The sequence below is a fragment of the Artemia franciscana genome, chromosome 6 (assembly GCF_032884065.1).
Source record: "Artemia franciscana chromosome 6, ASM3288406v1, whole genome shotgun sequence".
Lineage (NCBI taxonomy): Eukaryota > Metazoa > Arthropoda > Branchiopoda > Anostraca > Artemiidae > Artemia > Artemia franciscana.
Genome location: NC_088868.1, coordinates 24,953,495 through 25,241,852, shown reverse-complemented (window position 1 = coordinate 25,241,852; position 288,358 = coordinate 24,953,495). Strand labels below are relative to the sequence as shown.

Below are 288,358 nucleotides of genomic sequence, written 5' to 3'. Positions count from 1 at the left end.
ATGTAGATGTTCGTTACGTGAGTTTATTTTGTAAGTTACGTATATTTATTACTAATAAAAGCGTTCGTAAATAAAATGAAAAGTTTTAGTGGCCTTTTTTAAGTGACCAAAAAATTGAAAGGCAACTATACCCCTCCCCTGCCACTCTTTTCTCAAAATCGTCAAATTAAAATTTTGAAAAAGTTTTTACTTTTTTTTAGCTGTAGAAAAATCCAAGACAGATAGTCCGAGTGAGCAAGAGGCAAATCTGGCATAAGCCTTTTTTAGGATTGTATAAAAATGATTTTATTTCATTTGTTGATTAATAAGTCTGTTGATAGAAGTACCTAGCAATTTTAGGAAAATCCTAATGAAACTCCTGCATGAGAAAGGCGATAAGAGTGAGTGTGTTAATCAAACAGTTCGTGGTAACGAAATGTAGTAAGGAGCGACCCGGCTCAATAGTCACCGAAACTCTAAAAAATCGAATTTTAATACCAATAGTTACATCTAAAGAATTGCATTTTAATGCTGATTTTAAATATGTAAGTTTCATCAAGATTAGTCTTACCCGTCAAAAGTTACGAGCCTGAGAAAATTTGCCTCATTTTAGAAAATATGGGGAAACACCCCCTAAAAGTCATACAATCTTAACGAAAATCATACCATCAGATTCAGCGTATCAGAGAACCTTCTTGTAGAAGTTTCAAGCTCCTATTTACAAAAATGTGGAATTTCGCATATTTTTTTTGCCAGAAGACAGATCACGGATGCGTGTTTTTTTGGTTTATTTGTTTGTTTTTTTTTGTTGTTTTTCCCCACGGGGTGATCGTATCGACTGAGTGGTCCTAGAATGTCGCGAGAGGGCTCATTCCAACGGAAATTAAAAGTTCTAGTGCCCTTTTTAAGTGACCAAAAAAATTGGAGGGCACCTAGGCCCCCTCCCACGCTCATTTTTTCCAACAGTCACCGGATCAAAATTCTGAGATAGCAATTTTATTTAGCATAGTCGAAAAACCTTATAATTATGTCTTTAGGGACGACTTATTTCCCCGTAGTCCCCATAAGAGGGGCTGCAAGTTACAAACTTAGACCTGTGTTTACATATAGTAATGGTTACTGGGAGTGTATAGACGTTTTCAGGGGGATTTTTTTGTTTTAGGGGGAGATTTGAGGGGGGGTTACGTGGGAGGATTTTTATATTGAGAAACTTCTCATGGGGGAAGAGAATTTCAATGAAGGGGGCGCAGGATTTTATAATATTATTTCAAAAAACAATGAAAAAATGAATATGAAAAGTTTTTTTCTACCGAAAGTAAGGAGCAGCATTAAAACTTCAAACGAACAAAAATTATTACGCATATGCGCGGTTTACCTCCTCGTTATAACTCACTCCTTACGCTAAAGTATTTTTAGTAATTTCAACTATTTATTCTACGGCCTTTGTGATTCAGAGGTCATTCTTAAGGAATTGGGACCAAATTTAAGCTTTAATGTAAAGAGCGAGGTATCGACAAGGGTTGAACCCCCTCATATACGGAATAAAAACATACAAATATAGAAGTTCGTTACGTAAATTAATTCGTAAGTTACGTATAATTTTTACCAATGAAAACGCTTGTAAAAAAATTAAAGTTCTAGTAGCTTTTTTAAGTAGTCAAAAAATTGGAGGGCAACTAGCCTCCTCCCTCGCTCCTTTTTCTCAAAATCTTCCGATTAATTGCAATTAATTAATATGCAAGTTTCTTCTTAATTATTTATGTGCGGAGAGCCAAGATCAAAACATGCATTAATTCAAAAACGTCCAGAAATTAAATAAAAAAACAAGTTTTTTTAAATGAAAGTAAGGAGTAACATTAAAACTTAAAACGAACAGAAATTACTCCATATATGAAAGGGGCTTTTCCTGCTCAACACCCCGCTCTTTACGCTAAAGTTTCTTATTGTTTTAAAAATAGAGTTAAGAGAAAGAGTCAAACTTTAGCATAAAGAGCGAGGCGTTGAGGAGGAAAAGCCCCTTTCATACACGGAGTAATTTCTGTTCGTTTTAAGTTTTAATGTTGCTCCTTACTTTCATTTAAAAAAAAAACTTTTTTTTTTATTTAATTATAGAAGGATTAGCCTTGTTTCTGTAGGCAACAAGTTCTTAAAATGATGATATCTTTTAGACTTAGAGATGGTATAGACATAGTTTTAAGAGAAGAGCAGTGTGTTTTCAGGTAGGGTAAAGGATGTGTTGATAAAATTTTCACTCTTAGGTTAATAATTGAGATTATTGACTTATAATTATAATATTATACTTATTATATTTTGTATTTATAATATAATATAATTGTAATCAAATAATTATATATATATATATATATATATATATATATATATATATATATATATAATATATCTTATATATATATACATATATTATGATATAATATAATTATACTATAATATTATGCTGTATAAGACTATTATTAGGTTAATAATAAGGTGCCTGAGTCATGAAACATCTTCAGTTCTAAGTTGTATAGATTATGAACAAGCATTTGATTCAGCTAACCAACATTAGAATATTCGAAGCTACAGTGATGACAGTGGTAAAATATGGTTCTGAAGCGTGGGAGCTCCGAAAATCGAACAGGATTTGCTAGATGTTTTCCAGAGAACTTGCCTACGGAATGCTTTGGATCCCCAGCGGACTAGCCGTATTTCAAACAGTAGGTTTTATGAAAAGTATGGTTTGTCCCCGCTTTTTATGGCTATAATGACAAAAATGTTGAGATGCGGATGAAGGATGACAATATGCCAAATATGTTCCTTTTTCGCCAACCGTCTTGGGCGAAACAGAAGTCAGAGAGCATGATGTTTTATGTGTATATTTTTTATACGTTAAGTGTTTTATTTTTCTTGTACACACAGAGAAAGCATCAAAACATCGGCAACGCTTATATTTTGTTTACTTCCTTTATATATGTATAAGTATTTGTTTGATAATGAACTCAACCATGTACTATTTACAGGTCCATAGTTCCTCAAGCTGTCGAGGAAATGTTTCCGCCCATCATTTTATTTTCTTGTTCCACTCTCAGTAGGAGAGTTTTACCAGGAAATCATTGTAATTCCAGAAAACATATCTTCCTTTGACTGCAATTAAAATTTTAAAAACATTTTTTGATGAATTAAAAGTGTTACATTAAAATTTGGAACAAACACAGATTTGGATCAGGTGGTGGTCTTTGCAGCGAGTAAGGACTTAGCTTATTTCAGCGCCTAGTCTCGACTTTACTTGCTTTTGAACTAAGTCGGCACTAACCACAACTTAGAATTCCACAATTTATCTTAGAGCAATTGACATGTCAGCGAAAATCGTACATCATACTTAAAAAAAGTGCAGACAAGTGTGATACTTTGTTCTAACCACCTATTAGAGATTTCAGGCGAACATTCAAGCATACAAAAAGTTATTTCCAGAATAAAACTGTTCTTACTGTCAAATAAACTGGAAGAAAATATAGGTTTTTTGCTTTGGACGAAAGTAATATAACGTACTTCTTTTTTTAAATAACTACCTTAATAGTTTAGCAGAAAATAGCGAAAAAAGTTGAGTTTTAGCAGAAACAGTGTACAAATTTCAGAGCCGTTCTAAGACAGATTGGGCAATCGGGGCAAGCTCCCCCAGACACCGTGGCAGGGGGGCGGCTTAGGGCTGTCCTCTTTGATCAAACTTTTCACTTTGATTTGCCTTTTTTTGCTTATATTTGTGTCGGGAGGTGGGTGCTTTCATTATTTTTCCCTGAGAGCCAACCCTAGGAACGGCTCTGCAAATATCGTTAAAATCATCTTATGGAAACGGATGCAGAAAAATTTCTTCTTGGAACCTACCATTTTAAAAGTTTCAAAGGATTGAGAGCTGCAGTGTGTAATCATAAGCAACGCAGTAGCGCTGCCCCCGCACCCACCGTTTCCCCGAGCACAACCAATCAAAATTTTGAGATAGACATTTTGTCCAACATAGTTGAAAGGTACAGAAATTACATCTTTGAGGATGGCAACCCCCCTCGCACAGCTCTTACGGCAAAGTTTGTAAGTTATGCCCTGGGGAAATATAAGGTTTTTGAAGAAAGCGTCGTCATGGAAACTTCAAGAAGGGTTGATTTGATTGGATATAGAGAAGGTTAGTGTCCTTTTTAACAGTCCAAAGTGATCCGAGAGCAAATCCCCCCCAATCATTACTTCCCAGACAATTCCGATCAAAATTTTGATAGAGCCTTTTTGTTCAACGTAGTTGAAAGGCTTGGAAACTTTTTATTAGTCGAAAGTGATCGGAGGGACTTCCACACAACACTTCCAATCAAAGTTTTGAGATAGCCATTTTGTTCAACGTAGTTGAATTAATACCCTTTTTATTAGTCGAAAGTGATCGGAGGGACTTCCACACAACACTTCCAATCAAAGTTTTGAGATAGTCATTTTGTTCAACGTAGTTGAATTAATACCCTTTTTATTAGTCGAAAGTGATCGGAGGGACTTCCACACAACACTTCCAATCAAAGTTTTGAGATAGTCATTTTGTTCAACGTAGTTGAATTAATACCCTTTTTATTAGTCGAAAGTGATCGGAGGGACTTCCACACAACACTTCCAATCAAAGTTTGAGATAGTCATTTTGTTCAACGTATTTGAATTAATACCCTTTTTATTAGTCGAAATTGATCGGAGGGACTTCCACACAACACTTCCAACCAAAGTTTTGAGGTAGCCATTTTTTTCAACATAGTTGAATTGATACCCTTTTTATTAGTCGAAAGTGATCGGAGGGACTTCCACACAACACTTACAATCAATGTTTTGAGATAGCCATTTTGATCAACGTAGTTGAATCAATACCCTTTTTATTAGTCGAAAGTGATCGGAGGGACTTCCACACAACACTTCCAACCAAAGTTTTGAGGTAGCCATTTTGTTCAACGTAGTTGAATTAATACCCTTTTTGTTAGTCGAAAGTGATCGGAGGGACTTCCACACAACACTTCCAATCAAAGTTTCGAGATAGTCATTTTGTTCAACGTAGTTGAAAGGTTTGAAAATTATGTCTTTGAGGATGAAATATCCCCCTAGCCCTCAGGAAGAGGTCTGTAAATTTTGCCTCGGGGGCATTTAATATTTTTATAGAAAGGACGGTTGTATAAACTTTAGGTTTCGGTTAAAAACTGGAAGTTCTAGTTCCCTTTTAAGAGTTAAAAGTGATAGAAGGCAGCTAGCCCCCCCTCCCCGACAGCAAACGAATCTAAATAAAATTGCAAGATAGTGATTTTGCTCAAAACAGTCTAAAGAACGTATAACAGCGCCTCTAGGGCTGACACAACCATCAGTGCTCTGGGGATAGGGTTGTAAGCCATACCCTTGGTATGGCTTAGTATGGCTAGCCAAACTTTAGATGGGGTTTATTTGATTTGAAATTGGGAGTTATAGCGTCCGATTTAAGAGTCAAAAGCGATTTGAGAGCCCCCCCCCCCCTCACGCTCATCATTTCTCCAAAGATATCCAATGAAAATTTGGAGATAGCAATTTTGTTCACTGTAGTTGAAGGGTCCGGAAATTATGTCTTTAAGGAAGACACCCCCGCTCCCACAGCTCTAATGGCAAGTGTTATAAGTCATGCCCTGGGGTCATATAAGGTTTTATAGAAAGGGTGGTTATATATAATTCGGCTTGGATTGGTATCTGCATTTCTAGTGCTCTTTTAAAGAGTCAAAGTGATCAGAGGGCAGCCACCCCCCAACAAGTCTTGTTTTCCCAAAAATACGGTGAACATTTTCTTAAGACAGTCATTTTGTTCAAAATATTCCAAACATCATCTAACAAGGTTTTTGGGTTGTTACAAACCACCAGAGCCTGGGGGCAAGGTCGAAAGTTATGCCGCGGGTTATATAAGGTTTTTATGAAAGGGATGGTTGTTTTAAATTTAAAAGAAACCCATTTAGTTGAAAATTGGAAGTTCTAATTCCTATTTAAGCATCAAAAGTGACAGAGGGCATTTAGCCCCCCACCTCCCCGACAAGCCCTCTTTTCACAAAATGCATCTGATTGAAATTATGAAGTAGCTATGAAGTAGCACCCTGGGGATAGGGATGTAAGTTATGCCATGAGGGCATATATGGTTTTTTTCGGAATGGGAAGTCGCATAAACATCGGATGAGGCTCATTTGATATGAAAATTAAAATTATAGAACCCATTTTAAGAGAAAAAGTGATTTGAGAGCAACCAGCCCCCCCCTTCTCCACGCTCATCATTTCCCTCAATGCCTACAATCATAATTTGGAGATAACAATTTTGTCATTGTCAACAATTTTGCGTACATCAACAATATTTTTGGAACGGCTTAACGTGCCAAGTAGTACAGGCAAATGGAGGTTTGACCCGAAACAAATTGCAACAGAAATGATTCTTACACCATCTTGTAGAGAAAAAAAAAACTGAACAACATATCCATTTTCGCATATTCTGAGTCGACACAAAATAACCGTGTTTTGACTTTTAATGCGATTTTTTTTACGTTTTCCGAAAAAAAAAAAATTTTAGTATCCGACCGTTTTTCTTGAAATGAAGTATGATTCTGATCCAGAATGACAAGCTGAGACAGAAAATGAAGTCAGATTGGGTGCCGGTGCAAAACAAAAAGTTTCACTATCATCAATATGCGTTGCGGTAATTTTTGTAAAGACAATCAATCGGCATTTGTTATTCAACAAATGATCGGTTTTTCGTAAAAATACCTGAACTAGGCACTAGTATAAGACACTTCGAAGGCTACGTAATGCAATAAAAATGAAAATCGTCACATTCATCACTTAGTGTTTTAAAAATTTCAAAGTTTATTCCCAAGATTTGACTGAGAAATCAATTAGACGAAGACCTCAAGTAATGCCAGAAAGTCGAGTAGAAAACTAGTTCCGGTCAGTGACAGTCATAACCTTTATTTAAATTCGCCATCTACCCCGAGAAGAAATTTTATTTGAAATTCCGCCATCTAACAGTCGAGTAATACTTTCCGGTGAATCTGCTAGTGTTCTGATGAATGATTAGCGCAGGTAAGAAGTCAGTTTTTATAATGGTGGTTCAGAACTGAATACTTTAAAAGTTTAAAGGACAAAAATTCTTGGATGTTTCAGGTCAGTTTAAGTTATTTGTTTTTTTTTTGTTTTACAGCGACATCTATTGAGAAGACTATCGTCCCCTGAAATACACCTTGTACCAACAGATGACCTCATCATCACGACAGGTTAACTTGTATTATGAGCCTGTGGTATTCTTCAGAGCTGTGAGGGACCAAAAGATTGACGGATTAGTTACAGTACTCTATTGAACTCTTTTTTATGGTACTTGGTATTAACCAAGTGACATATAGCTATCGTCAATTCTGTCGGTCTGTCAGTCCTGGTTTTGCTACTTTAGGCACTTCCAGGTAAGCTAGGACGATGAAATTTAGTAGGCGTATCAGGGACCGGACCAGATTAAATTAGAAATAGTCTTTTTCCCGATTTGACCATCTGGGGGGGGAGTGGGGGCCGGTTAATTCGCAAAAAAATAGAAAAAATGAGGTATTTGTAACTTACGAAGGAGCGATCGGATCTCAATGAAATTTGGAAGGATATCGTGTCTCAGAGCTCTTATTTTAAATCCCGACTAGATCTGGTGACATTGGGGGGAATTGGGGGGGGGGGCCTAAAATCTTGGAAAACGCTTAGAGTGGAGGGATCGGGATGAAACTTGGTGGGAAAAATAAGCACAAGTCCTAGATACGTGATTGACATAACCGCAACAGATCCGTTCTCTTTGGGGGAGTTGGGGAGGGTTAATTCTGCACAAATTAGAAAAATGAGGTATTTTTAACTTACGAAGGAGTGATCGGATCTTAATGAAATTTGAAGTTTGGAAGTATATCGTGTCTCAGAGCTCTTATTTTTAATCCTGACTGGATCCGGTGACATTGGGGGGAACTGAGGGGGGGGACCTAAAATTTTGAAAACGCTTTGAGTGGACGGATCGGGATGAAACTTGGTGGGAAAAATAAGCACAAGTCCTAGATACATGATTGACATAACCGGGACGGATCCGCTCTCTTTCGAGGAGTGGGGGCGAGGGTTACTTCTGAAAGATTATAAAAATGAGGTATTTTTAACTTACGAGTTAAGAAGGAAATATGTTTGAGAAGGAAGCATAATAAGAATACAATATGCATAACAATTGTAGCAAACAGATTTTTCATGGAACTCCCTATATTTTACCCCCCCCCCCATAATGTGTAAATATACAGTCAAAATTATATATTTCCCCTCTATTCTCCCAATGCGTCTCTCTTGTTTCACACCTTGTACTTATTAATTGAATTAACTGTTTAAAAGAAGAACCGGAAAACAAGTGATGGGTGACAGAATGCATTGGTTTTATATAATTTGGACTATATATTTGCTTTTTAGGGGAAGGTGGGTTGGCGGTAAAGTATAGGGGGGATCCATGCAAAAGGTGTTAGCTACAGCTATTGTGCGTATTATGAAATGTTTTCTTAACATGTTTCCTTCTCTAGGCTTATACCCCTAAGCTGTAACTATTGCTGATGAAATTGGAATTCCCTAAGAAGCAAAGTCCTGCGGATGTAACTGTTCCAGTCATCTATGCAGTCAGCACAGTAAAGGGAAAATATTTTTACACTGTGACAGTCATCAATGACTATTTTACATTCATGATCTTAGCTATTGACTTTTAATTAGTTCTCATGTCCTTTGGGCACAGACAACGCGGACCCCAGTTGTTGCTCACCTGTTTCAAAGGCCGCCTTTTCAAATGCGCAATTTAAATATGTATTTAAAACTTTTTCCATGAATTTGATGAGCAGGTCATTCAAAGAATCTATGTCAAAAGATAAGGATAAAATTGTAACTGAAATGTATGAAAAAATTCCTACCTATAAAGAACGGTATCGATAATTCAAAAGGGCAAGGTAATCATTTTTGATGTTATTCTAAAGTCGGGTGTTGAATATTTCGATAGCCTTGCAGACTCAAAGGACTGCAGGACATACACAGGCTCTTGGTTCGTTTTTTAGGGGGGGGGGGGTGATTAACTTAAAAAACAAGGAAAATTGGTTCTATTAGTCTGTGGCCTTTTGAAAGAAAATTACTGGTACTTATGTATTATACCAAACACACTCAAGAAGTGTAGTTACGTTAATCATAATGAAATACACCAAAACATGATGTAAATATAATACTTTAGTTTATACAATAGTATAATTTGGGCTATATATTTGCAAATTAGGGGGGGGGAGAATATATCTCAGAAATGGGTTAAAAACCTAACCTTACCCCCACCCCCCTGATGTACACATATTTGGCGCAAATCATACAAGTCCAATGCATTTTGTCTCTCGTCATTTGTCCTTGTGTGAGGGGTCCAGTGATTTGGCGAGTTTGGTGCTTCTGGACGTGCTAGGACGATGAAAATCGGTAGGCGTGTCAGGGAGCTGCACAATTTGACTTGATAAAGTCGTTTTCCCAGATACGACCATCTGGGGGGGCTAAAGAGAGAGGAAAAATTAGAAAACATTAGCTATTTATAACTTACGAGTGGGTGATCGGATCTTAATGAATTTTGATATTTAGAAAGACATCTGACTCAGAGCTCTTATTTTAAATACTGACCGGCATTAAGCCTCTTATTTTCCTTTTTAAATCAATCTATTGATTCATAGAATTTTGTTAGAGCTCATACCATATGATCTCTTGGCTCTTAGCTCTTCTCGCCTCGTCACAAGTGCCATATGAGCTCTTAGCTCTTTTTTTTTATAGTGTTTTTTATATTGTTTTTTTTTTTTATAGCGAGATGTCTACTCAGTTGGAGCACTGCAGAATCTGCAAAAGAAATGTCGAAGACGACTCACATTACACGATTATTACACAGAAAGGAGCTGCCAGAATTAACCAATCTAGTTAGATTCGAAAGGATACCGTTGTGGTCACTGCCGGACAGAAGGTCTATGAGTTATGCAGAAAAAATTATACACACAGGCGTAACATTGACAATGACACTCAAAGGCGAAAGGATGAGTGGCTAGCTAAAATTTCCACTGCCAAGTGCGAGTTGCGGTCGAGTACTTCACAGTTCAGGTTTAACGAGTGTTGCTTGTTTTGTGGCTGCCCTGTTGACCTCTCAGCTTCACACCGGAAAGGCTCAGATGTTTTCTGCGTTCGGACCATAGACTTTGACAAAACAATTAAAGAAACATGCGGACTGAGAAATGATGGCTGGGCAGTCAGTGTTTTCCGAAGGATATGCACCGTCCCAGACCTTCATGCCGCTGATGCCGTGTACCATCAGCTTTGCAGCAATAACTTTCGGACAAGCCGAGGGATTCCATTCAAATACGAGAACATGAACTGTGAGCCTGAGAAAAAGAGAAGAAGGTCAGGCAGACCAGAGGACGAGGTGAAAACGGATGCTTTCATAAAAGCGATGCAGTTTCTTGAAAGGAATGACGAAGAACAGACAACAGTCAGTGATGTAGTTCAAAAGATGCGTGACGCTCTTGAAGTGGATGTTGAACCTTACAGCAATGTTTATATGAAGAAAAAGATTCTCGAGCACTTCGGTACTAGAATTCTCATCTCGACTGTCGACGGAAAGTCGAATGTAGTGACTTTCACGGATACTGCTTCATCAATCCTAAATCAGTATCATGTGGAAGCAAGATCTGCAGATCCCGAGAAGGAAAAAGCACAGTTGCTTTGCGCTGCAGCGAAACTGTTGAAAAACGACATAAAAGGAATACAGATAAACAAAGACGACTACGACGATTTAGAAAAACTGTCAACCACTTCAGAAGCTGTGAACTTTGTACCTGACATCCTCAAACTTTTTCTTCGGGAAATATTTGTTGGGAAGACCGTAGACCTCAAGATTGCTAGTGTTGGTCATGCTATCATACAAGCAGTTAGACCACAAGCTGTAATTGCACCTCTGCAAATAGGTCTGGGTGTAGAGATGCATCATCACTTTGCGTCGCGATTTCTCATCGATACTCTGAACCCAATGGGATTCTGTTCGTCGTACTATGAAGTCCTGCGATTCGAAAGATATTCAGCCATCAGCGCAGTTGACGATCTGGATGAAATTCTCCCTGACGGGTTTATTCACCACGTTGCCGACAACATTGATCATGATATCTGCACTCTCGATGGCAACAATACTTTCCACGGTATGGGTATCATTATCTCTCTGACACCAGCGTCAACTTCTGCTAGAATACGCATTCCTAGGATTAATCCCACTGCCGATGACATAAGAAATGCTCAAAAGATACGCATTGTGTACCATAAATCAGACGATTCCATACTCTTGCGAATCAGATATGAAGGTCTTAGAGATTTCCAACCAGTTGTTAACTCTACCCTTGAAATCCTCTGGCATTCCTCCTGGTACCTGAAAACTCCAAGACCAGGTTAGAATGGGACACAGCAAGCACTTATGGTGGGGAATCACCCAGGGAAATCGTCTATTGTTTTCCTCCCAATGATTGATCTCCCAGCTAGTGACGACACCTGTATTTACTCCACTTTGCTTTTTATTGTAGAGCAGGCCATGCGACATGGATTTACTCCCGTCGTAACCTTTGACCAACCCTTGTGGTGGAAAGCCATGAAAATGGTCGAAGCGGCTTCACCAGGAAGTGCACTTTCAAAAGTCGTCCTGAAACTTGGCGGATTCCATATCATGATGAGTTTTCTTGGAGCAGTGGGTTACATCATGGATGGGTCAGGACTCAGAGAGGTTCTCGAACACGTGTATGCGCCCAAGACTGTTCCCCACCTTCTCAGCGGAAAAGCGATCGCTAAAGCAGTACGTGGACATTTACTTATTGACGCTGCGCTACACGACATTCTGCTTTCTGAGGTTTTTGCCGACAACCAAGCTAGTGTTGATGAGCCAAGACTACAATCCGAAGAAATTGTGGAGCTCAGAAACGTATACGAGAAACTGATGAATAAGGAAGTATTTGCTGAGGTTGCAGAAGGCAATCCTTCTTTAGAAAAAATACAGGAATTCATCAGCAGCAAGAGAAAAGAACTGCTCCAGTGTCGAACATCAAAGCTTTGGTTCCAGTATTTGGAAGTGGTTGCGATTCTACGAAACTTTGTAAAAGGAGAACGATCTGGGTCATGGGAGCTCCATTTGAAGTCTACCTCAGACATGTTACCTTACCTGGCGGCTGCAGGACACAACCACTATACGGAATCATGCCATCTTTACCTCCAGCGAATGGACAAGCTCGAAGATACCCATCCTACGGTCTACCAGGCTTTCCAGAGTGGCATGCATGTAGTAAGACGTTCTGATAGATTCTGGGCTGGACTCTCCACAGATCTTGTCATTGAACAGGAGCTTATGCGCTCTCTTAAAACCTCTGGTGGCCTTACCAACGGCAGCGGCATGACAGAGGCTCAGAGCTCCTTATGGGTTTTGTCGCGACCAGTCTGCTCTACAGGTAAACCTTCTGATGAAACGTATCTCACAAATTCTGTACGTTACAAGCGATCAGCGCAAGGAGATGTCAGAGCCGATGCAACTGAGACACTGCAAAGATACGCAGACGATTATCGAATTTCTGGAAAGGGGTTCACCATTTGAGGGAGATGTTCAGTTAAGAAGCATAGCAAATGGTCTAACTACCTATCCGTCTGCCAACGTTGATTCTGCCAAAGATGTTGGCCTAAAAGGCATTGACGCCATGTTTGGACAGCTGGTCTCTGACTTTGCGTTTCGACGAAAACAACAGGCAATCCAGATGACGACCAAGCAAAGTCCAAGCGGAGACTGCAAACGACTAGACCCGACTCTTCTTTTTCAGAGGTTTATCATGATCGCGAAAAGGATCAATCTTACGGAAACTGAGTACTTTCAACACGAACTGTGTTCCTACCCAGCGTCACTTTTTGACAGCTCCTGCATGCTCCGGACTGCGAACAAACCAGAACTTGCGAAGGCTATAGCCCAGGCGTGCAACCTTAAGAAGTATTCATTTACCCTCCCCAAAGACACTCGATATATCCTAGACGGAGGAGCTCTGCTGCACAGGATACCATGGACAAAAAATGAAAGATACCTGGAGATTCTTAGACCATTATGCAACTTACGTGACAGGAAAGTACCCTTCTGCCACTATCGTTTTCGACGGCAACGATGGTGGGGCTTCCATAAAAGATAGGGCTCACTCGCAGAGGAGTCGTACAGTTGGCCGTGAGATCTTCTTCACAGCAGATATGCAGCTCAAGGCAAAGAAAGAAGAGTTCTTATCTTGCAAGAAAAACAAAGCCAGGTTTATCTGCACTTTGGCTGATCATCTCCGTGCAAAGGGTGTCTCTGTCTCCCAGGCATCAGGTGACGCAGATGTCCCGATTGTGGAAGCTGCTGTTGCCTCTTCACGGTATCACGAAACTGCCGTAGTTGGGGACGATACCGATCTATTGGTTCTCTTATGCTACCACTGTGACTTGTCAAGCAAAAAACTATTCTTCGCACCTGAGCCAAAGTCGAATAAAGCTCCCCGAATATGGGACATACACACCCTGAAAGAGAAGCTGGGACAAGATACTTGTCATCTGATCCTTTTTGCTCACGCCCTGTTAGGCTGTGACTCTACTTCGCGAATCCACGGTGTGGGAAAAGGTCTTGCACTGAAGAGGCTGATAGAAGACAATGATTTCCGAAAATCAGCTGCAGTGTTCATGCAGAAGTCCGCTTCGAAGGAGGAAATCAAGACCGCTGGTGAAGACGCCCAGCTGATCATATACGGTTCGTCAAAAGGAGGGAACTTGAACAAACTCCGCAGAGAAGTTTTTGAAAAGAAAGTGACAACGGCAAACTCTTTTGTTCACCCAGAACATCTGCCACCAACTTCTGATGCAGCCAAATTTCATAGCTATAGAGTTTTTTATCAAGTTCAGGTATGCACCGGGGAGCCTGATCCGGAACTGAAAGTCGAGGAATGGGGATGGAAGAATAAAGATGACTTCTTGTACCCATTAACAACTGACCTCCCACCAGCCCCGCGTATGCTCCTAAAGATTGTCAAGTGCTCCTGTCGTGTACAGTGTAGTTCAGCGAGGTGTAGCTGCTTTAAAAACGGCTTAGTTTGTACTTCAGCATGCAGAACTTGCAAGGGAACAATGTGTTCCAACTCCCCAAAAATTGACAGCAACAATGATGAAGAGAACCTAGAAACCTAGTCGTTAATCCATTCCAAATGAAGAATTTGTGAAACTAGTCGGAATCTGATTCTCTATTTTGTATTTTTTATAAGATTGATTCTATTTAATAGACTGTGAAGATTAGACACTATGGGTTGACCCTAAATAGTATACGAAGAGTGTTTTAAGTGTGATTTACGATACTGACCACTGAAAACCAGTTCGGTTTGTAATTCACTTTCCCTAATTATTTTCTAAAAAAATGTAGATCATTCATTAATGATTACGATTTTTTTCTGGTTCAGTGAACAACCTATTTGATTCTATTTTCGGTCTCAGCTCGTGATTCTACGTCAGAACCACACTTTCATTCAAGAAAATCGGGCTACAACGAAAATTGTATTTTTTAGGCGAAAAAAGTCGAAAAAATACAGTTACTTTTTTTTATGGTGCTTCTTACGCTAAATCCGACTTCGTTTTCGGTCTCGCCATGTTATTTTGGGTTAGAATCATACTTCAGTTCAAGAAAAACCGATGTCCACGAAAATTGCGATTTTTATTCGAATAACGGAAAAAAAATAGCATTAAAAGCTGAAAAAAGGTTATTTTTCGTCGACTCAAAATATGCAAAAATGGATATGTTGTTCGGTTTTTTTTTTCTCTACAAGATGGTGTAAAAATCATTTCTGTTGCAATTTGTTTCGGGTCGACCTCTTTTTGGAGCTCATTTTCCTGTACTAAAGGTGAAACTTCCAGGGCAGCATGAAAGCGCTGTTCAACTGACCGAAAGGCAATATGCACATGCAACTATCGCTCTGGATACTGCTGCTACTACTGCTACTACTACTACTAATACAACACTAACATTGCAACTACTTTTAATACCACCGAAACAACTGTGATAATAGTACTATTAAGGCTAAGTATATGAAAGTAAAATCTGAGAGAACACTGATGGCAAATTGAAACTAATTATTGAAACCTTAAGAATTGATTTATGTATTAAGTTGGAACTCTCAGATAACGCTTCAAGGGTAAAATCAATTGACCAAAAGGCACTATGTACACACTACTACTAATACTACTAGTATTGCAACATTTACTCTCGCAGCTATTGCATATGCTTTTCCTTGCAAGGTTAAGAGCATTAAAATCAAAATTTCAAACAGTATATGAATATACAGGTTATCAAAAAAGCATATCGAAAATATCATAGCAATGGCTAATTGTATGAAGTTGAGTAGTTTTACTAACCAAAAGACAATATTCGCATTATAATACTACTGCTTCTGCTTCAACAACAACAACTACTGCCACTTTTATTATTAGTGCTACAACTACTACTACTGCTATTAAAGCTAAAATTATTACTATCAACTCTACTTCTACTGCTACTGCTACAACTACTGGAGTTACTACTACTAATAAGCCTAACGGTATTGAGGCGAAAATTTTGGGCAATATTGTAACTGTATCGTCAAATCGAAAAACAGTAAGCCCGAATAGGTTGTGAAGAGGGTGTATCAGGCAAACACAACTCAGAAACAATAGGGAAAATTTCTCAAGAGAATGGAATTCAATTCAATGAATATTTCGGCCCTATGTCCAAGGGCTTTCTTCCGCACAACATCATATATATATATATATATATATATATATATATATATATATATATATATATATATATATATATATATATATATATATATATATATATATATTCATATATTCTATATATATATATATATATATATATATATATATATATATATATATATATATATATATATATATATATATATATATATATACTTACATTAAAATACAAAAATTAAAACTAAAAATATTTCAGTTTAAAAATAAATAAAAAATTAAAATAGCCCTCAACCAGGACAGATTCCTGGTTGAATTTCGTTGAAGTAAGGACGCAAGGACTGTTTAAAAAAAAACAAAAAAAAAACAGTTTCAGTTGTAATTTCCGCATTTTCATGTAAGTTTATATATATATATATATATATATATATATATATATATATATATATATATATATATATATGTATATATATATATATATATATATATATATATATATATATATATATATATATATATATATATATATATATATATATATATATATTGTGCTGAAGACAGCCCTTGGACATAGAGCCGAAATATTCACTAAATTGAATTCTACTGTCTTGAAAAATTCCCTATTGTTTTTAATTTGTGTTTGTTTGATATGGAAAGGCAGTCTGAGAGGCCAGAACATAATTTGCACTTTACTGAAAAAGATAAATTTTAAATGTTTCCCCTTTTATAACTTTAATAAATAAAATATTATTAACCTTTTAAGGAATAAATATCAGCATATTTATATTAAACTGAAAATGCACATTCATTTTTATTTTATTTTAGTCAAGTACAAATTATACCTTGGGAACGCATAGGGGATTTGAGCCCTACTTATGCTAATTTTTGCTCGTTTTGAGTTTGACTCGGTTATTTATTGTAATTTCTATTCGGATTTGGTTTTTCGAATATTGCTCCCGCATATCTGTTGTCGACTGAGCCAATCAAATACACCACAGTACATAAATTCAGTTGATTTTCTTTTTAAATTTAAAATTCGCCCCCAAATTCTTGCGGAGAAGCTGTGTTCATCTATTTTAATATAAATTATGTACGCTATTTAATTAATTCAATAAAAAAACAAAGTATTTTAACTAAAAGTACGGAGCGACATTAAAACTTAAAACGGACAGAAATTATTCTGTATATGAAAGGGGCTGTCCTCTCCTCAACGCCCCGCTCTTTACGCTAAAGTTTGACTCTGTCACAACTCTACTTTTTAAGACAATAAAAACTTTAGCGTAAAGAGTGGGTCGTTGAGGGGGGACAGCCCTTTTCATATACAGCATAAGTTCTGTTCGTTTGAAATTTTAAAGTCGCTCCTTACTTTCAGTTAAAAAGCTTATTTATAGTTTAATTTCTTAAACTTTTTTGAATTAATGTAGGTTTTAAATTTGGTTCAATTTATCTGCTTTACACTAATAATAACCTTATAAGAGCCTAAGTTGGATTTTTGTTATATACGAATTTTTTATCCATATTCGAATTCTTTGCTGGAGGTGGAACCTGTTGGCTAGTTGTTTTTATGTTGTTGTTTTGTTTTTTTTAATGAAGGTTTATTTTTCAGTTGACCGGTAAATGTTAAAGATGTAAATTTGTACCAGGGCCTACGATTACGCTCGCTTTATATTATTATTTGGTCAAAAAGGTTGTATTTACAGTTTAGCTTGACACGGTTCTTTATTTTTGTTTAATGCGCTAGATTAACACCACATTAATAATTAAACGCGGTGTTTGCTTAGTTGATCAATCAATGGGCTCCCTAACCAGCTTTTGCTTCAAGAAGGATGATTTTTTATTTTATTTTATATGCCCATTTAAGAATAAATAAATATATATATATATATATATATATATATATATATATATATATATATATATATATATATATATATATATATATATATATATACTAGCTTCCCGTCGCATGTTGCTGCAATGTTAAAAAGAGAAATTTAAAGAAATTTTCCCTGGAAAATTTCCTGCGAAAAATCCTCCTAAAAAAATTACCCACGGGGAAAATGACCCAGAAATATACCTGCGGAAAATCCCCCCCGTAGGCCTATATATACCGACCACATTTTTACTTTAAAGATATTTGAAATATGTTCCGTGGAAAATTTTCCCTACGAAAAAATTCTGCAGACAGAAAATTCCCCAGCAGGAAAATTTTTTCACATGTAAAATAACGATAGTATTTTAAAATCTGAAAAATATTGTTAAATATCAAATGCAGAGGATTTACTGAAAAAGGAATGTAATAATTCTGGAAGTGAGTTAGATGACTAAATTCGTGATTAACTATACCGTTAATTGAACATCCATATACATATATATATATATATATATATATATATATATATATATATATATATATATATATATATATATATATATATATATATATATATATATATATATATATATATATATATATATATATATATATATATATATAATTAATTTTATTCGTTGACCCAAAACTAATACTTCAGGGTAAAATAATGCCAACTGTTGATTTAATGTTATTTTTTTATGAGCAACACTATTGAAGGCTGTCCTCCCAAAAAAAATCATAACGCCATATAAAAAGGTGAAAATTCTCTACTCAAAAAGTACATCAGGCGTATTTATGCAAACAGTATGAAAATCCCTGTACACAAAGCGCATAGCAAATATCGTATACATTTATTTGTCTAATGTTATTTATTCATATTGATCTTTTTGATGTGATTTAATCTATTCTTGCGGATAACTGGCAAATTGGCAAAACATACGTACAGTAGTCAAGCAGTCTGGAATTTCACTTGGAGCATAGTATGTGTCGTAAAATCTCAATATATCAATCAATCATTCAAAAATATCACTTAAAAATTGGGGTAAAATCCAAGAAAAACGGACACAAAGACTTGAAGAAACTGGCTAGAAGACAGGAGAGGATTTCTCGGGATACTGGATCTCATGGCGCTATTCTGGAACACGTCGGGAAAATTTGGCATCTTACTTACGTAAACTTCACTTGTTCGAAAACATTGAATAAACGATGACTGCAGTGAGGAGAATTGAGACAGGTATAAGAACATATCCAACGACATAACTCAGGCTAGTTTTACCCCATCTTCAGAAAAGCTGAGGAAATAAAGGTTATCCTCTATAGGACTATTAAAATTGCATTCTTATGAAGCAAAGTGGCATAGCTTATTATTGGTATATAATTTTAAAGCATAATTCACTAACTATTATTTTTATCAACAGCTGACCATCCTTGAGCATAGTTAATTGCTATTCTTGATATCATGGATCATAAGATAATATTAAAGAGGTTTTAAGCCATTTAATTGTACTTCACAAACTTCATTTTTTTGCAGTTAACTATCCTAACAAGAGTTACAGTCAAGGCACCGTCTGTTACTTTGATTTTGGGGGAAAGTTTCGGAGAATTTTGGAAGATTTTGGAAGCAAGGAATTCTCCGTCCTAGCCAGGCAATTATCATCCTAGATTTGAGACGTTTTGTCGTGAGGATAGGGGTTCGGTTACGGTTATTTGGCTTGATTGTGAGTCAGTGGCATGACTCTGTAACCCCAGTTAGAGTCGTTCCATCTATGAATGGGTAACTAGAGAATTCTGGAGAAAGTAAACAGGAAGGGTGTGCATAAGCACAAAATGGCTGACCCCCATTGCACTTCCTGGTTGAAGTGTCCTGAAACGGAGATCAGCGCAACCGGAAGGGATTGGGAATTTCAGTGCCCTCTTCTTTACCTTACAAGCATAAAAATATCTTTTTTTCTTTATTTTTAGCCACTAAATAGCCACTATTTACTGGCTATAAACAGCCACGATTCGTGTAATAGTGCCAAGTTAGCCTTTTTGTGAATGTTTTACAAATGTTCCAACTATTTGCGAAGATTTACGCAATTGGCTTTTAATTCACCATTATGCAATTAATGATATGTTTGGATATTTCTTTTTTGCATTAATTGACTAAATAATGCGCAAAACATTTTCTCGTTGTTACGCTTCAATAATGTGTATGTAATGACGTGTAAAATTTATAGAAAAAATGTATTTATTAAAGATGTATAAAAAAAATTTTTGTGGAAAAGGAGATGGATGATGGAGAAGGATAAAAAAATGATTTCCCCACGTTTATAGGATTATAAAAAACTATCGATTTACTGAAAACACAAAACAATATAGGAGTGCGGGGCGTTTCTGGGGGCGGTGGCCCATAACATATCTTGCTTATGTATGGGTATGACTTGAAAACGATCATAAATTAAATAAAAAAATAAGTCTTTTTATTTGAAAGTAAGAAGCAACGTTATAACTTAAAACGAACAGAAATTATTTCATATATGAGAGGGGTTCCCCCTTCTCAACCCTCGCTGCTTATGCTAAATTTTTATAATGCTTAAAAAAGCTTTTTATTCCAATTAAATGGCCCCCGTCTTTGAGCAGCTGTTGTTGTTTTGGAGGCTATTTATGGAGAACGATGAAAAATTATTTGTAGTGTTTTCAAAACAATACGAAATTTGTGTTGGGAATTCCGATTTGGGCTCGTAAATGAACGATTGCCCGTGGATATCCGATAGCTGGGGGGTTGAAAAAATTCAAGCTTTTATGTAAAGAGCAGGCGGTTGAAGAGGGGTCACCTTCCTCATATATTGAATAATTTCTATTTGTTCTAAGTTTTATTTTTTTTATTTAATCGCGCTTTTACGCTTAATCTTTTTTTACATAGTCACCTTTTTATTTATTCAAACTTTTTATTATCAAAACATGCAAAGAGGCTCTTCTATGTCTTCTTTTTTTAATCTTCTCCTTATTTTTTTTTGAAATTCTCATTACATTTTTTAACTTTTCAGTAGGTTTTCAACGTCTCAACAATTTCATTTAGTCTATTTAATTCCTTCGGGAGTTATGTCTGGACATTTGCCTAAATGTAAGCACAATAACAGGACAAATTGTGTGCATTGCGGCTCGAATTGTAAAAATAGACTATGAAACCACCTGGCAGGCAAGGAAGGAGGACTTACAAATGATGTCAAACTCGACAATCGTAGAAATAAAAAAGAAGAAAAAAGCAATGACATGTCAAAAGGGTGTGATAAAGTTCCTAAGAGAACTAAGTGAAAGAAAAGAAAAAAGAGAAGTCATTTAATACCTCCGTATTATGTGGTACACACTCGAGAAGTGAAGTTTGGTGAATAATAGTTAAAGCAAACAAAATATGATTAAAATACAATACTTTAGTAAAAAGATTATGAAAACTACAACTAAGAATTATGGTAGGGGTGCTGCACCGAACGCATTATATTAAATACCTAACCAAAATACCAACTAAATGTTAAAATATAGCTAAACTGCAGTTTTCCACAGAGTCGAAGCTAATTGTCTGGTATAAAGACCGTGAAAACCGGTTATTGTTTCATCTTTGCGACCCAAATTCTCGATTGTGTACCATAAAACATGGAAATACCAGTTATTTTTTCTGTGCTAAGGCTTACAATACCCTACCGCATGAACCGAGAGGTAGGAGCTCCCTTGGTTCTTTCAAAAAGAGAATAAAAAATTATCTTGTTTTGAATTAGTTTAATTTGAATAAAGAATCTAATTAGAAAAGTGATTTTAGCTATTATTGAGTTTTTTTGTGGGGGTTGGAGTGGTTTGCTCCTGGATGAAGAGGTGGGGACTTGTAAGGATGTTTTTTTTTGGTAGGGGCCATGGTTGTATCGAGAAGTGGAGGGAGAGCCATAGTGCGTATTTATTTTTGAGGTGATATGGGACTCAGCATGCAGTTTTTGCATAGAGATGAGAGATTAAGTATGTTATGACTGTTATAATTTTTTTTAATAAACCCGAATGAACTGAACTGAAACTGAGAGCTTTTGAAAAGCATCAAGGACGAAAATTGTTGATTTTGTTTTTTTTTATTAAATTACTTGTGAAATAAACTAAAAAAGGACAATTTTTCACGAGAAATACAAATTGAAGAGATAGAATAGAAGAAGATAAGATGCTTTTCAAGTTTCAAAAGAGTATGCATCAAAAATAGTTCGTAATTACTTTTTTTAGCGTTGCCAGTAGTGAAATAGAGACACATATGAAATGTTTACAAAAAAAAAAATGAAAAAAATTACTTACAGAACCTAACTGAACAAGAAGCTCTTCAATTATGAAGAAAACCCTATAAATTCATAAATTAATTTAGGTTAGGCAGTCAAGACTAATTAAATGCGTGGAATCTATAAACACTAATGCTGAAATACATTTTCTTGGAAGCAAGGCCATATCCTGGGAGTGGTTTGACCCTCCCCCCGTCTTTTAATTTTGTCCGTATCGTATCGTAGAAACTTAACAAAAATGCATATAAACACATTTTTAATGCATTTTTCAATTTTCTTTTACGTTCAAAAGGAACGCTCAAATTGTTTATTAGAGGAGGGTAGTTGCTTCTTTGCTCATTTAAGACCACCAGGACTTTTGTCGTTTAATTTTGATTTTGTCGTTAAGAACGTTATTAATTTTGTCGGTCTCGCAGAAACGTAACAAAAATGCATGAAAACAAATTTTTGATGCATTTTTCCATTTTTTCTTTGCGTTCAAACAAGAACGTTCAAATTGTTTATTAGAGGAGGGTAGTTCCTTATTTGTCCATTTAAGACAGTCAGCAATTTTTTCGTTTAATTTTAATTTTGTCGTTAAGAACGTTATTAATTTTGTCCGTCTCGTAGAAACGTAACAAAAATGCATTAAAACAAATTTTGATGCATTTTTTCAATTTTCTTTTACGTTCAAATCGTTTATATATATAATATATATAATATATATATATATATATATATATATATATATATATATATATATATATATATATATATATATATATATATATATATATATATATATATATATATATATTTATAAAATATATATATATATATATATATATATATATATATATATATATATATATATATATATATATATATATATATATATATATATATATATATATATATATATATATATATATATATATATATATATATATATATATATATATATTTGCAAGATTCTGAAAAAAGCGCTTTATTGAAAACAAAACCTACGCAACAAAACAGGACTAGGGGCAGTGTTTAAGTGTGGGAAGTGTGGGAAATGAAAGCTGAATTTATAGGGCTCTCATTGGTTTTTCACCGGTCAGGAAATCAATAAAATTTAGTGTAAAATTCGAATTAAAAAAAACTCAAGCAAGTTCAGTTTTTAGAAAAGCGCTATACAAACATAGGGTAATATCACGAGTCAGAATATTTCAGCCAGTTTTGCACATATATTTTGTGCAAAATATAAAGCAATAATTTTTGTCTGTTTCGGGTTTCGACTTCGCTTTTCGCTTCAACTGGAAAACATTACATTTTATAGAATTAATTTTACGTTCTTTTTCTTTTTTTCTTTTAATATGTACAATGATCTTCACGAAAAGATCTTTATCCAGGTAAAGACAAAGAAATTAAAGATTTCAACATGAATCTCCGCTAAAATAGGGCATTCAATGTAAATTTTATTTCGCACGTCCTTCGAACTTTCCTACAAAAAAAAGTGCAATTTTTGTTACAGATGGGCACATTTTTCCCGGTATCTTTGATGAGTTGTAGATATAAAAAAATCATTTATGAAATATTGTCCTATATGAAATATATAGACATTTTAGAAAACTGAAGGCCATTAAAAGAATATTAGATGTATAGTAACTATAATCTATGAAAAATCGTGTTATTGCTATCGTTCTGCCACAATGCTGCAATGAATGAAAGAATACTTTGTTATTTTGTTTTGAACTTCAACATTTAGGATAACTTGAAATTCAAAACAATATGATTATGAAGAGTACAAGGTTAAAATAAGAAAATCCCTTCCCCAAAACAACAGACCTGTGAGTATTCACGCTTTGACGGGGCTAGAGGAGTAAACCCCTAATTGCGAAAATTTTTCTTGTTTACAAATTTGACGCTCCTACGAAGCCTGAGCACCCCGCTGGCGCTGAAGAAAGACAATAAACACATCAGTGCTTAAAGCTCTTTCTAAACTTACTAAAAATAGGTTCTTGTAATTTACTTTTACTGCTTGGATAATATTTATTGTTGTTCCTGAAAAAGCTTTGAATTTGACTGAAAACATTTTTTTAGTGAGACTATTTTTTCAATTTTCACTTACTTAAGGGAATAAGAGGAGGGTCATTGATGAAGGGCTTTCAATCTTCCAGACATTAATTTTTGACCATTAAGACTCCAATGGCACACTGCTTATGCTTCAAAGCCTATCCAATCGAGAAATGACACAAAATGTCCCCTTTTTGAAGCGACGTGCCACCTTAAGATTGCGTTGTCAAGGCACACTTATACGCTTATAAATGTAAGAAGCCTATATAAGCTCCCTCCACAACGCCCCGCTCTTTGCGCTAAAGTTTGACTCTTTCTCTCACCTCTATTTTTCAAAACAGTAAAAAAAACTTTAGCGTAAAGAGCGGGGCGTTGAGAAGGGAACAGCCCCCTTTCACTTACGAAGTAATTTCTGTTCGTTTTAAGTTTTAACGTCGCTCCTTACTTTCAGTTAAAAAAACTTGCTTTTTTTATTTAATTTCTGAACATTTTTGAACTAATGCATGTTTTTATTTTGGCTCTCCGCATATGAATAATTAAAACGAAATTTGCACATTAATCTATGTTTTTGGCTAAATGGCTCTCTCATTGGTTTGATTGGACAATTTTGGGAAAAAAGGAATGGAGGAGTAGTTCTAGTTACCCTCCAATTTTTTTGTTATTTAAAAAGGCAACTAGAACTTTTAGTTTTTTACAAATGTGTTTATTAGTAAAAATATACGCAACTTACGAATTAAATCAAGTAAACGAACTTCTATATTCGTATGTTTTTATTACGTATATGAGGGCGTTCACCCCCTCGCTAATACCTCGCTCTTTACACTAACGTTTAAATTTTGTCCCAATTCCTTAAGAATGACCCCTGAATCACAAAGGCCGTAGAATAAATAGTTGAAACTAATTAAAGTACTTCAGCATAAAGAGCAAGGTATTAGGAGGAGGTGAACCCCTCATATGCGTAATAACTTCTGTTCGTTTTAAGTTTTAATGCTGCTCCTTACTTTCAGTTGAAAAAACTTTTTCATATTAATTTTTTCATTGTTTAAAAAAAAATGCTAAGAAATCCTGCTCCCCCTTCATGGAAATTTTCTTCCACCATGACAAATTCCTCCACGGAAAGTTCTGCCCGCATTACCCCCCCCCCCCAAAAAAAAAAAAACAACAAAATAATCCCCCTGAAGGCGTCTCTACACTTCCCAATAACCATTACAATATGTAAACACTGGTCAAAGTTTGTAACTTGTAGCCCCTCCCACGGGGACTCTGGGGGTGTAAGTCGTCCCCAAAAACATAGTTGACAGGTTTTTCGACTATGCTGAATGAAATGGCTATCTCAGAATTTTGGTCCGACGACTTTGAGAAAAAATGAGCGAGGGAGGAGGCCTCGGTGCCCTGCAACTTTCTGTTTACTTAAATAGGGCACTAGAACTTTTCATTTCCGTTAGAATGAGCCCTCTTGCGACATTCTAGGACTACTGGGTCGATATGATCACCCCTGGGAAAAAAACAAAAGAAATAAACTCGCATCCGTGATCTGTCTTGTGGCAAAAAATACAAATCCCCATTTTTGTAGATAAGAGCTTGAAACTTCTACTGTAGGATTCTCTGATACGCTAAATCTAATGGTGTGATGTTCCTTAATATTCTATGACTTTTAAGGGGTGTTTCCCCCTATTTTCTAAAATAAGGCATATTTCTCAGGCTCGTAACTTTTGATGGGTAAGTCTAAACTTGATTAAACTTATATATTTAAAATTAGTATTAGAATGTGATTCTTTTGATATAGCTATTGTTACAAAAATTCCGGTTTTTAGAGTTTCGGTTACTATTAAGCCGGGTCGCTCCTTACTACAGTTCGTTACTTCGAACTGTTTGCCAGGGAGCGTGCTTTATCAATAGCAATACAAATTTAATGTACCGTTAGAGCATTGGCTACGAAAGTTGTTTTCATGACTCGAAACATATCCCAACCCTCACAATTCTACCAAATCAGAGTCAAAAATGAATTCAAATTATGCGTGGATCTTTTGGTTTATATGAAAGCAGGAGTAGCTAAATTGTCTCTTTGTTTAAAGTGAACGTCTATATTTAAATTATCTATAGATAATATCGACTATATTTTCTTTTTAGGCTCTTTTAAAGAGATTTTTTGGCACAAATATTAAGTTTTATTTACGTTTCTAGAGATTCCTTTGACAATAACTGATAATGAGGACTGACGAAGAGATACAGAGGGAGAGAGACAAAGACAGAAAAAAGAGAGAAGGGGAAATAGGCGGAGGGGAGAAAATGAAACACTTAATAGAATTGGAAGAGCATAAAAGTAGGCAAAATAAAGAGAAAAAGATCATGTGACTAGAGATTACTTTGTGACTAATTCTAATTTGAGGCTACTAATAATGCTGGAAAATATTTCAGAAAGCTTACCTTCTTTTAAAACAACGTCAACCTCCCAGTCTTCAATTGGACCAGGGGAAATAATTACAGAATAAGGTGAATCATATCCTCCACTAGAATTATCCTGTCTCCTCCCAGGTTCACTGTGTTGAATTATTGACTCCTGATGGATCGCTTCACAAACACCACTATCTGGATGATCTGGTGACAAATCTGACGGTGTCAAAAAAGTATTTTCGGGACTTTGCAATGTTATCTTGGCGACAGGACTAGAGTTTTCTAATAAAATATTTTCTATAATAGGTAACTCTTGACCTAGTTCAGGACTATAGGCTGTACTTAACATGTCCTGTCGATATGCAGATTCAAATTCATCTTCAATCAAAATAGAGATGTCTTCAGAATTTTCTTCGATTTCATCAGAATCAGAAGAAAATCTTTGACAAGAATTTCCATCCTTAGAACTGGTATCGTCTATTTTCGTTTGAATTGAAATTTTGTTGGCCTCAAGTTCAAGATCAGTAATATTTTTAGTATCCTCACCAATAGACATGGCCTCATTTACAGGTATATTCGTTACTATATCCATGGACTTTTGTGCCGCAGACAATGGCTTATCTGACATTTCAGCTTTTTTAGAATTTTGTGTGAATTCTTCAGGACAGCTAGATATTATGACGTAATTATTTTGTACAGAAACTTCATTTCCTGACACAAAATTTGCACATGCTCCAGATAGATGTTCGGTTTCTTGAAATGCCAAATTTAATGAAGTGTCATTGGTATTAGAACCAACTCCTTGAATTTTTTCTATATTCTCTAACAAGCTGTTGTCAACTAAGTTAGAGGTCTGAGTCACACTGAGAACATCTACAGTTTGGATAGTTTCTTTTTCAGATGATGGAGAAGCATTTTTATTTGTTTCAGGGTTCATGTTACTGCTGGATGTCAAAACAGTGTTTTCGTCAGTTGGTAATGTCTTGTTTTCACTATATTCTTGGGTATCTGTACAGCCTAAAGATGGCTCAGTGGATTCTAAAATAAATCCTTCAAGTGGATAACTTTGGTCCTTTCTAACTGATTCTGCAGCATATTCTGAAGAAATAGGAAACAGAGCTTCCACGTGTTCTTCTTCTTCTTTTAAGCATAATGTCGGAATTTCAGCGACTTCCTTATTCTTCCCACCTGATTTCCTTCGCTGTGGTGCAATTGGAGCGGCTTCTCTGCTATCATATGCATTCTGAAATTGTTCGGCTAAATTGTCCAAAGACATCCCTTCTGGTATTATAGGTATAGCCTGTTCTTTCACTGCATCATTATAATTAGAGCTATCAAGACTTTGGAAAGACACAGCCTCATAAAGTGGGTTTATATAACTTTGTGAAAAATTACTTTCACCTTCTAATTCTTCTTGTAGATCACTAAAGTCTACTTCACTCGCTCTACTAGATGGATTGCCGACGAATCTTGAGCTGGCATCCAAACCAGATGTTACGAAATGATCATGTACAAACATTCTTGCCGGAGATCTAGGTAATAAAAGTCCACCATAACGAGACCCTTGCGTATATGCAGTTGTTGCTACACTTTTAATACTCTTTTCTTCATCACTATCACCATCAATTGAAAGCTCTTCATCTGGATCAGTTTGGGGTAGAACCAGCTCAGGAGGATCAGCTAAGCAAGTCAGTGCTTCGTTAGATGTCTCTGTAATAGAGACGCTTTCCTGGGAAATATCATCTTGAGTGAATTCTTCTGAGCTTGATCCGATTCCTGATAAAAGATCTTCAGACTCTAGGAAGAATTTCGAAGAAGAATTTGGACGGGCACCTTTCATAGGGGACATAAAGGGCGGTAAAAAATCGGTATCACTAAAAACATATCGTAGTTTTGGTGAGGGTGCAAATGAATCGTCAGGCGAACCAAAATCAGGGGCAGACCAAACTTGAGATGGAATCGGGGGAGCAGCATGGGCAAGTTCAGAGTCAGAAAAAAGTTCACTCAGGTCTGAAAAGAAGAAAAGAGAAGTAAAGCAAAGAGAAGGACAAATTCAGCCATTCAGAAATGCAAAGACAAGGAAAAAAGTGTAAATGCAAGAAATATAAGTGAAGCTCAGAAGCAGGGTCTTGGCCGGGTGGGGGTACCCGTAGCCAAGAGAAAAATCAAATTCTTTATTCATTCATTGTTCATGTATTTTTTTTACAAAGACAGGTTAATTCTGACTCTGGGGTCATTAAACCTGGGGTCGCTTCCTTGCTTAGAAGAGCTTACTAAGCAGGGATAGGAATTACTCCTATCCCTGCTTAATAGTTTTTTTTATCTCCTATCTGCTTAGAAATTTATTTTTAGAGAATCATTAAGTTTTTTTATTTTTTTAAGCTTTTTTTAAGAATAAATTTGCGTCAAATCGTAGTTTATCAAAGAAAAATTTCTAGTTTTATCTTATCGAAAATTTAGGAGTAGTCCATTTCAAGTCGTTATAGCATAGTTTGGCATGGTCAAAATTAGATATCGAACAGTTTCCCAAAAGATGGAGGGGGTCAAAACTCCAAAAATTAAGACTTTCGGCCTATATTTCCTAAGCCCTAAGACTTTGTTTTTTTTACCCTAGAGAGGAATGATCCTCATCCTGTTTTATTTGCCTTATAGTTTCCCCAAGATCTCAATGTGAAAGTATATAAACATATTACATTTTTTTTCTCTTCTAGAATTTCAAACAACTGAAAAGTCAAATAACACAAGCAAAGAATAGTGCAAAAGTAAAATAAAATAGGTAAATCGACGAATATAAATGTTCCCTAATGCAAAACAATGGCACATTTAATTAGATTTATTTTGAAATCATTTCACGCATCACAAAAAACTAAGAAACAAAATTACAGAAATTCATTGAGTTAAACATAAGGAATGTTAGTGGCTTCTTAGAACAGACTAAATTCCTTAAAAAGGATTCATATTCAACAAAAACTTCAAAATACAATAAAAATCTAGAATGGACAATAATAGCTCCAAACTTATCAACTAATCGCATAAGAGGCAAAGAAGAAACTATAAAAAGAAAATTTAGATTTAAAACAAAAGTTATTCGTCTGTGGTATCGAAAAGCACAGGCTTAGGGCATAGATACATCATGACTGTATAAAGCTTCATTTGTCTTCTGCGACAGTTTATTTGGTATAAATGAGGCCCACCTGAATGCTTGTACTTTTAATTCAAGGAAATTATCCATTAAATATCGAAGCCAATGATGGTTGCAGCGTTAGATGCAACCATCTAACGGTTGCAAGATCTTATTGAAAAATTCCAATAGAAAACATTTTAACAGTAAGCACGATAACTTCACAAAGTTTTGGACTGTGGTAGAAATTTGTCATTAGCCGTGACACCATTATGTCCAAATATTAAACTTTTAGACAATAACCACAATCACCCCAAGAAAGGTCGAATTTGGAAACTAAAAGTCTGAGAAAACCTTTGTGGATAATATTTGATTTCTCTACTAATTCAAAAAATTCACCTTTTAATAACATATTTTGGTCAAAAAACGATTTGCATACAAACATTTGAATAATTATGCAAACAGGCAATGAGATTTCAAGAGCCACACTCAAATAATAAAAAGGTGAGTTTCTAAACTAGACTGTTTATCTTTGGCTATTTTTTCAGCAATAAAATCATGTAGTAGAAAGTTGGGGAAGGGCCCACACAGTTCCGAATGTACCTAAAGTCTTATCTAAAAACCTGGTTTCTTAACTTTAAAGTTAATCTTATATTTAGTCTAAGAAAAACAGCTTGTCATTTTTTGTTTATAAGAAAATCAGAAACAGAAAAAACTTGTTGAATTATTGTGGTCAGAGATTACAAATGAAAATATTCTGTTTCATTTTAATGCAAAACGAAGTGGCTCATTGAATGTCGCTCCAAGGAGTAACCTATGGATTGTGTGTTATAATGCCAAGAAGGATCATGGCAAGAAACATGAACTTGTGCAGAACTAGTAGAAACCTGATAAGGTGACCAGTGGGTAGGCCAAGTATCGATTGGAATCAATATCCTAAATTTATCAGACACTCTCGATTACCTCTGATGCAAATATTTTATAGCAGACGCGCTTTGTTTGGGAATATTGATGAAAACATTCCGTTGTAAATGAACTTTTTGTGAGCTCTTATCTTATCTCTGTGCGGACGAAGTGGTTTTCAGTCTATTAATGAAGAGGGTGGTCCAGCCCTAACCAAAAATAAAGATTTTAAAAGAGTGTCATGGGTGGTTTGGGAATAAGCTCAAGATAAACGCAGACCGTATACCAAGAACATTTCAGCCAAATAGCTCGCGTATCACAAAAAAGGCTGGATGCCTTGGATTTGTCTGAAGGGAATATAAAAGATAGATTAAAATCTTTCCACGTTCTCTAGAGGTAGCCAAAGCAGAAGCATAAGAAAGGGTGGATAGAAGGGAAGTTTTCATGAGGTTATTGATTTCAGGCTGCTTGACACAGCCATGATTTTGTATGAATAGTTCTAGCATTACTATTTTCTCATGTGATTAAAGATATGAATTTCAAGGAAAACTGTAACTCTCTTTATGTTATTGAAAGGTGACTTTCTGCTCAGATTAATGTCTTAGACTGCAAAAAGAGTTATTTCTATAGAATTTTTTATTACTGAACAAGGCGAGGAAATATGGAGAGGAGGGGGAAGTTATTCCAAGTTTGTTAACTTATTTTTGAGAGTTTGGCTTTTCGAGGGCTTTTTTTATATTTCGTTCTATTTTAATTTATTTTCATTGGATTTAAATTTGATGTATATTTGAATTTCGCATAGTTTTTCAACTAAAAAAAGCTAGACAAATTCAATAATAATAGTAGTATCCGGTTCAAAGAGTATCAACAAGACAAATAAGGTATTATTTAGCAAGCTCCTGCTGCAATTTATTAAATCTCAGACGAAAGTAACCTTTTTTCTTATTACTTTGTGTGTTTGGATGATCTATCTCCAGCTAAAGAAACTGGTTCTTTTCAAGATTTTCAATTTTGTTTAAAAAAGTCTCAGATCATGGTGGCAGGATAAGCTGCAGCCTAGTAAAGAACGAAGTTCAGCCTAGAGTAACCGAAAATTTAAAAGTGCATTTTGAAAAAAACAAAAAAAAAACGTCTAATGAGGAATTATCGCCATTTGAAGCTGCTCACTACCCTCTATTAACGTTGCGTGAGCAGCCAACGAGAGAAAAGGTCAGCAGAACAACATCATCGGTGCCAAAAAAATTTTATCAGATGGATTTTGTCCATCACGTCATACCTTTTTTAGGTAAAGGTCCTTGAAAAAAGACCTTAGGTAAAAGCCCTTTTTTGGTAAAGGTCCTGGAGCTTTATTTTGAAATGATTTTTTGACATATTTTTATTTTCTTAGGTAGTGTAATAAATCAAATAAAAAACGTGGATTGTAATAAGCCTACGAACTACAGATGCAAAATTACACAGAAAAATTTTTACACTGAATTTCACAAGGACTCAATTAGAATAGCTGATACCCGCGTACCTCCTTCCGTTCTAATTCCAACAGATAAATTCTTATTAATAGGTAAATTCTCCGATTGGCTAGTTTCTTCACCATCTAAAGGTAGAATAGAGCTTCCAATTGTTGTTTCATCTCCACTGAAGTCCAAACCTTCAGGAGTGATTTGAGTGTCAGTTCTGGAAAAAAGAACTTCAGAGCAAATGTAAAGAGCAAATTACATCCGATTATATTTTGCAGATGACTGTGGCCAGTAGCTTTTTTCTCTTATCTCATTGAATACAGAAATAGAATTTGTAGTTTTTACAATTTTTTTAATTCTAATTTAAACTAGCTAAAATCAGCATAAACTTTGACAAATCGTGTAGTTTGGTAAATCAGTAGCTTCGTATAATATCGATACCATAAGATAAGCACTCTCATGGTTGCAGTAGCAGCTACAACCTAGTGAAGGACGAACCATGGCCTTTAGTAATCAAAATTTTAAAAAAATGGGTTAAAAAATGGCAAGTGGTAACAATTGAAATTTCTATCTGATCCAGGAAAGGTAAACATAACATAAATTACTGTGAATAGTAAAATTTTTTCGAAAACAAATTTAAGGAAATGTCGAAAATAGTCAAGAAACCCTGAAAAATGGTATTGGATCAAAATCCCGGAACAAGACAGGAGAAAAACTAATTTGTATGTTGCAATAGAAGAATAGCATTACAATTTCTGTTTTGGTACATGCTTTCATGAATTTTAATACCTTAGAGAAAGGAGGATATAGATCTTCCTAAAAGACACTCCAATTCATTTTACTAAAACCTTGCTGTTATAGAAGCAAAAAAGAGTAATTTCTCACTTAATATTTTCAAAAAAGAAACTTAGATAGGTATACGAGATAAACATTGGACCTTAAAGTGGGGCATGTAAAAAGAAAAGAATAAAAAAAAACAAGGACTGGATCAATAAGGGTAAGTCCCGGAAGGGGAAAGCTGGGAATTGGGTGCACTTATTATATAAACGTGCAAATCAATTTAACATATATAACAACACACAAAATCCCTGTTTGAGATCAATGGTCCTGAAACTATTCATACCTGTTGGTCAGCCTGTTGGAATTTTAAATATTGAAAAAAGCAATTGCTTAAGACGATGAACATCTGAAAATGGGAAAGAAAACATTCAACGAAAAGATGAATTGTATTTCCAATAATAATCTTTACAAGACATGAGTGCAGTTGTATCTTGTAAGAGATGGTAGTACCAGATTGTGTATAATTGCACTATTTGCGTAAATTCTTCAGATCAGAGCAACGTTTCAAAGAGGAATATTCGGAATATCAGAACTTGGTATCAACGCACAACTGGGGCTATTGGGAAGAAAACACTATCAAATTCTAAAAACAACTTTTAAAAATCCTAAAGTACTAACTTATATCATTCCTAAAAGCGTTTCACTTTACCCCCCTCTCCTCAATATGCAAATATATAACCCAAATCGTATATTTTCCATGCGTTTTTCCATTTCTTGATTTCATCAACGTTGACTTAATATATGGGTATTAAGTTGAAATAAGAACGACACGTGGAAAAATGAATGGAAAATATATAATTTGAGCTTTACATTTTCACATTAGGGGAGTTGAGGGAAAAGTAAAGTGAAGCGCTCTTAGGAATGATATAATAAGTATCTTAAGATTTTTAAGCTATTTTCAGAGTTTTATAATGTTGCCTTCTCAATATCCCCAGTTGTGTGTTAATACCTACAATTTCGGTATATTCCCGCTACAAAAATGGTGTTTTAAACAAATTTTCGCTGTTATAGTCACACTACATTATACGAGCCATCTTTTAAAACCATTTAATATGAACCTTTTTAAATGGACAGTTTTAGGAGGGACTTACAATGTGTTATCTTGAGGTAAGGTGATACATGGAGACTCCTTACTAGGATCGCTTATTCCATATGGATTTTCTGCTTTTACTCGAAACTTGTATTCGGATCCAGGAAGCAAATCTGACAATGTTCCTTCTAATTGTCGGAAACTTCCACCTCTTAACCATATATTCCATCCTCTCTAAAAAATGAACACAGCATAAATATAAAAATTGAATATTTATTAGCACAAATTTAATACTGTATATTAAATTATGCATTAAAAATTATATATTAAATCATATGCTGTGAAAATGAGGAGCAAATCTATAGTAAAACTTTCTAAGAGCAAAAAGGAAGACTATTTTCGAGGACTTTCGCCTCAATCACTCAGCCGGTCCGTGAACTTCTAGAACAATGCTATTAGAGTTAATATTCGCACTCGTATGAGGAGGTTTCGCTCAGTTGAAAATGCTTCCAGTGGCTGATATTGACTTTTCCAGATATTTTCATGTATAATTGTATCGGAGGTAATTTTATCAATTTGCTTAGTGTCTCTACATATATTAATGACGTTAATAACCAGAGTGCAAGGTAAAAAAATAACATTTATGTTAATAATTTGGCACGTCACTATCAGGGTTTACTCTGGTTTAAAGAGGAGCCAAATTAGTGACCTGATAGATGAGGGAGTTACAATAGTTGTCATGTAATTGATTACGAGGTTCTTGAAAATGGATTGTTTTTTTTCAAAGATTTTGAGAATTAATTCTGAATGGCCTTAAATCAGGTAACCCTGAATTAGATTACCATTACTATTTTTTCTTGATTCTTAATCTTTGTCTACTGTAGTTAAGGAAAGAGTTGAGTGTCGAGTATTTTGATAATGGTAGCAGGGTATATCCTATTGTTGTTAGTTTTTTTTCGCCTTCTGAACTGAACAAACTATATTTGTCGATTTTTTTACCCCTCTATCCTGCGTATAAATTCCAAACGTTTGTCAGCCCAACAAACTTGTGTTTCCAGAGAGTAAACATAACGGAGCCCCCCCTAAAGAAAGAACACTTTCTTAATCATAGAAGTTTCATGTCTTCTAAACATAAAAAATTTTGTGCTGATTCTGAGTTGCTTGTATGTTTCTGAATTATTTATTAGGATAATGGAATATTCATCGCAGTAATGCTTTCATGAAAAGTACTAATAATTTATATCGTCCGTTTAACATAACTAATACTAAATGAACTACTTTTATAGTAACTATAAAAAGTGCAGAATAGTTATAGAAACTAGAAAAAAGCTCCACTGTGTCGACTATGATATCCTCAGCCACTAGAAATACTCGAACACCCCAATTTTTTTTGCCGCAATGAGACTTACATCTTTGCTCTTATCCTTCATGTATTCTATTGCTTGGTCAAGTTCGTGTCCCTAAGATCCCAGCGCTAAAAATGAATAAGAGATCTACAAACAGTTGACCAACGCTACTATATATAATATAATATAGCTTGAAACTAAAGTGATTTAACAAGCATGTGACGGTAGCTATTCCAAAGTTTGTAAAATAAATTTAAAATTAAGACATTATCGCTGGCTAGAATTTATGGACTTGCCAAAATATTATTTTAATTGCGCTGAGTTGTGTAAAACCAAAACTCACCCTATAATACTCCACAATGTATGAGCTAATCTTGCAGCCACCATCGTCTTCTGGAGGATTCCAGCTTAATCTTACTGATTTAGATGTTACTTCCTTGACTGACACAGGACCAGGCGGGGACGGACGGTCTAAAATGAAAATAGCGCTCAATAACTTTCCAGGAACAGTTGAGTACTAAACCGGAGAGTTTAAAACTTGACAATGTAGAAGATCGATATAATTATTTTAAAAGAATAGTTTGTGAAGTCGCTGATGGCGTCTTAGGGATGAAATTTAGAAACGAAGCGAGGTTCATTACTGAAAAGGATTTATTTTTAATAGAGAAGAAGAGAGGCCTGTACAAGAATTGTTTTGAGTGATAGTTCATATGAAAACTGGAAAAAAACAACCAGATGGCGTAATAGTGAAATATTTTACTGGCATGTTAATAAACAGAAAGGGCATAGTCAATCTGGAATTGTCCGAGTTAAAAATAGTAACAGGGCCAGGATTTGCAGAATTTGCTATATGTTTTACAGAGAGATTGGCTACAGACTGTTTTGGGTACCCGACTGACAGACCGTATCTCAAACAGTAAGCTGTACGATAAATGTGGTTCGAACCCAACTTCTAGGGTTATAATTGATGAGAGAAAGTCTGAGATGGCTAGTATACGTTCTGCGTATGAAGGATGACAGATAGCCAAGGATTTTCCTTGTCGGCTAAACGTCTAGGCTAAACGAAAATCAGGTCGTCCCTGAGAGGAATGGGAGGTAAATATATAAGGTAAATATCGGAGGGTTAAACCCTCGGAGGGTGTAAAGAGTAAGGCTTTGAAATGATTGGGACGGAGGAGGAGCTAGCCAGCTTGGTGCTGCAGTAGGTTATTAGCAGTAGTAGTAGCAGTTCTTGAATTCTTCTGGAGTTCTTCTTTCCCCCAAGGGTGATCGTATCGATTCCCAACGATTCCCATAGCCGTGATTCCCAACATGGGATGCAGGCCCCACCAGTGGGGTATGGTAATATTTGATAGGACAGGGGAAGAAAGTGCACCCTTGGGCTGACCATACTTTGGAGCCTTAATTATTGAAAACATTTTTTCATATGAATGCCGTCACACTTATACACATTTAGAGAGCAAAAAAAAAACAACCAAAAACATGGAATTATACCAGTAACATCATACATTGTATAAAAGGCGGTATATACAGACAATATTTTTCATTAGTTTAAAATATGCCTAGAGGAGGTGCCTAGAGGATTAAAAAAATGCCTAGTTAATGGTCTTTTAAGCATCCTTCAAGTAAATACGCGTGAAATTTTGAATAACGAATTTAAATATCACGAGGAGGCATCAGGATTTTAGTAATGCCTACGTGGGACAGGGCCCAAAATCGGTTGGGAGCCGTTGTCCTAGAAGATCGGGAGAGGGATCATTCGAACAGAAATGAAAATTCTAGCACCCTATTTAAGGAACCAGAAAGATTGAAAGGCCCTTCCCCATACCCCTATCTCTCCAACTAAAACCCGATCAAAGTTATGAGAATGCTAATTGATTCAGCACAGTCCAATAATTATGCCTTCGGGGGATGGCACGACCTCCATAGTTCCCGGAGAAATGGCAGCAAATTGCGCAGTTTGCCCATTGTTCACACATTGTATTTTTATTGGAAATACAGAAACATTTTTTTTGGAGGGAAGAATTTTCCATGGGGTGAGTTTTTCACGGGGAGGGCAATCCAGGAAGAGCTTTTCTGGGGAAATTTAGTGCGGAGGGGGGGAGTTTCTGGCATGATTTCAAAAACGATCATAGATCTAATTAAAAAACAATGTTTTTCAACTAAAAGTAATCAGCAACATTAGAACTTAAAACGAATGGAAAATATTCCGTATGTGAGAGGGACTGTGCCTTCCTCAACCCTCGCTCTTGACGCTGAAGTTTGACTTTTGTCTCAATGCTCCAAGAAACACTGCTTAAACACAGGATTTGAATGAATAGTATTTTTAAAGAGCTTTAAGAAGCGTAAATAGTATGGTTTGAGGAAGAAGCAGCTCCCCTAGAAGGCAAAATAAATTCTGTTCGTTTTAGGTTATAATGTTGCTCCTTCTGGACAAGAATTCAGATTCAAAATAAAATCCCAGAAGGTTAAAGAATCAGTTTCACTTACAACATTTAAGTTTATAATTAATTTTTTCTGGGGAGCGCTCAGTAGTTTAATTTGTAGGATTTTCTTATTATAGTGGATGGTGTGTTTTAATATTTATATGAAAACTGTTTACATGAAAACCATTAACGAATAGTCTTTTTTTAAGTTAAAGCTATGTAAGGCTCAACACTGCATGTTGGCTGAATGGCATTTTTGTTAAGACATGGGTTCTTTCGTAACATACACTTTGTGAAGTAGTGAAGTCCGTGACATAGATATTGACCAGTGTCACTAATTAGGTGAGGGATAGAGGGACGTTAAGCTGAATACAGTTGAATTGATTGAATATATTTTATAGCGATACTTTACTTAAAATGTTGTATATTTTATATTGAAACTGAATAAGTTCTACCGACAGTTCAGTTGGGAAGAGTAATTCATTACCTGTAATCGTAACAAGTATAGCTTGTGAGTCTTCTCCAATTGGGCTGGACAATCGCACAACATATTCACCTCTATCTAAACGTTTCACGTTCGTTATCTAAAAACAAATAGATATAAAAATAAAGCGCAAAAAAGATGAGATAGAAAAAAAATGAATGGATATGAAATAAAAAATTAGGAAGAAGAAACAGATGAACATAATTTCCCTCCTAAATTTCTTACGGTCGGAGATTCTATTCCGAATTTTCTTGCCTTGGTAATTGTAATTATAAACTTTCAGTTTGAATGCAGAAAATTATAAGAAACGATTGGATATAGTTACTTATCAATTTTTTTTTGAAATGTTTCAGGGCATTTATTTTCCAGAAAGGTCCAAGAAACTCTCATTCACCGTGAAAAAAGAAAGATATGCTAATCCAGCAGCTTTCAATTCTGAGCCATCTTATGCCGTTGTCCTCAAAATGCCAAAATCTGTTGATAACCCCGATGCTCGTAAGCAGTTTTTGGACAACCTCACACAGCGGAAATAATTGAGCTATGGAAGTTCAAACAGGACTGGAAACTGTACGTCAAATCTAAATTATCTGCTGAGAGAATTACTAAGAAAATGAAAGCCACTAAGCCTGAGATTGTTGCCATGCTCAAAGAGAAAGTGTTTATTGTCGTCCTGAAAAAAGTTCTACCTAATATGGCTAATACTGATGTAGGATTCCTTGGTCCAAGTGCATCAAGGGTAAATGAAATCGGTAACTTTGAGCGTTCCAAAGTGTTTAAGCTATATTTTGGGACCAGGAAGGATCTTGAAGATTTTCTTGCTGTATCAGTTTGGTTCGGCTATGAAAAGCTGCCTACGGAAGAGTTCAAATTTCTCCCGAAAAGGTGTTTTTCCTGCCATTGAATTGGCCATAGAGCGGCTGACTGTGTACTGACGCCTATTTGTGGTCGTTAGGGTGCTTTTGATCACACCTCCACGAAGGATAATAGGTGCACGAAAGATATATTCTGCATTTTATGCAAAAAGAAAGGCCATACATGCTACAGTGGAAGTTGCCAGAGTGTACTGTGTATCGGTGACTGTGACCCTTCTTCTGACCAGCTTCCGAGAAAGCAACCTGTATTTTAAGCTAAGGATTGGGACAGGGTGCCTCCAGATCTTTTTCAGAATGCGTGCAATGATATTCTTTCAAAAATTTGTGTACCGTTTGATTTGTTTATGCGGAGTTCAAGAAAGAATATGCGTGATTCTCGAGTTCGGCTGAACATTTATTGTAATGAACTTACTCATGCCCTAGCTCTTGAAAAAAAATAGGCAGTACCTATTAGGTGAGTGAAAGAAGTTGGAACTGAAGAGCCCGGTTGGTCAACTAATTACAATTTGCGACATGCTGGCTCTTCTGTCTTCTGGCTCTTCTGTTAAATTTTGGCTTTTAGTTTGGATTGAAGCGGATAAACCGCACGATGGATGGCTGCGAAAACTGTATATTTATACTAAACGCCACATTGCAAAGCACCTGTCTCTGCATCAGAGTTCAATTATTTCGTCTTGTTCGAAAAAAGTTCGGTCTCGGCCAAATAAGTTTTCGTCCAGTTTTGTAAAAGATATGCCAAGTCAAATTCTATCTCGTATACCACTTTCCACTTGGTTTGAGCATTGTAAAAACGATTTTTTCTGCTCCAGATCAACGTCTGCAAAATAGTTATAAAGTGAAACTTTGAGATTTTTATTAGCATGCTTCTAGTCCTGGACTGATTATTACAAAGAGCCTGATTATTTCTGCAATTGGTAAACTGAAGAAAAAAGTCTAGATGATTTAATGGGATTTCTCCTTTACCAAATGATATTTAATCTGGGATTTGTCCCTGATTATTTTTCCTTTGGATGTTCGACTCCTATCCGCAAGAAGAATAAATTTCCTTTTGAGTGTTCGTCTATTCGCCCAATGACAGCTGCAGCTTTATTTTGTAAAAGTTTCGAGAATTTGATAATTGATGCGTTGTGACCTAAATGTACATTTCAGGCCCATCAGTTCGGTTTTCAGTCTCACCTTTGGTGTGGTCACGCCCTTTCTGCTTTGGTATCTGCTTTATTTAATGCATAAAAACACAGTGAAAGTATAGCTTTAGCTGCCCATGATGTGAGACACGCATTTGATTCACTTCTCCACGAGGAGATTGTATTTGACTTTAGGTTTTGCCGTTGTTAACCCCTGCATCCTAGCCCCGCTGGCTGATATTTATGAAAATTCGAAGTGGAACTTAGGCTCCCTCTATTAGCTAATGAGCGTACTAGTCTCTTATATGATTTTGCTGTTTCTTGCGTGGAAATCCCCTTCTCCCAGGAAAGAACAGGGTAAGACAAACTGCTATCTCGTCGACGATAGGATTCGACGTCGACGACGTCGACGTCGACTTGCTGTATCAGTTTGGTTCGGCTATGAAAAGCTGCCTACGGAAGAGTTCAAATTTCTCCCGAAAAGGTGTTTTTCCTGCCATTGAATTGGCCATAGAGCGGCTGACTGTGTACTGACGCCTATTTGTGGTCGTTAGGGTGCTTTTGATCACACCTCCACGAAGGATAATAGGTGCACGAAAGATATATTCTGCATTTTATGCAAAAAGAAAGGCCATACATGCTACAGTGGAAGTTGCCAGAGTGTACTGTGTATCGGTGACTGTGACCCTTCTTCTGACCAGCTTCCGAGAAAGCAACCTGTATTTTAAGCTAAGGATTGGGACAGGGTGCCTCCAGATCTTTTTCAGAATGCGTGCAATGATATTCTTTCAAAAATTTGTGTACCGTTTGATTTGTTTATGCGGAGTTCAAGAAAGAATATGCGTGATTCTCGAGTTCGGCTGAACATTTATTGTAATGAACTTACTCATGCCCTAGCTCTTGAAAAAAAATAGGCAGTACCTATTAGGTGAGTGAAAGAAGTTGGAACTGAAGAGCCCGGTTGGTCAACTAATTACAATTTGCGACATGCTGGCTCTTCTGTCTTCTGGCTCTTCTGTTAAATTTTGGCTTTTAGTTTGGATTGAAGCGGATAAACCGCACGATGGATGGCTGCGAAAACTGTATATTTATACTAAACGCCACATTGCAAAGCACCTGTCTCTGCATCAGAGTTCAATTATTTCGTCTTGTTCGAAAAAAGTTCGGTCTCGGCCAAATAAGTTTTCGTCCAGTTTTGTAAAAGATATGCCAAGTCAAATTCTATCTCGTATACCACTTTCCACTTGGTTTGAGCATTGTAAAAACGATTTTTTCTGCTCCAGATCAACGTCTGCAAAATAGTTATAAAGTGAAACTTTGAGATTTTTATTAGCATGCTTCTAGTCCTGGACTGATTATTACAAAGAGCCTGATTATTTCTGCAATTGGTAAACTGAAGAAAAAAAGTCTAGATGATTTAATGGGTTTTGCCGTTGTTAACCCCTGCATCCTAGCCCCGCTGGCTGATATTTATGAAAATTCGAAGTGGAACTTAGGCTCCCTCTATTAGCTAATGAGCGTACTAGTCTCTTATATGATTTTGCTGTTTCTTGCGTGGAAATCCCCTTCTCCCAGTAAAGAACAGGGTAAGACAAACTGCTATCTCGTCGACGATAGGATTTAATAACAGTGTTGTAAGGCCACAATCAAAGTCACTTATGACTTAAATTCTGCGTGGTATGGATTTGCCTTTGATTGGTTATGCGGATGACGTATTGAACCTTAGCCGGTCTCTGCATGGGCTAGAGGCTGATTTCATCAAGTTACGACAAGAGTATGCCCATATTGGACTCCGGTTTAATGCTAAAAAGTCTGAGGTACTGCTTTTAACTCGAAATCTTACGCTGGTCGGAGCGTCTTACTTGGTAATTCTATTGTTGAGTTCTCGGATGATATTGTATATCTGGGCCTCCCTATAGGACGGTCAATAATAGAGACGCGGCGGTTACTACTTTCTCATTTTCAGAACTGGTCATTCTTACATATAGCTGTATATTGGCATATAAGCGGAAGTTCAATCGTCATCTGTTGGCCCAGGTGTACAACGTTATGGTTTCTTCACTATTTCTACCTTAGCCCATTTTGACGCATTGTTACGGCTACAGATAAACTGAAATTGCGTTTACTGTACTACAAGTATGCAAAGTTTTTGCGGCATTTACCACCGTGGACATGTAATAGGTATGTTACACGCCAGTACAGTGTTACCAATCCTGAACAAGCGATTCTGTCGCAAATTGACCGATATAATTTCAAGACCGATATATATACATCAAGACCGATATAAGTCAAGACCCACCGATGGACCAATCTTTTGCAGAAATGTTTTTGTTTTGTGTGTTTTAAATGAATTAGTGTCTTGTGCTTTTTTTTGTTTTCCTTTTGTACTCCATCTGTTTTTCTATTGATGGGTAGGCCTATTAAATATATTCATTCATTCATTACTTTTTTAGGATCAAGCGACAATAAAGATATATTAAGAAATCCTCCCAGAAAGACAACTAACCCGTTTTCATGTAAAAGTGATATGTGAAGTTTCCTTTGTCGTTCTGGTGTCTCTTTGCAAACACGCATATTTAAGGGAATAATATTGCGAAATTCATATCAAAGATAAAATTTGCAATGGTAAGGGTAATGTAAGTGCTTTTTTCCAACAAGTTGTTTTTGTGCTAATTAAATCAAAGACCATGATTGCCATGGCAGTTAGTACTAGCAATTAAAGCTAATAATCAAAACAAGTCTATCTTGACGTACACTCTGCTATTAGAATGGGACAGAGACTGGCTTAAGATCACTGGGGGAGCTGCAGCCGATAGATCAAAGAGGTCGTCGAAGTAATTCCGAAGTCCATTGGCTCCGGGCAGGACTTCGTCTGGTTCCCACCAAAAGTAAGTAAAGTAAGATGTGGGGCTACTGGCCTTCACATAATAAAGACTATTTTTTCATTTTAATTAACGTACTTTTTACATAATTTGATGAGAACATCTATTTTGACCCCAGGAGCTCTACAGATTATGTTATTATCCCAAATGAAAATTCCCTACCGCTCTGATTAAAATGTCTATTTGGTCAAGTTGAGCCAACACGTGGCTACAATAGTGTTAAGAGCCATAATGGGCATAAAAAATAAATTATTGTTTTATTTTTTATCGCATAAAAATCTATTAAAATCACACTTTTTCGTTCTAAAAAAATAAAAAGGCATCAATAAAAAAGGGCCCGGTTGTTTTCCTTTATTTATTAGGTTCAGCCTTCTTGGATACACAATTAGATTGAACGTGTTATTTTTTATATTACAATTGTTATATAACTGTTAATATTATAATTCATATAAAAATGCTATCTATATTCCTTCACTATTTGACCCATCTTAAGAAAAAAATCCCAACGAAATACTGCAGCATTGGAATCGCAGATGCAGTTGTTGACATTACTGAGACTGCATGTACGTATGTATATATTTATTTCCCATCAAAAGAAACAGATGGAGTATAAGATAAAAAAGCGAAAAACACACTACAAAAGAATCCACAAACACAAGAAAAATAAAGAACAAATGGATATCGTTTTACATTTATTATAAAACAATATACAGTGGCCTCTACATCGCCACTGTAGAGGCGACAAAGAATTCAGTTACTCTCGTAAACAGTTTACCTTTATTTCCCATTAATAAAGGTGCAAACAAGCACGCAACAGGTAAGAAGTATCTCTAGAAGGAGTGCTGAGAAATATAAGGAGGCAATAGTTACATCAGCTAAATCAAATCCTAAAGATTTTGGAGTTATGCCTCGAAGATGTTCAGTTACCCAACTGGTACAAAATGCATGTAAAATTGATGATCCACAAGCAATAACAAAGTCCCTTTGTAATCGATTTGCCTCTGTTTTCACATCCATTCACGGTAATCCACTCCCAGATTCCCCCAGGTATGACATCCTAAGCACAATGTCATCTATTACTATCAGTAGAGCAGACTTGGAAACCTGCCTAAGAAATGTGAATCAAAATAAATCATTTGGGCCCAATGACAATCAAACTCAACTTCTAAGAGAGGCACATGCTGAACTGTCGCTTACATTTACCCACCTTTTCAAGAAGTCTCGAGATTTAAAGTGTATACTAACGGACTGGAAGATAGCATATATTACCCCAGTAAACAAAGGTGGTGATAGAAATCAGGCAGTCAACTAACGATCAATCGGTATTACCTCTACTCTCGGAAAAATACTTGAAAGAATAGTCAACACGAAAGTCATTCAACATCTGACTCAAAGGTAAGCTGTTTTCCCCGTGCCAGCATGGTTTCCGTTCTGTCCGATCTGTTGAGAGCAACCTTAATGATGCATGATGCATATGAATATGTCATTGGACTCGGTGTCGTTACAACCCAAAATTTTTAGGGGGGAGCAAGAGACTTTACTGACTGGCTGGAATTTTTACCGACTGTTTCTTGTCAATAATCAGCATTATGCCCGTTTCAAATACAATAAGTAAAATTACTGCACAATTCAATAAAATCGCTGCATATACCAACCGATCTGGAAAATCATGGCAGGATTTGGTTGAACCGCTGCGTTTATCGACCAAGTTCAAAATTTCTGTAGATGACATGTCAGGAATTTCATGGTCTGACCGAACAAAGAATTTTAGCACCGTCAGAAAAATCATGGTGCGTAGCACCAAGATTTTACTGACTTATTTTTTTACCGAGTGACCGAAAACATTGGGGCGGGGGCCCGATCGTGACGGCCCTGATCGAACTTACAGACAAGGTCTCTCCGTAAAACATGATTTTGCTGGACTTTGCAAAAGCATTCGCTAGGGTGTGCCAGAGGAGACTGCATATTAAGCTAAAAGCTATTGATATTGAAACAGAAACTATTGACTGGGTGATATTTTTCATTAGTAATAGAAAACACAGAGTAAAAGTGTTTGAGAAAAACAGGTAAACATTTCTCTCTAATGTTGTGGAAGTGAGATATGTAGTGCATCAAGACACAGTCCTAGGCCTAAATTTCTTCAACGCTTTCATTAATGATGCACTTTCTAACATCAAAAATATAGTAATACTATGCAGAGGTTTTAAAATTAATTGGTTCAGTCAAAAGCCTAGATAATAAATAAACCATTCAAGCAGACTTGTACTTAATTATTTTTTGGGCGGAGACTTGAAGCTGGAGTTCGATGTTCAAAAATAGAAAATAATCCATTTGGGAAAAAAAAAATCAAGACACCAATACTCAATAGAGTCAGAAGACAGAACAAGACAACCTTTTGTCAGTAGTCATGTCCAAGGAGACCTAGGTCTAATAAATGATGAAAAGTTAAAGTTTAGTTTACAAGCTCAGACAGATGCTGCAAAGGCTAGTCAGAGTCTTGGTTGACTTAAGAGGGCTTTCAGTAGTCGTTCCCCCTCAGTTTTTCCAAAACTTCGTAAAGGTTTAATTTGGCTTAAGCTAGAGTCTGGTATGTGCACTGCAAACCAAATTGATAAATCAGACCAAGAAACTCTATAAATAGTTCAAAAGTGTACAAATAAATACATCAGGGGTCTTTATGACATCCCTTACCCCTCTAGGCTTGGAAAACTGAATTTACCTTAACTAGTTTATCGTCGAAATATGATTATGACATTCAGGCTGCTCAGCCATGAAAATCTAATCTCAGACATCTTTCAACCACATAGTCGTTCAAGAACACGAGTACATGATAAAAAGCTTTCTTGGTTGACGCTCAACTTTTCTATGCATCAGTGAAAAATGTGACTCATGCAAAAAATGATTTTCAGGGGGGGGAGGCAGGGGACTGCAAGTCTCCTGCTTCCAGCCATGGCGATTCCAACGGTGTACTTTTTGTTTTTATCTGACACCATTTTTTCGGCTATTTTTTTTTTAAATTGTCATCAGTTCATTCTCCAAATAGCATTCTACTCTTAACACCTATCAAGTTACTAGTTGCCATCCCTAAATTAACAACAAAACTAAATTTTTTCTCACTTGCCCGTTCTTTTAACGTGGTTTGTAATTTTTGGTTATTATGAGACGTGGTTCCTCCTTTACTAGGTTTTAGCAACCACTGCAACCATAAGTTAACAGATTGATATCAAAAACTACGAACTATATCTGACAAGTATATTCTAAATTCTTTTTTTTTCAGAGGCAATAAGAGTCTATAATATTTAAGGTGTGTTTGAATAAAAATGAAATAAAGTTATTAATTGAAATGAGGGCTGATAGTTTGCCACTGGGCCAAAGAAGATAGTTTATCGGGAGGGAAAAGTCAAAGGCTGGTCCTTATTTTTGTCCTATGTGCGGAGTTTGAATGAGAGTATATATCACTTAATATGTCAATATGAGGAAGTGAGTGATTGGATATTTAAGTGTTTGGTGGGGGGATTTTGAATTAGAATGGTGTTTGAATTAGACAGTGACAGAGTTAGACAGAATTAGATAGTGTTTGCTCTTTACCAGCTCTTTACGCTAAAGTTAAGAGAAAGAGTCAAACTTTAGTGTAAAGAGCAGGACGTTGATGAGGAAGCAGCCCCTTTCATATACGAAGTAATTTCTGTTCGTTTCAAGTATTAATGTCGCCCCTTACTTTCAGTTAAAAAACTTGTTTTTTTTATTTAATGTTATGCTAAAACGACTGTGTACCTTTAACGTGCTTGACTGGCTGCTAGTTTCAATTTCGACTCTTCCTCCGGGTTGGAGTAAAGTCCCTTCATGATACCAAGTGACATCTGGCGCAGGTTTTCCTGTATAAGACACTCGAAGTCGCAAAGTTTCTTTTGCTTCAAAAATTACACCTTCTTCCAGTTGACGTGAAAGGACAGCTCTAGGCGGCGCTATAAAAAAAAATGATAAAACTAAATAAACAGTACTTATTTGAACAGTACTTATTTGAAATTGTTCACGAATGCAACTAAATGTGCTTACATCACAGAAACGGTGATGTGTCGATGTTTCCCTAGCAAAGAATGCAGGAAACAGGTTTTAGGTGATTTTCTACATGTAAAGGGTTATCAATATTAACAAGTTCAATAAAATACTCTAGGCTTACATGGACGCTTACCTTCATACATGTGATTAATACATGAAACTAATCATACTGAAACGTCCAATGTCACCATTGAAACCTCATAGAAAAGAAAACTAAGAACTAAGTAAAATAGAGAAAAAGACTCTCGAATTAGTTTCCTTTTTTGCAGGGACAAAATCATAGCTCCTCGTAAATATAATCGACATTTATATGATTCTGATTTCTGGCCACTGAGGAAAGATCGCAATAGGGAATATTATGAATTTTAAAATCAATAATTTTTTCAATCATTCAGTGGATCCAGTTTAACTAAGCTGAGTTTAACTTAGTTTAACTTAGCCATTACCAGCAAAAAATTCTGAATTAAAAATCATTGAATTAATTTGATTTTTATATCATTCAAAGGTTTTGGAATTGTAATATCAAAGAGCCAAGTCTTTTTACCTACTATGTGTGTCCTTAGATCACTCTGATAATCCCTTTCTTTTTGCTAGACAGTAGCAAGCTTATTAATTGAGGATTTTAAGTTTTCGTTACAGTTCGGGAACACCATTTATGAAAGATGAACGTCTAACAATGAATAAATATTTTCTAGATTGTGTCTGCAGGATATAGAGATTTTTCGGTTAAATGAAGAGTTGTTCGTTTGTTCTTCCTTGGAATACTTGATGATACTGTAGATACAGGCACAACGTCAGTCCTGATTCCCCAATTCAGTTAGTTTCGCAGTATTTTCTATTATTCATGGATGTGTTTACTTTTTGAAGAGTTCTCCTCAATCTACAAAGCAAACTTCTGCCATATACCTGTAGGCACCAAGATTTTGCGCTCACTCCTATAAAATTTGAGGTTCAGTATTTTAGAATTTAGTTTGGAGCTCCCCAAGGATGAAAATCGGTATCTGCATATAGATTAACATTTTTTGTAATATTCCAGATTCAATCTGGTCTCTCGTTATTTGTACATTACAGTGATCTAGAGACAAAGGAGATAACTTGATAAACGGAGAACAGAAAACGGTTTGTTAGATGTAACTAAAAGTACATTTCTAGTGATTGATAGTTGGACAAGAATGCATAATTTATAGTTAAATTATAGCAAATAGAGCCGAGACATTAATTCAAAAAATTATTATCTATAGTCTTAAAGACTGGTTATGATAGTTCTTCTGTTAATCGCAAAACTTCGATCAAGTATCCTTGCATAATTTTGGATGAATTTTGGTGAGTATTTTAATTGCGTGTCGTCAAAAATTACTAGCAATATAAGAAAAGTTAAATTGGTTTTGAAGATTAATTCTTCAGCACATTTATTTTTCACTAGTTCCCTTTACTCTTTACTGTTGCTCTATTTGGTCGTCTATGCTCGTTTCTCACGTGATCCCTTTGTTTGTTCCTCAGGACTGGGTGTTGCGCCTAACAGGTTCGTTGGTTTGTCTGGGTATGTTAAATACGTTGTATACATATCAGTATGTGTATCAAAATAAAGCTCAACTCTGTCGAGTAAACCAATCAAGAGATTGGAAATATAAATGTTTCTAGTTATCTTGCACTTCCCCTGTTGTCCTAATATACAAAATTATTTTACAAGTACTTCACAGCTTCTAGCGATAGGAGTAAATGAGAAGGGGATTAAACCCCTATAAGCACTGGTAATTTTTCCCTCTCTATTTTGGAATCACTTACGAACGATTTGCTTTGAAAGTAGATAGAGTAACTTTCCGGGAGCTGTTACAGAAAAACCGCTAGGGATATTATTTTTTTTTTAGGATGTTAGTTCTTTTTTATCCTCATTTGATTACAGGAAGCATCATGGAAAGTTCCCCCTGCCATCCGTAAGTGCCTCTACCATATAATCAAAGAAAAATGTAGTGAATAGTAAAATACGAAAACTGTCCGTTTAAGTTTTACATTTCTCTAACATCTTTTATCTCTATTGAATGAAGGTAGATAAAGTAATATTATGTAACAAAGATACAGGCTCCTTTTAGGAGCCTTCAGACCATTTTCAGCCCTATTTATCAAACAGTAAGTAGCTAGATGACATGCCGTGAACAACTTCTTGTGCTTCACATATTACAAGCCTAAATAATTTCAGTAAATGAAAAAATAAGCAATGTAAGCTCAATCATCAAGATACACTTCTCAAAATCACAGAAGATCTGAAAGGCTTTTCGCCAAAAAATGTTTATAAAAACAATCTGACAGTCAACCAGCGCCAAAAACTACTATTCATACAACTCCTGGAAAAGTGCCATTGGAGTGTGTGAGAGGACGATTGAAATATAACAAAATCAAAACTAATTGACGACAGCTGCTTATTTTGTAGTAAGTTTACAAACTAAAATAGGATGCTAGGTAAATTAGAGTAACTTAAAAAAATATATATTGACTATAGTAGTAGCTCATAACTTTGGTTAGACATCTCCTGTGAATCTGCTATATGTAAGATCTACACGGATCGTCTTTAAATACTCAATCAAGCAGGGAAGAGAAGACGCCAAAGGCGGTATTGTTAAAAAGTTTAAAAGCCTTTTCACTGAACATGACAAATTCAGAGTACAGACTTGTCTTTAACAATTTCGGAATTCAAGCAAATTTGGAAACTTCCTACGAAATTCTTGATCTTCCAGCCTTAATTGGATCTCTGATAGAAAACTTTGTGATCTGAGATTGGGCCATCACCTCCATTCCACGCATACGATAAACCTGTGCTGTCGAACAGTTTTTGACATGGAAGGGCCATGAAGGTTTTTGTCCCAGGACATGTAATTCATCATACGCTGCTCTGAAGAGTCTTGAGGAGGGACATTGCAGTATTTTCAGCCAAAACTTAATTAATTGGGTCTGTCTATGTTTTCTCATGTAGAAAAGTCCCAAATCTCCCTTGATGAAAAGTGTGTGGGTTGTGGCGTACAGACCCAGCATTCGTTTATAATATTGTAGCTGTAGAGTTTCTAATAATTTGCCACTTCTTTTAATTTTTTAAAACATCAATAATCCAAAAAAATAACACAACAATACAGAAAAATCACAATAATAATCCAAGATCCCAGGAATGAACTAATGAAAGTACACTGATTGTTTAAAATACAGTGAAATTAGTTACTGAAAGTCTTAAAATTCTATTTTTCGATATCATATTGACAAAAGAGAAAAAATTTAAAGTTCAGAAGACGTTTTGGTCTTAGAAAGTTTACGGGAGTAAGAGGTGATACCCTAACTCTTTTGACAAATTTCATTTCCTGTTAAGGGTGACTTGATTATCTATAGTACTATCTCTTATCATATTTGATGTGATTATTCAATTTAATTTCTATTTGTTTTGGACTTGAAGTGTTATATCATAAAGATTTCTATTCGTTTTAGGTTTGAATTATTGTATGGCTTCCTTTTTGATACATTAGGTTTTAATATGGCTACTGACTTTTCATTGAATCTGTTTTAGGAATATTTGCATCTTTTTTTCTTTTTTTTTTCAATTTTTCCGCTAAAGAATTGAAATGCTAGGTTATAATTTCAATTTTGGGCAAAACTTAATATTCAGTCAAAATTTTCGATCAGCAATAGTTTTGTGAAATGACTTATTCTATTTACTTTAAATAATTTTGGGGAGGTTTGTTTTTGCTCATGAATTGAAAATCTAAGTCATTTTCGGTCTTGTATACAGCTTAAGCCGTCTCAACTGTGACTGGCGTCTACCTGCCGAAAAATATCCCCCCAGAAAATCCCCCCTGAGAAAATTCCCCCTTCCTCTGCTTGTTGATCCTTAATCACTTTCGACTCATAAAAAAAGACTAGAACTCTCAATTTTTGATCTAATGAGCACCCTCCAAAGTTTATGTGACACTGAGGTGGAGGTGTGGATGAAGAAGAAGCAGTCCTCCTTCTATACCGAATAAATTTTGCCCGTTCTGGGGTTTAATGTTACTCTTTACTTTCATAATAACAGCAAGGATCAGAATTATTCCCAGAAATCATCAAGGAGTAGATAATATTTTTACGTTTCTGATGCGTTACTAAAAGTTTCTTTTGTTCCCCTCCCCGTAAACAAAATTCTGGTTATGGTCTTGGGGATTATACATCAAATCTCCGCCCTCCCCTCGTCTCTCCCTTAGGACTAATTCTGTACTTAGCTGATGGCTCAATGAGAACTCGGATGTTTTGGCATTAAAACGTACCCTTTTAGGTATTCTCTTCCCTTCTTAACTACAAAACAATCAGAGAACCCCATTGTAGCGGTTTTATTTGCCTTTTTAAGCTTTGTAATTTGTCCATTGCTCATAGATAGTATTTGTTATTATGAAACATATGGATATTTTCCGCGGGGGAGTTTTCTTCAGGGTGATCGTATGGGGAGATTTTGAGTAAGGAGAAAAATTTGCTGGAATAATTTCCTTTCAGTGGGGATGTATTTTCCGGGGGGGATATTTTCCTCGAGGGGTATTTTTCTGCGGGGAGTGTTTTCCAAAAGGGGGTATTTTCCGGGGTATTTTCCACGAGAATTTTCAACAGGGGTTGGTTTTTCGGGATGGGGGGAGGTAAACGCCTAGAACCAACACTGTTTACATCCCCTAAAATTTTCGAGGAGATCGGCAAAAAAATAAATAAATAAAAAGAAATTTGCGCTTTACTGAAAACAAAATAATTTTTAAATGCTTTCACTTTTCTTATTTTCATACATAAAAAAAAATTATCAGAACATTAAGGAATAAATATCAGTATATGTCAATTAAACTGACAATCCAACGTCATTTATTTTGTGTGTGTGTGTTTTTTTTTTCAGTAAAGCGCAAACTATGTTCTGGTCTTGAGAAGGCATGGAGGTTATAAGCCTTACCCATGTTAATTCTGCTCATTTTGAGTTTGGCTCGGCTATTTATTGTAATTTCTGTTCGTTTTGATTTATATTTATTTATTGATAGTGATTTGTGGTAGTTTTACGTTTGGAAGATTATTTGACATTTCTGCTCATTTTTGGCTTAATGGAGCTCCTTACTTTTCTTTAAAAAAACTTGTTTTGTGTAAAATGCTTTATCACGCAAAAAATAAATGTTTTTAAATTAATCATGCAAAAAATGACCATTTTTAAGTGACAACACATCTGTATGAACCAAGGTTTATTCCTAATCCTGCAGACACCTCGTTCTCTGTTACACGCTCATTGTTTCCAATTTTACTCACAGCCCAAATCTTATCAAATATACAGACGTGCATGATTTAATATTTTGGATGAGGAATAATTTCTTTTCTTTTACTTTATTCCATAGTTTTATTTTATAAACTGCATGAATTACAAATAGAAGTATGATAATACACTTGCCTTCTACTTGAAGTTTGGCCACAGATACAGACTCGCCAGCATCACTAAAAGCCACACATTTGATTTCTCCCGAGTTTTCAACTGACAAAGATCTAAAAATCAAGTAAAAAACTCCTCCTGGTCCTTTGATAATAGATGCTTTCTCACCGTCGTAAATCTCGAGACCATCTTTGTAAAACTTCACTTCTGGAAGAGGAATGCCATCTACCTCAACCTCAAATTCGATCTGAGAAAGGACGTAAAAGAGAGAAGAAATAGACTTTAGATCGTCATAAGCGCTTTTAAACAGTCACAAACAAGAAAGAATTTTCCTGGAGAACAAAAAGCTTCAGAATTTACAGCCCGAAATGATGCTTCTTAAAAGAAAATTTTTTAGACTCCAACTTTAAGATCTAGCCTGTTCTTGAAAATTGACTTAAATTCACATTACTGGAGCGTAAATTTAACATTTTCGGCGTAACTCAAATCACAAGTGTCTAGTGACCACCTTGTTCTACTAAGTATAAGTTGCTAGCTTAACCTAAAATTTTGCAGCAAACTTTGATCAACTTCACAGAGAATGATGTTAAAATGGCAAAACTTTGATTTAGTTTCTTTGCCATCGACTAAATAGAATAGCTGCCAAGAATAATTTTGTCTCAAGAATGATTCTTTCTCAAAAAAGACAATAAAATAAAATAATATTTTCCTTAAAAAGAGTTTCAAATACACTGTATTCTTAAAACCCCTCTATTCTCTATTCCTGACACCCAACCAGTACTGTTAGTCATAAAATAAAATAACAAGTTTTTTTTTTAACTGAAAGCATGGAGCAGCATTAAAAATACAAAAGAACATAAATTATTCCGTATATGAAGGGTTGTCCACCTCTCAATACCTTGCTCTTCACGCTACGGATCTACAAAATTTCTTGCGGACGATTCAGCCTGAAAATTTCTCCTTAACATACTTTCATTTGATTAAGACTTTAATTTTTAACAGTTTTATCGATCACTTCGGAAATCCCCCTTCCTTGGAATTTTTTCCCAAAAATCCAAACACACTGACAAAAGCCCCCGGATAATTTTCCAGAACATCTCCACATGCAAAACTCAGTTGACAAAGAGAAAGTAAGACAACTAAAAAGAATTTAGTATGGAAATTCTGTCATTTCTCCCCAGTGTGAAATTTACCTTAGAAAGTTCCCCCCACGGAACATTCTCCCAATGGGTACCCACCCCAAGAAAAATGGGTAAATTTCTTAACTTACAGGTCTCTCCCTAAATACTGGGGGGGGGGGGTCATGTTACCCCTAAAGATATAGTTACTGGATCTTTTAAGTATGCTGGACAAAATGACAGCCTAAATTTTTTTATAAGATAGCTTTGGGGGGAAAGAGGCATGGGAGGGGAAATAGTTGCACCCCAATCTTTTATGTCACTTAAAAAAAGCTTCAAAACTTTTAATTTCTGTTCGAATGCACCCTCTCCCGATCTTATAGGACTATTATTTCGATACGATCATCCCGGAAAAGAAAAAGATGAATCCGCGATTTTTCTTCTGGTAAAAATGCAAAATTGTATATTTTTGCATATAGGAACTTGTACAGTAGGGTTTTCTGATAAGCTGAATCTGGTTGTGTGATTTTCATTAAGATTCTATGACTTTTTTGGGGTGTTTCCCCCTTTTTTTTAGAAAATAAGGCGAATTTTCATAGGTTCGTCACTTTTGATGAATAACACTAAACTTGATGCAACTTATATATTTGCTGACTCTTTTGATGTTTTTGATGATTCTTTTGATGTGTCTATTGTTATCAAAATTACGGGCAGCTGCTTAAGTAGCACAATAGCACTATCTAAGTAAAGAGCAAAGTGGGCAAAATGTATTTTTTTTATAAAGGCACTTCGTATAGAAGGAGTTGTCGTAGATACTTCTAAAGGAGCTCATTCGATTGGAAACTGAAAGTTCTAGTTCCCTTTATAAGAGTCAGAAGTAATTGGAGGAAAACCACCCTCCCTCTTCCGTACATACACTCCCCAAGCATATCCAATCAAAATATTAAGATAGCCTTTTTGTTCAGAATAGTTGAGAGGTCCAGTATGATGTCTCACCCACAGCCCTCGTTGCAAGGAAAATAAGCTATGCAACTCGCCCATTGTCGACATGTTGTTTACGTTAACTGATTTGTTTGCATTTTGTCATAGAGAAAGACGAGCTTGTTTGACCCTTAGTTTTCAAAAGGTGGAGGGCATTCAGATGAACCCTTCAGAGAATATTTTAGAGAATGTTGAATTAAATCAAAACAAACTATGTGCCAAAGGCTTTCCAAAAAGGCGTACCTCAGGAATACTACTACTACTACTACTAATAACTCACTGCAGCACCAAGCCGCCTGAGGCCAACACAGCTACGCACGCTCCTCCTCCAACCTAATCTATTTAAAGCCTCCCTCTTTACACCCTCCCAGGAAGTTCCCATTTCCTTTAAATCCTTATTTATGACATCCTCCCAACCCAGACAAGGACGACCTGCTTTCCGTGTAGCCCCAGACGGTTGGCCAAAAAGGACAATCTTCGGTAATCTGTCATCCTTTATCCGTAGAACGTGGCCTAGCCATCTCAACCTTTCTTTCATTATAGCCCCAGAAAGCGGGATTGAACCACACTTTTCGTACAACCTACTGTTTGAAATACGGTCAGTCAGCCGGGTACCCAGAACAATCCGTAGGCAATTTCTCTGGAAAACATCTAGTAAATTTTCATCTGCTTTTCGGAGTGTCCATGCTTCAGAGCCATATTTGACCACTGTCATCACTGTAGCTTCCAATATTCTAATCTTGGTTTGTAGGCTTATCTTTCTATTCTTCCAAACTTTTTTTAACTGTGAAAAAACACCCTGAGCTTTAGCTATTCTACTTTTAACATCTTCACTGCTCCCACCATCTTTACTAATAATACTACCAAGGTAACTGAAGCTCCCAACCTGATCAATCTTTTCGTTACCTAAGGTCACCTGTTCATCTTCACTTATTCCTAACCTTAGTGACTTAGTCTTCTTAACATTAATTTTCAAGCCTATTTTAGCACCCTGAACTCGTAAAACCTCTAAAAATTCATTCATTTTGCTCACACTTTCATCTAATATGCTTAAATCATCAGCATAATCTAAGTCCAGGAGCGTTCTTCCTCCCCATTTGATTCCATGGTCTCCAATTGCCTTTCCTGTGCTCCTTAAGACGAAGTCCATCAAAATGATCCATATAAAGGGGGATAGAACACAACCCTGCTTAACTCCTGATTTAATACAAAACCAGTTGCTAACCTCATTTCCTACCTTAACCGCAGCAGTATTATTCTCGTACATAGCGCAAATCACTTTAATGTATTTTTCTGGTATACCATATAACGATAAGACCTTTGTTAACGCTGTTCTATCAACAGAATCGAAAGCTTGCTCATAATCGATAAAACTAAGGACCAAAGGTGTTTGAAGACGAAGGGACTTCTCAATTATTAACCTAAGAGTGAAAACATGGTCGACACATCCTCTACCTTTTCTAAAACCGCATTGTTCTTCCCTTAAAACTTTGTCTACAGCATGTCTCAGTCTAAAAAGTATCATATTACTCAGTAATTTGCTACCTACAGAGACCAGACTAATGCCTCGATAATTCCGACATTCACTCTTGTCACCTTTCTTATACAGTGGTTTAATTAAGGTTTTCCTAAAATCATTGGGTACTTCCCCTTTTTCAAAAATCATGTTCATAATCTTCAGTAGCTTATTCCTAACCTCAGAGCCACCATATTTAAGGAACTCATTAATCATACTATCAGCACCTGGGGCCTTATTATTTTTTAATCCTTCTAGTACTGTCGCTAATTCTTCCTCACTAAACAAATCTTCCTTCACATCCAAGGTATCACAAACTTTTTCATTTTCATCTATATCTTTTCCTGCAACTGTATCTCGGTTTAGCACATTCTCAAAATGTTCCACCCATCTTTCTTTAACTTTTTCCTTATCACTAATTGTGACCCCATTTCTATCTTTAACTGGGATAGTCCGGATCGGCTACTCCCTTTCAATTTATTAACATGCCAGTATAATATTTTACTATTATGCCGTCTAGCCGCATCTTCCAGATCCTCAGCAATTTTATCCATCGCCTCCATTTCACATCTCCTTAGTTCATATTTTAATGCTTTCTCCACTTTCTTTACATTCCTTTTGTTTTCATACGACCTATCGCTCAGATAATTCTTATACAAACCCCTTCTACTCTCTATTAAACCTAAAGCTTTTTCACTAATATTCCTAGTTGCTGTCTTAGCACTCTTCCCTAGGAAACCATCAGCAACTTCACAAATTGTTTTTCTGAAATTATTCCATCCATCTTCCACATTGTCAAATTTTAAACCCTCAAGTTTAGTACTCAACTGTTCCTGGAATTTTTTTCTCAAATTTTCATCCTGAAGTCTACCAACATCATAACTTTCCGGGAGGGAGTTACTCTTCCGAAATTTCAGCTTTAAATTAACCTTAGACACTACTAGATGGTGATCTTTACTTTTAACATCAATAACGGCACTCCTATACACCCTAGTATCTTGTATTGATCCTGCTAGTCTTCTGTTTACAATAACATAATCAATAAGGTTTGCTGTCTTACCATCACGTGAATACCATGTCAACTTATGGGCCATTTTGTGACCAAACACCGTATTGGTTATAACTAGGTTGTTATACCTACAAAATTGCAAAAGCCTATAGCCATTACTGTTTTCTTTTCCTACACCAAAATTACCTAGGCTAGGATACCATCTATCCCTATTTCTACCAACCTGGGCATTAAAATCTCCTAGCAAAAACACCATATTTCTACCTGGTACCCTGTCTATTTGCTCCTGTAACTGTAAGTAAAATTCATCTGAGTCACTAGTATCTCCATCAGTTGGTTCCACCCTATTACAATTACTGCTGCTACTACTACTACTACAGGTACTACAGCAACTACTACTACTGCTACTGCCACCACTAAGATATTGAAATGTAATTTTGAGGAAATGTTGAGGGGAATGTTTAACGAAATCAAAATATGCTATGTTCATATAGCTTGTCAAAAAGGCGTATCAGCAATATCTTTAGAACGACTTACAATATCGAGCTAAAAATTCTAGGGCATCATGAGGGAATGTTCAAGTGGCCCAAAGGTAACCAATGCATTGTATACTATTATTGCTATTCATAATTCTGCTAATACTAATTACTACTACTAGTAGTACAACTCTACTACTGCTACTACTACTCCTACTACTACCAACACTACTATGATACTAGAACTACTAAAACAAAGAGTATATCGAAAAAAATTGAGAGAATACAGAAAAAAATTTGAGCTAAATCTAAACACACTCCGTGCACATCAGAAATGGTTTAGGGTATTAAGTTAGACCTTTCAAGGAATATTTAAAAGGCAAGATCACTAATACTACTACTACAACTGCTACTAAACAACAACAACTACTAGTTCTACTGCTAAAAAAACACATCCGTGATCTTTCACCTGGCAAAAAAAAATTCGACATTTTTGCAGATAGGAGCTTGAAACCACTATTATAGGGTTCTCTGATACATTGAATCTAATGGTTTGACTTTAATTACGATTCTATGACTTTTAGGGGGTATTTCTCCCTTTTTTCGAAAAAAGGTGAATTTTCTCAGACTTGTAACTTTTTATAGATAAGACTAAACTTAATGAAAGTTATATATTTAAAATCAGCATAAAATGCATGAATTTTATTTTCATTTTTTGAGTTTTATAGCTGAAAAACTATTAAAACTTTCAGGAAGAAATATCAATTGAAGTATATAAAACTGACATTTCACCTCATATGTTTTTTTTTCTGGTGAACTGTAGGTCCATTCCCAAAAGCTTCATTTTTACAATTATTAGCAAGAGCAAATGTCAAAATATCAGTTTAAGTATATAAAACTGACATTTCATGATCATTTTTTTTTTTGGTGAACTGTAGGTCCATCCCTAAAAGCTTCATTTTTACAATTATTAGCAAGAACGAAAGCCCCTCATTGCAGATGTGCTTGTCATGAATTGACACTGTTCCAACTTAATCCCAAATGATTTTCTAATTCTTTTCCATTCACCTCCCACAAACTGAAATAACATAGATTGGACCTGTTATTCAATTACATGTTCACACAAGGTAAAATGTAACTGAAAAACTTACCCTTTCTCCTTCAATGGCCGTGACATCACGCAGATTTAGTATAAACTCGGGTTTTCTTGCTGAGAACTGGTCATATGGAGCAATGAACGCGTCTGACGTTGGGCTTGCAATCATCGAGGCTCCCACACTGTTTTCAGCAATGACCCGAACCTATTTAATGGAATGCACTGTTGATTAAAGATAGAAACCGAATTTGAAAGGGTTTCCCTGCCAGCTTGAATTTTTTTTACTTTTACAAAACCTCACTTTTCGGATCAAATTCAAAGCTCAGACCAGTTTCAGCCTAGCTACGATGACTAGAGGGATCACCCTTTCAATAAGACGAAATTGTGATAAAGAATCCGTGTTTGTGTTGCATTCTGGCCATATAGAACTCATGGGAGGTCGAACCCCCCTCCCCCAATTGAAAATAGAATGATGACAAGTCCTCTAGATTTTGGCGGAAGGTCTTATTAATTACGGCAAACTTCAGCTGTACCAAATTCATTAGCACTGGCGTGAACGAAAAGGAGAGCAATAGTGTCACGTTATTTTTCGAAAACAAAAGGAAATCGACGGGTAAATAGGTTTTTAGAATTAGGGCCGAAATTCGGTTTATTTGCAGTCATGTCCCCTGAGATATCCGTGGCTTTTTCAAGGAATATTAAAATAGAACCTGTGGTATGCTGGTGCATTGCCAAATTTTGTAGTCTCTTTCAACTTGCTCTTTGTGATATGTCTTGGATTTAATTAGTTTATTATTTTGGTTTATTATTATAGCTATTATTTTTGCAAAAATAATAGCAGATGTTAATATGTAAAAAAATAAGCACGGAGCATCTTATGTAGGATTAATTCAGCTTTATTTTTGAGTACAGACGGGAGAGTGTAATCACCCCCACACCCTCATATCAAACACATACAGACTTGATTTCGTGCATATAAATATGTCTCTTGGAACAGGAATATAGACTAAAAAATTGAAAAAAAATAAAAATGGATATGTAACATCATAAAAGTAAATATGTAGCGGCCGAAGGCCCCAGCTTAACTTGCAAAGACCAGACTCCTTTTAAGTCTCAGCCCCTCACTTCGCTTCCATTGATCGGCAGTTCGGGTTTTGGCCATAATAAACAACGGGCTCAGTCCTTGAGCCTCTGACGTCATATTCCATGTTTAAGGAGAATTTCAGGTCTCTCAGAGCACCACAAACCACTGCCAATAAAATTACTCCAAAAGCCCAACAAACAATGTTGTTTAAACAATATTTGAACAATTTACTTTTCTTATTTTTTGGTGGTATATTCTTAAATACTTGAATATACTAACTACAAAAAAGAAATTTACCTGATATGGCTGGCCTGGAGTAAGTCCATGAATGACAATTTCAGTCGCTTTAGTTGGTGCAGCATGTGCTCTTTCCCAATGATTCGAACCAACTGCACACTTATAAACGACATAACCTGTTTAAAGAAAAGTAGTCAGAAACCCTTTTCTAAACACAAGTACTGATACAATAATGGTTTTAAGATGAAATAATGAGTTATAAAAATACTGAAAAAATAAAAATAAAATGAATAAGTAAGAAAACAATTCAAAACTTCAGTGAACAACTCAATTTGAAATAGTAATTTTAGCTCTCAAATAATTTCTAAAATAATTCTCAAAAATACAGCAGGAAAATATCTATCAAGGGGATAAAAGTTAGAATGGATTCAAGATCAAATTAGGAAAAAAAACACAGAAACCTATAATAAACAGAATATCTCTAAAAGGGCATTTGCGTATTATAGCAACCCCACTTTGCTTTTGACCTGTAATGAAACCGGCTTCCTGTGTTCACTCGAAAATAATCAGCTTAGCCCAAGCGAAATAAATAGTATCTACGCAGGTATATTTTAATTCAATGTTTAATATACAGAGGTGGTTAGGTACCCTGGGTGGCCTGCTTTCCATAATTCTCTGTTGTAGTTTCCATAATTTTGTAACTAAAGTCTTAAACTTTCATGATAGTTTGGTATATATAATTATGATTAACTTAACTTCGGATCTTTGGTGTCGAAGCTATAACACGTATATACCCTAAAAGTACGGATATAACAATGACGGCTGCCGTGTAAAAAGGACGGACATAATTTTTTTTTTGTTCGATAGAATCGATTACTACAATCAGAAACGTTGTGTATTTTACAGTAATATGGCATTGTAATTTGGTCCAATTAGGGCCAAATTGCTACCAATTATATATTACGAGGTAGCTAATGCCTTTAGAGCATTTAAAACTTGTTTACATAGCCTTCTAGTGGCTATAATGGTTCAAGGGGGTAGATTTATTCCTGACAACACATTATCCAGTCCTTTATGTTTTGTTTTGCAAAGTAAGTTCATTTGAGCAGTTGTTAATTTAAATACAGTGCAAAGTTGAGCATCAACTATTTAAACGAAGATCAGTGGATGTTCGAATGAGGTCCTGAAGCCTTAAAATGAGTAATTACAGGTCCAAATTTCCAGCGTCTTTGGGCAAGAGAGGTTTGTACAAAAACACCACATCCAATATATTTAAGCCTTCAAATTTGAAACATCGTCTTATATAGTTCTTTCTCCCTAAACTTATTTTGCTGTACAAACAATTCTTGCATAGTATAAACAGAACAACAGTCACATTCCTCAATGCACGTTGGTGATGCACTCTTCCATTTTGTCGACCATGCACCCTTTATCTATGGGTAAATATACTAATTTTATGGATTTCCGCATTCAGATTGTATGTAGCCTACAAACTGTAGTTAATATTATAAAAACAATATTTTGATCCTTGGGTTTAAAAGATTAGAATAGCTGTTTTACTTAAACTCTATTAGCTATTACGGTTTTGCAACATTTATTATTGTAGTTTGATTGTGCCCATTACTTAAGCAGTCAAAATAGTTCAACCTTAGCAATTTATTTCTAGCAAAAAATTAAAGTGGCCTGAGACTAATGGTACGACCAAGTCTCAAAAAAAAAAAAAAAAAAAAAAAAAAAAAAAAAAAAAAAAAAAAAAAAAAAAAAAAAAAAAAAAACTAGAGCTAATACCTCAATGAATTTGTCTTCTCCAAAAGATTGAAGTATTTAAACTGGAATAAGATCTTTATTATTATTTATGACGTTGAAGATTCATTTGCCTGTTGGTAAATGCTTGCCTGAGGCAAAGATTATCTGTCAAATTTATCTGTCGAGATTTAATATGGCTTGGGAATTCTAACAGAGGAGGAAAAGTACATATCCAGGAGGAAATGGGGGACTAACTTTTCCTTACTCCAACCCAACAAGTGACGCTTATATAAATGTATTTTCAGATATCTAGCTACAAAAAGAATTAAAAAAGGCTTGATTAATAAAATACTTTGAATGTCTGAGATTTCTTCTTTGTCACAAAGAGTAACATGTAAATAAGAATCACAAGGATCGTCCATCCTAAGGGAAGTGCGAAGACATATGTCTGCTATTTGATTCATTTTTCTTCGCTGCTGATAAATTCTATTATAAGGAAATTTTATCTTCACGTAAGGGATTGTACAGTGACTATAAATAATAATGCATACCATACATCGATGAAGGTTTACAAATATTAGTAAAGTGTCTATATAGGAATTACTCGGTAATAAAAGAAATAATTGATTCCTACCGTGAAATACATAGAAAACAATAAGTAAGAGTTATGTTTTCAGGCAAAGTCATCTAGTCTTAGTTATAGGGTACATGCTAAAATTTCAGAAGCAAAAGTTTAGTCTAGACTATGCTATACTTTATGTTTGAGGTATAGTAATAAAATCACTAATTGTATACATGGTGTATTTAAAACCTAAAAACATTGATTGTGTGTCATGAAATACTGGATAGAGTCGGTTTTTGAAATACAGCGTAGTTTGAGGTTTTCTTTTCTTTTTTTTTTTTTTTTTTTTTTTTTTTTTTTTTTTTTTTTTTTTTTTTTTTTTTAAGGAGCGTATTTTTCTTGAAAAAATCCAACTGTGATACACTATATTTTAAGTATTAAGGGGCTGACAACTATGACATCTAGTCAATGGTGAAAATACAAAATCAAGGTGTTTTTTCCACATCATTTTTTTCGGTGAAGCTGACAAAGATTTGCCGCAACGCTTTGTGTTACCCTAGTAACGCAAATCGAGTTTTGATTTATATGAGACAGCTAGGCACATGACATACTTTTATAACTCCTGTGCCATCCAACTTAGAAAACATTTCAAAGACCAAAGTTTAGTGTTGGCACGAGTCCTGTCTCCATCAGACCATGTCTGTCAAGTTCGATTCAAAAGATTACTTATAATAAATTAAAGGTGCATCTGGACTGAACTAGAGGGGCTTTAGGTCGCTGATTTATTTTTTATTGAGTGACGAATTTTTGATAATAGTAACTTAGTTTATACATTCATTCTCAGTGAAATCAAAGACTCATTGCTCATCAAAAAGTGATTAATGTGGTACTATTCTTAACACACTTGAAATTAGGAGTAGCTCCAGTTGGACAGTATGTATCAATCAATGATTATTATAGGTAACTATGTAATGAATCAATCACTTCTGCTTGTGCGTGGCCGGTCAGATTGTAGATGAATGAGGTCAGAGCACTCTCAAAAATATTTAATATTAGAATTTAAAATTTATTTCCATGCTAACCATGGTTTTCTAAAAAAAAATTTCCGGTGGGAGATCTGACGCAATTGCTCAATGAGAGTAAATGCATGCATAGATTCCTCTCTTTATGCGGCAGAAAGTACTATATTTTCCTGTATATTATGAAACATTTAAAGTTTTTGTACAACTTCGGTTTTGCAGGGAAGGCGGTGGAGTGAATACTTCATCTATCACATTCTTCCTAGTATAGTTATCCGTTCTCACTCCCAGGGGTACTTGTATAAGAGAGGGGAAGGCTTAGGGGTTAAATGAGAAGGAAATTGAATTCAAAAAATCCATGAAATGATGACGATCCTGCAGCGACCAGACAATGAACTTTTTAGTCCATTTTGAAAATGATTTTGTTTAATTTTTATGGCACTTGGTATTTACCAAGTGACAAATAGCGATAGCAATTCTGTCGGTCTGTCGGTCCCGGTTTTGCAAGTTTGGGCACTTCCAGATAAGTTAGGACGATGAAATTTGGCAGGTGTATCAGGGATCAGATCACATTAAATTAGAAATTGTCGTTTCCCGATTCAACCATCTGGGGGGGAGTAAAAGACGGTTAATTCTGAAAAATTAGAAAAAAATGAGATATTTTTAACTTACGAACGGGTGATCGTATCTTAATGAAATTTGATATTTAGAAGGAAATCGTAACTCAGAGCTCTTATTTGAATCCCGACCGGATCTGGTGACATTGGGGGAGTTGGAGGGGGAGACATGAAATATTGGAAAACGCTTAGAGTGGAGAGATCGGGATGAAACTTGGTGGAAAAATAAGCACAAGTTCTAGATACATGATTGATATAACCGAAAGGAATCCGCTCTATTTGGGGGAGTTGGGGGGTGGGGGGGTTCATTCGAAAAAATTTGAAAAAATTAGGAATTTTTAGCTTAAGAACGAGTGATCGAATCTTAATGAAATTGGATATTTAGAAGGACCTCGTAACTCAGACCTCTTATTTTAAATCCTGACTAGATTCAGTGTCAATGGGGGGAGTTAGAGGGGGAGAAACCGGAAGTCTTGAAAAACGCTTAGAGTGGAAAAATCATGATAAAACTTGGTGGGAAGAATAGGGAAAAGTCCTAGATGCGTGATTGACCTAGATGGACTGGATCTGTTCTCTTTGGGAGAGTTGGGAAGGAGAGCTAATTCGGTAATTTGGAAAAATTATACAAAATTAAGTATTTTTAACTTATGAACGAGTGATTAGATCCTAGTGAAATGTGATATTTTGAAGGACCTCGTGTCTAAGACCTATTATTTTAAATCCTGAACGGATCCGTTGACAATTGGGGGAGTTGCAGAAGGAAACCAGAAATCTTGGAATACGCTTAGAGTGGAGAGATCGTGATGATACTTGGTGGGAAGAATAAACACACGTCCTAGATACGTGATTGACATAGCCAGACCAGATTGGCTTTCTTTGGGGGAGTTGGGAGGGGGGGGGGGTTAATTCGGAAAGAATTACAGAATTAGGTATTTTTAACTTACGAAAGGGTGATCAGATCTTATCGAAGTTTGAGGAAAATTGGGGGGGGGGCTAATTGCGTAATTCAGAAAAAATCGAAAAAATCAAGTATTTTTAACTTATGAACAGGTGATTGGATCTTAGTGAAATTTGATGTTTAGAAGGAACTCGTGTCTCAGACCTCTCATTTTAAATCCCGACCGGATCCGGTAACATTGGGGGGAGTTGGAGGGGGAAATCGGAAATCTTAGAAAACGCTTAGAGCGTAGAGATCGGGATGAAACTTGGTTGGAAGAATAAGCACAAGTCCTAGATAGGTTATTGACATAACTGGACCGTATCCACTCTCTTTGGGGGAGTTGGGGGGATTTGCTAGTTTTGGCACATCCAGATAAGCTAGGATGATGAAAGTTGGCAGGCGTATCACAGACCAGACTAGATCAAATTGGAAATAGTCTTTTCCCTGATTCGACCATCTGGGGAGGGGGAGATTTTTACGCGAAGAAGATTTTTGCACGAAGAAGACCCGAAACTAGATACGTGATCAATATAGCGATCGCTGAAAGTTGGCGGGCGCATCAGAGACCCGACCAGATTAAATTAGAAATAGTCGCTTCCCAGATTTGACCATCTGGGGGGAAGTGGAAGGACGGTTAATTCGTAAAAATTAGAAAAAAAATCAGATATTTTTAACTTACGAACGGGTTATCAGACCTTAATAAAATATAGAAGGACCTCGTGTCTCAGAAGTTTTATTTTAAATCCCAACCAGATCCAATGACATTGGATGGTGAGTTGGAGGGGGAAACTGGAAATTTTGGAAAACGCTTAAAGTGGAAAAGACTGAAACAGCTTGAAATAGACAAAGTTAGCAACATAATAAAAATATATTCTAAATTATGGCCGAGTGGGTTGGTGCGTTGGATTCGGGATCCTTCGTCTGAGAGGACGCGGGTTCGAATCCCAGTGTACCCAATTCTTCAGTTTGGGACGGGGGTCAGTGGCGTGACTCTTTAAGCTTAGCCAGAGTCGACCCAGCTCTAAATGGGTTCCTGGAGAAATCTGGGGAAGGTAAACAGGAAGGGTGTGCGAAAGCACAGGATGGCTGCCCCCCAACCCCCCATTGCACTTCCTGGCTGAAGGGCCGAGAAAGGGAGATCAGCACCGCCGCTATGGACTGTAAAGTCTAATGCCGTATCCTTTTATCTTAAATTATCAATTAGTACAAAAGTTATTTATCTCTTTTTATATCTCTTTGTTGTTTAAAAGTTATTTACTTATTTAAGACCAATTTGAGCCCTCCTTTTCCCTCCTTTAGGTGACTGTCCTCTTGCCCATGACTGCCAATAAATGAGTTGAGGTCGCTAAGTTGGTAAATTTGTCGTATTTGTCTAAAATATTTAGGAAAAGAAAAGTATGACAGCAATCACGCATATTTTTAATTTATGTGGTCGTTAGGCATCCAAGTTTATCCCCTACCTTCCACCCTAAAGAAGTTCGAACTAGGCCCATTCAGCCGCACACTAAAAAGCATGCCAGAGTGTACATTTATAAAATAATAATATTAGTACTACTAACAACTCACTGCAGCATCAATCCACTTAAGGCTCACACAGCTACACATGTTCCTACTCCATCCACATCTATTCAAAGCCTTCCTCTTTACACCCTCCCTGGAAATCCCTATTTCCCTTAAATATTTCTTTACGATATCCTCCTACCCCAACCGGGAACGACCTGCTATTCGATTGGCATTAGATAGTTGGTTAAAAAGAGACGTAAATAGCGACGAAGACCACACTGCCTTTCCATCACAAACACCAAAAACAAGAAAAACAAGAGCTAAGAGCTCATATGGCACTTGTGACGAGGCAAAAAGAGCTAAGAGCCAAGAGATCATATGGTATGAGCTCTATCAAAATTCTATGAATCAATAGATTGATTTAAAAAAGAAAATAAGAGGCTTAATGCTGGTCAGGATTTAAAATAAGAGCTCTGAGTCACGATGTCCTTCTAAATATCAAAATTTATTAAGATCCGATCACCCACTCGTAATTTATAAATACCTAATTTTTTCTAATTTTTCCCCTCCCTTTAGCCCCCCAGATGGTCGAATCTGGGAAAACGACTTTATCAAGTCAAATTGTGCAGCTCCCTGACTCGCCTACCAATTTTCGTCGTCCTAGCACGTCCAGAAGCACCAAACTCGCCAAATCACTGAACCCTCCCCCCAACTCCCCCAAAGAGAAAAAATGCAGCACGGTTCTGTCAATCATGTATCAAGGACATTTGCTTATTCTATCCACCAAGCCTCATCCCAATTCCTCCACTACAAGTGTTTTCCAAGATTTTCCCCTCCAACTCCCCCCAATGTCAAAAGATCTGGTCGGGATTTAAAATAACAGCTCTGAGACACAATATTCTTCTAAATATCAAAGTTCATTGAGATCCGATCACCCGTTCGTAAGTTAAAAATACCTCATTTTTCTAAATTTTCAGAGTTAACCCGCCCCCAACTACCCCAAAGAGAGCGGATCCGTTCTGGTTATGTCAATCATGTATCTAGGACTTGTGCTTATTTTTCCCACCATGTTTCATCCCGATCCCTCCACTCTAAGTGTTTTCCAAGTTTTAAGTTTCCCCCTCCTAATTCCCACCCCATGTCACCAGATCCGGTCGAAATTTAAAATAACAGATCTGAGACACAATATACTTCTACATATCAAATTTCATCGAGATCCGATCACCCGTTCGTAAGTTAAAAATACCTCTATTTTTCAGAATTACCCCCTCCCCCAACTACCCCAAAGAGAGCGGATCCGTTCCGGTTATGTCAATCATATATCTAGGACTTGTGCTTATTTTTCCCACCAAGTTTCATCCCGATCCCTACACTCTAAGTGTTTTCCAAGATTTTAGGTTTCCCCCTCCTAGCTCCCCCAATGTCACCAAATCCGGTCGGGATTAAAAATAACAGCTTTGAGACATGATATCCTTCCAAACATATAATTTCATTAAGATCTTTTCAATCGTTCGTAAGTTAAAAATACTTAAATTTTTCTATTTTTCCGAATTAACGGGCCCCCTACTCCCGCCCCCCCCCCCCAGATGGTAAATCGAGCAAAAGAGTATTTCCAATTTAATCTGGTCCGGTACCTGATACGCCTGCCAAATTTCATCGTCCTAGCTTACCTGGAAGTGCCTAAAGTAGCAAAACCGGGACCGACAGACCGACAGAATTTGCGATTGCAATATGTCACTTGGTTAATACCAAGTGCCATAAAAACAATAAAAAAATAAACACGAAAAAGTTTTTTCATGAGGCACCAAACTCGCCAAATCACTGAACCCCTCCCGTCCCCACTCCCGCCCCCCAGATGGTCAAATCGGGAAAACGAGTATTTCTAATTTAATCTGGTCCGGTACCTGATACGTCTGCCAAATTTCATCGTCCTAGCTTACCTGGAAGTGCCTAAAGTAGCAAAACCCGGACCGTCAGACCGACAGAATTTGCGATTGCAATATGTCACTTGGTTAATACCAAGTGCCATAAAAACAATAAAAAAATAAACATGAAAAAGTTTTTTCATGAAGCACCAAACTCGCCAAATCACTGAACCCCTCCCCCCAACTCCCTCAAAGAGAGCAAATCCAGTATGGTTCTGTCAATCACGTATCAAGGACATTTTCTATCCACCAAGCTTCATCCCGATTCCTCCACTCCAAGTGTTTTCCAAGATTTTCCCCTCCAACTCCCTCCAATGTCAAAAGATCTGGTCGGGATTTCAAATAAGAGCTCTGAGACATTAATTCCTTCTACATATCAAATTTCATTAAGATACGATCACCTATTCGTAAGATAAAATACCCCAATTTTCACGTTTTCCAAGAATTCCAGTTTCCCCCTTCAACTCCCCCCAATGTCAAAGGATCTGGTCGGAATTAAAAATTTGAGCTTTAAACCACAAGATCCTTCTAAATATCAAATTTCATTAAGATCTGGTCACCCTTTCGTAAGTTACAAATACCTCAATTTTCAAAATTCCCCCCCCCTCAACTCCACCAAAGAGAGCAGATCCGGTCCGTTTATGTCAGTCACGTATCTTAGACAGGTTTCTATTCTTCACATCCAGTTTCATCCTGATCTCACCGCTTTAAGTATTTTCTAAGATTTCCGGTCCCCCCAACTGCCCCCCGCCCCAATTAGGCTTGGTCCGGTTGAGATTTAAAATAGAGATTTGAGTTTTACGAGGTCCTTCTAAATATGAAGCTTCATGAATATTCAATCACTTCTTCGTAAGTGAAAAATACGTCACTTTTCCTAATTTTTCAGAGTTAACCCCCATTCCAATTATGTAAATCACGTATCTAAGACTTATGCTTATTTTTCCCGCCAATTTTCATCCCGATCCCTCCAATCTAAGCGTTTTCCGTGATTTTAGGTTCCCCCACACCAAACTCCCATCAATGTCACCAGATCCGGTCGGGATTTAAAATAAGAGCTTTGAGACACGATATCCTTCTAAGTATCAAAGTTCATTGTGATCCGATCACCCGATCGTAAGTTAAAAATACCTCATTTTTTCTAATTTTTCAGAATTAACCCCCCCCCAACCAATTACCCCAAAGAGAGCGGATCCGCTCCGGTTATGTCAATCATGTATCTAGGAAATGTGCTTGTTTTCCCACCAAGTTTCATCCCGATCCCTCCACTCTAAGTGTTTTCCAAGTTTTAGGTTTCCCCCTCCCAACTTCCCCCAATGTCACCAGATCTGGCCGGGATTTAAAACAAAAGCTCTGAGACACAATATCCTTCTAAATATCAAATTTCATTGAGATCCGATCACCCGCTCGTAAGTTAAAAATATCTCATTTTTTCTAATTTTTCAGAATTACCCCCCCCCCCCCCAACTACCCCAAAGAGAGCGGATCTGTTCCGGTTATGTCAATCATGTATCTAGGACTTGTGCTTGTTTTCCCCACCAAGTTTCATCCCGATCCCTCCACTCTAAGTGTTTCCCAAGTTTTAGGTTTCCCCCTCCCAACTCCCCCCCCAATGTCACCAGGTCCAGTCGGGATTTAAAATAAGTGCTCTGAGACACGACATCCTTCTAAGAGATCCAATCACCCGTTCGTAAGTAACAAATACCTCATTTTTTCGGATTTTTCAGAATAACCCCCCCCCAACTACCCCAAAGAGAGCGGATCCGTTCCGGTTATTTCAATCATGTATCTAGGACTTGTGCTTATTTTTCCCACCAAGTTTCATCCCGATCTCTCCACTCTAAGTGTTTTCCAAGATATTAGGTTTCCCCCTCCCAGCTCCCCCTCCCAGCTCCCCCCCCCAATGTCACCAGTTCCGGTCAGGATTTAAAATAACAGCTTTGAGACATGATATCCTTCCAAACATCAATTTTCGTTAAGATCTGATCAGCCGTTCTTAAGTTAAAAATACTCTTCTATTTTTCTGAATTAACAGGCCCCCCACTCTCCCAGACGGTCAAATCGGGAAAACGAATATTTCTAATTTAATCTGGTCCGGTCCTTGATACGCCTGCCAAATTTCATCGTCCTAGCTTACCTGGAAGTGCCTGAAGTAGCAAAACCGGGATCGACAGAATTTGCGATTGCTATATGTCACTTGGTTAATACCAAGTGCCATAACAATAGGGAATTTGTCAATACAGTGGGAAACAAATTAGAATGAACATTTTGGCCCTATGTCCAAGGGCCGTCCTCAGCAGATTAATGGGGAAAATCTCAAGACATTGGGAAACAAATTAGAATGAATATTTCGGCCCTATGTCCAAGGACCGTCCTCAGCAATACAAAATTATATAAGAAAAAACAACTTACAAGAGGATAAAATCAATAAAACTAAAAGAAACAGTTTTTCAAAACAGTCCCAGCATCCTTACCTCAGCGAAGTTCAACCAGGACTGATAAATAAATTGTGATGAAACGAGGCAATTCATTGAAATGAAAGAGAATGATTTTAAAACACGTTTTGAATGCCAGCCTAGCTTTTTTCGCTGCTGATCACATAGGTCTATTTGTCACAGGTTCTGTGTTAATATCAATTGGTTTTTTATAATACTCCGTAAGGTCATTTTTAATTAAATTTGTGTATATAGCATTTAGTGAATATTCTCCTTATCCTAGGAGATATAATTCTATATACATAGAATTTGCCACAGTCGCAGGGTATTTGATAGACACCTCTTGGGCGAGTAACTGGAGTTTTATCTTTACCAGAATTTAGGAGATTTATGATTTTCAAGTTATTGGTAAATACAACATACAGATTATTTTGTGTGCATACTTTTTAAAGATTCATAGTGATTTTTTGGGATATATGGGAGGTAAATTATGTTTTGAGGCTTATCGGGATTCTCATATGGTAGATTATCGCTGATTTTATGGGAGTGTCTTTTCACTCTACGGTTAATTGTATTATTAGTAAATAAAAGAGGATACCCATTTCCAACAAGTATGTCCCTAATAAAGTCTAGTTCAGCCGTGATGTAGGAATCAGAACAAATTTTTAGGGGACGATCGACGAGAGATATTACGACATCTCTTTTAACTTGTGGGGGGTGGTTTGATTCAAAATGTTTTGTGTTGGTTTACTGTAAATAATAAAATTGAGTTCATCCAAGTTACGAATAATTAGAACATCTAGGAATGAGATTTTATTTGCAATTTCAATTTCAAAGGTAAATTGTAAATTCCTATTATATGTATTAATGTGATCTAAAAAAAACCTTAAGTTCATTTTCCCCATAGTTCCAAACTGAAATTACGTCATCCATGTAACGTCCCCATAAGATATGTTTAAAAAAATACGAATTTTCAACATGCTCTACATAATTTTTCGCCAGTAACCCGGAGAGAGGCGGACCCATGGGTAAGCCATTTATTTAGTGGTAGAAAGAATTACGAAATTGGAAATACATTGAATACTTGTAACAAAGTTTAACCAAAGTCATTAAAACGTCGCAATCTAATCCTGTTGCTGAAACTTCTATTAAGTCATGATTTTCATTTATTTTATTTTCTAATAATTTCTCGGATTCTCCTACATTAATATTTGTATAGAGAGACACAATGTCAAAGCTACTGATAATTGTATTTTCTGAAATATTTACGTTTTCGAGTTTTTCAACTAAATCAACCGAATTACATATATATGATTTTTGAGAAAAAAAAAGCAAAGGTTTGAAGGCTTTACATAACCATTTTCCAATGTTGGAGGCGGGGACTTTCGTACAAGCTACAATTGGCCTTAAAGGAATGCCTTGCTTATGTAATTTTGGTAGACCATAAAATTTTGGATTTATAAATTATAAAAATTCTTTTATAATTTTGTTAGCAAACTTATCAGTATGATCGTAGGTTATAGTTTTATATGTAGTTTTGTCGTTTAGATGTGCATAAATTTTTGTGTCATAGTTTTTCGTATCCATGACAACCAAAGAATTGCTTTTATCTGCTTTAGTTATAATAATGGACGGGTCTTCGCGGAGATTGGATAGAATTCTTAGGTCACGCAAACTATCTGGTTTTTAATTGGCGGGAGGATTAGGCATTTTTTTATTATTGTATAGTGTATCAATAAGACTAGCCCTAGCTTCGTCTGGGTTAGAAATAGATGAATAAAATTTATGCAAAGAAGACTCTAAAGAGGAAATCAAATCCGCCACAGAAACTTGTTTCGGAAGAAAAGAGACTTTTGGACCTATTTCGAGAGTTTGAATTTCCAATGGTTCAAGAGTTCTAGAGGACAAATTAAAAAGAGCCGGTCCAGAAGTGAATCTTGGAGCATAAATAGGGCTATTCATTGATGATTCATTTCGTAGGTTTTCCAACTTTTAATAAGTCGTTCCCTTGATAAGCGGAAATCATGACTAAATAAATTTCTTTCTAATCCAGCAACCTGGCCAAAATCAGCAGAAGACATGCTGATCAGTTTGCAAACAAAATTATAAAAGAATTAAAAGATCTCAAATAAAATGGTAAAATTACTCCACAATTATATAATAAATTTTTCCCCCGAGGCAGCTTTTGTCCAAAATTTTATGGTCTACCAAAATTCCATAAGCAAGGAATTCCTTTAAGGCCAGTTGTAGCTTGTACGAAAGTCCCCGCCTCCAACATTGGAAAATGGTTATTTACAGCCTTCAAACCTTTGCTTTTTTCTCAAAAATCTTATATAATTAATTCGGTTGATTTAGTTGAAAAACTCAAAAATGTAAATATTTCAGAAAATACAATTATCAGTAGCTTTGACATTTTATCTATGTATACAAATATTACTGTAGCAGAATCCGAGAAATTGCTAGAAAATAAAATAAATGAAAATTATGGCTTAATAGAAGTTTCAGCAACAGGATTAGATTCGGACGCTTTAATGACCTTGGTTAAACTTTGTAACAAGTACTCAATGTATTTCCAATTCCGTAATTCTTTCGACCAACAATAAATGGCTTACCCATGAGTGCGCCTCTCTCCGGGTTCCTGGCGAATATTCATGTAGAGCATATTGAAAATTGGGCATTAAATTCGTATTTTTTGAAACATATCTTTTGGGGACGTTACATGGATGACGTAATTTCACTTTGGAACAATGGGGAAAATGAACTTAGGGGTTTTTCTTAGATCACCTTAATACATATGATTGGAATTTACAGTTTACCTTAGAAATTGAAATTGCAAATAAAATCTCATTCCTAGATGTTACAATTATTCGTAGCTTAGATGAACTCAATTTTACTATTTACAGAAAATCAACACAAAACAATAAATATTTTCATTTTCAATCAAACCACCCCCCACAAGTTAAAAGAGATGTCGTAATATCTCTCGTCGATCGTCCCCTAATCATTTTTTTCTGATTCCTACATCACAGCTGAACTAGACTTTATCAGGGACATACTTTTTGGAAATGGGTATCCTCTTTTATTTATTAATAATACAATTAACCGTAGAGTGAAAAGACACTCCCATAAAATCAACGATAATCTACCATTTGAAAATCCCGGTAGGCCCCAAAACATAATTTACCTCTCATATAACCCAAAAATCACTAGAAATCTTAAAGAAGTATGCACACAAAATAATCTGTATGTTGTATTTACCAATAATTTAAAAATCATAAATCTCCTACATTCTGGTAAAGATAAAACTCCAGTTACTCGCCAAAGAGGTGTCTATCAAATTCTATGCGACTATGGCAAATTCTAAGTAGGGAGAACCCACCAGAATTTCGAGAAACACCTACAACAGCATAAGGATGATATCACCAAAGCTCTGAATTCTAATATTACTTCTGTTTCTTTTGATTCTGCTTTAAGCAGCCATGTTTTTGAAAATCCTAGCCACGAAATACTTTTTGAAGGATCCGCCATTATTAGCAATGATCTAGGCATAAAGCAGGTTGTTCGAGAAGCCATTGAAATCAGACTTAAGATTAATAATAATATTTCCTTAAATAGGAATTGAAGAGAATATTCACTAAATGCTCTATACACAAATTTAGTTAAAAATGACCTTACGAAGTATTATAAAAAAACAATTGATATTAACACAGAACCTGTCACAAATGGACCTATGAGATCAGTAGCGAAAAAAGCTAGGCTGGCATTCAAAACGTGTTTTAAAATCATTCTCTTTCATTTCAATGAATTGCTTCGTTTCATCACAATTTATTTATCAGTCCTGGTTGAACTTCGCTGAGGTAAGGATGCTGGGCCTGTTTTGAAAAACTGTTCATTTTAGTTTTATTGATTTTATCCTCTTGTAAGTTGTTTTTTCTTATATAATTTTGTATTGCTGAGGACGGCCCTTGGACATAGGGCGAAATATTCATTCTAATTTGTTTCCCAATGTCTTGAGATTTTCCCCATTAATCTTCTTGTTTTTGATGTTTGGTTAAAAAGAGCAATCTGTCCTCCTTCCTCTACAGAACGTGCCCTAGCCATCTCATCGTTTTTCTCATTATAGCCCTAGAAAGCAGGACTGTTTGGCATAAGGTCAGTCGGTCGAACACCTAAAACAATCCGTAATAATATCTGATTATAATAAGTAGGTAGGTAGGTAGATTTGTATTTAAGACCTTTATATCACATACATACCAATTAGTTGCAAAAAGGCCGTTCTGGCCTGTAATAGCGACTACATTCATGTTACTTTACTCATTAACAAAACATTAAATACACAAAAAAAAGAAAAGAAAAAAAGGCCTGAAAAATTCTTGGTCACCATCTTGGTCATTCATCATTCAAAAAGTGTATTTCCAACTGGCACTTAAGCTGTGCGAGACTCCCTTCAGACTCCCTTATATACTCTTGGAATGCATTCCAAACTGTCGGGCCTATGTGTCTTGTCACATGTCCCGATCGCATTATATTCCTAACTTCATTAATCAGAGCATTTCCATATTGGGTAAAATACTGATGATAAAATGAATTTTGTTTAAAATAACTTCCAAAAACTTCAGGTCCTAAATTGTTCAAGCACTGAAAAACAAAATGCCTATCTGCGTATCCCTAATCTGACCTAGATTCAATAAATTCAACTTTTCATATATACTTAACGTGCCATCAGTTCCTCGGTCATAATTTGTCTAAAAATCACTTGCCCATATCATACATCCATAACTAATATAAGACGATACTAACGAACGATACATTGACAGCAGTACTTTACTGCTACAATGACAATGACTAATATGACAATATGACAATGACAATGACTAATACAATAATGACATACAAATGACAATACAAATGACAATATGACATATGACAATGACAATGACAATGACTAATACAATGACAGCAGTACTTTAGGTGGAAAAAAATATTTAAGTTGACGCAGCATCCCAACACCTCTTGACACTTTACATGAAGTCATATCACTATGTTTTTTCCAGCTGAGTTTATGTAATTTGTGTATTTATTATCAAGTGCAGACTTACTTGTTATTGGAGTATTTCCATCGAACGTCGGTGGGGTCCATTTAACAAGAATTCCTTTTGACCCCTCACACACGAAGACATGGGGCTGGCCAGGTGGTCCAGGACGCTCTGAAATTAATCTCAATATTACTGGACGTCTCTAAGCATCTATCTAAATGTTATTCAAATAGAAGTATAGTCATACTTGATATCTAATGACTCTTTTTGGTCTTCAAGTTCGAGTGAAACAAATTTTTTAATATTTCCACAAACAAATTTTTCAAACAAAAAGTAAAGAGCTTTATTAAACCAAAAATGAGCAAAAATAAAGTAAAATAACCTTCCAAGAGTAAAACCACCGCAAATCACCATCAAAAAATAAATGAAACCTAAAACAAACATAAATTACAATAACTAACCAAATCAAACTCAAAACGAGCAAAAATTACCACGAGTAGAGCTGACAACCACCATGCCTTCTCAAGAACAGAGTATAATCTGCACTTGACTTAAAAAACAACAATAAATGACCCTGAATTATCTGTTTAATATACATATACTGATATTTATTCCTTAATGTTTTAATAATCTCCTATTTTTGAAGTAAAAAAAGCGAAAATATCTAAAATAGATTTTGTTCTTAGTATAGAGCAAAATATGTGCTGGTCTTGAGATGGCATGAGGATTGTCAGCCCTACTCATGTCGATTTTTGCTCGTTTTGAGTTTGGCTCGGTTATTTAACGTAATTTCTGTTCGTTTTGGGTTAATGGAGCTCTTTACTTTTCTTTGAAAAACTTGTGCTGTAGAAAAAGTTTTTAAAATTAATTTCTGATCGTTTCTTATTGATATAGTCTTTTTCATTGAACAAAATCATATCTTTTCGTTTTTTTTCTTTTTTCAAACAGTTCGTGGTAACGAACTGTAGTAAGGAGCGACCCGGCTCAATAGTAACCAAAACTCTAAAAAATGGAATTTTGATACCAATAGCTATATCAAAAGAATCGCATTTTAATGCTAGTTTTAAATATATAAGTTTCATCAAATTTAGTCTTACCCATCAAAAGTTACGAGCCTGAGAAAATTTGCGTTATTTTAGAAAATAGGGGGAAACACCCCCTAAAAGTCATAGAATCTTAACGAAAATCACACCATCAGATTCAGCGTATCAGAGAACCCTATTGTAGAAGTTTCGAGCTCCTATCTACAAAAATGTGGAATTTAGCATTTTTTGCCAGAAGGCAGATCACGGATGCGTGTTTATTTGTTTTTTTGTTTTTTTGTTTTTTTGTTTTTTTTTTTTTTTCCCCAGGGGTGATCGTATCGACCCAGTTGTCCTAGAATGTTGCAAGAGGGCTCATTCTAACGGAAATGAAAAGTTCTAGTGCCCTTTTTAAGTGACCAAAAAAATTGGAGGGCACCTAGGCCCCCTCCCACGCTAATTATTTTCCCAAAGTCAACGGATCAAAATTCTGAGATAGCCATTTTATTCAGCGTAGTCGAAAAACCTTATAACTATGTCTTTGGGGACGACTTACTCCCCCACAGTTGCCGTGGGAGGGGCAACAAGTTACAAACTTTGACCTGTGCTTACATATAGTAATGGTTATTGGGAAGTATACAGGCGTTTTCAGGAGGATTTTTTTGGTTGGGGGGAGGGGTTGAGAAGAGGGGGATATGCTGGGGGAACTTTCCATCGAGAATTTGTCATGGGAGAAGAAAACTTCCATGAAGGGAGAGCAGGATTTACTAGCATTATTTTAAAAAAAAAAATAAAAAATAAATGTGAAAAAGCTTTTTCAGCTGGAAGTAAGGAACAGCAATAAAACTTAAAACAAACAGAAATTATTACCCATATTAGGGGCTCACCTCCTTATGATACCTAGCTCTTTACGCTAAAGTATTTTTAGTAATTTCAACTATTTATTCTACGGCTTTTGTGATTCAGGGGTCATTCTTAATGAATTGGGATAAAATTTAAGCTTTAGTGTAAAGAGCGAGGTACTGACGATGGGGCGAATCCCCTCATATATGTAATAAAAACATGAGAATACAAAAGTTCTTTACGTAAGCTAATTTATAAGTTACGTAAATCTTTTACCAATAAAAAGATTCGTAAAAAATTAAAAGTTCTAGTTGCCTTTTTAATTAACCAAAAAATCGGAGGGCAACTAGGCTTCGCCCCCGCTCTTTTTTTCTCAAAATCATTCGATCAAAATAATGAGAAAGCCATTTAGCCCCCCCCCCCAAAAAAAATATGCAAATTTCGTTTTGATTATTCCTCTGCGGAGAGCCAAAATCAAAACATGCATTGATTCAAAAACGTTCAGAAATTAAATAAAAAAAACGAGTTTTTTTAACTGAAAGTAAGGAGCGACATTAAAACTTAAAACGCACAGAAATTACTTCGTATATGAAAGAGGCTGCTTCCTCATCAACGCCCCGCTCTTTACGCTAAAGTTTTTTACTGTTTTAAAAAGAAGAATTGAGAGAAAGAGTCAAACTTTAGCGTAAAGAGCGGGGCGTTGATGAGGAAGCAGCCTCTTTCATATACGAAGTAATTTCTGTGCGTTTTAAGTTTTAATGTCGCTCCTTACTTTCAGTTAAAAAAACTCGTTTTTTTTATTTAATTTCTATAAGAATCCATAGTATGGTTTGCCATTTGTATGTTAAAGAAACTTTTTCAATAATTTTTAATCCGACACAAAAGGTAATGTATAATCTTAATATTATTCCTCCTTAAGTTGACCTGAAGAATAAAACTTAATATAATTCCAAAAATATTCTGTCTATGCTCTTTGACAACATGGATACACTTAATACACTTTTGATTTAATTAATTGAAAGAACAGAAGTAGAGATAGTAGTAGCCCCGAAAGTTTCATCGTAATGCCCCAGTTGTTCTCAATATATTGCTGAAGTGACTTATTGTCAAGCATACACACAGTGCCCTTTGATTTACTTTTAAAGCAACATTCATTTTATAGGCATATTGGGACAATTGCACAATTGGGGGGAAGGGGTTGACATAACCCAATATTGCAAGAGATATACTTACTGGGTCGTTCTACTACGATGAAGAAAATGGCTGTCTCAAAATTTTGACTGGATGTGCTTAGAAAATAAATGGGCTTGGGAGGAGAGCTGCCAGCCTTGCAGTTTCTTTTGACTACTTAAAAGGGCACTAGAACTTTTATTTTCAAACAAATTAGCTTCTTTAAAGTTACAATAATGTTCCTAGCTATTATTGAGCGGCCCTGGCTATGATAGTGCTTATATGCATTTTAAAAACCTGCATTCAAATTATTTTCTTATTAAATTGAAACTCGCCTAAATGTTCCCTAAAAGTTTCACCTTAATTCTCTTAGGGTCATTAGTAACAGTAACTGTAGTGGTAATATTAATAGTATACACAAAGTGCCTTCTGGCTAGTTCAAAATCCGCCAAAACTTACACTGATGTTTTCACAACTTTAGGTCTAACTTAATAATTTAAGCTGTCGTTGAGATATTATTTAGTCACTTTTTAAAAATCTACATGCTCATAGTTCGTTTTGATTTAGCTCAACAATTGCCTAAATAATCCTTGAGAGCTTCACCTGAAACTTTTAGCTTGTGTATTAGCAACAGTTGCAGTACCATTAGTAGCAATGTAGGCATAACACCTTTGGTTTCTTAAACATTCCCTTCAACACACATTGAAAGATTAAATTCAAGACCATCAATCCTTGATTAAATGAAAAGAAATGACTAAAGCATTTCTGATAAGTCCTCTTAACAATCTGTGTGGGCATAGTTTGTTTTCGATTTCATTCCATGCAGTTTCAATATTTCCCGAATTTTTTCGCCTTAATACTCGAGTTTTAGCAGAAGCAGTAATAGTAGTGAGAGTAAATTAATAGTAGTAGTCTTAGCATTAGACGTAGTATCAATAGTAATAATACTGACTTTATTAGTAGTATGAGTAAAAGCAGTAAACATTAGGATGCAAATATTTTCTTTTGGTTAGTTCAACATCCCAGACAACAATTCCTTTTAATTTCAATTTCACATACCAAACTTTTCTTAAAATATTATTGCTACGCCCTTTTGACAACCTGCGTACAGACGCCGTGTTGTGAATCGATTCACGTTCCCCTCTCAGGATTTCTAGAATATTTCACCTTCCTACTCTTAGGCATATTTGTAATGCTAGTTACAATGATAGTTTTGGTATTACCAATAGCAGTATTAAGAGCAATGGTGGTAGTACTAGTAGCAGCATTGCCTTTTGGTCAGTTGAACATCCTATCATCAAGTTCTGGAAATTTCAACTTAATACCAAAATCAATTCTTGAGAAGCACTCTTTTGACAATGTACATGAACACAGTGTACTTTGATTTAGTTCAAATTTCCCCTCAATATTGTAAATAGAGTAGTGTGGTAGCATGCAAATATTACCTTTTTGATCATCTTCCTTATCATTTCCTGAAAGTTCCAAATTGATATACACTGTTATTCCTGAGTTACACCCTTTTGACAATCGGTATAAATAAAAGGAGTTTTGATTTAGTTCAACACCCCCCTCAACATTCTCTGAAAGACTCACCATAATGCCCTTCGTCTTTTTGAACAGCAACGTTCAAACATATACTATATAAACATAGCAGTAACATATATATATATATATATATATATATATATATATATATATATATATATATATATATATATATATATATATATATAAACATAAACAGTAACATATACAATATGTAAACAATGAACGAATTGCTTAATTTACAGCCTGTGGGGAGGCTGACATCCCCAAAAACATAGTTATGGGCCTTTCAACAATTCTGAACAAAACAGCTCTTGTAAAATTTTGGTCAGATTTGGTTTAGGGAATGATAGGCTTGGGGGCGGGGGGTTGCTCTCCATTCACTTTTAGCTCTTAAAATGGGCACTAGAGCTTCCGACTTCCAATTAAATGAGCCTCATCCAATTTGAAGTTTATATGACCACACCGTTTTATAAATACCTTATATGCCCCGAGCATAGCTCACAACCCGTTCTCTGAGGGCTATGGAGGGTTATCATCCTCAAAGACATAATTACTGGACTTTTCAGCTACGCTGACCAAAATGGCTATCTAAAAATTTAGATTGGATGTGTTTGGAGAAATGATGGGCATGGAGCAGTGGGGGACTGGTTGCCGTCCAATCACTTTCGACTATAAAAAAACGTGCTAGAACTTTCAATTCCCAATTGAATGAACCGTTTTCGAAGTTTCTACGACAACTCCTTTTATACGAAGCGCCCTGGTCTAAAAAAAACAATAAAAAAAATATTACATTGTGCCCACATCGCTCTTTACTAAGGTAGTACTATTGCACTTCCTGTGATTATTTTTTTTCAGAGGCAATTTTTATGGAAGGGTGGTCATACAAACTTTGAAGGGGGATCAGTCGATTGAAAATCGGAAGTTCTACTGCCCTTTTTAAGATTCAAAAGTGAACGGAGGACAACTAGCTTCCCCCTACGCCCCCTTTCCCCAAATGGACCCTATCAAAATTTGATGTAACCATTTTTTTTTCGAAGATAGTCCAAAAGTCAAATAACTATGCCCTGGGGTTGACAAAACCCCCCAGAGGTCCTAGGGAAGGCCTGTAAGCTGAGCAAGTCGTTCATTGCTAACGTAAAAGGTTTTTATGGAAGGGATAGTCCTATAAACTTCGGAGGAGACGCACGCGGCTTGAAATCAAAAGTTCCAGCTCTGTTTTAAAGACTTAAAGTGATCAAATGCTACCGATAAAAATTTTGAGACAGCCATTTTGTTCAAAGTAGTCTGAAGCTCAATAACTATGGTTCTGGATTTGATAACCCCCCAGCCTTCAGGGCCAGGGGTATAAGTTATGTTAGCTGCCCACTGTTAGCATATAAGGTTTTCATGGAAGGGTGGTAGTATAAACTTTGGAGGGGGCTCATTCGACTGGAAATCAGAAGTGCCAGTGCTATTCTTAAGAGTCGAAAGCGATCGGAGGATACCCACCCTTTTTTTTCCCGAAATGTATACGGTCAAAATTTCGAGATAACCATTTTGTTTGAAATTGTCTAAAAGTCAATTAAATCTATCTTAGGGGTTGACAAATACCCCACAAGCCCCGGGGCAAAGGCGGTAACTTACATGGAAATTGAAAGTTCTAGTTTCTTTTTAAGAGTCCGAAGTAATCGAAGGGCACCGCCTGACGCTCTTTTCCCCAAATATATCCGATCAAAGTTCTATGATAGCTATTTTTTTTTCAAAATAGTTGAAATGCCAAAAAACTTTGCTTGTGGTGTTAAACCCCCTACCCCCCAACCCCCGGAGCAAGGGTTGTAAGTTATGCTAGTTGCTTATTTTTCACATATAAGACCATATAGACTTTGATTGGAAATTGAAAGTTTTATTACCCGTGTCTCAAGTCAAAAGTGACCAAAGGGCGACCCCCCCCCAACGCCAGTTTTTTACCAAATGTATCAGACCAAAAATTTGATATAGGAAGTTTGTTCAAAATAGTTCGAAGTTCAAATGGCTATGCCTCCGGGGTTGACACACCTCCCCCCAGCCTCTTGGCAAGGGCTATAAGTTATACAATTTGCCCATTGTTAACACATAAGAATTTTTATTGGAAAAAAGGGCATCTTTGGTTAATAGTCTCCAAAAAGGCTTAGGGTATTAGGGTGAAACCTTAAGAAAATGTTGATAGGGATGTCAAACACAATCAAGAGCCCCTACTTTATTGCTGCTTGTGAAAACAAAATATCAGCCCCGGGGTAAGGACTGTAAACTATGCAATTTATCCGTTGTTTACATGCAGGATTTAAAATTAGCAAAAGGGGAAATATTTCATCCTGGGTAGACCCGAAGAGGCTAAGGGCATTAGGGTGAAACCTTGGAGAATGTTGAGGGGTATACTATACTAAATCCAAAGGCACTATGTGCATTCAGTTTATAAAAAAGAAGGTTCTGCAATATTTTTAGAACAGCTGACGGTATTGAGTTGAGACGTCCAGAAGATGTTGAAGGGGACATTGATATATAGTTGAAGGGTCACCAGCCCCTCCCATTGCTTTTTATTAACAGTCTCTCCAAAAATATTTGAAAAAAAATGTTTAAATAGACATCTTGTCCAAAATAGTCAAAAGCTAAAATAACTATGCTTATAGAGATGACGTAATTCACCCAGAGCTTTGGAAAGGGATGCTTTACACAATAAAAAGACTATGTGTTTGTTAACCGCAGAAAGACGTGTCAGCAATATCTAAGGAACGGATGAGGGTATAAAGTTAAAATTTCAGGGGATGTTGAAAAGCTTTCAAAGGGTAACTAGCCCCCCTTGCCCTTTTTAGATGCTCACTCACCTTATCACTGATCAAAATTTTGAAAAAAACAGTTTGTTCAGGATAGTCAAAAAGTCTAGTAACTATGCCTTTTAGAATTTGTAACTAGGATAAAATTAAAAAAAAAATCCTAGAAACCTGATTATCATTTTAGCTTTTCTTCATTTAAAGAACTATAGGTTTCAAATTTGAATTGATTTTTAATTTTAGTTTACGTTTGTTTCAGGTTTAACTTCTTCAATCAGTCACTTATATTCGTTTTGAAGTTTCACCTACTTTTTCTAATTCCATGTTTTAGTACCATTTTTTACTTGTTTCAACTGAAAGTAAGGAGCAACATTAAAAGTTAAAACGAACAGAAATTATTACGTATATGAGGGGGTTTGCCCCCTCGTCAATGCCTCGCTCTTTTCGCTAAAGTTCGCATTTTGTTCCAATTCTTTAAGAATGACCCCTGAATCACAAAGGCTGTTTAATAGGAATAAATGGCTCTTTTGAACGTACTAAAAAAAAGCTTTAGCGTAAAGTGCGAGGTATTGACGGGGGGAAAACACCCCTCACATACATAATAATGTCTGTTCGTTTTAAGTTTTAATGTTGCTCCTTACTTTCACTTGACAAAAAACTTGTTTTTTTATTTAATTTCTGATCTTTCTTTAAATAATACTGGGAAAAAATCCAGTGCACCTTTCATGGAAAATTTCCCCAGAGAAAAATTCTTCCATTGAAATATCCTCCCACGCAACCCCCGATCCCTTCCCCTCACCGGAAAAAATACCCCCTGAAAACGTCTGTATACTTCTCAATAACCAATACTATATGTAAACTATGAGCAAAGTTCATAGCTTGAAGCCCTTCCCCCGATGACAGTGGGGGATTAAGTCATCCTCAGAGACATAGCTATTAGATTTTTCGACTATATTGAAGAAAATAGCGATCTCAAAATTTAGATCGGGTGACTTTGGGAATAAAATGAGCGTTAGAGGGGGCCTAGTTGCCTTTCAATGTTTTAGGTCACTTACAAAGGGCACTACTTTTAATTTCCGTTAGAATGAGCCCTCTCGAGAAATTCTAGGACCACCGGGTCAATACAATCACCTCTGGAACAAAAAAAAAAAAACAAAAAAAAAAACGAATAAACACGCATCCATGATCTTTCTTCTGGCAAAAATACAAAGTTCCACATTTTTAAAGATAGGAGCTTGAAACCTCTTCAGTAGAGTTCTCTGATACGCTGAATCTGATGGCGTGATTTTCATTAAGATTACATAACTTTAGTGGATGTTTTCCCCTTTTTTGAAAATAAGATAAACTTGATGATGCTTGTAATTTCAAATCAGCAAAAAAATCCGATTCTTTTGATGAATTTATTGGTATCAAAATTCTTTTTTTAGAATTTTGGTTACTATTGAACTAGGTTGCTCCTTACTAACAGTTCGTTACCCCGAACTGTTTGACAAACTGTTCTGAACACCTTTCTTTTAATTTAAAACCCTGTCAACGATATGGTGTTGAATATTATTGTAGTATTTAAAAATAGAAAGAATTTTGAAGAATATACATTAGGGAGTTATTAATTGTCCGCTGGGTCTTGAGACGTCCACGACGCGGACTCGTGGTGTCCGCAAAGCCATGTCACTGATCTAACTAACCTACGTGAGTAACCCCTCATTTACGTCACATAAGGGTTTCAAAATATAAACGATCTTGCAGTATATATATATATATATATATATATATATATATATATATATATATATATATATTAGATATAAAGGCATGCTATTCCTACTCTATAGATTTTTTTTCAAACAGAGGCATAATATTCAAATTTTAGTGAAGCTCGAGCACCACGAGACACCACTAGCCTATTCAGTATTGTTAATAAATCATCAGTATAAAAAAAGATTAATTCGATTTTAATTAGGGTAAATGTACATTTTACGCTTAAGACGGGGAGGGAGGCAACAATTATAAGCAAAAATGAGGAAAAATAATGTTTGTATAAAAATCCAAACTACCAGAAATGAAAAAAAATAAAAATATTTGGCTGAATATGCTTCTCTCTTTACACTCAAGTTTTACTTGAAAAACGGCACACATTTTCATGCCTGTAATTCTTATTTATAATGCTTAGAAAATGGATTGGCCTAAGTAATTGTATGATGAGGAGTAAATTGGCTTTCGATTAAATCGCATTTTCAAAAGTTTTATTTTTTAGCCCAAAAAGAGCCGCATTTTAGTTCGGCTTTCAAGAAGTTTTCTTTGTATAATCTAAAAAGCTGTCAGAAAAACTTTAATGTAAGGAGAGGAATTGAAGAGGGTAGTAGACCCTCCATGTTTAAGACAATTTATGTTTGTTTCAAGTTCAAATCTTGCCATATAAATGATTTTTAAAAGAATTATTTTTGAAAAAAGTATCGCAAAAAAGGATATAAAACATTGGCACGGAAATTCCAAAGCCTTCCTTAGTGTATGGCTAGTTTTTTCCTCTTACTTCTTTCGACCGAGTTGTTTCTATAGAAAATCAATTTCATTGGCATTTCCTTATGATATAATTAGACTGCCAATACTGATTTGGTGTTGTATTATTCCACAACACTATATTCTAAATAATACTGGGAAAAAATCCAGTGCACCTTTCATGGAAAATTTCCCCAGAGAAAAATTCTTCCATTGAAATATCCTCCCACGCAACCCCCGATCCCTTCCCCTCACCGGAAAAAATACCCCCTGAAAACGTCTGTATACTTCTCAATAACCAATACTATATGTAAACTATGAGCAAAGTTCATAGCTTGAAGCCCTTCCCCCGGTGACAGTGGGGGATTAAGTCATCCTCAGAGACATAGCTATTAGATTTTTCGACTATATTGAAGAAAATAGCGATCTCAAAATTTAGATCGGGTGACTTTGGGAATAAAATGAGCGTTAGAGGGGGCCTAGTTGCCTTTCAATGTTTTAGGTCACTTACAAAGGGCACTACTTTTAATTTCCGTTAGAATGAGCCCTCTCGAGAAATTCTAGGACCACCGGGTCAATACAATCACCTCTGGAACAAAAAAAAAAAACAAATAAACACGCATCCATGATCTTTCTTTGGCAAAAATACAAAGTTCCACATTTTTAAAGATAGGAGCTTGAAACCTCTTCAGTAGAGTTCTCTGACACGCTGAATCTGATGGCGTGATTTTCATTAAGATTACATAACTTTAGTGGATGTTTTCCCCTTTTTTGAAAATAAGATAATTTTTTTCGGGGTTGTAAATTTTGATGGGTAAGACTAAACTTGATGATGCTTGTAATTTCAAATCAGCATAAAAATCCGATTCTTTTGATGAATTTATTGGTATCAAAATTCTTTTTTTAGAATTTTGGTTACTATTGAACTAGGTTGCTCCTTACTAACAGTTCGTTACCCCGAACTGTTTGACAAACTGTTCTGAACACCTTTCTTTTAATTTAAAACCCTGTCAACGATATGGTGTTGAATATTATTGTAGTATTTAAAAATAGAAAGAATTTTGAAGAATATACATTAGGGAGTTATTAATTGTCCGCTGGGTCTTGAGACGTCCACGACGCGGACTCGTGGTGTCCGCAAAGCCATGTCACTGATCTAACTAACCTACGTGAGTAACCCCTCATTTACGTCACATAAGGGTTTCAAAATATAAACGATCTTGCAGTATATATATATATATATATATATATATATATATATATATATATATATATATATATATATATATTAGATATAAAGGCATGCTATTCCTACTCTATAGATTTTTTTTCAAACAGAGGCATAATATTCAAATTTTAGTGAAGCTCGAGCACCACGAGACACCACTAGCCCATCAGTATTGTTAATAAATCATCAGTATAAAAAAAGATTAATTCGATTTTAATTAGGGTAAATGTACATTTTACGCTTAAGACGGGGAGGGAGGCAACAACTATAAGCAAAAATGAGGAAAAATAATGTTTGTATAAAAATCCAAACTACCAGAAATGAAAAAAAATAAAAATATTTGGCTGAATATGCTTCTCTCTTTACACTCAAGTTTTACTTGAAAAACGGCACACATTTTCATGCCTGTAATTCTTAGTTATAATGCTTAGAAAATGGATCGGCCTAAGTAATTGTATGATGAGGAGGAAATTGGCTTTCGATTAAATCGCATTTTCAAAAGTTTTATTTTTTAGCCCAAAAAGAGCCGCATTTTAGTTCGGCTTTCAAGCAGTTTTCTTTGTATAATCTAAAAAGCTGTCAGAAAAACTTTAATGTAAGGAGAGGAATTGAAGAGGGTAGTAGACCCTCCATGTTTAAGACAATTTATGTTTGTTTCAAGTTCAAATCTTGCCATATAAATGATTTTTAAAAGAATTATTTTTGAAAAAAGTATCACAAAAAAGGATATAAAACATTGGCACGGAAATTCCAAAGCCTTCCTTAGTGTATGGCTAGTTTTTTCCTCTTACTTCTTTTTTCGACCGAGTTGTTTCCATAGAAATTCAATTTCATTGGCATTTCCTTATGATATAATTAGACTGCCAATACTGATTTGGTGTTGTATTATTCCACAACACTATATTCTAAATTAATTACAATTTTTTTTTTTGTGAAGAAACTCGTTCGAACAGACATACCGATTTTCCAGTGCCTTTTTAGGTAAGAAGACAAATTACACCACGAGAAAGTTTTCTATTTTTTGCTATTCTTCTTCCTATTACTCAATTTTCTTTCTATTCTTCAATTCATTCTTTCTGTTCTTTCTATTTTGCTACATTTCTACTCTTCCGTGTCGTAAAGGTTTGGGTTTATCTAATAAATGATCAAAAGACAGCCTTACCAAATCGTTATAGAACGACATTTTCAAATAGCCAATGAACTTAAAATAATCAAGAGGGTTATTCCCTCATGACCATCAGTTTGTTACCGGGTGGTGGCTCAATTCATCTAAATATTAGGTTATACCGTACATTGTTAACCATTGGTCACATCCCGCCCCAAAAAATATCTCGAGAAACCATTCCTTTAAGCACTGTATGATGTGATTCATAACCCACCAAAATCAAAATGTAAAAAAAGAATTAGCAACTGCGGCTTATAATTATTATATTGAAAACGATAGAGCACATATATTCTGTTTTGAATTGGAACAAATAACAAAAAAAGATTGTTTACACGCTATACATTGATAAAGAAGGATTGATAATCATCTTAAGGCTCAAAACTAAAATCTCTTAAAAATCAGCAACGTTTTTTGGTCTTGGACGGTCGAGATAATAACTAACCTTTGTCCTTATTTTCAGTACATTGACTATTTCCCATTATTGTTTTGAACGGACATTCTCAAACAAATCAAATCCATACATTACACGAGCTAAAATTGTCGATACTGGAAATTTTTCTTCTAGTTCCAGTGCCAGAAAATTTCTTGATTTCCAGAGCGCAAGGACATTCATACCTTAACGTTGGATCAAAATTTAAAAACAGATACAAGGGATATTTTTAATGGCTTGCCATGTCAGTATCAGTTTTTTTTACACAGGAAATTTTCGAGATGAACCTGACATATTGTTGTCCCCAAAACAAAAGAGCATATCTGAAATTTCCCTAGTTTTATAGGAACGTAAAAATAATATTTTAAGCCTTTTGAGAGTAACTTTATATCATAGCTTAAATATATCACTTCGTATCGTCCAGTGATTTAGTAATGGCGTAGCAGAAAGTTACACAGCAAAATTATGTTGCATTAGTCTTTGAGCTAGAAGTACGATACATTAGACACAGACATTAAAAGTTTGGTACTTCAAAAGTACCATATATCAGAAGTGCGGGATTCCCCCCCCCCTGCAAATTTTATTAAGTATATTTGTCTCTGCTGTTACGAATAATTGATAAAGATACACTATAGAAATGAGCGTTTAAGCTCATTTTTTCAAAAAGGTGTTAGATAGACAGACTCTTTGTTTTTGGCCTGATCATAAAAAGACGGCAAACTTAGAAAGTACAGCCCAGTCATAATAAAAGAAAAGCCTTTTCTGCCCTTAATTTCCATGATACAACTAAAGTTATATAACACAACCTTCGGCACAATTTTAAAATTTTTAATAACAATTTTTAAACTTACAAATTTATGTAAACTTTTTTTAAAAGTTTACATAAATTTTCAATCTTTTCCCAGAAAATACTCGTTCTTGATAAAAAAAAAAATTGTATGCGTGACAGCTAATTATGGTTAGTTCAAGTTCTTTATTATTCTTTAATTATACATATTTCAAACTGTTCACATAACATCCCCGGCAGGGAGAATTGCTCGAAAGCCGGGTGACAATACAAACGGTATGAACAAACAAACCCAGAAGAAACGGATGTCATCACACTTCTCACTCTATCTCACACCAAAAAATACATGCCAAAAGACATTTATCAAAATTATTATCATTATTTATCCGATAGCTGAACGGCCAGGAACTACTAACAAAATAATATTTACTAATTAGCAGAGCTTTTACTTTAGTTTTTAATGCTAATAGCGATAGACTCTGATCAAAGATTAATTTTCCAATAATTTGCAATAATATTTTTAGGCGAAAATCTAGACCGTTCGGAGACAATGAAAGGCACAGGAAGCTGACTTAAAGGACAACGAGTATTATATGATCAGACTAAGGGAGGGCCTGGAAAAAATGATTTAAAACAATCTGGTTGCAGATACTTTAGATAACGGACATGGAAAAGTATACAATGAAAAGCTAAAATTTGTCTAACCGGAATGATATTAAAATAACTGTAAAGACTCTTAGTTGGAGATTTACCAGGAAGAGAAACTAGGGAATAAAATAACATCTTAAGGATTCTCATTGCTTTATTTTGTAACTTCACAATAGGAGAATTATGTGACTGAAACGTACTCAAATAAATAATCGAACAATAATTAATATACGAATGAACAAGAGAAAAATATATTGATTTTAAAGTATAAAAGGGAAGGACAAATTTAAGACAATGCATTACACCTACGTTCCTCTCTAACTTAAGCCTTGGGCTAGTGATATGAGCTTTCCAGCTTAAATTCTGGTCAACAAGGACTCCAAGATACCGAATTGTTTGCACTTGATTTATTTTTATTGCTCGACCTTCAAATGTGACTTCAACCTCTTCTAACGTCGGTACTGCAAAATAAGTTCTTGAAAAAAATAAACACAAAAAAAGTCTTTGAAGTGTTGACAACCAATTTGTTATAACGGAACCAGTGAAGCATCTTTCTCAGTGACAATTCGATATTTGATTTTAGAGATTGATGATCTATGTCGCAGGTAGAGTTGGCTGTATCATCAGCAAACAGTAATTTGATATCCATATCAGTCCTATGGCAGGTTAGGCTTAGAGGGAGACCGTTTACATAGATAAGAAATAACAGTGCTCCAAGTATGGGCCCCCAAGGAATTCGCATCCAATATTTGTTTTCTGTCCTTGAGGTATAGGAGATTCGCTTGTCCTCTAACACCGCAATTATGTAGCTTAGATAGTAGAATTTTATGAGAAATAGTGTCGAAAGCTTTTTTTATGTCAACGAATATTGTTGCAGGTAGCAGACCTTTATCCATGGCATCATTCAAAACTGGGTTAGCTTTAATATTACATGTTCTGTTAGTATTGCATGTTATTGCATCTTTAATATTGCATGTTCAAGTTAGCTGTCAAGGCCCTGTTAAATGTAGCAGGAGCTTTGAACTTTGGTTCAAAGTTGTATATACAGTAAAGAGAATATACAGTAGCAAAAAAGGGTATGCTCTCCATTAAAATATATGACACAGATCTAAAACCACACAAGATTCGTAACCCACCATCGCGCATGCGCAATGACATTTGTTTCCGATGTACACATCACGATGAGCTTATGAAAAACCTTTGACGTATATGCTCAGGGTCTATACGCACGGTATGAACTGTGTGTCATGTTCGGTAAAATAAGTCGCTACAAGTCATCCTTAAACTGTGGTTGCACATCAGCATATACAACAATGTATATTGGATTGGACTTCAGCTATCTAAAGGTGCTAAAAAAGTCGCAGAGGCTAATTCCAATCCAATAGCATTGCAATTAAATAGAGTCTTTCTGTGGATGCGGATTACAACATTGTATCTCTTCTCTCACAGAGGTCCCATTGACCATGACACCCGAGGACCGGTATATTCTAAATTCCGTAAAATGAATGTCCGTGAAGCCAAGAAAAAAAAAAAAATGCATGCCTTTACCTTTTCTTTTCGGACAGAGTATGCTTAAGGACAGATAAGAAAAAGAGCATATCTTTGAGTAAAATCCTTACTTTCCACATGGTTTGGCTGGAATTCAACATTTTCATCTAGTAGAAGTGCTTTTGGCACGAATTTAATGGCCCCATCTTTCACCTCCCCTCCTGGAGGACGAATCATCCTTAACACTGAAATGGAATAGGTAGGATATTAATTGTTACTTGTGACTAAGGGAGGTAGAGATCTAAATTCTACTTTTGGAAGAGACCCTGATGACTAGAACTTAGATTCACAAGACCCCCACCCAAAGAGGTAAAAATAATTCTGGATCCCCGAGGAAAGAATATAGACACTAATTTTTAGGGGACCTCTCCTCCTGCAAAGTTCAGGTTATGTCTGAACCCCCAAAAGACGCACCATGGGATTCAATAATCACTGTTCTCTATGTTTTAAAATTCAACATCCTTGTTTTGTAGATGCCCTGAAGGAACGGGTTTATCTCTACTTCCCTAATACTCACAAAGGTAGCATCAGCTATGGTCCCTGGAAAAGCACAAATGGGATAGCAGCTCTTATTTCTCATCAAGCGTTATTTATATCTGAAAACCATCTTAGTAGAAATCATGACGAGATGAACCATCCCACCCGTCAGAGGTAATATCAGGCACCAAAAAGCGTATCTAATACACTTAATCCTACTTCCTAACAAGTTAGCCTGGGATCATGAAGTCCCTTCTGGTAAACTATCTTATGACCCTGAGTTATATAATCTATCCTTTCAAGAGGGAATAGGTTCAAACTCTAAAATGCACAAGTAGAATACTGAGTGTGGCTGAGGACTGAAAACCTCTTTTGAAAAATTTCTTGAAAACAAGATGCTAGGGTTGTCCTTCCTCCTTCCCTTAAAGAGACGAATCGGTCTCTGACGTCAAGATTGCACAATTAGTACTTGATTGAGATCTAACAAATCCGTCTAGTTTTTATTCTGTTGATATGAATTTTTTCCCACCACCTTCACTCTCCCACAACATTCAGATCAGGTCATGATCCTGGAAAGACATAGGGCATAGGGCAATTTTTCTAACTAATACGAGCCCACTTTATATGGTAAATGTCTTGATAGGAACAAATTTTGTACCCCCCCCCATAGATTTGATTGGATATTAACTCTCAAAAGGCGGAACTATGATACTTACTCTTACTCCCAACCAAGTATAATTGAAAACAGAAAACCCGTCCTGATTGATATCGTGGAGATCAGAATTTAGAGCCCGTCCTTATCCACAGAGATTGAAAGGAATGCAGACTCATAGAAGGCACAACCAGGACACTTTTTCTCTATTCCAGTCCAGATTGGTTGAGATCTCCGTACCCATTCTGAAAGATGCTCTGATCATAAAAATTTAGGTCACCCACCCCAGATAACAAAGGCATAATTCGGGCAGTAGCTCTTATATCTGACACGTTTGGTCCAGTTCTGAGTGCATTTTCTAGTACACATCCTGATAACATGAATTACGACCCTGCCCCCAAAGAGGTCGAATCTGGTGTGAAATTCAAAAAGTAAAACTAGAAAACCGGCCTTCGCTTTCTACCATGTTTGATTAATATCCGACAACCGGCGCTACTAGATGAGGCAGCGGCTTCAATTAACAAAACTAGTGGTGGGGCAATCTTTTTCTTCAAAATCTAGGAAGAATTTTTGGTTTTTTAGTTGTTTCAATGAAAATATCTAAAAAAGAACTCTTCAGTGAAAAAATCAAATAAGGTGTTTTATTAATCTGGGGAGGGGGGAGAAACGAATCTAGGGGTCAAATTCACCCCAAATTAACGTTGCTGAAGCGAACTACCTCTCTCTCTCTTTCCGCCCATTACAGACGTCAGGTTTGAATCTTCAAGGACATCAGTTTTTTGTTCCTTTCATATTCGGTTGATATCTGAAAGCTTTCTTTTAGTGCATATAGTTTTTTTTTTCTCTAGTTTCATTTTTTTTCAATTCTTACATTGGTCCTTGATTCTTTTCTTCTGCTCCTTTATGACGCAGTTTGAGGTCTTTTTCTTTTCTAAATTTTAGCGCTTTTTTCTTTCCTTTTTTTGATGCAGGACTGTTTCTCTAGTTACCAATCGTTTTATGATTGCATATTTTATTCTTGCCGATTTTTCACTCGCGTTATGCCAATGATTCATGCTCTAATTTTAACATAATTTGACCTCATACACCCATTCTGTTTTTTTCAGCTCGTGGCGGGTGTTTACAGCGTTGTCACCAGGTAAAAGACAAATACTAGAATTTGGAAAAAAATCATTAAATAAGCAAAGAAGCCAATAAAATTACAATCTAGCTGCTTTACCAAACAAGATGCTTCTAGATTTGGGAATCGGCGGTTTTAGTGACTTTTTAGGCTTTTATAAATACAAGTTTTTTCGTGAATATGATTAACACAAGGGCGCCAATGGGGAAGGACGATGCAATTACATTCCTAGATTTTGAAAAATATCTTCCTTTTTGTGGGTTTTTCGTCCAAGCAAAATTAACCCTGGGATTTTGAAAAATATATAATTTTTTTTATATATAAAAAGAATAGGGATTTCCAACATTCCGCATAATTTTTCATTTTATTAGACGGATTGGGGATAGAAAGCTTAATTAACTAGGCGAAGGAAAAAAAAAACTTACTATACAATGGATCTAGTCAAAAATTACAATATGTTGACCACTAAATATCAAAACTGTAATTGAACTTTAGTAAGAAGATTACTAATAAAAATAAAACGAAAAAAAAATCAATATCGTATCATTCGTTTGAAAATTTCCGTAAAAAGGCAGCTGTCTTATTACGGTGGCTCACCACTGTAACATCGCCTATTTAGGATGCACCACTTCATGCAAACCGGTGCATACAAATTTTACCAACCCAGTCTCTGTTACAAATTTGATTATCCACTTTCCATAACTATGGTTTCTGAGACAGATCAAAAAGAATAGTTTTCGGTTTTTATATGCTGTCAGTGAAGTCTTCAATGAAGCTTCCCTTTTTCTTTCAATATCTAGCTTTCTGGATGATTTATTCGCTTGAATTTATGAGCTATATTATAATAAATCACAAGATTCAGTGAAAAACACAATTTTTAGAAAAAAAAATCACAAAAGATCACTAAGCAAAAACCAGTCGCTGGACAAGAAAAACAAATCACAATAAATAGTGACAAATCACTAGTGGTTGCAATCCTCGTCGTCTATCAATAAATCATATTTTTACCCTACATGTACTAATCCCCTCTTAATAATGAAACCATCATTTCGATCCACCACCATTTTTAAATTTCCCGAAAAATAGTTTAATTTGTCGAACAGCTTTAAATGAAAATATTTTCTCGCTAAATAGTTTTCAAAATACGTTTTTGAATTTTCAGCAATATGGACTGCGATTCACTCTTCACTAGATTGCAGCTAATCCTGCAATTGTAATAAAAAAAAAAAAGAAAAATTGTTCAAAATTGAAAATCTAACAAGAAAACAATCAATTTGGAATTTTCATATTCATTTTTCCAAAAGTGTTTTTTTTTTAGAAATATTGAAGAGATACATAATTCTTCCCAGATCTTTAAGAGAAAATCTGAAGTCTATAGTAGTAGCAGAACAACTTTTACTATCAAAACAATGATATATCATATTAATAGCTCAGCAAAAGCACAGCTTGCGAGGCAGTGTTCTTAGACAACAAACAATCACGAGAAAAAGAAAAGAAAAAAAGAATGAATAAAGAATAAGGGGATGAAACGATGTACCAAAATAATCCACATAATCAAGCATTCTACACAAAACGTAACACATTGAAATCTTGAAGCAACAAAAAAAAAAATCACAACAAAAAACATAACATATTGAAATCTCGAAGCAACAAAAAAAAAACAAAATATATATATAAATTAACTTAATGTGTTTTAAAATATGCTTCCCAAGCAACTCCAATCGCAGCTCATATTTAAACTGCTTAAAATGCTTCCAAAGCTTAGACACTCTATAAGTAATAGAAAAAGGAGACGTATTAGAAACTAAATGGAGAATCTCAATATCACCTGTTGCCAGTGTATTGTGTTGGTGAACATTTGACCTCTCACAGAATATTCCTTCAAAACAACCAGAAAGATATCCATTATAACGCTTATAAATAAAAATCACCCAGTCTAGCTGCAGAAATTATATTTATTTCCCTGTATACTGGCCTCATAAAATCTCGGTTTGGAACTCCACAAAAAAGTCTAATGGCGTTGTTCTGTATCACACGAATTGGGCGAAGTATAGAAGAGAAAGTTCCAAGCCATATTGACGAACAATATGAAATATACGGATGTATTAAAAAATAATAATAAAGTAATCGTAAAATATGGGAAGGGATAATATATTTCAATTTACGGATAATTCCCAAATTACGTGATAATATTTGCAAATAAATTTTACATGATCATTAAATGATAGAATCTCATCAACGTTAATACCAAGGTACTTGAGATACCTAGTACGTTGAATTATTCCCTTCTCACAGTTTATTTCCGTTATTCATGGGTAATAATTTGGAGATCATGAAAAAATAGCAAAATTGGATTTATCTGTATTCAATCCAAGCCGGTTTACTGTTAACCGTATACATATTTTATTCGTTGCCAAATTAAGTGTCGACATTAGCAGTTGTTCGTTTGGAGCAGCACAGCAACAGAAGTGTATCATCAGCATATAGGGGCGTGGTGACCCTACCGCTAGGAGGTTCAGTATCAACAACATTCCTAATTGCAGAAATAGCACCAGCAGCATCCGAAAGATCATTAATATAAATTAAGAAAAGAGTAGGACTCAGTACAGAACCTTGGGGAGCACCACATTTAATAATGTATTTACGTGAATCCAAACCATTTAGGTGGTCATATTATCCTCTATTTTTAAGATAGCTACGAAGCAGACTTAAAGTAGTACCTCTCAATCCATAAAACTCACAGTTTCTTAATGATATTTGGTGGTCTACAGTGTCAAATGCCTTAATCAGGTCCAAAAAAACACTAGCTACCCTTAACTTCTTATCCAGAGCTTCATTGATTATTGAAGTTACAAACAAAATAGCCATTTCTTTAAATCTGCCCTTCCTGAAACGAAATTGATTAGATTGTAGTAATCTATGTCGTTTGAAGTGATCATATATTGATCACTTACCTAAAACACAGGAAATAACGTGTAAAACTGAAATAGGTCGATAATTTCCAAGATCATTATTATTGCCACCTTTAAAAACAGGGATTATTCTAGCAATTTTCATATAATCAGGGAACCCGACCTGTTTCAAACAATCATTAATAAGGGATGTAAGCGCATCTGAAATAATTAGCGTACGCTGTTTTCAACAAAAGAAGATTAACGGAATCACTACCGGCTGACGTACTTTTCATCTCAAAAATAATATTACGTACCTCCTCTTGAGTAACTGGCCTTAAATGCATAGATACGTCAACGGGAGTACCTAAAACAGATTTCAATGGAGGATCATGCTGAGATGGTAGCATAGCAGAAGACAGATTTGCACCAACAGCAGCGAAATGTTCCGACAGAGCATTACATATACCATTTGGTTTAGCTGATGACGAGCCTTCCCGTGTGATAACTTCATCAGGCAAAACATAATCTTTGTCCTTTTATAATTGTTCATGTCTTCGCAGGGTTCCCAGAAGCATCTTGAAACATACTTTCATAACATTTTGTTTTTTGCATTTCTCAAAAGCTTATTAAGGGCACTTCTATAATTTTTATAAATCTTTGAACAAACTAGATCATTTACATTCATTTTTGATTTTTTTTTTTTTAAGTTGGTATCTTTTTATTAATACACCGTAACAAACTACGCATCAGCCATGACTTCTTGGGTTCATTTTTCCTTGAGCGTGTTCGAATCGTCATACAAATATTATTCAATTTCGAAATAAACGAATCTTCAATTTTTTAAAGCTTACATTAATATCATTCCGTGGATCCACTAAATAAGTTCAATCAATATCTGCAATCTCTTACTTAAACTTTTCAAGAGTTGTCTGATTAAATATGGGCAATGGGCTTGGTGGAATTCTAATTATTGCTGAGAAGAGATAAAAAGTTTAAGTCTCACCGAAATCCAAAAATGGCCAGAAGCATCTGCAACAATAACTCTTGGATCAGAAAATTCAGATCAGAGTAAAGATATTGTCTTTAAGGAACTTAGACGAAGATGCAGCAACACATGTACATATATTAATTGTAGGAAATAAGCTATAAGACATAGAGAGCTGCCAAAATTCTGTAGGAATATTCGAACCGAGATCATGAAGGTTAATATTATAATCCCCAAGCATTATAAACGGGCGTGAACAAATTGGCAATTTCTCAAGCTGTTTATCCATAAGATCCATCAATATCGGCAAAGATCAAGATGGTGGCCTATATAGTAGTAGAACAAATATATCTTTCGGTTTCAATTTAAGTTGAAGGATAAATGGCTAAAATAGCATTTCGTGGTATATCTCTATGTCATTTCTCACCAAAACCTCGATATCACTTCTTATACACGCTCCATTCCCTCCACGTTGTCTGAGATCATGATTTCTATGATAAAATTTGTACCCTAGAATTTGAAGGAGTGCCGAGTTATGATCATTCAGCCAAGTTTCGGTGAGACCAATAACCTGAAATATAGAAAGTTAACGTACCTCATTTAAAAAATTAAAAGATGAATTAAGTCCTTGAAAATTAAGATAGAAAACTTCTAGGTCTTCCGCATCACCACCACGATACACGGAATTAATATTATCTTTAAACAAATATTTTTAATTACAAGAAACATACTGACCAGCTATCCCAACATCATAGCTTCGGTGGAATTGCTCCATAAAAATACTTCCAAAATCCACATTCGACGCTTCTAAATTTATAAGGTTACTGTTGCTTCGGGAATTAATACTATCATTGACCATAATCAAAAAGTTTCGAAAAATTGGTACATGGCTTCGTCATCTTCAGTTCCCCCAAAACAAAAAATAACATGAAGAAAAAAGAAAGAAATACCTTCCAAACAATCAGTATATCGGCCTTTCCGTTGCTACTTCCAAAACAGAGTTTCGCATCCTTGGAAAGGAGATCGCCTCCAATGATACAATCCAAGTTGGTCCCGCCACAATCTCATCTTCCAGTTCATTTAGGTACTTAGGTTTTCCGTTTGGAGCTTCAGTTAGATCCACTAGGCAGCTTATAATTACTTCTTTGAAAGATAAACTAGGAAAATTTTATGGTCTTCTCACCAGGGTAAAGGACCAGTTCGATAAGAGAACCCTTGGTTGGCTGTATAATGCGTTTTTTGCACCACATGTGTTGTTGTTTTTCTACACATGTTTGGAAATTTTTCTCTGCATCTGATAAAAAGTAAATCCGATCGCTGTTCTTTAGGTTCTGGAAGTATTTCCTTAGTATTCCCATTTGGATTCGTAATAGTTATATTTCGTGACGGTACGGGGTTTTTGAAATTTTGAAAGAGCCTAGCGTCGCCAGCTGTGAAAACAATTTTGAAAGAGCCTAGCGTCGCCAGCTGTGAAAACTTATTATGTTTAATCCACATACTAGAGCATGAAGAAGACAATAGATAAAGAGTTGAATCAGCTATATTTATGTAATGTGCAAAAGGGAGCGGGAGTGAGTTTGAAGAGCCGTATTGGTACCGGCCGGCCTATAGGCCTTAAACTGTTGGGGACAGGTAGTTCAAGTACCCACACTTCCCATAACACTTCATTAGAATTACGTAATCCCATAAGGAGAACCCTTTGGTAGCTGATTGGAGGATATTTTATTTTTAATAAAACAGTGTTCAAAAGTGTCTGAAGTTGTCAAGAATTGTGCGTGTTCTTTTCTTTTTTTTCTGTGCCCTTTTTGTTTTTCTGTTCATTCTTTTATACTTTTCTTTAGTGTATTTGTGTTGTATGCAGAGTAACAATAAATTATTATTATTATTATTATTATTATTATATGAAAAATAATACACCACAAAATATTGCCTTTGATATGCACAGGAATTCCCCTCCACAACGGCTACTATTTGTCTAAACTCATACACAAAACAAAAAATTATACAGATTCTCCTAGACAAAAAATTCACTTAATCACAAAATCAAATAAAATAAAGGCATGAATAGTGAAAACTTTCAACTTAACCAACAAAATCACCAAAAATATGGTAATAAGAAACTATGGTACTTGTGAATTATTCAGAACACACTCAAAAAGTGAAGTTAGGTTCTTTCGTGAAATAAACTACGATGCAGGTACATTTTACGAGAAAAACCGGTTTCATAGCCACAAAGACAAAACTCAATTTAGTTTGCACAGATGAATGATAAATGCGATGATCAAGTGACTTCGGTCGTCAACCAGTCGATTATCGATGAAAATCCTGACAATATGTCCAATTTATTATTCTGGGGTCTAAATGATGTGCTTGCCAAAGATGTTATATCCCGATTTTGAATGTGCTTTCGTTTGATTGGCTTGGGATTGGGATTGATTTTTTTGGGAAGAAAAACCAGGGGGAAATGCAACCGAATAGAAGCAGATTTATCAGACCCGGCTCGGTTCTGGTTGTTTTGATATGGTTTTCAAGGTGTTAATAAATTTCCCCAACAAAATTTTCGGCTTGCGTTGTACCACTCTAGAAAGCTTTTGCTATTTTTGATATTTACAATTTTAGTATAGTTTTAAACTTTGATACATTTTCGAAAAAAACAGACCTCTTAGAAACGCTTTTTATTCGGAAAAGAAGGTATTTCTGTTGCCAGTAACAAACAAACGTATACAACATGTAATACATGCACAAACACACACAACACACACACACACAAAAGGCCCCAAAACGCAATATTAAGAGCAATATCACATAAAAAAAGCATTACTTGTATAGTGCTTACTCGAGCTTGTAAAAGAGTACAAGCGATTTTCAGTTTTCGACCAGCTGACACTTCTTCTTTTCCTACATATCGGTCTTGAACAGTGGCGTCAATTGGAAGGCCGGGGGCAGGTGTCCTCTCCCTGATTTTTCAAAGTACTCTTTTTGGGGGTATTTTCAAAAAGAAATACCCTTTTCTTTAGGTATTTTCATTGAAAAGATTGACAAATTTGCTCCCTCCACTGAATTTTGAAAAACACATTCCCCCCCTCTAAAAATTGTAAAATGAAACCACTGGTCCTGAGCTGCTAGTGTCAAGTCGTTAGGCCATTCTATGTTATACCTACTTTCATTCCGAAAGAAACCTTCTCTTGCCTCAACGTTCACACTATATTTGAATAGATTAGCTGCAGGATCTGTATCCATCCGAAAGTCCTGAATAAGCTTAATTGATTATATAGGATTCAAATTTAGAAAGCCAATGACCAAATTTTGGAAAATTAAATATATAAGAATACGATTCTTCAATATTCATTATTCAGCGGTTGTAAAAATATTTCTGGCTCCCTATCCACCCCTAAAATGCATTGGACCATTCTCTGAACATAACATTGCTAATAAAAATTGTCTTTTCGCCGATGGCTGATATTTTTACTAGCTAAAGATTTAAACGACAGCTTTTTCTGTTTTCTTTTTTTTTCGTTTTCCAATTTAAAACTGATCAATAAATCATGCCGGTATTTGACCAGCCTATTTTTACTAAAATAGCTTATATCCCTTTATGCTGCTTTGAGGATCACAAAAAAATAAAGATAAAAAATAAAGATGAAAACATGTTTAATCAAACGAATCAACAGATACCAAGTTCACAAAATGGTTAAGAATAAAACCATGATCACAGCATAAAAATTTGAGCTTGAGAAAAGAGTTCGCTCTCTAACGTCATTATAGGCTTGACGTACTACTGTTAGAAACTGTCCGACTGGTCGAGGCGTGGGCGACTTTGGAGTCACGTCGTCTAAGAAAAAAAACAACAAAAAAACGATATGATATATACCAAGCACGAGCAAACCAAGAAAGACATCAATTTTTTGCGCCCCATGTTAGATACAAATAGGCCAATAATAGGTTTGGGCAGTATAATCCAAAAGTCAGCTCACCAAAATACAAGTATAATTATATTTCAATATTGGGACAGGAGTTGTAATCTAGTAAAGAGCAAATCTTAGCCCAGAACAAATGAAAATTAAACGAAAACGTGTTTTTAAAGAAACTTTTTAGTGTGAAAAACGGTCAACTGATGCTGATTCATAAGAGACATTCAGATTCACTGTTGTTCACGTTCAATATAATTAGTAATTATTAATTAGTAATAATAATTAGTAATTATGAGGACAAAACTGTTAGAGTTCTTCTCTCTAATTTTAGTGTACCCTTGGGCGTCTCTCCCGCCTCGAAAGCTTAGATCCAACACAGAGAAGCACCGAAACACAAAACATATTTGAAATCTGAACTTAATTTTCTAAGCTGAAATTTAAACAGGTCAATTCGAACTATTTCACTCGCTGGTTGTAGCCCGGTAGCTTGTCACTTTCGCCGGCTAATTCCACAATTTTACGAGAATGCGGGTTCAATTCTCCAAACGGCATTTGATTTTGTTTTTTTTATCATTATTTTTTTACTTCCCAATTTTAAAATTTTGCGGGTATTATTTACATTTTTTAGTGATCACATTGTCGACTATCAGTTCGTAGCATGCGAAAAAAAGTTTCCTTTGCATACATTTTCTTGGCGTCAAATTTTCTATCGTATTTCCTAATACTTAAATAACAAACAAAAAAGAAGTTATTGCGATAAAGTGCATGTTGCAGTAAAACAAAAACGTAATTAGCACTGGAAGTAAAAGTTTGCTCCTAACAAACAAGAGAGGCTCAGAGAACCATAAATACAATATTTACATGAAAAACGAGTTTTTTAAAATATAAGTTGAGAGCATTGTCAAACCTAAAATAAAAAAAAACTATCGTGAACGGAAGTGGGGTCTATCGTACCCTCCAATCGTAACTTTCAAATGGTTTTTTACACTATAACTAAAAATTACTTTAATAAAACAGATCAGCAATAAGTAATAGTTGTTTTATTGGTAAAAAATAAATTATTTTAATGTTCTGAATGAAAATATCAAAATATAGTCTTCAGTGAAACCCCGGCAACAACTTGAATTACGAGTGGGTGGGTCAAGGAGGGCATAAGGTTTTCAATATTCAATAAAGGCGCTTTGATTGAAGTGATATCAAGTCTCTATCTTAATCCTTAAACTTGCTGAGATACTCGAGGCCTATGGGATGCAAATGTTGACTGAAAATGAAAAAAAGCCATCCAATCAGCAACTTTGCGCTCTTAACGGTAGTGCTTAAGGGTGCAGTTTTCCCTCTTAACTGAAAATTACCAAACATAACCACCATTCCAAATAAAACTTAGGCAAATATATGCCAAACCTTAAGTTCTAAAGTTCCTAGGGAAATTTTAACAAAATTTCCATTTCTAAGAGAATTTATTTTCAATTTATTAATTAATCCATTGATTATTTTTTAATTACTTCTTATTTATTGCTTAAATTATGTAACTTTTAATTATTTTTAGTTTATTTTCATCTTGTCAATTTAATTAATAATTTATTAACTATTTACATTTATTAATTTTGGCTTCTTATTTATTTTAGTAAAAATATAGTTTCAAAATTAAAAAAAAATGATTATAATTTTGCACTCCTAAACTTTATCCACCCGGGGCAAGTACCCACCCAAAATCACTTACCTCTTTTTTTCCATAAGAGGGATAATTTTTGCTTCAATTTTTCTGAATTCTTCCCGAGCATTGGATGCTTCTCTTTCATCCCCTCTTTCTTCAGATTCAGTCACCTTCCGTCTAACTTCAGACAACAAGTCACGGAGTTTTAGAAGCAGTTCGTCATCTTCCTGCAAAACAGAACAAAATTCTATACCGGCCTGTCTTTTACCCGGTACCTGATTCCTTAGAAATGATTAAATAAAAACAAGAGCTAAGAGCTCATATGGCACTTCTGACGAGGCAAGAAGAGCTAAGAGCCAAGAGCTCATATGGTATGAGCTCTAACATAATTTCTAAGAATCAATAGATTGATTTAAAAGGAAAATCAGAGGCTTAATGCCGGTCAGGATTTAAAATAAGAGCTCTGAGTCACATTGTCCTTCTAAATATCAAAACCCAACTAGTTTAACACCCAACCTTTTTAGGGCAGCGTCGATAGCACTCACGACCCCCTCCTCCCCTTGGTTAGGTTCCTGTCGACTTCCATTCTTATCCCCCTGCATTTTCAGCTCAACAATTAATAAACCCTTCCCGATTACATACTCCCCCTTACCCCTTGTTATTTCCTCCCCCTCTCCGTATACAGAAGTCCTATTTCCTTCCCCCTTACAGTATGCTGCCCCATACCCTCCCTACTCTGCCGCAAACCAGAAATTTCGTGATGGACATGAATCACTATTCCCGCCAAGCCCCCCTTTCCCAGCACCTTACGAAAACCCACCCCCAGCCCATTCGTTTTATCCCTCGTGCCTACCCTGTCAACGTGACTCAGGTCTGAGACTTTTTGCATTCAATAATTGTCATATAATAAGTCCAAATTGCTCTCCTCGTGCTTCGTCCATATCCTTGCCCGTCCCCCCACCTCCAAATCCCCAAAGCAAATCCTTCTCTTACCCTTCTTCTCCAAAGCATAATAAAATTAAATTAAAACTTTACCCAGGAAGTTCTCAAACCCAACAAGTCTCTCTGTCGCGATTCCTCAATCGGTTTGTTTTTCCTAAACTTTTAGTTACTAATGCTGAAAGTCTTAATTTTGAAAAGCTTACTGAACTCGAGGTGGTTTCAGAATCAAATTTGATAGATATTATAGCTGTTACTGAAGTTCAATCCCATGACCCAGGGTCCCTACGCCTGACAAATTATTCAGAGTTTATTAAACTCGTCCTTCAGACCACCCACATCGGGAAAAAAGGTAGCGGAGTTTTGTTTTTTACTAAGGGTCACCTTTACCCAAAGGTTATTCAAGTCCCTAGCTTATCTGAGTATGATGAAATCCTCTGGCTAAGTGTTAGACCAAAAGTACTCCCTCGTCCATTTAATATTATTGCAATAGCTGTTTTCTATTACTCCCCAAATCAAAATATCGAGTCAAAACGTAATTTTATCCAGCAATTACAGGCAAGTGCTGATTTTGTTATTTCTAAGTACCCCAATGCTGGCCTTTTTTTAATTGGCGATGCCAACGACCTTAAAATGGATTATTTTTGTGATCCACTTAAAGTAAAGCAAATTGTTAAAACACCGACAACTCGGTGAATTACCTCTCTTGATGTTATTTTAACTAATATGTACAATTTTTACAGCCCTCCCTCAACTTTGCACCCATTACGTGGGAGTTATCATCTTTCCATTCTTTTGTCCCCCTCCTCAAATTTTAAGCATACTTTCTCAATAGCTTATAGCACTTACCACCCTCTTCAAAATTCTGGTCTTCTTTCTTTCGGTATGTGGCTGAGTACTGAAGATTGGTCCGACATTTATAGTTTACAAAACCTTGATGAGAAAACAGCCACGTTTCATAAAAAGCTAATTGATAAAAATCAAATTTGTTTCCCAGAAATTTTTTTAAAAGGTGCTCAAGTGATAAACCCTTTATTAATCAAACAATAAAAACACTAATTAGAACCAAATTGAAGTTGTTTAAAAATGGTAAACTCGATAAAGCCAATATACTAAGAAAATCAATTAAAAGAGAAATCCGTAAACTGACATGATCGTACTACAAAAATAAGATCGAAGAATTGTTCAATAATAAGCCAAAAAACTGGTATTCTGAGGTTACAAAAGCTATGCGGCAGGAGTCTTGACCAGCTTAATTCAACTTACCAGAGCCCCCTGATGTTACTGCAAATAGTCCAAATAAATTTCTCCCTTCCATTGTCCAGAACCTTCCAGCATTGCCAATCCAATTATCAACAGGAGCCCCATCCCCCTTTTTCCCGACTGTTTCCCCGTCTGAATTGACAAACTAAGGAAGACAAGTATTTGTCCTTTGGATATCCCGTTTCCTCTTATTTGAGCCTTCGGTGACTTCCTTTCTAAGCCCTTGTCTGTCCCGTTTAACGAAATTACTAAGTCTGGGCAAATTCCAACAATTTGGAAACAGGGTTTCATTACCCCTTTGAAAAAGAAAAACGGAAAGCCTGGCTTTGAAGGCGTTCGACCTATTACTCTTACTCCTATTTTTTCAAAATTGTATGAAGGATTCCTTGCAGATTCGCTAAAGGAAAAAATCCTACCTCTTACTGACTTGAAGCAATTCGGAAACCTAAAATCAACTTCTAATTCTCACTATCTCGTTTCTCTTATTGACTACATCCGGAAAATCCTCGAAAAGCCTAATTCCTGGCTAAACTTAATTTCCATTGACCTTCAGTTAGCCTCTGACCTTGATAACCACAATATTTAATTGAGAAACTAGTAAGCGAGTTCAATATCGATCCCTTACTGGTAAAATTGGTTGCCTCTTTTTAACAAATAGATCGCAGGTGGTTAAATACCAGAACCATTACTCAAATCCTCTCCCTATCTACAATTGTATACCCCAAGGAACTCTCCTAGGCCCCCTCCTTTTCAGTCATGATTAACAGCCTCGCGAAGGAAGTTCCTGACCGTTGGAAATTTGTTGATGACCTAACGATTGTTGAAAGTTGCTTCAGAAATTTAATAAGCGACCCTATAAGTATCCTCAATAAAATTGGAAGTGAGGCTTTGGACTTAGATATGACAGTAAACCCCTCTAAGTCCATGATAATGCCGATTTGTTTCTTCAAATCCTCGCCCTGTTTTCTTAATCATATCCCTCCTGAAATTTATGTGCCCTCGGTTAAATTACATGGAGTCACAATTTCTTCAAATTTTAAGTGGGATATCCACGTTAAAGACATCATCCATAAAGCTAATACGTCTATCGCCTTCCATAAACTCCTAAGTAAATATAGCGTCCCCCCTTCTCACTCCTTAAGTTTGTACAAGTCTTTTGTCCGCCCGCATCTTGAATCTGCTTGTCCAGTTTGGCACCCTGGCATCTCTCGTGAAGAATCAGACAAAATTGAGTTAATCCAAAAAAGAGCCTTGCGAATAATTTTCAAAAATGGCAAGGTGCCATACTCTCTGCTCCTAAAAAAAGCTAGTTTGGAAACCCTTGAGCGAAGGAGGGTTGTCGTTGTGCCTCTGTTTTTCAAAAAATGCAATAACGAACCCTCGGACGGCAAGTATTTTCCCCAAACGTCACTCACCATCCAGATTACAACAGCCTCGAGCTGTTTCTGAGCCTATCCCAGTTTTGTCCCCCATTCGCTGCGTTACTTCCAGATATGAAAAAACCTGTCCCCTTGATCACAGAAAAAATAAATAAAATATCCAAATAGTTTCTTCCTTTTTTTGGTGAGGTGCTGCCTAGGTCGTTGCACTAATTTGCTTGCCCCCCACTGTTTTGGTTTAGTTTCCCTTTTAATCATATATTTTTCGTGTGTTTTATGCTTCGTTCTTTTTTTGTGAGTTTTTGGACTTTTTTTAGTGTCCCTTTTAATTTGTAGATATATATATTTATTTCTTGTTCTTTTCTGTATTATTAGATTATTTTGTCTCCTTCCTTTTTTCCGACTTGTATTTGTTCAAATTTACTTTGACCGGTTTTTTTACTCATAATTTGATTATTCTTTATTATTCATTATTATTATTATTTTCCTTTGTTAGTGCTTTATTAGTGTTAGTGTTTTTTGCTTGTTTGCTTTGTTAGTCGACTCCGAAGTCCGAATTCACCCCTTTGAGGACTTGTGATAGAGATCTTTTTGAAATAAATATCTTATCTATTAAAATTCATTAAGATCCGATCACCCACTCGTAAGTTATAAATACCTCATTTTTTCTAATATTTTCCTCTCCCTTTAGCCCCCCAGATGGTCGAATTTGTGAAAACGACTTTATCAAGTCAATTTGTGCAGCTCCCTGACACGCCTACCAATTTTCATCGTCCTAGCACGCCCAGAAGCACCAAACTCACCAAATCACTGAACCCCTCCCCCAACTCCCCCAAAGAGAGCGAATCCAGTACGGTTACGCCAATTACGTATCAAGGACATTTGCTTATTCTATCCACCAAGCTTCATCCCGATTCCTCCACTCCAAGCGTTTTCCAAGATTTCCCCTTCCAACTCCCCCCAATGTCAACAGATCTGGTCGGGATTTGAAATAAGAGCTCTGAGACATGAATTCCTTCTAAATATCAAATTTCATTAATATCCGGTCACCGTTCTTAATTTAAAAATACCTCAATTTTTCTATTTTTTCCAAATTAACCCCCCCCCCAGCTCCTCCAAAGAGAACGGACCCGTTCTAATTATGTCAATCACGTATCTAGAACTTGTGCTTATTCTTCCCATCAAGTTTCATCCCGATCTCTCCACTCTCAACGTTTTCCAAGATTTCTGTTTCCCTCCTCCAACCCCCTATGTCCCCGGATCCAATTCGAGTCAAAAATGGAGCATCTGATACATAAGATCCTTCTAAATATATATATATATATATATATATATATATATATATATATATATATATATATATATATATATATATATATATATATATATATATATATATATATATATACATATATATATATATATATATATATATATATATATATATATATATATATATATATATATATATATATATATATATATAAAGTTTCATTAAGATCCGATCACCTATTCATAAAATAAAAATACCCCAATTTTCACGTTTTCCAAGAATTCCGGTTTCCCCCTCCAACTCCCCCCAACGTCACAGGAACTGGTCGGAATTTAAAAGTACAGCTTTAAAGCACAAGATCCTTCTAAATATCAAATTTATTCAAGATCTGGTTACCCTTTCGTAAGTTACAAATACCTCAATTTTCAAAATTACCCCCCCCCAACTCCACCAAAGCGAGCAGATCCGGTTCGGTTAGGTCACTCACGTATCTTAGATAGGTTTCTATTATTTCCATCCAGTTTCATCCTGATCTCACCGCTTTAAGTATTTTCTAAGATTTCCGGTCCCCCAACTGCCCCCCCCAGATTACGCTTGATCCGGTTGAGATTTAAAATAAGAGATCTGAGCTTTAAGAGATCCTTCTAAATATTAAGTTTCATGAATATCCGATCACTCCTTCGTAAGTTACAAATACCTCATTTTTCCGAATTAACCCCCCTCCCAACTCCACCAAAGAGAGCAGATCCGGTCCGGTTATGTCAGTCAAGTATCTTAGACAGGTTTTTACTCGTCCCATCCAATTTCATCCTGATCTCTCCGCTTTAAGTATTTTCTAAGATTTCCGGTCCACCACCCCCCAACTGCCCTCCCCCAATGACGCTGGATCCGGTTGAGATTTAAAATAAGAGATCTGAGTTATACGTCGTTTTTTTTCTAATTTTTCAGAATTAACCCCCCCCCCACCAATAGAGCGGATCCGTTCCAATTATGTCAATCATGTATCTAAGACTTCTGCTTATTTTTCCCACCAAATTTCATCTCGATGCCTCCAATCTAAGCGTTTTCCATGATTTTAGGTTCCCTCCCAAACTCCCCCCAATGTCATCAGATCCGGTCGGGATTTAAAATAAGAGCTTTGAGACACGATATTCTTCTAAATGTCAAATTTCGTTGAGATCCGGTCACCCATTCGCAAGTTAAAAATACCTCATTTTTTCTAATTTTTCAGAATTAACCCCCCCAACTACCCCAAAGAGAGCGAATCCGTTCCGGATATGTCAATGATGTATCTAGGACTTGTGCTTATTTTTCCCACCAAGTTTCATCCCGATACCTCCACTCTATGTCTTTTCCAAAATTTTAGGTTTCCCCCTCCCAACTCCCCCCCCCAATGTCACCAGATCCAGTCGGGATTTAAAATAACAGCTCTGAGACACGATATCCTTCCAAAAATCAAATTTCATTAAGATCTGATCAACCGTTCGTAAGTTAAAAATACTTCATTTTTTCTATTTTTTCCGAATTGACCGCCCCCCCCACTCTCCCCCAGATGGAAAAATCGGGAAAACGACTATTTCTAATTTAATCTAGTCTGGTCCCTGATAAGCCTGCCAAATTTCATCGTCCTAGCTTACCTGGAAGTGCCTAAAGTAGCAAAACTGGGACCGACAAACAGACCGACAGAATTTGCGATTGCTATATGTCACTTGGTTAATACCAAGTGCCATAAAAAAACAATTTTTTTTAAACGAACAGAAATTATTCCGTATATGAAAGGGGTTATATTTTGTGTATTTTTATTACGTATATAAGTGGGTTTACCCCCTCATCAATACCTCGCTCTTTACACTAAAGCTTGATTTTATCCCAAATCTTTAAGAATTACCCCTGAATAATAAAGGCCGTAGAATAAATTGTTGAAATTACTAGAAATACTTTAGCGTAAAGAACAAGGTATTGTGGAGGAGACCAGCCCCCTTATATACGTTATATTTTATGTTCGTTTAAGTTTTAATGCTACTTATTACTTCCAGGTGAAATTTTTTATATATTTATTTTCTCATTGTTTTTTTTAATGCTAGAAAACCCAGCTCCCTCTTCATGGAAATTATCTCCTCTCATGATAAATTCCTCCATGGAAAGATCCTCCCGCATAACGCCCTCCCCCGACCCACTCCCAACCTAAAACGAAAAAGTCCCACTAAAAACGTCTGTACACTTCATAATAACCATTACTATATAATAATTTATTTTTGACCCTCTACAAAAAATCAAAGCGGAGTATCAATAAAAGAAACACTACAAACACTACACAAAACAGAAAGAACAAGAAACTAAAGCAAACGAGTAAGGCCTCCGTGGGCGGGCAGATATTTATAAGTAGACTGGGGTATTTTTCCAGCAAGCTCCGTCACTTTCGACCCAATATCCGGGAAACTATAAACAGATACGAGGCTCCTATTCCTATACCATGGAGGCAGATACAATAGATGGTTTGCAGATATGCAAACAATGGTCAAAGTTTGTAACTTGCAGCCCCTCCCCCAGGGACTGTGAGGGATTAAGTCATCCCCAAAGACATAGTTATTAGGTTTTCGACTAAGTTGAACAGAATGGCTATTTCAAAATTTTGATCCGGCGACTTTGGGGAAAAAATCTGCATGGGAAGGGGCCTAGGTGCCCTCCAGTTTGTTGGTCACTTAAAAAGGGCACTAGAACTTTTAATTTCCATTAGAATGAGCCCTCTCGCAGCATTCTAGGACCACTGGGTCAATACGATAAACCCCGAAAAAAAAATTATTATAATTACGCATCCGCGATCCGTCTTCTTGCAAAAATTACAAAATTCCACATTTTTGCAGCATCAATTGGAGGGTATTTTCATATTGGTTGGCACCCTCCTCGCAAGATCTCTTGCTTCTCTTGAACGTGAAAAACATTTTTTCTTGTATTTTCATTGAAAAATGGCTATATTTTTGGTATTTTCGTAAAAAAATCAAAAAATAAATAAAATTTCTCGTTGGATTTTGGAAAACACGTCTTTTCCTCTTCCGTAATTTCAGTGAATTAAAAATTCCGCTTTTACAGCAGGGTTCTCTGATACGCCGAATCTGATGATGTGATTTTTGTTAAGGTTCTATGACTTTTAGAGGGTGTTTCCTCCTATTTTCTAAAATAAGGCAAATTTTCTTAGGCTCGTAACTTTTGATGGGTAAGACTATTCCTGATGAAACTTACATATTTAAAATCGGCATTAAATGTGATTCTTTTGACGCAACTATTGGTATCAAAATTCCATTTTTAAGAGTTTCGGCTACTATTGAGCCGGGCTCCTTACAACAGTTCGTTACCACGAACTGTTTGAGTAAAATCTTTTATTTGAACTCATGAGCACAATCAAGGTTTGAGTAGTATTAGCCCAACTGAGCTCGTGAACACAGCTTAGAGTTTGAAGCCCCTCTTCCATATAATGTTTTTGTGCCGCAATAAAGTTTCCTAAATAGTATTAATAATAACCAACGAACGCAAAATTTTCCACGGTTGGATTTACTTTTTTGAATCAAATAAGGCTTGAAAACATCGTAATTTTCCAATTTCTAACGACCAAATTCCCAATTTGCATTCTTTATCCTGTTCCTCAAATTTTGGATTCACCCAAGTTTGTATCAGAGTAAAACTTTTTTATTCACTATAAAACAAGTTTTTTGAAACATTAATACGAGTCTACCAGGTTTATTGACTGACAAGCTTTTGTGGTTTACACTTCGGAGTAAAGGTAGTATTTGTTTTCCTTCTCTTTTTTTTTGCCTGGAAAAATTCTGAGTAGATAATATTCGTTAGGTGACCATCCGTCCTAGAATTTTGAGATATTCCTATTTTCAAGGAGACTTTTAGTGGCCACTGTTAAAAAGAATCTTAAAAATACGAAAGAAAGGCAAACATGAAAATCTATGAAGAGATCGGAAAGAGGATAATGTTTTCTGAGCAGGATTTCGTCTAAGGAGAATTCTAAATACAATTCAGGGGTGGAGAGGGGAGCGGAACCCTTGTTTTATTTTTATTTTTTTGCAGCAATTGAACAATTTAATCTATGTACCAGTAGATAAGTTTTTGAGTTATGTAAGCACAGTATGACTTTTTAGGGACGGTAAGCCCCCTCCCTCCATGGCATTGACTGGATGACTGGTTACCTACAGCAGCTGCTATCGAGTTAAAGATTAAACGCCTTAAAGTAAACAGTAAATCAATTAATCGATCAATCAATTTAAGCAATAAATTCACAACAAAACACTTAAACAAGACTCCCCCGTAATGCTGTATGGCCTGGAAAAAAAACAAAAGGGGAGAAACAAATACATTAAAAATATTTTCAATATAATGCATTTCCACCTTTCAGAGATTCGACAAAAGGCAAAAAAAAAAAATACTTAAAAGATTCAAACATTAATAGACTTAGAGATGTAATTATTTCTTGGAGGACTAGTTGTAAAGGGGTGGCAATGACTAAACCCATGAGAAGGTTCCTCCACTCAACCTTGGAAAATTTGGATACGGTTCTTTTTACACTTTACGAGGCAACTTTTTGCAAATCTATTCTACTCAGATGGAGATACTTCTCATGATCATTTCTACTCAGATGGAGATAATTCTCAGATGGAGCACACCCATCCCTATTCATGGTTTTGCTCCCAATTACAGCAATATTTCCAAAAACGTCATTATTTCTCTTCTTTTCCTAGATAAAAAAGAGATTTTGAGCGACAGAGAGCCATGAAGACGGATAAAAAAGGAACCGAATTTCCCCTAAGATATATATATTTAAACGAGTTAATTATTTTCCAACTGCTTTTTCATAATTAAAAACCCAAATTTTACAATCAATCCCTCATTCCTTCATTTTTTCGTATCAAGAATTTTGATATTTATTTAAGGATCCTGTACAAAGAACGATGCACTCGTATTTAAGAAGAATTGGGGGGTTAGGAATTATAACATGGTTAGCGAAAAGTTAGAAACATCCCGAGTCAAACAGTTCGTGGTAACGAACTGTAGTAAGGAGCGACCCGGCTCAACAGTAACTAAAATTCTAAAAGATGGAATTTTGATACCAATAGCTACATCAAAAGAATCGCATTTTAATGCTGATTTTAAATATACAAGTTTCGTTAAGTTAAGTCTTACCCATCAGTAGTTAAGTTAGAGTTAAGTCTTACTCTACAAAAGTATTGTAAAAGCCCAGTCACAGCTGATTAAGAAATGCAATGAGGAAATGAATGTGGTTGTGTCCCAGTCTCTTGTTGATGAAAATCGGGACAAGTTGCATAATTTGTTGTTTTGGGGCCTTAATGATGTACCCTTGAATGAGGCTGCATCTCGGGTTTCTGAGGTGATTGTAGCTGGTTTGTCACTCCCACCTGACAAGTTGCCACCATTCACTGTGGTTCACTGTTCCAAGAATTTTGTTAAAATTAGGGTGGACAGTGTCCAAGCACGTTTTTTGACTCTAAGTAATGCGAAAAAATTAAAAGGGAAAGAGTTCGGTGTTTATAAGTCTGTTTTTATTAGTGATGATGTCTCACCGCGTTTGCGGGTTTTGCGGAAAGAATTACTTGGGTTACGTAAGCGTTTGGCGGATAAAGGTGTGGAATGCTGGGTACCTCCTACCCTACCACCCAGATCTCTGTTAAAAAGGACAACCGTGTTATTAAAGTGCCTTGGTACAATGCTAAGAGTTTGTTGGATTCTTAATTATTTTTTTTTTAATTTTTCTTTTTTGCAGTTGTTAGAATTAGTGAGTGTTTATTTGTTATTGAAAAGAATAATTAAAAAAAATAATAACAAAATTTAATAAAAAAAATAAAACTTACTATTTTGTCGCAATAATTATGGTTGTGTGATTGTAGGAATTAGTAGCCGTTGTATTTGGTAACTTGTACATGGATTCGTTACGGGTTAAAGAAATACGGCCTGTTTCTTTTTGTGTTTGTTTTTTTCTAAGATGGAAAGTGTCATTCTTTTGTTGTTTCTTATATTCTATTTTGTTCTTGTTTCGTTCTTTTTCTTTTCTTTTTTGTTTTGTTGTGGAGATGAGGCCAAATTACTTTGTTGTAAAACTGTATAAATATGGTTGATGATGATTGTGGCACCCCGGACAACAGCCGTCTTAAAATTTTGGAAGCTTCATTTGTGGATTTTGGTAGTATGTTTACGGAGCAGCTCCACCGGAATTATGATATTGGGATTGCTGGTCAATATGTTTCTTGTAATTCAAAGTACTTATTTAAGGATGGTTTGAGGTCCGTGAATGGTGGTGGTGATTCTGAAGATCTCAGAGTTTTCCATCTTAACTGCCAGGGTTTGAACTCATCTTTTAATTTTATAAGCGAGATATGTGAACTTTCCATTTTTCAGGTTATTGGTCTCACAGAAACATGGCTAAATGAGCATAACTCTGCTCTCTTGGATATTCCAGGGTATACATTTTATCATAGGAATCGTCAATTTCGTCAACATGGAGGTATTGGAGCTTATATACGGAGCGATATCGAGGTTTTGGTAAGAAGTGATCTAGTGCTGTTTCACGAGATGTTATTTGAGCCACTTATCCTTCTGCTCAGGCTTAAGCCAAAAGATGTTTATGTTGTTGTACTATATAGACCACCATCTGGGTCTATACCGGCCTTTTTTGATATTTTGGAGGAACAGTTGGATAAACTACCTACTGGTTCGCACCCATTCTTCATGCTTGGGGACTTTAATATTGACCTTAATGATATGAATTCGAATACTCCTATAGATTTCCTACAGCTTTGCATGTCATATAGTTTATTTCCCACTATCAATATTTGTACGCGTGTTACCACTTTAACGGCAAAGCTACTTGATAATATTCTTTCTAATTCTAAATTTTCAGATCCAGGGGTTATTGTTACTGATGTTTCTGACCATTTTGGGATTTCGGCAAGTTTTAAAGTTTGTTTTCCGAGGCTGCAAGGTTCTAGACTGAAAATGAGTATGTTACCTGTGCTCAACCAGGGTAACTTAGAAAAGTTTAAACAAGAGATTTCTAATGTTGATTGGAATAATAAAGTTGAAAATCTAGATGATATAAATATAAGTTTTCAAAGATTTTATGATACATTGATCTCTATTTTGAGTAAAACTTGTGTAGTGAATCGGACAAGGTCAAGGAAAAAGATGCCCAAAAAGCCGTGGGTGTCACCTAGTCTCCTGCGGTGCACAAATAAGAAAGACCAGTTAAATAGGGATTCAATAAGGAATGAAAATGATCCAGTTTGCACAAGAATTTATAAAAATTATAGAAATGCTCTTAATAAACTTTTGAGAAACGCGAAGAAAAAATATTTTGAGTGTAAATTTAAAGATGCTAGTGGTAACCCAGCTAAAACTTGGAAAATTATTAAAAGTGTTATATCTTCAACAGATCCGGTTCTGCCTGACGAAGTTACTACAAGTGATGGGTTAAAATCGAATGAGCCTGCTGTAATCTGTAATGCCCTTTCGGAACATTTTGCAACTGTTGGGGCTCGATTTTCTCGTGCTACAGTAGCTTCTGATAATGATCCTCCGCTTGAGACTTTTATGGGTACTTCTGTCGATGTATCAATGTATCTGAGACCTGTCACTCATGATGAAGTTCGTAAAATTATCTTTGAGATGAAAAGTTCTTCGGCTGGGAGTGATTCCATTAACCTTCTTGTTTTAAAAGCCGTGTTTCCAAGCATTTCACATATATTAACGTCCCTTATTAATGCTTGCTTTAAGCAAGGGAAGTTCCCCAATTGTCTTAAAATTGCAAGAATAACTCCTGTGTTTAAGGGTGGTAATAAGAATGATCTGGGGAATTATAGACCAATTTCATTATTACCTGTTGTTTCACGGGTTTTAGAAAAATGTATTAATATTAGAATTTATGAACATTTGGAGCGTCATAAACTTCTACATACTAATCAATTTGGTTTCAGGAAGGGCAGAACAATAGAAATGGCGATTTCATTTATTACTACTATAATTAATGATGCTCTTGATAAAAAGCTTAGGGTAGCTGGTGTTTTTCTGGACTTAATTAAGGCGTTTGACACTGCTGACCATCGAATATTATTAAAAAAATGTGAATTTTATGGATTAAGGGGTGCTACATTGAGTTTGCTGTGGAGTTATCTTCAAAATAGACAGCAGTATGTCAATTTACAAGGATTTTTGTCTAGTAAAAATGTTGTTAATTGGGGGGGTTCCCCAAGGATCCGTACTGGGTCCGACTCTGTTTTTAATTTTTATTAATGATCTACCGCATGTTGTGAAAGCTCTGCCCAGAATTGACGACTTTGTTGACAATGGTACGAGTAAGACCCAGCTTACTATGCCCTTATTTGCTGATGATACAACCTTGGTGTGTGTTGCCCCTACAGAAGAACTGCTCATGTCAACGATAAATGCAGCAATGAGCAGGATACATGGCTTAAAATAAACCGCCTTGACCTGAATATAGTTAAGTCAAATTTTGTTATTTTCTCTCAATCTCCGGATTTTTATCCTTGGTTTACGGAAATGATTTCGGAGAGGGGAAATATTAAACGGACAAGATTTACCAAATACCTCGGAATCAATGTTGATGAAACCCTATCATTTAAAGATCATGTGAAGTCAGTTTCGAAAATATTGTCACGTAACTTAGGTATCATGCGCAAATTAAAACATATTTTCCCCCCAAATGTTCTACGATTGTTATATTTTTCCCTGATTGACCCGTACATTTTGTATTGCTCGTCGATGTGGCTTGGTACTTTCCCTTCGATAGTTCATCCAATCCGTGTGATCCAGAATAATGCTGTCCGAGTTTTTTGTGGTGTTGGGAATCAGGAGTCTTTGAGGTCTATGTATAGTGATTTAAATATAATGCCTGCAGCTGGATTACGTGATTTTTATACGTTGATTTTTATATATAGGTATTACAGAGGTAGCCTTCCCGATTGTTTTACAGGAATATTTTGTGAGAGGTCTGATGTTCACCACCACAATACTCGGATACGAGGTAATACTAAGGTTCCTCCATTAGTTTCAAGTAGGTCTTCTTTTTCACTTATTTACAGAGCTTCAAAACTTTGGAATAAACTGAGTATAGATATCAAGGAAATAGGTAGCCTTGACCAGTTTAAGTCTGATTTACGTGTGGAGTTGCTCGGTAGGTATGCTTTTGAAACTGATTTACTAATGTAAATTTTACATAGCTTATTCATTTGTAATATTTATGTATTTTTTTTGTTTTTTTGCTGTTGTCTTGGGGTCACGCAAGGGAGTGTATTGTTTATGTTTTTTTGTTTTTTGTTGATTTCGGTATATGGTCTCATTCTCCATAACTTCTTATTCTCCATATTGTCTCTTTTTTTTCTTTGAATTTAGCACAGCCTTGCAAGCTTCGCTTATGTTTTGCTATTGATTAAGAAATGTTTTTTTTCTAATAAAATTGTTCTACTACTACTACACAGTCCCCGTGGGAGGGGCTACAAGTTACAAGCTTTGACCAGTGATTACATATAGTAATGGTTATTGGGAAGTGTACAGACGTTTTCATGGGGATTTTTTTGGTTGGGGAAGGGGTTGACAAGAGGAGGATATGTTGGGGAGCTTTCCATCGAGGAATTTGTCATGGGGGAAGAAAATGTCCATGAAGGGAGCGCAGGATTTTCTAGCATTATTTAAAAAAATGAAAAAATAAATATGAAAAGTTTTTTCAACTGGAAGTAAGGAGCAGCATTAAAACTTAAAACGAACAGAAATTATTACGCATATGAGGGGTTCACCTCCTCCTAATACCTCGCTCTTTACGCTAAAGTATTTTTAGTGATTTCAACTATTTGTTCTACGGCTTTTGTGATTCAGGGGTCATTCTTAATGAATTGGGACAAAATTTAATCTTTAGTGTAAAGAGCGAGGTACTGACGAGGGGGTGAACTCCTCATATATGTAATAAAAACATGAGATTACAAAAGTTCGTTACGTAAGCTAATTTATAAGTTACGTTTATCTTTTACTCATAAAAACATTCGTAAAAAATTAAAAGTTCTAGTTGCCTTTTTAAGTCACCAAAAAATCGCAGGGCAACTAGGCTTCCTCAACCGTCCCCTTTTTTCTCAAAATCATTTGATCAAAACTATGAGAAAGCCATTTAGCCAAAAAAAAATAAACTTGCAAATATCGTGTTAATTATTCCTCTGCGGAGAGCCAAAATCAAAACATACATTGATTCAAAAACGTTCAGAAATTAAATATAAAAAAACCACGTTTTTTTAGCTGAAAGTAAGGAGCGACAATAAAACTTAAAACGAACAGAAATTACTTCGTATATGAAAGGGGCTGCTTGACTTTCTCTCAACTCTGCTTTTTAAAAGAGTTAAAAAGTTTAGCGTAAAGAGCGGGGCGTTGATGAGGACGTTTTAAGTTAATGTCGCTCCTTACTTTCAGCTAAAAACTTGTTTTTCTATTTAATTTCAACAAAGGATTAAGAGTCAATGTAATTATATAAGGTTTTACAGTCTAGTTAAGTCTGCAGTTAATAACCATGATATGTATTCTCTCTATGTTTTTTTTATTATTTTCATCTCAAATGGTTTCTTTCTTCGTAGAGGAAAGGATTCAAACCCCTACCATGCCCTTGGATACGGCCTTACTTTTAGGTAAACAATTTTCAGCAAATGTTACTTTTCATGCTTGAAAACAGTTGAGAATGGCCACACACTGCCAGCAGCGATGAAGAAAAATTTGCTATCTGACAGTTACTTTTGCCGTCTTCTTCTTACCTTTAGCGCATGAATGCGATAGAAACGTAAGACGATATTCAATAAGATTACGTACACGCTTTGGATTATTTGCGAGAAGCATAAAGACTGATCCATCAATAATAGACTGGGCGGCAATAGTTTGATGCTTACCCAAAACTATTTAAACTTTCAAGCCACTTGATTTGTCGAAGTTGGTGGAGTAAAACCCAGCAGAAACATGTAAGGCACGCTAACTCTAAGCATGAGAATCTGAGACGATCCCCGTATAAGGGAATTAGTTATTATTAGAGGCAAAATCAAACAGTTCGTGGTAACGAACTGTAGTAAGGAGCGACCCAGCTCAATAGTAACCAAAACTCTTAAAAACGGAATTTTGATAACAATAGCTACACTACAAGAATTGGATTCTTATGTTGATTTTAAATTATAAGTTTCATCAAATTTAGTCGTACCTATCAAAAGATACGAGCCTGAGAAAATTTACCTTATTTTGGAAAATAGGAGGAAACACCCCCTAAACATCATAGTGTCTTAAATCACACCATCACATTCAGCGTATCAGCGAACCATACTGTAGAAGTTTCAAGCTCCTATCTACAAAGATGTGAAATTTCGTATTTTTTGCCAGAAGACCGAACACGGGTGCGTTTTTGTTTTGTTTTTTTTTCCCCAGGGGTGATCGTATCGACCCAGTGCTCCTAGAATGTTGAGAAAGGGCTCATTCTAACGGTAATTAAAAGTTCTAGTGTCCTTTTAAGTGACCACAAAACTGGAGGGCACATAGGCCCCCTTCCGCGCTCATTTTTTTCCGAAAGTCGGCAAGTAGGCAATCTTGTCCTCTGACGATTATGTATTTTAATTCCCTTATTGACTATTGGTTCATTTTTCAAAAGACAATCATAAATTGGGTCAATATTTAAATTCCCCGTATCTCTATTTATTGAAAGATTTGCTAATCTTTGTTCATCCATGAGATTTGCTGATCTATGTTCATCCATGAGATTTGCTAATCTGTCAATAAATAGAGACATGGGGAATTTAGATATTGACCCAATTTATGATTCTCTTAATGAGAAAATTGAAATTTTACATAATCGCCAAGGGACAAGATTACCTACTCGACCAAAAAGAGTTGCTTCAATATTAGCAAACAAAAGGATTATTTCGCAACAGAATAGTTAACTTAGTTTCAATTTTCATAATTTTTCCTCAGTTGCTTTGATGTTCTCATTGAAGTAACTCTAATAGCTTCTTTTCCCTACGTGGATCAGAAGCGACAACTGTATTTATTATTCTTGGTGGTGGTTTGATTCTTTTTTATTTAATGTGTTTTTTTTTTATCTTGTGCTGAGGACGCCTAGTTTAGATACAGGCGAAATATCCACGTTAGTTTAGTCTTTTCACTTTACTGGCCGCAGTCTCGTTTGAGGTTTTTTTTTGTTCAGTTTTATCCTTCTTTGTTTATGGTTGTTTGGGTATTATCTAAGGTCCTATGCGAACTAAACGACTCAAGAGGTGCTTGAAGCATCACTCAATAGTTTTTTCCATGGGAAATGGTGAGTCAAAGCTTTTAACAGGTTGAGATGGAGGAGTATTCAATATTAGCTAATATTTTGGAAGATTCCCAATCCAAAAATTAACATAGAGTATATACGGTAATTCTTACTTTTGGTGCTGAGATTTCCAGGTGTATAAGCAGAGTGGCCAGTTCCAACTCTTCGCTATAACCATTCCGCAACTGAACACTTCTATAGCCCTTTCTTAAACACTGCAGCTGAAAAAAGGAATCAATTTTAGTCTGAATACTGCTGGCAGTACGGAAGAGGTAGGGGGGTAGGGGCAGTAGTATCAGAGAGGGGAGGGTGGTTGGGTTAGAAGGTTTGAGCCCCCTTTCCCCAGAATGTTTGTCCAACTTGTAAAAACGTAACAAAAATGCATATATAGAAATTGTTAATGCATTTTTTTTATGTTTTCGTACCCCCCCCCCCTCCCGAAAAAATCCTTTATACGGCCTTCGTAAATAACATTAATTTTTTATTGTAAAATAACAATGAACGTGATTAGCAAAAGACTATGGAGTAGATGCAGAAAGTTAGGAGCACAAGTTATTTCTCATATTTATGACTATTTAAGAAGGAGAAGGATCCCTACATTCTAATGCTGGTCTGCTTAGATTGGAGGACCACAAGTTCGAATCTTTATACTTTATTCAGTACTGCTTGTAGTTCTATATTGGATCAAGGTCTAGTCGAAATTGCCATTCCAGTTGTGAACGAAAAAATATATAGCGTGTTCGAGCAACCTTATCCAATCAGCTTCACCCTAAATCACCAGATGTAATCTGTAAAAGATAACAGCAGATACTTATCTTCGCTTATTCTACATTTTCAGGGTTAGCAACTGTAACTTATCCGACAACTATGTTCTAATTATTTCAATTACTAGTTTTCTTATACTCTGACGTTATTTACGTTTCATAAAACGCTAAGGATAAGCAATTTCCTTATTATTTCAAGTAGCAATTTTTTAAACTCTGATGTCATTTACGTTTCATGAAACGCGAAGGATAGGTAATTACCTCATTGTTTCAAGTAGTAATTCTCTTAAACTCTGACGTTATTTCAGCCCCACTAATAGGTGCTTTGCCTCAAACAAACTTAAACATAGAATTTGAACCAATAAAAATCATTTTAGATACCTTGACATATATGTTAGGTTGTTAGCAAACAACCACGTGGTTGTTAGCAAACAACCACGAATGGAACACAACAATGAGTTTAAAAAGCCACATCACATTACGCACTGGTAGAACTGGTTAAAAAACTACCAATCATTTTTTGTTAATATTCGGAATTTGCCCATATGAGGCTTTTAACAAGGATAATATAAGTTTTGGCACACACAATTCTTTTTCCTCTGGATTTAGTTAAAAAGCGAAATGCGGACAATCTGAATTTCGACCTGTCTATGGCCTCCCTGAAATAAGCAAAATGTCATGCTACGTCCAAGTAAAAGAAAGAGTGTTTTTGCTAAGATCAATTAGAGCAAACAAGTTAATATACTGAACATTTTGGCTGACATCCAGAAATATTCATCAATAGGGAAGAAAAGTAAGATAAAGAACAAAAAACTAGATTAAACAGGTTAACATATTAAATAAATAAAGTTACTTAATATACTAACCTTTATTAATCAGATAACTAACTAAGTAGAAATAAGCAAGGATCGTAGCAAAGATAACATACATGACAGGTCAGCTGTGACGCTTATGACGACTAGCAGGATTAAAAAATTAAACACGTGAAGGATCGTAGATTAGTGAAAAAAATTGCTGGATTTCCAATGCGTAAAAAGTTTTTATTTATTTAGTTAATCTGTTTATTTCTATATGTTTATCTTTTTCCAGTCTCTGCAAGAAGAGAGAGAGGGAAACTATCAAAAACGTATATTTTTAAACGATCGATAATTATAACTGCATATATATGCTTTTTTGGGAAACGACTCGATATTTTTTCTCTGAAAATTGGCAAACAAACATATTTTGGCCTAAAAAAAAACTAGATGTGTAATGACTTGGACGAAATTCGGTTCACCCTCTTCTGCGCCCCTAATATATTTGTTTTAAATCTTTAAGAGAATTTTAGTAGGACCAGAAAGAACTGTCAAAATGAAGTTCTGAGGAATTAGCTTCTTTAAAGGTCAATTGGACCTGGAAGTTTGATAGATCAGAGCAATTAAACTTGATTGAATAGTTGACAATTCAGGTACAAAAAATTTTCTTGTTTTTTTTCACTCAGGATAAAATTGATGTTGTTAAAATTTAGGTTTTTATTTTCAACATTCAAAAATAGATCAATAAAAAGCAACCCTTTCGTGCTGAAGAAAAGCCTCTGAGGATTTGCAGTCAGGCGAAAGTCCACGTAACTACACCCTATAAATTTAATTAACTGGTTAAAATTATTACGAATCGTATTGTCAAGTATAACAAATAGCCCATAAACTATATACTTAAAAAAAAGGACAAACTAAAAATAATAATAGAAAAGCAAAAATAAAGAAGAAAAATAATAACAACAAGCCTTCTCTCCATCAATCATCAGAAGCTGGCACTCCCTTCTCTTTATGGCGTAACATCTTTTATTAAAATACTTGTAGACACCTTTTCAGCAACATCATTTAGTATTGATCATTATCAATAAACATTATCAATAACAATATCAATTATCAATACATAAATGATTGTATCATATACTATTAATCATTTAGTATTGAAATTGATAATGTCAATAAATTTTTTTTTAAAATTTCAATTTTTAATTAAAATTTTTATTTAATTTTTTAATTAATTTAATTCTTTTTTTAATAAAAAAGAGAAGTAAAACATTATGAATTGTTTAAACCCAATTTAACATTACGAAAAATTATACCAGTTGCATCAATTGAGGGAGGGGTAAGGACCACCCTTAGATTTTGAAAAATGCATTTTTGGGGGTTATTTTCATTGAGGAACGCCTTTTAATTGTATTTTCATTGAAGACATTGAAAAAATGACAATTTGTCTCCTCCACCCTATATTTTAAAAAAGAGATTTTGCCCCCTCAAATTTTCGTGAATTGATGCCACTGAACTGGATCGTTAAGAAGCTTTAAAGTTACAAAAACTTCTAGAGAGAGAATTATATTTAAAAAAAAAGTAATCTACTTAGTCTTTGTTAAATTTCAGTAGAATTTTTATTATGCGTCAAACATTACTATCTCAAAAATATTGACTTAATTAAGAATCTGTAGGACAGGTAACCATCAAAACCCCCATCCCCTAATGCAGGAACAACGATGTAAGCTACATCAAAAATAAAACCTGTTTGGTTAAAAGAATAAAGAGTAAACGAAAATAATTTAATTCAGTAGAGGAAAATCATAGAAATATGGAGAAACTAGGCTTCGGGCAGCTTTCAGCGTACATTTAAGCAATATTAAAAAATTCAAGACTTTGAATGAACCCAGTCAATGAGCCCTCCAGGCATTAAGACCAAAAACTTTCTGTGACTCCAAAGTAATTGTTTTTTCTGCATAAACATAATTTTTGTAATGCTTTAGTTTGATGATGATGACTGAATATGTCATATTCTCATATTCTGAAATATCCAGAACTTATGTATATAATTTTAGTGTCTAATAAAAGCACCTGATCCTGTTTGAACTCTTAATTGTTTGTTTAAATATCAAAAGTATTTTTACGGCAATATTGCTACGAAAATATTATCAATATTTCTTATTGTAATACAACAGACACTGAATCTCCTATTAACCAAAACAGGATAAAAAGAAACAACCGCTCCCTCGAAAATTTTCTTAAAATTACAGAGATAAAATGTTAGTTAAGTTATGAGATTAAGAGAATATGGTATCTTTAAATCATTTTGCGAGCCTCATCGTCGACAGACAGTCAGAAAAACAGAGGGCCCATTAGCGAAATTTCCCAGGGAACTAACTATCATCGAGAGCTACTGAGGGTCTGTGAATTGAGTATGAAATTTGATTAAAAGACAATGCGATTTCACATCCCTTTTGTCGCCAATCTTTAAGATCAAAGCGGGTGGTATCACGGGAAGCTCTCAAAGCTCCCAAATTGCTTAAATGATATATATATATATATATATATATATATATATATATATATATATATATATATATATATATATATATATATATATATATATATATATATATATATATATATATATATATATATATATATATATATTGAGCTGATTTTAGCGGTTTCCGGCAAAAGTTAGCAGGAAAACTAAAACAGTTTTAGCCCTTTCCTAAACTTTAAAAAGAACATTCTGCCTTATTTAATCGAAAAACAAAGTTCACACTTTCTGATTGTGTAAGTTTCATTAAAACTGATGATCTATATCTCCAGCACCAAATAAGAGAAGTTAAATGACTTTTCCAGATCCCGGGAAAGTACATGTCGACTTTTGGTTTTATGTCGTTTATTGGGATCTCTTGTCCAAGCTCCACAAGCCATGGCAAGATTGCCCAATCAATTCTAAATAATGCGGCCACACAAAAAAAAAAAACAATTTATAATAGACGTGATCCTATAAGGTACCGCATCGCCTTAAAACACATATCATAAGAGTAAATGAGGGGAAAACTTGAATTCCCCTTCCCCAATATCAAAATGATCGACTAGTACTTACCGGATATGTGGACTGTGCTAAAAAATTTGGATCCCCAAACATATCAACGTCATAAACACAAAACCTGATTAAGGCTAAAGCCGGATTGACTACTTCAAATTCACATTCATAATCCCACTTGGGATTCAATCCGTTGTCAGCTAAAAAGAGAATGCTGAATTAAATGCATGTCATTCTAACATTACTTTTATATAAGTAGCGAGATTTGTGAAAAAAACAAAAACAATAAAAGTACTAGCGGGGATTTAGACTGGAATAAAAGAAGAAATAAACAAAGGTGATTTACTTCAAAATTTTTTCATCTTAATACAATGTTGTTATTATTTGTACTTTTTTGTACCAAGATGGGTATGCTCATTATCGGCTTAAAAACTAGGCATCTGATTTCAAAAAAGTAAAGGTACTGATCAAATTACTGATTTCGAAACAAAGCCTTTTCTAAAAATTTGAAAGCGAACTTCCCAATACAGTTCTTTTGTATAGCAAGGTTTGCAGCGCCATCAATTCTTTTGTTATTATATCAATTTAAAAACTATTTTTCGAAAAAATAGCTCTTAAAAAATAGCTTGAATTAAAATGGTGATGTACATCAAATTTTTTCATCTTAATATATTGTTGCATTTTTGTTTTATTTTGTTTTTTGCTTCAAGGAACATGGACAGGTATGCTCATTATCGGCTTAAAAACCAGCCATCTGATCTCAAAAGAGTTAAGAGTACTGATCAAAATACTGACTTAAAAAAAGACTTATTAAAAATTCAAAAGTGAACTTTTTCGAGCAGTTCTTTTTGCAAAGCAAGTTTTGGAGCACCATCAATTCTTTCTTTATTATACTAATTTGAAAGCCATTTTCCCAAAAAATTGCTCACAAAAGAAACTAACAGGCCATAGTAAAACCTATAACGAGTGGAAATCACATTGAAAAAGTTAAACCAAAAACGAACAGGAATTACTATGAATGGATAAATGAAATATAAAACCAACAGAAATTGAAATGAATGCTGAAATTAAATTAAAAACGAACATATATTACCTCAAATAAAACTGTACTGTCGTTCCGTCAAACTCCTAAGAATTGGAGGATTATATGAGCTTTAACAGAAAAATCTACTCTATTTTGAACAGTGTTTCTTATTTGTCGTATAATCCAGGGCAAAAAAATATCTAAAATCTAGTTTAGTTTAAAGGAAAGGTGTAAATAATTTCTTAGAATATTTGTCACTTATGGTTTAATTTTATTAGCTCTTAGCGAATAATTTTTGTCACAGTTCTTCCTTTTTATTCTATTTCATTCGAACATATAAACAACTGATATCGTCTAAATAAAAATTTTAAAAGAGTAGTTTTTTTTAAATAGATAATTTAAAGCGATAATACTTAAAGCTGTCTGCTAGTTTCCAACATTAATCTTCTAATTGTCAAATCTTAAAATGATTCAACAATGATGTTCAATTCGTTGAAAAGAAATAGGCTAAAAGAAAGGAATATATAAAAGAAAGATAATACCCAAGTCAATTGATTGAATAATACTCTTGTCAAGATAAATTAACCCTTTCAAATATATTATTTAAAAATAAATAAAAATAATTTCTGGAGGTTTGAGCAGTATTTACTTTTCAATAAAAAATAATAACTGTTTTCATAAAAGGGGTTCTCAGCAGGATTACTTTTGAACCCATGCCCTTCAAAAGAGCATAAAATTGAAACCTGAATATATTTTTAAGACGTCAATTGGTAATTTTAAAGGAATTTGTTAAATTTGCTCCAGTAATTTTAGGAGCTGTTAATTCGATGAAGGATTCACGAATGGACATAAGAAGAAGAGCACTAACGAAGGTAAATTTATTTCAGAAGCGTCGGTCTTGCAACACATTAAGGCTGGACGGACTCGCAAAGAATCTTCCTATACCTCCCATGTTAAACATTTGGAGTTTGCCTGACGTTCCTGAATTAGTGATTTTGGCGGTTTTTATGTCAATAGAAGTAAAAAAATCTGGTGAATATTTTGGCATAATCAAATCTTAAAGCCGACAATTATTTTTTTTATAATTCCAAAATAATTATAAAACCTGTTTCGGGTTTGCATTCTAGATTGCTACGCTTGACATTGTTGTTGTGGGGTATCAAAAAAATAGAGCAAAAAATTTTCTATTCATCAATAAGAAGCTTTTTTCTATAATATATACCTCCTGGCTGCAGTCCCTTCAAATACTTTACATATTTGTGTTCCGAAATCAAAATTTCCCCTCAAAAGGTTAGATTGAGCTGTGATCGGAGCATCTAAGAATGCAAAAATTACACCAAGGGGCTAACCACTCGGATTGTTCAGGAGCGATTCAGTCAAGCATTATTTAGTTCTAACCTGTTTAAACAGAGTCTAGAGAAGAAGTAAGGTGCAGACACCAAACTGCCGGTTAAGGAATATATAAGAAAATTGTATTGTATAAATAATTAAGGATAAGCTGCGTCTAATCCTAGAGATAAATTGAACACAGCACAAGGGCCGAATAAGAAGCAATGGTTTTATTTTAAAAAGATTGATCTATCGTTTTGGTTTAATTAAAATAAATTCAGGACAAATTTATGTATTGTAGTATAAGTACAATTTTGCATAATCTTCGTACTGAAATAAGAATTAAAAATATATAAAACAAGCTAATTAATAACTAATTGAATGAAACAAAATAACTAATGAACGAAACAAAATGTCCCCAGAATATTTAAATTTGTTATAGCAAAACCCGAGTCTTGTTGTAGAACTACCAAAGCAAACTACAAAAGCAGTCAATGACCAGTCTAAAGTCCAAGGCCTTTCCAAGAAACAATCCCACCCCTTGGTAAATAGACCCCAATAAAAATTACCCATACTAAAGCAGTCAAATGACCAGTCTCAAGTCCAAGGCCTTTCCAAGAAACAATTCAACCCTTTAGTAATTGAACCCCGATAAAAATGGTCAAAACCCTAATAAAGTTCTTATATAGTTCTTGTTATTGACCACAGTAACATGGGAAAAAAAGAAATATACGAGGGCTCCATTTGCCAAATGTGCAGGCCCATCGTGAAAAGTTGAAATTAAATTATCGGGCTAGAGGCAGACCGCGTTTACCAAAATATATGTTAGAAGACTTAACGGATGCTTCGGTTCACGACGAATCAAGTTCCGAAGGAATTGGAACAAATTCCCCTTTCGTGTTGAAAGTTATCACTTCTGGAAGAAATTTGGGGTCAGACCTTCTAAAAGGCTCACGCTGGATTGTGGATCTGCCTTACCTTTTTGAGAATTATGAAAAGCTAGTGATTCGCCACATGTAAGTTTTTTCTTTGTCTTTCATTTTACGTAATTGATTTACTGCTATTAAAATTATTAGGATGGGGAATTATTCTGGGTTGCAATTAATACAACTTGTACCTTATTAATTCTTGATAATTGTCTTTTCTGCTATAGAGAAAGAATGTTCGATAACTTTTAAAGCTATTTTCATCCCAAAACAGAAAGTTAAGAAAGTAACACCATCAGATTCAGCGTATCACAGAACCTTATTGTACAAGTTTCAAGCTCCTATCTACAAGAATGTAGAATTTTGTATATTTTGCCAAAACACAAATCCCAGATGCGTGTTTATTTATTTAATTCTTTTTTCCAAGGGTGATTGTACCGACCCAGTGGTCTTAAAATTTTGCGAGAGGGCTCATTCAAATGGAAATGAAAAGTTCTAGCGCCATCAAAATCCTGATATAGCCATTTTATTCAGCATAGTTGAAAAACCTTATAACTATGTCTTTCAGGACGACTTACTCCCCCAAAGTCCCCATGGGAGAAGCTGCAAGTTAAAAACTTTGACCAGTGTTTGCACATAGTAATGATTATTGGGAAGTGTACAGACGTTTTCAGTGGGATTTTTTGGTTGGAAGGGTTGAGAAGAGGAGGTTATGTTGGGGAAACTTTCCATGGAGGAATTTGTCATGGGGAGGAAAATTTTCCATGAATGGGAGGGGGCAGAATTTTCTAGCATGATTTAAAAAAACAATGAAAAAATAAATATGAAAAAGTGTTTTCAACTGAAAGTAAGGACCAGCGGTAAAACTTAAAAAGAACAAAAAATATTACACATATAAGGGGTTCATTTCCTCCTAATCTCTCACTCTTTACGCTAAAGTATTTTTCAGTAATTTCAATTATTTATTCTACGGCCTTTGTGATTCAGGGGTCATTCTTAAGGATTTAGGACAAAATTTAAGCTTTAGTGTAATGAGCGAGGTATTGACAAGTGGGCGAGCCCCCCTTATATACGTAATAGATACCTGCGAATATAGAAGTTCGTTAGGTAAGCTAATTCGTAAGTTACGTATATTTTTACTAATGAAAACAATCGTAAAAAACTAAAAGCTCTAGTTGCCTTTTTAAGTAGCAAAAAATTGGAGAGCAGCTGGGCCTCCTTCCCCGCTCATTTTTCTCAAAATCGTTCGATCAAAATTATGAGAAAGCCGTTTAGCCAAAAAAATAAAAATTCAAATTTCGTTTTAATTATTCATCTGCGCAGAGCCGAAATCAAAACATGGATTAACTAAAAAAAACATTCAGAAATTAAATAAAAAACGATTTTTTTTAAATGAAAGGAAGGAGTAACATTAAAACTTAAAACGAACAGAAATTACCCAGTATATGAAAGGGGCTGTTCCCTCCTCAACGCCCTGCTCTTTACGCTAAAGTTTTTACAGCATTAAACAGTAGATCTTTTAAATTATATTTTTGGTAAAAAATAAGGAGAGGGGCACATTTGAAGGAAGGCCTAAAAATTCAGAAAAGAACTTAAAACAACCATAAGTAGCTACTTATACTATTCCTAAGAGCGAATGCTTCGCTATACCCCACCCCTCGCCCCTCTTTAAGCGACAGTTTATAGACCATTATATATTTCCCCATTACATTTTGAAATAGCCCCAGTTTTTACTTCTGTATTAATTTATGACGAAAGCTAATCAATCGGCGGAAAAAATGAGTCGCGCTATTCTGAAATAAATAAAAAAAAACAAGTTTTTTTAACTGAAAGTAAGGAGCAACATTAAAACTTAAAACGAACAGAAATTACTCCGTATATGATAGGGGCTGTTCCCTTCTCAACGCCTTGCTTTCTACGCTAAAGTTTGACTCTGTCTCACAACTCTCCATTTAAAAAAAAAAAGCTTGCCAATTTGAAAAATAAAAAAAATATACTATGACGTTTAGGGGTGTTTCCCCTTATTTTCCAAACTCGTAACTCGAAGAAGAGGGGGATATGTTGGGGGAACTTTCCTTGGAGAAATTTGTCACGGGGGAAGAAAATTTTCATGAAGGGAGCCCAGGATTTTCTAGTATTATTTAAAAAAAAATAATGAAAAAATAAATATGAAAAAGCTTTTTTCAACTGAAAGTAAGGCGAAGCATTAAAACTTAAAACGAACAGAAATTATTAAGCATACGATAGGCTCACCTCCTCCTAATACCTCGCTCTTTACGCTAAAGTATTTTTAGTAATTTCAACTATTTATTCTACGGCTTTTGTGATTCAGGGGTCATTCTTAAGAAATTGGGACAAAATTTAAGCTTTAATGTAAAGAGCGAGGTACTAACGAGGGGGTGAGCCCCTTCGTATACGTAATAAAAACATGAGAATACAGAAGTTAGTTATGTAAGCTAATTTGTAAGTTACGTATATCTTTTACTAATAAAAAGATTCGTAAAAAATTAAAATCTTTAGTTGCCTTTTTAAGTAACCAAAAAATCGGACGGCAACTAGGCATCCTCCCCCGCTCCATTTTTTCTCAAAATAATTCGATCAAAACTATGAGAAAGCACTTTAGACAAAAAAATAAATATTAAAATTTCGGTTTAATTATTCATCTGCGGAGAGCCAAAATCAAAACATGCATTGATTCAAAAACGTTCAGAAATTAAATAAAAAAAAAACAGTTTTTTTAACAGAAGTAAGGAGCGACATTAAAACTTAAAACGAACAGAAATTACTTCGTATATGAAAGGGGCTGCTTCCTCATCAACGCCCCGCTCTTTACGCTAAATTTTTTACTGTTTTAAAAAGTAGAGTTAAGAGAAAGAGTCAAACTTTAGCGTAAAGAGTGGGGCGTTGAGGAGGAAACAGCCTCTTTCATATACGGGATAATTTCTGTTCGTTCTAAGTTTTAATGTTGCTCCTTACTTTCATTTAAAATGCTTGTTTTTTTTATCTAATCATTAAAAAGTACGGATAAAGGTTCTGAAAGAATGTCTGCAAAGGCTTTAAAGGATTTGAGAAATAAACTAGCTAATTTGATCCTCCTAACTCATAAAAGCATATTGGTATTTTTAATCGTACTAATAAGAACTTTGTGAATTACTCGAATAAAAATTTAAATGATAGTTGAGATGCAACTGAATTTGGGGCACGGATTTTTACTTTGAATTTGATTTTAGGGAGTCAAGTGAGACTTAATTTTTCTTGGAATTTGGTTAGTAATTTCCGTTGGAATTTGGTAAATCGACACGGGTCTGTTTAGAGGGCATTTCCTGTCATGCCCCAAAGGATTTTGTAAAGTTTTGAAATACTTGGGTTTCCTGATTGGTAGTTCCAGGACAGTTTTTGGCTTGGTTACATACATAAATAAAATTGGGTGGTTTAATCTGACAATGAAATACAACAAACATTCGGTTAGATCGTATAATTTCCACTTCTCGCCCATTTCTAGCTATATTTTATATTTTATTTCATATTTTAATTACCCTACATCGCTCACTACTCTACATACTACCTATCCTTTTTGAAGCTATAGCACTTTCCTTTCTACCAAAACAATAAAATCGCTACTTTACTATTTTACTTCCTCACAACCAATTAGCATTTTATTTACAGGTGCCAAGACATCAATTTGGTTTCAAATATGATGTTTTCTAAAGAACATAGAGCTGGATTGCGCTCAAGACTCATCTTCAAATGCGAATCATGTCATGAGGAAGCCACAATTCACACAGAAAAACCCCTTGCTCCTAGAAGGCTTAAAAAAAAAGACACAACGAAAACCGTAGTCAAAAAACGGAAGAGGACTGATTTTGATAGTGTGAATACTATCAGAAAGAAACACAAAACAGAAACAGGAACAGTAAGTGTCAACAAAGAGGTAGTGGTTGGTGCAATAAATGGTGGAATGACTGACGCCCAGGTTCAAGAACTTTTCTCTACCATTGGAATAAATACCCCGTCTCAAAAAGTCTTTACGAAATTTGAGAAAGAAATTTGCGTAGAATTGGAAAAAGTTCTCTATGACTATCTTATCGAAAATGGGAAAACCGAGCGAAGGATGGCACTGGAAGCAGGTGAGAAAATTCACCCAGATGGAGCTGTAGAGACATGTGTTATAGTTGATGGAAGCTGGTGTACACGAAGTTATGGGAATAAATATCGTGCACTCTCAGGCTGTGGAGTGGTGATAGGTTTCTATTCGAAGAAACTCTTAAATCTAGGAACTAGGAACAAATATTGCTGTACTTGCGTGAAATACAGGCATCAAGTAAATAGATCTGTTCCTGAACATACATGTTTTATGGACTGGCAGGGGCCCAGTACAGGTATGGAGTCAGATATATTAGTTGACGCATTCCGAATAGCAACATCCATGCACAATCTAAGATATACTCGATTTGTTGCCGACGGCGATTCAAGTACCCATTCTGAAATTATAGCAAGGGTACCATATGGCAGAAATGTAGAAAAAATTGAGTGTGCTAATCATGCGTGCAAATGCTTGAAAAACAGACTATATAAGAAGCAGCATGAAAATGCCGAATGCAGAAGATTTCTTAGTGCCGCAATAATAAAGAAAATGTGTGATTTTGCCAGAAATGCAATTATATGTGCCACCGCAGAGAAGAAAAGCGTGAAGGATCTCATCAGTGCGCTGAAGGCAATTCCTCTACATTTTTTCCGTGGCGACCATAGATTTTGTCCTACACGCTGCTCGTTCTCCGGGAAAGTTCTACAGGTCAATCCTGAAGACACCCCTAGCAACATCTTTCTCAGCCATGTGTATTCAGCCTTTGATACGCTGACCAGAAGGGCTCGTCTACTGATAGGAAACCACACGAGCAACCTGGCAGAATATTTTATGAGCATAGTTGCAAGGCTTATAGGTGGCAAAAACATCATGGTTAGCCAAAGTGCGCGATATACCACCCATGTTAAAGCAGCAGGAATCCGATTTACGAAAGGTCACTCAGCTCGCCTTGAAATATTTCGAAGAACTGTAGGATCTAAACCAAGTAGGCAGTTGAAAAAACTTGCACAACAGCGGGCCATGACTACTGCTCGACGTAAAAAACTGTCTACTAAAAAGCGCCTTTTCACTAATGCTTCCACAAAACTCCCTTCAAAAGAAATCAGGGAGCCAACCGGAGCAGACAAAAACTACGGCTCGAACGCAACTGCTCCGGATCTTGATTGCAGTGCGCTCAAAATTGCAAAAACAGATTTTTTGACTCGTCTTCAATGTACTGCAACAGATATCCTCAGTATCGATAAAGCCACTAGGCTTCAGAGAAATTCTATCGATAATAGCTGGATAGAATACAGAAAAAACAGAATTACAGCTTCCGTAGCTGGTGCTGTTTGTAAAAGGCGGTTGAAGACTGTGGGCTCATTAGTTCGGCAGCTGCTGTATCCCAGAAACCGCCAAACAAAGGCAATGGAGCATGGTCAGATGTATGAGCCTGTAGCTATTGCAGCTTTTGCAAAGAAAATGGGTTGCATTGTGAACTCTGCTGGGCTTTTCATTCACAAGGGATATGGGTTTCTAGGGGCCAGTCCGGACGGGATAGCAATTTTTCCTTCGGGTGAGAAGGCTCTTTTGGAGGTGAAGTGCCCTTTGACAGCAAAAGGGCTTACATTGGAAGAGTGGATAGCGCTTAAAAAAAAATACATGTCTAGAAAAGAAAGTTAATAGTGAAATAAAGCTGAAAAGAACACATGACTACTATTACCAAGTTCAAATGCAATTGGAATGTTGTGACATTGATTTTGTATACTTTGTAATATTTTTAGGGGAAGAGGAATTATATTATGAAAAGATTGGTCGTGAACGTGAATTCTGGTCTAACAAAATGCTGCCAAATCTACAAAAATTTTATTTTGAGGCACTGTTACCAGAAATTGTCGACGGAAGGTTGCCAAGAAGTATGGAGATACGAGAACCGTTTATATAAATCCAACTGTGCTAGGTATGGGTAGTTATCATGTGTCATTACAGTCTTATCCGAATACAAATTCAGATATACAAATACTCAAGCAACAATCGAACTTTAGAATATTTTTTAATGAACCCGTATGGATAAGCTAAATAAAAAAAAACAAGTTTTTTTTAACTGAAAGTAAGAAGCGACATTAAAACTTAAACGATCAGAAATCACTTCGTATATGAAAGGGGCTGCTCCCTCCTCAACGCCCCGCTTAATACGCTAAAGTTTTTACTGTTTTAAAAAGTAGAATTGAGAGAAAGAGTAAAACTTTAGCGTAAAGAGCGGGGCGTTGAGGAGGGAGTAGCCCCTTTCACATACGAATTAATTTATATTCGTTTTAAGTTTTAATGTTGCTCCTTGCTTTCAGTTAAAAACATGTCTTTTTTTATTTAATATCTGAACGTTTTTGAACTAATGCATGTTTTGATTTTGGCTCTCTACAGATGAATAATCAAAACGAAATTTCATATTTATATGGCTTTCTCATAATTTTGATAGAATCACTTTGAGAAAAAAGGAGCAGGGGAGGAGGCTTAGTTGCCTTCCAATGTTTTGGTTACTTAAAAAGGCAACTAGAACTTTTAATATTTTACGAACATTTTTGCTAGTAAAAGATCTACGTAACTTACGAGTTAGCTTACGTAACGAACTTCTGTATTCTGTTAGTGTTAAATTTTAATGCTGCTCCTTACTTTCAGTTGAAAAAACTGTTTCATATTTATTTTTGTATTGTTCTATTTTGAAATAAGGCTAGAAAATGCGCTCCCTTCATGGAAATTTTCTTCCCCCATGACAAATTCATCCATGGAAAGTTCCCCCAACATAACCCCCTGTTCTCAACCCCCCCCCCAACCAAAAATCCTCCTGAAAACGTCTGTACATTTCCCAATAACCATTACTATATAAACACTGATCAAAGTTTGTAACTTGTAGCCCCTTCCACGGGGATTCTGGTGGAATAAGTCGTCCCCAAAGACACAGTTATAAGGTTTTTCGACTATGCTGAATAAAATGGCTATCTCAGAATTTTAATCGGGTGACTGTGGGAAAATAATTAGCGTGGGAACAGGCCTAGGTGCCCTCCAATTTTTTAGATCACTTAAAAAGGGTACTATATACTTCATTTTTTTACATATAATTCACTTGTATATAACTTCATTTCCGTTGAAATGAGCCCGCTCACAACATTCTATGACAACTGGTTCGATATAATCACCCCTGGAAAAAGAAATCCATATTTTTGCTGATAGAAGCTTAACATTTCCACGGTAGGGTTCCCTGATAGGCTGATTCGGATGGGTGTAATTTTGGTTTTATTACTTTTATCGGGTGTTTCCCTCTATTTTCTAAAATAAGGCAATTTTTCTTAGACTCATAATTTTAGATAGGTATCTCATATATTTAAAGTCAGCATTAAAATGCGATTTTGTTCATGTAGCTATAGGTATCAAAAATCCGTTTTTTAGAGTTTTGGTTACTATTGAGCCGGGTCGCTCCTTAGTACAGTTCGTTACCACGAACTTTTTGATAAAATGAAATAAATTTGTCACTTCGCTGCGAACAATTATTTAAATTATATTTTTCTAAATAGGTCTGCATGAAGTAAAAACCCGAAAATATGTACTTTTTATTTGTAATTTCCACAATTTTATACCGCGTCTCCTGGCAAATAATGAAGACCAGACCAAGACCAGACCGGCCTTAAATTTGCAACACATTAAAATGGAGATGACCGTAATACTGTGACCATTCAATTTTGCAAATTACTTCCGCCATCTCAAATTAACTTATTTTTTGCTCCGAGTTAGGAATTAGCCCTTTGCTGCACTGAGTCATGTCCTGATACATTTTGGTACCGCATCATCATAATTCAATAGCTTTGACTGGGATCACTTTTGCATCAGACCGGGACTTGCTCATCTGCAGCAATTAAGAGCTTAGCTCATTTTCCCAAAAGGGTCTCTTAAACCTCATTAACCTCTTTTAAAAGATGCAAGAATTGTTCATTTAACAAAAAATCTTCGTTTTTTAATGAGCACCAAGTGAAAAAGAAAAAAAACCACACAGACAGACGGTGTTTGACAGAGTCTTTCAAACACCGTTAAGGTCTTTGAAAAGATACAAGAATTATCACGAATTATTTTATTTTCGCACAATTTCAGGACTTTGCTACTTTTCATACTGCATTACGTCCGGAATGAGGCAGACTCTGTCTGCTGACCACGTGCCTCTGGATATGGGGTTTCCCCCCTAACTAAACACTCCGATCAGGACGGCCGCAACCTCATTTGGCGGGTGGAGCCCATCCCGGGAATCTCAGTACCTAGGTTTAACCTAGCTATAATCAGATTCCAGGCCTAGGGTCGGTTGGGCTAGCGACCCTCCACCCGAAAATTAAGTGCTACGAAAAGTGACAATATAGCCTCGGACCCGGATTCCCTTTTAAGATATCGACCATCGCGCGTCAATGGACATGCTGACGACGTCAGAAAGACTGACAGACTAAACCTTATGGACCGAAGGGGGCTACGAATAGCCACCTGGAATGTCTTGACTCTGAATGCACCTGCGTCAAAGAACCTACTCTCTGAAGAACTTCGCAAGAACAAAGTGTCAATTGCAGGTCTTACAGAAACACGTCTTACTGGAAGCGGAGAAGAGCGAATAGGTAACAGTGACTCATTGCTCTGGTCTGGAGGAAGCTCGAGAAGGAATGGTGTTGGCCTTGCACAAAATAGCCTTACAAGAAAGGCCTTACTTTTACACGAAGCTGTATCTGATAGATTAACGAAAGCCCGCTTTGGACACAAGCATGGCAAGATGCCTGTCATCGTATGCTATTCCCCGACCAACGATTCTGATGATGCGACTAAGGAGGATTTCTACTCTGCTTTGTCCAGATGCCTTGCAACAGTACCCCCCATGATATAACTGTTCTCCTTGGTGACTTTAATGCGACAGTGCGCGATGATATGGGTGTATGGCGTGGCACAGTTGGTCCTGTATCCCCCGACCCACTTAACGACAATGGGCTCCGCTTACTTGAACTGTGCCGATCTCACGACCTTTACATTGCAAACACTTACTTCCAACGCAAAACTATTCATGAGTACACGTGGTATAGTAATGACGGTCGTACAAAGAAGATGATTGACTGCGTCATTATTTCCAAACGCTGGAGATCATTGGTGAAGAACTGCAGAACTTACAGATCAGCAGAGCTTGGAAACGCAGACCAGAGGCTTGTGTGCGCCAATTTTCGGCTTCGCCTCCATGCACAACGATCGGAAAGAAAACCCGTCGCTGCAGATATTGGGAAACTAAAGGAACCAGATACTCGCCAGAAAAACAGTATCGAGATATCGAACCGCTTCGAGGCCCTTGGCTCACTTAATAGCAGCGAAGATCTCTGGCAGCATTTTAAATTGCAGACCAGCGAAGCAGCACAACTAGTGCTTGGCAAGAGGAGTTATCCAAAGAAATCGTGGCTAACTAATGTAACACTGAAAGTCATAGAGCAAAGACGGAAGGCAAAACTTCTTGGGGACATGACCACATATCGGAGGCTCAATGGAGCGCAGAACAGACTCATTCACCGGGATAGAGCCCAGTTTGTTGCAAAGAAAGCCGATGAAATTGAGCTAGCTGCAAAAAAGAAAGACATGGGCAACCTATTCAAGCATCTCCGAGACCTCACTGAAAATAAAACTCCCACCTTGGGTCCCGTCCTGTCCAGGGATGGTGCACTTCTTTCTGACGAAGGTTCTTGTCTTGAGCGGTGGAAGGACCACTTCTGTTCGCTCCTCAACAATACTGGTCCGTCTGCGCCTCCTAATGATAGTCCCAGCCAACCTTGCAGTCAAAGACCTGGAACAGATGTTCCTCCAGATGAGCCTTTCAGCCCCTCAGAAATTGGACATGCAGTAAAAAGACTCAAGAATAATAAAGCTGCTGGTATCTGTGGCTTAAACTCAGAGCTGCTACAATATGGAGGTACTGCAATGCTCCTGTTTCCACACACCCTGTTCTCTACAATCTGGCAGACAGAGATAATTTCCGAGGATTGACGGATCCTTATGGAAGAGAAAAGGCTCGAGAAGCGACTGCTCCATCTACCGGGGAATAACCCTACTGTCAGTCCCTGGAAAACTGTTTTCAATGGTCCTGCTGGATCGATGTCGGAGCATCATTCGAAAAATCCGGCGACCCGAGCAAGCTGGTTTTATGTCGGATCGTTCAACCATTGAGCAGATTTTCACGATTCGACAAATAGTAGAGAAGACCACAGAGTTCCGACAGAAAAGATTTATTGCCTTCGTTGACTTCCGTGCTGCATTTGACTCAGTCGGTCGAAAAGCTCTTTGGCTGATTCTAGAGTTGACTGGCCTACCCGAGAAATCTTGCAGACTTCTCAAGGCGCTGCACCATGGGACGGAGAGCTGTGTACAAGTAAATGGTCGGCGCAGCCCGTTCTTTCAAATCACGACAGGGGTGCGCCAAGGATGTGCAGTGGCCCCAGAGCTCTTCAATGTCATCATAGATTACGTTATGACAAAAACCACTTCACGTCTCAGCTTTGGGCTCAAATTCCGAGATCATACCATCACAGATGTCGATTTTGCCGATGACTTGGCCATTCTGGCTGACTCCATGTAGCAGCTGCTGGAAACGCTCCAAATTCTGCGAGAAGAGGCTGCCAAAGTAGGACTGCATATAAACTGGAACAAAACTAAAATTATGGCCATAGACCCGTCTTCTCCTGCTGTTAACTCTCCAGTTAGCCTGGCCAGCACCACTAGCATCGAGGTTGTTAAAGACTTCACCTACCTGGGCTCCTAATTTCTTCAAATGGCTCACTTCTCCCCGAGCTGCAGGCAAGATTATCAAAAGCGTCTTCTGTCATGGGTAGACTGAATCGTCAGCTCTGGCGAAAACCAAAGATCAGTCGCACAACGAAACTGCGGATCTTCAATGCTCTAGTCGGCTCTGTGATGCTTTACGGAGCTGAGATATGGCAAGCATCAGCTGCAACCCTCAAGGAAATAGACGTATTTCATGCAAAGAGCCTGAGGAGGATTGAGGGCCTACGATGGTCCGACTTCGTCAGCAATGAAAAGCTTCTGCAGCTCAAAAAGGAGTCTTGGTTTTCGACTCAAGCAGCCGAGCGAACCTTACGATGGCTCGGGCATCTGCTTCGAATGCCACCACATCTACCCGCAAAGATGATCTATGACTCCGACCCTATCAAAGTTGGTTGGAAGCGACCTCGCGGCCGACCGAAGAAACGTTGGTCCGACAGCCTGTCCGAGTTCTTGACGATGGCAAACATTAGACAAGGCGAAGAGCAAATACTCGCCATGGACCGAAGTGGGTGGAGGAGGCAGACGTCACTCTCTACGCCGAGCAGTGCCCGGCAGGAGACTTAAGTCAAGTAAGTCTTGACTTGGCTTGTTTTAGCCACGGGACTATACAGGACTCCACTAGTTTTCGCAAAGATGCAGTTTACAGCTTGGAATTAACTTGTTTTTGCACAAAAATTCAGACCTAACTCGTTCCTGCACTAAATAAGAAATTAACTAGTTTTTAAAGCTGGGTCAGTTTGTAGCTCTGACTTCGATTGTTTTTACAAATAGTCAGAAGTTGACGAGGCTGATATCTAACCATAGAAGGGGAAGGAGATATGGCTGGTCACAGGCCTTATTAGTACCTATAAACTTAGAAAATCAAATTCCTTGCCCACTTTTTTGTTAAAATATATCGGTGCAAAATCGGTCAATATCTTAATTTTGGGCCCTTAGGCTTGGAGTTATATGGGTTACACCACAACCACCGGTTTTTTTTTTTTTTTTTTTTTTTTTTTTTTTTTTTTTTTTTTTTTTTTTTTTTTGTAGAATGCCAATCTCAACATTTTGATCCATTGTTGTGAGGACTGTGGGAGTAACCAAGGGCATAAAAGGGGCTTCAATCAGTTTCAATCTGATCCCCTAAACGGGTAGTTAGCCACTACAACAGACGAGAACTCCTAAGCGACAATTTTGTTTTATAAGACAAAAACAACGACCTATTGCCTTAAACTTAATGAGGAAGTATTTTCTCTTCAAATAAAATAGTTAATCTCTCAATAAAATTATAAAGAAATGAAATGTAGCTCACATATAGTTCTCGTGACATATCGATCATTGTCTTGTTCACAGCCACATATTTCAACTTCTACATACGGGCTAACAACACCGCGGCCAGACTTCGGCAGGTGACGGGCAGCTATTATCTATAAAATAAATATAAATGTTATACAAATAAATAAGTAAGAATAAAAATAAATATTCAAATAAATATATACACTGAAACCGCAGATAGAACAACCTCTTAAATTTGTTTGGTCGTCCTTTAGTCCTTGAGGAATTACCAGGGATATCGTTTGGTAAAGTTCATAGGGCTCCCTAAACTTTAGTTTAGTCTCCCTAAACTTTAATTTTAAAATAGATGTCAAAGGGAGTAATATCCTTTAGATTGTGTAATAGTTGAGATATTTGGAGTGCATACTTAAAATTCTTGCACCATCTCCCCTTAAGCCAAAAACTCATAAGTAAAGTATTTTGAAATATTAACAGACATGACCGTAAAAAGATTACTTTATTTCTGCTTTGTCAAGTTATTCGTTGACAGATTATTGCTCTTTACTTTGCTGGGATCGAACCCTTTTTTTTCGTAGAGATTTTTCTCCAGCAGAACTTACTGGGTAAAAACACGAGTACCACAATTTATCTTCAGAAAATTCTCTTGGAAAATATTTCAGCAAAATCTACCTCTTGCAATATAGACTTATTTTCTATTCTTCCAGTTTTTTTAAATTCCAATTCAGTGCATCTAATCGTTCAAGTATTTTTAATGATTGGCATACTATCTTGCGGAAAGACATCAATCATATCCTCGTATGCACCATTGCACCATACACCTCGTATGCACCATTCAAATTAAGTCTCAAACCTTGACCATGAGATTCCTTCTACAATTATTTAAATGTTATATGTCCACGTGGTTATTGACCTCCAACTGTCAAGCCAACTTATAATATCTATATCTCATTTTTCTTCTTTAAGTCTGCTCCTTGTCACAGCCTCTTCATCCCAAAGCCCAATTTACCCAGGGCCAAAACAATGTCCAATGTTAACTTTTTCAACCTGTTGGCGATTTTATCTTGCAAAAATTGGCGATTCATTCAACATACTTATGAGACACCCACAAGGCTATGTAAAGAAGATAACAGGCCTTTTGACGTTTACAGTGGTGCGTAAGCCACTTTGTCATTTTAAAACATATCCTTTTTGTTAATGAGTGTACTTTTTTTTATTATATAGTTTAAAGATTAGAAATTCATTTTGACTTAATTTTGTAATTCTGGAAAAAAAAAATCAAAATTCATTCATTGAACTAGAGATATGATAAAGTGATGATAAAGTGAATTATGTGCAATCCTCTGAGTCTTGCACAATTTACCATGCCCTGCGGTGCACAGACAAAGCCGCTCTACCTCTCAAGAATTTCTGGTGGGATATCACAAAATATTGGTCAAGTAATTCATTCCTTGTTGAAGCTTGGTGAGAATCCATGTCCAGGTAAGAATTATGGCTCCCCTCGATCTGGCTGGGTTTGTGGTATATAGCTTTCTACCGAAAGACATTTTTCAAAAGCACTGTCGCCCATATGAACCAAACTTTCGAAGTTTTGTCGCAAGAGGCTTATCAATCACAAACTTAGTTTTGGAGAAAACATTTCGAGAGGTATCATTTCAAATACCATTTTTGAATCTCAATATGAAGAAGATTTTGATGACTTTATTTCAAAATTTTGCTATGTTGGTCGATTCTGTGGTGTGATACATCTTACACCAATAGGTAAGAAGTCTTCTCTTATGGATAGGATTGGTGCTGCTGACGTTTACTATTATGAGCTTTTGGTTAACCATACTGCAAACTTAATGCAGGTGATTGTTGTCCAAGCAGTTCACTTTCCAAGCAATTTGCAGTCAACCCTTATCGTGTTCGATCGGAGATCGCCCTCCAATCCCGAAGAAAGGCAAATAGGGCACTTAGTACTCATTATTTTAGCCCATTAAAAGTAAAACGTAACAACTACTTTCTACGAGCTTTTCAAACTGTTTTTCATCGACCATCGGAATACGAAATGCTAAACCCCCCACTAATCGATTCTCCGAACTGCTGTGCCTCCACTTCTTCGTTATTTCGCTTGATCGTTGATAAACCTTAAGAAAAAACACTCGTCTTAGTTTGTCACAAAATACTTAAGGCTTTTGACTCATTGATTAGTTCATTCCCACATTAGAGCTCCTAAGCATTCTCGTCTTAAAATTCGACTAGTACTTCATTCATCGTCTGAAGCTGACTGCTTTTAAGTGCGCACCCTACCTTAGATCTATACAACATTTTCCGATATTTTTTATTTGTGTTGAGAAACATAACTGGCAAGGTGCACTTTCTCCCCCTTCTTTTCAACAATGGAGTTCATTATATGTAAACTGCTACTCCCTCGTTCTTCGACCTGACCGGTCTTAATTTGGCGCTAGTCTGTTATACAGACATCGCTTAGAATTCGAATCATACTATCAAGCGCACTAACAAGCTTTTTACATCACTACATTCCCAGTATACAAGGTTTGGGCTCAAACTTAATGCCGGATAATCTCAAATTGTATTCTTCAACTGAAAGCAAACTCCATTAGATGAAATTCCTCTTTATTTCAGCTTGACTAAGCCACTTGATGACAAGACTTATCTTAGTTTCCCCAAGAACTCTTCAAAAAAGCTGACAATAAACGTCAAGTCACTCTTTCTTATGCATCCTTTGGCACGAATCAGTTCGTTTCATCCACCGTCTTGTTTCAAAAGCCCTACCACATTATTCTCAATATAGCACCTTTTGGAAAATCTTTACAAATTCTGATAAACGAAAATTCCCATTAGTCATCTGCTCCTTCAAGAAATACCTTATCCGTTTCCTTACCCCTTTTCTTCCTTGGACCCGTCGTTCCTGTCTCGTAAGGAAATTCAGCCTTTGTGAACCCATTATTTTCTTTGAAAAGCAAATTCCAATAAATAATATTCGTTTAAAGAACCCTAATCATCCTTGGTAAATCTTTTTTTTTGTAAATAACTTAGTTGTACTGGACAGCCCTGATCAGCTTCTCAGTTAAATCGTTTGCGTAAACTGTCAAACATTAATATACGAGAGAATAAAAATCAAACATAAAATTTTAAGTTATTGTCTGTATCATTTTGTTCTCATGTGTTCTCATTACGTTTGACCTTTAAAGAGCCCTAATCATCCTTGGTCTTCTGACCGTCTCTTTGTGGTTTCAGGTGTTAGTAATTATTGATGTTCGTGCTTGGTACCGACCCTGAATGGTATCATAGTGTTCGCCGTGTTTTTAACGGTTGGCTTTGCGTTTACTGTCTTTTCTTTTACTTGTTTTTCGTTTGTTTATGCTCCGTCCTTTTCATTTATTTGCATGACGCTCTTTCAAATACGTAAAAATAATACCACCTCATAAAGTCACTTCTCAGTAATGCGTATCATTTAAATCTAATTACGGGGTATATTATCGGCGCTGTAATTGGGTGGAATTTTGTTTTTATCCACACCACGTGATCAAAAACATTCATTAAAGTAACAACAGGTTAGAGTAACAACAATTACCCAACTAGATTTTAAATTGTGAATTTGTAACTTCTCAACACTTGTCTTCCAAATATCCCCCCCCCAAAAAAAAAAAAATCTAAAAAATGTTATTAACATAAAACAGAGTCTCTTTCCTGCAGACTCAAGTCCTGACAGAATACAGAAAATTTTAACAGGAAATTATACTGATTTTAACGAGATATTTTTTATTACACTAACACTTGCCAAATGTTAAAATTCAGTCATTTTTCCACCACAAAGTGCTTATTTTGTTCACTATATGCTTTATTTTCAAGAAGGTCAACGCAGCAATTGAAGAACTTGGGCTTGTGACGTAATCTTTTAGCTCCCTCCCTTCCCCGAACTGAGTTTCATGAGTGGCCTTACTTCTGTAATTAGCAAGAGAAGTAGATAATCTATATATATAAAAATAAGTTGTCTGTGTGTGGATCTGTGGATGGATCAGGTGACGTCATGTTTGTCCGCATATGACGTCTGAATTATTTCACACTAATCTATATATATAAAAATAAGTTGTCTGTCTGTGGATGTGTGGATGGATGTGTGGATGGATGTGTCAGGTGACGTCACCTGAAAAAACTGGATTAGGTGACGTCAAAACTGAAAAAACTAAAAAAAGGCAAAAACTACAAAAAAAAACTAAAAACTAATAAAAAAAATAAAAAAGCTAAAAAACTAAAAAAACTATAAAGGTAAAAACCAATAAAAAACTAAAAAAAAAACTGAAAAAACTAAAAAAAGGCAAAAACTACAAAAAAAAACTAAAAACTAATAAAAAAAGTAAAAAAGCTAAAAAACTAAAAAAACTAAAAAAACTAAAAAAAGGTAAAAAACTAAAAAAAAAATAAAAAATAAAAAAAAACTAAAAAAAAGGAAAAAACTGAAAAATAAGCTAAAATAAAGGTAAAAACCAATAAAAAACTAAAAAAAAAAAGGAAAAAACTAATAAATGACGACACTCAAAGAGAAAGCGACCAGGACAAAAAACTAAAAAAAAAGGCAAAAACTACAAAAAAACTAAAAACTAATAAAAAAAATAAAAAAGCTAAAAAACTAAAAAAACTAAAAAAAGGTAAAAAACTAAAAAAACTAAAAACTAAAAAAAAACTAAAAAAGGTAAAAACTAAAAGAACTAAAAAAGAAAAAAATAAATGACGACACTCAAAGAGAAAGCGACCAGGACAAAAGGAATGTTCGATTAGCAATCAACAAAGCACCGGGACACAGGGAGTATAAATGACGACCAGGACACAAGTAAAAAAAAAAATTAACAAAACTAAAAAGAAGGTAAAAACTACAAAAAAACTAAAAAGAAAAAAAAACTAAAAACTAATAAAAAAACTAAAAAATCTAAAAATCTAAATAAACTAAAAAAGAAAAAAAAAGGAAAAAAATAAAGGAGAAAAACAAAACTAAAAAACGAATGTATATACAGACCGGTACACCGGGATACAAATGACGACCGGGACACAGGGAATATAAATAACGACCGGGACACAGGGACACAACTACAACGGGGACACCGGGGGAAACAGGGGGATATAAATGACGACCGGGACAAAAAAACTAAAAAGAAATAAAAACTAAAAACTAATAAAAAAAACTAAAAAATCTAAAAATCTAAATAAGCTAAAAAAGAAAAAAAAAGGAAAAAAATAAAGGAGAAAAACAAAACTAAAAAACGAATGTATATACAGACCGGGACACCGGGATACAAATGATGACCGGGACGCGGGACACAGGGAATATAAATGACGACCGGGACACAGGGACACAACTACAACGGGGACACCGGGGGAAACAGGGGGATAACCTGACAATCTATTTATATGCAAAGACAATGGGACAGCAAAGAATGTTGTATATTCGCAAGTTTTACGTAGTTAAAACCATATATATATATATATATCTATATTCACAGGTGGGACATAGGGACACAACTACAATGGCGCGTAACTATTATGGCGCGTAACGACTTACGCGCGCGGGGGGGCTTGGGGGGGGCGCGAAGCGCCCCCACCAACTAGGTGTTGGGGTGGCGCGAAGCGCCACCCCAACAGCTAGTCTATATATATAAAAATAAGTTGTCTGTGGATGGATGGATGGATGTGTCAGGTGACGTCACCTGAAAAAACTGGATCAGGTGACGTCAAAACTGAAAAAACTAAAAAAAGGCAAAAACTACAAAAAAAAACTAAAAACTAATAAAAAAAATAAAAAAGCTAAAAAACTAAAAAAACTATAAAGGTAAAAACCAATAAAAAACTAAAAAAAAAACTGAAAAAACTAAAAAAAGGCAAAAACTACAAAAAAAAACTAAAAACTAATAAAAAAAGTAAAAAAGCTAAAAAACTAAAAAAACTAAAAAAAGGTAAAAAACTAAAAAAAATAAAAAATAAAAAAAACTAAAAAAAAGGAAAAAACTGAAAAATAAGCTAAAATAAAGGTAAAAACCAATAAAAAACTAAAAAAAAAAAGGAAAAAACTAATAAATGACGACACTCAAAGAGAAAAAAAAGGCAAAAACTACAAAAAAAACTAAAAACTAATAAAAAAAATAAAAAAGCTAAAAAACTAAAAAAACTAAAAAAAAGGCAAAAACTACAAAAAAAACTAAAAACTAATAAAAAAGCTAAAAAACTAAAAAAACTAAAAAAAAGGCAAAAACTACAAAAAAACTAAAAACTAATAAAAAAAATAAAAAAGCTAAAAAACTAAAAAAAACTAAAAAAACTAAAAACAGGTAAAAAACTAAAAAAACTAAAAACTAAAAAAAACTAAAAAAGGTAAAAACTAAAAGAACTAAAAAAGAAAAAAATAAATGACGACACTCAAAGAGAAAGCGACCAGGACAAAAGGAATGTTCGATTAGCAATCAACAAAGCACCGGGACACAGGGAGTATAAATGACGACCCGGGGGAAACAGGGGGATATAAATGACGACCGGGACAAAAAAACTAAAAAGAAAAAAAAACTAAAAACTAATAAAAAAACTAAAAAATCTAAAAATCTAAATAAGCTAAAAAAGAAAAAAAAAGGAAAAAAAAAAAGGAGAAAAACAAAACTAAAAAACGAATGTATATACAGACCGGGACACCGGGATACAAATGACGACCGGGACCCGGGACACAGGGAATATAAATGACGACCGGGACACAGGGACACAACTCCGGTACACCGGGATACAAATGACGACCGGGACACAGGGAATATAAATGACGACCGGGACACAGGGACACAACTACAACGGGGACACCGGGGGAAACAGGGGGATATAAATGACGACCGGGACAAAAAAACTAAAAAGAAAAAAAAACTAAAAACTAATAAAAAAACTAAAAAATCTAAAAATCTAAATAAGCTAAAAAAGAAAAAAAAAGGAAAAAAATAAAGGAGAAAAACAAAACTAAAAAACGAATGTATATACAGACCGGGACACCGGGATACAAATGACGACCGGGACCCGGGACACAGGGAATATAAATGACGACCGGGACACAGGGACACAACTACAACGGGGACACCGGGGGAAACAGGGGGATGTAAATGACGACCGGGACACCGGGACAGGGAATGGTCGATTAGCAATCACCATCAACAAAGCTCAAGGGCAATCATTAGAATCATGAGGTATAGATCTGAATACAGATTGTTTTCCCATGGACCATTATATGTTGCATGTTCAAGAGTCGGTAAACCTGACAATCTATTTATATGCAAAGACAATGGGACAGCAAAGAATGTTGTATATTCGCAAGTTTTACGTAGTTAAAACCATATATATATATCTATCTATATTCACAGGTGGGACATAGGGACACAACTACAATGGCGCGTAACTATTATGGCGCGTAACGACTTACGTGCGCGGGGGGGCTTGGGGGGGGCGCGAAGCGCCCCCACCAACTAGGTGTTGGTGTGGCGCGAAGCGCCACCCCAACAGCTAGTCTATATATATAAAAATAAGTTGTCTGTGGATGGATGGATGTGTCAGGTGACGTCACCTGAAAAAACTGGATTAGGTGACGTCAAAACTGAAAAAACTAAAAAAAGGCAAAAACTACAAAAAAAACTAAAAACTAATAAAAAAAATAAAAAAGCTAAAAAACTAAAAAAACTATAAAGGTAAAAACCAATAAAAAACTAAAAAAAAAACTGAAAAAACTAAAAAAAGGCAAAAACTACAAAAAAAAAAACTAAAAACTAATAAAAAAAGTAAAAAAGCTAAAAAACTAAAAAAACTAAAAAAAGGTAAAAAACTAAAAAAAATAAAAAATAAAAAAAAACTAAAAAAAAGGAAAAAAACTGAAAAATAAGCTAAAATAAAGGTAAAAACCAATAAAAAACTAAAAAAAAAGGAAAAAACTAATAAATGACGACACTCAAAGAGAAAGCGACCAGGACAAAAGGAATGTTCGATTAGCAATCAACAAAGCACCGGGACACAGGGAGTATAAATGACGACCAGGACATAAGTAAAAAAAAAAAACTATCTATATATATAAAAATAAGTTGTCTGTGGATCTGTGGATCGTGGATCAGGTGACGGGCGCGTAACTAATATGGCGCGTAACGACTTACGCGCGCGGGGGGGCTTGGGGGGGGCGCGAAGCGCCCCCACCAACTAGGTGTTGGGGTGGCGCGAAGCGCCACCCCAACAGCTAGTACAAAATAAGAAAAAAAAACTAAAAAAGGTAAAAACTACAAAAAAAAATAAAAAGAAAAAAAAAACTAAAAAAGCTAAAAAACTAAAAAAAACTAAAAAAAGGTAAAAAACTAAAAACTAAAAAAAACTGAAAAAACTAAAAAAAGGCAAAAACTACAAAAAAAACTAAAAACTAATAAAAAAACTTAAAAATCTAAAAAATCTATATATATAAAAATAAGTTGTCTGTGTGTGGATCTGTGGATGGATCAGGTGACGTCATGTTTGTCCGCATATGACGTCTGAATTATTTCACACTAATACAAAATAAGAAAAAAAACTAAAAAAGGTAAAAACTACAAAAAAACTAAAAAGAAAAAAAAAACTAAAAAAGCTAAAAAACTAAAAAAAACTAAAAAAAGGTAAAAAACTAAAAACTAAAAAAAACTGAAAAAACTAAAAAAAGGCAAAAACTACAAAAAAAACTAAAAACTAATAAAAAAACTTAAAAATCTAAAAATCTAAAAAAACTAAAAAAACTAAAAAAAGGTAAAAAACTAAAAAAAAACTAAAAACTAAAAAAGAAAAAACTCAAAAAAGGGAAAGATTGAAAAATAAAAGAGAAAAAGAAAACTAAAAAAATATGAATAAATATATGTAAAAATAAGTTGTTTGTGGGTTATGTCTGTCTGTCTGTCTGTCGAGATATATATAAAAATAAGTTGTCTGTGTGTGGATCTGTGGATCAGGTGACGTCATGTTTGTTCGCATATGACGTCTGAATTATTTCACACTAATACAAAAGAAGAAGAAAACTAAAAAAGGTAAAAACTACAAAAAAAAACTAAAAAGAAAAAAAAACTAAAAAAGCTAAAAAACTAAAAAAAACTAAAAAAAGGTAAAAATCTAATAACTAAAAAAAAACTGAAAAAAATAAAAAAAGGCAAAAACTACAAAAAAAATAAAAACTAATAAAAAAACTAAAAAAGCTAAAAAACTAAAAAAACTAAAAAAAAACTAAAAAAAGGTAAAAAACTAAAAAAAACTAAAAACTAAAAAAGAAAAAAAACTAAAAAAACAGGAAAAAACTGAAAAATAAAAGAGAAAAAGAAAACTAAAAAAATATGAATAAATATATGTAAAAATAAGTTGTTTGTGGGTTATGTCTGTCTGTCTGTCTGTCGAGTGACGTCGTGTTTGTCCGCATATGACGTGGGGCACAGGGGGATATAAATGACGACCGGGACACCGGGACACAAGGAACATAAATGACGCCCGGGACACTCAAAGAGAAATCACAGACTGGAACACCGGGACACAAATGACGACCGGGACACAGGGAATATAAATGACGACCCGGACACAGGGACATAACTACAAAGGGGACGCCGGGGTGCACAGGGGGATATATAAATGACGATGGCGACTCAGGGAATGGTCGATTAGCAATCACCATCAACAAAGCTCAAGGGCAATCATTAGAATCATGAGGTATAGATCTGAATACGGATTGTTTTCCCATGGACCATTATATGTTGCATGTTCAAGAGTCGTTAAACCTGACAATCTATTTATATGCACAGACAATGGGATAGCAAAGAATGTTGTATATTCGCAAGTTTTACGTAGTTAAAAACATATATATATATATATATATATATATATATATATATATATATATATATATATATATATATATATATTCACAGGTGGGACATAGGGACACAACTACAATGGCGCGTAACTAATATGGCGCGTAACGACTTACGCGCGCGGGGGGGGCTTGGGGGGGGGGCGCGAAGCGCCCCCACCAACTAGGTGTTGGGGTGGCGCGAAGCGCCACCCCAACAGCTAGTAGATTATAAAATTAGTAAAAATTTGGTGGTGTGAGATACGGTATTACGTATATTACGATATTACGCATTGATATTATGGAAATTCGATATGATATTACGTATTACATATCGATACAGATACGATGTTACTATATTATTTATCATACATTCCCTGTCGAGAATGAGTCTATGACATGACAAAATCGCTTTTGAATCCAAATTGAAAAAAAAAACCTTCCTAAAAGATCTACAGATCAATCCCGGGGAACTTTCCTACACAAATCCTTTTTGTGTTTAGAAGGTAAAACACTATATTTTTACCTCTTAATTGAATATAACTGTTGGGTGAAGTTTGCCTCGTATACCTCTTATTTAAAGTATAAATGAAGGGTTGGTAATGAAATACACTCACTCTTAGCTTTAGGGATATGGGTTCAACGCCATTCCAGGTCGTCTGATCGTTTGGGTCATAATCTTTGGAGAAAAAGAATTCAGGACGTAAGATATAGCCACATTTACCATTTGCCTGAAAACGAGCTTGATTCAACTGCATTGGTTTATCTGAAAAACAATTAGACTTTAAAAATGAAATACGAAGATATAGAAAACTTCCTTCTTGCCCTAGAGAAAAAATAATAATTATTTATTTCATTAGGACGAAATATGGAGAAAATATACATTTGTTTGTTTTCGCAAAATACCAAAATCTTCCAGAGATAATTGCCTGGTAGAAAATATTTTGACAGTTTTTGACATTTTGCAAGACAAGCAAGAAAGAGATTTATGCAACGAACAAGCCCAAATTAGCCATATTATTAAACTAGCCAAAACTTAATCAAAAGAAAATTATTAAACTAGTCAAAGGGCCTGTGACCAAATTTCTTCTTAGCGTATTTGGTATTTCCAGCGTTTCGATTTCTTCTTTTTCTCCCTCTATGTGACCTTACTGGGAAAATTCTGTCAAAATTCGGGATTAATGATGTATTTAGTAAAGTTGCCCAGATAACTAAAAATCTTTCAGATATTATAAAAATAAAGTTCCTCCATTCCATTATCTCAAAGTAAACACTTTTCATAGTTCATGATTTTCTTTCTTTTTCTATATGTTTTACTCCACTATTTACATTGTTGTTACTAGTTCGTGATAAATAAAATATACAAATATGTATAATAAAAATAAAATAAAAAACGAATACTTTCTTTTGAGCATTAGAAAAAAGCAAACTCTGTCTGAACAATAGAGAAAAACACGCTTCGGGTATGATCTACGCAGTATAATGCCATACAATCGCTTTCAGATTAGTGATTGTTGGAAATTATGGACGCTTGCCATCATATAAATTAATATTCAGGTCAGAATACTTGGCAGACGGTTGAACAAAAAGCACAAGTCACTTACTATCTGATTATGCCCGTGAAATTTTACCTCAAATCAATACCTCATACCCCAAGCATGCCTCAAGTTTTTTAATTAAAAAAAAAACTCTAATCATCATTTTGGCATTACACCATTTAGGGCACCTCGGCCATCTAAAGCAGGATTATTTATATTTTAAACGGTTTTCAGTCGGGTTCATCATAAGTATTTCGACTGATTGGCAAAATGGCAAGTGAGAGGCAACAATCCACTGGCACCATAGGAGGCACAGGTGCGCCAATGCTCCCACCTAAACTTTGGAAAATACCTTATTATGTCTATTTCATAGCTATACAATCGCTTTCAGATTAGTGATTGATTCGGAATTATGGACGCATGCCATCATATAAATTAAGATTCAGGTGAGAATACTTGGCAGACTGTTGAACAAAAAGCACAAGTCACTTATTATCTGATTATTCCTGTGAAATTTTACCTTGAATTAATACCTCATACCCCAAGCATGCCTCAAGTTTTTTAATTAAAAAAAAAACTTTAATAATCATTTTGGCATTACACCATTTAGGACACCTCGACCATCTAAAGCAGGATTACTTATATTTTAAACGGTTTTCAGTCAGGTTCATCATAAATATTTCGACTGATTGTCAAAATGACAAGTGAGAGGCAACAACCCACTGACACCATAGGGGGTACAGGTGCGCCAATGCTCCCACCTAAACTTTGGAAAATACCTTCTTATGTCTATTTCATAGCTATTTTCCATTTTAGATGTGTACTATATTAAAGCAGCGAGACTGGCTAACTGGTCGTTTCTATTTGTCACCCCTGTGCTCCGTTTTTCCACAGCTATTAAATAGTACTGTACCCCTAAAACTCCTAAAAATGGAGTCAGATTGAAACACAAAGTAGACCATTAGAACCACCTTGTCTGAAAACCCTCTAAAGGAAACTTACAGTCCCTTAACTTGAGCAACAAGGAAATTCCATTGCCTTGAAAAACAAGAAAAGTGGCTGCTACCATATATAGTATAGCCAGATATCTTGCATCGACAGTATCTTTTTTTCGTTTCTCCTTCTCTGTAGCTAGCGGGGCACTGAAATATCATAGAGAACTGTTTCATTTTAAAGGAAATTTATACATATAGTGCCTTTTGTAGTTAACAAAAAATAGTTTTTAGAAATAATTTTAATCGCTATAGCAGCGGTGGCAAATCGTGGTTGCTACGGTAGCTACTAATTGAGAATTAAGAGCTATGGTTACCCCCTGTTTTAGGTATATTTGCTCAATGTTGTTCCGTTTTCCTTTTCATCTTCATTTAAAAAAAAAATCCTTGCCCCCTCCCCTACATTTACGTGAATCCGCGCCATTGAAGGGGCAATCAGATTTTCTTTTTCACCGATAGGCTCAGAATTATACAGCAAATACATTAGGTCACTAGGGAAACAGGAATAACCGGGATATAGGAATTATTACTTTGAAGGGAGTATGCCTCTTCTCCAGCCTTTACACCAAAGTGCTCAGATCTGCTTGAAACTTAACTGTGAACAAAAAGACAGAGGAACTGATGTTTAGAGGAATACGCAACTTCAAAGCTCTATCTATCTTCCATGCAAAAGTGCCCAAACTTGCTTGTAATTCAGGATGCAGGTCCCTACAGCCAACAGAAAACTACCCTAAATAAATGCCTTTAACGTCTAGGCACTAACAGACTTCGAAGTTCCATAGTTGACAATGGTTTCTCTATCACGAAGACTGACTTGTAAACAAAATTTTAAGTCTATCAGTTTTCAAGGGAGGGGTTAGATTAAGAGCATACCCAGGATTATTTTCGGAGGGGGGGGGTACAAAACTTTAAAAGAGCATCAAAATTTTGTTTGTATTCATATTTGTTACGTTTTTACTTGGACAAAATTTTCGGGGGGAGGGGGTTCAAATACCCTACCCCCCTCCAGGATACGGCTTTGGGTTAGATACTTATACTATACGCCAATTTTTGGTTTGTGAAATATATTTAAAAGCTGATTACATTCGTTTACATATCTACCACGAAGAATTAATTGTAATCAAAAATCCAAAGCACGTTTGAATCCAGAGACGAGGGGTTATATACTTGGGCTTATTGGTCTACCTTTTATCTGTTTTCGGTAAATTTGACGGTAGGGAGATTTTCCTTTATGTAAGTGGTTAAAAAAGAATTATAAATGATAAAGAAAAGGTGTGATGTAGTTTCCCAATTACTATTAAAATGATTCAGAGGTAATCATAGAAGTGTACAAAGAACCCAGTTGCTCCTAGTATCAAAACCATCGAAAGAAATAATATGTGTTATTAGCTTCAATCGATCAATCAATTTATTAATACTAAAAAACAATTACAAAACGTTAAGTAATTACTAAGTCCAAGAAGCTTAGCTTGTAATGGGCCAACAAAATAAAAACAGAATGTAAATGCAATGGCTTGGAATCTGCATGCTATATTTTTAGAAACAACAGCATGGATTGGTTGAAATTTTGGGGTAAAATACCCACCATTAATTTGTATACAAGTGGGCTGTCAAAATTAATAATATTGATTATAAATTTATCAACATCAGCATATTTAGCAAACAAAAATCGAGACAGTTTTAAGTAGAAAAAGAGTAATTCTATGCCGTCATTAAGGTACTTTTTTTCACGACGAATTCGTCTTTAGATTTACCACTTGTGAAGTTTCAAGGGATTGAAAACTAAAGCGTTTAATTGATAACGAAAAAAAAATATTCCCACAACAATTTCATTGGCGAGCCCGAATAAAGGTTGCCACAATACTTGACGTTGCTCAGACAGAGTGAATCAAATTAAGACTGTAATCTGTCTTTTACGTCTCATCATACCTGGTGTTTGGTAGTTCAAAGCAACCATCTGACAGCCAACATTCCAAGCTGGAATTGGGTTGTAATTAGACGAGTCAATCCGTTGGCCTTTAGGGTAAACTCGACTCAACATCACCTGATGAGAGAAGGCATTATTAGAAATTCAAAATTTGCGATTTTTCCATATGTGAAAACTTATCTTTATTTCACAACTTTATTTCATAACCTATTCACTACTTACAACTTACACTTACAACAATCCATTACTGGAATGTTTCATTTTCATACTTATAATTTGGAAAATATTTTTTTGGAGGGAACAGACTTGTCTTTATTTGGAGCAAGTGGTAGCATTACTGAAATATTCTATTTTCATTCTTAGAATTCAGAAATATTTTTCAGAGTAGAAAGATTCCAATTTATTTAAATCTACTCCAGCAGCATCTATTTGTTTTAAAATACAGAACTGGCAGGTAGCAAAAGTATTCAAATATTTACAAGATCAATAAAGGTATGTAAAAAAAAAAGAGAAAATTTTTTTTTCGCTACTATTGGTGAACCACACATGAAGATCGCAACAAATTACGAAATTTTAAGAATTACACTTTTGCAGAAGTATTCATTTTTGAAATTTCGTCTGCTTTGAGGCTGATTTATACACAGTTGTACATTAAGCATCTTAATCTATGAAAAAAATCCTGTTGGTAGTGAAAAATTAAAAATACTCAGTAGTATAGTTTTGAATTTAATTCATGGGTGAGAACTTGAAATACTTTTTTTTTTCAGAATAGTTACAAAACTAAATACACAAAATTTAACTGCACCCAGACCAAGGTGATACCTCTCCCCCTCCTGAATAAGTAGCTGATTAAACCTAACTGCTGGAGTAATTTAAACTGTATTCTCATATCAGCAAATAATTTCTTTTAACGAAATAATACTTGTATTGTCAAACCATTAAAATCATTTTTTTTCGTTACAAGACATTGTTTCAATTATAAAATCAAACACGACGCACAAACACAGACAATTAAAATCAGGTCATACTTTCTAAGCTAAAGAAAGAAAAAATCAAACAAATTAATGGATCCAGGTTGCAGCGTTAGCTAGCAGCCTAGTAAGAGGCAATCACGTCCCATAATTAATAGTAAAACAGCCCACAACTCCTAAAAATAGAGTCAGGTAGAAACACAAAACACTGAATCAGAGATCAGGGACTTATTATTACAATCATTTTAGCTCCTTATTACACTTTGAAAATAAAGAGACATCAAGAGCTAGATGGTGTTGGTATTTTTTGTTGACATTAGTGCCAATTTTCACTATTTTAAGTTATCCGTTCTCTCTGGTTTATATATGGTCTGTTCGAAGTAGACTATTAGAATCGCATTGTCCGAAAACCCTATTTAGAAAACTTACATCTCCTTGGCTTGAATAACGAGCCAAGACCATTGGCTTGAATAACGAGCCAAAACCATTGGCTTGAATAACGAGCCAAAACTATTGGCTTGAATAACGAGCCAAAACCAATGGCTTGAAAAACAAGAAAAGTGACTGCAAGCACGTTATTCTCCGTCGACGGTATCTTTTTTTTTCGTTCCGTTTTTTTTCACAGCTAGTAGAACACTGGAAAATCATGGAAAACTATTTAATGCTCATTTGAAAAGAAATTGCTACATCTCGTGCCTTCGTAGTTAAAAGAAATAGTTTTGAAAATAAAATCAATTTTTACGAAAAACTGCATATTCATATAACACTTGAGCAACAAATGTTATAAAAATTTTCTTGTGTACGATGATCAAAATATAATTTTTTGCATTATAACATTATGACTTGATGCCCACATCTGTTTGATTGTAGTTCAAATTATTGAATTTTGAATTAAAATCGAATAGGTGTGGGCATCAAGCCATGGCTAATTGTAGAAAAGGCCAAGACACATAGTCTAATTGAGTGAGAGGCAATTCTGGCATTCAATCTCCCTTATTAGGATTGTATAAAAATGATGTTAATTTGTTTTGTTAATAGATATGTCTATGTATTATCCGTCCATGCATCCATTCCTAGGGCAGTAGAACTAAGGTAGATAGTCATAGAGCTAAGATAGTGATAGAACATATAGTTTTCCAACTGTTTGGTTAAATGGCACGGGTAAACGGCGGGAGTAACTTTGGAAGTAACATTTGCAACATTTTGGTGTTTTTAAGGTACATAGTAGACCCTATACTCGATAGAATTTTTTTTATCCATAGAACAGTTAGGTTACAATATTATTTTAAAGCTTAAAGTTACACTTACATTATTTTAGGAAATAGGAGCAGCTAAGATATTATGTTTTATTGTTCTAATATAAGGCTAATAAGACATTCAGTATTAGTTTCATGCTGTAGTGCCCCGTCTGCCACTTCATCTGCATATCGAATTGAGTTTAGATCTATTTAGGCGGTTCCCCTTAATAATGCTTTTCTTAAGAAGAAGTGACGAATGTCACTGACGATTTTACACAGTTTAAAGAATTTAAAAAACAAACACAATTAAAATTAATACAAATTATTTTCTATACCAGCTATCAGTAAATAAATCCATTCTTTTCTGTTAATTGTATTATAATTTGCATTTAAAACTGCAGTGAGATCGATATTAGTGTAAAGTAAAACTAGAAAGCCAAAAAAAAATTGAACATTTTACAAAATCTTAAATAGTCTTGATTGTTCTTTTTTTTTTTTTTTTAATATATATATATAAGGATACAAGAGACTGGTAAAACTAATAATTTCAAATCTCAAACACGCCCCTATTAGACTCATGAGACATTGGTAAGAACCCCTGATTTAAATAGCTAATATCACATATATCAGATACTTGAAAGAAATTTCTTTCTGAATATATGAACTTCTCTCGTACAAAAAAAAGAAAAAAATCAATTACGGAATCAATAGATCGGGCTTTGGTACATAAAATTCAATACGTCCCTTGAAAAAAATACTCAAATTTTATAGTTTCTGGTTATTTCAGTATTTTTTTTTTTTTTTAATAAAGATTGACACTGGTAGAAGTAATAATTTCAAACATTAAACATGGCCCTATTGGCATTAATAGACCTTGGTAAGAACCCCAAATTTAAGTGGTTAGTAGTACACACGTCAGATATTTGAAAGAAAAAACCATTTCTGAAAATTTGAACTTCTCTCAAACAAAAAAAAGCAAGAAACTAAATCATGAATAGATCTCTTATTACAAAAATTTGAATCCTTTACTTCAAATAATACACACATAATCAAACATTTATAGTTCCAGGTTATTCTAGTACTTTTTATGAAGATATAAGATGCTGGTAGAACTTACAATTTCAAATACGCAACACGACCCTATTGGACTCATGACACCCTGATAAGAATCCCTGATTTAAGTATTTAATACCATCTATATCAGATATTTCAAAAAAAAACTTTCTTAAAATTTAAACTTCTCTCGCAAAAAAAAAGTTTGGAATCAATTACGAAATAGGGCTTTTTGTACAAAAAATCTAATATTTATCTTGAAAAAATATACAAATAACATAACTTTTATAATTCATGGTTACTCTAGTATTTTTTATGAAGATATAAGATGCTGGTAGAATTAATAATTTTAAATATACAGCAAGGCTTTATTATATTCGTGAGAGCTTAGTAAGAACCCTAACTAATATGGTTAGTATCATACACGTCAGATATTAAAAAAAAAAAAAAATGGAAATTTGAACATCTACAAAATAATTAAGAGATCAATTAAGGAATATGACTTTTTGTGCAAAATTCGAGTCCTTCTTTTGAAAAAACACACAAATAGTTAAACTTTTATAGTTCTTGGTTATTCTAGTATTTTTTTTTTTATGAAGATATTAGACGCTGGTAGAACTAATAATTTTGAACATCCAACACGGCCCTATTGGACTCGAAAGACCTTGGTAAGAACTCATAACTAAAGTGGTTAGTATCACATATTATAATGACACTATGATATGATGCTTTATAATGAATATAAAGATATGGGGCTTTCTTTCAATGTAGAAAAAACTGCTGTTGTAGCTTTCAATTCTATAGAGACAAATGGGCCCTACTTTTTTATCTTTAGCTAATGCTCAAGTCCCCTTTTCTCAAAAATTAGTTTACTTTGGAATGCCTACTGGAAAGAATTTAAAAGAAACTGTGAAATTATCCCTTGAATATTTGAAGATAAAACTGAGAACTGCTTATGCTTCAAATGTATCTAACATTAAACACATAGATAAATTAAATCTCGCAAAATTGACAATAGCCTAGTTGTACCTCATCTCCTTTCTCTTTGTCCAATTTGGCAGTTTTTTAGTAAACCTCAGAAACTATCTGTTCGTAGAGTGTTTTTTCGTTATGCTGAATCCCTTCTCAGTTACCCTTCTTGGACTAGAAACAGTTACTTAATGAATAAATTCCGCCTAGTTTCGCCTATATGTGTTATTAATAAAAGGCTGCGTGATTTTCATTCTTCTCTGTCGACAGTATCTCATCCTTGGTCTGCATTATTTAATTGATTGTCTCTTGGTGTTGATTTGTATTTATAACTAGCTTTTTTTTTTTTTTTTTTATAAATAAATTGAATTGATTTGAATATATTAGATATTTGAGATAAAAATAATTTATGAAAATTTGAACTCCTCTCGCACAGAAGATCAATTCAGGAACTTGTCTTTTGTACAAAATTCGAATCCCTTCCTTGAAAAAATAGAATTGCACTTTATGACACTTTTAGGCGTAAGCCTGGGGAACTTACGGTTAACAACTTCCCACGCAACTTCTGTATTTCACATGACAGGTAAGGCAGAAGAACGCCTGGTCTTACCGCAAATACCAATAAGTACAATAATACTGTTATAATTTGCGTACGCTTCAGAAGAAAATTATTTTTCACAGTGAGGTTAGGAAACAAAATTCCCCCCCAAAAATCCACCTGTGAGCCACATATTTTTTTAAAAGTCAAAGGTAAAACAGATATTTTGCTTTAAAAATGTACATTCTTAAAGTATATGTCTCCTAAAAAGAAAAACAAACATAACAAGAATGTTTGCCAATCCGATCGCGAGTGAAACGTTCCTTCATTTAGAGTAGGAAAATAGCGTTCACTCTCCCTGGCATCAAATAATTTTCTATGGATCCCTTATTGAGGATATCGTAGTATGTGTGGAACTCTCATTTAAAGATGGCATATAGTTAAAGGAACATTATTAGCGCTCCATCAAAAATTTTACCAAAAATTTTCAAAAATAATACAAGCCTAACTCACTTTTAGAACTGAACGAATAAATTAAAATTGATATGTGGTAGAATATACTTTATTTTAAGAAAATTGACTTTAATCTGCTCTTTAAAAATTACATATGACCTTGTTGCAGACACACATAACGTTTGGATTTCAGACGTTGGGATTCAGACGTTGGTAGATTTTTTCATCAGCGTTCAGGTGACATAACTGAAATTTTCGTCAGTAAAGGCAAAATAAGGATATATGTTAAACGTTTTGCTGACGTTTCTCTAATACAAGCGTATTGCGGAGACAATTTTTAAAGACAGATCTTCGTATACTAGCCTAGAACATTCTTATACTCTTTACATAGGATAATTCCTAAATAAGAAAAAGATAGCATGCTGACAATAGCAAGCACTAAACTGCTTTTGAACTTAAACAGTTGAATACATAAAAATTTCGGGCAAAAAAAAGGATTACCTGATGATAGGAGACAAAAAACTTAGCCTCCTGTTGGCACAGATAAACCATAGCTTTTGTTTCTGGGAAGGAGGACATTTCATGAACCATCCATCCATTTTTCTTCAACCTTTCTATATTAAATGAGACTGAACGGCAGTATACGATGAGATCAGATAATTCCTTTGCCACGCGCCAAGTTCTCTCCTTCTTCCTCTCCATGTCACTCTGTATCACAACAAGAAAAGAATAAATGTCAAACGAAAATGTATGGTACTTGTATGATATACGCCCTACCTAATGCTTTTCTAATATGTTTCTCTGACGCTCAATCCTAAATCAAATATACCAAAGTAAGATAAAAAAATATAATACTTTAGAAACAAATTTGGGCTATATATCTGCACATTATGGGGGTGGCGATTAAGTATACAGGGTCAGCATGCCTAATTTGTTAGGTACAATTATTCTGCATATTAAACAAACACAAAGTAGAAACAATAGGGAATTTTTTTCTAAGACAGTACAACTCAATTCAGTAGATATTTTGGCCGTATGTCCGAGGGCCATCTTCAGCACAACGCCAGAAAATATATAATTTTATGCATTAAAATGTGAGGATTAAAACTAATAATTTTTTTATAACTTTTAAAAAACTGCCCTAGCATTCTTACTTCAACGAAGTTCAACCAGGTTGAACTTCGTTGAAGTAATTCATAGAACAGGTTTAACTGAATAAAAAAAAATCATGGCTGCTTTCTTTATTTTTAAATGTAGTTGTTTAATTAATAAAAAAATGGCATCAGGATTACTTTCAGGGAATAAATTCACACGAAGTTATAAAAAAAAGCTAAAAAGTGCTTAATTTTCACAGAATTTATTGTTGTCTAATTATTATTGAATGAAGTAAAATTTCAATGGCAAAACTACTCCCACTCTTTACTCTAAACTTGAAGCTTTTGATGAAAATACTTACCTAAAATTGTACCCGTCGACGAATCTTTTTTCTGAGATGGGGGGGAGGGTTTATTAAATATCAAAAATGATTTTTATGGCTGTAATGCTTAAATTTTTCAAAAGTAAGGAGGGCGAGGAAATATTACTCCCGGTCGATGAACCCATCTCTTTGGCTTTGCGGAGGTCAGTATGTGGATATAATATTTTATTCCCACTAAAAAACATTTCTGCAAAAATAGGGGAGCTACCCCCTATTAAATATTAACATTACTTATTCCAGTTATATTCTTCGAAAAGATGGGATGTCTGAGGATAAATCTCTTTTTCTTACTAATCAGGAAACTCTTTCACGAAATTGAGAAGTTTGACCTTAAAATGAACTTTTTCGAGGTTTCAACATCACCTCATCCCCCTTCCCAGCCAAAAAAGATCCGCTGGCTTCCAACTCCTCCAGTTGGTGTGCAACTATGCAATACAGTGTAACTGTAAGTCATACCTTTACTTATATCCCTAAAAGATATAGGGTGTTTGATATTGCGGAGAAAATGGACAGGATCTCGGTAGAATTCGAAAAGCGTAGATAATGTATCATTGATTTTCCTTTGAATTCTATCCGTGTTTAAATAGTATTTAAATAGGTATTTGTTTTTGACTAAGTGCTTAGCAGTAGTGTTTACCACTTTCTAATTTGCTAGTAAGAGTTTTATTTAAATATTATGTAAATTCATTTTTCGGTGTTTCTTACTTCTTATGTTGTAGACTCTGTTACTTTTTAATGTTTGTAAAGAGTGTCAAAATAATATATATATATATATATATATATATATATATATATATATATATATATATATATATATATATATATATATATATATATATATATATATACTCCATTTAGTAATTCCATTTGGTATAAACTGTATATTTATGAAAGAGTTGCATTTACGCGCCACCGTGTGGCAAAATCGCCTCTAAAGCTAAGAGGCTTTGCAGAGAAGTTTTCGATAGTCCTCAATCAATTGGCAAACGGGGGATCAATTGGCTGTTCGATGGCATTTTGGCCCTATTCAGGCCAAAAATGATGGTCAGCGAAAGCAAATTAAAGAAGTTGGTACTTTGCTAAGGATCAGCCTCTTTTTTTTTACTGAAAACGGTAAACAAAATCTCAAAGTTTAATTCGAACGAGGAAGTTTAATTCTAAATAAAATTGCACCTATTTCGGATCACAGACGGAACATATTCTTTCAATGTATATACTTTTATCAAACATTGATATATAGATGGGCTCAAAGATTACTAGTTCGAAGTGAATTTGACATTGTAGATTGATTTGTTCCAGCATATGAGGTATTTGTTTAAACTCTTTATAGAACAGAATTAGACAAAATGTAACTTTTGTCTTACTCTATCAGATGCAGACTGGGCAGCTTCTTTTATCGCCAAGAGCCAACCTTCTCCTTCTTCTTTAGTAGGTACTCCAACATCAAATGGCAAATAATGGTTGGCAGTATGGAGACGGAGAACGACTTCAGGACCAGCATGAGATGTTGAGCCCGGCCCAGGCAGAATTTCCACTAATGCTCCACTTATGTCTAAACTCCCTTTTTGGAGATTCCCAAGGGGAGCTGCTTCTGATGGCTGAAAAGAAGGTTAATATATCACAATTGATTAGTCGATCTCGTGAATAATAAGCCTTTATGATCAACCGAACAAAGTAATTTAGTGCTTGAAGTTTACTTTCCAAAACCTACAAATTGTCCTCAAACATGGAAAGTCATTGATGTTCTATTGCTACAATGATTAGGTTGTTTCAAAAAGCAAGTTGTTTTTTGTTTCTTTTTCGAACACGCAAACAGTCATATGTCAAAAAAAAAATTACGACTAGTGCAGTATTCAGATAAACCAAGTTTGAATAAAATAGTGCAGTTATAGAAAAAAATATAAAATAAACAAGCCAAAAAAAGGAGTCAAAATAAAAAACCTATCCAGTAAATCTTTCAGAGTCTGAAAGTAACGCAGTAAATTCAAAATGAGAAGCCATAATATCCTTGTTTCGCCTTAAATTCCCCAAACTCGGTTCATAATTTTTTTGCGTCAACAACAAAATTATTTAATTGTTTGGAACAGTTTTTATGTCTATTTAGGCTTCAGTCTCTTCCCTCTTAGTCCTCTTCAACACCCAGTCTTTGGCATTTCTCAATTCTCAATCAAAACTATTTAACTGATATTTAATCAGTTTCAAAATCCAATCAAGTTTTAAAGAAATGAACCATGTAATGCAGTAAATTCAAAAGGAGTTGCTATGAGACCTTTTTTTACCTGAAAGTTTTTCTTAATTCGAGACAGTTGAATTCTCATTCTATAGATTTACCCATATCCTTCGGATTAATGAAAAGATGCTTCATTAAATACTACAAATAAGTGAGCACAAGCTTCTGGTTAAAAAATCATGTAGATGGTATTATTAATAGTGACAAGTCGTTGCGGCACCAAATCACCTGAGCCCAATACAGACGCACACTCCTCATTCACCCACTCTATTTAGAGCTTCACTCTGTCATGCTTTTCGTCTTATCACGCTTGAGTTAACAAAAAAAAAAACCAAAACAAAAATTTCTTTTTACAACCAATCATCCATCATTCGTAAAACTTTCCCTACCCGCCCTAACCCTCTTTTATCAAATATCAAAGCTTTGTTTCTTTTCACGGACACAGTGTTTATATTCTTCACAAACAGTGAAATTTACGGTGGTCCTCACATCGGCAATCCTTGATATTTCTCGATCCTCTTTTCCCTATAGTCAGTTTTCATTCACGATGCCACAATTATGAAGTATGCAGTTTAGAAAAGAAAAAATTGAAACGAAACGAAAAGAAAAAAAGAAACGAAAGAAAGGAGTGTTAATCAACTCAAAGCAAACAAGTTTCATTATCGTTCATCATGGATTCAAACCACTTAGAATTAGTTTTTTCTATCATAAAAGTAGCTGCTTTAGACACTGTATAATAGATGTCGGGGTGTGTAGCATGGCAACCGAGTTTTAAAATTTATTTAGAATTGGAGCAAATCCAGACACTAAGGGTAGCCAAAAATTACGTAATATTGCTAAACTTGACAAAATTGATAGTTGTCAGCTACTCGCTTCATTAGTCACGAAAAATTCTTTAAATAGATTTTGTTACCTCTACACAACAATATTCGACCACCTTAGCGTACTGGTAGTTGGGAGTTTTTTAGAGGAAGCAACAAATCATAATGCTAGGGATAAATGAAACTGACAGCTCTTTGTTATACTGTTCTAAATGGCAGCCTTTCTATTTGTCAGCTACTTGTTTCATGTGGTGTGAAATAGGACTGCTTATACACGGTTTGTAAACACCTTTATGCAAAGCTAAAATATTTCTTCGCATCGTGTAGGTGAATATCATCTAAAACAGGAGTTTCCAAACTGTGGCCTATGACCCTGAAGCTACCCGCAAAATCCTCTCATCCGGCTCACCATTAATTCTGAAAAACTTAACCTTGATTGTACAAGGTCACGTAGGGATCAAATTTGAATATTTTAAATTTTATAAAATTCCACTGTCAAAACACAACATTCTTAGTAGCTGGAATAATATTCTGCAACACGGTTTCGAACTGTCAATGAATTTTGTAAGTAACTGTCAGAAACTAATTTTCTGTTAGCTTGCAGAATTCAAGCTGTCCTTTTTTTAAAGTGGCAAAATATTTTTCTAATTTTTTTTTTTTTTTTAAATAGGTTCATGTAAAAGTGTCAAACACTGTGCACAAGGTGAAGTAGCGTAAGCAGTTTGGTAGGAGATAGCTGAGAAAAATTGCTCATAAAAATCAGGGCTATTTAAAAATGTAGCTTGGGGTTGCATACATTGCCCACGCCATTGCCCAAAATCATTGAGACTCAAAGAGTGAAAAGTATAATCAGGTTCGCCTTTTTCAATTGCAATGAATGAATCGTGGGACATCTGCTGCACCTCTGTACTGCTTGTTTTCACTAGAAGTGTGAACGAGAACATGATGAAACACAAGAACTAGCTCCCCTACATAACACGTGTTAATGGAGACACGCTGATGATTAAGCTTAGAACAGATTAATCTCAGCTGCCAGACTCTTGATGGAAGAAATAACAGGATTGACATTAAAAAAGGCTTAGTTTGACAAGCAAGGCAAATGACTAATTCGAAACAAAAATGTTCCTCCTCTGTATTATTGACCAGTGGGATTTTTGTACTGAATATGGTGTCGAATGAGTTCAACCATAAAAGATAAAACAAAATTGAAAAAATTTCATTACCAAATCACACGGCATAAATTAAGAAAGTTCTGAAAGTTGCAAAAACGGTCTGAACGAGAATCTAATTCAAGAAAGGAAATAAGTGCATTCTGGGAAGTAAAGGAAGGCCATGTCCATTACTATCTGACAAAGAGCGTGCATAAAAATTGCCCTTTGTTGTAGACATAACTAGTCAGCAGAATTTGTTGAACCTAAAACTACAATCAGAGGAAAATCTTGTTAACGATAGATGCCCTCAACTAAAGACATTCATATCCAAAGTAGTCGTGGTTTTAGAACCAATAAAATGTCGACAACTTTACAAACTTGCGAAAACGCAGTCTGCATGGCTGAAGTAACAGCTGAGTTCCCCAAGCCACTCATAAGCCACCATAGCCACCACAGACCTCTAGTTGTGGTTTCTGAGCGTTTTTTTTCTCTTTTTTTGGGGGGGGGAGATGGATTTTAAGACAGAAGAAGAGACGCTGTTTAAAAAAATTAAGCAGATACAGGCAGTTACCAAGAAACACTGCAGCTGGAAATCATTGAGCTACAAACAAATGACCTCACTAGAAATAAGTTCAAATAAGGACTGGTGAGTTTTTACTAATTTTTACCCAAACTAGACTTTCCTAATGTCAAAAACAATTTACATCAGGGTACATTTTATTCTTTGATTAACATATCTGTGTGAACAACCCAGCCAGATGACAATCTCACGTCAGTTTGATTCTAGTGACCTCAAATCTAAAGCAAGAAACTTCTGTTTTTTCTGGAACTCAGGGAACAATTTCACCATTCTTACAAAATGCTCTTGTATAGCACATTAATGTGCTATCGAATAATAATTGAATATATTATTATTATTAAATACACGGTTAAGACAATAATCATATTTGATTCTTTTTTTCCTCAAGTTTGCAGTCGACCTTTGAAATACTCTTTGACAGTTAATGATTTAGGCTGAAAAGTTTGAAGACCCATAGCCTGGAAAAAGGAATAGGCTAGAACGTAAAGCGTTAACGTCATTACACCGCTTTACATCCTGCTGCCAAAATGGTCACATTGACATTTTCAAATTCTGCTTAGATGTGGAACAAAAATGGAAGTTTTAAATGGAGCAATGCATCACCCTTAAAATACACTTATCAGAACAAAAACTATTATATTCCTTTTGAAATGTATTGCAAAGTTGCATGTAGACAGGGTAATTGAAAACAATACTGTCTTAAAAACCTGCTAGCAGTAGCAAATAAAAGGTTATGAGTGTCAGTTCCTCGTCAATGGCTTGCTAATTACTTACAAACTAAAGTTAAAATGAATCTGATAATATCGTTTATATGTTTTTTTTTTGTTTCTACAGGGGTGGCGAGAATAGGCAGTAGCATCAATTTACGAGAAACAGTTCGAAGGGGGGGGGGGGGGGCAAAATTTTTCAAAAATCGCGGAAGGCAATCATCTTTCAATTTTCCAGTGAAAATACCAAAAACAACTATTTTTTAATGAAAATACCCAACAAAGAAAAATTTTTCACAATATGGAGGGAGAGCAAGAAACTAGGGACCCTACTCTCTTCCCTAGACAAACCAGTACTCAAAATAACCATTTTTCAATGAAAATCCTCGAAAAATAAATATTTTCAAAATCTGGAGGGGGCCCAAAACTAGGGTTCCTACTCTCTTCCCCTAATTGACAACCTTCAAAATTGCCCAAAGAATATACGACAAAATCAATACTCTTAATTTATCAAAATGACTGAAAGGATACATAAGTCCGAAATGCTAATATTTTGTGGTAAAGACAGATAACAGTATTAGATGACACCACCGTTTTATAATATATCCAGGAAGAGAAAAGACAAAGAGTTCAAAACATTAACCTTTAGAAGCACACAAAATCAAAAGGGAATCAGATTATTGAAGAGAAAAAAAGTGGATGCTCAATGACATCTGGGAGTCCGTGAAGCATGGTTAACACTATTCAAACCTAGGTATTTACTCGTTCTATTTAAATTTATATTGATTTTATGGTTTTTATTTAGCTATTTCGCCTTCTGGGAGCAGATAGCTAAGGTGCACATTGCCAAAATTTTTGGGCACAAAATTTTACTTTCAAACTCTTGAAAAAAAAATCCTTGTTTTCTCTTATTCCGCCTTTTCGCCTAAATCATCGTTTAACTCCTCACTTTTTCTTATCTTACAAAGAAAAAACTAATCGAATAGCCTAATGAGAAGAAGAAAAAAATTAATAAAAAACCCAAAAAACAAAACTAACACAATTTAATTTGAAATAAAAATGAGCAATATGCTTTCTATATATTTTTTTCTTAGAAAAAGGAATGAAGGTGGGGGTCGTTTACTAATGCTGCATAGCCTACTGTAGACGTTTTAAAAAGGTATTATAGTTGAAAGAATGCTACCATTTGCATATTTAGATACAGTATGGCAAGATTTGGTAGTTTCAGCCAAATCTTTAAATTTTATTTCACTTTTAAAACTTTTTACTAGTCTTTTCGAACTTTAAGATTATTAAATGTTTCATCACTACTATAATAATAACGATTAAAGCTAACTGTTCAATAGTGGGAACTTTTAAGTAGCTTTTTTTGTCCCAAAAGGTTACCTTACCATAGTCTTTTCCCAAAGTCATGAAATTAGCGAAAAACAAGTAATTTAACTAAAGATTATAATTATAATCAGAAAGAGATAGCGATCTCGACGGAGAGGGGCTCGGAAATAACCCCTCCTTACGTTTTTATCCTAGCATTAACTTTAATCCGTACACTATTTACTGGTAGAACAGCAACGAGAATTAATAGCATCCTGCATCATGTTTCCTTTTGCACAGTTCGATAGAGATGAAAACACGAAAAAGAAGAAGAAGAACTTATTCTGGACCTACCGACTCTTCTTTTTGCTCGGTAACTTCTTTGGTATAATTTGCCGGAAACCACATTTGACGTCTTCCACCATAGTCACCCTTCCACCATCCACCATCTTCTTTATGAACATTAGTAATCACAGCACCTTTTGGGAAAGTCAACTCGTCACTTCTACTAGCGGTGTAGCTGAAGATTGCTATGACTGTTACCTTCAAAATAATTTTGATTAAGGTAAATATTCCACGCTAAACAAGGTAATTAAGGTAAATATTCCACGCTAAACAAGGTAATGTCTTGCTTACCAGTTCAGAACAAAATTTAAGATTGAAGGAAACATTTAAAAAAGAAACCTTCAGATCCTAACTAAAAGTTCACTTATTTATTAATTTTTCTATGTATATGTATAGAGCTACAGCACTCAGAACTCTGGCTCTTGCAGTGTCTACCTTCTCGTCATGCTCCACTTGCTACGGTAAACAAGGTAATGTCTTGCTTACCAGTTGAGAATAAAATGTAAGATTGCCGGAAACCTTTAAAAAAGAAACCTTCAGACCCTAACTAAAAGCTCACTTATTTATTAATATTTCTATGTATGTGTATAGTTACAGCACTCAGATGCTCCACTCACTACGGTCGGAATCTCCGGACTTAAGCCTCCAGATAACATCATTACCAAACCAAGGATTCTTTATTAAGCATTTGATTAAAGTGGCTTTCTATAGCTTACCACCATTATCAAGGCTTCAAGATTGCTCCGTAAAAACTTTACATCTCTAATTTAAATATTTTAGTAGTTAATTCACCATGCACACGGAAACACATGCAATAGTGGGATGTAGATGAATAGACTAGCAAAAGAGAGGGAGATAGAGAGAGACAGAGAGAGAGAGAAAGAAAGAAAGAGAGAGAGAACTGGGACAGCATCGGTTGTCCTATTTCTCTTGCCGCAATAACGGTTATTTGCAAGGTCAAACGCTTCTCTGGATTTTCGTCACCTCCTCCTCCCGCGTCTCACTATGTATTAGACAGCTTAGGCTTTAAAACCTAGCAAATAACCGTTATGGACCTTCAGCCCTCCCAGATACAGTCTTGTGGGCCCCGGCTCCGGCCCAAAATTAATCCAATCTTCCATTCCTTAGTTTTATGATTATCTGCCTTAGTTCTGCCCTAGGAATGACGTATGGACGGATGGATGATAGACTTATCAGTCAACAAGTGAAATGACATCGTTTTTATACAATCCTAAAAAGGGCTTATGCCATATTTGCCTCTCATTCACTTGAACTATATCTTGGCTTATTTTACAATTAGCCATGGCTTGATGCCCGCAACTACTTGATTAGAAAATAGAAAGACAGACATAGAAATAATCGTATTTAGAACTGCGGCATGTTCAAGAACCCTAGTCTAGAGGTTTCCAGTTCCTATATTCATAAATGCAAAATTTTGCATGTTTTTCCTGGGAAGGTTGTTATGCTTTTGTTTGTTCGTTGTTGTTGCTTTTTTTTCTGGGGGTGATGAAACTAAATTACTGGTCATAAAATATTGGTAGACAGTGTCGCCGACTAATTTCTCCCTACTCCAATAAAGTATCCAATTAAGAAAAATTCCTTCTTTATTCATAAACAGACAAATCGCAACTAACTAAATGAATCAAATAAAAGTTCACTACAGTCCGGGTTCAGTATCTCGGCACTCGCTTACGCAATCAAACAAAGACAAAGACTTGACAATGAAAAAGGATTTAGTTACAGGTATAATTTACATAGGCGATTCATGACACCCCTCAGGAGGATGGCAGAGACATCCTTAATTCAACTATCACTACAATATTTGGTTATAGCCTATTAATACAGTAAGCTTAAATTTGTGTGATTTCCCTATTGGCAATTTATTCATAATCGGATTATTTACATTTGCTAGCTAACTGATAGTTTTGATATTTGAGTAAAAATTCCCTTGGGACTTAGTGATTTATTAAGTACAAAGATTTTCATATAAAGACTTAATAACTTGAACGTTATTCAATTTTACTAATAAGCGAGCAGAAGAGGAAAATGTTTTTGTCGCAAGGGCCGTTGTACCTGCCGCGAGTGGTGTCTCCCTTAAATTACGAGGATCAGGTATCAAGAAACTACGCTTCCTTCGCTTTTTGGTATCTGGTTCTTATGATATCGACTAGGGACTGGAAACGGACATTCCCTTGGCTGTAGGATGGAGCGCAAATTATTGCGTAACGCAGTGTTGAACTATTTATATTGCTCGATGGAGACTGGTGTAAGATCTACGTTCTTAAAGTACGAAATGTACTTTAGGATAGTGAGCTCCCTGTATTCGTTGGAATAAAGCAAGGAGCCATCACATCACTGAACATTTACAACAGCCCGTCTCTTCCTGTGCAGATTGGCCTACCTACTCGCCGCATTTTAAAGGGACGGATACGTCAGTGCTTTGTTATGCGGACGATCTGTTAAATCCGTGCCGGTCAATAGCTAGTCTTCAACAGAGTTTTGATAACCTATCTGATAGATATCAATAAATAGGACTAAGGATGAATGCTGCGAAGTCCCAAGTCTTCTTCTTTAATTTACACGGTAGTTATGAGCCCAATAGTGCCTGTCTAGCTGAGTGAAGTGGCACCCACCACTGTACTTACATATTTAGGTCTCCTGATCGGGTCTTCGATTAAGAATATAGGAAAGATTTTGCTTCAAAATACTGAACGCAAACTTAGACATGTTTATGCTAGTGTGGTTACATCACAGCTTAATCTGGAGCGGAAAGCCCTTTCTTGAATATATAATAGTGTGGTTCTCCCGCATATTCTATATTTGACCTCATTTTGGGACATTTTTACTGAATCTGATAGGCGAATGTTACGAAAGTGTTATTTTAAGTACGCAAAGTTTTTGCTCCAGACCTCTCTATGGTTCAAGAATAGGTACATCGTTAGCCGTTTTGGTGTGGTGGAACCGGTTCGGGCCGGGATGAACAGTTTCAGAAACTGAGTAACCAGTCCTCTTCTCACCCATGGAAGGGCGCAATATATTAGATTTGGTATAATTAATAATTTATGTGTCATCTTTGTTTCGTTTTCCTTTCTTTTGTTATACTCGTTTTCTTTGTTTATAGATTGGTAGTGAAGAACATTCACTCATTCATTCATTACTTAGGACAATCTTGAAAGCGCATCAGCATTTGCGTTCATGGATTCCAGTCGGCTATTAGTAGTAAATTTAAATTCTTGCGGAGCTAATGACCAGCGAGTCAAATGAGAGTTGCAATTTCGAGCAACATTAAGCCACCTAAGAGGATTGTGGTTTGTTTCTACGAGGAAATGGCGTCCCTTCAGGTAGTACTCGAAGCTTTCAATTCCCCATTGGAGAGCAAGAGCTTCTTTTTCCCGGTCGAGCAACGTTTTTCAACCGAGACAACTTTCCTACTACGAAATCCAATTGGATGCTCGATGTCGCCAAAACAGGGGCTTCAATGAGTGCTCATCCTGGAGTTTGCCAATGAGGAAAGCCTGGACTTTGCTTTTCCAATAGGGCAATTTCCCCATTTTCAATGCAGTGACCCAGGTAACAAACCTCGTTCTGAGCCATTTTATTCTTCTGGGTGGATCCACAACCCTACTTCTTGTATGCTCTCTAGCGTTCTTATAACATGTAGTATGTGCACCTCCCAAGAGTCACTAGAGATGACAATATCATCCAAATGGGCTTGAACGAACGCCTTAGAGGGCTCTAAAACCTTATCTATAAGACGTTTGAAGGTCGCGGGAGCATCATGCAAGCCGAATGGCATGACCAGAAACTGACAGAGTCTAAAAGATGTGTAGAATGCCGTCTTTTCCCGGCTACCTTTCTACAGTTAGATCTGCCAGTACCCTCTAACCAAGCCTAGGACACCAAATATTTTGTTGCTGCCAACCGTCTCCAGGAGCTCGTCTATACGAGACAAAGGATACGCAACAAAACGAGATATATTGTTAAGCCCAGGAAAATAACAATAGAAACGTAGTGATCCGTCCCTTTTTTGACTATAGCGACTGGAGGGAACCATGAACTCGAAGATGGTTCGATGATGCCCAATTGGAGCATCGGACGACTTTCTGCTCAATGCGTAATGGCGACCTGTCCATTTTGCGGGAAGCGATACGGCCTCTACCTCAGGGGTCGTGACTCACCTGCATTAATCTGATGTTTCACGATCCTAGTTCTTCCCGGTGTCCCTGAAAAGGTTTCTCGAAAATGCTAGAGTAGACATAACAGTTCTTCCTTTCTCTTTTCACCTAGCTGAGTTACTGATTCGCAGAGACCAGAACAAATTTCGCTGTCACCACCGCTCATACGTTCACAAACATTCAGATTGCTGTCAACGGCTGTCATCGAAATTTGTGGCAGTCTTTCTCGAATCTCCGCAAAAGGTTGACGTGAAGTATTTGGCATTTCATCTTCACTTCTGGCATCTCAATTCCGTAAATGACGCTGCCCATTTTTCGCAAGACTTTAAAAAGGCCTTGCCACCACATTTCCAGATTGTGGTCACCTGATGGCAGTAGCAACAGGACTTCATCCTCCACCTGAAGTTCACAAGGCTTTGTAAGACAGTCGTATAGCTTCTTTTGTTAGCTTGTTGCTTTTGACTAGTTTTTTTTTTAGCTTCCTTCGTCAGTTTTTCAATGCGAGTGTACTTGCAACAGATGAGCAGTTCGTCGGTTTTGTCTTAAATCCGTTGATGCTACCTCCCACTGTTCTTTGAGGATATTCAGTGGTCCTCTTGGTCGCCTACTATACAGGAATTGTTCGAGGACTTCCACAATCTTTCTTGCATCGGTCATTCGTAGAATTACGGGTTCCGGAAATCTGGCGGCATAGTGCGAAATTAACAGCAGAAAACAAAGTCCATTTCGTGATGTTTTTAACGGCCCAACAATGCCCATAGGCACGCGGTAGAAGGGCTCTTTCACTATTGGTAAGGAAATCAGGGGTGCCTTCTCCTTCGGTTTCAGCCTAGCGATGAGCTGATACGGCTTACACGTTTTAATGTTTTTTCAGACATCTCGTCTTACTCCTGGCCAGAAGAAGCGATGCAAAATACGATCGCAAGTCCGCTGGTTACCAGTATGTCCATTTAACGAGGACTCGTGGGCGAACTTCATTATGTAAGATCTGCAAAACTGTGGCACAACAAGTTGCAATACCTCTTCGCCCACTGACTAAATCCTCTTCCTATACAGCACACCGTCAAGGATATCAAGGCTTTCACACAGCGGGGTTTGCTTGGAACAACTTACCAAGCTTTTTTCAGCCTCCTCTGGTCGTTTGAGTTCACCCCCAGTCAGCTGATCCGGACTTATCCCCTGTGCTGATGCGTTTCTACTTTCGACTCTTTTACTGTCCTTCAGTCCTCGTATTTCCAGAATTCACCTCTATTATCCAAATATCATTCTCTGGAATATCCAATCCCCCATCCTTTGGAATATGTGAACCACGAAGGCTCAGCATTGGAGGCGAGTCAATAATTCTTGGTACGGGCTCATCCTGTTTAAGCTCTTTTTGTGAGTAATTCTTTCTCATTGTGCTGACAAGAACTCTAATATTAGGCTTTTTCTTTCCTAAGTGCTGACTGCAAAGTTCATTGAAACGAGGAAATGATGTCCCTGAATCACGTCCACAGGTAATTCGTTTGAGAAAGCAACGGGCAAGCAGTCGCTGAAATCTTTCTCTTTCCTTCCTACTTGGATGTGAACGTCATTTACAGGATACAAGTTACACTCCCGATGGACACAGCAAACTTTTCTCTTCTTTGAAGGGAAGCTATCCACCGGCATATACTCTTTATGCGTGTTACACAGGGTGGCATCACAGTCGACCAATGAAGTTGCTGGTTGCCCTTCAATTTCGCCTTCGAAATAGAAACGTTCCCTTGAATCTTCCAATGGGCTAGGACTTCGAGCTAGAAAAGTTCGTTTCTTAGCTGTGGGCAATCCTTAGCCCTATGCCTTTTCTTCCCACAGTTATTACAGCTTTGGTAATTTTTCTGTGACGGGGAGGTGCAAGCGGCTGTATTTTGCGCATCTTTTTTCACTGTCTTAAGCTTCTCTTCGTGATTTAGAGTTTCTCGAGATTTGTTTTCTTTCCGTAGCCAATTCTTCGAAATTAGATTTTTGTCTCTTCTGGTTTGAAAGAACGCATCTCCTAATCTGTATACTTCCTCATGAAGGCGACTGGTCGAGTTCTTTGATACGTATGCGTAGCTGGTCATTTTTATAGAACCTACAAATGGCTCATCCGCAATCTGTCGAAGGACATCATCTATTTTCTATCTGAGGATCTTAAGATCTGTTTTTGTTTTTGTAATCCTGACAATCAAACTATTTGACAGATAATTGCTTCAGCCTCCTCCCATAGTCAATGAAAGACCGATGTGCCACATTCTGTTCGGAGCGGAAACAAACTCGTTAAGCTTCTGATGTGACCCCAAAGCTACAAAGAACTGCCCGTTTGACCTCATCATAGTCGCTAATTTGGTTTGATGGGAGCATCGAAGTAGCTTCGCCGGCTTTTCCAGTCAACACACCACGCAGCCTCACCGCCCACATCGATTTGTCCCACTGGTTTTGGATAGCTGCACACTCGAAGGTGTTGAGGTATATATCAATGCCCCCCTCATTGCTGAACTTCGGTACTGAAATAGGCGACATCCCTGCTGTTAGGGTTGCATTCTGAATTGTAGCTTGGACCGCGTGAACAGTGGGACTAAACTGCGTGGCAAAAGTAGCAAAACGGTCATTCATCGCTTCCATGCTCAACCTGGCCGTCTGTTGTAGCAGGGCTACTATTGATTCTTGGCCCATACAGACGCACTGATCTATGCCAACTACAGTACCGCCTAAATTATCCTGGGATCGGGTTGAATTCTTTCCTCCTTCTTCATTTGAACTTCCTGTCTTGGCTTCTAGAGGTAGACGTATGCTAGCTTTCAACTCCGGTTCTAGCAAGGCAGAAATCTCCCGCCTGGCGTCGTAGTCACTAAGACTGGAAGGAACAGAAGTACTCGAATACTTACTAGTCTCAGGCTCAACAGTCAGTCGATGATAGCTTTTTGAAGTCTTTTGAGCACTGACTCGGTGGCTCCGCCGAAACTTTGGGTTTCCAGTAACTTATGTGTTGTTGTTGCTTGCAAGCTCTTGTCGCTTTGGCATCATGCTGTCAGCCAATCAGAGAGTAATATTAAATTACTGAAAAATTTGGTATAGAACCAATACGAGGGTAATATAAAATTACTAAGAAATTTGGTACAGAACCAATACGAAGAACCAATTCAAGAGTAATATAAAATTACTTAAAAATTTGGTATAGAACCAATGTGAGTGTAGTGTAAAATTATTCCAAAATTTGGCGTTAACCGGAGCCTTCATTACACTGAATGGTATCCTGTAAAGCCGGGACTTGAAACTTCGGCCGCTCTGACAAGACTAACCACTAACCATAGACTAACCACAACAAGGCTTACCCACTTCAGTATAGGACAAAGGATAAAGACAAAAAGACCAACCGATCCACACAAATTCCTCTTTACCACTATAGCAACAAAAAGCTGTCTTAGAACACATGGAGTGTTTTTTCAATACTGATTTGCGTATAATGCTGAAATTTACTATTATTGGAATTTCTTCTGACCAATATAAAAAATTAGTCACTCGGCAATATTAATCAAACAACCGACAAGGTATATCTATCTAAATGTTTAATTTCATTTACTATCTTTTAGGTAATTAATTCGTTAATTAATTCAACTTCATTAGAAATTTTGTTCAAGTGTTAAAAATAACACCATAAATAAAATAACTGATTTTTCACTTCTTCAACTTTTTTCACACGGCGAAGTTCAATCTCAAAAAAATTACCTCGTCACAAGTGAGACGTGTTTCAGTATCCCACTTCTGACACCAATTTGTTGCCGACTAATTTCTCCCTATTCCAATAAAACGGGATAAACGGGAAAAATAAAAACATCACATATTCAGATTAGGCAAGCTAGGTTAGTTTCTACCTGAATTTATTCATATATGCATGTAATTACTCTATATTGTACCCAAATAAACATTTCACAGTGGTTCTTGTCATCAAAATTCAGATTAGGCTGATGTATATTTCACTTTTGTACTTTATGTACTCGCCAATTTTAAGGGAAATAAAAACAGCAGTTTTTGGGAGATATTTTTTAGACTACCCTAGCAAAATGAGGTCCCTTTGCCAAGGGCCAGAACCATTAAAAATAAAACAGGATATGCGTTCATGGAAGCTGAAGGTATGAGCAGAGAGGCAAGAAATTCCTACAAGGGCCCTTTTACATATATATATATATATATATATATATATATATATATATATATATATATATATATATATATATATATATATATATATATATATATATGTATATATATATATATATATATATATATATATATATATATATATATATATATATATATATATATATATATATATATATATATATATATATATATATATATATATATATATATATATATATATATATATATATATATATATATATATATATATATATATATATATATATAAAGTTTAAGAATGCTTTTTCTTTCTTTATTTTAAAATACTAATAAAAATTTTCAAGGTGCAAACTAGAAATTTTGTAGAAATGATTCCGAAATATCAAAAAGGAGATAGAATATCAAATATTTAATCTTAAATACAAGATCTTAAATCTTAATATCAAAAATACAATTAAGTATCAATATCTAATCAAATCCTAACACAAAATAAATCATAAGACTTAATTAAATATCAAATCTTAAATACCCACACTAAAAAAAACGAAATTCCGAAAACTCAACTTGGAATAACGTCACGGCTTTAACTCTTTCCTCAAATGGGTTTCACTTTCCTATGGCTGGTTTTTAAGTTGGGCATAGTTTAGTGATCCTTGGTCAAATCACAAGCTGGTAGTCATGTTACTTACAAAACACGGGTTCGACTTGAGAGGGTCGAATTTTGGCTAAGCAATGGAGAGTAATATACAAAATACAAAACATTTTGTATTTACACAAAAAAATTAATTTCTCAGTATCATGTTTCACTGGTATAATCACATTTATTTGTTAGGTTATTTAAAGTAAAGTTTTATTTTTGCATTTTCTTCATATAACTCAGCCACGCTTGCATCCTATAAGTTTATTCTATAGTTTCCATAATTCTGTTAATACAGTATTATATTTTCATCATACTTTGTGATATTTCATTAATATTAAGTGACAGATTCTACTTACATGAACGATCTGAGGTCGGGACTATATCATACAAGTACCCAACTAACATGAACCACCACACAAATCAAGATCTCAAAATTCAAACAACAAAATATAATTCCACTTTTAGTTCTAGTATTGCATATTATATGCATTTTAAGCCCATTTATTCTTATTTTCACAATTACTTCCGATTCCACACGTACTTTCAACTTCTCCTCAGTTAACCAGTTAACTCAGTTTTCGTTATTCAGACTACAACCTAAGAAGAAGGATTTACCTGGCCAACTCTGTCCATTTCTAAGTAATCCGGTGCTCCATATTCGTTACCATAATCAGAATCCTGAAAAAAAAAATGATGTAAAAACTTTCACGACAAAAACGCGTAAACACTTGGGTCAACGCAACATAAAATTGACTCAAAAACAAAATTACTCAAAAACTTCAAATTTTTGTATTAAAACATTAAAATACATTATGGCCCCCACTGCACTAACTGAATAAAATTCTCGAGAAACTAATTCAATAAGAATTAGCTGTGTCAGATTGTAAGTTTGGAAGTACTTGACTGCACTTAAAATAATTGCAGTATGCATGAAGACTTCAGGGCCAACTTCACAGAGAACGCTTGTATAAGTATGTGTATAATGGTTCTTTCAAACAGTTCCTGGTAACGAACTGTAGTAAGCAGCGACCCGGCTCAATAGTAACCAAAACTCTAAAATTCCCGCTCTTTAAGCTAAAGTGTTTTACTATTTTAAAAAGAAGAGTCGAGAGAAAGAGTCAAACTTTAGTGTAAAGAGCGAAGCGTTGATGAGGAAGCAGCCCCTTTCATATACGAAGTAATTTCTGTTCGTTTTAAGTTTTAATGTCGCTCCTTACTTTCAGTTAAAAAAACCTTTTTTTTTATTTAATCAGAATAAGATGTAGAACCATTCACACTAGCCTAGCTCAATACCCTATGTTACAATCTTAAGGAGCAAATCGTGTCCGTAACGTAGGCAGTGCCAAGTAGAATTCAGGCCTTCTAAGAATTTTGCGTTACTCTTGTTACGTCATTGAATGGCAGTAACAAAATGAAATTTCTAGATGAGTAATCAGTACATTTTGAGAATAAATCTAAATACTTTTCCTAGAAAACCTTTGACGTTTGATTCTACATTTCATTTGTTAATTCTACAATTTTTTCCTCTCTTCCTTGAGTAAGAAGGTTTTTTTTCTTTTTTGTACGTCAATTTAAAAACTAAAGGGGAAAAATGAAGAACTTAACAAAACATGCAGATGCATCAGTCCAGGAAAATGTGGATGGGGACTGATGTGGGGAAAAATGAAAAACTTAACAACACATGCAGATGCATCAGTCCAGGAAAATATGGATGGGGACTGATGTATTTTTTAAAGTCCACATGGGGTTGGGCAATTTCACTGTTTTTCGATATTCTTCAAAGAAAACACAAAACTTGTTTTTGAATTAAAATACCAAAAAAGGTATTGTCAAAATCTATATAAGGGAAATATCTAGGAGGGAGGGGGCTGATCCCCCATTGGTGAGATTGACAACAAGTGAAAGTAGTTCTTAGATTTGAAAAAAAAAGTAAGGATCACTCCTTTTCGAGATATTTATTTAACCCAAACTTGGAATTTCTTTTTTTCTTTTCTTTTTTGGACTATTTGATACAACTTAAAAAACTGCAGCATGGAATGAATCTTAACTGAACTTCCCCCAAACTTTCACACTCGAAGGATTCAAGCGAGGATAAATATGCATACTTACATGAATAAAAGACAAAGGTCATTAAAATAAGAAAATTGCTATTTAATTCCTGAACCTTTCATGCTCTTCAATATTCAAGTAGTAACATATCCATAGAATCGCAATTGGTATTACTTTTGTATTCAGTAAGATTGTTAGCTGTCTTGACTGCATATAGACTTGTTGTTTTAAATTAATACTACGATTTCCAAATATATAACTAGATTTTTAATTGGGCCTTCTTTGATCTCTTATGTAGTCCTAAATAAGCAATTCGTTTCAAGCAGCTAAAATAAGTATTATTTACAGCAATTTCTGGTAGGAATACTTAAGTGAAAACATTCACGGAAAAAAGTAATGGGACTGAAAACTGAGGAGGAGGTTCTAATTTGAAAAAAAAAATCTAACTTAAAACTAACAGTTTGCTTTATACATGCTACAGCAATAACCTGAAATTTCACCAAAACGGAGGGGAAAGGGGGGGGGCGATTTTTTCTATCCCAGAGGCTCTTCGTTTCATAAAAAAGTCTCATCAGGGTGGGGGGGGGTCAGCTATACCTTTGTTTAGTGATAGTCTAGTTATCCAATCACATATAAAACTAAGCTACTTTTTTTAATTAACGCAAAACTCTAGTTCTACAAAATAAAACAAAAAAGATAAATAAAAGAAAAAGTAGATAAAGAAATTAAGCAAGTGGGTAACGTCTCTTTTCTAATGCAGCGAAATGGTCGAGCCTCGTCCTCATTCACCTCTTTTAAATTGCAGGCTATGGTAAGTAAATTGGAAAGCCTTTCGTCACCATAGGTCGTCCGTAAATATGTTTTACATGTTTCATGGTTCTGAACAATCTCTCATTCGTCAGAGATCCACCGGAAGAATAAGACCTATATCAAATAATTTTAATAAGTTCACTGAAAGCTCTCAACAGTTTGGAAAGCTCGGAGCGAGATTTGAGAATATCGAAGAAGAGAATATTGAATTGGAGCATTAGAGCTTTGGATTTGCGTTTATTTTAGTTCCTCTCAACTTTCTATGACCTCGCTCTTTAGTAAGTCAGCGCTAGTGAAGGAAAATGAAAGGGCAAATTATACTTTTCCGTTCTTTATTCCTTAATTTAGTCACAGGACGCACTTGACAAAAACAAGATATCTCCATTTACAGGAAACTGCCAAGAAGACGAATCACTAATTTATTATAAAGCTGAACTTATTTATTATAAAGCTGTGTTTATTATAAAGCTAACTAAACCAACACTTAAAAATTGAACAATAAAAACGTAACAATCCAGCATATCAAACAGTTCGGGGTAATGAAGTGTAAGTAAGAAGCAACTCGGTCTAATAGTTACCAAATCTGTAAAAAAAATTATAATAATAGATAAATCAAATTTTGGAATTTTTTATGCTAATTCTAAATATATAAGAGTCATTAACTTTACTGTTAACCATTCAAAGCTACGAGCTTGAGAAAATTCGCCTTGTTTTCAGGAAAAGAGGGTACCCCCAAAGGGCAAGGCGGACATTGATGAAAAGTATAACATCAAATACAGCAGATCAAAGAACCATTATGTTACTGAGGCTCCTATCTAATCGGTTTTTTTGCGAGAAGAAAGATCATGGAAGCGTGTTTGTTTGTTGTTGTTTTTTCAATTTTTTTTTTTTTGATCGGATGCTTTTGAGGGGAGAAGGAGCGGGGGAGGGGTCCAATTGCTCTCCAATCTTTTTGGTCACCTAAAAAGGGTACTAGAACTTTTAATTTCCGTTTGAATGAGCCCTCAAGCAATATTCTAGGACCACTGAGTCGATACAATCGCCCCTGAGGAAAATAAATTAAATAAAATCACATCCGTGATCTTTCTTCTGGCAATTTTTTTTTTATAAAATTCCACATTTTTGCAGACAGGAGCTTGAAACCTCTACGGTAGGGTCCTGATGAAGTGAATCTGATAGTGTGATTTTCATGAAGATCCTATGACTCTTAAGGGGTGATTCCCACTTTTTTCATAAGTCAGGCAAATTTTCAGACACTCAGTCGTTAATGAGTATGACGACACATAATGAAACTTATATATTTGAAATGAGCGTAATGCGCCAACTCATTTGATGTATGTATTGGTGTCTAAATTCCGATTTTAGAGTTTCGGTTACTATTGAGCCGTGTCGCTCCTTACTTACAGTTCGGAACCAGTACTGACCGTCCTATGGATTTCACCAGGCAGATAGGGTGTGTGTAATTGGAGCTACTAGCCTTTCAATACATTATTACGCTCAGCTTGACAATAGTATAACGTCCCTGTAACGGCTTAGTGCACAAATAGGGAATGGTTTTTAAGAGATGCAGGTGCATTTTACGTCATAGGAAATGTTGACTAAGAGATACAGGTGTCTGTTACATAATAGAGAACGTTTACCTTGGTTGTTAGGTAATCGATTTTGGAATGTTACATTATAGGACTTGCTGGAGCCTTTAGTCAGGCGGGGAAGTCCCGTTTGTAACTGAGGAGGGCACACAAGTAGGTGTTACGTAATAACGATGCATATATGACGCAATCTGGCGTAACTTAATAGAGTTATTGGGGGTGAGGTAACTTACGTGACTCGGTAGATTTATTGAGAACGATGGCAGCGCACACGTGGGTATTACGTAATGACGATGTACACGAGGAATGTTACATAACACTTTAAGAGACTTCATTTTCTTTCAATGTATTTTTTTTTTCTTTTTTGTCTCAGGCAACATTTATTAACTATAGACGTTTGTCCACATTAGGACTCGAAATAGATTCCCCCTCAACAGAATGGAGCGCTAGAAGGCTGGAATAGGAAGTCTTTCTAATATTTTGATTCGGCGAATATGTACAACATGATAACCTATTGCACGCAAGAAAAATCCCCTGTTCGTGATACTAGAATGGTTAAATGATTTTCATGTTCCCATACGCCTGCAATAACTAAGACACAGATAGCGATGTTCCATGCAGAAACCTGGACCAAACCATAGACATTAAGAACAAACTGTAGAAATCCAAAAAAACTTGAAGAAATCATGACTAAACTGTAGAAATCAAAAGCAACCTCTAAATTTAAGACCAGTACACAGAAATCAAGAGGTCAATATGTAGAAATCCTGGGGAATTCATAGAAATCATAACCCATGCACAGAAATCCAAACGAATCCATATAAAGCAAGGCCAATCCTACAAATCCAGAGCAAACCATAGAAATTAATATCAATACTATGAAACCAAGAGATTAATATCAAGAAATCCAGAAAAATCCTTAGAAATAATGACCAGTGCATAAACATCCACACCAAACCATAAAAAAGGACACAACTGTACAAATTTAGGTCAAACTATAAAAATTATGACCAACCTGAAGTAATCTAGAAATCAACATGTGGAAACCCAAACTAAACCATAGGAATTCAGACCAAAACCATTGAAATCAAGAGACCAATGCATAAAAACCCATACCATAGAAATCAAGACCAACCCCCCAGAAACCAGGAGATCGATATTTAGAAATCCAGAACAGTCCTTAGAAATCAAGACCAATAGATATAAGTCCAGAAGAATTCATAAAAACAGGACCAACCCTACAAATCCAGACCGAACCAAAAAAATAAAAATAAAGATCAACATGATGAAATAAAGAGATCAATATATGGAAATCCAGAACAATCCTTAGAAATCATGACCAGTGCATAGAAATCCTCACCAAACTATAAAAATCACAACTTAACTGCAGAGGTCAAGGTCAATCTCTAAAACTTAAGACCAACCCGAACTAGTGAAGAAATCAATCTTTGGAAATCCAGACCAAACCATAGAAATCAAGAGACCAATGCACAGAAATCCAGACCAAATCCTAGAAATCAAGACCAACGCCCAGAAACCAAGAGGTCAATATCTAGAAACCAAGGGCAATCCTTAGAAATCAAGACCAACACATAGATATCCAGGTGAACTCATAAAAATCAAGACCAATCCGAAAAAATCCAGATCAGCCCATTGAAATCATAACCAATACACAGAAATCCAGACGAATTCATAGAGATCATAGGCAATGCTTAGAAATCCAAACAAATCCATAAAAATCAAGAACAGTCAGCCTAAAAATCATGTCAAAACCATAGAAATCAAGACCAACCGCCAGAAATCAAGAGATCAATATATAAAAATCCAAAAAATCCTCTAGAAATCATAATCAATACATGGAAATCCAGAGGAATTGTCGAAAATCATAAGCAATGCATATAAATCCAAACGATTTCATAAAAATCAGCGGTCGTCATCTAACTTAACCTAACTTACCATCTGTAGGTTAGGTGTAGGTTCCACCAGGCTAAATACAGTCTCCTAACCTAACCTACTAGCACATAAAAAAAGGCTGAATCCTTAAAATTGGTGCGAGTTTGCATGAAATATACATAAGAACCACAATGTTTTTTTCCCCAGCTGTTAAAATAGGTCGGCTGTAGGTACCTGGGGAGGGGGGGGGACAAGTTTGTTGCAGGTATGAGTCGATCTGGATTTCTACGAGTTGGTCATAATTTATATGGGCTAGCTCTAGATTTCTGTACATTGATTTCTGTATTTCTTTGGATTATTCTTTATTTTTAGAGATTGAGTTCGGTCTTGATTTTTTTGAATTCGTTAAGATTTCTGAGATCTGAGCATAACTTGTACGTTTCGGTCTTGATTTTTAGACCTTATCCTTGATTTCTTTGGATTGGTATTAATTTTTAGAGATTAGCTTTGATTTCTAGAGCTTGGTCTTGGTTTTTACGGCCTGGTCTGGATTTATATGCACCGGTCATGATTTCCAAGGATTGCTCTGGATTTCATCATGTCGATCTGTTGATTTTAACGGCTTGGTCTTGATGACTATGGTTTGGTTTGGATTTTTAGGGCTGACCCCTGATTTTTATGACTTCATGTGGATTTCTATGCATTGCCTGTAATTGGTTTAGATTGCTATGAATTGGTTATGATTTCTAAGGAATTGTTCTGGGTTTCTACATATTGATCTCTTGATTTCTAGAGGTTGATCTTGATTTCTATCATTTGGTCTGGATTTCTATGCATTGCTCTCATGACTTCTATGGTTTATTCTTGGTTTTTACGGTTTGGTCTGGGTTTCTATGCACTGGTCATGATTTCTAAGCATTGTTCTGGATTTTAACATATTGATCTCTTGATTTCTACAGCTTGGTCTTGATGTCTATCGTTTGATCTGGATTTCTAGGGTTGACCACCTGATTTTTATGCACTTGTTGTGGATTTCAATGCATTGCTTATGATTTTCAAGAATTCGTCCGAATTTCTATATATTGGTTATGATTTCTAGGGGATGGTTCTGAATTTCTATATACTGATCTCTTAATTTCTAGGGGTTGGTCTTGATTTCTACAGTATAGTCTACATTCCTATGCATTGGTCTCTTGATTTCTATCGTTTAGTCTGGATTTCTATAGTTTGGTATGGATTTCAACATAATGGTATCTTGATTTCGTTGGATTGGTCACAATTGAGGAGGTTGATCTTGATTTTTACACTTTAGTCTTGACTTTTATGGTTTAGAAAAGGATTTCTAAGTACTACTCACGATTTCTCAGGATTGTTCTGGATTTCTACATATTGATCTCTTAATTTCTTTGGGTTGGTCTTGATGTCTTGATTTCTGGAGTTGACTGGTCTTGATTTTTAGAGGTTGGCCTCGATTTCTTCGGTTTGGTTTTGATTATTATAGATTCATTTGGATTTGTATAAATTGCTTATGATTGCTATGAATTCATGTGGATTTCTATGTGTTGGTTATGACGTCTATGAATTCGTCTGGATTTCTGTGTATTGGTTATGATTTAAATGGGCTAATCTGGATTTTTTTCAGATTGGTCTTGATTTTTTTGAGTGCACCTGGATTTCTATGTGATGGTCTCGATTTCTAAGGATTGTTCTCGATTTCTAAATATTGACCTCTTGGTTTCTGGGCGTTGGTCTTGATTTCTATGGTTTGGTCTGGATTTCCAAATATTGATTTCTTCACTAGCTCGGGTTGGTTTTAAGTTTTAAAGGTTGACCTAGACTTCTGCAGTTAAGTTTTGATTTTTATGGTTCGGTGAGGATTTCTATGCAGTGGTCAGGATTTCTAAGGATTGTTCTGGATTTCCACATATTGATCTCGTTATTTCATCATGTTGATCTTTTTTTTTTGGTTTGGTCCAGATTTGTTGGGTTGGCCCTGGTTTCTATGAATTCTTCTGGATTTCTATGTATTGGTCTTGATTTCGAAGGACTGTTCTGGATTTCTAAATATCGATCTCCTGGTTTCTGGGGGGTTGATCTTGATTTCTACGGTTTAGCCTGGATTTTTATGCATTGGTCTCTTGATTTCAAAGGTTTGGTCTGAATTCCTATGGTTTGGTTTGGATTTCCACATGTTGATTTCTTCGGGTTGGTCACAATTTTTAGAGGTTGACCTTAATTTCTACAGTTCAGTCCTTTTTTATGGTTTGGTGCGGATTTCTATACACTGGTCATGATTTCTAAGGATTTTTCTGGATTTCTAGATATTGATTTCTTGATTTCATAGTATTGATCTTGATTTCTATGGTTTGATCTGGATCTGTAGGATTGGCCTTGCTTTTTATGGATTCATTTGGATTTCTGTGCATATTGACCTCTTGATTTCTATGTACTGGTCTTAGGTTTAGAGGTTGCTTTTGATTTCTACAGTTTAGTCATGATTTCTATAAGTTTTCCTGGATTTCTACGGCTTGTCCTTGATGTCTATTGTTTGGTCCGGGTTTCTGCATGGAACCTCGCTATCTGTGTTTTATGTATTGCAGACGTCTGGGAACATGCAATTCATTTCTGGACTTTTCAGATTTCAATGAACTGATCTTGATTTCTTCGGATTGGTTCTGATTTTTTATAAGTTCACCTAGATATCTATGTGTTGGTCTTGATTTCTAAGGATTGTTCTGGATTTCTACATATTGATCTCTTGATTTCTTCAGATTGGTCTTGATGTCTATGGTTTAGTCTTGATTTCTAGGATTGACTGGTCTTGATTTTTAGAGGTTGGCCTCTATTTCTTCGGTTTGGTCTTGATTTTTATAAGTTCGTTTATATTTTCATTCATTGCTTACGATTCCTATGAATTCGTCTCTATTTTCTATGTACTGGTTATGATTTCAATGGACAGGTCTTGATTTCTTCGTATTGGTTTTGAATTTTATGAGTTCGCCTGGATTTCTATTTATTGGTCTTGATTTCTAAGGATTGTTCTGGATTTCTACAGATTGTTCAACGGATTCTTTTCGGTTTTTGGGGGTTGGTTTTGATTTTTGTGGTTTGGTCTGAATTTCTATGCATTGGTCTCTTGACTTCTATGGTTTGGTCTGGATTTCTATGGTTTGGTCTATATTTCCACATATTGATTTCTTGACTTCTTCGGATTGGTCATAATTTTTAGAGGTTGACCTTGACTTCTATAATTTAATCTTGATTTTTATGATTTGATGTGGATTTCTATGCACTGGTCATGATTTCTAAGGATTGTTCAGGATTTTTAGGTATTTATCTCTTGATTTCATCGTATTGATCTTGATGTCTATGGTCTAGTCTCATTTTTTAGGGTTAGTCCTGGTTTTTATGAATTCGTCTTGATTTCTAGGCATTGGTTATGATTTCTGTGAATTCCTCTGAATTTCTACATGTTGACCTCTTGATTTCTATGTACTTGTCTTGATTTTAGAGGTTGGTATTGATTTCTAGAGTTTGGTCATAATTTCTACGAGTTTGCCTGGATTTCTACGGCCTGGTCTAGATGACTACGATTTGGCACGGGTTTCTACATATTGTGGGTATAAGGAAAAGGCTTATTCAAGAAAATGTTTCTTTTTAGCAATAAAGGGGAATATTTTACCGAAATCACTAGAAATGAGGAGAAGGGTGTGTGAAATGCAAAGGAATATCACAATCTAATTGTGAAATGACAAGTTCTCATTGTTCAAGTAAAAACAGTGGTCATTTTTCGTTTATATAGTTATTTTGCGAGAAAAAAGTTTAAAACCCTTAAGTGTGATAATTTACGCCGGAAGGTGTCATCGGGCTGGTAGATTGTGCCACGCTGGCCAAAATTGGCAGGAGTCATCAGAAGAAACGTTAAGGGTAATTTAATGGTAAGATAATGGTAAAATTGTAAGTTTAAACGATCCATTCTAATGTAAACGAACATTTTTGAAGATATGCCCTAAAATTGTCTTATGTGTGATAATAGTTTCCAGATGGTGTCGTGTGCCAGGTATTGAGTGTCAGAGGCTGAGATTTACCATGAAACATCACAATCTAACATCGAAATGGCAAGTTCTCGCTGTTCAAATAAAAACATTGGTCATTTTTAGTTTGTATAAAGATATTTTTGTGGGAAAAGGTTAGAAACCCTTAAGCGTGATAATGTGCACCAGAGGGTGTCATCGGGTTGGTAGATTTGTCACGCTGGCCTCAATTGCCAGGAGGCATCAGATTTTAGTGTGAACGGATATTTTTGTGGGAGAGTTCCCAAAAAAAGTGTTTGGAATGATGATGGGTGCCAGAGGATGCAAGAGGGGCATTACTAGTGTGGTAAGGTGGTGTATTGACATGGTATACGATGGAGGGTCGGCTTTCAAAAATATGAACCAATAAATTTGATGCATGATTTTTAACAAGAAAATAACTGAAAATGTCTAAGGAACGATGAGGGGTGCTTTAGGGTGCCAGAGGGCCAGTAATAGTTTGCCGTGGTGGTATCAATTGACATGGTGTATCATGCAGGGTTGGCTTGCAAAAACACGAGCCAATGGATTTATTGCATGAATTTTAACATGAAAATATCTGAAAAATGTCTTAGGAATGATGAAGGTGCCAGAGGGCCAGAGACATATTTCCATAGTGGCGTGAAATGCTTAGACTACATATTTTACAGCTTAAAGTTAAGGAGGGAGATGTTAAAAGGATTTTTCAGGGGAGGGGACTGAAATCTAACATCCGTTCAAAGAAACGAGGCATTTTCATTAAGACCTCTAAGAAACACCTCTTATTAAGGCTTAAATTTATCTCTAATAGCAACCACTCTCCTCTGGGATTGCTTGCTAGGGTGGGCTAGCCACATATTGTCACAGTGGTGTGAATATACACAGTCCTGCCTGAAAGAAATGTGGCATTTCCATTAAAAACTTTCAGAAATAGCTCTTACTAGGGCTTAAATTTACTTCTAATAACAAGCCCCCCCTTCTAAAATTGGTTGCTAGGGGGTGTGTCATCCACATATTGTCACAGTTGCGTGAATATGCATAGTCTTGGCTAAACAAACACGGCATTTTCATTAATACGTCTAAGAAATACTCTGAATATGGATTAAAGTTACCTCTAATAACAACCCACCTCCTCTGGAATTCCTTGCTTGGTTGGAATAGCCACATATTTGCATGGTGACGTGAATATGCATAGTCTTAGCTCAAAGTAATGTGGCATTTTCATTAAAAGCTCTCAAAAATATCTCTTAATACGGCTTAATTTTACCTCTAATATCAAACCCCCATCCCTGAAATTGCTTGCTAAGGTTCCCACCTTTCTTTAATTCATGGTTCTTTTTGCTCATATTTTATCCTTTATAAGCTTTTTTACGTTCTGTTTTTTTTTTCATTTTTATTAATTAAATTGGTATGTACAATAAAAGTTTGTATCTTTTGGATTTCTTATTCACGGGTGAAACTTAAATTTATTTCACTAACACAATTTAATCATTGTGTAGCCTTTGTACATTGGTATGCTCGTTCAAGATTTGCCTCTAACATAAGTGTTAAATTCTGAATAGTGAAGAGAAGAACAAATACTTTTGATCGTATATGAAGGTGTACCATATTCTAGCCATAATGATACTCTCGCTTTTACTTCATTTCTGATAGCACATTCAAGTTCCCACAGAGTAAAAGAATATTACTAAAAACTGCGCTAAGAACAAGTCACCAATATTATCTGATATTGATATTGATCTGAAACACTTTCTAAAGCATTACTTAAAATTCAGATGCATACCAAATGTAAGTGACTTTAAGTAATCGATTTTTCCCTCTGCGTGTCAGCTATTGCAACCATATGGAAATACGCAATTCATTTAAGTATTCTAGTATGTGAGAACAGGAGATTTTTCTTGCGTACAGCTGCGTGAATGTATTAGCCGAATCAAAATATTAGAAAGACTTTCTTGGTTCAGCTTGCTAGCACTCCATTCCGTTGAGGGGGAATTTCTTTCGAGTCCTAACGCGGAAAAAAATCTTTAGTTAATAAATGTTCCCTGAGAAAAAAAAAACACATTGAAAGAAAAGAAATATCTTAAAGTATTATGCAACATCCCACATGTACATCGTCATTACGTAACACCCACGTATGCACTGCCATTAAATCATTCACAATAAATATATCAAGTCATACAAGATCGCGTCACATCCCCCATCTGCACCGTTATTACGTAACACCCACGTGTGTGCCACCTTGAGTAAGAACCGGGACTCCTGTGCCTGACCAACGAATACTAACAAGTAATAATGAGTAACACCACTATTACATAACAACCAAAGTAAACTCTCCTTATTATGTAACAGACACCTGCTCTCATAGTCAACATAGTCAACATAGCCGTGACGTAACATGCACATACATCTCTTAGAAAGCATTCCTTATTACATAGGTGTTCTATCCGTTACAGGGGCGCTATAGTATTACCCAGGTGCGCGTAATAACGTCTTGAAGGGCAAGTAGCTCCAATCGTACACCCCTTATCTGCCAGGTGAAATCCATAGGGCGGTCACTTCTGTTACCACGAACTGTTTGACTAAGTTGATTCACTTTATTTTTCATAAACTATGCTCACTGATATATCATTGCACAAAAGGTATTATAAGAAAGAGGATGTAGGCCATTGCGTAAGAGAAGAGGGGGTTCCACTTGCAACTGAGAGCTCATTTTAATGTCAAAATTATCTCAGTCTCCCTGGACCTCCAGAAAAACATAAAAAGGGGTGTGTTTGTGGAGGATAGTAATTAACCTCTGTATCACCTCTGTATTACTACAGACGTGAAAACTTTTACTTTGGGTTTAGTTCTATTTTGTCGTTTGTAAACCCTCAAGGTATTTATTGCGAACACCCAAGAATTATATTAAGATCTACAGAGGGGGAGAATTGACCCATATAGTTTGAAAAACACCCTCCCCTCTTTTAAAATAAACTAGATCTAGACAAATTACTCAAAAAGGTTTTTTTGTATAAATCAGGGTATGGGATACGCATTTCCGCTGAAGATTTTCTGCAAGTCGTGGTACGCAAGACCCCGTCTTCATGTTCAAAATTCACCGAGCGCAGCCTTGTCTCCCGATATTAAAACATAATACAAGCAGAAATAACGTCCAAAAATGATTAATATTTAAAATAGTGGATGACTTATGATCAATAAGTCAATTTTTATTTGTTGACAAACCAGGCAAAGAAAAGATCAAGCGATTATTACCAAAATTATGGTTTTCTTGTTCGAGATAAGCTAATCCATAAAATGTCTTGGGAATCTTTATTTTTATGTAGGTATTTCTGTGGACATGGAGAAAATTATTTTTTATGTAAATGAAGGTATGGGGTTAGCGCATTTCCACGAAGGGAATTTCCTGCATGAGGGGGAGGGGAAATAGGCTAATATTCTAATGTTTATAAGTTACTTTATTTTGGAAAATTATATTTTATTCAAAAATCAAATGCACTAAATGAGCTCTTTTTCTCAAATCATTGCTGTATAAAAGTTAAATTAGGATTTTAAGATTCGACTTTGAGGGGTAGTAGCCCCCATCACATTTAGGGTAACCCTCGATAGACTATGAAAAACAAATAGAAATGTTCTCAAATGAAAGTAAAGAGCAACCTTAAAAGTTAACCCGACCAAAATTGCTCCATTTAAGAGGGATTCTGCCATCTCCTGAGCCCCCTCTAAGGCTCTTTGCGTTAAAGTTTTAATTTTTGTTCCAATTTTGCTAGAACGAACGATCAAACACAAGGGACCGTGTTGATTTGGAAAAAGAAGTATTTTCAAAACGGTGAAAGGCTTTAACACAAAGTGCGGGAGATTTAGAAGGAAGTAGCACCCCTCAAACGCGATATAATTTTGTTCGTTTTGTTTTCACTCTATTTCGATTTGAGATTTTTTTTTTTTTTTTTTTTTTTTTTTTTGAAAGGATAGAACCACTTAAAATTCTCAGCAGTTCTTATGAGCATAACGTTGCGAAATTAAATAATAGCCAAAGAAATAATTGGAAGACTTCAAAACAGTTACGTATTAAAGTAACTACAATAAAAAAAAACAGTAAAAATACCGGTTTTCCCATAAATAACACAAACTAAGAGACATAAAAAAAGAAAAAAAAGAAAATCCACACTACAGTGAATTTTAAGCCAACCCGCCTTTCGAGGGTTAATACCCTTCGCAGATAAGAAAGTTGTTGTGGACCTTTGGTTTTGTAAACTTAACCGAATTAGATATAAATCGTTAGAATTCCGATAGTAAACTAGATCATTGACGGCATATAAATTAGCCTACATGATAGAATGGCTTTCAGTATATAAAGGAAATTTGAAGACGATGGATAGCATTAACATTGCATTTAAAAAGGTTTGTAAAAGTAAATGAGATTTGCGAATATTTAAAGTCCAACAATTTTCTCCTTAAAAAAATAGGAGGACGGGTCACCATGGGACACAGCAAATGTTCGTAGTCTTCAAACAGAGAGCTAACAGTTTATTGTTTGATACTATCGTGATCAAGACTCAGCAATTGGTAAAGGCCCATTCACAATGAGAAGTTACTAACACTAGGATTTAGCTACAACTAGATTGAGTCAATCAGAGTTTTCCAAGGCTTTTCTGATTGCCTGATGACAATTAAAAAATTCTTAGAAAAATTCTGATTGGCTCGAATTAGCGCAGGCTAAATCTTGGTAGTAGTGGAATATCATTGTGAATGGACCTTAACACTCGTATTCACGGCTCCTTCTGAACTAAACGCCAAACTGAGCTTAGTAGCACAAGATAATTTCTTTTCTTGCTCTGCAGGATTTTCTCCTTCTTTCCTCTTTTTGAAAATTTCTTTCCAATTTGTATACTAAATGAGTAGTTTTCTGAGTACATTCCAAGAAAGTAGGTAGCTGCTTGTTTGGCAAATGTACTGTTTCGAATACATTAAGTTTGTGTATATTAATGAACATGAATAAAAGCGAATGAAAAGTAAATTTCTAGAAAGATGTATTTTGGATTATATGATTCTGATAACAAGAGAGTATTACTATTCGATTCTGCATTCCAAATATAATGGTCGCTGACATGGCAATTGCGTAGAAAAAGGTGACAGATATAACTCTAGGCTATATACAAACCTTTGCTTATAATGTTGGTTTACATTATTTTTTGTACTTATCTCTCATCAACAGTCGGACTATAATGCGAAATAATCCCAACTTAAAAAAAATCAGCAAGTCTAAAAAGTCCAGAGCTATATCTGACCCAATTAAGGGGAGGGACAATTCTCAGGGCAACGGTCATTGTATTTGGAAGCAATATTGAATGGGAATAGAGTGCTACTACTCTTTTGCTATTAACGTGCCTATTTGCCGAACAATTTAAGGAAAAGTTGCTTAGTTTGACCTGAAACCAGGGTTGCCATTGTCAGTGACTTTTTCACTATTTCTAGTGATTTTTTACATTGCCTAAACAAAAAAATCACTAAATCAGCACATAAATCGCTAGACTTTTAAAGAAAATCACTAAAGAACCACTAAAACCTAGTGATTTTTTTTCACTGGGCGACAACCCTGCCTGTAACGTGCAGGCAGCTAGGCATCACATTGGCGTGAAAACAAAATTATACTGCCTGATTGATGTAAATTCAGTTCATTCCCCAATGTAGTCTAGATAAAACATAATGGGAACAAATATTTGGCTAAAACTACTATAAAAAATAAATAAGGTAATCCTGAACGAAGATTTCCCCTGAGAAGGAACCGGTATAATAATGGAGTAGTAGTACCATTTAAGTCCCCATTCAACATTCTTTACAAATATAATATTTTCTATAGGAAAATCGCCTCCCCCTCACCCTAGTGAGGCCCGGTATACCCCTAGACTATAAACAAATCTAGAGAAAACGTGGATAAAATGGGAAGAATCCTGAAAAAAATGCTTAATAGAAATCTTTCATATTTTGAAGTAAAAAATTTTCTATTATACTGTCTTCTTGAGAAGTTCTGTAATATGACACCATTAGGGGGGGGGGGGTAAACATTCATTATCGTGAAGATTATATTTGGAAGCCTACTATTTTGTTATTATAATGTTTCCTTCCCACGGAGATCTACGTAGGATTACCATAAATTAATATTGAATTTCATTACCCTTCATTCAAGGGGATGCCAACTTATACAAATCATGTACACCAGGTGGCAAGTTATTTTTTAATGCTTTTACTACTGTCGCTATTTTTTCCTCACGGAACAAATGTTCAAGCGCACAAAAAGTACAAAGCTCCGATAGTTAGATGCCATAATGACGCACTTGGTGCTTTGAAAAAACATATACTGCTGGAAAAAGTAAAGCTTTCTTCAAAAAAAACATATAGCCATAGAATTGGTTGTACGTGATGTATGCATGGCTGTATCCAGGGAGGGATGCGGGGTTTGAGCCCTTCCCCTCAAAATTTTTGTCCGAACTCGTAAAAGCGTAACAAAATGCATATAATTTTTTTACACTTCTTTTAAGTTTTTTGTAACCCCCCTCTGCTCGAACTCCCCCCCGCATAACAATCTTCAATATACCCTTGGATAGATACCATACTTGTTAACGAGTATTCAAATTTCCGAAAGATCCGATTAAATAAACAGATAAATGGGATAAAAGCGTGTAAAAGTAAATGCATACCCGCAATAAAAAAAAAAAAAATGTAAGCGATTGCAGTTTAAAGTTTCAAGGTTGCATCACATACGATTGTAAATAGTGTGTTTAAAGGGAGAATAAATAAAACAAAATGCTATCTAATGATTATATAGATGTTACTGATCGACACAGCACGAGGAACTACTATATGTAGTACGGTAAAATATACTGAAAATTGGCGGAATGTGTTTGATTTAGACGGTAAATCTCCCAGTATTTTACACGATTATTTTTATAATCCACTTTTATATCAAACTAGTTTTATTTATCACCTATTTTCTTATCAAACAGTTCGTAGTAACGAACGGTAAGTTAGGAGCGACGCGACCCAAAAGTAACCGAAACTCTGAAAAATGGATATCAATTGCTATATCAAAAGAATCGGCTCTTTGTGCTCATTTCAAACATATAATATTCATTAATTTTAGTGTTGCTCATCAAAGGCTAAGAGCCTGAGAAAATTTGGCTACTTTTCGAAAAGGGGGGAAAACACTCCCTAAAAGTCCAAGAATAAAGTAAAAGTCGAAAAGTCAGAGGGTCGCTCCCTCCTCAATACCTTGCTTTTTACGTTAAAATTTTTTATTACTTGAAAAAGCAGAGTTGTGTCAAATAGCCAAACTAAGCATGAAGTGTGAAGTATTAAGGAGGCGGCAGCCCCTTTCATATACGAACTAATTTCTATTTTAGTGTCTTTCCTCACTTTCAGTTGAAAATAATATTTTGTTCAATGAATGTTCAAGCAACAGAATCTTTTTCCCATTAGTACTTGATCTTCAATTTTCCCTTTTCATGCAACTTGCTGTATATCATATTTTCATATTATATTTATACGTATTTATTTATTTTCTAATATTTACATATATTTATTTTACCTTTTATTTATATTTTACATTATATTTACTAATTTTTTAGGTTTTACTGACACTCTTGCTAGCAAGCAGTGTTCTTACTGTACCGATTCCGCCATGGTTCTCTGGGAGCAGGCCATTCGACCCCGCAATTTTTTCAAACTACTATGTGGCCATTCCTCCGCGTGCAATTGACGAACTGAGAACACAAGCAGCAAACATCGTATATGGTCGTTATAACAACCAGCAAGCTTATTCCTACTTGGCCCCAATGATAACATACCCGAGAGGACTACCACTAAGTAATGATCAAGATCCATTCGAAATGAATGATCATTTCGACTCAGATCAAGGCGTAACAGTTGTGGCGACTGACGACGTCTTCATACCAAAAGGTCAGAAAATGCAATTCAAAATATCACCAGCTTCACTCAAGTCTTCACAAGGGAAAACAGATAAAATAAAACCTAAGGTAAGCGAAAAATGGTCGCACAAAATAAGGGTCATATCAGTAATTCAGGAGGAAGAGGGGGATTAAACAGTCTAGAGGGGCAAAACGTTCAAAATTGTTATTTTTGCAAGAGATGTGTGATATTTTCCCTAATAGTGTGCAACCTTCCGCTTTTTAAACATTCTTGGTCTTCTAAGTTGGAGTAGGGGGCTGAAGTCATATGTACAGTCTTTACATAGACATGCAAGTCTCATATTTTGAGACATGCAGGGTCATGCCACAAGAAGGATTCGATTACAAACTGTTGTTACAAAAACTATTTGTAATAGCAAAGTTGTGTAGAGGTGAATAAAATCATTCACAAAAACCGACACTGTCGAGGAGACGAAATCTCCTTGCGGTCAACAACCTCAGAAGAAAAAGTAGAAAGTACAATCCTCAATGGGAGCCAAAGGGAACGAAAACGATAAATTTAGCATAAGGGATTTCGGAAGACATTCGTTAAAAGCAGGGTTGCCACCCCTAGTGATTTATCACTGTTTTTAGTTTTTTTTTATATTGCCTTCACTGGATTATTGAAGAAAATCACTAAATCAACCAAGAAATCACAAAAAATCTAATATTTTCTCCAGCGGGCACTGGTTCAAAGTGTTGTTCGCAACCGTTCACAGCTAAATCCGCAATAGTTTTAGCTACATTTGGAAACAAGCCAACAAGTAGAGAGAGCGTGGAAGTTTTGGTATTCTCAACCGAACTCTTGGTATTCTCTTGTGTATTCATTAGGAATTTCTTTACCGAATTAACAAAGAGATTTGGCTCAACTATCGAATAAATAGGGCATTAAGACGTTGAAACTTGTACGCAAAATAAATAAAATTAGAATCAGCGCCAAAAGCATATAGCCGTGGGTAATATTTTTTCTTTAATAGAGTAAAACCCAGCCACTCTTTTTCAATGAATATGCATACCTTATTTCGGTAAAATTAAACTACGAGAAATCTAATGGGGATATTTGACAAACGTCATATACTCACAAAGTTAAATTCTAAAATAAAGCTAAATTGTATTTTCCACGTATATGCTTAAAAGGTTTTAAACCTCGATGGGTGAAACATGGCCAACTTTTAGGTAGACTTAACAAAACGTTCTTAGAATGGATCGCTACAGCAAGATGTAAAGGACCAGCAAATTAATTTTTCGCATATTCATTACTCCGCTCATGCGCTACTCTCCTTTGGGAAGACAATATATTTATCAAAACCAAAAAAATATTCACCAGCCCAAAATAAGACATACTACCCTTTGGAGTAAACGTGGATTTTAAGATCTGAACATAGAAGGTAGTTTGAAAAAAAAGATAATATTTTTCCCTTTTTTTATGTCTATAAGATGATACGCGAGCTAGCAGCCTTTTTCTTCTTGCCACTCAAATAAATGTATTGACTTTACACAGCTCATACATTATCATGATTGCAGTTGTAACTGCAACCTAGTAAAGAGCGAACCACAGCCCATAGTAGCCAAAAGTTAACTGTTAACTTAAAAAAAAAAATGCCTAGTGGAAAAAAATTGCCATTTGACACTGATTCAGGAATGGTAGCTATTATTTCAGTTCGTCTTAAAAGTAAAAGTTTATTGCGAAAAGAAATTTATGATGACTTCAAAAAAAAGCCTGAAACCCCTTGAAAATGGCGACAGATTAAAATGAAAAGTATGCCATTGGAATCAGAATAGTCGAAAACCTTGTACAGGGAAATTACAGTCTCCCTCTTTGAACAACAAGGAAAATCACTTGTTTGCATAGGTAACACTGATCTGTCTTCCGTTTTTTGTTCGTTTGTTTGTTTTTTGTTTTATTTCAGCAGGCCTAGAGGGCTACCGAAACATCATAGATAGATGCTAAATGGTTCATTTAAATGCTATTTCTTATATCTACGTGCTTTTTATAAATTCCACCATCCGCAAGTGCCATATGACACTAACATGGCACTTTTTGTGCTATTTCTCAAGAGGTGGCACTAAGGGGCTACCAGAACATCGTAGACAGATTTTTTTACAGCTCATATAAAAGGTATTACTCATATATACGACCTTCATAAAAATTCCATCATCAGCAAGTTCCAAATGGCACTAAAAAAGGGACTTTTGGTACCATGTCTCAAGTGGAAAAGTTGAGGCTAATGGGCTACCAGAGCTTTTAAGAGTTATGTTTAATGGCCCATTCGAAAGCTACTGCTCATAGCTACGTGATGTTTATCAATTCTACCATTCGTAAGTATGATATAGCACTTAAAACACTTTTGGCGTCACTTCTTAAGTAGAAAAGTTTGGAGGCATATAAAGATACCACTGTAATAATTATGGTCCAAAATCTTTAACTGGAGGTTTGCAAGAACGTCAACCATATGTTCCTCCTCTAGGCCCAGCTACGTAATTGAGATACAAACACCAATATATCAAATTATTTCCGGCTTGTTTCAATTACGGTTTTGTCCCTTATATGATTTTTTTTAAGATAAGATAATTTCACTGATTTTGTAAATTTGATGCACTCATCATGATTGCAGCAGAAGCTACAACCTAGTAAAGAGTGAACCACAGCCCATAGTAACCAAGAATTGAAAAATGCGTTTTTTTTTAAAAAAAACTAACTGGTGAAAAAAATTTGCCATCTCACAATGAATCAAGAATAATAACTATTGTTTCGGTTAATCTTAAAAGTAAAAGTTTATTGCGTAACAAAAATATGGTGACTTTGAAAAAGAGCCTGAAACCCCTTGAAAATGGCGTCAGATTGAAATAAAAAGTGCTTTGGAATCAGCATGGTCCAAAACTTTAAGTAGGACAATTACAAACGTTCACCTTGAACACTAAGAAAAATCACTGTTTTTTACTTTTTCACACTGATGTCTCTCCTTTTTTGTTTCTTTTTTTTACCAGGGCTAGCGAAACTTATGTTTCGCTACCTTATAAACTATAAGCTATAAACTATAATATATATATAGCTTATATATACTATAAGCTATATAGCTTATAAACTATGTTTATGCTAGCGACACTATGTTTTGATTTTTCTTTCCATTCTTAAACTTATTTTTCCTTCAATTGTTGTACGGATTCTTCGTTCAGCTCCTTAATAAGGACCGAGATGTCTTATCTCCTCTAGACTTGAAAGGATTAGAATTTACATAAAAGAATAAGTTCTCATCTGAATCTAAGGAGCAACATTAAAACTTAAACCGAACAGTAATTATTCCGTATAAGCAAAAAGAGATCAGGGCAGTGCTGTTTTCTAAATTATCAAAAACAAGCGAAGATTAATTTAAAAAAAAACAGGAAGTAAAGCGCGAAGTTGAAACTTCAAACGAACAAAAATTATTGCTTTCCAGCCTATCTAACATGTATCAATAAAACTAGTGCATATGCAACAACCTGCAACAACAAACGAATCTATAATACTTTTCATAGTCTTACAGGAGCTATGATATCAGTAGCTTTAAGTATATAATTAAAATTATCTTCAGAAATTAGGAATAAAAATAATATGTTTAAATTCAGTAAACAGCATTAACGAATTTCCAAATTCAAAATAATTGATTGATTTATTAGGTAGCATCTTGGTTTCGCCTAGTATTACTCGAAATGAAGAACATTTCAACCATATTATGAATTCAGGAAATCCAGCATTTTTCCTTCTAAACAGTTTTCTGTTGATTTTATGAAATTCATGGTTTTTTTTTACTTAGAATTTTTTTGGACTGAGATTTTTTTAAGGACTAAATTCTAATGTAGCCTTCTTGGAATTCTCGGAAACATATCAGGAGATTCTTGGCATCCAAAAATATTACGTCCTCGAAAAATTCGAAGTCCCAAAAAAAATTTTAAGTCCAAAACTTATGTTCCAAAATAATTCGAATTACCAAAAATATCTACGCCCCAAGAAAATTCAAAGTCTCAAAAAATTCTATCAAAAAATTGTGTAAGAAAAAAGTTAAAAATTTTCAAAGTTCAGAAAATGTTAGGGGGGGCAACAGTTTCTAGAGTGGGTGAGTCATTGGGGCCCTAGAGGGGGACTTGAGAATGTAGAAGGGGGACTCTGGGCCCTGGTGAGGGGCATTGGATCCTGGATGGGAATGTGGGGACCCAAACTCATGCACAAGTCTGGTAACGGAAAACTGATGAGCTCAGAGCCACTACATTATAATAACGACACCTGGTCGGCTGTAGTGTGGTCGGCTGATACCATTATAGTACAAAAAGATCTCCACCAATTGTATATTAGAATCCATATCAAAACTTTGCTTATTATACATCATGTAACTTCAAAATCACTTCAATTATTAAATAACACACTTGGCAAACGAAACTCAGATAATAATGGTTCCAAAAATTTCCTTATCAACCAGAAATTGTGATAAAATCATATGTATAGGGCTCTTGTTGTATCAATTGAGTAGTTTCGTTGAAAAAATATGTGTATATTGTTCCAAGAAAAATGTTAGGTCTACAAGAAGTTTTTAGCTGGATAGGAGAGACTAGCAACTCCAAATAGTCGTAGGAATGGTGGGAGTACTGGCCGCTTAAATTAATGGGATATGTGTTTTGTTACAGTACTGGGATATTTGTGCATTGGGAGTTTAAGGCTGTGTGTTTATTGGGAGTAATAGGCTACGTGTGTATTGGGAGTTCAAGGCTATGTATGTATTGGTAGTCATTGCGGAGATACTACTCACAGGCAAATGTTCTTACCTCTGTCCGATAAAGTCTCGTGGAATAGTATTTGTTTTATACTTTTTGTTGTGTCCGATCACATGTTTTTTATTTAATCGTACAAAGAGGAATATACAAGAGATGTTGTATTATTGCACTGTCACCGAGTGTCCATACATTGAATTTTTCTGAAGTAACTCAACATTAAGAATTGTTCGACAAATGCTCAAATATCAAGTAAATTCATATGACAAACAAATGAAAATACAACAACACAAAACAAAACTCGACGGGTCGAGTAAACAGGTCAAGAAAAGAAAATCCGACCCCGAGCACAAATCAAGTTAACGCCTTTAGACACTATGGAGAGACAACAATTTTACGTAGAACTGTGATGATTAGACATATGTATTTAGGAGAACGCTGGGAGTTGCGAGAATTTTGGAATTATTTTTGGAGAATTTTGGGCCGGTATTTTTTCTCCACCTAATTCCTTCTATTGCTTCGTATCTCAAAAGAAAATTATTTTTTTGCGTTGAAGAATTGTAAGTAAAGTTTTATTTTGACGTTATGATTATTATCAAAATCCAAATTGCTCAATTCAACAAATCAGTTCTAATGCCTGGTTTTTCATATTGCAAATATCACACTGTAATTATTATATTGTAATTGTACAACATAATAACAGTGAATTGGAGCTAAAGGTTATTTTTCGTGAACTTTATCTCATTCTTCTCTAAAAGTCTCATATTTCTCTACTCCTAACTCCTTCTCACCAGCCCAAGCTTTAGGCCTAAATTGTCTAGACTTTTACATATTTATCTAGCCTTTAACTGTTCTCAGGGAAACACCCTTCTATTCCCTCCGCGTTGGCGGGTTCAGGACTATTTAACCATGAACACTTTTCTTTCAGATGAAGTTGGTGAAAATAGAAAGAGAGCAAAGACCAGCATCGACGACAGACGAGTCTTCTTAAACAAGGATCTTCGTAAAAATTTTGTAACCACGTTTTATAATATTAAAAATTGTTAAGGAATTTCTTTTAAGCAAAGCATGTCTTGGAAATTACTAGAATATGTAGATGTGATGTTTTTCTGAAAGATTTCATTCAAAAGAATTCAAAGTTATGAACTTTTTTTGAAGAGTCAATCATGTTGATTTTATCCTTTTCTGCTTTTTTCATTTCTATTCCAAGAAATTATCCTATTTATCTCCTATGGGTTGCCTCCCCATAGTAGCATAATATTTGTAGGCATGCATATATAATGAGTCGGAAGTAATAGGCTTGAGACTATATGTGTAGGATTTCGACTCTTGTTTAAAGACGAGCATCGCCAAGTGCTGGAAACCATGTTGCGGGCCCAGGATTGCACAAAGCCTTCATTCATACCGGAAGTCCCGGGTATTTCTTACTGTCTGGTTCTAAGCCGACTTAAGCGTTTCGGCATAGACTTGGGAAGATGTGTTGGTCCCCGTCCTGAACTGATATCCAGGACCTTTGCATTTGCTGAGGCCAAAATAATATCAATGATTTAAAGAATATGGAACTTGGAACTTGGAATGTTACAACATTAAAAAAGATATCGTATCAAGATTTTGACGGGCGAATTCAGACGACTCAAATTGGACTTACTAGGAGTCTCAGAAACCCAAAACCCAGGCTGGGAAACCCAAATCTTGTTTAGGCTGGGAAGGTATTGATAATAGAATACTGATCGCAGATTCTATGACTAAAAAGTTCAGGGTGTCAGTTATAGTAGTATATGTCCCTGCAGAACCGATTGACGGAGATACTAGTAACTTAGATGAATTTTACTTACAATTAAAGGAGCAAACAATCGGAATTCTGGGTAGAAATAAGGTGTTTTAATTAGGACATTTTAACGCCCAGGTCAGTAGATATAAGGATAGATGGTACCCTTGCCTAGGTAAATTTGGTGCAGGGAAAAGAAAACAGTAATTGCTACCAACTACTGCAATTTTATAGGTACAACAATCTAATTATAACCAATTTGGTGTTTGGTCATAAAATGGCCCGTAAGTTAACATGGTATTCACGTGATGGCAAGACAGCAAATCTTGTGGATTGTATTATTGTAAACAGAGGACTGGCAGGATCAATAAAAGATACTAGGGTATATAGGAGAGCTGTTATTGATGCTAAAAGTAAAGATCACCATCTTGCAGTATCTAAGGTTAATTTAAAGCTGCAAGTTCGGAAGGGTAACTACTTCTCGAAGTTACGATGTCTCAAAGAATGATTCTCGAAGATGATGATTCTCGAAGAATGAAAATTTTGAGAGATACTTTTTAGGAACAGTTGAATACTAAACTGAAGAGTTTAAAATTTGACAATGTGGAAGATAGATGGAGTGATTTAAGGAAAACAATTTGAGAAGTTGCTGATGGTGTCTTAGGAAAGAAAGCTAGGAGTGCAGCTAGGAATATTAGTGAAAAAAAATTATATTTAATAAACAGGGGAAAGGGCTTGTATAAGAATTATCTGAGTCATAGATCATCTGAAAACAAAAGCAATGTAAAGAAAGCGGAGAAATCCTTAAAATATGAACTAAGGAGATGTGAAGACCAGGCCATGGATATAATTGCCAAGGATCTGGAATATGCTGCTAGACAGCATGACAGTTAAAATATAATAAACTGACAGTCATGACTGTCATACTAATAAACTGAGAGGGAGTAGTCAGTCCAGGCTCTTCCAAGTTAAAGTTAGGAACGGGGTCACAATTAGTGATAAGGAAAGAGTTAGAGAGATAGGCAGAGCATTTTGAGAATGTGTTAAACCGAGATAGAGTTGCAGGAACAGATGCAGAGGAAAATGAAAAAGTTTGTGATACCTTGGATGCGAAGGAAGATTTATTTTGTGGGAAGAATTAGTGACAGTACTAAAAGAATTAAAAAAAAAGACTTCAGGTGCTGATAGTGTGGTAAATGAGTTTCTTAAATATGACGACTCTGAGGTTTGAAATAATTTACTGAGGATTATAAATATGATTTTTGAAAAAGGGGAAGTACCTAACGATTTTGAGAAAACCCTAATTAAACCACTGCATAAGAAAAGTGATAAGAGTGACTGTGGTAATTGTCCAGGCATTAGTATGGTATCTGTAGGCAGCAAATTACTTAGTAATATGATACCTTTTAGACTAAGAGATGCTGCAGACAAAGTTATGAGAGAAGAACAGTACAGTTTCACAAAAGGTGGAGGAGGTGTCGACCAAATTTTTACTATTAGGCTAATAATTGAAAAGTGCCTGAGTTACCAAACACCTTTGGTCCTCAGTTTTATAGATTTTGAGCAAGCGTTCGTTTCTGTTGATAGAAGAACTCTAGCGAAGGTTTTATTCCTCTATGGTCTACCAGACAAATGCATTAAAGTGATTAGTGCCATGTACGAGAATAACACGGCTACGGTTCAGGTAGAAAATGAGGTTAGCAGATGGTTTCGTATTAAATCATGAGTTAAGCAGGGTTTGGTTCTATCCGCCTATATTTGGACCATTTTGATGGATTAAACTTAAGGAGCACAGGAAAGGTAATTGGAGACCACGGAATCAAATGGAAGGAAAAATTCTCCTGGACTTAGAGTTTGCTGATGATTTAAGCATAATGAAAAAAAATGAAAGTGAGAGAAACATGAAGAAATTTTTAGATGTTTTACGAGTTCAGGGAGCTAGAATAGGTTTAAACATTAATGTTAAGGTCGTAATATTAATGTAAAGGTTACATTAATGTAATTTAAATTTACAATAATGTAATTATTACATTAATATTAATTAGAATTTTACATAACATCAATATTTTACAATACGATAAAGGCTTTGTAACTTTAACGGTAAGTTTTTTTTAACGGTATCGTTTTTAACGATAAGGGCTTTGTAACTTTTGTTGGTTGTAATGAGGGGTTTGCAACTTTTGCGACTTGGTGTGCCTAGTATTTATTTTAAAATCCTTACAGATTAACAACTTCAGCGTTTAATCGAAGCGAGGAAACAAAGCCAAAGTTTTGATTGGGACGGAGGAGGAACGTTCGTGGCTGTGTTGGCCTCAGACGGCTTGGTGCTGCGATGAATTGTTAGCAGTAGTAGTAGTGCCCCTGAAAACTTAGCTTACAATAGAGGAGGATGTACATATAGCGGGGAGTCAGTTATGATGCATTGGGAGTAATAATTCAAATTATGGCGGTAAAATAAACACCAAACCCAAGATTAAAGAATTTTTCCTACTGTGGATAATGAAAATTGGAAATAATTATGTTTAATTCGTTTTAAAAAATAGCCGTGAAACTTCTTTTGGACCAAAAAATATTCAACATACCTGACTTCGCTGTCTCAATGACTCCTCAGTCACGGGATACCGAAGCCGAACTTTTTTGTATAATGGATGTTTTTCGTAGTGAGCAACAACCTTCATTATTGAGTCAAAATTAAGCGATCCCACACTGTACATGCGGTTATCTTCTTGTCGAATACGACAGTGTTTTATCTTCTTGTCTGCTCTGTAAAACAACAGGCAAAATAAAAACCGACCTAAAATTGCCATGAAAAATTTTTCCAGACAAATTCACTTCAATTTAGGTGGAAGAAGACAAAGAGCCCTATTCCAAGTCACGTTTAAGTTAACACAACATGTATTTCACATTTTTTATAATTTATTACCTGACTTAACAATCAAATAGCGATAAACACAGCATTAAACCAAATATTTCAAAGTGAAATTTTGTATTTTAGTCAGTAAACAGAACTATAAAACACTAACCTACAAAATAGTTTCAAAATTCTGAAACTAGGCCAAAAATGACCAATTTAATATCTCAGTTATTTCTAAAAAAAATATGCATTTCAAGATACTTCATTAAAACTTTTAACAAATCCCCTTAGGCACGACATATAAATCATTTAAAACTAAAGATGTAACTCAAACTTCTAAGTGGCATACAATGTTGTTGTGAGTCATATACGATACCATGGAGAACGGTCCCAACCAGGAAATTGTATGGAGACCCTCAGCTAAACATGAGAGACAAGCGGTTTTCTGTTGACACGACAAAATCAATAATATTGACACAAAGGAATAAAAATAATAGGGGCAGGTTCTTAAAAATTATTAAAAACCATTAAAGGAGTTTTATCTTATTTTTGAGCCCTAGTCAAGCAAAAATCTCCCCAAGGGATGAAGGACAAACTTAAAGAAGGAGGCAGTTCTTGGCTAGTAATATGAACTGCTGTCAATTTTCATATCGAATCCAATCTTCTATATTCATAGGTGTTTGGTTCCATACCTCTGATTCCTGTTTTATCCTAATTAGGCTATTGAACTGTACCCTATTATGGCTACTGAGCTTAGTGCGGGCTAAAGAAGTATACGAACACCGAAACTCGGCTAATAATGGCACCAGAGAAGGGATACCCTGCCGATGATGAGTACTCGCTTTAGTTATCTTGAAAATCCACATGCTCCTCGTGCTCCACAATACTTAGTTTTTCAAGGACTTACTGTAAATCACGGGAACGATAAAAAAAAGTGTTCGAATGGAATTTTTTTATTTTGTACCATGTTTGACCAGGAAACAATCGCAAAACGACTGTTAGTTAGAGTCTTGTCCGTCATGACTGGTACAGGTAAATTTTAGATTAGACCCTTAACAAGAGGTGTTTCTGGGAGTATATACAGGACATTAAGAATGTAAAATAGTTCTGACCGACTTCAAAACTTGTAGGACATGCGGTAGACTACGGGGATTGTAATCTCAAAGGACAAGTATATTTCTACCGAAAATGTTTTTGGTAAGCAGTTTGCCAAAGGTTCATATCTGATTGGTTGGAAAAGTGCGAAGTATGTACCTCAGGTCAAATGGAACTTGAACGCTCAATAAATTTTACCGAAAGGCCATACGATCAAAAAGGATTGTCTGATCTGGTTTGAAATTTACAAGATTTGTATGCTGGACCAAGAAGAAAAAAGTTTAAAATATTTTCCAAGTTAAAAGGCTTAAGCGTATAAAATGGGCAAAATATATTTAATTAGGCCCGCTTTCATGAACCCGTTGATTGGTTTCGGTGTCAAGGTATATTCGATAGAAAAAGAGGCAGCTGAAATTGCAAGTCTTCGGATTTATCTAACCGATGCTTCCAACTGATCAATACACAATCAATGGAATTTTGTTGGCACATCGCCAAGACGATTTAAGCCCTAAGTCTAAGCAAAAGAGAGCCAAATCCAAATAGTGGACCTACAGTGGGGATCAGGAGGAGACGCATGATGCGGCTACTTTAAACTAGAATCCTACAAGTATTTTTTTTTCTAGCAGTAAGGCACGCATTTGCCACTTTGCTTGATACTGAATCACACAATGATTTCAACCTGTTTGATTGAAAACCATATTGGGCCAATGGCCTCTCCAATACCCCCCTCAACCCACTCACGGCCAAGTCTAGCTGAAAAATAGGTGCCTTCAACCTTTTTTATGCCAGAATAGAACAAGAATTTTAACCTTGTATGATTGAAAGTGCAAAACATGTCTGCGGGCCATCCAACACCTACATCCACTGCCAATTCTCCAGCAGAAAAGCAGACAGGCCCTTATTTTCTTCGATCGACATTAAACTTAAGGAGTATATATCTTGGGCAAATGGAAGAGAGGAATGATAAAACTTCTGCGACAAAAACCTTGGGGCAGGGCGACATAGGAGACAGATTTTCGGAGTTGCACATCAATTCGTAGCTCCAATTGCTTTCCACTGGAAGGTAAGACGATCAACCTGAAGTTTGATGGGTATGATGGCTATAGTCAAGCAGACTTGCTTCAGGAAATTTTACTCTGGTCGAGGCACTAGCTGGTTTCAAAGTTTCTTAGATCTCGAGGGCAAAGATACCTGGAGTGTAAAGGTAAACTTTTGAAATTTCAAGGGAACAACCTCTTTAAGTGTAGGTACGTGTCCACCAAATTTTAAGTGGGTTTCGACACTTTTATCTTTTTGGTTATTTTCCCAACTACCTCTGACATATGCTAATAATCTCATGCGATTAATCTCAGGCGGAGTAAATCAGTCAAAAAATATGTCAAGATTCTAATTCTGCAATGGAAGACAGAATTTTTGTCTAGGAGTCTAAATTTCTGTCTAGAGAGAATCCCCTGCCTTTTTAGAATGACAGGAGAACTATTGAAGGAAGCCCAGGCCAACTTTTTAACGATACAGGTTGAAAACTATGGGCTTCTGCTTCAAAAGAGGTGCAACAAGCATAACTTTTTACTGCAAAGTTGACAAGGGGAGGGGTATGAAGGAAGATCCCCAGGACCACTTAATGCCTTTAAGCTTGTTTTCACAAGTATCAGAAATTAACTGGTTTTGGAGCAAATAAAACTATACAAGAACGTTATCTGATTTTATTTTTTCAATATGTACAGCAATAAATTAACTTGTCAGCCCCTTGAAAAATGATTTACTTCATGAGCCAATTTTGGTACAAAAGAAAACTTGTGTCGTATAATATTATCAGCCTTTCAAGGATTATGTACAGTATTAGTAGCAACGGTGTACCTCTCTTAATCCAGAAGTTGATTTTCTTGCCATGAGCAAACTTTCTAGTGTCACTACTAAGAAAATAGCAAAGAGTAAGCTTCAATTTCTATAGAACTGGGAGAACTACTAAATTTAATGAGGCATGTGAGATAGATACCTCTTCCTCAGTTTCAGTTCCAAATGCAAAAAGCGAAACAGCAAACTCAACCCAAATCGCAAACATAAATGTCTTGCAGAAGGATTTCATAATTTTTCAATTTATTAGTCTAAGAAACAAATTGACGATGGGGAAGGGAACCTTCGCACATCTTAAGCGATTCTATATTTTAGCCCTACTTTAATTTGAAACTAAGTTGTACTTGCTCGAAGAAATAACAGAAGACAAAACAGAATTACATAGCTGTTCTGACCAAGACAACAAAACTTAGCTTCAGCTCATACATTGTGGTCTCATGGTCAATAAAAACCGAAAACCATCCTTTTTGGCCTTTTTGTAGCTTCCCTAAGTATTATGCCACATTCATCAATCCAGGCGGAAGTATATACTATCCACGGAAATTGAAGGGATTAGACAATTACAACTAGTTCGTAATAACCTGATATTGGTACCGCAGACAAAAATTCATAAAATAAAATAGGACAAAACCAAAGGGGTGCTCCCACAACAAAATAATTAAGTCAGTCCTTAACTTGCAGAAATTACTGTGAATGAATAAAGACACCTAAAAGAACAGAAATTAAAAGAATAAGTCAAGCCAAAGGTATAAATTACTTCGAATAGAGGGTTTACTGACCACTCAAACCCCCTAAATGCTAAAGTTATCATTTTTGTTTTGTTTTTAGTGCCCGAAGAGTAAACCAAAACGGTAAATCTAGTATTCTGGCCTTGAAGGCGAAACCCCAGTTTCTAAAGGGGTAAAATAAGAAACCCCAGTTTCTTGGATAAAATATTTATCAATATATTCTCTTCGAAAACGAACCAAGCTAGCTTTTTTGCATTTTGTTCAAAATTTAAATACGCTTAAATAGAAAGGTAAAGAAACAAAAAACTAGAGGCTTAACAAAATATCATTTTAAAGCAGGATTGAACCCTGGTTCTATACATTTATTTTAAAATGGCCATATATACAAACGAAAGAGTTTGCTAGTTTAATGCATGGTCATCCCCGTTCGGCGTTTCAAGAAGGGGAAAACATTTAGTGTCCCGGTCTTTAAAACAAAATTCTAACATTTAGTCTTCAAAATAGAGACTTATTTTGTAAAGCATGAGTTTTCACCAGACTTTATTTAGACCAGCCTCTTTACTCAATGAAATCAAACTACAATTTCTTTCACACAATAGTCAAAAAATGACTTTGTAAAGAGCGATGTGACAGATTTGCAGACAAGCCCATCACCACCCCCTTAACAGTCAGAGATAAAAGATGGCGTCAGAGAGATGAGCCTTTAAACCCTTGGATGACACCCAGTTAAATCAAGAGCTGAATAAGAAAGAATTATCTTTGAAAAAAACGGAAAGCTTCTTCTCATATCCGTCACCTTGATGAATATTAGAATTACAAAAACGAAACTGTTTGATTCATATTTTTTGTTCGTTCCTTTTTCCCTGTCTTTGGGCCCTGGAGCACATTGGGAGAGAGGATGTCAAATGTCGTGTTTTGTTGGTGTTGTCCATATACTGTAAATAAACAAACTTGGACTTGAAACCAACTGAAATGTACTTTTTAGGTTGAGAAGCCAAAGAATTGAATTAGCCCTCAATAAATACATAAACATTTCAAGGAAAGAGGGGGAGATGCGTTTATGGTGCTTTAGTTTCATGGAGAGTCCACCGAACCGATTTTGAACTGCAAGCACGGATCCAGGCCGTATCACTTTCATAGATCCATTGAACAGCAAGAATTCACTAACATAAGGTTGAAAGTGCAATAATTTCGAACTAACCTGAAAGAAATAGTAACCGCTTCACTTTCAGATGGCCTTACCAAGAACGCGCCATCTTTTGGTATAAGTCTAAGCATTTCTTCTGCTTGATTTCTATTAATATTTGGGTAGAACCAAGGCTGATTTTCGTGCACATTAGATTGAGGAACAGGGGTTCCAAGTGTAATACTAAAATCCTAGAAAAAAAATTCACAATATAAAATAGGCTGTTAACGTTGCTATGGCAAAAAGAAGAGTTGTTGCAGCCTTTGGTCTGCTTCGCCGAAGAAAGAGCTGTGGAAGGAACGCTTCAATCTTTTTTCTTCGCCATCCATTAAATAACAAAGTTATCCAAATCAATAGAAACTTTGAAACCGGTATATTTCAAAATTAATTTAAAAAAGATTTAAACGATGGCGTTCATTAAAAACTGTCTTAAAATAAACCGTTTCCTTAAAAATAACTTTATTCTTTACTTCCTGCCTCCCAAATATTGTTCTTAGTTTGAAAATGCACCAGGGACATAAGCTAACGCTTTAATACATCGCCCAAAAATATAAAACTAAGCATAACCTACATTGTTATTTCTAGAATCGCAGCATCTACAATCAAAGCGTATTTTACTTTGCCTCTCGACATAATACTTACTTATTGTTTCCTATGTATTTGATGGTAAAAACATTCTGATTATACAGAGTGATTGTCACTCAAACGCTTTACTAATGTAAAACTGAAAACTGAAAACTAAACTAATTTGTAAAACTGAACCACTGTGTTGTATTATTATTGTTTAGAATCGTTGTTGAACAACTTGTACAGAAAAACTTGCCTGAGATAAAAAGGGTAGGAGACGAATAAAAAAGGAAGCGGTTAGCATAAGTATGTAGCCCGTCGCGACAAAAACACCCGGGCTGTAAACTCGAATGATGTAAAATTCCTTGATTAAATACTCCTTGGCGGAGAATATCCTATATCTCAAGTGTATGTAGACAATTCGGTGAAGACTCATAAGTGGCGGACGTCCTTGAAAATCCCTTTGCTCTGATTCCTTGGCCCAAAATTACTTGCCTTATAAGTTTTAAATAGATTGGAGGCTGGAGAAGGAAATACGCTTCTGAAAATCATGATTCTTAAGTCCAATTGGTCCAGGGTACTTGCCCCATATATCAAATGCTGATCAATGAAAAGCACTGTCTTTCTGCTTAAAATTTGGGGATGGTCTTCAAGGGGCTATGAGCCCCCTTGTGCCTCAAAACATGCAAAATAATTTTTTTTTTTATTATTCCGCTTCAAAAAAGAGCAACACATACCCCCTTCTCCACTAAAAATCTGGCAGCGAGATGGGAGGGGGAGGGCGTATTTGAGAAGCAAGGGCCCAATTTTTGCCCCAAACAGTACAGTATATATCATTGCAACCTTTTTGATTTATGCAAGGTGTGAAATGCCTATTTTTCGGCAAAAAATTTCGCAATGGGACAGTAGGGGTGTTGGAGCAACTCCCCACCCCCCTTGGTTCTTTTATCATAAAGATTAACAAGAGCTAAGAGCTCATATGGCACTTGTGACGAGGTCGGAAGAGCCAAGAGCTTATATGGTATGAGCTCTAGCGAAATTCTAAGAATCAATAGATTGATTTAAAAGGAAAATCAGAGGCTAAATGTCGGTCGGGATTTAAAATAAGAGCTCTGAGTCACGAGATCATTCTAAATATCAAAATTCATTTTGATCCGATCACCCACTCGTAAGTTAAAAATACCTCAATTTTTCTGATTTTTCCTCTCCCTTCAGCCCCCCAGATGGTTGAATCGGGGAAAACGACTTTATCAGGTCAATTTGTGCAGCTCCTTGACACGGCTACCAATTTTCATCGTCCTAGCACGTCCAGAAGCACCAAACTCGCCAAAGCACTGAACCCCACCCCCTTACTCCTTACGATCTCTCCACTCTGAGCGTTCCCCAAGATTTCCAGTTTCCCCCTCCAACTCCCCCCAATGTGAAAAGATCTGGTTGGGATTTGAAATAAAAGCTTTGATACATGAGTTCCTTTTAAATATCACATTTCATCAAGATCCGGTCAACCGTTCTTTAGGTTAAAAATACCTCAATTTTTCAAGTTTCATCCAGATCTCTCCACTCTTAGCGTTTTCCAAGATTTCCGGTTTCCAAGATTTCTGTTTTCCGCCTCTAATCCTTTATGTCCCGGATCCAATTCAAATTGAAAATGAGCATCTGAGATATAAGATTCTTCTATATATCGATTTTCATTAAGATCCGATCAACCATTCGTAAGATACCTTGATTTTCACGTTTTCCAAGAATTCCGGTTTCTTCCTCCAACTCCCCCCAATGTCACCAGATCTGATCGGGATTTAAAATGAGAGTTCTAAAGCACAATATCCTTCAAGTTTCAATTTTCAAATTTCATTAAGATCTGATCACCCGTTCGTAAGTTAAAAATACCTAATTTTTTCTAATTTTTCCGAGTTACTCCCCCCTCCCAACTCCACAAAAGAGATCGGATCCGGTCCAGTTATGCCAGTCACGTATCTTGGACTTGTACTTGTTCTTCCCACCAAGTTTCATCCTGAGCTCTCCGCTTTAAGGATTTTCCAAGATTTCCCCCCCCCCCAGTGACACTGGATCCAACCTGGATTTAAAATAAATATCCAAGTTACGAGGTCGTTCTAAATATGACATTTCATTAAGATCCGATCACTCCTTCGTAAGTTAAAAAAAAAACATCACTTTTTCTAATTTTTCAGAATTACCCCCCCCCCCCCCCAACTCCCCCATAGAGAGCGGATCCGTTCCGGCTATTTCAATCACGTATCTAGGACTTGTGCTCATTTTTTCCACCATGTTTCATTTCGATCCCTCAACTCTGAGCGTTTTCCAAAATTTTAGGTTCCCCTCCCTAACTCCCCCCAATGTCACCAGATCCGGTCGGGATTCAAAATAACAGCTCTGAGACACAATATCCTTCCAAACGTCAAATTTCATTAAGATCTGATCACTCCTTCGTAAGTTAAAAATACCTCATTTTTTCTAATTTTCAGAATTAAATCCCCCCCAACTCCCCCAAAGAGAGCCGATCCGTTCCGGTTATGTCAATCACGTATCTAGGACTTATGCTCATTATTTCCGCCAAGTTTCATCCCGATCCCTCCACTCTAAGCGTTTTCCAAGATTTTAGGTCCCCCCCCCCAAACTGCCCATAATGTCACCGGGTCCAGTCGGGATTCAAAATAAGAGCTCTGAGACATGATATCCTTTCAAACATGAAATTTCATTAAGATCCGATTCTAAACACAAGTTTCTAAAGTTTCAGTTTCTAAACACAAGTTCAATATAACTATTCTATATAGAAGAACCAAACTATCATCTTAGAAACTCTCTTTTGTCACTCGTACTCTTTCCCAAATAAACCACTTTCAAAATTTAGCACCAATCAGTAAGAGAAAATTAAGATACGCCTCTAAAAAATTTGCTTTCTTGAGGAAATTACTAGCACGATCCCTGCCACAGTTGCGGTGAGGAGATTAGAGTTCGCTAAACCTCCGCTTACGCCAACTACCCCCGTCAGAAAGACTGTTGACTGGAAAATTGATTAAGGGGCTTTGTCTTGAGCTGAGATCAATCGCCATGCGGAATCTGCTCCAGGAGACATCCTCCACAGGACACATTTCTTAATCCCTCAGAGAGTACTTGTCAAAGCTTTAAAACTGAGTTTATTACTTTCCAGGCAGCTCATTTTTAGTTCCTAAATTTTTCAGATTACATCTCTCACCGCATAGAGAAATACTAATAACAAAACATCCAGATAAAATTCTTTGGGTACACAAGAAAAGACAATCCCTCTCCTTTCTTCTTTTTTTTTAGTAAAAAAACTATATTAATTAACATCCATTCTGTCACAGATAATCCTAAGAAAAAAACTCGCAGGAAAATAATTTGGTGCATGCACCAGTGAGAAACAAGACGCCTCTTCATTTTAGAAAATGCGTTTTTTTTTCTGGTGCTCAAATCTAGTTCTATCCCTAGCACCGATTTATTTTCATTGATGGCACTGTGAATCTTAATATATGAAAAATAGAGATTGGTGGCTCTTATAGCTTAAGATCTTATAGTACCATAGACACGCTCTTAAGCATTTATTTCAACGAGACCTTACTTCTAAGCGGATGGGGATAGAAAGGACGAAGATTCTCCAGGGCTGTTTATCATACGGTGTCTACTCAACACTTGAGTTACTCGGTCTCTTTTTACAGAGACAGGTAGCAAGTTTGTTATCCAGCCTTGTGGCAGCGACAATTGAGCCCCGGTCCCATATTGCCAAGAAGAGCAACAATCCCCTGAGCTAACACAGGATTTGGGGATAGAGGGGAAGGGGAGGGGGGAATTTCGTCAAAATTGCAAAACAAACGAATTATATAAAAAAATAAGTTAAAATGGGCATCAACACAGAATTGTGAAAATTACATGAGGGGCTTGGATAGACCCATCCCCGTGGAAACACCCGAGAGACAAAACCGCCAATACACAAAAAGCAGATTTTTAGTTTAATTTTGCGAAAATATCTTACGTGACTTCGAAGTGGATTATTTCGATAGTGCATGACAAGTTCATAAACACTACTGAACATATCCCTGTCAACCATGTAGTATCTAGTCTCTCCTCTTTCTAATCGTGATCTGATTCGACAATGATAGACTCTGCCTTTCCGTCTGAAAAAAGAAACAAAATTGATATTGAAACACAGTATTCCTGTTATTCTGAATAGCAATATTCGTGGTTCCATCTAAGCATCGGCACTGTTTTTGTTTTTATTTGTATTTTTATTTTTGTCTAACCTGTTTTCTGTTTCTGTAAAAAAAAAAAAAAAAAAAAAAAAAAAAAAAAAAAGAAACAGGACATCTGTTTTTTTCGGACCTGTTTCTGTGTCTTTTTTGTCTTTTGTTGACCTGTTTTTTCTGTTTCTGTTTTTTTAACCAGTTTTTTTTGTTCCTTCACCTTTGTGTAACCAATGCTCTCAAGTTCTGGGGAGAAATTTATGTAGAGCAAGTTGTTGCATGTGAATCTGACGACAATGGTGATTGCCTGAAAGAAGGGTCAAGTAGAGAGCAAGAAATCAATGCGGACGAAGATGATCTACCCGATGTCATAACTGAGGATATTGCTAATACCGCGTCTGATATGGATGACCCTGATAAGTTGGATGAAGAAAATGCATGTAATGAGTGGGCTGGAGGCAGCACTAGGCGCATACTGTAACTAATGCTTTTTCAGCTAAGAAGAAGCTCTAGTCTACCTACAAGTCTAACTAGTCTAACTAGTCTAGCTCCGGAGATTGAGAACTCCGGAGATTAAGCTCAATATTAACTTTAAAGTTGGTCCAAAACAGAGCCAAAAGCTTGCAGTACTGTTATCTTAAATCTTAGAACAAAATAAGTAAGTTTAGGTAGTTTGTAAAGAAGTGGAAAGGGCTTTAAAGTACATGTAACTAGAAAAAAGTGGTTCTAGCGACTAGTCAGTGTTTGTATTCAACGAATTTTAGACCTCATGGATGCATCAGTAGCTGCAAGCACTTTTCTTATTTAACATTTTTACCGTCCGTACTAATGATGCCACATAGGTAAAAGATGTTATCCACTCTTCCAATTTTCTCGGTACCCAATGTCCCTTCTTTATCCTCACTTATCCCTATAAATTAATTTAATTCACTACAACTTTTACCTGGTTCCCCAACTCATTAGTATAATCTTAGTCTAGAAGGGTTTTTTTACCACGTTCTCCCGAAGCATAACTCCTTTACGGTCTTTGAATAAAGCTATCTACCTAAACAGAAGTTTGATTTGTTAACACATTTGTTTTGATTTGTTAACACAAGAATTTGTTAACACATCTATTCCTTCCCTAAAACCTTACTGTTTTTACTTTAAACTTTATCTACAGCATCTCTAAGTCTACGAAAGGGGGTCAGTCTTCCCTAAGATTTGTTCCAATTCCATGGTGCTCCTGGAACAAATTGTAAAATAGGTGCCTAAAATTCAATATTCAATGCTTCACCCCCCCCCCCTCTTCCATAAGGAAAAGTTATCTAGTCCACTTTTCTATTTCTAAGGCCTGGACTTGTATATCCATTGTTTAGTATATACACGAAGGTTAAATTTATATTCTTTTTGTTTATATCCATTCTGAATTTCGCAGAACGGAATTAACTAGTATTATTTTTTAAATTAATTTAAGATAAATAGACAGTTGTCGGGTAATTGCTATTCATTTTTAAATCGAGTGAGCGTATATGCTAATTTTTTAGGCTTTTCTTGGGGGGGGGGGTAGAAGGATTGATTATTTTTCAACAAGCAAGTGCTTACCATAATAATAATAACTTAATTTTTGAAAGTGTTTCGCTTAAGCACAAAAGAGGAAAAAAAATAACTATACTACACTAATATTAAAGCTAAGTGGACTTCGATAAACATAACATTTTTACAATGATCCAGATATAATGATAACAATAGTGAATATTGCTGTTGTTAAGACAAAAATTACAGTTGTCAAGTCTCTTATACACAATGTTTCAATATATACCACCCAACTATGTTGTAAAGGAGTTTAACCATTTTATATAATATCTAAACGCTATGATGAATATGGGTGTACGGACCTGTCCTCAGTGGGAAAGGTACTCAAAGAACTAGTATACTGCCTTCTTCTTTTGTGGCATATTCCTTGGCAAGAGGCATATAAAGAATATCCGACCCCGATTTTTCTCACACGCTTTTCAAATGAATCTTTGCTTGATAGAATACTACCCCTATAGAATTGGTTCTGGATGGATAGCGCCAAACAATGCTATTATTTCAATTATTCTTTCTGAGCATTTCTTCCTGTCATCCACTCAATTAATTTTACTCAGAATACGACAAGCAATTAGATATTTTAGTCGCTCTACCTATTAAGACAATCCTTCATGGTGTATCAGTATTTCTTAGAAAAAAAGTAATGTAGAAACCAACTGAAGAAACACCAAGATTAGAATAATGGAAGATACAGTGATAAAAGTGATCGGGTATGGTTCTGAAGTGTAGCCGCTCCGAAAAACGGTAGAGGATTTGATAGGTGTTTACCAGAGAAATTGCTTACGATAAAAAAAGCTTTTAAAACCGAAAAAAAATTAAATGCATTTCTAAGACGTTTTTTAGTCAGACAAAATTTAGGCGGGGGGGGGCTCAGACCGAAGCCCTCCCCCTGGATACAGCCTTGGTTCAGATTAAATTTACAATTTTTATATTCGAACATAATCGACAGGAGATCCTATCGATTCCTTGATGTTTTAATACAAAAAACAGAACATATAGTTAAATGTACGACAGTAGATCTAATCAACTCCTCAACGTTGAAAACCAAAAAAACGCATAAATGAGAGTCCGTTACAATTTGTTTTATTTTCGATGTTAAAAGTAAATACTATCCAAAGAAACTTAAACCCATTCACATTTCCCGAAACTGACGCGACTAGTAGATAAATTACTGACAGATATGGATAGAATTGATTTGTAAGCTTTTTCTCAGAAGTTATTTTTTTCGACGACTTGTTCTCGGTGTAAGGGGTTGGGGTGTAAGAAGTGAATTCTAGGTTTCAGTTCTCAAGGGAAAAGAACCCCATGGAAATTTTGGCTTTTACCCAGCTCTAGCAATTAAACTAAGGTAAGACGAAAATAACGATTTGGATATTTTAACAAAACGACAGGGTATCTAATCGACTCCTTTTTGTTTTTAATACAAAAAAAAAGCTAAAATGAAAGTGTGTCAAGTTCTTTTTTTTTTACTTTCAAGTTAATAGATTAGAGATCCGTCAAAAAAAAAGTAATCCTCTATATTTTCTGAAGCTGCAGTAGCTACTCAATAAAGGTCGATCGATCAGGATGGGATTCCATTACAGGCCTTGCTTATGAGAATTTTCAAGGAACTGAGACTGTGCGATTAACGTAGAAGTAGCAGGAGCCTTTTAGGACCCTTCCCCAGTCAAAATTTGAATTTTTTCGTAAATTTGGGAGTTCAATGGCAGTAATGAAAATTTTAAAGAATCCCCAAAAAACATCCTGGCAGCACAATTATCCTGGAAAGACAGATTATTCTTAGAACCACATATATTCTTGGAAACCGTGCAACAATTAAGAAATTAAGAAACAAAAAATCAAACGAAATATAAGAAACCTTTTCAGTCTGGATATTGGTTAAACCATTTTAGATGAGATTAAGATTTATGAGCTAATGAAAACCCATGAGATCAGCCTCATTTTTTCTGTGCAACTTCTGATCGGATGTGTTTGCTCGTGAACCAATGAGATGATTTGGGTTTTTGGCTCCTCCCTTGCCATCGTCACATAAAGAAATAACTACAAGAGACAATGGTAATTTTTTCTTTTTTGCAGTGTTTATTTTACACAGTAGGCTATTATTTAAATCCAGTACAATATCACACGTGATGTCATCAAACAGTTCGTAGTAAGAAACTGTAAATAAGGAGCGACTCGACCCAATAGTAAGCGGAAATAAAAAAAAAAACAGAATTTTGATAACAACACATGCATCAAAAGAATTTACTCTTTATTTTGCTTCCAAATATATGACATTCATTCAGCTAAATATCACCCATCAAAAGCTAGGATACTGAGAAGATTTGCCTGGTTTTTTCAAAGGGGGAAAACATTACCCCCCCCCCCCCCAGTCAAGAAATCTTATTGAAAATTGCACTATCAGATTCAGCGTGTTAGAGAACCCTCTTATAGAATTTTTAAGCTCCTATCTTTAAAAATGTAGAGCTTTGTTTTTTTTACCAGAAGTATGATCATGGATGCGTGTTTACTTTTTTCTTTGTTCTTCCCAGAGTGATTGTACCAAGCAAACAGTCCTAGATGATAGGAAGAGGGTTCATATGGTCAGAAGTTGACAGGTTCTGGTTTCCTTTACAAGTAATCAAAAAAAAGGAGGGCAACTAGCCCGCCTCCCATGCCCTTTCTTCTCTAAAATCAGCTAGCCCAACTTCCATACCCCTTTTTCCCCAGTCATCGGATTAAAATGCTGAGATAACCGTTTTGTTCAACATAGTTGAAAGATGTAATAGCTATGTCTTTGTGGATGACACGACCCCCTACAACTTCCGGAGAAAAGGCCTCAAGTTATGAAATTCGCCCATGGTTTACACATAGTATCTATGTGAGACGAATTTTATACAGGGATCATTTCCCACCAGGATGAAAGTTTCCTGGGGTGAAAATTTCAGAAGAAATTTTACACAGTGGTAATTTGCAAGGAATTCACACACAAAATTCGTTTGTTTTATTTTTTTGTTGGTTTTTTTTTTTTTTTTTGTCTTACTTTCTCGTTGGTAAACCCATTTTACATGTGGATAAGCTCTGAGGGAAGTGTCCGATTGGAATTTTCGGCGGAGTTAGAATTCTCTGGAAATTTTTACGTGGGGGGATTCTCCGCGGGGGAATTAGCACCAGAAGAAATCCTCCATCGGAAAATTTTCCATGAGAAAAACTTCCGTATAGGGAAAGGGGATTTCCAGGAAATATTCAAATGAAAGTATGCTAAAGAGTATTTTTCACGTGGCATCGTAAGCAAAAAATTTTCTGGGGAAAATTTGTAGCAAGGATGGAATTGCCCAGGGGGAATTTCTCATGAGAGGGAACGATTTTACGTGGGAGGAATTTTCTATGGATGAGTTTTTCGGGGGGGGGGGGTCTTCTACTGAGCGGAAAGGCAGATTTCAAGGAATTATTCAAAGAACGGTCAGAAATTAATATAAAAAAAAACAACAAGTTTTTTTCTACTGAAAGCAAGGAGCAACATTATATCTAAAACGAAGAGAAATTATTCCGTATGTGAGGGGGGCTGCCTCCTGTCCAATATCCCATTCTTTACGCTAAAGTTCGGCCTTTTGGTCCAATTCTTTAAGAACGATTCTTGAAACACAAGGTCCATTTACTTACAACTAGAACCTTTTTTGTAAGTACCATACTAAAAAACTTTAGCATGAAGAGAGAGGTATTGAGGAGTGGGCAGCCCCCCTCATAAACGGAATAATTTCTGTTCGGTTTAAGTTTTAATATTGCTCTTTAGTTTCAGTAGAAAAAAACTTGTTTTTATTCTGTATAAGAAAAAGGTTATCATACATGAATGAGAGAGAAAAAGATCCCACAAAATTGTCACTATTCCGGACAAGAAAAGCGCCATCTCCCAAGTCGACACATTGTTTAAGGAGTTCTTCTGCTTTGGATCTTCCACCCGCAAGCCTTCCGTGAAACCATTCTTCACAAAGGTGTAGTTCGGCTAGTGGAAGCGATGATAAAGACTGCAAAATAGAATAGTACACTTAGCACATTATTTTGGACTTACTATACTTTATTTTATTTACTTTGTTTGACTTTATTACACTTTATTTTATTTTTCCATTTTATTTACTTTTTTACTTAATTATACTTTATTTTACTTTTTATGTAAAACACACATAAAACAAAAAACACATACTTTTATGTAAAACCGCCCACAAGGCCATTATTCGTTCAGTGGAATTTTTTTCAATTATATTACTAGATTTGCATATGCATTTCTTTAACCAACCAAAACGATGCAAAAACTTTCTGAAGCCATAGATTGACAAAACGTCACAGTTAAAACTGCCAAATACTGAACTTAACACCTCTGCAATATGAGCGTGGGAGCGGGCCTAGTTGCCCTCCAATTTTCGGTCTCTTAAAAAGGGCTCTAAACCTTTTAATTTCCGTTGGAATGAACTCTCTCCCGACATTTTAGGATCACTGGGTCGATACGGTCACCCCTGAAAAAAAACACGTATCCGTATTCTTTCTTCTACTAAATTGAGACCTAAGTACGGTAAATTACAACCTTATAGAAAAACCTTGAGAAAAATTATTAGCCCTACAAAATGTTAAGTTTGACTCTCCTGTGAATCTCATCCCATGTTTAGCGAATGTTTTTATTCCTCAGCTGATCCTGTCAATCAGCTTATGCTTGTATTTGGAACACATAAATCTAGTCAAGTAAGTTATTTTAATACATATCAATTGGCAATTCTTTCCACCCTCCATGGAAGCAGTCATTTCCCACAAATCTTTCATTGCGAGACCTTCCCACCCCATTTGGTTGGCCGACAATGACAACCGTTGGTAATCTGTCATCCTTCATCCGCAGAACGTGTCTTAGCCATTTCAACCTTCGTTTCATTATAGCCATAGAAACCTGGATTGAACAACATTTTTCGTACGGCTTACTGTGTGAGATACAATCAGTCAGTTGGGTGCCCAGAATAATCCATAGGCAAATTGTATGGAAAATATCTTGCAAATCTTCCTATGTTTTTTGGAGAGGACACGCTCCAGAACCATACCTGGATGCCAGGGCATCATTTCGGGGGGGGGGGGGGTCACAAGGGGGGGGGGCAGTTGCCCATTGATATCTCGAAAGTGATACCAATTAATTAATGCAATGGGACTAATTCAAGAAAATACTAGGGCAATGGGGGGGGCAAATGTTTTCACATTCAATCTATAGGGTCGTTTTTTCGATTTTTTCAATGAAATGATAATACGGAGGATATTTTTTCAATGAAAATACCAAAAAAGGGTATATTTTTCGAAATGTAGATTAGTAAAAAACAAACCTACGAGGTGCAAATACCCCACCCCTCTGATCGGTAAAACCAAATTTACGTATGTTGTTTTCGATTTTTAAGCTTTTTAATGTTCTGCAGACAGAAAAAAATAGACATTTTTTTAAAAGACAGGTTTTCGTAAATTTAAATTAAGCTTGATTGAAGATTATTTTAGTTCCGCTAGATGGCGACTTACTGTCAGTGACGCTAGTAGTTACTTATTCCTGCGAAAACCATACTAAAGCGTTTGATCTTTCTCTCTTATTAATTGGCCACACTCTTTGGCTCACACCTTCAGACCAGAGTTGGCAGTCAATTTAAAAAATGGGAACTCATTCGACGCATTAGTAACCTTTGAAAGTGACGTCTTAATGAATTGTGTCAGCACCCATTAAGATATTAACCAGCATATTATCAAGGATAGGACAAAACATTTCTTCCGTTTTTTTTCATGCATTTATCTCATAGTTCACAACTAACTTTACAGCATGAAGGCTCATCCGATGCCGAGTGTTCCATGTAAGTACAAGGGGGTTTTGATTGTGCCACTAGGCAATACACGAAATCCATAAATTTCTAAATGCATCTTCAATCGACTAATATTTTCCAGTTAAAAACAAGTTTGGAAAAATGGGAAGATAAGTCTGCAAACCACGAGTATTGGAAGGTATAGTGATGACAGTGGTCAAGTATGAACTGTGGGCACTCAGAAAAAGAAGGGGGAGGATTTGTTAGATGTTTTCCAGATGAATTGACATTGATAGGTTTAGGCTTAGGTACCTGTCTGACTAACCGTATTTCAAATAGTACGCTGTACAAAAATGTGTTGTAGTAAGCTGTACAAAAACTGTGCACAAGTCTTTAAAGTACAACTACCCAAATCATGGCTACGATATGTCTTCTGCTAAAATTAGTACTTTCAAACATTTGCCAGGACTGAGAAGAACAAGGCGGCCAAAAAAATTGTAAGTCGAAATGGGCTGTCTCGCTCCAATTATGGAGATCACAACTTCTACAAAAGTTGGCTCACAACTTTTTCTTTTCGTTAATTCCACTGTTGTATAAAAATTTCAAATATAAAAAGAAAAAGTTGTTTTGATTAATTTCTAAATAAAGTTGAATATTATTTAATAAAATAAAATCACTAAAGGGAGCAACAGAGTGAATAAGAGAGCAGAGATAATAATGATAAACAAGCGGCAATAGAAATAACAGAGGTAAAATCAATAATTTTAATTACTCGTTGTTAATTAAGAAAAATTACTATGATAAACAATCAAAATATTTTAGGCTTGTTTTGTAATAAAAAATCATTATGACAATTTGAGAGAGAAGTTTCCGAGATATTATCAACTAATAATTTATGATTTATTTTTCCTTTTACCTGCATCTTGGTAAATTGGTTGATTAAGTTAATTTGTATTCTATTTGCTCAATTCAGTACGGTACTAGTTCAGATATAAGATGTTTAAACGATACATTACATTTGCCCGTCATCTAAAGCACAGATCCTGACTTAATGAGATGAAACATCATTATTCCTGTCATAACAAGGAATAGGATTAATATTTTCTCAAATGCATCCAGGATTACTCTCTACCTCCCACGAAAGCACCTTTTACTACGAGCTTGATTGATATACAAAGATAATATCTACACTTATTTTTTGAAGTTTAATATAATTACATTTACTTCCATTTCAATTATTTAATTTTTAAACATGGTATTGCTGCTGTCGCGTTCCGTTTTCAATTATCACTCAGCAGGCATTTCATGTAGAAAATTAGTCAGCCTTTTTTGCTTTTATTTATATCCAAATTCTCGTACTGTCTGAACACTCACATATCCGTCCTCACATGATCCGTACTACTTCTTTAGGATTAGTCTTAATACAGGAAACTTAGAGCCAATCATAATAGAATATACCAAAAGACCGAAGAGTATCGGTAACTTGCAAGAGTGAAAATAGGCACTAGAATCAACTAAAATCATCAACGCCATCTTGTACTTGGCACAACTTGGCATTTTTGTAGATTTGTAATCGTTTTTCTGTCAGAAATTGAGATCAGATAATTACTACTACACATAGTTTATCAACTATACAAATTAAATTAATTATTCCTAATTATTATACTAATTATTATAATTATTATATATTATAACTAATTATTATATAATTTAAATTAATTCAATTAATTATAAATTAATTATTATTACAATAATACCAAGTGTCACCAAGCGCTAGATGGCTTTGAGTTTTTTTGGTGATACTAGCATCGGTTCCCACTCTTGTAAGTTACCCATACTTTTCGGCACAACATCGTTTTCTGAGGAGTTTGGGGCAAGTTAATTTGCCACGAGCAATGCAAACCACTATATTCTCAAAACTTGGAGCCTCAACAACAATTCTGACTCATTCATCATGTTGTCACTCATAAAAGTAATTGGAAAAAAACATAGGATAATTTTGCTCCTTGGTTGCATGTTCCGCGCGAGAAATAGAAAACCTTGTTTTTTTATAATCACTGACCGCGTGTCCTTTTATCGTATTATTAGTCCCTTGAGGTTGTTTCTCCTCTTTAACCACACTAAGTTCTTTAAAGCAAAACACTATGTAAAGGAGTTAGAATCATCTGATTTTCTTTTCCCTGTAAGATCAGCTTATTAGTAATGAAGTCCTTATGAATAGAATTCCCGTTGAACCTAAACCAAAATCAACTAAAAGCGGTTTTCAAAATAAATTAAAAAAATTTGCGAAACTTGGACGATTAGACTTTTATAAATGGTCTGGTTCGTTTGATTTATAAAACCTTCAGTTTTTTCCCATTTCGTAGTTTCCGTGTTTTTTTTTTGTTTTTTTTTACGAGATAATTTTGTGACAGCCCTACAATTGAATAAGTAACATTACTTCTGTATCTAGTTAACTTGTATTTTTTCAAGAAAGTTTTAATACTTACATCATGACGAACAACTTGTTTCATATCACTCATTTCTTCATTTTCTTCAGCATCAGTTCCATCCTGTAACTCGGTATAATCCAGTCTCCAATTGAAAAGGAAAAATAGGATAAACAAGTTAGTGAATGGCTAAATCGATCATTCACAATTCGAGAAGAGCTACTTTGCAATCCAATGTTAAAAAAAAATATTTTGCGTACGTAATGTAAATTATATTCCCTAAAAATTGAACGCTAAAATTATAAGCAATAATGAAAGGCGTACCCATAAAGTTGAACCTTCAAATCTAAAAAGAGAATTAAAACAGTATTTATGATTTTAAAAAAAGAATAAAACATAAAACTAGAAAACATAAAAACAGTCTGCCATTATATCTCAGATCAGGAAACTAGGAAGTTTTATTTTTATGCAAGTTTTATTTTATAACACCATTTTGACTTATAAAGAATTCACAAACAATTGTAAATTTTTATTTTGCTGCTAGCATGCAGAACACAAGTATTATCCTCTCCATGGTTTTAAGGAGGCCCGTAGGCACTACTCTTTTCTTCTTCACTGTTAATCATGAAGAAGGTAGTAGCATCCTCCACATGGTTTTAAGAAAGCCCATAGGGGATACTCTTTTCTTCTTCACCGTTAATCACAAAGAAGGTTTAACGGCGATTAGATCAAGCCTGTTACGTCATAGGATAAAACAATTTTTTAACTGCAAGTAAGGAGCGAAATTAAAACTCAAAACGAACAGAAATAATTCCGTATACGAAAGGGGTTGTCCCCTCCTCAACACCTCACTCTTTACGCTAAAGTTTGACTCTTTCTCACAGCTTTAATTCTTAAAATAATAGAAAACTTTAGCGTAAAGAGCGAGGCGTTGAGGAGGGGACAGCCCCTTTTATGTACGGAATAATTTCTGTAATTTGCCCCCTCGTCAATACCTCGCTCTTCGCACTCATGCTTGAATTTTGTCCCAATTCTTTAAGAATGACCCCTGAATCACAAAGGCCGTAGAATAAATAGTTGAAATTACTAAAATACTTTAGCGTAAAGAGCGAGGTATTGTAGAGGAGACGAGCCCCCTTATATGCGTAATAATTTCTATTCGTTTTAGGTTTTAAAGTTGCTCCTTACTTCCAGCTGAAAACTTTTTTTTATTTGTTTTCTCGTTGTTTTTTCAAATAATGCTAGAAAATCCTGCGCTCCCTTCAAGGAAATTCTCTTCCCTCGAGATAAATTCCTCCATGGAAAGATCCTCACACGTAACCTACCTCCCCCCCCCCGACCAACACCCCCCTCCTTAACGCGAAAAAATCCTGCTGAAAACGTCTGTACACTTCTCAATAACCATTACTATATTTAAACAATGGATAAAGTTTGTAACTTGCATCCCCTCCCCCGGGGACTGTGGGGGATTAAGTCATCCCGAAAGATATAATTATTAGGTTTTGCCTATGCTGAAAAAATGGATATCTCTAAATTTTGATCGGATGACTTTGGGAAAAAATGAGCGTGGGAGGGGGCCTAGGTGCCCTCTAATTTTTTTGGTCACTTGAAAAGGGCACTAGAACTTTTAGAACTTTTTTCTGTTAGAATGAGCCCTCTCGCGACATAAAAAGAACAAAAAGAGAACAAAGAACAAAACAGAGACACATTTTTAGATTGCGAATTTCATGCTTATTTCCATGGTTCGCGTTTCTTACAATTCATTCACAGCCCTACTCTAATGGTCTCATTTAACCCTAGGCTACATAAAGAAACAAACCAAACAAATGATGAAATTATTCCTTTATAATATGCAGCAAGCATTAATGAATCATTTTACCTTGTTTTTCCACTTTTTTCTGTTTCTGAATCAATTTTCATCAATTATTACGTTATTTATTTCTACAATTTTAAAGCATTGAGTAAAATCTTAAGAGAACATATGAGAATGGAAAGGACCAGCCCAACCTGTATACAAGACAGTTTAGGGACACTCCCCCTCCCCCCAAAGCGGAAAAATCATAATTGTGTACAATTCTATCCAAAATTTCGAATTATTAAACATTTCGTCGTTTTGGTCGATTGAATCACCTCCTCCCCTTAAAAAAATGCTTACGTAAGTTCCAGGAAAGGTACAATAGATCCTCAATGAAAAACGTACTGATCTCGTTAATTTTCCTTTTTACACAGCTTTGTTTCCTTAGGTGCTCTTTAGATTTTATATCATTTGTTTTGTTTTGTTTTTATTTCATTTCATTTTAATGTTTTTATCATCTCTTCCTTAACTTTTTTTTATTTCTTAATTCATGAGGTTATTATTATGACGATTTTGATTTACTGTTTGAGTTAATTTTGTATTTTGTCAACAACACAGATATCACCTATTAGTATCTGATATTCGTTGTTTCTATTTATATATACTTAAATTACTTCAATATTAGCATTTCGCAACCCACGAGCAAAACTATCCTACCCCTTGTTCAGAGAAAAATAATTCACAGACAAACACAATTGAAGATTCTGAACGCTCCTTTTCAAATATTCCGTAGTCCATATCACAATATAGATTAAATATACAAACAGTAGCGAAAAGTTTCTCCAAATATGACACACATCATAGCGCGGTGAATGGGAAGCTCCCAGTACGCCAGAGCCACAGCAAAAATATTTATATAACGTTATATAACGTTTATATATATATATATATATATATATATATATATATATATATATATATATATATATATATATATATACTAGCTGCTCCAAACACCTAGTTGGTGGGGCGCTTCGCGCCCCCCCCAAGCCCCCCCGCGCGCGTAAGTCGTTACGCGCCATATTAGTTACGCGCCATTGTAGTTGTGTCCCTGTGTCCCACCTGTGAATATAGATAGATTTATATATTTGTTTCAAACTACGTAAAAATTGCGAATATACAACATTTTTGGCTTTCCCACTACTGGGAGCTTTCCGTTTCCAATTGCCAGCAATTGATCTGAAAATGTTTGACCAGAGTCATCGTTTTGCAATCGGACACGCATATTTGTAGTTAATATTAATATTTTTACGTGTGCCCATAAATTAGAATTTTTCAGGCAAGCATTCATTTCGTCTGCAGGAGTTAAACTACGTAAAAATTGCGAATATACAACATTATTGGCTTTCCCATTGTCTGTGCATATACAAAGCCGTATGTACTAATAATGACGTCATATGCAAACGCTCTTTTTACAAACAAACAAACATGCATACTTAACCGCTTCATTTGGTTCCAAAACTGTGTCGATTGACTTGTAAAGGACTGCCTGGTCTCGAATCTTGGTCAAAACAATATTGTTGATTTCGTGGACGTCTATATTTTTGGGTGCGAGAATCGCTCTTTCACTTAGCCATTTATTATTTTTATAGTTTTTTAGAATATTCGGAAATACTTTTTCAATCAATTCATTTTTGGAAGTCACTAAATTACATAAATCAGCAGGTAGTTGTATACGTCCTGAAATTGAGTATCGTATCATAAATGTCTTTTTGTTCCGACGTTAACTTGGAAATGTTATTTTGTACACACGACAATAGATCACTCGTACTGTAACTTTGTTCACGATCCAATTCTACACATGTCGAAACAGCAGCGATACGGTTAGATGAAGGCATTCCCAAATCCTGAAGAGGTTTATTTGCCATACGTACGCACAAATCTTCTATAATAACTAAAGTGTAGTTATAAATTTCTGAAGTAAAATCAAAAGTCATATCTGACGTCTCTAACTGTTTTCGATGGAGTATATCTACGGACATTTTTTACTTATATTTTCGCCATAACTCTGTAGGAGCTGATGGAGAGCAAGTTGTTAAAATGATGCCAAACAATGCACGAATTTCACTTGGGGTTGACGTTTCGCACGCGTCATTGATGCAGTTATCCCAGTGTTGGTCATTCTCCAATAAATTCAGAGCTTGGCATGCACTACGGTAAGTGTCATGTATAGTACCGTTTACAGTTCTCAAATACTCAAAGGATGTCGGACCGGGTACATTCACCAAAAGCAGGCGTAGAAAGAAGCATTCATGTTGATTGGGGTGACCGGTGTAGAGTCTTCCTATCATGGTATCTTTGAAGATGGTAGGTTGGCCGTCGACTGACTTACCCTGTTTTCGACGTTCAAATACTTTATTTTTAGTATTCCACGTGTAATACGAAGGCACTTCAGTATACAGCAGTTTTTTTGCAAAAGAATCATTTTTGCAAAGCGAAAAAAAAGCTGTTAATTTTGTATCCGGTGGATTCAGGGCTCTTTGTTGCACGTTGGTTTCCGAGAAATAAACACGTTGACCATTCTGTAAATGTACCGCTAAGTGAACAACAGCTGGACTACGTTCATGTATCGGAAATGAAAGAATTCGCCAAACAGCTTCATTACTGCTTATGTATCTTCCAGCCTGATATTGTACGATTTCGTCGAAATCTTTGATTTTTGGCTGCAAGCCAAAAACTGCCATGTCACTGCCTTTGTTGACGTATTTACATATGTATTTGATTGCCTTTACGGAGTTACAGTATTCAACGTTTATGTGTGCATTAAATGTTTTTGATAATAATGGGGAATATGGAACAACCCACTGGTTATCTACTTCGATGGTGGTACCGTTGCCATTGTAGGTTCTTCAGTCATTTTACAATTAGAAATTTCTCTTTCAACGGTCTTCTTACAATTAAAAATTTGTCTTTGAACGATATTCTTAAATACCTGTGTCCTGGTCGTCATTTGTGTCCCGGTATCCCAGTCTGTAATTTCTCTTTGAGTGTCCCGGTCGTTATTTATATTCCCTCTGTCCCGGTCGTCATTTGTGTCCCGGTCTGTAATTTCTCTTTGAGTGTTTTTCTTTTTAGTATTTTTTAGTTTTTTACATTTTTTCTTTTTTCAGTTTTCTTTTTCTTCTTTATTTTTCAGCTTCACTATGAAATAAATATCGCCGAACCTTTGTTTTTTTAACTAAAATCTGGTAGGCATTGATGACCTTATCCAAGTCAAAATCCCAAACCCAATCATCATCGCTATCATTTTCAGTTTTGATATGTTTTGACTCTCGCTGTCCAGGTGGATCTTCATCTAACTGCGCGGTTTTGCGTTCTTTAGCCTCAAGCCTGTTTCCTTGCTGTTCTTTTGATTCCTCGGCACGCTTTCTTTTCTGACTTTCTCTAGTTTTTTGGCATAGACTCTTTGAGCATCTTCATCGGCTTTTGCCATGGCAAGTTCATCAGTCATTGTAAACTTAAACATTAATAGATTTCTACGTGAACATATGTCTTAAATATCTTGAATGACGTCACCGTCAAAGCAAAAATGACGACAACTAATTTCATGACGTCAGCCGACACAGAAACATGACGTCACCTGATCCACAGATCCACAGACAGACAACTTATTTTTATATATATAGAAGATATATATATATATATATATATATATATATATATATATATATATATATATGTATATATATATATATATATATATATATATATATATATATATATGTATATATATATATATATATATATATATATATATATATATATATATATGTATATATATATATATATATATATATATATATATATATATATATATATATATATATATACATGTATGTATATATATATATATATATATCTATATATATAAAAATAAGTTGTCTGTCTGAAGATGCTCAAAGAGTCTATGCCAAAAAACTTGCTGCTGATAGAGAAAGTCAGAAAAGAAAGCGTGCCGAGGAATCAAAAGAACAGCAAGGAAACAGGCTTGAGGCTAAAGAACGCAAAACCGCGCAGTTAGATGAAGATCCACCTGGACAGCGAGAGTCAAAACATATCAAAACTGAAAATGATAGCGATGATGATTGGGTTTGGGATTTTGACTTGGATAAGGTCATCAATGCCTACCAGATTTTAGTTAAAAAAACAAAGGTTCGGCGATATGTATTTCATAGTGAAGCTGAAAAATAAAGAAGAAAAAGAAAACTGAAAAAAGAAAAAATGTAAAAAATACTAAAAAGAAAAAACACTCAAAGAGAAATTACAGACCGGGACACAAATGATGACCGGGACCGAGAGAATATAAATAACGACCGGGACACTCAAAGAGAAATTACAGACTGGGATACCGGGACACAAATGACGACCGGGACACAGGGAATATAAATGACGACCAGGACACAGATATTTAAGAATATCGTTCAAAGACAAACTTTTAATTGTAAAAAGACCGTCGAAAGAGAAATTTCTAATTGTAAAATGACTGAAGAACCTACAATGGCAACGGTACCACCATCGAAGTAGTTAACCAGTGGGTTGTTCCATATTCCCCATTATTATCAAAAACATTTAATGCACACATAAACGTTGAATACTGTAACTCCGTAAAGGCAATCAAATACATATGTAAATAGGTCAACAAAGGCAGTGACATGGCAGTTTTTGGCTTGCAGCCCGAAATCAAAGATTTCGACGAAATTGTACAATATCAGGCTGAAAGATACATAAGCAGCAATGAAGCTGTTTGGCGAATTCTTTCATTTCCGATACATGAACGTAGTCCAGCTGTTGTTCACTTAGCGGTACATTTACAGAATGGTCAACGTGTTTATTTCTCGGAAACCAACGTGCAACAAAGAGTCCTGAATCCACCGGATACAAAATTAACAGCTTTTTTTTTCGCTTTGCAAAAATGATTCTTTTGCAAAAAATGCTGTATACTGAAGTGCCTTCGTATTACACGTGGAATACTAAAAATAAAGTATTTGAACGTCGAAAACAGGGTAAGTCAGTCGACGGGCAACCTACCATCTTCAAAGATACCACGATAGGAAGACTCTACACCGTTCACCCCAATCAACATGAATGCTTCTTTCTACGCCTGCTTTTGGTGAATGTACCCGGTCCGACATCCTTTGAGTATTTGAGAACTGTAAACGGTACTATACATGCCACTTACCGTAGTGCATGCCAAGCTCTGAATTTATTGGAGAATGACCAACACTGGGATAACTGCATCAATGACGCGTGCGAAAAGTCAACCCCAAGTCAAATTCGTGCATTGTTTGGCATCATTTTAACAACTTGCTCTCCATCAGCTCCTACAGAGTTATGGGGAAAATATAAGTCAAAAATGTCCGAAGATATACTCCATCGAAAACAGTTAGAGATGTCAGATATGACTTTTGATTTTACATCAGAAATTTATAACTACACTTTAGTTATTATAGAAGATTTGTGCGTACGTATGGCAAACAAACCTCTTCAGGATTTGGGAATGCCTTCACCTAACCGTATCGCTGCTGTTTCGACATGTGTAGAATTGGATCGTGAACAAAGTTACAGTACGAGTGATCTATTGTCGTATGTACAAAATAACATTTCCAAGTTAACTTCGGAACAAAAAGACATTTATGATACGATAGACTCAATTTCAGGACGTATACAACTACCTGCTGATTTCTGTAATTTAGTGACGTCCAAAAATGAATTGATTGAAAAAGTATTTCCGAATATTCTAAAAATTATAAAAATAATAAATGGCTAAGTGAAAGAGCGATTCTCGCACCCAAAAATATAGACGTCCACGAAATCAACAATATTGTTTTGACCAAGATTCGAGACCAGGCAGTCCTTTACAAGTCAGTCGACACAGTTTTGGAACCAAATGAAGCGGTTAATTATCCATCTGAATTTTTAAATTCCATAGATCTTTCAGGGTTTCCACCACACGTGCTACAACTAAAAATAGGCGTACCAATAATACTTTTAAGAAATATCAGCCCACCAAAGCTTTGCAATGGCACGTGACTTGCCGTAAATAAAAACAATGGAAAACCTAATAGAGGCCACAATCTTCACAGGGCCTTTTGAGGGTGAGGCTGTTCTTATTCCTCGCATTCCCATGATTCCAACGGATCTGCCTTTTCAATTTAAAAGATTGCAATTCCCAATTCGATTAGCATTTGCAATCACCATTAACAAAGCTCAAGGTCAATCATTAGAAAAATGTGGTTTAGATCTTAATACTGATTGTTTTTCCCATGGACAATTGTACGTTGCATGTTCGAGGGTCGGTACACCTGACAATCTATTTATATGCAGCGACAATTGGACAGCGGAGAATGTTGTATATTCGCAAGTTTTACGCAGTTAATTTGTATTGTATCTATCTATCTATCTATATAAAAACGAGTTGTGTGTATGCATGTTTGTTTGTTTGTAAAAAGAGCGTTTGCATATGACGTCATTATTAGTACATATGGCTTTGTATATGCACAGACAATGGGAAAGCCAAGAATGTTGTATATTCGCAATTTTTACGTAGTTTAACTCCTGCAGACGAAATGAATGCTTGCCTAAAAAATTCTAATTTATGGGCACACGTAAAAATATTAAAATTAACTACAAATATGCGTGTCCGATTGCAAAACGATGACTCTGGTCAAACATTTTCAGATCAATTGCTGGCAATTGGAAACGGAAAGCTCCCAGTAGTGGGAAAGCCAAAAATGTTGTATATTCGCAATATTTACGTAGTTTGAAACACATATATAAATCTATCTATATTCACAGGTGGGACACAGGGACACAACTACAATGGCGCGTAACAAATATGGCGCGTAGCGACTTACGCGCGCGGGGGGCTTGGGGGGCGCGAAGCGCCCCACCAACTAAGTGCTGGGGTGGCGCGAAGCGCCACCCCAACAGCTAGTATATATATATATATATATATATATATATATATATATATATATATATATATATATATATATATATATATATATATATATATATATATATATATATATATATATATCTGCTGTGGACGGAACAATACTTTAAGTTGCTACTTTCACATTTAATCAGATCTTTCCCGTCGTAATGCACTAAACATTTGTTATTGCACATGCACAAAGAGGCGGAGTCATGAAGAGAGGTCTAGATTGATGTGTTCAAAAATCTTTAATGGAGAGTATATGACTTTTCGCTACTGTTCATATATAAATTTATACAGTGGTAAATAATATAAGATTATAATCAGCTTCATTTTTTCTTCATTTGTTTATGGTTGTGAAAAAAAAACAGGATAGGAAAATTCCCCTGAGGGATAATTTTGCTTTCAGGATAAGTGCTGAGCTGCTAATTAAAACAAAACTGGATTTTCTGTTGCTGCGGAACCGTGATTCATGCACGGGTCCCTCCGGCCATTCGAAAGAAAGGGACAAATTATGCCAAATGGCAAAAGAGCTCTAAAAAACGTTTTTCTGTTCCCAGATCTGATTTTTTTTTTTTTTCAATATTTTTCTAGCCGCTATTAGAAGACGCTGACACTCCCAGATGAATAAAAATATACATACCTGTTACTCGTCAGAACAAAGAAATGAGGTTGCCACTCTTTCTCCTCTTTATCTTCCAGAAGAAGAATTCCATTTCTAATAGAATTACTCAGATCTAAATCTTTTCCATAATCTTCAATCTTCGGGATATTTGGCTGCTCATCATAGCTCACTCCATCAGGTAACTTTTTATGTTTCAAAATAATCTTCCTCTTCAACATATTTGGACTAGGCATATCAATATCACACCCACCAACAGGTGCAACAAGTAACATCGAACCAAAAACTTCAGAAAAAAGCTGAGCCATTTTTCTCTGCTGTGGCAATGAGCAATGGTCTTCAATTGAAAGAATTACTGGATATTCCGAAACAGTAAATGCATGATCACGGATAGCTTTAATCACATCGTGAAATCTAATGCGGGTGGTTAGGGTATGACCATGGTATATAAAAGGGACACCGTCTGGACCATCCCAACAATCTAATTCAATACATCGACAGTTCATAAGCAAGCATCTTATATAGGCTTCAACTGAGCTTTCACTAGAAAACTGATCCCCCGTGAGGTATGTATTATGCGAAGAGGATATCCAATAATGAGCGAGGGGTCGAGACATATCTTGGTTGACATTATTATGCACAGGATCCCAGACACTGTTCTCTTTAGAGAATAAATAATTTACAAATTCTATAGGAGTAAAATGAGGTTCATTAGCAGAATGTCTATGTTCAGGCAAGAAAAGTCTCATATAATTCCCTAAATTTTTCAGATCTTGGCCAATAGGCTCAAATTGCTCTTCGAGAAGAAATTTCTGAAAATCATGAATGGATAAAATCTTTGCTAAAAAAAAATCACTAAATAATGAATGATCGAAGACTAATTTGTTAAATAGGTTTGTAAAATCATCAAATAAAAGTTCTCCAGACTTTTTTGAGTCACACTCATTAAATAGTTCCCTGAGTTTGTTATTAGCAATTTTGCAATTAACAAGGGGCAAGAGCTGTTTAATTTCCTTGACGGTCACTTTACTTTTTCCATTTTCCATATTTATGAATTCTCTACATAACCAACTTTCAAGAAGCAAAGGGTATGATAGACACTGGTACATGGTTGCCATATTTCGAATGACGCAAACCCATTGCAAGCATTCTTGCTCTGAAGAGGCTGAAACAAAAGAAAAAGCTCAAACTTGGAAGAAACAAAAGCGAAAAACATACTTAGAGTAAGTGTTTTCCTGGTAACGAAATTTACTTATACCCTTTGTATTTATTGTACTTATGTAAAGCTGAAATCAACTCATATAGCCTACATTATATTTGCGATAGCTATGAAGCTGAAATTTACTTATACCCGTTGTATTTACGATAGCTACATGAAGATGAAATTTACTTAAACCCGTTGTATTTACTTTGCTACATGAAGATCAGATTTACTTAAACCCGTTGTATTTACAATAGCTATGTGACGCTGGAATTTACTCATATACGTTATATTTAAGATATATATAAATACTAGCTGTTGGGGTGGCGCTTCGCGCCACCCCAACACCTAGTTGGTGGGGGCGCTTCGCAACCCCCCCCCCAAGCCCCCCCGCGCGCGTAAGTCGTTACGCGCCATATTAGTTACGCGCCATTGTAGTTGTGTCCCTATGTCCCACCTGTGAATATAGATAGATATATATATATATATATATATATATATATATATATATATATATATATATATATATATATATATATATATATATATATATATATATATATATGTTTTTAACTACGTAAAACTTTCGAATATACAACATTCTTTGTCTGTGCATATAAATAGATTGTCAGGTTTACCGACTCTTGAACATGCAACATATAATGGTCCATGGGAAAACAATCCGTATTCAGATCTATACCTCATGATTCTAATGATTGCCCTTGAGTTTTGTTGATGGTGATTGCTAATCGACCATTCCCTGAGTCACCATCGTCATTTATATATCCTTCTGTGCACCCCGGCGTCCCCTTTGTAGTTTTGTCCCTGTGTCCCGGTCGTCATTTATATTCCCTGTGTCCCGGTCGTCATTTGTGTCCCGGTGTCCCAGTCTGTGATTTCTCTTTGAATGTCCCGGGCGTCATTTATATTCCTCGTGTCCCGGTCGTCATTTATATCCCCCTGTGCCCCCCGGCTTCCCCGTTGTAGTTGTGTCATTTATATTCCCTGTGTCCCGGTCGTCATCCCGGTATACATTCGTTTTTGAATTGGTATATGATGAAATAAATTTTTAATTTTTTCCCTTTTTTCCTTTTAGTTTTTTTTTATTGGTTTTGACCTTTTTTTTAGGTTTTTTAGTTTTTATCTTTTTTAGTTTTTTTATTTTTATTTATATTTTTTTAGTTTTCTTTTTCTCCTTTATTTTTCAGTTTTTTTCCTTTTTTTAGTTTTTTTTTCTTTTTTAGTTCTTTTAGTTTTTACCTTTTTTAGTTTTTTTTAGTTTTTTAGATGAAAATTTTTTTTAGTTTTTTCCTTTTTTTTCTTTTTAGTTTTTTATTGGTTTTTGCCTTTTTTTAGCTTTTTTAGTTTTTTTTTTCGTTTTTTCTCTTCTATTTTTCAGTTTTTTCCTTTTTTTTAGTTTTTAGTTTTTTTAGTTTTTTACCTTTTTTTAGTTTTTTTAGTTTTTTAGCTTTTTTATTTTTTTTATTAGTTTTTAGTTTTTTTTTGTAGTTTTTCTGAAGTTTTCATCTTTTTAGTTTTTTTATTTTTATTTATATTTTTTTAGTTTTCTGTTTCTCCTTTATTTTTCAGTTTTTTTCCTTTTTTTAGTTTTTTTTTCTTTTTTAGTTCTTTTAGTTTTTACCTTTTTTAGTTCTTTAGATGAAAATTTTTTTCAGTTTTTTTCCTTTTTTTCTTTTTAGTTTTTTATTGGTTCTCTTCTATTTTTCAGTTTTTTCCTTTGTTTAGTTTTTTTTTTAGTTTTTAGTTTTTTTAGTTTTTTACCTTTTTTTAGTTTTTTTTAGTTTTTTAGCTTTTTTATTTTTTTTATTAGTTTTTAGTTTTTTTTTATAGTTTTTTTGAAGTTTTCATCTTTTTAGTTTTTTTATTTTTATTTATATTTTTTTAGTTTTCTTTTTCTCCTTTATTTTTCAGTTTTTTTCCTTTTTTTAGTATTTTTTCTTTCTTTTTTAGTTCTTTTAGTTTTTACCTTTTTAGTTTTTTTTAGTTTTTTAGATGAAAATTTTTTTTAGTTTTTTTCCTTTTTTTCTTTTTAGTTTTTTATTGGTTTTTACCTTTTTTTTAGCTTTTTTATTTCTTTTTTTTTCGTTTTTTCTCTTCTATTTTTCAGTTTTTTCCTTTTTTTTAGTTTTTTTTTAGTTTTTAGTTTTTTACCTTTTTTTTAGTTTTTTTAGTTTTTTAGCTTTTTTATTTTTTTTTTTAGTTTTTAGTTTTTTTTGTAGTTTTTGCCTTTTTTTTAGTTTTTTCAGTTTTTTTTTTTAGTTTTTTACCTTTTTTAGCCTAACCAGGATTTGAACCTTTAACTACGTAAAACTTTCGAATATACAACATTCTTTGTCTGTGCATATAAATAGATTGTCAGGTTTACCGACTCTTGAACATGCAACATATAATGGTCCATGGGAAAACAATCCGTATTCAGATCTATACCTCATGATTCTAATGATTGCCCTTGAGCTTTGTTGATGGTGATTGCTAATCGACCATTCCCTGAGTCACCATCGTCATTTATATATCCCCCTGTGCACCCCGGCGTCCCCTTTGTAGTTTTGTCCCTGTGTCCCGGTCGTCATTTATATTCCCTGTATCCCGGTCGTCATTTGTGTCCCGTTGTCCCAGTCTGTGATTTCTCTTTGAATGTCCCGGGCGTCATTTATATTCCTCGTGTCCCGGTCGTCATTTATATCCCCCTGTGCCCCCCGGCTTCCCCGTTGTAGTTGTGTCATTTATATTCCCTGTGTCCCGGTCGTCATCCCGGTATACATTTGTTTTTGAATTGGTATATGATGAAATAAATTTTTAATTTTTTCCCTTTTTTTCCTTTTAGTTTTTTTTTTTTATTGGTTTTGACCTTTTTTTTAGGTTTTTTAGTTTTTATCTTTTTTAGTTTTTTTATTTTTATGTATATTTTTTTAGTTTTCTTTTTCTCCTTTATTTTTCAGTTTTTTTCCTTTTTTTAGTTTTTTTTTCTTTTTTAGTTCTTTTAGTTTTTACCTTTTTTAGTTTTTTTTAGTTTTTTAGATGAAAATTTTTTTTAGTTTTTTCCTTTTTTTTCTTTTTAGTTTTTTATTGGTTTTTGCCTTTTTTTTTTAGCTTTTTTAGTTTTTTTTCGTTTTTTCTCTTCTATTTTTCAGTTTTTTCCTTTTTTTTAGTTTTTTTTTAGTTTTTAGTTTTTTTAGTTTTTTACCTTTTTTTAGATTTTTTAGTTTTTTAGCTTTTTTATTTTTTTTATTAGTTTTTAGTTTTTTTTTGTAGTTTTTCTGAAGTTTTCATCTTTTTAGTTTTTTTATTTTTATTTATATTTTTTTAGTTTTCTTTTTCTCCTTTATTTTTTAGTTTTTTTCCTTTTTTTAGTTTTTTTTTCTTTTTTAGTTCTTTTAGTTTTTACCTTTTTTGTAGTTTTTGCCTTTTTTTAGTTTTTTCAGTTTTTTTTTTAGTTTTTTATTGGTTTTTACCTTTATTTTAGCTTATTTTTCAGTTTTTTTCTTTTTTTTTAGTTTTTTTTAGTTTTTAGTTTTTTTTAGTTTTTTACCTTTTTTTAGTTTTTTTAGTTTTTTACCTTTTTTTAGTTTTTTTAGTTTTTTTAGTTTTTTAGCTTTTTTATTTTTTTTATTAGTTTTTAGTTTTTTTTGTAGTTTTTGCCTTTTTTTAGTTTTTTTAGTTTTTTAGCTTTTTTATTAGTTTTTAGTTTTTTTTGTAGTTTTTGCCTTTTTTTAGTTTTTTTAGTTTTTTAGCTTTTTTATTTTTTTTATTAGTTTTTAGTTTTTTTTGTAGTTTTTGCCTTTTTTTAGTTTTTTCAGTTTTGACGTCACCTGATCCAGTTTTTTCAGGTGACGTCACCTGATCCATCCACAGACAGACAGACAACTTATTTTTATATATATAGATATATATATATATATATATATATATATATATATATATATATATATATATATATATATATATATATATATATATATATATATATATATATATATATATATATATATATATATATATATATATATATATATATATATATATATATATATATATATATATATATATATATATATATATATATATATATATATATATATATATATCTATATATATAAAAATAAGTTGTCTGTGGATCTGTGGATGGATCAGGTGACGTCACCTGAAAAAACTGGATCAGGTGACGTCAAAACTAAAAAAACTAAAAAAAGGCAAAAACTACAAAAAAAACTAAAAACTAATAAAAAAAATAAAAAAGCTAAAAAACTAAAAAAACTAAAAAAAGGCAAAAACTACAAAAAAAAACTAAAAACTAATAAAAAAGCTAAAAAACTAAAAAAACTAAAAAAAGGCAAAAACTACAAAAAAAACTAAAAACTAATAAAAAAAATAAAAAAGCTAAAAAACTAAAAAAACTAAAAAAAAGGTAAAAAACTAAAAAAACTAAAAACTAAAAAAAACTAAAAAAAAGGAAAAAACTGAAAAATAAGCTAAAATAAAGGTAAAAACCAATAAAAAACTAAAAAAAAACTGAAAAAACTAAAAAAAGGCAAAAACTACAAAAAAAAACTAAAAACTAATAAAAAAAGTAAAAAAGCTAAAAAACTAAAAAAACTAAAAAACTAAAAAAAGGTAAAAAACTAAAAAAAATAAAAAATAAAAAAAAACTAAAAAAAGGAAAAAACTAAAAAAACTAAAAAAAAGGAAAAAACTACAAAAAAAACTAAAAACTAATAAAAAAAATAAAAAAGCTAAAAAACTAAAAAAACTAAAAAAACTAAAAAAAGGTAAAAAACTAAAAAAGCTTAAAACTAAAAAAAAACTAAAAAAAAGGAAAAAACTGAAAAATAAGCTAAAATAAAGGTAAAAACCAATAAAAAACTAAAAAAAAACTGAAAAACTAAAAAAAGGCAAAAACTACAAAAAAAACTAAAAACTAATAAAAAAAGTAAAAAAGCTAAAAAACTAAAAAAACTAAAAAAACTAAAAAAAGGTAAAAAACTAAAAAAATAAAAAATAAAAAAAAACTAAAAAAAAGGAAAAAACTGAAAAATAAGCTAAAATAAAGGTAAAAACCAATAAAAAACTAAAAAGAAAAAAAGGAAAAAACTAAAAAAAATTTTCATCTAAAAAACTAAAAAAAACTAAAAAAGGTAAAAACTAGATTAAAGTAATTCGAAAAAAGAAAAATGGTAAAAAACTAAAAAAAAACTAAAAAGAAAAAACTAAAAAAAAAATTAAAAATTGAAAAAATAAAAAAAAGAAAAAACCCAAAAAGAAAAAACATAAAAAAATAAAAAAGATAAAAAACTAAAAAAAACTAAAAAAGCTAAAAAACTAAAAAAAAAGAAAAAACTAAACAAACTGGGAATTGCATAAATATTTCAATATATTTTGACAATATATATAAAAATAAGTTGTCTGTCCATTACGCCAGATTATATCTTCTATATATATAAAAGAAAACAAACTAGAATGTAAAAACTGGAAATTGCATAAATATTTCGAAATATTTTGACAATAGGTTAAAGTAATTCGAAAAAACAAAAATGGTAAAAAACTAAAAACAAAACTAAAAAGAAAAAACTAAAAAAAAACTAAATAAAAAATTAAAAAAAGAAAAAAACTTAAAAAGGAAAAATGTAAAAAAAATAAAAAGGTAAAAAACTAAAAAGAAAAAAAAACTAAAAAAAACCTAAACAGCTAAAAAAAAAGAAAAAACTAAAAAAAATGGGAATTCCACAAATGTTGACAAAAGATTAAGGTAATTCGAAAACCTTAAAACAGATACCCAAAATTTTGAGGTTTATTATCAATAAAAAGAAGAAACTTAAAAAAGAAAAACTAAAAAAGAAAAAAATAAGAAAAGAAAAAACTATAAAAGAAAAAAAACTGAAATGAAACTGTATCTATATATCTATATAAATGACGACCAGGACACTCTAAGAGAAATTACAGACTGGGATACCGGGACACAAATGACGACCGGGACACAGGGAATATAAATGACGACCTGGACACAGGGATACAACTCCAACGGGGACGCCGGGGGCACAGGGGGATATATAGATGACGACGGGGACACAGGGAATGTTCGATTAGCAATCACCATCAACAAAGCTCAAGGGCAATCGTTAGAAAAATGCGGTATAGATATGAATACGAATTGTTTTCCCATGGACAATTATTATGTTGCATGTTCAAGAGTTGGTAAACCTGACAATCTATTTATATGGACAGACAATAGGACAGCGAAGAATGTTGTATATTCGCAAGTTTTACGTAGTTAAATATATATCTATATATATAAAAATAAGTTGTCTGTGTGTGGATCTGTGGATCAGGTGACGTCATGTTTGTCCGCATATGACGTCTGAATTATTTCACACTAATACAAAAGAAGAAAAAAACTAAAAAAGGTAAAAACTACAAAAAAAACTAAAAAGAAAAAAAAACTAAAAAAGCTGAAAAACTAAAAAAAACTAAAAAAAGGTAAAAATCTAATAACTAAAAAAAACTGAAAAAAATAAAAAAAGGCAAAAACTACAAAAAAAATAAAAACTAATAAAAAAATAAAAAAGCTAAAAAACTAAAATAACTAAAAAAAAACTAAAAAAAGGTAAAAAACTAAAAAAAACTAAAAACTAAAAAAGAAAAAAACTAAAAAAAAGGAAAAAACTGAAAAATAAAAGAGAAAAAGAAAACTAAAAAAATATGAATAAATATATATAATGACGACCAGGACATAAGTAAAAAAAAAAAACTAAAAAAACTAAAAAAATGGTAAAAACTACAAAAAAACTAAAAACTAATAAAAAAACTAAAAAATCTAAATAAACTAAAAAAGAAAAAAAAGAAAAAAGGAAAAAAATAAAGGAGAAAAACAAAACTAAAAAACGAATGTATATACAGACCGGGACACCGGGATACAAATGACGACCGGGACACAGGGAATATAAATGACGACCGGGACACAGGGACACAACTACAATGGGGACGCCGGGGGGCACAGGGGGATATAAATGACGACCGGGACACCGGGACACAAGGAATATAAATGACGCCTGGGACACTCAAAGAGAAATCACAGACTGGAACACCGGGACACAAATGACGACCGGGACACAGGGAATATAAATGACGACCGGGACACAGGGACATAACTACAAAGGGGACGCCGGGGTGCACAGGGGGATATATAAATGACGATGGCGACTCAGGGAATGGTCGATTAGCAATCACCATCAACAAAGCTCAAGGGCAATCATTAGAATCATGAGGTATAGATCTGAATACGGATTGTTTTCCCATGGACCATTATATGTTGCATGTTCAAGAGTCGGTAAACCTGAAAATCTATTTATATGCACAGAGAATGGGACAGCATATATATATATATATATATATATATATATATATATATATATATATATATATATATATATATATATATATATATATATATATATATATATATATATATATATATATATATATATATCTATATTCACAGGTGGGACATAGGGACACAACTACAATGGCGCGTAACTAATATGGCGCGTAACGACTTACGCGCGCGGGGGGGCTTGGGGGGGCGCGAAGCGCCCCCACCAACTAGGTGTTGGGGTGGCGCGAAGCGCCACCCCAACAGCTAGTATATATATATATATATATATATATATATATATATATAATATATATTTATATAAAGCTAAAATTTGCTTAAGCCTGTTGCATTTACGATAGCTACATGAAGATGAAATTTACTTGGACCCGTTATATTTACAATAGATATATTACCTATATATACGTATATAGGTATATTTACAATTCACTCATACACTTTGTGTTGTAGCCGGTTTAAACAGTCTGGAAAACTGACAAGAGTTAGAGTAGCGTGAAGAAATCAAACTCTGTCAGTTAATAAATATATAAAAGAAGATAAATAAATATATGAAAAAGGGCCAGAAATAACCCGTACCTCATACTTGAGATAAAGTGAACACAAAACAATGGTTAAAAAGAGCAAAAGTTTTATTTTGAAAGAATTATGGTTTTGGCTATTAATTATATCGTTCTAAAAAGAAATGCATAAGAGATATATCTTGCAATAGAAGTAAAATCTCGCGTAATCTCCGTATTTAAATAAGAATTAAAGATATTAAAATAAACTAAGTAATAAATAATATGTGAGCAAACAAAATGTTCCAGAGTATTTAAATTATTACAGCGAGACTGAATGTCACACTGTAAAAACCAGTAAGCTTACATTATGATACTGAAAAGGAACAATTTATTTGTACTCACATCAAACGTGACTCGTTTACCATCTTGTTGGCACCTGGTACTAGCTATTTAATATGAATAAATTCATACAAGCAAAAACATCTCCAAAGCTATACCAAGAAGAGATTCAATCCATAATAAATAAATGATACATCCAATAACAAGAAATTATTACAGCATGTACGATACCTATATGAAGCTAAAAATTACTTAAACCTGTCGTATTTATGATGGCTACGTGAAGCTAATATTTACTTAAACCCGTTGTATTTACGATAGCTACATGAAGGTGAAATTTACTTAAACCCGTTGTATTTACGATAACTACATGAGCCTGAAATGTACTTAAACCAGTTGTATTTACAATAGCTACATGAAGCTGATATTTACTTCAACCCGTTGTATTTACGATAGCTACAGGTAGCTGAAATTTACTTAAACCTGTTGTATTTACGATAGCTACATGAAGCTGAAATTTACTTAAGACTGTTGTATTTACGATAGCTACATGAAGCTGATATTTACTTAAACCTGTTGTATTTACGATAACTGCATGAGCCTGAAATGTACTTAAACCAGTTGTATTTACGATAGCTACATGAAGCTGATATTTACTTCAACCCGTTGTATTTACGATAGCTACATGTAACTGAAATTTACTTAAACCCATTGTATTCACGATAACTACATGAGCTTGATATTTACTTAAACCTGTTGTATTTACGATAGCTACATGATGCTGATATTTACCAAAGCCCGTTGTATTTACGATAGCTACATGTAACTGAAATTTACTTAAGCCCATTGTATTTACGATAACTGCATGAGCCTGAAATGTACTTAAACCAGTTGTATTTACAATAGCTACACGAAGCTGAAATTCACTTAAACCTTTTGTATTTACGATAGCTACATGTAACTGAAATTTACTTAAGCCCATTGTATTTACGATAACTGCATGAGCCTGAAATGTACTTAAACCTGTTGTATTTACGATAGCTACATGAAGCTGATATTTACCTAAACCCATTGTATTTACGATAGCTACATGTAACTGAAATTTACTTAAGCCCATTGTATTTACGATAACTGCATGAGCCTGAAATGTACTTAAACCAGTTGTATTTACAATAACTACATGAAGCTGATATTTACTTCAACCCGTTGTATTTACGATAGCTACAGGTAGCTGAAATTTACTTAAACCTGTTGTATTTACGATAGCTACATGAAGCTGATATTTACTTAAAACACGTTGTATTTACGAGAGCTACATGTAGCTGAAATTTACTTAAGCCAGTTGTATTTACGATAGCTACATGAAGCTGATATTTACTTAAACGCGTTGTATTTACGATAACTACATGAAGCTGAAATTGACTTAAACCCGTTGCATTTCCGATAGCTACATGAAGCTGAAACTTACTCAAACCTGATGTATTTATAATAGCAATGTGTAATAGCGACGAAGACCACACTGCCTTTCCATCATAAACACCAAAAAACAAGAAGAACAATAGTGAATTTCTCAAGACCTTACCTCAGCGAAGTTCAACCAGGACTGATAATTAAGATGTCATGAAACGAGGCAATTCATTGAAATGAAAGAAAATGATTAAAAACATGTTTTTAATGCCAGCATAGCTTTTTTAGCTGCTGATCTCATAGGTTTATTTGTGACAGGTCCAAGGCCTGGGCCTGAGGACGGCCCAGGCCTTGGTCCAAGGGCCTGAGGACGGCCCTTGGACATAGGGCCGAAATTTTCATTCTAATTTGTTCCCCACTGTCTTGAGAAATTCCCTATTGTTCTTCTTGTTTTTTGGTGTTTATAACAGCAATGTGAAGCTGAAATTTACTCATATACGTTGCATTTAGAATAGCTATATAGCTACATGAAGACGAACTTTACTTAAACCCGTTGTATTTACAATAGCAATGTGAAGCTGAAATTTATTAATATACATTGTATATAAGATAGATATGTAAAGCAGAAATTTACTTAAAATCGTTGTATTTTCGATAGCTACATGAAGCTGAAATTTACTTAAACCCATTGCATTTTCGACAGCTATACGAAGTTGAAATTTACTTAGCCCCTTTGCAAATACAATAGCTATGTGATGCTGAAATTTACTTAGACCCACCGTATTTACAATAGCTATGTGAAGTTGAAATTTACTCATATACGTTGTATGTAAGATAGCTATATAAAGCTGAAATTGACTTATGCCCGTTGTATTTACAATAGCTATGTGAAGCTGAAATTTACTCATTAATGTTGTATGTAAGATAGCTATATAAAGCTAAAATTTACTTATGCCCGTTGTATTTACGATAGCTATGTGAAGCTGAAATTTACTCATATACGTTGCATTTAGAATAGCTATATAGCTACATGAAGACGAACTTTACTTAAACCCGTTGTATTTACAATAGCAATGTGAAGCTGAAATTTATTAATATACATTGTATATAAGATAGATATGTAAAGCAGAAATTTACTTAAAATCGTTGTATTTTCGATAGCTACATGAAGCTGAAATTTACTTAAACCCATTGCATTTTCGACAGCTATACGAAGTTGAAATTTACTTAGCCCCTTTGCAAATACAAATACAAATTTACTTATGCCCGTTGTATTTACAATAGCTATGTGAAGCTGAAATTTACTCATATACGTTGCATTTAGAATAGCTATATAGCTACATGAAGACGAACTTTACTTAAACCCGTTGTATTTACAATAGCAATGTGAAGCTGAAATTTATTAATATACATTGTATATAAGATAGATATGTAAAGCAGAAATTTACTTAAAATCGTTGTATTTTCGATAGCTACATGAAGCTGAAATTTACTTAAACCCATTGCATTTTCGACAGCTATACGAAGTTGAAATTTACTTAGCCCCTTTGCAAATACAATAGCTATGTAATGCTGAAATTTACTCATATACGTTGTATGTAAGATAGCTATATAAAGCTAAAATTTACTTATGCCCGTTGTATTTACAATAGCTATGTGAAGCTGAAATTTACTCATATAAGTTGCATTTAGAATAGCTATATAAAGCTGAAATTTACTTATGCCCGTTGTATTTACAATAGCTACGTGAAGCTGAAATTTATTCATATACGTTGTATGTAAGATAGCTGTATAAAACTAAAATTTACTTAAGTCCGTTGTATTTACAATAGCTATGTGAAGCTGAAATTTACTCATATACGTTGTATGTAAGATAGCTATATAAAGCTAAAATTTACTTATGCCCGTTGTATTTACAATAGCTATGTGAAGCTAAAATTTATTCATATACGTTGTATGTAAGATAGCTGTATAAAACTAAAATTTACTTAAGCCCGTTGTATTTACAATAGCTATGTGAAGCTGAAATTTACTCATATACGTTGTATGTAAGATAGCTATATAAAGCTAAAATTTACTTAAGCCCGTTGTATTTACAATAGCTATGTGAAGCTGAAATTTATTCATATACGTTGTATGTAAGATAGCTGTATAACAACTAAAATTTACTTAAGCCCGTTGTATTTACAATAGCTATGTGAAGCTGAAATTTACTCATATACGTTATATGTAAGATAGCTATATAAAGCTAAAATTTACTTATGCCCGTTGTATTTACAATAGCTATGTGAAGCTAAAATTTATTCATATACGTTGTATGTAAGATAGCTGTATAAAACTAGAATTTACTTAAGTCCATTGTATTTACAATAGCTATGTGAAGCTGAAATTTACTTATGCCCGTTGTATGTAAGATAGCTATATAAAGCTAAAATTTACTTATGCCCGTTGTATTTACAATAGCTATGTGAAGCTAAAATTTATTCATATACGTTGTATGTAAGATAGCTGTATAAAACTAAAATTTACTTAAGCCCGTTGTATTTACAATAGCTATGTGAAGCTGAAATTTACTCATATACGTTGTATGTAAGATTGCTATATAAAGCTAAAATTTACTTATGCCCGTTGTATTTACAATAGCTATGTGAAGCTAAAATTTACTCATATACGTTGTATGTAAGATAGCTGTATAAAACTAAAATTTACTTAAGTCCGTTGTATTTACAATAGCTATGTGAAGCTGAAATTTACTTATGCCCGTTGTATGTAAGATAGCTATATAAAGCTAAAATTTACTTATGTCCGTTGGATTTACAATAGCTACATGAAGCTGAAATTTTCTTAAACCTGTTGTATTTACAATAGCTATGTGAAGCTGAAATTTACTCATACACGTTGTATGTAAGGTAGCTATATAAAGCTAAAATTTATTTAAGCCGGTTGTATTTACGATGGCTAAATGAAGCTGAATTTTGCTTAAACCAGTTGTATTTACAATAGCTACGTTGTATTTAAGATAGCTCTTCGAAGCTAAAATTTACTTAATCCCGTTGTATTTACGATAGCTAGCGATACGAAGTTGAAATTTACTTAGACCGTTGTATTTATAATAGCTACGTGCAGCTGAAATTTACTAGACCCGTTGTATTTACAATAGCTATGTGAAGTTGAAATTTACTTAGACCCGTTGTATTTACAATAGCTATGGGAAGCTAAAATTTACTTAGACCCGTTGCATTTACAATAGCTATGCGAAGCTGAAATTTACTCATATACTTTGTATTTACGATAGCTATAAGAACCTGAAAACTTAGGAATCTTCCCAACTTTTAACCTCCTCGTCTTGTTTTTTTTTTTTTTTTTTTTCATTGTTCTACTTTCATCTTGTTCTTTTCTTTTTTTTCTAATTTCTTTGTTTCTAATTATCACTATTATTACTACTACTTGTTTTTTAGTAATTTTACCGTATTCTAGTGTATACTCGCCTTTTTTTATTTTGTATTTAGTTCGTGATTCAGGTTATTGTTTATAGTTATTTCCGTATTTCATTATTGTATTTTGTGGCTCACAAAGAACCAAGCTTCTTGGGCCAAACAACAGTTTCATATTAAATGATTGATTGACCTCGCAAACTTCGTCCTTAGTCTATTTTCGTTTAATTTTCGCCCAGCAACTGGGGCGTGATGCATCCGAGAGTAAAGCAGCAATTATGCATTGCAAATCGTACATTCAATTCTTTTGGAAATAAACCAATAAAAAAAATTAAAATCATTGGTGAACATAAAATTGTATGGAGTACCGCTGACTTAAAATCATGCACGTTGACAGGGTGATGGCAAACAGACGTTTTAACGTGTTTAGTCTTCTTTTAAGGTCATTTTGATTATGAAGCATACATAAGCAGAATGAAAAAGAATGCTGAATAGTCGTACTTAGATGACAAAAGAGTCGCAAGCGGCTCCTGAGAAGCGGGTTACCGACAGCTGTTCTAAGATAGCTTCGAAGGAAATAACATCAATATAAAAATATTTCCAGAATAATAATAATAATAATCACCGTTTCTATTAGAAAATTTTGACAAGGTCAAAGGATATCATAATTTATGGCAGATTTAACCTACGGATATGAAGGATTACATTAATCAAACCCACAGCCTATGAAATTAAGGACAGCATTTTCTTTTTAACATCCCATGTGTGTTTTTAAAAACGCTAATTTTTTCGAAACTTATGAAGACAAAGGATCCCCCAAAATTAAAATCTTTTATTTCTCAACTTTATTTTTGTTTCAATTGTTCACTTAATACTTTAAAAAAATTAACTTTTAACAGAAGTCAGTGGATGATTTTCAGGTCGAAGCTAGCAGTCTTTTTTTTTCTTTGGCTATATCTCTGGTTGCATGTCTTACAAAACAAGTTTGATGGCTTATATTTAATTCACTCTAGCTACTTTCTTTACCTGCCACGGACATCGTTTTCAGCCTGAATTCCAAGCCATGAAAAACTACAAAACAACGGGAATGCTCAAGCCGACGGGCATCTTCGGGCCACTTCTCAAAATCCTTTGAACATCGCCCCACTCGTACCTCCTTCACTTCCCTCAGGTCCACTAAAAAAAAATGGAAGTTTTAATGATTTTAAGCACACAAAAAATAAGACAAAATAATGATAAAACTCATACAACACTTTCCTATAGAATAAGGAGCACTCATTTTTATTCATTTCTTTTCCATTTTAACAAGCAATTTCAATTTCGTTGCGAATGATGCACATAGAGTTTACTTTAAGAATATGGAATTTGCTAGAAGTATTTTCGTCAATTAAATGATAATATATGATTATTTTGTCAATAACGTTTAAATGAGATATTGTGGATACACATGGCCAAAATTTGAATTAGGATCACAACTTCTTTGTTATTGAAAGAGCGAGATCCCAAACCTTCACCCCCATGTACGTGGGCAAGGTTTAAGTCAAGCACATGTTCTAACTTCTAAAATAGATCTAAATAATGACGTTCTCTTTTTCAAGCCCTTAGCGGACCTCGTGAGGTCAAACAGTTTTGCCAGGCCACTTAAATCAGAATGGTTAGAAAACCAAAAAAAATTGGCTGGGGTAAAACAGATAGTGCAGATGCACAGACAAGGACCCAAAAAAATAACCCATCTAAAATAGACCTCAGACATGGTAATAGTAGGAGAATTGTTTATTCAGCAAAAATATAATAAAGCTTAATTGCTTAATATAAAAATCTTATCTTATAAAATCAGAACTATTTACAATTATTAAACATGCTAACAAAATACAGCACAAATGAGTCTAAAAAAATTATTCTTTTTTGCTTTTGTTGGTACTGGAGCTGGTTGAGAACGAGTTTATTTCTAGGAACGTCTGGTGGCAAAATATGGCAGTGGGTTTTGTTTTCACAATAAAGTTGCTGAATTTTAGGAAATATTTTAATAGAAAATGAACAAGATACGTACATCCAAGTTGGTATTTTAGGGCTTATATTGACGTAATACCTGTTAGCAACGTTAGTAACATGTAATTGGTTATAAACTAGGCAAATCAGAACACATTTTAATTTACACAAACTTTTATATATAACATTTTTCATACCTTAAAAAATCTTGAAATTACTTTTCAAGTTAGAACCCAACGGTCCTGCTCCTGCCTAATGCTATTACATCGTCTGAGCTAATTAAGTTACTTACTCTTGTACTAGTTGCAGGACCAGACGCGGACGCCTCACCTGGCTTCTAAGAGACTAAGTATGGTTTCTAGAATACTACTATTCTCTTTCAAAGTAAATCCTAGGTGCATGGTAAGCTTCAGCGTTTTTATTGCTTGAACTTATCCCAACAAGTTAAAAATATACGAATAAAACTAATCACAAAAATAGTTTAAATAAAACTGAACATTAACTAAAAAAGAATATACTTGCTTGTTTGATAAGACACACTCACTTCTTAAAAAAGACCATTTCAGCGCCAGCGTATCGAGACACGAAAGGAAGCTACGATTTGAGCGTTACGCGAGAGGAGCGGGGTGGTGTGGACCGGCGGGGGTGTCGTAGCGGGTCCCTAGTGCATCGACACTTTGGTGTTGAAATAGCCTTTTTTAAGAGATAAGTGTTTTTTTTAATAAACTTTTGTTTTTATTAAAGAATTTATTGATTATAACTTTTTGTTTTTGTAGCTAAACTGGTAAAAAAAGAGTTTACAACAGAAGCTAGTCTTTAGTTTTGGTTAGTTTGAAATCACAATTCATACATGTCCCGTTTGCTTGTATATTTTGGGGTCCTTCCATGTGAAAATTACAGAATTTCCAACATTTTTGATAGCAAGTGTCATATTTGCAATCCTTGTAAGTTACACAAGAGTTACCCAATTAGAGTAAGAGGTTGTGACTCTTGTACTGATAAAGTTTGCGACTGTCACTCCAAGAGATTTTTATGTCGAAATTGCCATTACGATAATTTTAACAGTGGCATAAAGATTACCCTGCTTAATTTCGAACAACTCTACTCAAAGCTTTAGTGAACCCTTAAGAAAGTGGTTACGACGTTGGTTTAAATTATACTGGGAAGAAACCCAAGGTTCAAAATTCAACTGTTGGAATCATAAACAAATGTGGTTTTTCGGTCACTCCTGTCAAAATGATGGAAATTACGACTATAAGCCTACGAACTTTTATGAGGCAGTTACTAAGATTAAAGATTCAGTAATGAATTCAGTATGTGAATTAACCCTGACAATCTACCTACTGTGCGTTTATGATAAGTTTTATTCTTTTATTTTTACTTGTTTGGATAAGTTTAAGCAATAAAAATTTTTGAACTTACCATATCCCAGTGATCTACTTTAGAAGAGAATAGGTGTGTTCAAGAAAATAACACCCAAAATCTTAAATTTCGATCAGCAAATCATAAAAAAAACGATGAAACACTACTGAAGCTAACATACACAACTAAATTTACGAAGAGCCAGAGTAACCACCTCAAATAATAGGTTTCATACACCACACACTTAACAAAAGCTAAGAAAGCTAAGTCTGAAAAGGCCCAAACAGCCAACAAAACATCTTAATTCTTAATTATCAGACAAGTCGAACCACGAAGAACAAAAGTTAACATCTCAAATAATAAGATTTGAACAATACCTCTATGAAAGGGAAGAGACCTACCTTGGAAAAGCTGAAACTAACAAACCATAAATTTCCGTCAAACCTCTATGAAAGCTAGTACTACTACTAGTAAGAGTCCTAAGTCTGAGCATTCTGAACTACCAAGGACATAAAAAAGGCTTGAATTAAAGGAAGTTGAAAAGCAAGGTAAACTCTCAAACCTTAGATAGGTCATCACCCCAAGAAGGAGCCTCATAATCTAAGCCCGTCAATTCGAAAAATAATAAAAATATGAAAAAAGCTTAAATTGAAAATAACCAGTTAAAACTTAAAAGCGGAGAAACGAAACGTCAAAGCTGATAAATGTTAAAATATAAACAAAAATCAGGGAAAAAAGAAAGTCGAACAGCATGTCGGCCTCAACTCCTAGAAAGGTCAGGACCCCCCAGACATGGACAGAGACTTTCCCTTAAAAAGACTAAATGTTAAAATCATGAAATTACAGAAAACAATAGGTTAAAACTTATAACATGGAAAAAACGTTAAAAAGTTCATAGATGGTAAAATATAAGCAAATAAGTGCGAATTAAAGAAATTTGAAGAGGACAGTGTCCCCCAGCCCAAAAAAACTCTTAAATAGAATGAGGAAAAGGGCCCCTAGATGTTGAAAGCTGAGGGATGTGAGTTCTAAAAATGCGTTCTCATTTCCCCGAGGAAATGAGACACATCACTGAGGGATGAGTGATGAGTAAACTCACATCACTGAGGGATGTGAGTTCTCATTTCCCCGAAAAAATCTTAAAATCTCGAAAAACTAGAATAATCAATATAAAGGTTGAAATTTAAAAACGCACATTAGGAAGAAAAAAGAATGTAATAGCAAAAACAAAATTAAAACACAAATTTTTGAAAAAAAAAACTTAAACAAAAATTTTGAAAAAAATAGAGAAACAAGAAAACCTAAGGTAACAAGTTAAAAAAGGCTTAAATAAAAAAAAAGTTAAAAAGCAGCTTCAGACCATAGAATGGTTAGCACTCCTTAAATGAAGACTTACCATACCCGTTCAATCGAAAAATAATAAAAATTAGCTAAGATGGACGAAATATAATGAACAAAACATATTAGGTAGAAAAAGGAATGTTATAGCAAAAACAAAATTTTAAACACTTATTTTTGAAAAAAATTAAGCACCAATTAAAAGTAAATAAAGAAAAAATAAACAAACAAGATAAATAAAACTTGAAAAATAAAAAAAATCGAGTGTTAAAATTATGAAATTGCAGAAAATAGGTAGCTAAACTTAACAAACAGAAAAACAAAATGGTAAAAAGCTAATTAATGATAAAATACATACGAAAAGGCTTAATTGAAGAATTTTGAACAGTGTGTTCAGCCTCAAACCCTGGAAAGGTCAGCACCCCTAAGACGGATTCTTACCATTCCCATTGAATGTAAAAAAAACAAAAAACTAAAACGCCAAGGTAAGAAATTGAACAAGGCTTAAATTAAAAAGACGGAAACCATGGTCGGCCCCAGACCCTAAACGAATCAGCACCCCTAAGGCGAAGACTTATCCTAACCGCTCAATCCAAAAACAATTTCAATATGCTAAGATGAACCAAATATAATGAACAACACATATTCAGAAGAAAAAAGAATTTAATAGCAAAAACTAAATTTAAAACACTATAAATAAAGATTTAAAGGAAATGGAAACTTCCTGGGAGGGTGTAAAGAGGGAGGCTTTAAATAGATTAGGTTGAAGGAGGAGCGTGCGTAGCTGTGTTGGCCTCACGCGGCTTGGTGCTGCAGTGAGTTATTAGTAGTAGTAGTAGTAGTAGTAATTTTCGAAAAAAACTAAATTTTAAACATCAATTTTGAAAAAAAAATAAAGAAACAAGAAAACTAAAAAAAAAAAAAAATCCAGATGTTGAAATTACAAAATTACAGAAAACAGGTAGTTAAACTTAACAAACGGAAAAACAAAATGTTAAAACGCTGAGAAATGATACAAAAAGCTTAAAATAGCAGACAAGCTTAAAATACAGTAAGTTGAACAGTATGGTTAGCCTCAAACCTTAGAAAGGTCAGCGCCCATAAGATGGACTCTTATGACACCCGTTCGATCTAAAAAGATAAAGAATATGCTAAAGTAAGGGATTAGAAAAAGGCTTGAATCAAAGATAGTCGACGAAAAGCATGGTCAGCCCTAGAGCCTAGAAGGGTCAGCACCCCTAAGACAAAGACTTAATTTATACATACATAAATAATCCAAAATACAATTATTCCTCGTTTAAATAGGTAAGATTAATTGGCTTTTTAGTTCCCTTACAGGACAGCGTTTTTGTTTTTTGTTTTTTTTCTTATAAGGGAACTAATTTTTTTGTAATTATTGTTGATAATTGTTGGAACAAATGATTTGAATTGAATCAAATTGAATCGGGCATGAATATTTGGTCTGGAAAATGCGCATAGCTTAATTTTCCATTTAAAGATCAAACGACTTAAACAGCTCTTCAGTTCAATCATTTTTATGTACACAAGTAATGAAGTCTAAATTTAAGAGAAAACAAACAGCTGTTTAGGGAGAGGGTTGTTTGTATTACTCCTGAGGGATAGTTTTTACAACCCTCCAATTGGCAAAATTATATTTTTTTTCTGCGTGTTTGCTACCATCTTCTTAACGACTATTTTGGAACAAAAAAAAGGAAGGAAATAGAATTATTGTTCAATAGTCTTAGCAAAAAAAATCTCTTCTTACCAGCTCCTTCTGCCGAGTTCTTTGGACTCAATGTTCGTTGCCATATTATTTGTCCTGTTTTGGTTCTAATGGACAGTATTCGTTTTTCTGGTCTTTTTCTTTGAAAAAATTTCGTCACTGCACTTCCTTTTGTTTCGAGCTCGTAAATAGACCTTTCCATTTTCAGCTAGATACTGCAAAATATCAAAAATTTGAGTTAAACTTTATTCAAGAATTGCATAACGATGCAGTGAAATTAGGGCTTTTAAATTTTATTCAGAGTGCAGTTTTACACGATTTAAAAACACTAAAGGAAAGGAAACCAATGCATCTTCAATTTTCAGTTAAGCACTAATTAATATGTTAGTGTTCAAAGAGAGGTGATAAGGTTAGGTTAATTTTCCATTCCGTTTATTAAGAGGGTTATTTTTCTGCTCCTATACACGAAAATTTCTGCTCATTCATAGTTTAAATGTTTCTCTCTATTGTCATATAAGCCCTGACACTCGGCACACGGCAGGTTTCTACATATGAATTCTTATTGTGATTTGCTTGTCTTGATGTTATGATGGTTCACCACAGAATCAACACAGCCACCCAAGGGAAGATATGAATTTTTTCTTAAATTTGTGATCTATCCAGATCGTTCTTGTTGCCAGAAATTTAAATTTGCCAGTTTTAAGAAGAAACAAACTATGTAGCTGATTTTCAGGCCGGGTTCCGACATACCTACACGACATGCTTGCATATATTAAAGTAAGAAGGCAATAGACTCTTAAGGTCCAAACTGGCGGTGCTGATTTCCATTTCATGACCCTTCAGCCAGGAAGTGCAATAGAGGGCTGGGGGCAAACCATCCTGTGCTTTTGCACACCATTCCTGCTTGCCTTCCCCAGATTTCCCCATGTACCCATTTAGAGCTGGGTTGAATCTGGCTGAGCTTACAGAATCACGCCGCTGACCCCCATCCTAAACCAAATAACTGGTCACAACTGGGATAGAACTTGTGCCCTTTGAACAAAGATTCCTCACACCAGTGCATCACCAGGCTTGCATATATTGGTTCTTTCAGTCACTATCTTGTAACTGCAGACAATGTGATCCTATTTTTGAAGTCATGAAGTCACCATAGGTTCAATACAACCACCAAGGGAAAAATAAAAATATTCCTTAAAGTTGTAACCTTTTTGAACTGTAATTAAGGAGCAGCCCAGCTCAATAGTAAGCAAAACTTTAAAAAACAAAATTTTGATACCAATAGAAGCATCAAAAGAATCAGATTTTTATGCCGATTTTAAATATGTAAGTTTCATCAAGTTTAATCCTACCCATCAAAAGTTACAAGCCTGAGAAAATGTGCCTTATTTCAAAAGAGGTGGGAACAACCCTAAAAGTTATGGAATCTTAATGAAAATCACACCATCAGATACAGCATATCAGACAACCTCACTGTAGAGGTTTCAAGCTCCTATCTGCACAAATGTGGAATTTTATTTTTGCCAGACAAAAGATTGTGGATGTGTATTTATTTGTTTTTTTCCCCAGGTGTGATTGTATTGACCCAGTAGTCCTATAAATAAATAAAAAACAAATAAACAAGAGCTAAGAGCTTGTATGTCAAAAGGTATGTGTGTTGCATCATCTTCATGCAATGATTCAGTTTTTGTTGAAAATTACATTTTATTTTAACATATCAGTTACTATGGACTAGATGCTTCTTGTATACTATAAAAAGTACTGGCACCTTTGGCTCCTACTACTACTTCTACTTTAATTACAACTTTTTCCACTGCTGCTGCTTTCACAACTAGTCCCAAAAATACTAAAAGCTTCCAAATACTGAGCTGAAATCTGAATAATTTCCCTAGTGTTTCAAGAACATATTGCATGTAGATTGTTCTAAAATTTGTAAAGTTATATGGCTTTGATTCTTGTAAAAAATAGATGAATATAAAAAGGAATTTAAAACATTCCACTTGAATGTTGGCTTCTACTTGAAATGCAAATGTAGTGGAAATTAAAAAAAAAACATTTCATTGAAAATTTACAGTGCATACATTCAACATTAGCAAAAATGGTGGTGCTTTTGCAGGACAAGAGCAAAAAAAATGTAAATTTTCACAGGAATCCTATGAAATATGCACTTTTAATTTTTAGTTTTAGCTTGTGCACTTTTAAAGGCAAAAATATTTTCATATTTTAAAAAGCCTGCATTAATGAAAGTTGATAAAAAAAAAGGATTGATTCACACACTGATAACTATTGAAGGTACACAAAGACATCCCCTGAATCTGAAAAAACCTAATCAACTTAATGTTTTTGAACATCCTGTGAGAAAGTCTAGCTACTTGCATAAATAGAGACATGCCAACCATTTGACATCAATGAAAACAGTGTAATCACATACAGGTTTCTTTTTTTAGAGGGGCAGAAGGGGCTTCAAAAACAAAACTAGTAAATAATTGTAAGAAGATTGTCTACAAACTTGACAAAGAATAAGCCATGTGCACTTATGTCCAGTCATGAGCAATCTCTTCTATTACAAAAAACTGAATGGAAATATTGGCAACAGTTGTGCAAGATTCTCCTTCAAAGAAAGCAAAAATAGAATTCCTACTTTTTAATTAATTTTCAGTTTAATTGCATCCTAATTCTTTGCAAACAGTTTGTGGTAACAAACTGTAGTAAGGAGCAACCTGGCTCAATAGTAATCAAAACTCTAAAAAACGGAATTTTGATGCTAAAAGATACATCAAAAGAATCAGATTTTCATGCTGATTTTAAATGTATAAGATTCATCAAATTTAGTCTTTGTCATCAAAAGTTACAAGCCTGAGAAAATTTGCCTCATTTTGGAAAATCAGGGAAACACCCCTTAAAAGTCATAGAATCTTAACAAAAATTACACCATCACATTCAGCATATCAGAGAAACCTACTGCAAAAATTTCAAGCTCCTATCTACAAAAATATGGGATTTTGTATTTTTTGCCAGAAGACAAACCATGGGTGCGTGTTTATTTGTTTTCTTTTTTTTCAGGGGTCATTGTATTGACCAAGTGGTCCTAGAATGTCACAAGAGGGCTCATTCTAATGGAAATTAAATTCATCCAAATTAATATTGGAAAATCAGTGCTTGTGGATTATATAACATTAAAAAATGGATTTATAATGAAACAATAAGTTTGAGTCCAATGTTTTAAAGTCTGAGACCAATTTTCTTAGCCTTTTTCATACCCCATATTTAGCCTAGGTCATTTTTAAGAGGTCAAAAAGTACTTAAATTTGAATTTCTGGTAGAAGCAATTATTATATTTGTAAAGAGCCTAAAAAAAGGCATCAAGTGGTATATTCACTTTATACAAAAGCCAGTAATACTGTTTGCTATAAATTAACCAAAAATCATTCAATGATGTGTATGTCTGAAAAGAAGCAAATGGTGACAATATAGTCTAGTTACTATGCTCATATTTTTACAGATTTGCACCCTATTTAGAGTATAAACAACCTAAATTTAGAAAGAAATTAAGCTTGAAGCATAACAAAGTCATAACATATGACTATGTTTGGCCCTATTAAGGGGGGAGGATGCAATTGGAACAGTTGCAACCATCAGGCTAGGCCTAGAACCTATATGTGGAAAGAGTGTTGATTGAGAAATAATATGGTAGGCTACTATCCTTAGGTCATAACAGTGTTTTTCATAGGTGTTTCCTTTGGAAGAAAGCTTAGGCAAAATTATATGACAAGGTAGAATGCCAGTAGAAGTTCATTATCATAAAGGCTTGGGATACTAGATTTGTTCCATAGAAATTAACTTTGGTAAAATTCTAGGCTAGTTAATTGACTTCTTACTATCTCAGAAAGGGTTTAGGTTAGGAAGATGATATTTTCAGGGATGAATCTTCAGACTAAAGTATGTCCTGGGAAGGTACTTTGAAGCAACTACTTCCACTCCTTCTCCCTCTAGAAGGCCCTGACCTTTGATGACCTTAAAAAATATGTGTGTTATAAAAGTGAAACCTTGCAAAATAGATCTTCTGCTTAATTGAAGTACCACAAAATTGTTTTCAGCTTCATAACTTTGCTCAATTCCATTTTATAAGGTTTTAAAGATATGCAAATACATTTCCTAAATTTTGAAAAAAAAACTTTGATATGGCTCAAAATTCTATTAAAATAACATGAACTGTATTTTCAGAACTAAAGGCAGAGAAAAAGCAACTAGCAACTTAAAATTAAGGTAAAATGTTGTTTTTTTCAAAATTTCAATAGGTATAGACCTGTCATGTAGGCAAATTTCAGGGCCCTCTAGAGGGAGAAAGAGTGGAAGTGGGTACTTCAAAATACCTTCCAGTACATACTTTAGCATGTAGATCTATCCCTGAAAATTTCATTTTCCTATGCATTTTCAGAACTAAAGGCAGAGAAAAAGCAACTAGTAATTGAAAATTAAGGTAAAATGTTGTTTTGTCAAAATTGCAATAGGTATATACCTGTCATGTAGGCACATTTCAGGGCCCTCGAGAGGGAGAAGGAGTAGAGGTGGGTACTTTAAAACACCTTCCCAGGACATACTTTAGCCTGTAGACCCATCCCTGAAAGTTTCATTTTCCTAACCTAAACCCTTTCCAAAATAGCATGAAGTCAATTAACTAGAATTTTAACTTAACTTCTAGAACAACTTTACAATCTAAATGAACTCAACTCAAAATATTCAATCAACTTATTTTTACCTTCTAAACAGCAAACACGTTCCATTTATAATGAAACCACACGACAGGAGAAACAATTTCAAAATTGGCTGCTGAAAGAGTAAAACAGCGTTGCAATCACTAGGTAGGACCATTTCTAAAACAGTCGGAAGACCCGAAACAGACGTGGCATTTTCAAGGCAAAAACAGGGCGTATTTTAAGCCAGTTGTTTGATAGAGAATCCGTTTTGCCTTATTTACTGAATTAAATCTATTTGAATTAAAATCAAGTTGCCATCAAGCCATGTGTAATTGGAGATAAAGCCAAGAAAAATAGTCTGAGCGAGAGGCAAAGTTGGCCTAAGCCTTGTTCAGGATTGTATAAAAATTATGTCATTTTACTTCTTGTTAAATAGTCTATCATCCATCCATCCTTGAGCAGAACCAAGAACAGCTATTTCACATCGTCAATTTTTGACATAAACTTCTTAATATGAAAAGGTCTATGGTTGATTGCAGCTAAGAACAATCAATTAGTCAAAAACAAATTTTTAACCGTATGATGATTATGTGAACAAGCATGATAGACCTACTAAAAGCATCTTTACACCCATTGTTTTGCTAATTTGGAGGGGTGAATCAAATAAACTGAACGTTTCCTGCACTTCATTTGTGAAATCGCTTGCTACGGACGTGTAACTTAATTCAATCTTACCATCTAAGTACGGTTAAGACAAATCAATATTTTCCACGATCATTAGTTATATTTGCTAAGAAAGCGCCACCTCTTAAAAACCATTGCCATTGCATACAAGTTTTACATGAGATGGAAATAAAATGTCAGCTTTAGCTTAAAATTTTGCCAAAGGGACTCATTGTAATTTTTTACAAGATCCACCTTGCAAAAACATTAAAGGATATTATTATGCACAAACATACTATGTGCAATTAAGAAAGACTTGTGACCCTGAAGAGAAACAAATTTGAATACGATTTTTTTCTGACTTGTCAAGTCATTTCTTACATCAGCCTTTTTGGCGGAATATTTTCTAAAAATCTACCAAATTTATTTAGCTTACAACCAATCTCATGCATTCTTCCCATGGAAATTTTGACTTGAGCTCCCATGGGAATTTTTGTTCCTCAATATAATTGAGCCAGAATTTAGAGTCTATAATAATCATTGTCGTAGCATCCTCAAAATCCTGGGGTGGGGGCAGGGGGATTGGAGCCGATTTTCGCGAATCAAGTGAAAATGACAGTGAAAACTGAAGAATGAGCCAACAACAAAAGATTCGACTGATTAGAAAAGCACTCTTTTTCAAACACTGTTCGCTCTGGCCATTAGTTACTATTATACCATCACTGGTTTGAAGAACATGGAAATATTTTGATTAAAATGCAACTTCGGCCATATTTGTACATTTTAATTTAAGTATCGCGGGCTAGTTTTAAATAGTATCAAAGCTAGCTAGACTGAAAAGGCGAAGAAGATTGTGATTCAAACTACGAACAAGGTTAATGACAAATTGCCAAGGAAATTTGATGCCTGTTCTTTAATATGTATTTTAGGACGTTGACAAGCCTCGAATAATGAAGCTTTCAGTGATATATCTGGGACAAGTTTATCAAAGAAACAGGTCTTCACTTAATTTTTGAGTGTTATAACACGTTTAAATTTGTAAAAGAAAAATGAAATAAAAAAGAGGACGAAAAAATAAGTATAAAAAACTGACGAGAGACGATAAATAAAAAGAAAATAGGACAAAAGATGACAGAGCACTTTATTGGGTTAATTTTTATAGATATTGACATATTTTATTCCTTATGAATAAAGTGGATGTTGATAAGTGAATTATTACGTATATGAAGAGGATTGCCTCTCCTCAGCACCTCGTTCTTTACGCTAAACTTTTTTGGTACTATTAAAAAAGCTTTCTATTCTTTTAATTAAACGGGTCTTTTGCTTCCGGAATCGATCTTAAAGAATTGGGACAAAATTCAAACTTTAGCGTAAAGAGCGAGGTGTCGAGAAGGGGACAATCCCCTTCATACTCGTAATAATTTCTGTTCGTTTTAACTTTCAATGTTGCTCCTTACCCTCAGTTGAAAAATTCGTTTTTTTAATTTGATTTCTGATCGTTTTTAAGTAATGCCAGGAAATCTGGCCACATCTCCACGGAGATACCGTCCAGACAATTCGATCCCGGTGAAAATGCACCCCGGACAATAACCCTTAACAACTCCAGGCATAAAATTGAGACAGAAAAGAGAAAGCAAGACATTTAAAAATAATTTTGTATAGGGATTCTTGCAAATTCCCTCAGTGTACAATTTCCCCGGAAAAGTTCACTCCCTGGAACCTTCCCTCCCCATTGAAGATTCCCCCGTGGGAAAAACATCAAATATTCGCCCCAAACCCGATCCAAAAATGTATACATACTTTACAATAACAAATACTATGTGTAAAAAATGGGCAAAATATGACTTAAAAACCTTTCCCCTGGGGCTATGGGGGGTGTCATGTTATAGCCATAGGGATTATTATTAGTCCTTTCAACTATGATGAGCAAAATGGCTACTTCAAAATTTTGATCAGTCGACTTCTGGAAAAAAGGGGCAGGGGAGGGGGCCAGGTTACCATCCAAATCTTTTTGGTCGCTTCAAAAGGGCACTAGAACTTTTAGTTTCTGTTCAAATGAACCCTCTCACGATATTCTAGGACCACTGGGTCGACACGATCACCCTTGAAAAAAATAAATAAATAAAAAAACATAAATAAACACGCATCTGTGATCTTTCACCAGGCAAAAAATACAAAGTTTCACATTTTTGCAGATAGTAACTTGAAACTACTACAGTAAGGGTTTCTGATATGCTGAATCTGATGGAATGATTTTCATTAAGATTCAAATACTTTTAGGGGGTGTTTTCCATTTTTTCCAAAAATCAGGCAAATTTTCTCAGGACCGTAGACTTTAATCGGTAAGACTAAACTTAATGAAACTTATATATTATTTAAAATCAGCATAATAAGCCGAATCTTTTGACATATCTATTGGTATCAAAACTCTGTTTTTTTTAGTTTCGGTTACTATTGAGCCGTATCGGTCCTTACTTACAATTCGTTACCACGAACTGTTTGATTGAAGAAAATAGTGAAAAAAAGGTGGGTGCACTCTCTGTGTACGACTTCTTCCATCAAACTCTCTCAGAGAATTGTCAAACAATAAAAGAAAAAGGATCACGTGTGTTAAGAGTGATTGATAGCACTAGTGTACACCCTTCCCCCATCAACAACAACGACAACAAGCAAGGTACAGTTTCATTGTGATTTCCATCTCCTTCCCATACTTCTCCTTTTTTCCCAACAGTTTTAAATTTGAATGCAGAGCCGAATGTAGAGTTATATGAGCCATATAACAAATTATAAGGACAACTCCGTCAGTTTTTAATAGAAGTACTTTCAGATTCTTCCAACGAAGGATTTAAATTTTCACGGCATTCAAATTACAAACTCCGTCTTCTTCCTTTTAAGGAATATATTAGTTTTGTGCAACTAAAGCAATTTGTCATTCGACTCATTCTACACTTCTTTTATGAAAGTTCATTACCTTTTTTTATAAAACTTCATAGCTTTATTTTGTTTTACTCTTTAGGGATTAAGCTGCGGAAATCAGTTATACTTAAACGAAATATATTTTTCACTTATAGCCGTTATTTTACGCTAAAGCAAGAAAATGATGAATCAAACAAAATGAGTCGCACTTTCCAACTTGTATCCTCTTTTGTAAAAATAACCAAAATAGATCATGCAGTGTTTTCGCTTAGCACTTTTAAAAAGCTAAGTGATTATTAGTTTGCTAAATATATTATGGGGCTCCTATGGCGTCAAAGTTAAAAAAGTTTTTCTTGAAATTACACGCCAAAAAGTTTGTCCCACTCGCACAAAAATTTTACCTTTTTACCTTTACAGCAATTTTTCATAGCTAATAACCGAATTAATTAGACATGGAGCTGGAAAAACCATATTCTTAAGCATTTTTCCCTTTTATTAAGCAATGCTTAGATAAAAATATTTTTTGTGTAACCCTTATTTTTGGTTTTGTGCAACCAAGCAAAATATTTAAACAAGTATAAACTATTATATATGTAAACACTTATTTGTGCGAGGTTTCTTGGAAATTTTAGGCAAGTCTTCTGCTATTGGCTGAACTTTGCGGACTTTCATGAAAAAGTTAAACATAATTCAACTTTTTTCTGACAACAATAAGGCCAACAAAGTTATGTAAGGAAAAGGGTTTATTAACTTTGTAGACAGCTTTATTAACCCTTTTTACGCCGTAGAAGCCCCGCATATTTTAGCAATTTGCTATAGTACTTAATCTGTGTCCACACACTTACTTTTCACCTAAAACCGACGCTTTCGCGTCCTGTTAGTTTTCTTCCATGAGTATAATTTTTGTCAGTCATGAAGTTTCACAACTCACTGCGTTGAAATATTCTAACCTAGGTGTTGAAAATTATATGCGTTATAAATTTTAAAAACAAAATACAAAAACAAAAGTGTGAATGCAGTTTTTATTTCTTAACAATTCCAAAACTTCATACGACTGGTATAAACATTCGAGCTTCCACACTCGTCCACAGTAATAAAAAAGATGGAGTAAGACCATAGAAAAAAAAAACCGGAATAGAAAAGTTATATGGACTACATTTTAGCCAGTACCTTCAAAAGCACAAATAAATTTTAACATTGAATTTCAAAACATCTAGTAGTTCTGCGGCATTTTAATAACTAAGATTAAAATATTTACTCTAAAATAACATTTCTTTAAGAGATGATTGGATTTATAGGAGCATCCCACGATTCCGTGGTAATGAAAGAAGCAAATTAAGAATAAGCAATTCTAAACTCATTATCAATCGGCTGGTGAACGTACTAACGAACGATTTTCTGAGTAAAACCTAAACTATATATATATTTTTTAATTTAAATCAGAATCGTATATACCTGATTCAGGAAAAAAAATGAAGACAAAACACTTTTACTACATAAAGGGTATAAGAGACTGGCCAAAAGCAATCATTAAGGAATCAAGAGTTAAAAATATCCATGGCAGTAATTAAATACTAAGAACAGAGAGATAAATTTAGTCGATTTATTTTCTTTCAAAGCTAGCGACAAATTAACCCAATCCAAAAAAGTTTACGACTTTAGTTTCTTTGTACAAGATACAATTCAGGATTTTTAAGTCGCCAGCTCATATAATAATTGCCTAGAATCCAATACAATCGAATGTTAAGTTTTTGTTTCCGGGGATGCTGCTGATACTTTCGGGGTTGCCAAGATTTGAATTTCGTGTGCAACGTCATCTATAGACTGACAAAGTGTGGATGCCGAGGCTTTAAGATCATTGACTTCGGTATTAATCTTGCCTATAACCCATTCCATTGCAAGGCGACCCTGAAAAAAAAAGAAGCAAAAACATTAATTTTCTGAGTATAACTGCAGGTATATTATTCAAAAGTAAGTTTTTACGAACAAGGAGAAAAACTCATAGACAATACTTCGGCAAAAAGTCATTTTTAGAAGCTGTTCAGAGGCAATTTCTCGGCTGAACAAAAGAGAAAAGTCACTAGATAACTGAGGTATCTATCTAACCATATTTAATCATTATTCTTTTATTTTAAGTATTGTACAAAAAGAGCTATGCTTACTACTTTCAATGAAGCGGGGATGGGTATTTTTGGAAGAATATTTGAGCCTTTTCATCTTTCTTGGCAAATTGAGGCGGTAACAATAAGATCCACTAGTAAGAGGAATAAATTTAAACGTAGACAAAGCAAGTATCACAGAGAGAATAGGGGCTGGATTAAAAAAGAGAAAAAGGTTAAAAACAAAACAGGCCTATAAAGGGGGGGGGGAACACAAACAATCCTGTCCATTATAATATATTTGTAATTATTATTCTGTGTAACATTACTATTTATTATAGTTTCTTCTTTTTAAGTTTAAATGAGTTAGTCACAGCGTGTTTAGAATTAAGATATTTCGTTGCCAATACTAGAGTTTAGTCGCGAACCGAGGGTATAGGGTAAGAGATATGCTTTCTAGGAGCTGCATTAGAAAGAGTTTACATACAATTAGATAATATACAATATATCATAACACCCAAACAAAACAGCGTTTTCTCACATAAAAATAAACAGAAAACAAGTTAGAAAGAGAGAAAGTCTCCATGATGGAACAAAAGTATTTTAGTACCTATGGCTTAAATACTACCAAAAATCCTGTATGCCCAATATGCCCAAATAAAGCCACATTATTCAGCTTAAAACTGCAACTCCAACAGACTAGTTTTGTGCAATTTTTTTCACACCAAAATCCTCGAACAAAAACATTAGCATAGAACCATTAAGAGTCTCGTGATCACTCTACCGTGAAATTATAAAATTTGAGATACACCCATTGATTTTGAGTCCATCAATACGTAAAATACTAATTCACTAATACCTTATAGCTAGTTCAAATATAATTCAAGATAATATTACAGGATTCAAAGGACGTGAACCATGAAAGGGTTCATAGGCCTTTATTTACTTTACTAAGAAGGATAAGGGAAAAAACCCTCCGGAGCTATTGCTGGCGCATATGGCATCTAATGGACGTTTCAGTTGCTGGGTGTTTTTATAAGTACAGGTAGCAAGCATGTCGTCAAACCTTGCTGCGGCGGGAATCGAACTCTGGGCTCCGTATTGCCAAGCAGAGCATCAATCCATTGCAGCACAACAGGTTACCTACATCAATACTACTAAAATTATAGTTGGCTGTTCTGTTTCTAATAATTTCAAACTGTATCTATTGTTTTTTGAAACAGTAGCATTTGGTGTAATCAACTGCTGCCACCTCTTTTGCGCTTTATTCATGTTCAAGCAAGGTGCAGTATATCTATTTTAAATAAGAAAAAAATATCAAACAAAACTGAGATATGTCTTGAAACGAGAAATGTTTTACAAAAACTGAAAACTTTGAAAAAATAATTTCAGAAAAAAAACGTCAGGTCCCTCTTGGCAGTTCTACAATTAGCTTCAGCCCTACCACATTTTTTTTTCATAAATTAAGCTGAAAATTTTGAAAAAGAGAAGTGAAGAACGACAATAAAGCCTAAAACAAGCAAAATCAGAATTTTGCAATAATTCAAACTTAAAACAAACAAAGATTTGTGCAAATCAATAAATAAAACTCTTGAGTATCACACGCTTCACTACATGCTCAGAATCTGCAGATTAAATTATATAAGAAATAATATACATACAGCAAACCCTATAGAAAGGAGAAACTACCCTCAGAAAATATTCAGAAAAAAAGAACAAAAACCTAACCCTTGTAAGCAGATTCAAGTACGTTCATTTAAAGCTTCCAAAAATTTTTCCCACAAACCTTCATTGAGGGTAGACATCTACTTCATATAAAAATTCAGAAACTTATAGTTCCAAGTTATACATTCCAATTCCACAGTTCATTTTTAAGTACTTGTTTCTAGAGGCTACATCTTTAACATGCAAAAACATTTTGAAAACAATAATTGTTAACAAGTGAGATTGCTCTTCTCGTTAACAAGTTTCATGGGACCATAATTTGATGGCATACTCCTATTTTTTCTTAAAATTTTTCTATAATATGGCTGTAGTTTTTTTTGGTGAATTTTTAATCTCAATAGTTTATTCGACCAAAGTAACAAACAAGCAATTTTACAAAATGACTATATAGCATACAAGAAGCCTGAAATTATTGTAATGAATTTATTGAAACTGTGATTTCTCGTATATTATTCAATAAACAAAGCCCCAGAAGCTTACTATTGACAATTCCTAAATACAAGGACATATCAAGGATTTTTGTTTGGGGGAGGGGTGATTTTAATAAATGAACCAACAAATTTTAACTGTGCATTTTTTTTACATTTTTATGAGTCATACAAAAAGGCAGTATCCCCCTGGACTCGGAAAAATATATTGATTACGTTTTTTGTACAATAAAATTGACTTTTTTTTTTAATGAATAACATAAGGTTTATAATAAAAGAAGCTCACTTTTCGGGCATTGCTAGAAATAGTATTTGCCAGGAATGATTCCATGTATGAGGAGAGGGGAACACCCCGAACAGCTATTACAGCCTCTTGCTTCATATGTGTCTTCGTAGAGTCAGTTGGGTCAACACTATATGACAGGCGCTCATCTACTGAGAGAATGTTGCAAAAGGTCAACTAAAATAAAATAAAAAAAAGTTTATACCAAAGAAAGCAATAAGACTTGACAGACAAATCGTTAATTACTAAAATAAAAAAAACAAAACAAAAAACACTCATTCCAATAATGATGCACTTTTATTGTTAATTTATCTATTTTATTACTTAACTTAAATTACCTTAAATCGCATTGTCCAGCGAAATATGGATTAAATCCTGTAGAATCGCAGGCTAGTGATGACGATGGTTGGACGTCTCAACGGCATCCCACTCAATTCGCCAGGGCTGCGATGACCATTCTCCATCAACAACCCTTTTAAAGGCTGCAGTACTGAGGGTAGTGACCGCTTCTTCGGTGAGCGAATCCCACAAACTCACTATTCTGTTAGTGAAGAAGATATTGTGTAGTCTAGTGGCAGCTCTCTTCTGAAATAGTTTCCGACTATGCCCCTTAGTTCTAGAAGATTGGTCAAGTTGCAATGGCTTGTTTAATGGAGTTAGAATTCAGGAGCTTGTGCGTCATAATAATATCACCCCTTTTACGTCTGTAGACAAGAGTGGGAGTTTCAGTTTCTTCACATGGGATGAGTAGTTTAAGTATTTGAATCCGTCAATTGCTTTCGTAGTCCGTCTCTGAACTGATTCTAACTTCTGATGGTCACCTTTGTTGAGGGGGCTAGCAACACATATGCCAAACTCCAAATTAGGCCTGACCAATGCCTTAGATAATTTAATCATCACCATAGGTTACCTACTAGTTATTGTTCTTTTTATAATGATAGTGATAGTCTGATAGATGATAGTCTGTCTTGATCCGTCCATCCCTAACATATGCTAAGGTCATTTCTCATTGTTCTTTCCAAAATGGATTTTTTGATAATTATATACATTGAATTCAAGCCTCCACAAAGTTGCCCATTGGGAAAGTACCCATAAGTCATTCTGCATAGAGGCTTTCTTATCAGATGTATCAACAGGTCCAATGAGTTTGGAGTCATCAGCAAAAAGTTAATTTATGTTTGACTGTGGTTGGTGCGCCATTAATATAAATGTTGAATAGTGTTGGTCCCAAGATGGTTCCCTCGGGCACTCCAATTAATACTTCCACTTTTTCTGAAAATAATACCTGTCCATTTTTTCCAAATATTATCACCCTTTGTTTTCTCCCAGAAAGAAACTGAGGCACCTGCACTACGATTTCATTATGTATTTCAATTGCAAATAACTTTGTCCTTAGTCGACGGTAGCAGATTTTATCGAAGGCTTTCGCAAAATCCAATAGAAGCAAGTCGACAGGGATTGCTTGATCTAGATGCTCAGTAATATAATCATGCGCATCAACCAAATTAGTGTCAACCGAGCGTCCATGTCTGAAACCATGCTCATTGGTGGTCAGGTGTCCGACAATGTAAATATGCACGATTCCTTCTAAGGTTTACCAGCTACAGATGTAAGACTAATGGGTCGATAATTGGAAACGCTGTTATTTAGGAGCAGTTCAGGGGCTGAATCAATTAACTCTATGGTTAACACATTCACTAGTTCTTCTTCTTCTTCTTGTCTGGATTATTATGGAGACATTTCCACATAATCTCATCACCAGAATCAAACTCCGGAATAAGCCTCACCAAAGGCGTAATTTGCTATGGGACGGGGGAGGGAGAGGGAGACAACTGCCCCTCCCAGGCCTCTGTTTGCCCTCCAGCTGAATTTGAGTTTCTTCCAAAATCTTGATAAAACTAAGATAAACCTGCAAAATTCAAGCATCAACAGAAACAGATCAGTTTTTTAGTACATATTTACCTTTATAGTACTATAAGTTAGTTTTATATAGTACTATATAGTATCTTTATAGCACTTTTAAAGTACTGAACATTACCTGTATGGTACCAAACGGCTTATCTTTTTTTTAATTTCTACTGCCATTTTCACTTGATTCGGGAAATTGGCTCCAATTTTGCCCCCCTCCCCTCCCAAGGAATTTGAGAAAATTACACGCCTGGTCATCACTATTAAATGTCTCTTCTGAAATCTATTTTTTAAAGCATATTAAACAAATTTTACCAAAACATATTTATTTGTTATTATCATTAATAGTTAATGGTTTTATCTTACAGGATTTTGGTGTTTTTAAGTTCACTGAAGAACAGTTATTTCGTTGACCTTAGATCCAGGATTGTTTTTAATTCAATCTTGGTCTTTGAAATGACCTCAGTTTTTCCCTAACATGTGAAATTACGTAAGTAAGAGAATTCCCTGTTTATGGTCAAAAGCCAATTAAAATTTTGTATACTGAAGACAATAAGGAGAAAACTTAAATGATAACCTGTCCACAAAGAACAGTTTCATTTATATCATACTTATTTCAAAATACAACAAGTTCAAATGTAGACATTCAAATAGTAGCTTATTTTAGCAAATGGTAAAGATACATATTAAGGTAAGTATTTTAGTTTTTAGCTATTTCTGGAGTATTTCATCAATAGACCTTCTTGTTAGATACTCCAGAAATAGTCAGCTATCCTTAGTGATAAGTATTATCTGGCCAGATAAGTATTTGTGATCTTCAACAGATTGCATCCTGGGAAGTTAAGCACAGCCCATAAAGGGATGCTCAAATGCACTCCATATACACCAAGATTTTCTGGAAGTTTACAAAATGATTATGCAAGGATATATCTTGATGTCCATTATACAACCAAGCACTGTAAAGCTTTTCAAGAGCTGCTGAAAGATTTTGCCATAATTCTATGTTCATGTACTTCCAAGACTGTAGTTGACAATGCTTTTGAATAACAAAAAACATTAGACAGATAGATTTATTCAAAAATCAGTTCAACATTAAACTTTAAGCCCTGTAGTGGGTCAATGGGATTCATCTCTGCTAGGTAATATGGGACCCTGAGCTCAAACTCAGCCGCAGCAACACACTGCAGTTATCGGAATTTTATTCAAGTGATGAGCTTATTCAAAAGTGTCTTCATACTAATTGTCAAGAAGAAGAAGAAGACCATTAAGTTTAAAAATAAAATTCAATACATCATCATGTACCCCCAACAAGGCTCTATGGCAAGGAATGCAGAGAGAAAGAGAAAAAAATACACACAAAATGAGAAAAATAAATGACAGCCCTTCACACAGACAATAAAAAAAAATGAGCTCAAAACTTTTTTTTTACAACTTTTTGTAGGCCCCAAACGAGTTACAATTTTGAGTATTCCAGACAACAAGAGAGGCAGTTAGAGAAATGAGATCTGATGTGACTGATAGAGCAAATGGAATTCGAATTACCATGTAGTTGAAAAAACCAGAAACATGAAAGAATATGAAGAGACTTAAAATCAAGGAACAGCTTATTAGAGGAACTATTTTAGAGAATCTATTGGTTTCAAAGATAAAGTATCTTGCTTTACTGTAGAAAATTCCTTTCCCCAAATAAGAAACTGCTTATGCCAGTCTCCTGTATTTATGTTCAAATGATATAGAGTAAAGCAAGGAACTTTATCTTTGAATGATGCTCTACACCTGTATAGCAGGGCAATGAAAAGGAGCCCATAATTTACCCTCATCACCAATTTTCACTTTAAAAAATAAATAAAATAAGCTGAACTGACAAACATACTGATGTTTTTCCTATTACTGTGAATGGTAAAACTTCCAAATGCATAGAAAAAAATAATCAAGGCTATTTAAGCACTTACTACACAACTTAGCAGAGACAGGCAAAAGGAAAATTTTCAGGTCATATTTAAATAATAGTTAAACAATGCCAATCTCAAGCCCTATTGTTACAAGTCATTTTTTCTTCTAAAGACAAAACATTGCTTTTGCGTTCCAATTTTTGCGCACTTATGAAAATATTATTAAAACAAGAGTTTTTAAAAATATTTTGTTCTAAATGGAAAAAACAAATGTTTACAAAGCAAAATACTTACACCCAAGTATGGGTATAAATACCCTGCTGAACTGCAGGCCTTGGAAGAAAACCATGACACACTTCTTGTTCATTAACGTGGAATTATTTATCTGCTTACATGTTGCAGCACTTTATTTATACCTGTTATAAATTCAAAATAACAATTCTATGGCATGTTCCCTCTTCTACATGAAAACCCATATTTCGATTGTAATATAATTTTGTTATAGTTAGTCTCATTAATTTTTACAACAATATTAGAACTGAAATCACTATGCAGCGGTTGATACATGTCCATTATCTTAACGAACACAACAAGAAACAATTCAGAAAAGATAACTTACATTTGTTGTATACATTGTAATTTCCTTCTTTGTTGGATCTACAGTAGAGTGTTCCCTAGCATAGCAGAAGTCTGCAGCACCTACAATCCTTTTTGCCCAATCTGGCAGATGCCAGTTTGAACTAATCAATCGGTCAGATTGAAGAGTGCCATCTTCTTTCACTGTCCTATCTAAGACATCAATTGCCACAACTGCTTGATTGTGTGGATTTGGATATTTTCTCCACATTGCTTGGGCAACAGTTTCCCATGGATGGCTAAAATATAGAAAATAATTAAGCATCTAATTCTAAATAAGCTGCAAGAATGTCTAAAGGAAGTCACAAATTGTCTTTTTTACAAACTCAAAATCGAATAACCTCTCACGTGGATTCTGATGGCAATCAATTTGCTAAATGTGTAGCTTCAAAGGAGCAAAATAAGGAAGATTTAGAGTTTCGAAAGGGTAGGGGGGATCACAATTTTATTATACAAAAAAAAACAATTTCATGGGTTTTACTATTTATAATAAATCGTTTACTAGAATTAGCTAGAATGGTGTTTTGGAAAAATTGTAGAATCAATGTACCTTTTTTTAATACATCTCAAGTTTCCTCTGATGGACTTCAAAAGCCTCAGACATGTGCATACATAAGATGCATCAGTTTGAGGAATTCTAGAATTTTTCTAGAGAGCTTAACATACATATATTATGGTCATGTAGACCATAATATAAACACAAGAATTCAGAAAATTGTATCAATCCTTAAGTAACCCCCCCCCAAAAAAAGAAAACTTTATTCTTTGCTCAAAATTGTAGATCTCTGTACATTTCTATGTTCTTAAAAAAAAATATGAGATAAGGGACATAAAAAGCATAGACAAATGATACCAAATCAGCACACAAGGGGCCATAAGTTGGGTCAGAATGCTTAGAAATTGTACCTTGAAAAAATACATTTTTAAGCAGCTACCCCCCCCCCCTCAAGAGCCGGACCGGTTCCAAATTTGAGTGAAATCACAAGTATGTGCAGGAACACAACCCTTAGGGGGGGGGGGAGCATTTTCAATCACAGCTGTCCAGGAAGGGGTGTAACAGAGAAATTTAGTTCTTATCCACAACATGGAAAAGGGTCAGCTATTTACCCACATTGGGCATATGAAATCATATTGTGGTCTGATTTTGGTGTTTTAAGTTTATCTTAATAAACTGTAAATAAAGACCAACTTGCACCAATACAATTCCAAATATGTAAAATTCATTAAATTTCTGGAAATGCTTCAAAGTTATTATCACATGTAAATTTGCACAATTCTAGAAAAAGAAACGCCCTCCAATAAAGCTGAAGTTTCAATAAAAATTGAACATTCAAATTCTGAAAAAAAAAAATGAAAAACGAAGTTATAGAAAATGAATATGTTAAAATGCATTATTTATGAAAACATATGAACATTTTTAACATATGAATATGTTAATAAGAATATATTAAAACGAATTTAAAGAAAATGAAAAACAAATTTATATTACTGCCTTTTAAAGGAGTACATGCTTGCCTATTAGCATAAAGTTTGTCAAATTTCGGTGTCAGTCATATTATAGCAATACAAAGCTTCTTTTCTGCAAACAAACAAACACAATATTTTGATTTCATTTCACATAAAACTTACCCCCACCCTAGTAAGTTTTTTCAGAGGATCAGTATGTGCACTTGCTAGGAACAGGAAGGCCCCTAATTCTTTCTTTGACTTGAAATATATGGCTAGAACTGATTTTTAGACACATTTGGGATGTTAGAAAAGAGGTGAAAATTGGTTCATTAATCTGTGTTATTCTCAGACTGTGCTTTGTAACTGCTATACATTTGCCAAGCCTTCCACTCAGTAGATGCACGAAAAAGGTTAAATTGACCAACAATAAACTGATGAATGAGTACCTAACTTTACTTTTCAAAAAGAAAACCTGAATATGAATCAGAATTCTTTCTTGACTATATTGAACAAGGGGTTATTTTTCTTGATAACTTAGGGACTCATAATTCCACTTTAATGGTCATAAATTGTGGTAGATTATGTATTTAAATGAACAAGTAATTTTGAACAGACAACAAGGAAAGGATTTAGGCCTCTTCAGCAGTGGAATGGGCTTGGATAAGAGAAAGACAATCTTTGTTACAATTTTTGGGGATGACAAATTTGGTACTTCTAAGCATTCAAATAACCCAAACATATCCAAACATTTATTTTCTTCACAAACTAAATTATGACTGTGTGTTTTTTTTCATAAGAGATGCATTGCATTTAAACTACCAAATAATTATATTGCTTTAATGAATTCTTGATTCTGGGTCTTGCAGGAAGGTCTCATACAAACCTTTTAGTTTCCTCAGAATCTTCCAATACCCAAAATCTGAAAAAATACTTTCTGGGTATTTTATTGAAAACATTGCACCCCTTCTAGATTTTGAAAAGTTAATTTAACCCACACCACCCAACCTTAATACTATGGAACTGAAAATTGATGCCACTTAAAACCAAGGTTTATCCATTTATAAGATAACAATTATCACCTGTAAAAGTCTTAGTTATTATTATATTGTCAAAGTTATTTTATTATTGTAGCTTATATTGTTACAATGAAAGTGGTCAAGTATAGTTCTGAAATATGGGTGTTTCAAAAGGAAAGCAGATTGACCCCCAATGGGGTGGAAAGAGATTATAAGGAAGGATTAAAAGAAAACTGAAATTTTATGGGGAGGAGGGGAAGAGAATAAAGTTTTGAATAGATTGAAGTGGAGGAGTGTGTTCAGTGGAGTTGGCCCCAGGCATCTTTGTACTGCATAGGGAGGAGGGCTAGAAAATAAAACTTTGAATAGATTGAAGTGGAGGAGGAGTATGTGCAGCTGTCTTTGCCTAAGACAGCTTCGTATTACATAAGGAGGGGGGCTATAGAATAAAACCGTGAATAGATTGAAGTAGAGGAAGAGTGTGTACAGCTGTGTGCAGCTCTGTTGCATAGGGAGAGGGGCTGGAGAATCAAACATTGAATATATTTAAGTGGAGGAGTGTGTACAACAGTGTTGGCCTCAGACAGCAATGTACATCATGGAGAGGAGTAGAGAATAAGAAGTGTTGCCCTCAATAGCTTCCTCTTTATGCTAAAGTGCTAGCTAATAGCACTTTGAGTGCTAGTTAATAGTATTGAGGGCTAGTTGCCCTCAATAGCTTCCTCTTTATGCTTCCAATTCTAATTGAATGGCCACTGTGTTTCAGTAGCTGTTCTTAAAAAAAATGAAACAAACAGTCGAAATTTAGCATGAGAAGAAAGGTAACAAGGAGGGAGCACCCTTCATATATAGAATAATTTCTGTTTGTTTTGAGTTTTAATTTTGCTTCTTACTTCCAGTTTAAAAAAAATTATTTTTTATTATTTGATTTCTGATTGTTTTTCAAATAATACTGGTAAATCTGGCTCACCCTCTATGATATACACCTCTCCCTAACAGGAAACTCTTCTGTAGAAATTTCATTCAATATAAATTTCACCACCTTGTCAAATTCTCTCCAGCCAGTTCTGTCCTTGCTGGCCAGACAGTTCTATCCTTTCTGAAAATCCCCCACCCCCTGTAAAATTTCTTGCAGACAATTCAACCTGAAAAATTTTCCTTAGGATAATTTCATTTAAAATTTTTGTCATTTCTAATTGGTTGCTCAATCACTCTGGAAATGCCTCCTTCCATGGAAATTTTTCCCCAAAATCAAAAACATGCAGTAAATAGCCCCCAGAACTTCTCCACATGCAAAAATGAGTTGTCAAAGAATATGTAGGACAATTAAAAAGAATTTTGTCAAATCCCCCAGTGAAGAAGATTCTAAGACCCAAAGAAGATTCTTGTTATGGAAATCCACCCCAAACACAAAATCTCCTTCCCCCCAAAAGAATGTCAATATATTTCCCAACAACAAATGCCACATGTAAAGAATGGGCAAATTACATAACTTACATGCCTTCCCCCACAGAATGTGGGGGCCATTTTATCTCTAAAGAGATAAATATTTGATATTTCAACTATACTGAACAAAATGACTATCTCAAAAATTTTGATCAGATAACTTTGGAGAAAAGGGGCAAAAGAGAGGGACCAGTCGCCCTCCAATCTTTTTGGTCACTTAAAAAGAGAACTAGAACTTGTAATTTCCACTCAAATGAGCCCTCTCTTGATCTCCTAAGACCATTATTTTGATACAATCTTCCCCCAGAAAAAAAAAACACACCCATGATCTTTCTCCTGGCAAAAAAAAAGCTAAATTCCACATTTTTGTATATAGGAACTTAAAACTCCTATAACAGGGTTTTCTGATAAGGTGAATCTGATGGTGTGATTTTCATTGAGATTCCTTCAACTTTAAGGGGTATTTTCCCTCTATTTCAAAAAGAAGGCAAATGAGAAATGATTCTCTTGATGTATCTGTTGATATTACAATTCAACTTTTTAGAGTTTTTGGATACTATTGAGCCAAGTCACTGCTTACTTACAGCTTGTTACCACAGACTGTTTGATATGGATGAAAAAAAAACTGAGTTGAGTACACATTGCCCTGGCTCTGCTATCACTTGTTAAGAGCTGGTTTAAGCCTCATGCTTTGACAAAGAAAAGTTACAATTCCTCAGGATCTCAGGAATGGGGGTGCTGTACTAACAATACTTTGCTTGTAATACTTTGTATTATAATCCAATTGGCTTATAAGCCAATTGGATAGCAAGACTTGAGACATAGTTATATATTGTGCAAAAACAAATATGTGTAAAAATTAGTTAGTTAGAATACCTCAAGTCCCCTAGAACTGAGGAGGGGTCTTACTGACTTGGAATGCATGCTTATCAGACATGGTTACTTAAACACCAAAATATTTATTTCTTTATTTTTCAGAAGTTATGAGTGAAAACTCCAGGCAAAAAGAACACAGCACTTGTAAATTCTTTTAGAAGATCTCTTAAGACACTAGACTTCAAGCTTGATACAAGAATGTCAGAAGTAGCTCATTTTGTTGATACAAATCTCTGTACTGAAAACAAGCAAGTAGTGCTTATGGATACCACAAAGTAAAGATCAAGTTATTTCCACATAAATAGAACACTGAAAAAGTGACACTTTGTCTGCTCATGGGAACAAGACAAACAGCTAAAAAATTTTGTAGGAAGGTCACCAAATAATAAAAAATTAGCACAGTGCAGAATTTTGCAATAAAATTTAATATGGGTCAAGATAAAATTGCCAAAACTCATTTTATCTTGATATTTTGTTTATTATGGGCCAAAGTTTAGTCATCACAAATTACCAATTTAAAGTGTTAAGCCAACACAACCTGACATCTGTTTATATAGCCTACTGGCAGTACTGATGTCATTACCTTAAATCACATTTGCCAGCAAGATAAGGTGGTAAACACAATCATCATATAGATTTTACATTTAATATCATTTATAACCAATAATTGGGACATCATTTATCATGTTATATATGAACATGCAGTTTTTTAATTAGAAAATTGAGTAGGTATAGCAATTTCCTTTAAAAAAAGCCATTAAACAGCTCTCTATGATAATTTAGAGCCATACTACCAGCACAGAAAAAAGAGGATGCATCAGTGTTTCCCATGTAAAAGGTGATTATCCTTGTTGTTCAATCCAAGGGACTGTAAGTTTCCTGAACAGGGTTTCTAGCAAAGGTTTTGTTTTGATCCAATGTCATTTTATAGGGTTTCACATACAGGACGTTTTTTTGTTTAATATAGTCTGAATTTAGTTTGTCCTTTAATAGGTTGCAGCAACCATAACGTACTAATTCACAGGCAAAGGGAAATTCAGAAACAGAGGTACAAATGTTAGCTTCATAACTTTGTTCAATCTTGACTTAGAAGGTTTCACATATCTGCAAATACATTTTCTAAATTTAGAAAAAAAAAACCTACTGATATGGCTTAAAACTTTACTCAAATAATAGGAATTGGATTTTTGGAACTAAAGCTTGAGAAAAAGAACCTGAAAACTGTAAATTAAAGCATAATGATGTTTAGTCTAAGTTCCAATAGGTATAGACTAATCGAGTAGGCAAATTTCTAAGACATAGAAATCAGAGGAGGGTTAACATAGTAGCTTGGCAATACCCCCCCCCAGAACATTTTTTGGTCCTGGATTCATTAGCCCAACTGAAAGTTTTATTTTCCAAACCTGACCATTTTCTAATACAGCAAAAAGTAGATTGTCTAGAACTTTACTGTTAATTTTCCTGTAATGTTGTTTTCAAAGGTTTTCAGGCTCTTTTTTAAAGGCCTGCAATTTTTTTCAAAAAAAATATTTTGCAAAGAAAATAACAGTTACCATTTCTGTATCAGCTAGCTTACAAACGTGAATTTTTTTCACTAAGAAGTTTTTTTTAGAAATATGTTTTTAAACTATTGGTTACTATAGACTAGGGTAAAAGACCTTTTTTTGGGAAAGACCACTTTCCTTGGGCATTCTAGAAAAAAGGAGACAGGGTTTTGGACCACCTCTCTTTTACTACAGAATGATGCAATGTGAGGGTAGTAACAAGAGCAATGCCTTCTTGTGAAATTTTCACAAATCATTTGTCAGCATAAATTAAAAATGTGGTCTCTGCTTTCAAAAGAAACAATCATATTTATCATTTGTCATTCATGGAATAAAAAGAAAATCAGTTTTCTATTAATATGTGAATAAAACTGAAACATTGAAATGATATAGGCTACATCAAAATAGGATAATTAATATTTTCAAAAAGAGGTCCTTGTACATAAGCCAATAAATTTCCAGCATTTGATCTTAAACAATTCTGATAGCCTAATAACCATATTGGTACATAGCTTGGATTTTTCTATTAATTTATACTTACAATTCTTCTTAATTCCTATTTGGTAAAAAAATGTGAGGGTTTTTGTTTCACCTAATTTTGCTTAATTGGATAGTCTACTGGTTTATTAGGCTTCCCTATCTTGCCTTTTGGGGCCCCACTAATCTTTTCAATCTAGTTATCTTTCATTGGTTGACATTTTTTTTTTCTTTGTGAATTTCATTTCTTGTTTCTATTTAATATTGTTTTTTTTATTTCTCTATAGTTTTTTTTTGTGTGTTCATTTGATTTTTTGTGTTTATTTAATGTAAACAAATTTAGTAGCCTATAGTCATTATTTTATGTTTTTAGTATGTTTTGCATTTTTAGTGTGTATTTCATTATTTTACTCCACATTTTAATACTTTTATAGTGTTTTTGTGGGTAAGAAATAAATTATTATTATTATTATTAAGGGCTCAAATGTAATTTCCTCCAGATACAATTACTTAATTAAAAAAGAGCATGAAAAAGGCATCAAATGATACATTCACTTTCATCCTAGCTAATTTATGCTGCAACTAGCCTACAAATTTGCTGAGATAATGGAATAACAACCCTGGGCATATTTCAGGTCCTGGCCTCATTCCCAAATTTTACTTACCAAACTGCTGTTCAAGGTAGCAAGTCCTTCAACTAGATATTTGCAAAGGGTTTTACCATTCACACCCTTTAAAGATCCCAGTCAAGATCACTAAGCAATTCGTGACAAATTGATAGCCCCTCCCTTCCAAAAATGGATTACTAGCCAGGCCAAATCCTTCCCCAATTCCACACGAGAATGAAGGTTACTAAAGAAAAAGCACAATTACTTGAAAGTGTGTTCTGAAGTCCATATTTTCATTTTTGTTGAGCTTTCAGGGCAGAGTTCAACCGATCAAGAAAAACGTTATGTAAAGTTTCGCAGCCGTTTTCGTGGTTAAAACGCTGATATAACACAGAAGTACTGCCATCTGTTATTTATTTGAATAGGGGCTACTACGAGCGTGTTTGGGCCACTGACAAAAAAAAAGTATGATACAGATTTCTCGCTGATTAATTATTTTGTAACTGATAAATTTTCCTTGCGATCGTCTGCCTTCATTTCTTTCCAAAATTTCATTTCAAACTTCATTCTTCCTTTTATGTCTGTTAAAAGCAAGCATATTCTGAATATTTAATTTTAAAGAAAGAAACGCTCATGGTGATTTGTTTTATATAACTTATACTAATGTGGCTTATGGTGATTAAAACCACAGAAACAAAGGCGAAAACAAACTTGCTCCTAGGGGAGCAGGTGAATTCAAAATATTAATACCCATAGTAGTAAGATATAACAGTTCAAAATAGGGATGAAACCTTTTAAGGTTTTGAAGTTATCTATGTCGAGTATATAGTAGTAAGTATGACTTGAAGTCATACTAATCCCTGATAACATAGCACGCTATTATAAAATGATGGTATTCGAAGAAAAATTTTATATTGAACTGCATATCATGAACTCCTTTGAACTACACTGGCTTGCAATTACAAGAAAAAACAAAAGAGAAAATAAAAGCAAGGATGGGATTTTATAAGGCCAACGCAAATACTGGATAAAACAAAACGGATCTATGCTGATTTCAAGTGTACACTTTTAATTGAATCTGACACTATCATATAGGGGTCTTGGGCTTTTTTCTAAATTACCATAAATCTGTTTTCACAATAAACCTCCAATCTTTTTGGTCAAGGAGCAAGGGCATTAGCACATTTAATTTCCTTTCGAATGAGCCATGAAATATCTCTCTATTATGTTCTACCCTCCCACTAGCTCTAGTAGAAAAACAAAAAGAAAAAAAGGAGACAAATCAGTGCTACCAATACAAAAATGGATTTTCCTCTTTGTTCAAGGTTGGAGACTGTAATTCCTCTAGCAAAGGTTTTCGACCATGCGAATTCCAATGGTGCACTTTTCATTTTGATTGGACAAGAGCTATGTGACTTTCGAAAGCCATATGGCACTTACGGATGGTAGAATCAATGAAAAGCACGCATATAATAGCAATAGTTTTCAAATAAGCCATTAAAAATCTTTCTACGATGTTCTAATACCCTATAGCCCCAGCTCTTCCATTTGAGACATGGCACCAAAAATGTCATCTGATACTTGCAGATGGTGGAATTTATACAAAGCATGTAGATAGGAACGATAACTTTTATTTAAGCTATTAAACATCTCTCTACGATTTTCTGGTAGCCGACTAGCCCCTTTACTTGAGAAACGGCACAAAGTGCCATTTTAGTGCCAAATGGCACTTTCAGATGGTAGAATTTATAAAAAGCGCGTGCATATGAGAAATAGCATTTAAATGAGTCATCAAACACCTTTCTGTAATGTTCTGGTAACCAGCTAGCAGTAAAAAAAAAAATAATAAAAAAAAAGAAACGATCAGCGCTACCGATACAAAAAAGGAAAAAATTGTTATTCAAGGTGAGGAATGTAATTCCCCTTTATTATAAGGTTTTTCACCATGCTGATTCCAATGTTGTAATTTTATAAGAAAGAAGGAAAGGAAAGTTTATTTGAGCTCTACGGCCATACACAACATGATTAAATAATGCAACACTGCACAGAACACACACTCAATGTAAAACAATACTTATTTTCATTCACTCGGGCTCGACTGAGCCTCTCCCGCCTTTTCCACATATCGTGCCATTTTGCATATGGTTCCAGGCCTCGAAGACCTCAGGATATCAGAAAGTAGTACCAACCGATGGTCCCCCCAAATTTCATCCCTAAGACTTTCAAGCTCCTATATTGATCTGATGTAATTTTTGAGGGGTTTCGGGCCCATTTTTAAAATTACCATAAATTTGGTCTTGTACTAAACTTTTTTTTTAAGATTGAACGACATAATAGTTGACCTTCCAGAATCAGTGTCAGATGGCAATTTTTTGCACATTTTTTTTCGATACACATTTTTTAACTTTTGAATACTATGGGCTACGGTTTGCTCTTTACTAGGTTGCAGATACTGCTGCAACCATAATCATTTGAGAGCTTAAGCGGTTTAGATTCCTGTAAACCTAAGAAAAACTAAAATATGCACTTACAAGAATATAAAGTGATTCTAGATTATTTAACTATTTTATTGCCAAACCATTAGTTTTTTTGCTATGATTTCTTAAATTAGAAAGCATTCTCAGAATAGAAGACAAGTTACAATATAAGTTCTATGTCACTTTTCTCTATTGGTTGTTTTATGAGTTAATAATCTGGCACGTTAAGAGTCCCTCGAATGAAACGGATAAAAAGTCAATAAAACTATAATCGCTTGACTGAAGAAATATTATTCATAAATGACCAAAGATTTAAAAATGCTTTATTTTCTTTCAATCTTGATACTAAAAAACAAGGAAGATATTGATCTAACATATAATCAGTTTAAAAAAAAAACTTTTTCATCAAAATATGTTTTTAAAAGAAAAGTGAAGAACTCCATTAAACCAAAAAGGAGCAAAAATAGAATGAGACAATCAACCAAGCGCAAATTACTATAAGTCAGCATCAATAAATAAATGAAACCCAAACCGACAGATATTACAGTAAATAACCGAGTCAAACTGAAAACGAGCAGAAATTAACATGATTGGAGCCTTCTTACCCATATGCCTTCTCAAAACCAGAATATAATTTGCACTGAGTTAACTGAAAAAATTATAAATATTTCCACTTTTATAGCTTTAGTAAATCAAAAACTATTAAGATTTTAAGGAATAAATATCAACATATGCATATTAAACAGACAATGTAAATTCATTTGTAGTTTTCACAAATTATGTTCTGGTCTTAATAAGGCATAGGGGTTGTGAACCCTACTCACGTTAATGTCTGCTCGGTTTGATTTTGAATCGGCTATTTATTGTAATTTCTACTTGTTTTGGTTTTCATTTATTTATATTGTTGCTGATTTGTGGTAGTATTACGCTTGGTAAATTATGAAATTCTATTTTCATTCATTTTTGGTTTAGTGAAAATCTTTACTTTTCTTTGAAAGACTTATTTTGTGAAATTTTTTTCACAACTAAGTGAACTGATTCCTGTTCCTTTTATATTGACACAGTCTTTTTCAGGGGAAAAGAGAATAACATTTTAAATCTGTGGGGATCTATAAGAATTTTCCTAAAGAATTTTTGTTTACTTTTTCATCAATTTTAAAAACACACAACCTTTTTAAAATCTTGAAACAAACAGTAGTGTTTAATTTAGTTTTATACCTCCTCTTGTTGACCAGAAAAATAAAACTCAATACCATGCCCAAAAATTTTCATCTATGCTTTTCGACAACCTGGATACACTTACACTCTTTTAATTTAGTCAAATTTTAAAAGCAGAAGTAGTAATTGAAGTGCCCCGAAATTTGGAACTTTATGCCCTCAGTCGTTCTTGGGATACTACTGAGCTGTCTTATTGGCAGCTGGCATAGATTTTTAATTTAACTTTAAAGCAACATTTAGTTTTGAAGCATAATGGACAAATTGTGTAACTGTGGGGGGTTAACCTACCCAATAGCCCTAGAGATATAATTACTAGGCTGTTCAGATATACTGAACAAAATGGCTGTCTCAAAATTTTGATCTGAAACATTTGAAAAACTATGGGCTAAAGAGGAGGGCTGATTGCCCTCCAGTAACTTTTAACTCTTCAAAAGGTCACTAGAGCTTTTAATTTCCAGTCCGATTTATTCCTTTAACATATCAAAGATATAACCTGCTATCATAGAGTATCACTACCTGCGATATTTCTTATATGCCCTTTTAATAGCTTTATGCTTATAGTCTTTTTTGTTTAAATGAAACTTCCCCTAAATGTTCCCTAAAAGTTTCCACTTAATGCTCTTAGTGTCATTAGTTGCAGTAACCGAAGAAGCAGCAAAAAATGTAAACACCACAATCAAAATCTTAGAAACGCTTTTCTCCATATGCTGAAAACAACTATTAACTAAAAAGATTAATACAAGTTTTAATATCCAATGTTGTAGGATAATATGTAATAGAATTCAAAAACGTAAAAAATAAGTTCATACTAAATACAGGATATTAAATGCAATTTTCAGATTGGTCATTTTTTTTATGTGGAATGCAAAGGGATTTGATATTTTTAAAAACACGTACAAAGCATTCAAATAATCGACATTTGACTCAAATAATGTTTAATTTATTCATTTACTATTACCAATAGTAGCAAGCCTTACGAGTTGTCGTACAATTAGATTAAGTTTCACTATCAAACTATACACCAAACACTAGTTACTAAATTCCAGATATTCAACGGTATCCGATTTTTTATTCGTCTAAATTTCATTTTGGGAAGTTTTTCAATGTTTCAAAATCTACATGGAAATTGTTTTGAATAGATAACATTACAAGACTAATCAGCCTTACATAGCACATTGTCTATTCCTCATTTGTGGATTATTAATTAGTTTAGAAGAATGCAAATCATAATATTCAAAGGATCATGACAATATTTAATAGAATTCGAAGACGTTACAAAGGAAAAAACAACTTCACAGCAAATATAGGACATTAACTGCAACAATATCACACAAACAACACTATTAAGGTACACAGAATTGCAGTTAAGCCTTTTAAAGGCCTAATCGCGAAAGTTTATATAACATACCAGGGAAAAATTTATAGAATATACATTTCTAGCTATGATGTTCACCAACCAATATCTAAGGGGAAAATATCCAAGTTCCGTTGGAGTTTTTTAAGTGTTTAAGAAAAGAGAATATATTTAACCTACTAGATTTTCAGTTTTTACTTATCAAAAATGGTTATTACAAACATGATCTGGTATTCCATAACCAAATTATTTTCTGTAATTTTCTGCTTTTGTTCCTTAGTTTTAAGGAGGTTCCATGTGATGGTTCGACGTAAGGAATATGTTCATTGATAGCCAAGGCAGAGCCTCATGGGAAAATTTTGTCATGCCTCCATCCCTCAACCCACTTTGGAAATAAATTACACTTGTAATATATATCTCTAAATTGAAAAGAAAACTCTTGCATTAGAGCCCTCTGAGACTCAGGCTCTTAAGATTCTCCTTGCCTCTTAATGGCACTGGTTAAAACTTTGCCAAAAGCTTTGACTCAAATATCTAACAAAAGAGTAAGAATTGGACTTGATCAATTTTCCAGTTTAGAGGCTCAATTAATAAAGAATGATAAGCCATCCCAAAGAAAGTTTAGTTCTTAATCTATAATAATTATAAATATTTAAGACATTTTTACATCATTTTTCCAGAAGCATATTTAGGTGAGGGGTGCTCAAGGGACATTTTGATCAAATGAGGATAATTTTTTAAATTTCAATTTACGTTACTTTTCTTTTTACTTAGGAGCTTAATGCATAGTGTTGTTTTATAACCGCCTAAAACTGGTAATTTAAGGATGTAGTATTGACGAACTAAGAAAATGTATTCAAGCGAAGTTTTCTAATTTTGACCCTCCCCTCTCTCAGTTTTATCTCCATAAAATCATGTTCTTCACTGGGAATCCGGTCTCAATGAAAAATAGAACATAGTTCGAAAAAAAACAGGGTATGTTCATTACAATAATGAACAAAAAGAGGAAAAAGGAAGGATACTATGAGACCCTTAGAGCAGCAAATCAAAAATAAACAAAACAAGTAAAAAAAAAAAACAAAAAACAAACAAAAATAAAAAACTCTTACTTGCATCAAAATTAAATTCCATGTTTAATTTTCCAAACCAATTGTATTCTTTAAAAACTACAACTTAGCTTCCTCACTCCTCCCCAGAAGAAAAACTGAGGATCATTGACAAAAAAAGTGTCATACAGTCATGAATTAGCAGCTCAATGAGGCGGCTTGGTGCTGTAGTGAGCTGTTAGTAGTATTATCAAGGTTAAGTCCTAGATGTTAGACTTACTGTTTCAGGATTCTATGGAGTTTCGCCCCTTTGTTTTGTCGGTCAGGCCCTTTAGCTGAATTTCAAGGCAGTAAATGTTTTTTTTTTGCCGGGATTTAACTTTGTTGTAAATTAGAGTTTGTTGTTTCCTTTTATCCATTTCTCCCTTTTTAGATAAGCCCGTTTTTACGTAGTTTTTTCATTTTCTTAGTCCCTGAATATCTATTTTTTTTTTACTATCATAACAATAACATCCAATTGTTTTCTATATCTACATACGAACAAAAAATAAACAAATAAAATAAATATCAACATGATGGGTACATTCCATGTCGAGCGATTATAATTAATGATGATTAGAAGCTGGGATTCCAGACATTTTCTGGGTCCAATAATCATTGATTTAGTTCTTGAAGTGGAACGTCCAATTTAGGCATGTAATTTGAAAATTCAAAACATTGGTTACAATGTGCTAATCGGACGCAATCCATTGCAAGGACTTTTGCAGACAAAAAGCTAATCCTACTTTATTAACAATAACTTTTGAAGTTGAAAATGCTCTGGAAGAACATATGAAAAATTGAATTCTTATACATTAAACACAAGATTATCTTCTTCTTTCGTTTAGTTTGGAGACGCTTTCACATAATCCCATCACCAAAATCTAATTCCGAGCCCCGTAGTGGGTTGCTGCGCCTGAGCTCGAAGTCTGGGTTCCGTAATACCTAACAGAGATAGAACCCACCGTGCCACTACTGATCCCTTTCTTCTAGTTTGGGTAAATATTTAGACGCTTTCAAATAGTCTTATCACTGGAATCAAATTCGGGACCCTGAAGTAGGTTGCTGGTACTGAGTTCCATATCTGGGTCTCATATTACAAAACAGAAATCAATCCTTCTGCGCCACTGTAATTGTAATATTCTAGACATGGAATTTTATCAGCTTTTTATTCGGCTAAGATTTATTATGTCCCGCCTGTTTTAATTCGACCTCCGACAGCAAGCAGAAATCTTTAGTTGTTGTAAACGCTGAACGGAAATCTTTTAATGGGGCGGAACCTAATTCTTTAAAATTCGACGATGCGGAGCAGATATCAGTTGAAAAAATCTTAATTATGATCGCGACGTGGAAAGCACCCAATTCCGAAGGCGGTATTTATATAATTAATATTTTGTTTTCTACATGACACAATAGCTAAACGCACTAGTTTTCTAAATATTCTAATTCTACTAAATAGTCTTTTTATTACTTGGAAACCAGATTTTCTTCTCGTTTCTATTATTACTAAATCACAGAGAAAGGTTTAGGGTACTACTACATATAACATTTAAAACATATGAAGCAACAACCTTAAAAAAATTAACTTTACTTTTAATTTGAACTAAGCCGAAATGGCGTACAGTCACATTTTATAGAAAACAGTACACTGTAACCTTGATAGCTCACACTTACGTCAATCTTTTTTAATCTTGTATTGTTAAAAAAGAATTTACCACAAAAGCATATATTCAACATTTTCATAATGTTATAAAAAGTGAAAAATGGGCTTTTAGGTTTTTCGCAAGGACATCTTTCCTTGTGGATTTGAATAAGGAAAATAGTGGCTTACCTAGTAGCTGACTTATGGAGCATCATTCCTTACGGGAATATTAAAGTAATGGATTACGTCACTTGTCTAGGTAGCATTAACAGCAATATTTTGTATGCCCACGGCTATGAGAGTTATAGCAGCAATTTAGCTTTGGGAGAATTAAGCTCCTACATTCTTACTAAATAAGATACCCCAAAGTACGGCTTTGTAGATCGAGTCGGTTTTTTCTGTGCAAATTGAAATTACTCTTTCGTTTCTACCCGTAAGGTACCCTTTTTCCAAACCAGCTCCATGTGTGGTAGCCTGAGGTGGTGACCGAGTAATAACAGCTCGGAGCGTTTTTAAGTATGAGGCTTCTCTGGGACGGATTTCTTTAGGCTATAAGAAAATACCATTTAGTTGTAATTATTGCAAGTTATTTCTCATTGAGAGTGGAGAGTAAGCCTCTGTAATTATGTTGGCCCCGTCAAGTATTATTTTGCATCCAGAATGAGGCAAAAAACTCAGGAGTTGGGTAGCACATATCGATATTCTACATTTAAGACAATATTCAGAAACCAAACTTACAGATTAAGTTTATGGTGGAATTCAATAAGTTGAAAATTTATGCCTTTTTCTTGGATAGGAAAAGTAGCACTTCTCTTCAGATGTGTCAAGTGTACGTGTTTACTTATCTACTAAAGACCTGAACATAACAAGCTTTTCTTTTTAAGGAGATTCTAGGTATTGTGATCGAACTCAATTAAAACAGTTAACCGAACAGAATCGAATGTTTAGCACTTTAAAATCAGCGCAATAGAAATTTTAGTCTACTTAAAAAAAATATGCTCTTTTGCTAATATGTGAATTTTTTGTTTTTGGCAAATAATTCAAATAGAGACAACTAAATCTTTTACTTGTGTTTTAATGAGTAGCTTATGATTTTCGCTGGAAAACATCAGATGGCGGTGCGTGCTATCCGTTTTTCTATACTCACTCTTTGACTAAATATGTACCCAGCTCAATGACCGTATTTCAGACAGTAGGCTGTACTCAAAGTGTGGTTCAATCCCGCAATCTAGGACTATAATAAGAGAATGGTTGAGATGG

At 34.9% G+C, this 288,358-nt stretch overlaps 4 protein-coding genes and 1 long non-coding RNA gene across 5 annotated transcripts in view; 2 read left to right on the top strand and 3 right to left on the bottom strand.

The window, feature by feature from the left end:
* Nucleotides 1-88,454, bottom strand: part of LOC136028528 (titin-like) — a 524,102-nt gene extending 435,648 nt beyond the window's left edge. Inside the window, exons 1-11 of the mRNA XM_065706373.1 lie at nt 88,349-88,454; nt 75,712-75,819; nt 59,929-60,044; nt 58,603-58,752; nt 52,373-52,598; nt 46,666-46,856; nt 38,017-38,113; nt 35,447-35,574; nt 33,819-33,991; nt 31,950-32,104; nt 26,443-28,419 (exon numbers count right to left, since the gene is read on the bottom strand). Coding sequence (XP_065562445.1) covers nt 26,443-28,419; nt 31,950-32,104; nt 33,819-33,991; nt 35,447-35,574; nt 38,017-38,113; nt 46,666-46,856; nt 52,373-52,598; nt 58,603-58,752; nt 59,929-60,044; nt 75,712-75,819; nt 88,349-88,385 — 3,358 coding nt within the window. The 5' untranslated portion in view covers nt 88,386-88,454. The remainder of the gene's footprint in view (nt 1-26,442; nt 28,420-31,949; nt 32,105-33,818; nt 33,992-35,446; nt 35,575-38,016; nt 38,114-46,665; nt 46,857-52,372; nt 52,599-58,602; nt 58,753-59,928; nt 60,045-75,711; nt 75,820-88,348) is intronic.
* A 12,627-nt stretch (nt 88,455-101,081) lies between these two features.
* LOC136028227 (1-phosphatidylinositol 4,5-bisphosphate phosphodiesterase gamma-1-like) lies at nt 101,082-259,508 on the bottom strand. The gene is made up of 20 exons (XM_065705951.1): nt 259,419-259,508; nt 254,705-254,877; nt 249,277-249,426; nt 233,986-235,129; nt 224,611-224,695; nt 220,155-220,333; nt 214,550-214,691; nt 209,989-210,164; nt 204,839-205,019; nt 178,007-178,069; nt 168,443-168,631; nt 162,653-162,886; nt 160,313-160,519; nt 154,592-154,706; nt 150,750-150,898; nt 140,293-140,407; nt 124,880-125,019; nt 120,335-120,442; nt 103,079-103,239; nt 101,082-101,279 (listed from the first exon to the last, which is right to left on the bottom strand). The coding sequence occupies exons 2-20, from the start codon at nt 254,862-254,864 to the stop codon at nt 101,207-101,209; spliced, it is 3,771 nt and encodes a 1,256-aa protein (XP_065562023.1). The 5' UTR covers nt 254,865-254,877; nt 259,419-259,508; the 3' UTR covers nt 101,082-101,206.
* LOC136028234 (uncharacterized) lies at nt 147,720-240,493 on the top strand. Its single transcript, XR_010617774.1, has 2 exons — nt 147,720-148,399; nt 239,318-240,493. It is a non-coding gene; the product is annotated as an uncharacterized LOC136028234 (long non-coding RNA).
* LOC136028233 (uncharacterized) lies at nt 192,061-201,539 on the top strand. The gene is made up of 3 exons (XM_065705959.1): nt 192,061-192,182; nt 195,407-195,814; nt 201,417-201,539. The coding sequence occupies exons 1-3, from the start codon at nt 192,111-192,113 to the stop codon at nt 201,477-201,479; spliced, it is 543 nt and encodes a 180-aa protein (XP_065562031.1). The 5' UTR covers nt 192,061-192,110; the 3' UTR covers nt 201,480-201,539.
* A 4,435-nt stretch (nt 259,509-263,943) lies between the features above and the next one.
* On the bottom strand, nt 263,944-279,719 carry LOC136028226 (PRELI domain containing protein 3B-like). The gene is made up of 4 exons (XM_065705950.1): nt 279,588-279,719; nt 271,890-272,145; nt 267,474-267,647; nt 263,944-264,843 (listed from the first exon to the last, which is right to left on the bottom strand). The coding sequence occupies exons 1-4, from the start codon at nt 279,617-279,619 to the stop codon at nt 264,679-264,681; spliced, it is 627 nt and encodes a 208-aa protein (XP_065562022.1). The 5' UTR covers nt 279,620-279,719; the 3' UTR covers nt 263,944-264,678.
* Between the last annotated feature and the right edge of the window lie 8,639 nt (nt 279,720-288,358).

Excerpts from the sequence above, each read along its gene's own strand:
- LOC136028226 (XM_065705950.1), bottom strand. The coding sequence starts at position 279,619 with ATGAAAATATGGACTTCAGAACACACTTTCAA. Across the intron at positions 272,146-279,587 it reads ACTTCAGAACACACTTTCAA|CCATCCATGGGAAACTGTTG; the intron begins GTAATTGTGCTT and ends TCTATATTTTAG. Across the intron at positions 267,648-271,889 it reads TTACAATGTATACAACAAAT|TTGACCTTTTGCAACATTCT; the intron begins GTAAGTTATCTT and ends ATTTTATTTTAG.
- LOC136028233 (XM_065705959.1), top strand. The coding sequence starts at position 192,111 with ATGATAGAATGGCTTTCAGTATATAAAGGAAATTTGAAGACGATGGAT. Across the intron at positions 192,183-195,406 it reads TTAACATTGCATTTAAAAAG|GTTTTACTGACACTCTTGCT; the intron begins GTTTGTAAAAGT and ends CTAATTTTTTAG. Across the intron at positions 195,815-201,416 it reads CAGATAAAATAAAACCTAAG|ATGAAGTTGGTGAAAATAGA; the intron begins GTAAGCGAAAAA and ends CTTTTCTTTCAG.
- LOC136028227 (XM_065705951.1), bottom strand. The coding sequence starts at position 254,864 with ATGGAAAGGTCTATTTACGAGCTCGAAACAAAAGGAAGTGCAGTGACG. Across the intron at positions 235,130-249,276 it reads GAAAACGATGTCCGTGGCAG|CCTCTTCAGAGCAAGAATGC; the intron begins GTAAAGAAAGTA and ends CTTTTGTTTCAG. Across the intron at positions 150,899-154,591 it reads TTTGAACTACCAAACACCAG|ATAAACCAATGCAGTTGAAT; the intron begins GTATGATGAGAC and ends ATTGTTTTTCAG.